This window comes from Mobula birostris, chromosome 6, assembly GCF_030028105.1.
Source record: "Mobula birostris isolate sMobBir1 chromosome 6, sMobBir1.hap1, whole genome shotgun sequence".
NCBI classification, from domain to species: domain Eukaryota; kingdom Metazoa; phylum Chordata; class Chondrichthyes; order Myliobatiformes; family Myliobatidae; genus Mobula; species Mobula birostris.
The window spans coordinates 197,718,746-198,007,103 of record NC_092375.1 but is presented as its reverse complement, the minus strand read 5'-3'; the positions used below and the strand labels follow the sequence as shown (position 1 = coordinate 198,007,103).

General features: G+C 45.4%; 1 protein-coding gene across 1 annotated transcript; it reads right to left on the bottom strand.

Moving 5' to 3' along the window:
* Window positions 1-46,953: 46,953 nt before the first annotated feature.
* Window positions 46,954-284,596, bottom strand: slc15a2 (solute carrier family 15 member 2). Its single transcript, XM_072259699.1, has 20 exons — window positions 284,520-284,596; window positions 268,089-268,181; window positions 249,065-249,164; window positions 206,961-207,051; window positions 202,480-202,557; window positions 201,081-201,163; window positions 186,580-186,666; window positions 186,351-186,440; window positions 154,929-154,973; window positions 154,784-154,816; window positions 136,509-136,597; window positions 123,387-123,468; window positions 121,968-122,093; window positions 114,568-114,732; window positions 110,866-110,912; window positions 110,677-110,787; window positions 71,961-72,057; window positions 70,657-70,803; window positions 50,588-50,692; window positions 46,954-48,026 (listed from the first exon to the last, which is right to left on the bottom strand). The coding sequence occupies exons 1-20, from the start codon at window positions 284,558-284,560 to the stop codon at window positions 47,838-47,840; spliced, it is 1,899 nt and encodes a 632-aa protein (XP_072115800.1). The 5' UTR covers window positions 284,561-284,596; the 3' UTR covers window positions 46,954-47,837.
* Window positions 284,597-288,358: the final 3,762 nt, after the last annotated feature.

Below are 288,358 nucleotides of genomic sequence, written 5' to 3'. Positions count from 1 at the left end.
GTGGAGGGATGGATTAGTAAATTTGCTGATGAAACAAAGATTGGGGATGTTCTGGATAGTGTGGATGGCTGTTAGAGGTTACAGTGGGACATTGATAGGATGCATAACTGGGCTGAGAAGTGGCAGATGGAGTTCAACCCAGGTAAGCGTGAGATGGTTCATCTTGTTAGGTCAAATATGATGGTAGAACATAGTATTAATGGTAAGACACTTGTCAGTGTGGAGGATCAGAGGGATCTTGGGGTCCGAGTTCATAGGACACTCAAAACTGCTGCGCAGGTTGACTGTGGTTAAGAAGGCCTACAGTGTATTGGCCTTCAACCATTGGATTGAATTCCAGAGCCGAGAGGTAATGTTACAGCTACGTAAGACCCTGGTCAGACCCCACTTGGAGTACATACTGTGCTCAGTTCTGGTCACCTCACTACAGGAAGGATATGGAAACTGTAGAAAGTGTGCAGGAGAGATTTAGAAGGATGTTTCCTGGATTGGGGAGCATGCTTTATGAGAATAGGTTGAGTGAACTTAGCCTTTTCTCCTTGGAGAAGTGGAGGACGGGAGGTGACCTGATAGAGGTGTATAAGATGATGAGAGGCATTGGTTATGTGGATAGTCAGAGGCTTTTTCCCAGGGCTGAAATGGCTAATATGAGAGGACACAATTTTAAGGTGCTTGGAAGTAGGTAAAGAGGAGATGTCAGGGGTAAGTTTTTTTAAGCAGAGAAGGGTGAGTGTGTGGAATGGGGTGCTGGCAATGGTGATGGAGGCAGATACGATAGGGTCTTTTAAGAGGCTCCTGGGTAGGTACACGGAGCTTAGAAAAGTAGACGGCTGTGGGTAACACTTGGTAATTTTAAAAGTATGTCCATGTTCGGCACAGCATTGTGGGCCGAAGGGCCTGTATTGTGCTGTAGGGTTTCTGTGTTCTTTGTTTCTATCAAAGTAAAAATATGAACCAGGGCAGTACAGTATAAATACATAAGATTCAACATGTCTGCAAGCACTGGTTCCCCTCTGTCAATCCCTCAAAACCGATCAATATTTTTATGTGGCATTTGAACAGTGGTCAATCAGAGATCGGGAGAAGGATTGACACACACAGGTCAGCAAGTATGCAATAAAAATCAGTGCTTCGTGGGAGTTTTGGCTTTGGTTCAGGTGTGGTGCTAGGAAATCAAACTTTTCTTCGCCACCATCTTGTGCCACATTTCTTCCAGATCTGTTTTCCAGCTTCTCATTACCCCAGTTACGCACAATCAACTGACTGCTTCTGCTCCGTATTCTACGCGCCACACTTTCTGTCATGAGGAGATACCTGGTGGCCCTGTCTGTGCCGCTGGCACAGCACCGAGATTCTCTCTACTTTATTCTCCGCTGATCCACACTTCCAATCACCATTTTTTCACATTCCTCATGCCCAGCAAGGACTGGAAGATCTGCCGTCTGCATCCCACAGAACCCACAATCTCCAACGCCAGTGGCCATGGATGCTCCTAGACCAGAATCCCTGTTGCTGCCCAATATGGGAAGATCTGCAGATGCTGGAAATCCAAAGCAACACACAATATGCTGAAGGAACTCAGCAGGCCAGGCAGCATTATGGAAAAGGGTAAACAGTCGAAGTTTCGGGCCAAGACACTTCATCGATACCATCAGACACCCCAAATTACAAACCTCTCAGAATCCACTCCCAGCCCCAACGACTCTGGACTCTAAGGCCACCAACACTGGTTACAACAATCTCAAGCGGATTCAGAAGCAGGATTCCACCACCATCAACTCTGGTTCTAACAACCCCAGACAGCTTCACACTTATAACTGCGCAACCTCCAACTCCAACTCCAGCCTGGACCATAACCGACAGTACATCCAAGCCTATACTTTATGTGCTACCGCTGGAAGCCCGGTCTCCCCTTCCCCCCCCACTATCACTCTGCAATACCATGACTCCAGGCCCCACTGTCAGTTCTTGGGTCCACGATGCATCATCTTGGGGAACGAGGGGTCACAGTTTGAGGATAAAGGGGAAGCCTTTTAGGACCGAGATTAGGAAAAACTTCTTCACACAGAGAGTGGTGAATCTGTGGAATTCTCTGCCACAGGAAACAGTTGAGGCCGGTTCATTGGCTATATTTAAGAGGGAGTTAGATATGGCCCTTGTGGCTACAGGGATCAGGGGGTATGGAGGGAAGGCTGGTGCAGGGTTCTGAGTTGGATGATCAGCCATGATCATAATAAATGGCGGTGCAGGCTCGAAGGGCCGAATGGCCTACTCCTGCACCTATTTTCTATGTTTCTATCTTCCTCCCTCTCCACCTTCCAGCAACATCCCAACTCTCCACTATGCTCAGACACAACCAATCCTGATCACACATAATCTGATTAGAGATAGTCAGCATGGCTTTGTCAAGGGAAGGTCTTGCCTTACGAACCCAATTGAATTCTTTGAGGATGTAACAAAACAGGTGGATGAAGGTTGAGCAGTAGATATAGTGTATATGGATTTCAGTAAGGCATGTGATAACGTTCCCCATGCAATGCTCATTCAGAAACTAGGGAGGCATGGGATTCAAGGGGACCTTGCTTTGCGGATCCAGAATTGGCTTGCCCACAAAGGGCAAAGGGTGGTTGTAGATGGTTTGCATTCTGCATAGAGGATTGTAAGAAGTGGTGTTCCACAGGGATCTGTTCTGGGACTATCCTTTTTGTGATTTTTATAAATGACCTGGATGAAGTAGAAGGGTATGTTGGTAAGTTTGCTGATGACACAAAGGCTGGGGGTGTTGTGGGTAGTGTGGAAGGTTGTCACAGATTACAGCAAGACATTGATAGGATGCAGAACTGGCTGAGAAGAGGCAGATGGACTTCAAACCAGATAAGTGTGAAGTGGTTCATTTCAGTAGGTCAAATGTGAAGACAGAATATAATATTAATGGTATGACTCTTGGTAGTGTGGAGGATCAGCGAGATCTTGGGGTCCGAATCCATAGGATATTCAAAGCAGCTGCGCAGGTTGACAGTGTTGTTCAGAAGGTGTATGATGCGTAGGCCTTCATCAACGTGGGAATGAGTTCAAGAGCTGTGAGGTAATGTTACAGCTATATAAGATCTTAGTTAGACCCCACTTGGAGTACTGTGTTCAGTTCTGTTCTGTGTTCAGGAAAGATACCAATACTATAGAGAGTGCAGGGGAGATTCACAAGGACGTTGCCTGGATTGGAGAGCATGCCTTATGAGAATAGGTTGGCCTTTTCTCCTTGGAGTGACGGAGGATGAGAGGTGACCTGACAGAAGTGTATAAAATGATGAGAGGCATAGATCGTGTGGATAGTCAAGGGCTTTTTCTCAGGGCTGAAATGGCTAACACAAGAGGGCACAGTTTTAACATACTTGGAAGTAGGTACAGAGGAGATGACAGGGGTAAGGTTTTTTACCCAGAGAGTGGTGACTGCGTGGAATTGGCTGCTGGTAGCGGTGGTGGAGGCGGATACAATAGGGTCTTTTAAGAGACTCTTAGATAGGAACGTGGAGCTTAGTAAAATAGTAGGCTATGAGGTAGGAAAATCCTAGACAGCTTCTTCAGTAGGTTACATGGTCATCACAACATTATGGGCCAAAGGGCCTGTAACGTGCTGTAGATTTCTATGTCCTAAATTCTATGTAACCCTCTGATCCAAGCTCTCATCCAAGCCAGGTATTCATAATTCCACTGATACTCACCTCCCTGAGGCAGAACTTTCTGTCCTCATTTTTGTCCCCCAGCACCTACACCTCAGTGAGTTCTGCACCCACCATTACACCAATCTCTTCTTTCTTCACCTCTGTCTCTATGCTTACTTCTTTGGCAAGGCCTCACCAGTCTGCATAATAGAACATAGAATAGTACAGCACAGTACAGGCCCTTCGGCCCACAATGTTGTGCCGACCCTCAAACCCTGCCTCCCATATAAGCCCCCACCTTAGATTCCTCCATATACCTATCTAGTAGTCTCTTAAACTTCACTAGTGTATCTGCCTCCACCACTGACTCAGGCAGTGCATTCCACGCACCAACCACTCTCTGAGTAAAAAACCTTCCTCTAATATCCCCCTTCAACTTCCCACCCCTTACCTTAAAGCCATGTCCTCTTGTATTGAGCAGTGGTGCCCTGGGGAAGAGGCGCTGGCTATCCACTCTATCTATTCCTCTTATTATCTTGTACACCTCTATCATGTCTCCTCTCATCCTCCTTCTCTCCAAAGAGTAAAGCCCTAGCTCCCTTAATCTCTGATCATAATGCATACTTTCTAAACCAGGCAGCATCCTGGTAAATCTCCTCTGTACCCTTTCCAATGCTTCCACATCCTTCCTATAGTGAGGTGACCAGAACTGGACACAATACTCCAAGTGTGGCCTAACCAGAGTTTTATAGAGCTGCATCATTACATCGCGACTCTTAAACTCTATCCCTCGACTTATGAAAGCTAACACCCCATAAGCTTTCTTAACTACTCTATCCACCTGTGAGGCAACTTTCAGGAATCTGTGGACATGTACCCCGAGATCCCTCTGCTCCTCCACACTATCAAGTATCCTGCCATTTACTTTGTACTCTGCCTTGGAGTTTGTCCTTCCAAAGTGTGCCACCTCACACTTCTCCGGGTTGAACTCCATCTGCCACTTCTCAGCCCACTTCTGCATCCTAACAATGTCTCTCTGCAATCTTTGACAATCCTCTACACTATTTACAACACCACCAACCTTTGTGTCATCTGCAAACTTGCCAACCCACCCTTCTACCCCCACATCCAGGTCGTTAATAAAAATCACGAAAAGTAGAGGTCCCAGAACAGATCCTTGTGGGACACCTCTAGTCACAATCCTCCAATCTGAATATACTCCTTCCACCACCACCCTCTGCCTTCTGCAGGCAAGCCAATTCTGAATCCACCTGGCCAAACTTCCCTGGATCCCATGCCTTCTAACTTTCTGAATAAGCCTACCATGTGGAACCTTGTCAAATGCCTTACTGAGATCCATATGGATCACATCCACTGCACTACCCTCAACTATATGCCTGGTCACCTCCTCAAAGAACTCTATCAGGCTTGTTAGGCACGATCTGCCCTTCACAAAGCCATGCTGACTGTCCCTGATCAGACCATGATTCTCTAAATGCCTATAGATCCTATCTCTAAGAATCTTTTCCAACAGCTTTCCCACCACAGACGTAAGGCTCACTGGTCTATAATTACCCGGACTATCCCTATTACCTTTTTTGAACAAGGGAACAACATTCGCCTCCCTCCAATCCTCCGGTACCATTCCCGTGGACAACGAGGAGATAAAGATCCTAGCCAGAGGCTCAGCAATCTCTTCTCTCGCCTCGTGGAGCAGCCTGGGGAATATCCTGTCAGGCCCCGGGGACTTATCTGTCCTAATGTATTTTAACAACTCCAACACCTCCTCTCCCTTAATATCAGCATGCTCCAAAACATCAACCTCACTCATATTGTCCTCACCATTGTCAAGTACCCTCTCATTGGTGAATACCGAAGAGAAGTATTCATTGAGGACCTCACTCACTTCCACAGCCTCCAGGCACATCTTCACACCTTTATCTCTAATCGGTCCTACCTTCACTCCTGTCATCCTTTTTTTCTTCACATAATTGAAGAATGCCTTGGGGTTTTCCTTTACCCTACTCGCCAAGGCCTTCTCATGCCCCCTTCTTGCTCTTCTCAGCCCCTCCTTAAACTCCTTTCTTGCTTCCCTATATTCCTCAATAGACCCATCTGATCCTTGCTTCCTAAACCTCATGTATGCTGCTTTCTTCCTCCTGAGTAGATTTTCCACCTCACTTGTCACCCATGGTTCCTTCACCCTACCATTCTTTATCTTCCTCACCGGGGCAAATTTATCCCTAACATCCCGCAAGAGATCTCTAGACATCGACCACATATCCATAGTACATTTCCCTGCAAAAACATCATCCCAATTCACACCCGCAAGTTCTAGCCTTATAGCCTCAATTTGCCTTTCCCCAATTAAAAATTTTCCTGTCTTCTTTGATTCTATCCTTTTCCATGATAATTATAAAGGCCAGTGAGCAGTGGTCACTGTCCCCCAGATGTTCACTCACTGAGAGATCTGTGACCTGACCTGGTTCATTACCTAGACTAGATCTAGTATGGCATTCCCCCTGGTCGGCCTGTCCACATACTGTGACAGGAATCCATCCTGGATACACTTAACAAATTCTGCCCCATCTAAACCCTTGGAACTAATCAGGTGCCAATCAATATTAGGGAAGTTAAAGTCACCCATGATAACAACTCTGTTATTTTTGCAACCTATAAAAGAACCCTTCTCCTGTCTTCAACCTCCTGGACACTCCGATCTGGTTTTCTGCCCACTCTGCATCTTTTTATTGTTAACTGCTGACAAGACATCAACTGTCTTGACATTAAGCACTCCTCTCTCCAATTCCAACCTCACTCTCTCTGAAAGCACTGTTCTCCACTCCCTCTGCACTAATCCCAGTCTCACCATCAAATCCACTGATAACAGGGGTACTGTAGTAATCTGGTGGACTGACCTCTACCTTGCTGAGGCCAGACAGCAACACTCAGACACCTCCTATTTATTACCCTCTGAATAGGACCCTACTAAGGAGCACCATGCCATTATCTCCTACACCATCACTGACCTTCTGGACTCTGGGGATCTCCCATCCAATGTCACCAACCTCCCTAACCCTGTACCTCCTGTTTCTACTTCCTATCCAAAATTAACAAAGTGACTGTCCAGGAAAACCCTTTGCTTCTGCCCCACTGAACTAGTGTCTGCATATCTCGAGTCTATATTATTTCCTTTGGTTCAGACCCTTCCTACCTACATCCTTGACATTTCCATACTCTAAGTTACTTTAAACTTCCTGGTCCCGATCCTCTCATTTTCACTATAGATGTCCAGTCCCATCCCCCTGGAGTGTCTTAATGCTCTCCACTTCTTTCTGGACAACAGACTCAACCAGCTCTGCTCCACCATCACTGTCCTCAACCTGGTGGAACTTGTTCTTGTTGTTATGTGAACAGTCACTGCAGAGAAGTACTGGTAGATATGAATCAGTCCCTTTAATGGACAAAATGAGACACTGCAGTCCCTTTTGGAACAAAAGTTCTGCCCGACCCAATGCTACACAACATTTTTTGTGCAAAGATCAAATAACAATTCCATATTTACAATGCATCCACAATGCTTTCTTTGAACTACACAAACTTCACACCTCCCATTTCACACCTACACCACAGACATCTAAATGAATTTCAATCAGCATTGTTTGGTCTTCCTATCAACTGTGGTTCACAGCTTTGAGGAACCCATTGTTCAGAGATGCATATTAAATTTAAATATACAATTTATATTCAGATTTAAAGTTTTGTGGCTGAAGTTACTTGCTACATGTGCTAACCCCCCCCCCCCCCCAACATCCTGACAGTGCCCCCTCTTGGTCTTCCTGGACAAAAATAAGTTTGTACCGGGGAAGGCCAATCATAAGGAGGATCTATTCAAATAGGGCAGCAGAAATGCCCTGCTTTAGAATCTGTCCCAATTACTCTATGTGTATGCATATCTAGCTTGTCATTCCTAAAGGGTTGTTGTTCATCCATCGTTGACGTCGATGAGGACCTCAACACCATTATGATGGTGCCGAGACTAGCGCGTGATTTGGATTTAGGTGAGGGAGAGTTGCACAGCGTCAGCCTCACTCTCTCTTCCCAATTCCCATCTGGATCCAGTGGCAAGACAGAGTCTAGACAGCTGGGGATGGGACTAGGCGCAGTGGATGACCAGGACGTCTTCTGTGTCTTGTCCTGCTCTACACGTTCCACGACGCTTGCAGAGACCGCCTTCTTAACCGTTGGACCTTCCACTGGTCTCGTCCGCTCAATCCGCCGGAGTCTGTCTTCACATGCTGGGATAGACAACTCCCTATCTCACCGAGAGTTTGAGACCCGTCGGCTACCCTCACCTGGTTTAGCCGGCTTTTCGAAAGGGTACCTGTAAGATGCTAAGCAGAGTGATTGTTCCAGAAATTTGAACAGCAGTCTTTGAAAATGCAGCTTCATCATTTGTATGGCTGGTGCCTCATTCGCTGCTGGCTAATTGTAGTCTTGATCCCATTCTTTATCTTCACTTCTTCTACTCACTGGCAGCCAACCAGAAAAGGATCCACTTATTTCCACTCACTGCCGTCTACCAATCAGCCAATGCTCTAACCATGTTAGTAACTTTCCTGTAATACCATGAGCTCTTAACTTGGTAAGCAGCCTCATGTGGCACCTTGTCAAATACTTTCTGAAAGTCCAAATATACAACATCCACTGCATCCCCTTTATCTATCCTACTTGTAATCTCCTCAGAATTCCAACAGGTTTGTCAGGCAGGATTATCCCTGAAGGAAACCATGCTGACTTTGTACTATCTTGTCCTGTGTCACTGAGTATTCCATCACCTCATCCTTAACAATTGACTCCAATATCTTCCCAACCACTGAGGTCAGGCTAACTGGTCTATAATTTCCCTTCTGCTGCCTTCATCCTTTCTTAAAATAGTGAAGTGACATTTGCAATTTTCCAGTTTTCCGGCACCATGCTAGATTCCAATGATTGTTGAAAGATCATTACTAATGCCTCTACAATCTCTACCACTGCCTCTTTCAGAATCTAGGGTGCAGTTTATCTGGCCTGGCTGACTTATGTACTGTTAGGTCTGTCAGTGATTGGAACACCTCTTTCCTTGTAATAGTAACTGTACTCACTTCTCCTCCCTCACACCTTTCAACATCTGGCACATTGCTAGTATCTTCCACAGTGAAGGCTAATGCAAAATAGTCGTTTAGTTCATCTGCCATCTCCTTGTCCCCCATTATTATTTCTCTGGACCCGTTATTATTTCTCCCTCATTTTCTTATGGTCCTATATCCACACTCATCTCTTTTTTCTTCCCCCCACACTTGAAATAGTTTTTATTATTCACTTTAATGTTTGGGAGCTTGCTTTCATATTTCATTTTTTCCCTTCAAATGATTCTTTTTGTTGTACCTTGTAAGGTTTTAAAAGCTTCCCAATCTTCTATCCTCCCACTAATTTTTGCTTTGTTGTATGCCCTCTCTTGCTTTTACATTAACTTTGACTTAGCTTGTCAGCCACGGTTGTACTATTTTGCCATTTGAGTATCTCTTTGTTTTTGGAATACATCAATTCTGCACCTCCTTCATTTTTCCTAGAAATGCATGCCATTGCTGCTCTGCTGTCATCCGTGCCAGCATCTCCTTCCAATTTTGGCCAACTCCTCTCTCATACCACTATAATTGCCCTTACTCCACTGAAGTACTGCTACTTCAGACTTTACTTTCTCCCTCGAAGTCCTGACGAAGGATCTCGGCCTGAAACGTCGACTGCACCTCTTCCTAGAGATGCTGCCTGGCCTGCTGCGTTCACCAGCAACTTATGTGTGTTGCTTTACTTTCTCCCTATTAGATTTCAGGTTGAACTCAATCATATTCTGATCACTACCTCCTAAGGGTTCCTTTACCTGAAGCTCCCTAATCACCTCCAGTTCATTACATAATACACAATCCAGTATAGCTGATCCTCCAGTAGGGTCAACAACAAATTGCTCTAAAAAGTCATCTCGTAGGCATTCAATAAACTCACTCTTGAGATCCATTAATCAATCTGATCTTTGCAATTGACCTGCATGTTGAAATCTCCCATGACTATTATAGCTTTGCCCTTTTGACACACCTTTTCTATTTCCTGTTGTAATCTGTGGTCTACATCCAAGCTACTGTTGGGAGGCCGGTATATAACTGCCATCAGGGTCCTTTTACCTCTGCAGTATCTTAACTCAACCCACAAGGATTCAACATCCTCCAGTTCTATTTCACCTCTTTCTACTGATTTGATGCCATCCTTTACCAGTAGAGCCACACCATCCCCTCTACTGATCTTTCTATCCCTCCAATATAATGTGTAACCTTGGACATTCAGCTCCTAACTGCAACCATCCTTCAGCCATGATTCAGTGATGGCCACAATATCATGCCTGACAATCTGTAAAAGTGCAACAAGATTATCCATCTTATTTCTTATACTCTGTGCATTGAGATATCACACTTTGAGTGCTGCATTTGCTACCCTTTTTGATTTTTCATCCCTAATGCACTGATGCTTACCCTTCTGGCTACAATTATACCCTATCATCTGCTCCCTTCCTAACAGTCTGACTGCATGCTATCTTTGCTTTTTTACCATCCATCCTACCCTGAGTCCCTTCACTCCAGTTCCCACCCCACTGCCAAATTAGCTTAAACCATCCCCAACTGCTCTGACAAATCTGCCCATGAGAATATTGGTTTCCCCTTGGGTTTAAGTGCAACCCATCTCTTGAACAGGTTGTGTCCCCCAGAAGAAATCCCAATGATCCAAGAACCTGAAACCTTGCCTCAGCACCAGCTTCTCAGCCGCGCATTCATTTGCCAGATCATCCTGTTTCTACCCTCAATGGCAGGTGGCACAGGCAGCAATACTGAAATTACTACCCAGGAGGTAGTAACCCTTTCATACTCGAAATCATCCTCGTGAACCTCCCCTTGACTGTCTCCAGTGACAATGCATCCTTTCTGAGATATGGGGCCCAAAACTGTTGACAATACTTCAAGTGCATCCTGACTAAAGACTTATAAAGGCTCAGCATTATCACTTTGCTTTTATATTCTATTCCCTTGAAATAAATGCTAACATTGCATTTATGTTCTTTACCACAGACTCAACTGTAAGATAATCTTCCTGGGCATCTTGCACGAGGACTCCTAAGTCCCTTGGCACCTCTGATGTTTGAAATTTCTGCCCATTTAGATAAAAGTCTACTATTGCTCCTTTTACCAAAATGCAACATACATTTCCCAACTCTGTACTCCATCTGCCAAATTTTTGCCCATTCTTCCAATTTGTCTAAATCCTGCTGCAATTGCATGGCTTCCTTAGCACTACCTACCCCTCCACCTACAGTTGAAGTCAGAAGTTTACATACACCTTAGCCAAATACATTTAAACTCAGTTTTTCACAATTCCTGATATTTAATCCTAGAAAACATTCCCTGTCTTAGGTCAGTTAGGATCACTACCTTGTTTTAAGAATGTGAAATTTCAGAGTAATAGACAGAATGATTTATTTCAGCTTTTATTTCTTTCATCACTTTCCCAGCAGGTCAGAAGTTTACATACACTTTGTTAGTATTTGGTAGCATTGACTTTAAATTGTTTAACTTGGGTCAAACGTTTTAGTAGCCTTCCACAAGCTTCTCACAGTAAGTTGCTGGAATTTTGTTCCATTCCTCCAGACAGAACTGGTGTAACTGAGTCAGGTTTGTAGGCCTCCTTGCTCACACACACTTTTTCAGTTCTGCCCACAAATGTTCTATCCAATTGAGGTCAGGGCTTTGTGATGGCCACTCCCATACCTTGACTTTGTTATCGTCAAGCAATTTTGCCACAACTTTGGAGGTAAGCTTAGGGTCATTGTCCATTTGGAAAACCCATTTGCGACCAAGCTTTAACTTCCTGGCTGATATCTTGAAATGTTGCTTCAATATATCCACATAATTTTCCTTCCTCTTGACGCCATCTATTTTGTGAAGTGCGCCAGTCCCTCCTGCAGCAAAGCACCCCCACAACATGATGCTGCCGCCCCCATGCTTCACGGTTGGGATGGTGTTCTTCGGCTTGCAAGCCTCATCCTTTTTTCTCCAAACATAACAATGGTCATTATGGCCAAACAGTTCAATTTTTGTTTCATCAGACCAGAGGACATTTCTCCAAAAAGTAAGATCTTTGTCCCCATGTGCACTTGCAAACTGTAGCCTGGCTTTTTTATGGCAGTTTTGGAGCAGCGGCTTCTTCCTTGCTGAGCAGCCTTTCAGGTTATGTCAATATAGGACTCGTTTTACTGTGGATACTTGTCTACTCGTTTCCTCAAGCATCTTCACAAGGTCCTTTGCTGTTGCTCTGGGACTGATTTGCACTTTTCGTGCCAAAGTACTTTCATCTCTAGGAGACAGAATGCATCTCCTTCCTGAGTGGTATGACGGCTGCGTGGTCCCATGGCGTTTATACTTGCATACTATTGTTTGTACCGATGAACGTGGTACCTTCAGGTGTTTGGAAATTGCTCTGAAGGATGAACCAGACTTGACATCATTTTCTGACTTCAATCCGATAGAATATTTGTGGGCAGAACTGAAAAAGCGTGTGCGAGCAAGGAGGCTTACAAACCTGACTCAGTTCCACCAGTTCTGTCTGGAGGAATGGAACAAAATTCCAGCAACTTATTGTGAGAAGCTTGTGGAAGGCTACCCAAAACGTTTGACGCAGGTTAAACAATTTAAAGGCAATGCTACCAAATACTAACAAAGTGTATGTAAACTTCTGACTCACTGGGAAAGTGGTGAAAGAAATAAAAGCTGAAATAAATCTTTTTTTTTTGGATTGGGACAAGGGTGGTGTGAGAGCTAAATTCTGAAGGAAGGCAGTTTTTAAAAACTTCTTTGAGTACAAGAAGGACGATACTGCACAGGCACGTGACATAGGCAGGACAGCATGGAGAGTTTAAAAAGGAGACCACTCTCTGCAGCGGGCAGCGGTCGGAGCGGGTAGTGGAGTGAGTGGCAGCAGAGTTTAGGGCTTTGGCTCAATGGGCTTAGGTGGTAACGGGAAGAGGCGGGAGCGAGGCACCAACTCCTTCTTCCCCTTGGCAAATTGGCCCGGACAGACAGAGGAACAGCAGGACTCACACAGCTAAGGGTACGAGCTAACAGTTTAAAAAGTTCGTGTGTTTGGTGAGGTAAGAAGTTGAGTAGACCTATTTTTCCTTGTTTCATTCCTGTAGAAGTAGGTAGCATGTCTGCAGGGTTAGTGCTTTGTTCAGTGTGTCAGATGTGGGAATCCTGGGAGACCTCCAGCCTCCCTGATGGCCACATCTGCACCAGGTGCACCGAGATGCAGCTCCTCAGAGACCATGTTAGGGATCTGGAGCTGCAGCTTGATGACCTACTGTTTATTAGGGAAAGTGAAGAGGTGATAGACAGGCACTACAAGGAGGTAGTCATCCCTAGGCTATAGAGGTCAGAAAACTGGGTGACTGTCAGGAGAGGGAAGGGAAATAGGGAAATGCCCGGATAGTGGAGAGCACCCCTGTGGCTGCCCCCTCCCCCCCAGCAACAAGTATCTCATTCTGGATGCTGTTGAGGGGAATAACCTGACAGGGGACGGCCATGATAACTAGGTCTCTGGCACTGAGCCTGGCGCTGTTGTGCAGGAGAGAAGGAGGGAGAAGAGGAATGTGGTAGTCATAGGGGATTTCATAGTCAGGGAACAGACTGGAGATTCTGTGAGCCTGATAGAGTTACCTGCATGGTGTGTTGCCTCCCAGGGTACGGGATGTCTCGGGTCGGATCCAGAATATTCTGAAGGGAGAGGGTGAGCAGTCAGCTGTCTTGGTACACGTTGGTACCAATGACATAGATAAGAAAAGGGAAGAGGTCCTGAAGAGAGATTTCCGGGAGTTGGGAAGGAAGCTGAGAAGCAGGACCTCCAGGGTAGTAACCTCAGGATTGTTACCTGTGCCACGTGCTAGCGAGGGTAAGAATAGCAGGATCAGGCAGATGAATGCGTGGCTGAGAGACTGGTGCAGGGGGCAGGGGTTCAGATTCTTGGATCATTGGGATCTCTTCTGGGGGAAGTATGACCTGTTCAAAAAGGACGGGTTACACCCAAACCCAAAGGGGACCAATATCCTGGCGGGAAGGTTTAATAGGGCTGTTAAGGAGGGTTGGGAACCGGAATGATAGAGCAGAGGAGGGGGAAAACAAATAAATTTAATATAGTGAGCAGTAAAGATGTCAGGAAGGACAGGCAGGTGATGGGGCAAATTTGTAGCCATTGGGATGAGTTGCTGTGCAATCAAAGCAAAGTGTCCCAAATACTGGACTTAAGGTGTTATACTTAAATGCACGCAGCATAAGGAGAAGGTGGATAATCTTGTCATACAGCTACAGATTGGCAGGTATGATATTGTGGCCATCACTGAGACGTGGCTAAAGGATGCATGTCTCTGGGAGCTGAACAGCTGAATGTCCAAGGATACACGGTGTATCAGAAGGATAGGAAGGTAGGCAGAGGGGGAGGCGTGGCTTTATTGGTAAGAAATGATATTAAATCATTAGAAAGAGGTGACATAGAATCGGAAGGTGCAGAATCTTTATGGGTTGAACTACGAAATCGCAAGGGTAAAGGGACCCTGATGGCAGTTATATACAGGCCTCCTAACAGCTGCAGCGATGTGGACTACAAATTACAACAGGAATTAGAAAGGCTTGTCAGAAGGGAAGTGTTATGATAATTGTGGGTGATGTTAACAAGCAAGTGGATTGGGAAAATTAGGTCGGCACTGGATCTCAAGAGAGAATTTGTAGAATGTCTATGAGACGGCTTTTTAGAACAGTTTGTTGTTGAGCCCACTCGAGGATCGGCTGTACTGGATAGGGTATTGTGTAATGAACCGGAGGTGATTAGAGAGATTGAGGTGAAGGAACCCTTAGGAGGCAGTGATCGTAACATGATTGAGTTCACTGTGAAATTTGAGAAAGAGAAGCCGAAATCTGATGTGTTGGTATTTCAGTGGAATAAAGGAAATTACAGTGGCACGAGAGAGGAACTGGCCAAAGTTGACTGTAAAGGGACACTAGCAGGAAGGATGGCAGAGCAGCAGTGGCTGGAGTTTATGCGAGAAGTGAGGAAGGTGCAAGACAGATATATTCCAAAAAAGAAGAAAATTTTCAATGGAAAAAGGATGCAACCGTGGCTGACAGGAGAAGTCAAAGCCAAAGTTAAAGCTAAGGAGAGGGCATACAAGGAAGCAAAAATTAGTGGGAAGACAGGATTGGGAAGTTTTTAAAAGCTTACAAAAGGATACTAAGAAGGTCATTAAGAGGGAAAAGAACTATGAAAGGAAGCTAGCAAATAGTATCAAAGAGGATACTAAAGCTTTTTCAAGTATATAAAGAGTAAAAGACAGGTGAGAGTAGATATAGGACCAATAGAAAAGGATGCTGGAGAAATTGTAATGGGAGATAAGGAGATGGAGGAGGAACTGAACGAATATTTTGCCTCAGTCTTCACCAAGGAAGACATCAGCAGTATATCGGACACTCAAGGGTGTCAAGGAAGTGAAGTGTGTGCAGTCACAATTACGACAGAGAAAGAACTCAGGAAGCTGAACAGTCTAAGGGTAGATAAATCTCCCAGACCAGACGGAATGCACCCTCGTGTTCTGAAGGAAGAAACTGTGGAGATTGCAGAGGCGTTAGCAACGACCTTTCAAAAGTCAATAGATTCTGGCATGGTTCTGGAGGACTGGAAGATTGCAAATGTCACTCTGCTATTTAGGAAGAGGGCAAGGAAGCAAAAAGGAAATTATAGACCTGTTAGCTTGACACCGGTAGTTGGAAAGTTGTTGGAGTCGATTGTCAAGGATGAGGTTATGGAGTACCTGGAGGCATATGACAAGATAGGCAGAACTCAGCATGAATTCCTTAAAGGAAAATCCTGCCTGACAAACCTATTGCAACTTTTTGAGGAAATTACAAGTAGGCTAGACAAGGTAGATGCAGTGAATGTTGTGTATTTGAATTTTCAGAAGACCTTTGACAAGGTGCCACACATGAGGCTGCTAAACAAGATAAGTGTCACAATAGGGGGCTGGAAACAGACCCAAATGCAAGACACAGACACTGAAGTACAAGGAACAGGACTTGACTAGAGGAGGGATGTGACAGGATTCAGGCAAGGAGCAGGGACAAGAACGCAGACTTGGGCTAGGGAAAGCGGGACCAGGATTAGGAACCATGAACTAGGAGACAAGGCCTGGACTCCGAGCCCGAGACTGGACAAGGGCCCAGAACCTGGGCCCTGCCCCAGGCTCAGAGCCCAGAACCAGGCAAGGACATGATATGGCTAGAGGCTTGGGGTCTTGAGTCTTGAGCTTGGCTTGGGATCCTCGGGACTTGGGGTCAGCTTGGGATCCTCAGGGCTTGGGGTTGGCTTGGGATCCTCGGGGCTTGGGGTCTTGGGTCTTGAGCTGCAGGATCCTTGAGGCTTGGGTTCTTGGAGTTCAGCTGCAGGATCTTCGTCTTGAAATGCAGAGGCTGATAACTTGGAGGCTGGAGCTGAGAGACAGACTGGGAACTGAACATCAATATAGAGTCAGGACTTATCCTTCGACAAGCTGGGACTCAACTTCATCTCCACACCAAGGTGGGACAGGTCCACCTGTTGGGTAACCAAGGCAAAGACAAGACATGACCCCCCCACAGGGCAACAGCAAAGCAGCCTGACTTACCCCACAGAGGCAAGGACAAGAGACAAACGCCAAAGAACAACAGACAGTTCCATCTCTGCTCCAGGGTAGCTCCAAGTCTCAGTTCAGCCAGCAACCTCAGCTAACAACAGAAACAGCCGGATCCCTACCTAGCTCAGAGTGGCTGGCAGCCATTCAGCTGGCCCAGGAAACAGCCAAATCCATACCACAAAGACTACTCCAACAAGTGGCAACAAGGCTTCATGAAGCAGTGGTCCTCCAACCAGGCCTAGAGATCACAAATGGTTTCACTAGCCTTCCATCAGCAGGTTGCTCCAAGGGGGACTGACAAGACAAACCAGCCCAGCAGCCCACACTCAATCCCAAGGCTACTTATATTGCAAGCCCAAAGATGGGAATCAGGTGCCTTTGATGTAGTCAAACAAGGGACAGCTGGAAGACCCGAGTCCTGAGTCCATGGACTGGACCGTGAACCGGAATGCAGACGTTGCGGACCGGACCATGACAATAAGAGAGTATGGAGTTATGGGAAAGTTACATATGTGGATAGAGCGTTGGCTGATTGGCAGGAAACAGAGAGTGGGAATAATGGGATCCCATTCTGGTTGGCTGCCGGTTACCAGTGGTGTTCCACAGGGGTCCGTGTTGGGGCCGCTTCTTTTTATGTTGTACATCAATAATTTGGATTATGGAATAGATGGCTTTGTGGCTAAGTTTGCTGATGATACAAAGATAGGTGGAGGGGCCAGTAGTGCTGAGGAAACAGAGAGTCTGCAGAGAGACTTGGATAGATTGAGAGAATGGGCAAAGAAGTGGCAAATGAAATACAATGTTGGAAAGTGTATAGTTATGCACTTCGGCAGAAAAAGTAAACGGGCAGACTATTATTCAAATGGGGAGAGAACTCAAAGTTCTGAGATGCAACGGGACTTGGGAATCCTCGTGCAGGATGCCCTTAAGGTTAACCTCCAGGTTGAGTCGGTGGTGAAAAAGGTGAATGCAATGTTGGCATTCATTTCTAGAGGAATAGAGTATAGGAGCAGGGATGTGATTTTGAGGCTCTATAAGGCACTGGTAAGACCTCACTTGGAGTAATACGTGCAGATTTAGGCTCCTTATTTGAGAAAGGATGTGCTGACGTTGGAGAGGGTTCAGAGAAGATTTACTAGAATGATTCTGGGAATGAGAGGATTAACATATGAGGAACTTTTGACCATTCTTGGACTGTACTCCTTCGAGATTAGAAGAATGAAGGGGGACCTCATAGAAACATTTTGAATTTTGAAAGGCATGGACAGAGTGGATGCGGCAAGATTGTTTCCCATGGTGGGGGAGTCTAATACGAGAGGACATGACTTAAGGATTGAAGGGCACCCATTCAGAACAAAGATGCGAAGAAATGTTTTTAGCCAGATGGTGGTGACTCTGTGGTGTTTTTAGTTTTCCAGCTAGAACATTAGTCTGTCTCCGTTTCTGTTGCGTATTTATTTTATAATGCAGTTTCATTTTTAAAACGGAGTTTTACGTTCTGTTGCAAGGTACAATAGTGCTGGACTGGCAACTTTTGCTAGATGTGTTGATGTACCTTTTTCCAGCAGTATTGGAGAGTGAAGACTTCATCAAAGTACAGGATATGAAGGATTAAAATAAGTCGGGAATGTTCAGCAGTTTAATAAAGGATCGACCTTATTGAGTCTTCGTTGAAGAAGTAGCAACCTGCATTAAAGATAACTCTTACCAAAAGAACAAGGAAGTTCATGCAGGATTTGCTCTCTAGAAACTAAGGTCAGTTGTTTTAAGCCGTTTATTTCCTGCATCGTGAACCCTTTGGACAGAATTAGCAGGAAAGTTGCGTCCATGAAGAAATCATTCTCCAGAGAAGTCCCTCCCAATTGAACGTATAAATCTGTTGGACTTTTGAATTTACCATTTTAAGAACTGTATCTGACTTTACCGCTTTAAGAACTGTTTTCGCATTTAACGCTTTAAGAATGAGTGCCAAGTGACGATTTGTTGAACAGCTGCATAGCGGTTAACTTCTGGTTAAGGTTTTCATTTGTTTTTTATTGTTTATCCGTGTTTAATAAATGTTTGGTTGTTTTTATATAACCTGCCTCGATTGATATTCATTGTTGCCGGTTATGTAACATAATTTGTGGGGGCTCGTGGGATATGTTCTGATTTTGAGTTTAAGTGCTGGTAATTGCCATTCTGATTTGGAAAAGGAATATACCCTTTTTTTTTTAGTTTGATTGGTGTGTCAGTGGTATTCGGCAGCAATGTATGTTGACGAGTTTATGGATACACCTGACCCCGTGTTTTTGGAGAATGCGAGAAAACCTGGTGTATTGGAGGTTGCTAGGAAGTTGGATATTAAGGGAATTACGAAGAATACCACAAAGGCTTTAATACAAAGAAAAATCGTTGAGCATTATATCAGTTTGAAAACGTTTGATGATGAGGTGTTAGATCTAAGTTTCCAATGATTAATCTGGAAATGCAGTTACATCTTGAACAGATAAAGTTTGAAAGATTTAAAGCAGAAATGGCTGAAAGAGAGGCTAATAAAAAAAGGGAATTTGATGAAAGAGAGGCAAATAAGTTAAGGGAATTTAAAGAAAGAGAGGAAAGTAAACTAAGGGAATTTAAAGAAAGAGAAAAATCAGAGGAAATTTGAGTTAGAGTTGGAGAAATTAAGAATGGGAAATCAGTCTTCTGGTTCTAAGAAACAGTTTATTGCTAGTCGTCGTGGGGTTATTTTGGCTCCTCCATTTAATGAAACTGAAGTGGACAAATATTTCCAGCATTTCAAAACTATTGCTCTGAGTTTAGGGTGGCCAAAAGAGCAATGGCCAGTGATGTTACAAAGTGTAATTAAAGGCAAGGCACAACAAGTTTATACAGCTCTAAATGCTGATCAAGCACTGGATTATGATATTGTTAAACAGCATATATTAAAGGCATATGAGTTGGTTCCAGAAGCGTATAGAGAAAGATTCAGAAATTTGAAGAAATCTGTAGAAAAAACTTTTGTGGAATTTGCCTATGAGTAATCTGTGTGTTTTGAGAGATGGGTTTCCTCTAAAAATGTGAATGAGGAGTATAATGAATTAAAAGAGTTGATTTTACTGGAGGAATTTAAAAGAAGCATTCCTGTTGAAGTGAGAATATACTTAAACGAAAGGGACACTGCTACATTGCAGGAGACTGCTAAATTAGCTGATGAATATGCTTTAATTCATAAGAATAAATTTTCCCCAGGTAGAATTTTTAAAAGGAAAAATAGCACGGAGAGTCAAGGTAAACCAGAAATTAAATCTGAAATTAGTGAGAAAAGTAAGGATGAAGGGAGACATGTGAAAGAAAGACATTTTGGTATTATTTGTAATTATTGTTAGAAACTTGGACATATAGTAGCTAATTGCTTTTGATTGAAAAAGAAAGAGAAAGAAGCCGTCCCAGATGCTTGTGTGCAGCATATTGAAACGCCTGTAAATTCACAGAGTTTGATAAATACTAATGAAGATTTGTCAGAGTCTGACCAAGTTAAGAAGGGATATGAACATTTTATAACAGAAGGATTTGTATCCTTGAAAGAAGGATCCAATACAATACCAATAAGAATACTTAGAGATACTGGAGCTTCTCAATCACTAATATTAGACAGTGTGCTAAAGTTTAGTGATGAGTCTGACATCGATGAGGTAAATTATATGAGGAGTTGGGAGTGCCCTTATGCCAGTATATTTACATAGAGTAAATTTAAGGTCAGGATTTGTTACAGGGGTTGTTAAAGTAGGATTACAATCCAGTTTACCTGTGAATGATGTTACTCTTTTGTTAGGGAATGATTTAGCAGGTGGACAAGTCTTTCCTGAAGTGCATTTAACAATAAATCCTAATTCTGAGGAACCACAGAGGGATTCTAACACAGATTCTTCCTGTGTTGCAATAAGAGCTATGGCTAAAAAGATTGATGTACAGGATGAGGTTGTTACCCATGACTGTTCAATTCAAGATTTGAAATTTTGAGGATGTATCAGAAACTTTCTTACCTACATTATTTGATCAGGATTTTGGTAGTAAGTTTGACCATGAAGAATTGTCTTTATCTCAGAAGGAGATGATAGCAGAGCAGGGTAGAGATTCTGAAATTAAAGGAGCAAGCTCTTCCAGATAGTGAAATTGGAAAAGTGCCAGTAGGATATTATTTTGAGAAGGGAATATTAATGAGAAAGTGGAGATCACCTACAATTCCTGATGGTGAGGAATGGGAAGTTAATCATCAGGTAGTATTTCCTAAAATTTATCGAAATGAGATTTTAACTATGACTCATAGTATTCCTTTGGGTGGTCATTTAGGTGTAAAGAAAACTATGAACAAGTTTTCTAAATATTTTTATTGGCCTAGATTAAGAAAAGATGTAGCGACATTTTGTAGAACGTGTCATACGTGTCAAATTGTGGGTAAACCTAATCAAGTAACTCCAATGGCCCCACTGCAACAAATTCCAGCATTTGGTCAGCCATTCTCAAAAACCATCGTAGACTGTGTAGGTCCTTTGCCAAAAACTAAAACTGGACATCAATATTTGGTAACTATTATGTGCACAGTGTCTAGGTTTCCAGAGGCAGTACCTCTTAGGAATATAACAGCCAAAACTGTGACAAAGGCTCTTACAAAATTCTTTACTTATTTTGGGTTGCCTGAGGAAATACAGTCGGATCAAGATAGTAATTTTATGTCGGGATTGTTTCAGCAGATAGTTTATAAACTAGGAGCAAAACAGATTATCTCATCAGCCTATCATCCAGGAGCCTTGGAGAGATTTCACTCTACATTAAAAACTATGATTAGGACATATTATGTGGAAAATGAAAAGGACTAGGATGAAGGTATACATTTACTACTTTTTGCAGTAAGGGAGGCAGTACAGGAATCATTAGGTTTTAGTCCTTTTGAACTTGTGTTTGGGCATAGAGTTCGAGGACCTTTGGCCTTGTTGAAGGAACAATGGATTAATAAAGAGCTACACACTAATTTGCTTGATTATGTTTTAAAATTTAAAGAAAGATTATATAAAACTTGTAGCTTGCCAAGGAAAATTTAAAATTAGCTCAAGAGAAGATGAAGACTTGGTATGATAAGAAGCTAGGATGAGGTCATTTAAGCCTGGGGATAAGGTGTTGGTTCTTTTCCTGGTGCAAACAAACCTATTACAGGCTAAATTTCGTGGACCTTATGAGATTAGATCTAAGGTAAATGATGTGGATTACGTGATAAAAACCCCAGATCGAAGAAAGTCAACACAGCTGTGTCATATAAATATGATAAAACCATATTATGAGAGAGAAGCTGCTACTATGACTGTTGTGATCAATAATGAGTCTGATCTTGATAAAAACTTCATGGATGATTCATCTGAAACCCATTTTAAACCCAACATTATTTCAGCCAGGTTACCAAATTCAAAAATTCTAGAAAATATTGATGAAAAATTAGCTCATTTACAGCCAGAGCAGAGAGAGTAGATGAAACAGTTAATTTTTAAATATAGAGATTTATTTCCAGACGTTCCTAGAAGAACCACCGTAGCTACACATTATGTAGATGTTGGAGATGTAAAACCCATAAAACAACATCCGTATTGAATGAACAGGGAAAAATGTGAACTTGCTGAACAAGAGATTAAGTATATGTTAGAGAGTTATATTATTAGACATTCTAATTCGAATTGGAGTTCACCGTGTGTTATGGTGCCTAAGCCAGACAATAGTATTAGGTTTTGTACAGATTACAGGAAGGTGAATGCTGTGACAAAAACTGATGCATATCCAATCCCTAGGGTAGATGATTGTGTGGATAAAGTTGGACAAGCCAAATTCCTTTCAAAGATTGATTTTTGATGAATTGGTGAATCTGTGGAATTCTCTGCCACAGGAAACAGTTGAGGCCAGTTCATTGGCTATATTTAAGAGGGAGTTAGATAAGGCCCTTGTGGCTAAAGGGATCAGGGGGAATGGAGAGAAGGCAGGTACAGGGTTCTGAGTTGGATGATCAGCCATGATCGTACTGAATGGCAGTGCAGGCTCCAAGGGCCGAATGGCCTACCCCTGCACCTATTTTCTATGTTTCTATGATTTGTTAAAAGGTTATTGGTGTGTTCCATTGACAGATAGAGGTAGAGAGATTTCAGCATTTGTAACCCCATCTGGGTTATATGAATATAATGTTCTTCCATTTGGGATGAAGAATGCACCAGGTACTTTTCAGAGGATGATTAATAGTCACAGAGTTACAGAAAGCTACAGCACAGAAACAGGCCCTTCAGCCCATCCAGTCCATGCTGAACCATTTAAACTGCCTTGTCCCATCAACCTGTACCCAGACCATAGCCGTCCATCTCTCCCATCCATGTACCAACCAAACTTCTCTTACACATTGAAATTGAAATGGCATCCACCACTTGTTCAGGCTGCTCGATCCACATTGTCGTTTCTTGGATTATTCCTGTTTCCCGACATTCAAAAGTATATATCTGTTTTATTTATTTATTTATTTGCCTATTTTGCAATAAAACATAGAGTAGGGTCTTCTGACACTATGAGCCGCACTGCCTCTGCAACCCTCAATAATCCCGATAAAGCCGATCGTCATCATGGGACAATTTACAATGACCAATGAACCCACCCGGTACGTCTTTGGACTGTGGGAGGAAACCGGAGAACCTGGGGAAAATCCATACATTCCATGGGGAGGATGGACAGGGACTCCTTACAGATGACGCTGGAATTGAACTCTGAACTCTGACACCCCGAGCTGTGATAGTGACGCGCTTACCACTACGTTACCATGGCAACCATTAATTTATCCTGTTAACTGGTGAACGATGATGTCTGCAGACTCCTCCAACTCCCTGGAGATTGCCCCCTCCCCACTGAAATGAGTCTGGGGTCGTTGAAACTCCTCTGGGTTGTATCCAGAATGGGGTCAGTGGGCAGATCAGTTCCGTAACCCAACTCCAGGAAGTTGGCACTCCTCCACCGGACTCCATTACAATACAGGACCGTAGAGCGGTTTGAGTGACTGTGGGGAGACCTCTCAGGGAGAAAGGGCTCTGTGTCCATGCTGGGGCCCTCTGAAGAGATTCAGGTTGTTATTATGACACTCCCCAAAAATAAGCAAGCCCCACTGATGTAAACTCTGACCCTACTAGCATGATTCAGGGATTAAAAGATACAGATGCTTATATTGATGACTTAGTTACAGGAAATAATATGTGGAAAGCACATATTACTGCGGTGGATAAACTATTTGGGAGACTTTCAAAAACTAACTTAACTATTAACTTAGCTAAAAGTGAATTTGGTCATGCCACTGTGACTGTTAAGAAAAGGGTTAAGAAAATCAAACTCCAATTTAGTAACACAGTTTAATGTTACAGGAGTACAATATTTTGATCACTGATATTAAGGGTAAAGATAATGTGATCGCTGATTGTCTATCTAGATGTTAAATGTACAATGAAATTTTTTTTATGGAGTGGTATTTTAACATTTGTAACACTCCTACTGTATATTAGTTTGTAAAGTGCTGAAAGATAAGACTGTAAATATTGTGTATGTTGTAAATTTTATACCTTTGCATTTTTTTGTGTAAATTGTTAATTGTTAAAATTTTGCTCATTAAGAGAACAAAAATTTTTTTTTTGGACGGAAGTGTTACATACCTCAAGGAGATCTGTGACTTTTTTTGCGAGAATGAAGTAATGGTCTTTTGGAGGTCATCTGATGTAGTTTTCCAGCCGATGTGAGGTCACATGATGACATGTTCACCACGAGTATAAAAGGGAAGACCTCAGATGATGCAGTTAGGTTTTAGTTTTTAGTTTTCCAGCTAGAACGTTAGTCTGTTTCCGTTTCTGTTGTGTATTTATTTTATGATGCAGTTTCATTTTTAAAATGGAGTGTTACGTTCTGTTGCAAGGTACAATAGTGCTGGACTGGCAACTTTTGCTAGATGTGTTGAAGTACTTTTTTCCAGTAGTATTGGAGAGTGAAGACTTCATCGAAGTATGGGATATGAAGGATTAAAATAAGTCGGGAATGTTCGGCAGTTTAATAAAGGATCGACCTTATTGAGTCTTTGTTGAAGAAGTAGCGACCTGCATTAAAGATAACTCTTGCCGAAAGAGCAAGGAAGTTCATGCAGGATTTGCTCTCTAGAAACTAAGGTCATTTGTTTTAAGCTGTTTATTTCCTGCATCGTGAATCCTTTGGACAGGACCAGCAGGAAATTTGCATCCATGAAGAAATCATTCTCCAGAGAAGTCCCTCCCAATTGAACATATAAATCTGTTGGACTTTTGAATTTACCATTTTAAGAACTGTATCTGACTTTACCGCTTTAAGAACTGTTTTCGCATTTAACGCTTTAAGAACCAGTGCTGAGTGATGATTTGTTGTACAGCTGCATAGCGGTTAACTTCCGGTTTAGGTTTTCGTTTGTTTTTTATTGTTTATCCGTGTTTAATAAATGTTTGGTTGTTTTTATATAACGTGCCTCATTTGATATTCATTGTTACCAGTTACATAACAACACTTATCTGGGTTGAAGTCTATCTGCCACTTCTCAGCCCAGTTCTGCATCCTATCGATGTCCCGCTGTAACCTCTGACAACCCTCCAGACTATCCACAACACCCCAAACCATTGCGTTATCAGCAATCTCACTAACCCACCGTTCTACTTCTTCATCCAGTTCATTTATAAAAATCACAAGGAGGACGGGTCCCAGAACAGATCCCTGAGAAACACCAATGGTCACTGACCTCCATGCACAATATTAACCATCTGCAACCACCCTTGGCCTTCTGTAGGCAAGCCAATTCTAGACCAACAAAGCAAGGTCTCCTTGGATCCCATGCCTTCTTACTTTCTGAAGGAGCCTTGCATGGGGAACCTTATCAAATGCCTTCCTGACATCCATATACACTACATCCATTGCTCTACCTTCATCAATGTGTTTTGTTACATCCTCAAAGAATTCAATCAGGCTCGTAAGGCAAGACTTGCCCTTGACTATCCCTAATCAGGTTAGGTCTCTCCAAATGTTCATAAATCCTGCTTCTCAGAATCTTCTCCAACAACTTGCCCACCACGGAATTCAGACTCATTGGACTATAATTTCCTGGGTTATCTCTATGCCATTTCTTGAACAAGGGAACAACATTTTCAACCCTCCAATCCTCCGGTACTTCTCCTGTCCCAATTGATGATGCAAAGATTATCGCAAGAGGCTCAGCAAACTCTTCCCTCGCTTCCCACAGTATCATGGTGTATATCTCATCTAGTCCCAGTGACTTATCTAACTTAATGTTTTTCAGAAACTCCAGCACATCCTCTTGTACATGCTCAAGCATTTCAATCCACTGTGGGTCATCCCTACAATTGCCAAGGTCTTTTTCCTTGAAGACCGCCATATTCAGCAGGCAGCAGAGTGAGAGGTAGCAGAGTGGTAGGGCTTTGGCTCAACAGGCTCAGGCAGTAACAAGGCGAGGTAGGTTTATCTGTGTTAATTGTGGAAAGGAAGTAGTACGTGTGTGAGGTCAGTTTTCTGTGCTTGGTGTCAGATGTGGGAGGTCCTGGAGTCTCCCAGCCTCCCGGACGGCCATATCTGCACCAAGTGTGTCAAGCTGCAGCTCCTGAGGGACCGAGTTAGGGAACTGGAGATGCAGCTCGATAACCTTCGCCTGGTCAGGGAGAGCGAGGATGTGATAGAAAGGAGTTATAGGCAGGTGGTCACACTGGGGCCACGGGAGACATACAAGTGGGTCACAGTCAGGAGGGGGAAGAGGAAGAGTCAGGTACTAGAGAGTACCCCTGTGGCTGTACCCCTTGACAATAAGTACTCCTGTCTGAGTACTGTTGGGGGGGGGGGGGAACAACCTACCTGGGGGAAGCAACTGTGGCCGTGCCTCTGGCACAAAGTCCGGCCCTGTGGCTCAGAAAGGTAGGAAAAGGAAGAGGATGGCCGTAGTGATAGGGGACTCTATAGTTAGGGGTCAGACAGGTGACTTGTGGACACAGGAAAGAAACTCGGATGGTAGCTTGCCTCCCAGATGCCCGGGTCCGGGATGTTTCAGATCGCGTCTAAGATAACCTGCAGTGGGAGGGAGAACAGCCAGAGGTCGTGGGACATATTGGTACCAATGACATAGGTAGGAAAAAGGAAGAGGTCCTGAGAAAAGACTACAGGGAGTTAGGAAGGAAGTTGAGAAGCAGGACTGCAAAGGTAGTAATCTTGGGATTACTGCCTGTGCCACGTGACAGTGAGTATAGGAATAGAATGAGGTGGAGGATAAAGGCGTGGCTGAGGGATTGGAGCAGGGGGCAGGGATTCAGATCTCTGGATCATTGGGACTGCGTTTGGGGCAGATGTGGCCTGTACAAAAAGGACGCGTTGCACTTGAATCCCAGGGGGACCAATATATTGGCGGGAAGGTTTGCTAAGGCTGCTGGGGAGACTTTAAACTAGAATTGTTGGAGGGGTGGGAACTGAACTGAAGAGACTGAGGAAGAGGCAGTTGGCTCACATGTAGAGAAAACTTGGAGACAGTGTGTGAGGGAGGATAGGCGGGTGATAGACAAGGGACATGCTCAGATGTATGGTTTGAGATGTGTCTATTTTAACGCAAGGAGTATTATGAACAAAGAACAAAGAATAGTATAGCACAGTACAGGCCCTACAGCCCACAATGTTGTGCCAACCCTTAAACCTTGCCTCCCATATAACCCCCCACCTTAAATTCCTCCATATACCTGTCTAATAGTCTCTTAAATTTTACTAGTGTATCTGCCTCCACCACTGACTCAGGCAGTGCATTTCACGCACCAACCACGTTCTGAGTAAAAAACCTTATTTTAATATCCCCCTTGAACTTCCCACCCCTTATCTTAAAGCCATGTCCTCTTGTATTGAGAGGTGGTGCCCTGGGGAAGATGCGCTGGCTATCCACTCTATCTATTCCTCTTAATATATTGTATACCTCTATCATGTCTCCCCTTATCCTCCTTCTCTCCAAAGAGTAAAGCCCTAGCTCCCTTAATCTCTGATCATAATGCATACTCTCTAAACTTGGCAGCATCCTGGTAAATCTCTTCTGTACCCTTTCCAATGCTTCCACATCCTTCCTATAGTGAGGTGACCAGTACTGGACACAATACTCCAAGTGTGGCCTAACCAGAGTTTTATAGAGCTGCATCATCACATCACGACTCTTAAACTCTATCCCTCGGCTTATGAAAGCTAACACCCCATAAGCTTTCTTAACTACCCTATCTACCTGTGAGGCAACTTTCAGGGATCTGTGGACATGTACCCCCAGATCCCTCTGCTCTTCCACACTACTAAGTATCCTGCCATTTACTTTGTACTCTGCCTTGGAGTTTGTCCTTCCAAAGTCTACCACCTCACACTTCTCCGGGTTGAACTCCATCTGCCACTTCTCAGCCCACTTCTGCATCCTATCAATGTCTCTCTGCAATCTTTGACAATCCTCTACACTATCTGCAACACCACCAACATTTGTGTCGTCTGCAAACTTGCCAACTCACCATTCTACCCCCACATCCAGGTTGTTAATAAAAATCACGAAAAGTTGAGGTCCCAGAACTGATCCTTGTGGGACACCACTAGTCACAACCCTCCAGTCCGAATGTACTCCTTCCACCATGTGCCTCTGCTTTCTGCAGGCAAGCCAATTCTGAATCCACGTGGCCAAACTTCCCTGGATCCCATGCCTATCTCTAAGAATCTTGGACGGCTCAGGGACAGGAATAGTTACTTCAAGTGCAGGGTTTTAGATGTTTCAGAAAGGACAGGGAGGGAGGAAAAAGCGGTGGGGACATGGCACTGTTGATAAGAGATAGTGTCTTGGCTGCAGTAAAGGTGGATGTCATGAAGGGATTGTCTACAGAGTCTCTGTTGGTGGAGCTTAGGTACAGGAAGGAGTCAATAACTTTACTGGGTGTTTTTTATAGGCCACCCAATAGTAACAGGGATATCGAGGAGCAGATAGGGAAACAGATCATGGATAGGTGTAATAGTAACAGAGTTATTGTGATGGGAGATTTTAATTTCCCAAATATCGATTGGCCTCTCCCTAGAGCAAGAAGTTTAGATGGGGTAAAGTTTGTTACATGCGTTCAGGAAGGTTTCTTGACACAATACGTAGATAAGCCTACAAGAGGAGAGACTGTACTTGATTTGGTATTGGGAAATGAACCTGGTCAGGCATCAGATCTCTCAGTGGGAGAGCATTTTGAAGATTGTGCTCATAATTCTATCTCCTTTACAATAGCATTGGAGAGAGATAGGAACAGACAAGTTAGAAAAGAATTGGAGGAAGGGCAATTATGAGGCTATCAGGCAGGAAATTGGACGCTTAAATTGGGAACAGATGTTCTCAGGGAAAAGTATGGAAGAAATGTGGGAAATGTTCAGGAGATATTTGTGTGGAGTTCTGCATAGGTATGTTCCAATGTAACAGGAAAGTTATGGTAGGGTACAGAAACCGTGGTGTACAAAGGCTGTAATAAATCAAGTCAAGAAGAAAAGAAGCTTACAAACAGTTCAGAGAGTTAGGTAATGTTAGAGATCCAGAAGATTATAAGGCTAACAGGAAGGAGCTTAGAAAGGAAATTAGGAGAGCCAGAAGGGGCCATGAGAAGGCCTTGGTGGGCAGGATTAAGGAAAATCCCAACACATTCTACAGTGAGTATAGAGAGCTTGGTAGGAAGTTGAAAAGCAGGACCTCAAGGGTGGTAATCTCAGGATTGCTACCTGTGCTAGGTGCCAGTGAGGGTAGGAATAGGATGCTCTGGAGGAGGAACAAGTGGCTGAGGAACTGGTGCAGGGGGCAGGGTTTCGGATTTCAGGATCATTGGGACCTCTTCTGGGGCAGGTGGGATCTGTACAAGAGAGACGGGTTACACTTGAACCACAGGGGGACCAATATCCTTTCAGGGAGGTTTGTTAGTGCTATTGGGGAGGCTTTAAACTAGATTTGCAGGGGGATGGGAACCAGAGTGCCAGAGCTGACACTGTGGCTGGGGTGAAAATAAATGATGTTGAAAGTTTAAGCAAATCCGCTGATAGAAAGGTTGTGAGTGGTGGTAAAAATCTTCTGAGGTCTATATATTTCAATGCTAGGAGTATTGCGGGGTAGGTGGATGAGTTGAGGGCGTGGATTGACACGTGGAATTATGATGTTGTAGCAATTAGTGAAACTTGGCTACAGGAGGGGCAGGACTGGCAGCTTAATATTCCAGGGTTCCGATGTTTCAGATGTGATCGAGGCAGAGAAATGAAAGGTGGGGGAGTAGCATTGCTTGTTAGTGAAAATATTACAGCAGTGCTCAGGCAGGACAGATTAGAGGGCTTGTCTACTGAGTCCTTATGGGTGGAGCTGAGAAACAGGAAAGGTATGGCCACATTAATGGGATTGTATTACAGACCACCCAATAGTCAACGAGACTTGGAAGAGCAAATCTGCAGAGAGATAGCAGGCAACTGCAGGAAACAATAAAGTTGTGGTGTTAGGGGATTTTAATTTTCCATACATTGATTGGGACTCCCATACTGTTAGGGGTCTAGATGGTTTAGAGTTTGTAAAATGTGTTCAGGAAAGTTTTCTAAATCAATATATAGAGGGACCAACTAGAGGGGATGCAATATTGGATCTCATGTTGGGTAACGAATTAGAGCAAGTGACAGAAGTCTGTGTAGGGGAGCACTTTGGTTCCAGTGATCATAACTCCATTAGTTTCAATTTGATCATGGACAAGGATAGATCTGGTCCTAGGGTTGAGGTTCTGAACTGGAAGAAGGCCAAATTTGAAGAAATGAGAAAGGATCTAAAAAGTGTAGATTGGGACAGGTTGTTCTCTGGCAAAGATGTGATTGGTAGGTGGGAAGCCTTCAAAGGGGAAATGTTGAGAGTGCAGAGTTTGTATGTTCCTGTCAGGATTAAAGGCAAATTGAGTAGGAATAAGGAACCTTGGTTCTCAAGGGATATTGCAACTCTGATAAAGAAGAAGAGGGAGTTGTATGAAATGTGTCGGAAACAGGGGGTAAATCAGGTGCTTGAGGAGTATAAGAAGTGCAAGAAAATACTTAAGAAAGAAATCAGGAGGGCAAAAAGAAGACATGAGGTTGCCTTGGCAGTGAAAGTGAAGGATAATCCAAAGAGCTTTTCCAAGTATATTAAGAGCAAAAGGATTGTAAGGGATAAAATTGGTCCTCTTGAAGATCAGAGTGGTCGGCTTTGTGCGGAACCAAAGGAAATGGGGGAGATCTTAAATAGGTTTTTTGCATCTGTATTTACTAAGGAAGCTGGCATGAAATCTATGGAATTGAGGGTATCAAGTAGTGAGACCATGGAAACTGTACAGATTGAAAAGGAGGAGGTGCTTGCTGTCTTGAGGAAAATTAAAGTGGATAAATTCCCGGGACCTGACACAGTGTTCCCTCAGACCTTGAAGGAGACTAGTGTTGAAATTGTGGGGACCCTGGCAGAAATATTTAAAATGTCGCTGTCTACGGGTGAAGTGCCGGAGGATTGGAGAGTGGCTCATGTTGTTCCATTGTTTAAAAAAGGATCGAAAAGTAATCCGGGAAATTATAGGCCAGTGAGTTTAACGTCAGTAGTAGGTAAGTCATTGGAGGGAGTACTAAGAGACAGAATCTACAAGCATTTGGATAGACAGGGGCTTATTAGGGAGAGTCAACATGGCTTTGTGCATGGTTGGTCATGTTTGACCAATCTGTTGGAGTTTTTCGAGGAGGTTACCAGGAAAGTGGATGAAGGGAAGGCAGTGGATATTATCTACATGGATTTCAGTAAGGCCTTTGACAAGGTCCCGCATGGGAGGTTAGTTAGGAAAATTCAGTCGCTAGGTATACATGGAGAGGTGGTAAATTGGATTAGACATTGGCTCGATGGAAGAAGCCAGAGAGTGGTGGTAGAGAATTGCTTCTCTGAGTGGAGGTCTGTGACTAGTGGTGTGCCACAGGGATCAGTGCTGGGTCCATTGTTATTTGTCATCTATATCAATGATCTGGATGATAATGTGGTAAATTGGATCAGCAAGTTTGCGGATGATACAAAGATTGGAGGTGTAGTAGACAGTGAGGAAGGTTTTCAGAGCCTGCAGAGGGACTTGGACCATCTGGAAAAATGGGCTGAAAAATGGCAGATGGAGTTTAATACAGACAAGTGTGAGGTATTGCATGTTGGAAGGACAAACCAAGGTAGAACATACAGGGTTAATGGTAAGGCAGTGAGGAGTGCAGTGGAACAGAGAGATCTGAGAATACAGATACAAAATTCCCTAAAAGTGTTGTCACAGGTAGATAGGGTCGTAAAGAGAGCTTTTGGTACATTGGCCTTTATTAATCGAAGTATTGAGTATAAGAGCTGGAATGTTTAATGAGGTTGTATAAGGCATTGGTGAGGCCGAATCTGGAGTACTGTGTTCAGTTTTGGTCACCAAATTACAGGAAGGATATAAATAAGGTTGAAAAAGTGCAGAGAAGGTTTACAAGGATGTTGCCGGGACTTGAGAAACTCAGTTACAGAGAAAGGTTGAATAGGTTAGGACTTTATTCCCTGGAACGTAGAAGAATGAGGGGAGATTTTATAGAGGTATATAAAATTATGATGGGTATAGATGGAGTGAATGCAAGCAGGCTTTTTCCACTGAGGCAAGGGGAGAAAAAAACCAGAGGACATGGGTTAAGGGTGAGGGGGGAAAAGTTTAAAGGGAACACTAGGGGGGGCTTCTTCACACAGAGAGTGGTGGGAGTATGGAATGAGCTGCCAGACGAGGTGGTAAATGCGGGTTCTTTTTTAACATTTAAGAATAAATTGGACAGATAAGTGGATGGGAGGTGTATGGAGGGATATGGTCCGTGTGCAGGTCAGTGGGACTAGGCAGAAAATGGTTCGGCACAGCCAAGAATGGCCAAAGGGTCTGTTTCTGTGCTGTAGTTTCTATGGTTCTATGGTTCTAAGTATGTGAAGAGCAAGAGGATAAGACGTGAAAGAATAGGACCTATCAAGTGTGACAGTGGGAAAGTGTGTATGGAACTGGAGGAAATAGTAGGGATACTTAATGAATACTTTACTTCAGTATTCACAATGGAAAAGGATCTTGGTGATTGTAGTGCAGACTTGCAGCAGACTGAAAAGCTTGAGCATGTAGATATTATGAAAGAGGACGTGCTAGAGCTTTTGGAAAGTATTAAACTGGATAAGTCACTGGGACCAGATGAGATGTACCCCAGGCTACTGTGGGAGGTAAGGGAGGAAATTGCTGAGCCTCTGGCAATGATCTTTCAATCATCAATGGGGATGGGAGAGGTTCCGGAGGATTGAAGGGTTGTGGATGTTGTTCCTTTATTCAAGAAAGGGAGTAGAGATAGCCAAGGAAATTGCAGATCAGTGTGTCTTACTTCAGTGGTTGTTAATTTGATGGAGAAGATTCTGAGAGGCAGGGTTTATGAACATTTGCAGAGGTATAATATAATTGGGAATAGTCTTTGTCAAGGGCAGGTCTTGCCTTACGAGCCTAATTGAATTTTTTGAGGATGTGACTAAACACATTGATGAAGGAAGAGCAGTAGATGTAGTGTATATGGATTTCAGCAAGGCATTTGATAAGGTACCCCATGCAATGTCATGGTCTGGTCTGTGAAGTCTGCATTCCGGTTCACGGTCCGGTCTGTGGATTCAGGGTTTTGGGTTTTCCGGCTGTCCCTTGTTTCATTTGGGCTTAATTATAGGCACCTGTTGCTTGCCTTGGGGCTGGGAATATAAGTGGCCCTGGGATTGAGTGTGGGTGCTGGTTTGTCTTGTTGGTATCCCCATGGAGCAACCTGCTGGTGGAAGGCTAGAGCAGTCATTTGTATTCTCTAGGCCTGGTTGGAGGACCACTACTTCATGCAGCCTTGTTGTCTCTTGACAGAGCAGTCTTTGTGGTATGGATTTGGCCATTTCTGGGACCAGCAAAGGTTGATGGCCACCCTGAGACTCAGAGCCACCCTGGATTGAGCTCAGTGGGGTAAGTCAGGCTGTCTTTGCTGTTACCCTGAGGCTGGACTGTTCCCTTCCCCTCTTCATCTGAACCCCTGATAGTTTCCTTGGTGGTTTACCTCAGCAGTCATCCTGGCTCTGTGCTCTAGGAAGGGGCCCTGCCTCTGTACTCAAGGGCCTAACTGACCTAAGCCTTGAAGAACCTGAGCCTCTGTCTGGTCCTGTAGCCATGTCATGTCCTCACCTAGTTCTGGGGTCCGAGCCCCAGTCAAGACCCAGGTTCTGGGTCCTTGTCCAGTCTCTGGCTCAGAGTCCAAACCCAGGCTCCTAGTTCCCAGTTCCTTGTCCTGGTCCTGCTTTCCCAGCCAAAGTCCCAGCCCAAGTCTGTTCCTGTCCCAGCTGCTAGTCTGTGTCCAGTCCCGTCCCTAGTCCCGTCCCTAACTCTAGGCCAGTCCAATTCCCAGTACTTCAGTGTCTATGTCTTGCATTTGTGTCTGCCCACAGTGCTCCCTTATGACATGCAAGGCTTATTGAGAAAGTAAGGAGGCATGGGATCCAAGGGGACATTGCTTTGTGGATCCAGAAGTGGCTTGCCCGCAGAAGGCAGAGTGGTTGTAGATGGGTCATATTCTGTATAGAGGTCAGTGACCAGTGGTATGCCTCAGGGATTTGTTCTGGGACCCTTGTTGTTCATGATTTTTATAAATGACCTGGATGAGGAAGTGGAGGGGTGGGTTAGTAAGTTTGCTGATGACACAAAGGTTGGGGGTGTTGTGGATAGTGTGGAGAGCTGTCAGACATTGATAGGATGCAAAACTGGGCTGAGAAGTGGCAGATGGAGTTCAACCCAGATAAGTGTGAAGTGGGTCATTTTGGTAGGTCAAATATGATGGCAGAATATAGTATTAATGGTAAGACTCTTGGCAGTGTGGAAGATCAGAAGGATCTTGGGGTCCGAGTCCAGAGGATGCTCAAAGCAACTGCACAGGTTGACTCTGTGGTTAAGAAGGCATACGGTGTATTGGCCTTCATTAATCGTGGAATTGAATTTAGGAGCCGAGAGGTAATGTTGCTGTTATATAGGACCATGGTCAGACCTCACTTGAAGTACTGTGCTCATTTCTGGTCACCTCACTACAGGAAGGATGTGGAAGCCATAGAAAGGGTGCAGAGGAGATTTACAAAGATGTTACCTGGATTGAGGAGCATGCCTTATGAAAACAGGTTGAGTGAACTCGGCCTTTTCTCCTTGGAGCCACAGAGGATGAGAGGTGACCTGATAGAGGTGTTAAGATGATGAGAAGCATTGATCATGTAGATAGTCAGAGGCTTTTTCCCAGGACTGAAATGGTTGCCACAAGAGGACACAGGTTTAAGGTGCTGGGGAGTAGGTACAGAGGAGATGTCGGGGTAAGTTTTTTTTACTCGGAATGGTGAGTGCATGGAATGGGCTGCCGGCAACGGTGGTGGAGGCGAATACGATAGGGTCTTTTAAGAGTCTTTTGGATAGGTATGTGGAGCATAGAAAATAGAGGGCTATAGGTAAGCCTAGTAATTTCTAAGGTAGGGACATGTTCAGCAAAACTTTGTGGGCTGAAGGGCCTCTATTGTGCTGTAGGTTTTCTATGTTTCTATGTTTTTCCCTGGTGAATACTGAAGCAAAGTATTCATTAACTCCAACTGCATGCACAAGTTGCCACTATCACACCTGACTGGTCCTATTCCCACATGGCTCATCCTCTTCCTCTTCGCATACTTGTAGAATGCCCTGGGGTTTTTCCCTAACCCTGCTCAACAAAGCCTTCTCATGGCCCCTTCTGGATCTCCTAATTCCATTCTTAAGCTCCTTCCTAGCAACCTTGTAATTTTCTAGATCTCTAACTGTACCTAGTTTCTTGAGCCTTTTGTAAGATTTTCTTTTTTCTTAACTAGATATTCTACATCCTTTGTTTACCATGGTTCTGTAACTCTACCATCCTTTTTTTTATATCATTGGAACATGCCTGTGAGAACTCCATGCAAATGTTCCCTGCTAGGGGGAATGCCATACTAGATCTAGTATTAGGTAATGAAACGGGTCAGGTCACAGATCTCTCAGTGGGTGAGCATCTGGCGGGGGTGGGGGGGAGGACAGTGACCACTACTCCCTGGCCGTTAACATTATCATGGAAAAGGAGAGAATCAGAGGAGAGGAACATTTTTAATTGGGGAAGGGCAAATTATGAGGTTGGAAGGCAAGAACTTGTGGGTGTGAATTGGGTTGATGTTTTTGCAGGGAAATATACTATGGACATGTGGTCAATGTTTTGGGATCTCTTGCAGGATGTTAGGGATAAATTAGTCCTAGTGAGGAAGATAAAGAACTAGACAACGGGGTGACCCGTTGGGGCACCCTTTGAGAGAAGGGTAATGCAATCTGATGTGACCAGAAGGAACATTAAATTCTCCTGAATGCTATTGGTATCATTTTCCTTTGGATACTGAAGTAGAAAACCTCAGTTTATTAGTCATAGTCATAGTCATACTTTATTGATCCCGGGCGAAATTGGTTTTTGTTACAGTTGCACCATAAATAATAAATAGAACATAGAACATAGAATAGTACAGCACAGTACAGGCCCTTTGGCCCACAATGTTGTGCCGACCCCCAAACCCTGCCTCCCATATAAGCCCCCACCTTAAATTCCTCCATATACCTGTCTAGTAGTCTCTTAAACTTCACTAGTGTATCTGCCTCCACCACTGACTCAGGCAGTGCATTCCACGCACCAACCACTCTCTGAGTAAAAAACCTTCCTCTAATATCCCCCTTCAACTTCCCACCCCTTACCTTAAAGCCATGTCCTCTTGCATTGAGCAGTGGAGCCCTGGAGAAGAGGCACTGGCTATCCACTCTATCTATTCCTCTTATTATCTTGTACGCCTCTATCATGTCTCCTCTCATCTTCCTTCTCCCCAAAGAGTAAAGCCCTAGCTCCCTTAATCTCTGATCATAATGCATGCTTTCTAAACCAGGCAGCATCCTGGTAAATATCCTCTGTACCCTTTCCAATGGTTCCACATCCTTCCTATAGTGAGGTGACCAGAACTGGACACAGTACTCCAAGTGTGGCCTAACCAGAGTTTTATAGAGCTGCATCATTACATCACGACTCTTAAGCTCTATCCCTTGACTTATGAAAGCTAACAACCCATAAGCTTTCTTAACCACCCTATCCACCTGTGAGGCAACTTTCAGGGATCTGTGGACATGTACCCCGAGATCCCTCTGCTCCTCCACACTACCAAGTATCCTGCCATTTACTTTGTACTCTGCCTTGGAGTTTGTCCTTCCAAAGTGTACCACCTCACACTTCTCCGGGTTGAACTCCATCTGCCACTTCTCAGCCCACTTCTGCATCCTATCAATGTCTCTCCGCAATCTTTGACAATCCTCTACACTATCTACAACACCAGCAACCTTTGTGTCGTCTGCAAACTTGCCAACCCACCCTTCTACCCCATTATCTAGGCCATTAATAAAAATCACGAAGAGTAGAGGTCCCAAAACAGATTCTTGTGGGACACCACTAGTCACAATCCTCCAATCTGAATGTGCTCCCTCCACCACCACCCTCTGCCTTCTACAAACAAGCCAATTCTGAATCCACCTGGCCAAACTTCCCTGGGTCCCATGCCTTCTAACTTTCTGAATAAGCCTACCATGTGGAACCTTGTCAAATGCCTTACTAAAATCCATGTAGATCACATCCACTGCACTACCCTTATCAATATGCCTGGTCACCTCCTCAAAGAGCTCTATTAGGCTTGTTAGACACGATCTGCCCTTCACAAAGCCATGCTGACTGTCCCTGATCAGACCATGATTCTCTAAATGCCCATAGATCCTATCTCTAAGAATCTTTTCCAACAGCTTTCCCACCACAGACGTAAGGCTCACTGGTCTATAATTACCCGGACTATCTCCACTACCTTTTTTGAACAAGGGGACAACATTCGCCTCCCTCCAATCCTCCGGTACCATTCCCATGGACAATGAGGACATAAAGATCCTAGCCAGAGGCTCAGCAATCTCTTCTCTCGCCTCGTGGAGCAGCTTGGGGAATATTCCGTCAGGCCCCGGGGACTTATAGACAATAGACAATATACAATAGGTGCAGAAGTAGACCATTCGGCCCTTCGAGCCTGCACCGCCATTCTGAGATCATGGCTGATCATCTACTATCAATACCCGGTTCCTGCCTTATCCCCATAACCCTTGATTCCCCTATCCATAAGTATCTAGCTCCTTCTTGAAAGCATCCAGAGAATTGGCCTCCACTGCCTTTTGAGACAGCGCATTCCACACCTCCACAATTCTCTGGGAGAAGAAGTTCCTCCTCAACTCTGTCCTAAATGACCTACCCCTTATTCTTAAACCATGCCCTCTGGTACTGGACTCTCCCAGCATCTGGAACATATTTCCTGCCTGTATCTTGTCCAATCCCTTAATAATCTTATATGTCTCAATCAGATCCCCCCTCAATCTCCTTAATTCCAGCGTGTACAAGCCCAGTTTCTCTAACACTCTGCGTAAGACAGTCCGGACATCCCAGGAATTAACCTAGTGAACCTACGCTAGGTTCTCCTCCTCAGCCAGGATGTCCTTCCTTAACCCTGGAGACCAAAACTGCACACAATACTCCAGGTGTGGTCTCACCAGGGCCCTGTACAAATGCAAAAGTATTTCCTTGCTTTTGTACTCAATTCCCTTTGTAATAAAGGCCAACATTTCATTAGCCGCCTTCACTGCCTGCTGCACTTGCTCATTCACCTTCAGAGACTGATGAACAAGTACTCCTAGATCTCTTTGTATTTCTCCCTTACCTAACTCCAAACCATTCAGATAATAATCTGCCTTCCTGTTCTTGCTCCCAAAGTGAATAACCTCACACTTATTCACATTAAACGCCATCTGCCAAGTTTCTGCCCACTCACCCAGCCTATCCAAGTCACCTTGAATTCTCCTAACATCCTCATCACGTCACACTGCCACCCAGCTTAGTATCATCAGCAAACTTGCTGATGTTATTCACAATGCCTTCCTCTAAATCATTGACGTAAATCGTAAACAGCTGTGGTCCCAATACCGAGCCCTGTGGCACCCAACTAGTCACCACCTGCCATTCCGAGAAACACCCATTCACTGCTACCCTTTGCTTTCTATCTGCCAACCAGTTTTCTATCCATGTCAATATCCTCCACCCAATGCCATGAGCTCTGATTTTACCCATCAATCTCCTATGTGGTACCTTATCAAGTGCCTTCTGAAAGTCAAGGTACATCACATCCACTGGATCTCCCGCATCTACCTTCCTGGTTACATCCTCAAAAAACTCCAATAGATGAGTCAAGCATGACTTGCCCTTAGTAAATCCATGCTGACTCGGCCCAATCCTATCACTGCTTTCAAGATATTCCGCTATTTCATCTTTAATAATGGACTCTAGGTTCTTTCCCACTGCTGATGTTAGGCTAACAGGGCGATAGTTCTCTGTTTTCTCCCTCCCTCCTTTCTTAAAAAGTGGGATAACATTAGCCATTCGCCAATCCTCAGGAACTGATCCTGAATCTAAGGAACATTGGAAAATGATCACCAATGCATCTGCAATTTCCAGAGCCACCTCCTTTAGTACCCTAGGATGCAGACCATCTGGACCTGGGGATTTGTTAGCCTTCAGTCCCATCAGTCTACTCATCACCGTTTCCTTCCTAATGTCAATCTGTTTCAGTTCCTCTGTTACCCTATGTCCTTGGCCCATCCATACATCTGGGAGATTGCTTGTGTCTTCCCTAGTGATGACAGATCCAAAGTACTTCGAACTTATCTGTCTTAATGTATTTTAACAACTCCAACACCACCATTCCCTTAATATCAACATGCTCCAGAACATCAACCTCACTCATATTGCCCTCACCATCATCAGGTTCCCTCTCATTGGTGAATACCGAAGAGGAGTATTCATTGAGGACATCGCTCACTTCCACAGCCTCCAGGCACATCTTTCCACCTTTATCTCTAATCGGTCCTACCTTCACTCCTGTTATCCTTTTTTTCTTCACATAATTGAAGAATGCCTTGGGGTTTTCCTTCACTCTACTCGCCAAGGCCTTCTCATGCCCCCTTCTTGCTCTTCTCAGCCCCTTCTTAAGCTCCTTTCTTGCTTCCCTATATTCCTCAATAGACCCATCTGATCCTTGCTTCCTAAACCTCATGTATGCTGCCTTCTTCCACCTGACTAGATTTTCCACCTCACTTGTCACCCATGGTTCCTTCACCCTACCATTCTTTATCTTCCTCACCGGGACAAATTTATCCCTAACATCCCGCAAGAGATCTCTAAACACCGACCACATGTCCATAGTACATTTCCCTGCACAAACATCATCCCAATTCCACCGCAGTTCTAGCCTTCTAGCCTACAATTAGAATTTCCCAATATAAAAAAACTCCCATTCCCTAGCCTCATTGCCCCATTAAAAATTTCCTGCCTCTCTATCCTTTCCAAGATACATAGAAACATACATAGAAAATAGGTGCAGGAGTAGGCCATTCAGCCCTTCGAGCCTGCACCGCCATTTATTATGATCATGGCTGATCATCCAACTCAGAACCCCGCCCCAGCCTTCCCTCCATACCCCCTGACCCCCGTAGCCACAAGGGCCATATCTAACTCCCTCTTAAATATAGCCAATGAACTGGCCTCAACCGTTTCCTGTGGCAGAGAATTCCACAGATTCACCACTCTCTGTGTGAAGAAGTTTTTCCTAATCTCGGTCCTAAAAGGCTTCCCCTCTATCCTCAAACTGTGGCCCCTCATTCTGGACTTCCCCAACATCGGGAACAATCTTCCTGCATCTAGCCTGTCCAATCCCTTTAGGATCTTATATGTTTCAATCAGATCCCCCCTCAATCTTCTAAATTCCAACGAGTACAAGCCCAGTTCATCCAGTCTTTTTTCATATGAAAGTCCTGCCATCCCAGGAATCAATCTGGTGAACCTTCTTTGTACTCCCTCTATGGCAAGGATGTCTTTCCTCAGATTAGGGGACCAAAACTGCACACGATACTCCAGGTGTGGTCTCACCAAGGCCTTGTACAACTGCAGTAGTACCTCCCTGCTCCTGTACTCGAATCCTCTCGCTATAAATGCCAACATACCATTCGCCTTTTTCACCGCCTGCTGTACCTGCATGCCCACTTTCAATGACTGGTGTATAATGACACCCAGGTCTCGTTGCACCTCCCCTTTTCCTAATCGGCCACCATTCAGATAATAATCTGTTTTCCTATTTTTGCCACCAAAGTGGATAACTTCACATTTATCCACATTAAATTACATCTGCCATGAATTTGCCCACTCACCCAACCTATCCAAGTCACCCTGCATCCTCTTAGCATCCTCCTCACAGCTAACACTGCCACCCAGCTTCGTGTCATCCGCAAACTTGGAGATGCTGCATTTAATTCCCTCATCCAAGTCATTAATATATATTGTAAACAACTGAGGTCCCAGCACTGAGCCTTGCGCTACCCCACTAGTCACCGCCTGCCATTCTGAAAAGGTCCCGTTTATTCCCACTCTTTGCTTCCTGTCTGCTAACCAACTCTCCACCCACACCAATACCTTACCCGCAATACCGTGTGCTTTAAGTTTGCACACTAATCTCCTGTGTGGGACCCTGTCAAAAGCCTTCTGAAAATCCAAATATACCACATCCACTGGTTCTCCCCTATCGATTCTACTAGTTACATCCTCAAAAAATTCTATGAGATTCGTCAGACATGATTTTCCTTTCACAAATCCATGCTGACTTTGTCCGATCATTTCACCGCTTTCCAAATGTGCTGTTATCACATCCTTGATAACTGACTCCAGCAGTTTCCCCACCACCGACGTTAGGCTAACCGGTCTATAATTCCCCGGTTTCTCTCTCCCTCCTTTTTTAAAAAGTGGAGTTACATTAGCCACCCTCCAATCCTCAGGAACTAGTCCAGAATCTAACGAGTTTTGAAAAATTATCACTAATGCATCCACTATTTCTTGGGCTACTTCCTTAAGCACCCTGGGATGCAGACCATCTGGCCCTGGGGATTTGTCTGCCTTCAATCCCTTCAATTTACCTAACACCACTTCCCTACTAACATGTATTTCGCTCAGTTCCTCCATCTCACTGGACCCTCTGTCCCCTACTATTTCTGGAAGATTATTTATGTCCTCCTTAGTGAAGACAGAACCAAAGTAATTATTCAATTGGTCTGCCATGTCCTTGCTCCCCATAATCAATTCACCTGTTTCTGTCTGCAGGGGACCTACATTTGTCTTTACCAGTCTTTTCCTTTTCACATATCTATAAAAGCTTTTACAGTCCGTTTTTATGTTTCCTGCCAGTTTTCTCTCATAATCTTTTTTCCCCTTCCTAATTAAGCCCTTTGTCCTCCTCTGCTGAACTCTGAATTTCTCCCAGTCCTCAGGTGATCTACTTTCTCTGGCTAATTTGTATGCTTCTTCTTTGGAATTGATACTATCCCTAATTTCTCTTGTCAGCCACGGGTGCACTACCTTCCTTGATTTATTCTTTTGCCAAATAGATAATGCTAAAGGCCAGGGAGTGGTGGTCACTGTGCCCCAGATGCTCACCCACTGAGAGATCTGTGACCTGACCCGGTTCATTCCCTGGTCGGCCTGTCCACATACTGTGACAGGAATCCGTCCTGGACACACTTAACAAACTCTGCCTCATCTAAACCCTTGGAACTAATCAGGTGCCAATCAATGTTAGGGAAGTTAAAGTCACCCACGATAACAACCCTGTTACTTTTGCACCTTTCCAAAATCTGCCTCCCAATCTGCTCCTCTGTATCTCTGCTGCTACCAGGGGGCCTATAGAATACCCCCAATAGAGTAACTGCTCCCTTTCTGTTCCTGACTTCCACCCATATTGACTCAAAAGAGGATCCTGCTACATTATCCACCCTTTCTGTAGCTGTAATAGTATCCTTGACCAGTAATGCCACCCCTCCTCCCCGGGAAGATGTGGAATCGATATGGGTAGAGCTGCGTAATACTAAGGGGCAGAAGACGCTGGTGGGAGTTGTGTACAGGTCACCTAACAGTAGTAGTGAGGTCAGAGATGGTATTAAACAGGAAATTAGAAATGTGTGCAATAAAGGGACAGCAGTTATAATGGGTGACTTCAATCTACATGTAGATTGGGTGAACCAAATTGGTAAAGGTGCTGAGGAAGAGGATTTCTTGGAATGTATGCGGGATGGTTTTTTGAACCAACGTGTCGAGGAACCAACTAGAGAGCAGGCTATTCTGGACTGGGTTTTGAGCAATGAGGAAGGGTCAATTAGCAATCTTGTCGTGAGAGGCCCCTTGGGTAAGAGTGACCATAATATGGTGGAATTCTTCACTAAGATGGAGAGTGACATAGTTAATTCAGAAACAAAGGTTCTGAACTTAAAGAGGGGTAACTTTGAAGGTATGAGACGTGAATTAGCTAAGATAGACTGGCAAATGACACTTAAAGGATTGACGGTGGATATGCAATGGCAAGCATTTAAAGGTTGCATGGATGAACTACAACAATTGTTCATCCCAGTTTGGCAAAAGAATAAATCAAGGAAGGTAGTGCACCCGTGGCTGACAAGAGAAATTAGGGATAGTATCTAATAATGTATTCATGATTATAATTTTTACCCCGGTAAAAATCCTTAAAGGGGAGGGGTGTGACGAAAGAGGGTTACAAAAGTACACATAGACTAAGATGTTAACTGTCCTGTGCTAGCACCAGTGGGATCAACAGTTGATCTGCCACCTGTCTTCAGGAGAGAGAGATAAGTAAGACAATGGAGCAGCATTTGGAAATGTTAATGAGGAGACGAGAGAGTTTAACGGAAGGAGACACCGGTCTGAGTATTGTCAAGACCGGCTCCTTTTGAACCCCGAACTGTTTGAAGTGTGATGGACAGGCGATACCCCAGCAGGGGGATAAAAAGGGGCAGGTTCGCTAAGACACCACACACGACACCACGAGGTAACAAGACCCTGGAAGTGGTGCACCCCCACAAGTCGGTGGGAGTTTTGGAGGTCTGATCGCGGGACCAGCCATAGACGCACAGGGTGGAAAGATACGGTCGGCGAGAACCTGGTGTGTATCCGCCCTTGCCTGGGTGCCGGGTTCACTGTGGAAGAACGATCGTATCTGGAATGGAGGGGTCACAGTCGGTGACCTCAGAAGACATTACAAAGGGCTCGCCTGAAAGCTAACTACGAGGAATATCGAAGGTCTGTTTGGAATCCGATTTACATATTCATTCGTTCTCTCTCTCTCTCCAACAGCACGATGGTGATTACTGCGAACTGAACTAAACTGAACTCTGTGATTGATCATCTTACCCCTAGACTGCGATAGAGCTTGATTGACCCTATTACTCTAGTTCTGTGTACATGTGTGTTTATTCATTGCTAACCTGTTGCATTTATATCCTTACTATTAGAGTACTGTGTTGCTTATTTCTTTAATAAAACTTTCTTAGTTCCAGTAATCCAGGCTCCAACTGAGTGGTCCATTTCTGCTGGTTTGGCAACCCAGTTACGGGGTACGTAACATAAGTGGGGGCTCATCCGGGACTTTGAACGTTAAATTTGGGATGGGGTAAATTGATTGGGTTAAAATTCCCGAAAGAAAGAAAAGGCAAACAGCAGAAATGGAGATTGAGGAATTTCTAAAGGCGCCGACCTCGGAGGCATTAGAGGATGCCAGGAAAGCGGAATTGGCAGCTGTGGCCAAACGGTTGAATCTTGTTAAGGGGAAGTCGACAATGAGGAGAGAGGAGATACACAGAGCTATCGTAGAGCACTATGTATCTAAAGGTGTGTTTCCCCAAGGGGAGCTGGAGGTGATATCTATTGGAAAACCTGGTGGAGACACAGTACAAGTGCAGACTGAAAAACTGAGACTCGAGCACGAGTTCCGGGTGCGGCAGCTAGAACATGAAGAAAAACGGAACGGCAAGAGAAAGAGAGACAGTTAGAATGGCAAGAGAGAGAGAGAGGCAGTTGGAGCGAGAAGAGAGGCAGAGGGAAAGGGAATTCGAGCTGGAGAGGTTAAAGATGATGGCAGAGCAGGGGCCCATGCCGAACCAAGGTGGAGGGTTCAGGGCGACCCAGGAGGTTAGGCTGGTTGCCCCATTTGACGATACCGATGTGGATCGGTACTTTCTCCATTTCGAAAAAGTTGCTGCAAGTCAGGACTGGCCGAGGGATAAGTGGGCTGTTTTGCTTCAGAGTGTACTTAAAGGAAAAACCCAACAAGCTTACTCGGCTTTGTCCGCGGAAGATGCCCAGAGGTATGAGGTGGTGAAAGAGGCCATCCTCAGGATTTATGAGTTGGTCCTGGAGGCATACCGGCAGAGGTTCTGGAATGCGAGGAAGTAGTGGGACTGCATGTATTTAGAGTTTGCCCGTGAGATGCAGACATATTGTGAGCGTTGGTGCGCCTCGAAAGGGGTAGATGGGGATTATGACAGACTGCTACAGCTGATCCTGATTGAGCAGTTTAAAGGTTGTGTCCCTGACAGTATGAGACGGTATTAGAGTACTGTGTTGCTTATTTCTTTAATAAAACTTTTAGTTCCAGTAATCCAGGCTCCAACTGAGTGGACCATTTCTGCTGGTTTGGCAACCCAGTTACAGAGTACGTAACACAAGTGAGGTGGAAAATCTAGTCAGGTGGAAGAAGGCAGCATACATGAGGTTTAGGAAGCAAGGATCAGTTGGGTCTATTGAGAAATATAGGGTAGCAAGAAAGGGGCTTAAGAAGGGGCTGAGGAGAGCAAGAAGGAGGCATGAGAAGGCCTTGGTGAGTAGGGTAAAGGAAAACCCCAAGGCATTTTTCAATTGTGTGAAGAACAAAAGGATGACAGGAGTGAAGATGGGACCGATTAGTGATAGGTGGGAAGATGTGCCTGGAGGCTGTGGAAGTGAGTGAGGTCCTCAAAGAATACTTCCGTTTAGTATTCACCAATGAGAGGGAACTTGATGACGGTGAGGATAATATGAGTGAGGTTGATATTAAGGGAGAGGAGGTGTTGGAGTTGTTAAAATATATTAGGACGGATAAGTCCCCCGGGCCTGATGGAATATTCCCCAGGCTGCTCCACGAGGTGAGGGAAGAGATTGCTGAGTTTCTGGCTAAGATCTCGTTGTCCACGGGAATGGTACTTGAGGATTGGAGAGAGGCGAATGTTGTCCCCTTATTCAGAAAAGGTAGTAGGGATAATCCGGGTAATTATAGACCAGTGAGCCTTGTGTCTGTGGTGGGAAAGCTGTTGGAAAAGATTTTTGGAGATAGGCATGAGATCCAGGGAAGTTTGGCCAGGTGGATTCAGAATTGGCTTACCTGCAGAAGGCAGAGGGTTGTGGTGGAGGGAATGCATTTGGATTGGAGGGTTGTGACTAGTGGTTCCCACAAGGATCAGTTCTGGGACCTCTACTTTTTGAGATTTTTTTTATTAAGAACCTGGATGTGGGGGTAGAAGGGTGGGTTGGCAGGTTTGCAGACAACACAAAGGTTGGTGGTGTTGTGGATAGTGTAGAGGATTGTTGAAGATTGCAGAGAGACATTGATAGGATGCAGAGGTGGGCTGAGAAGTGGCAGATGGAGTTCAATCCAGGGAAGTGTGAGGTGGTACATTTTGGAAGGACAAACTCAAAGGCCGCCGAAGTCCACCATATCCTTGGGTCAAGACAGCACTAACAAAGCCCTCCTTTTTATTTACAAGGATCTGGAACAGCGTCTTGTAGCTTGGTTGCCCTAGTGTGGGGGTCTGCATCAGAGCTTCGATCAGGGCAGAGAAGGCTTTTCAATTTCCTCCATCTATTGGACGATTTCGGGTGCAGTTTTGTATCAAAGCCTCCCAAAGGGTTGCATCATAAATCTAGTATTCCTAAGGGAATGGAGGTCGGTATAACATTGGTGTCTGGCACAATCAGTTGCATTATTTGATTATTAAAATTTTGTACTTTTGTACCACCTCTTTGTCCTGGACACATACAGGTCCTTTAGCCAATGACTTTTTATAAAGAGTTTTAATAAAACTGCAAGCAGTTAACCTAAATAACCATTCTAGTTAGCACTTCTTTGATCTGCACTGTGGGCACTTTAAACCACTTTTTATAAAAAGTTATTGGCTACAGTCTATCATCATTGCAGGACCTGTATGTGTCCAGGACAAAGCCAGCAGGAAAAATCATTGCAGACACTACCCACCCAGCAAATTGCCTTTTCCAAGAGCTCCATTCTTGAAAAGACTATAGGTACAAACTTACTAAGTACAAAGTAAATTTTATTATCAGAGTGCATATGTCACCACTTACAATCCCGATCATTAAATTATTACAATTATTAAAACAATTGAAACAAAAGCTTTAAGCTGTATTTAAAGTTAAAAAAAAACATCATGGCATTTGAAATGTTTCTTCCCCCAAGTAGTTAATCTGATGAACTATTCCAGTTAGCAACCCCAAGCTGCTCTATCTATTACTCCTGTCACTGCACTGTAGGCACTTTAAACCATCTTTTATAATGCAGTTTACATTGTAAATACATGCTTATATTTATATAGTTGTAGACATTGTATTACACTTTAACATCTAACTTCATCTTTATATAATTCTTTATATAATTGTTGAATGTTGTGCCCTGACCAGCACACCACAGCAAATTCCTTATATTTGTAAATGTACTGTATATGATGAATAAAAGTGATCCTTGATCTTATTAATTGATTAACTTAATTTCCTCTACACAGTAACTAGCCTCTCTGCTAAAGAAACTAGCCCCCAAATTCCATCTATCCAAGTCTCTAACCATGTACACTGGCAATACATCTCTTCTCTTTGTCCAAATAAAACATAGTCTTGTCCAGCTAATATTACCTCATGGTCAAAAGTGGAGGTTCTGACAACAACCTCAGTGATTTCCCCCCCCCCCTTCAGTAATCACACACTTGTAATGCGGTGACTGGATTCTGCATGGTATAAATGAATTCCTTCATATCTTTCCTACTTACTGACATTCCTAAACCACCAACCCTCTCCACTCCCTTCCTCCAAATCTATTCTCAATTCCCCTCCCTGGGCCATTTCAGTCTTTATATAAAGGTCACTTTTGGTATGAGTCTGAGTCCAATTTTTACAGAAGATCAGCCAGATACTGGAACAAGTCAGAGACATTGAGATGAGGGTAAGAGGGGGCAGGAAGTTGATCCCTAAGTATTGATCTTGTTGACTGTGTCGAGGGAGATGTTTGTGCACAGTGGTTGTGAGGAGATCTCAACCGTTTCCTCAGCAACAATGGTTAGCTCCTCAGCATTGACATCGGTGTAGAAGTAAGCCATGATGGAGAATATGATGGAGACAGCAATCAGCAGGCAGGCAAAGAGCACAAATTCTTCCCACTGAGGGTGAAAAAGGAGACAGTTACTATACTTGGCATTGATAGAACTGTACAAGAGACAGCGGTTACAATCGCGATACATTCCTGCTCTTCAGTGTGCTGTCTGGCTTTGGCCCAAGGCGTTAATGCACAGAGAAATGCCAATGTTGCTTCGCTGTCAGTCACTGGTTGCTATCAGTTACAACACACAAGGTCTAAAGTCTCAGGAACCTTTCAGATTGCTTTTAAACAGGATCTGTCAGGGACAGTAAGTGTACAGCAATGGACCAACACACACACACACACAATGTGAGCACATGCAGACATGCACAATTGCAAGCACAAGTATGCGTGCACATACAGACATGCACACACATGCTATCACACAAATGTAAATACACATACAAACACAGATGTGTAGGTACACAACAAACATGCACATAAGACTTGTGCATGCGCGCGCACACACACACACGTAATAGACTTTAGGGAGATATCAACAGGTTGGTATAATGAACAGATGGGCGTTGGATAAAATTTAATATTGAGAAACGTGATGTGTCACACTTTGGGAGAAGAAAAAGCAGTGTCAACCAGAAACAATTTAAGATGGAGACAAGAAAAGTGAGGTTAGGAGGTATACATGAATAATTCTCTGTAGGATGACCAGGAGGTCCAAAAAATCTAATGAATAGAAGCATAGAGTGAAAAAGCAAAGTACCATGGTGACCCTAGCAGAGCAGTTCAGCCACAATTGGAGTTTTGTGTCCAGTTCTGGTCAGACTTTATGAAAAATATGAATGCTTCCAAAAGAGTGGAGAAAAGATGCAGAGATGAATGACATGAGACTGGAAAAGCAGTGGTTTCTCTTTGTGGAAAATAAGTACTTAAAATTCTGAAGTGTAAGAACTGATTTAATTAACAGAAGAATCAGGAACTGGGAATGCAGAATGAAGGTAATTTGGGGAAAAAGAACCCAAAGTTGCTAACTATCACTGAGGTCAAAGGTTCAAAAGTCCAATTTAATGTCAGAGAAATGTATACAATATATATCCTGAAATGAGTTTTCTTCGCAACTATCCACAAAAACAGAAAGAACGACAGTTAAATGTTAGAACCCCAAAGCCCCCTCCCTCCCGCACGCAAGTGGCAGCAACAATACCCCCTCCCCCCATTGGCAAAAAAAAGCATTAGCGCCGCCACCAAGTACTCAAGCGTGAGAAAGCAATGCCAAAGACACAGACTTGCAGTCACTCCAAAGACTTTGTGTTTCACCTGGTATTCAACATACACAGGTTCTCTCTCTCTCCCTAATAAGGGAGGAACAGGTGTCTCCATTTTCCCAGCGAACGGGGAGACATAACAAACAACTTGCTGGTTTACGAGTGGAAATAAATTCATCAATAGCAGTGTTCAAAAAAACTTGAGTAGGATATTTATCATAGATCAGTATTTACCAAGAAGAAGGACATGGGGTTCGACTGCATCTGGAGTATTGTATTCAGTTCTGGTTTCCCCATTATTGAAAGGATATCAAGGCTTTGGAGAGGGATTAAGTTCAGGGGAGATGAACGGAGAAATATATTTTGCACAGAAAGTAGCAGATGTCTACGGTGGTGGTGGAGGAAGTAGATGTAATAAGGGCATTCAAAAGGCCCTTAAACTGGCATCATGAGTGAACAGGAAAAGGAAGTATATGGATATTGTGTAAATAGAAGAGATTTGTTTAATTGGCCATTTGATTACTGGTTTGGCACAACATTGTGGTCTGAACAGGATGTTCCTGTGCTGTCCTTTTATATGTTGTAAAGCAAAGAATTAACACGGCTGTGAAGTGATGACAGGTGAAGGAATTAGCTGGATTTATCTTACACAGGGCTAGTAAGAGGGCTGTAACCACTTTGATCCACCACAACACCCCCCCCCCCCGCCACACACACAGAGCCACACAATGGCATATACACTAAATATAAATGTACAGGTGCCAATATTCATACACCTACAAATCCATGCACACAAACACACATGCATACAGTCAGAAAATAGACACATACTCATATCCTCAAAATACACACACATCCTTAAAAAAGACACACACACAAACACACATACACAAAATACACACACACGCCACTGGTCAGCTTTGGGTGATTAGAGATGCCCAACGCTGGACCTTTTCAATACATTAGTAACCCCAATCACTGTTCAATTCCAGTACATTAGTGATCCCCAATCACTGGTTAGTTTCAGTCCATTACTGACTGCATCACACATCAGTTTCAGTCCTTTGCTCACCAGGGTACAGTAAAGGGAGGATGCTGACCAAGTGACGGTCAGTGGGGTCACTTGAGGATGAACTAATCCAGTGATGGTCAGTGGGTCACCATGGATAAAGGAAGGGAGGACGAGTTGATTGACTGACAGTCAGGGGGATCACCATTGATAAAGGAAAGGAGGATGAGCTAATCCAGTGATGGTCAGTGGGTCATCATTGATAAAGAAAGGGAGGATGAGCCGACCCAGTGGTGGTCAGTGGCTCACCAAGGAAAAAGGAAGGGAGGATGACCTATTGCAATCTCATACCTGTTCCATGAATGCCGACTTAGCCACAATAACGACAATGACGTTGCCGAAAGCCACCGTCAGCAGCCAGCCAGACTGCAGCACAGACTTCATGTTGATAGGAGCCTGAAACAATGAAAAGGGCAGCAATTAATCAAATACATCAAGAATATTAAATATTAGAATTTAAATGCAAAGTCAGAGTGCAGAGAAGGCCGTTCATTCAATTGCATGCTAGCCCTTTGTATAAGCTATTTCCCTCATTTCCATCATTGGCACAACCTGTAGACGTGCTATGTTGGAGCCAAATGTGTGGTGACATTTGCGGGCTGCCCCAGCACACCCCTGGTGTGTTGGTTGTTAATGTGAAGGACCAATTTTATTCTATATTTTGGTGTATATATATTTTGAATCTTGAACCCTCCCCACCATTGAGGACATCTTCCACAGGTAGTACCTCAGGAAGGTGGCATCTGTCATCAGCAACCTTCATCATTCGGGACATGGCCTCTTGATGTTACAACCATTGGGGAGGAGGGACATGATGCCCTGGCTAATCAAGAACCTATCTATCTCTGCTTTAAATACACCCAATGACTTGACCTCCACAGCTGCTCGTGGCAATAAATTCCACAGATTTACCACACACTAACTAAAGTAATTTTCACTGCACAAACCTCACTTTCCTAACACTCTTGAATGTCCAGTATACTGCAGACATCTTCCACTGCGAAGACTGATGCAAAATACACATTCAGTTCCTCTGCCATTTCTGCATCTCTCTTTACAATATCTCCAGCATCATTTTGTATTGGTCCTATATCTACCCTCGATTCTCTTTTACCCTTTATATACTTAAAAAAAGATTCTGTCGGCACTACCTACCCCTCCACCTATCTTCGTATCATCTGCAAACTTTGCCACAAAGCCATCAATTTCATTATCTAAATCATTGACCATCAATTTGAAAAGTAGCAGTCCGAATACTGACCCCTGAGAAACACCACTAATCCCTGGCAGACTATCAGAATAGGCCCCATTTATTCCCCCTCGCTGCCTCCTGCCTGTCAGCTATTCCGCTATCCATGCCAGTATTTTTCCTGTATAGCCATAGGATTTTATCTTGTTAAGCAGCCTCATGTGCAGCACTTTATCAAATGCCTTCTGCAAATCCAAGTAAATGATATCCACTGCCTCTCTTTTGTCCACCCTGCTTCTTACTTCCTCAAAGAACTCTAACAGATTTGTTAGGCAAGATTTCCCTTTGCAGAAACTATACTGACTTTGACTTACTTTCTCATTAGTCTCCAAGTACCCCAAAATCGCATCCTTAATAATAGTCTCCAACACTTTCCCTACAACTGAGGTTAGGGTAACTGGCCTATAATTTCCTTTTTTTTGTCTTCCTCCTTCTTAAAGTGTGGAGTGACATTTAAATCCCCTGTTATGGTGAACTGGGCATTGTGTAGACTCTCCCTAAATCTATAACTTTGTGGTGGAACGTGGGATCAACATCAGCATCATCATCAGCGATCACTCATAGTTGAGTATGATCCTTCTCCTGGTCATTTGTGGGTTGTGAGATAACTGAAGAGGCAGATCCATGATCCACACGTCTTATTGTAGTGTTGGCAGGTGTAGGTCATTGCAGTAGTGGTGGATGTAGCCAATCTATCCTTTCCCAGTCTGTCCTTACATTGAAGCTGCTTAGTCTCAATGGCATGGTAGAGATATTCTTCAAGTTGCGCAGTCCCCTCATTAACAGCTTTCACTATCCATTCAGGCTGATGTGGCACTTTCTCGGGTGGGTCCTGATATTGTGCTTTGCATACTCGAGTTGGCAGAACAGGATTTGTTTTGGGAGGCAGCAGTCAGGCATATGGATGATGTGGCTGACCCATCACAATTGGTGTTGAGCTGCAATAATGACTATGGAGTTAATGTTAGCTTCCTTGCAATAATATATACCATTTTGGAAACTGTTGTGGGGGATGACCTCCCAGGGGAATTCCACGGAGACTGGGTTACAGCCACTGAGTACAGGTCCATGGTGCAAAAGGTGAAGAGAGAGAAAAAGGGAGTGGTAGTGATAGGGCACTCGATAATGATGGGAACAGGTAGGAGATTCTGTGGACGTGAACGGGACACCAAGATGATATGTTGCCACCCTGGTGCCAAAGTCAGGGACTTCTTGCATCGCATCCACAGTATTTTGGAGAGGGAGAGTAGCCATATATAGAAACTACAGCACAGAAACAGGCCCTTTGGCCCTTCTTGGCTGTGCCGAACCATTTTCTGCCTAGTCCCACTGACCTGCACACGGACCATATCCCTCCATACACCTCCCATCCATGTATCTGTCCAATTTATTCTTAAATGTTAAAAAAGAACCCACATTTACCACCTCGTCTGGCAGCTCATTCCATACTCCCACCACTCTCTGTGTGAAGAAACCCCCCCCTAATGTTCCCTTTAAACTTTTCCCCCCTCACCCTTAACCCATGTCCTCTGGTTTTTTTCTCCCCTTGCCTCAGTGGAAAAAGCCTGCTTGCATTCACTCTATCTATACCCATCATAATTTTATATACCTCTATAAAATCTCCCCTCATTCTTCTACGCTCCAGGGAATAAAGTCCTAACCTATTCAACCTTTCTCTGTAACTGAGTTTCTCAAGTCCTGGCAACATCCTTGTAAACCTTCTCTGCACTCTTTCAACCTTATTTATATCCTTCCTGTAATTTGGTGACCAAAACTGAACACAATACTCCAGATTCCGCCTCACCAATGCCTTATACAACCTCATCATAACATTCCAGCTCTTATACTCAATACTTCGATTAATAAAGGCCAATGTACCAAAAGCTCTCTTTACGACCCTATCTACCTGTGACGCCACTTTTAGGGAATTTTGTATCTGTATTCCCAGATCCCTCTGTTCCACTGCACTCCTCACTGCCTTACCATTAACCCTGTATGTTCTACCTTGGTTTGTCCTTCCAATGTGCAATACCTCACACTTGTCAGTATTAAACTCCATCTGCCATTTTTCAGTCCATTTTTCCAGCTGGTCTAAGTCCCTCTGCAGGCTCTGAAAACCTTCCTCACTGTCTACTACACCTCTAATCTTTGTATCATCAGCAAACTTGCTGATCCAATTTACCACATTATCATCCAGATCATTGATATAGATGACAAATAACAATGGACCCAGCACTGATCCCTGTGGCACACCACTAGTCACAGGCCTCCACTCAGAGAAGCAATTCTCTACCACCACTCTCTGGCTTCTTCCATCGAGCCAATGTCTAATCCAATTTACCACCCCTCCATGTATACCTAGCGACTGAATTTTCCTAACTAACCTCCCATGCGGGACCTTGTCAAAGGCCTTACTGAAGACAATATCCACTGCCTTCCCTTCATCCACTTTCCTGGTAACCTCCTCGAAAAACTCCAACAGATTGGTCAAACATGACCAACCATGCACAAAGCCATGTTGACTCTCCCTAATAAGCCCCTGTCTATCCAAATGCTTGTAGATTCTGTCTCTTAGTACTCCCTCCAATAACTTACCTACTACTGACGTTAAACTCACTGGCCTATAATTTCCTGGATTACTTTTCGATCCTTTTTTAAACAACGGAACAACATGAGCCACTCTCCAATCCTCCGGCACTTCACCCATAGACAGCGAAATTTTAAATATTTCTGCCAGGGCCCCTGCAATTTTAACACTAGTCTCCTTCAAGGTCCGAGGGAACACTGTGTCAGGTCCTGGGGATTTATCCACTTTAATTTTCCTCAAGACAGCAAGCACCTCCTCCTTTTCAATCTGTACAGTTTCCATGGTCTCACTACTTGATTCCCTCAATTCCATAGATTTCATGCCAGCTTCCTTAGTAAATACAGATGCAAAAAACCTATTTAAGATCTCCCCCATTTCCTTTGGTTCCGCACGAAGCCGACCACTCTGATCTTCAAGAGGACCAACTTTATCCCTTACGATCCTTTTGCTCTTAATATACTTGGAAAAGCTCTTTGGATTATCCTTCACTTTCACTGCCAAGGCAACCTCATGTCTTCTTTTAGCCCTCCTGATTTCTTTCTTAAGTATTTTCTTGCACTTGTTATACTCCTCAAGCACCTGATTTACCCCCTGTTTCCTATACATTTCATACAACTCCCTCTTCTTCTTTATCAGAGTTGCAATATCCCTTGAGAACCAAGGTTCCTTATTCCTATTCAATTTGCCTTTTATCCTGACAGGAACATACAAACTCTGCACTCTCAACATTTCCCCTTTGAAGGCTTCTCACCTACCAATTACATCTTTGCCAGAGAACAACCTGTCCCAATCCACGCTTTTTAGATCCTTTCTCATTTCTTCAAATTTGGCCTTCTTCCAGTTCAGAACCTCAACCCTAGGACCAGATCTATCCTTGTCCATGATCAAATTGAAACTAATGGTGTTATGATCACTGGAACCAAAGTGCTCCCCTACACAGACTTTTGTCACTTGTCCTAACTCGTTTCCTAACAGGAGATCCAATATTGCATCCCCTCTAGTTGGTCCCTCTATATATTGATTTAGAAAACTTTCCTGAACACATTTTACAAACTCTAAACTATCTAGACCCCTAACTGTATGGGAGTCCCAATCAATGTATGGAAAATTAAAATCCCCTACCACCACAACTTTATGTTTCCTGCAGTTGCCTGCTATCTCTCTGCAGATTTGCTCTTCCAAGTCTCGTTGACTATTGGGTGGTCTGTAATACAATCCCACTAATGTGGCCATACCTTTCCTGTTTCTCAGCTCCACCCATAAGGACTCAGTAGACAAGCCCTCTAATCTGTCCTGCCTGAGCTCTGCTGTAATATTTTCCCCAACAAGCAATGCTACTCCCCCACCTTTCATTCCTCTGCCTCGATCACATCTGAAACATCGGAACCCTGGAATATTAAGCTGCCAGTCCTGTCCCTCTTGTAGCCAAGTTTCACTAATTGCTACAACATCATAATTCCACGTGTCAATCCACGCCCTCAACTCATCCACCTTCCCCACAATACTCCTAGCATTTAAATATATAGACCTCAGAAGATTTTTACCACCACTCACAATCTTTCTATCAGCGGATTTGCTTAAACTTTCAACATCATTTATTTTCACCCCAGCCACACTGTCAGCTCTGGCACTCTGGTTCCCATCCCCCTGCAAATCTAGTTTAAAGCCTCCCCAATAGCACTAACAAACCTCCCTATTGGAGGTTAACCTCCATATTGGTACCAATGACATAGGACGGAAAAGCCCAAAAAGAGAATTGAGAGAGCAGGGTAGAAAGCTAAGAAGTAGAATCTCCAGGGTAGTAATTTCTGGATTGCTGCCTGTGTCATGTGCAAGTGAGGGTAGGAACAGGAAAATATGGCAGATTAATACATGTCTGAGAAGCTGGGGCAGGGCTTCAGGTTCTTGGATCATTGGGATTGCTTCTGGGGGAGGTATGACCTGTTCAAAAGTGACGGGTTGCACTTGAATCTGAGGGGGACCAATACTCTTGTGGGCAGGTTTGTTAGAGCTATTGGGGAGGGTTTAAACTAATTTGATGGGGGTGGGAATTGGAGTGAAGGGACTCAGGATAGGATGGATGGTAAAAGAGCAAAGATAGCATGCAGTCAAACTGTTAGGAAGGACAGGAAGATGATAGGACAAAATTGCAGCCGGCAGAGTGCGTATCAGTGCATTAGAGATGCAGAATCAAAAAGGGTAGCAAATACAGTACTCAAGGTGTTGTACCTCAATGCACAGGGTATAAGAAATAAGGTGGATGATCTTGTCCTACAGCTGCAGATTGGCAGGTATGATATTGTGGCCATCACTGAGATGTGGGTAAAGGATGCATGTCTACGGGAGCTGAATGTCCAAGGATACACGGTGTATCAGAAGGATAGGCAGGTAGGCAGAGGGGGTGGCATGGCTTTATTGGTAAGAAATAATATTAAATCATTAGAAAGAGGTGACAGGATCGGAAGGTGTAGAATCTTTATGGGTTGAGCTAAGAAATCGCCGAGGTAAAAGGACCCTGATGCCTCCTAACAGCTGCAGTGATGTGGACTACAAATTGCAACAGGAAATGGAAAAGGCTTGTCAGAAGGGCAGTGTTATGATAATAGTGGGGGATTTTAACATGCCAGTGGCTTGGGAAAATCAAGTCGGCACTGAATCTCAAGAGAGAATTTGTAGAATGTCTGCGAGATGGCTTTTTAGAACAGCTTGTTGTTGAGCCCACTAGGGGATTGGCTGTACTGGATTGGATATTGTGTAATGATCCAGAGGTGATTAGAGAGATTGAGGTGAATGAACCCCTAGGAGGCAGTGATCATAACATGATTGAGTTCACTGTGAAATTTGAGAAAGAAAAGCCGAAATCCGATGTGGCGGTATTTCAGTGGAGTAAAGGAAATTAGTGGCATGAGAGAGGAACTGGCCAAAGTTGACTGGAAAGGGACACTAGTGGGAAGGACAGCAGAGCAACAGTGGCTGGAGTTTATGCGAGAAGTGAGGAAGGTGCAAGACAGATATATTCCAAAAAATAAATTTTCGAATGGAAAAAAGATGCAACCGTGGCTGACGAGAAGTCAAAGCCAAAGTTAAAGCAAAGGAGAGGGCATACAAGGAAGCAAAAATTAGTGGAAAGACAAAGGATTGGGAAGTTTTTAAAAGCTTACAAAAAGAAGCTAAGAAGATCATTAAGAGGGAAAAGATAAACTATGAAAAGAAGTTAGCAAATAATATCAAAAAGGATACTAAAAGCTTTTTCAAGTATATAAAGAGTAAAAGACAGGTGAGAGTAGATATAGGACCGATAGAAAATGATGCTGGAGAAATTGTAATGGGAGATAAGGAGATGGCAGAGGACCTGAGTATTTTGCATCAGTCTTCACTGAGAAAGACATCAGCAGTATATCGGACACTCAAGGGTGGCAAGGAAGAGAAGTGTGCACAGTCACAATTATGACAGAGGAAGTACTCAGGAAGCTGAATAGTCTAAATGTAGATAAATCTCCCAGACCAGGTGGAATGCACCCTTGTGCTCTGAAGGAAGTAGCTGTGGAGATTGCAGAGGCATTAGCAATGATCTTTCAAAAGTCGATAGATTCTGGCATGGTTCTGGAGGACTGGAAGATTGCAAATGTCACTCCGCTATTTAAGAAGGGGGCAAGGAAGCAAAAAGGAAATTATAGATCTGTTAGCTTGACATCAGTGGTTGGGAAGTTGTTGGAGTTGATTGTCAAGGATGAGGTTCTGGAGTACCTGGAGGCATATGACAAGATAGACAGAACTCAGCATAGTTTCCTTAGGGAAAATACTGCCTGACAAACCTATTGCTATTTTTTGAGGATACTACAAGTCGGCTAGACTTGGGAGATGCAGTAGATGTTGTATATTTGGATTTTCATAAGGCCTTTGACAAGGTGCCACACATGAGGCTGCTTAACAAGATAAGAACCCATGGAATTACTGGAAAGTTACATACGTGGATAGATCATTGGCTGATTGGCAGGAAACAGAGTGGGAATAAAGTGATCCTATTCTGGTTGGCTGCCGGTTACCAGTGGTGTTCCACAGGGGTCCGTGTTGGGGCCGCTTCTTTTTACATTGTATATCAATGATTTGGATTATGGAATAGATGGCTTTGTGGCTAAGTTTGCTGATGATACCAAGATAGGTGAAGGGGCCGGTAGTGCTGAGGAAACAGAGAGTATGCAGAGAGACTTGGATAGATTGGGAGAATGGGCAAAGAAGTGGCAAATGAAATATAACGTTGGAAAGTGTATGGTTATGCACTTTAGTAGAAGAAATAAACAGGCAGACTATTACTTAAATAGGGAGAGAATTCAAAGTTCTGAGATGCAACGGGACTTGGGAGTCCTCGTGCAGGATAGCCTTAAGGTTAATCTCCAGGTTGAGTCGGTAGTGAAGAAGGTGAATGAAATGTTGGCATTCATTTCTAGAGGAATAGAGTATAGGAGCAGGGATGTGATGTTAAGGCTCTATAAGGTGCTGGTGAGACCTCACTTGGAGTACTGTGGGCACTTTTGGGCTCCTTATTTAAGAAAGGATGTGCTGACGTTGGAGAGGGTTCAGAGAAGATTCACTGGAAAGATTCCGGGAATGAGAGGGTTAACATATGAGAAACGTTTGTCTGCTCTTGGACTGTATTCCTTGGAGTTTAGAAGAATGAGGGGTGACCTCGAAGAAACATTTCGAATGTTGAAAGGCATGGACAGAGTGGATGTGGCAAAATTGTTTCCCATGGTGGGGGAGCCTAGTACAAAAGGGCATGACTTAAGGATTGAAGGGCACCCATTCAGAACAGATGTGAAGAAATTTTTTTAGCCAGAGGGTGGTGAATCTGTGGAATTTGTTGCCACGGGCAGCAGTGGAGGCCAAGTCATTGGGTGTATTTAAGGCAGAGATTGATAGGTATCTGAGTAGCCAGGGCATCAAAGGTTATGGTGAGAAGGCGGGGGAGTGGGACTAAATGGGAGAATGGATCAGCTCATGATAAAATAGCGCAGCAGACTCGACGGGCCAAATGGCCGACTTCTGCTCCTTTGTCTTATAGTCTTATGATGTTGTGGCCATCACTGAATCATGGCTGAAGAATGGTTGTAGTTGGGAGCTGAATATCCAAGGTTACACATTGTGTCAGAGGGATAGGAAGGTAGACAGAGGGCATGGATCTGCTGGTAGAGAATGACATCAAATCGGTAGAAAGATGCGACATAGGATTGGAATATGCTGTATCCTTGTGGGTTGAGTAAAGTAACTGCATGGGCAAAAGGAACCTAATGGCAGTTGTATACAGATCTCCCAAAAGTAGCTGGGATGTGGACAACAGATCACAATGGGAATAGAAAAGGCGTGTCAAAAGGGCAATTTTATGATAGTCATGGGAGATAACCTCTCACTAAAGATTAAACAAGATTAGGAGAGAGAATTTAATATGACTTTTGTTAATGAAGATTGGTTGCGAGTTCTGAAAATGGTTAATTCTTCGATATGTGCCAATCACTGTTTAATTCAATTTAAAATTGTTCACTGTTATTATTTAACAAAGGAGAGGTTATCCAAAATATTTCCTAATATAGACAATTATTGTGATAGGTGTAAAAATAAAGTAGCTACTCTGTCACATATGTTCTGGTCATGTCCCTCATTGAAATCTTTTTGGAAAATTTTACTTTCTACAATTGCTAAAGCTTTGAAAAGTAATTTACAACCATGAAGTGGTAAATGTGGGCTCACCTTTAACACTTAAGAAAAACTTGGACAGGTACATGGATGAGAGGGATATGGTCCAGGTCAGTGGGATGAGGCAGAAAAATGGTTCGGCACAGCCAAGAAGGGCCAGAAGGCCTGTTTCTGTGCTGTAATGTTCCATGGTTCTAATACACTGACTGTTCTATTTGGAATAGTTCCGCATCATATTCAGGGTATTTCATTTTCAAACCAACATGTAATTGCATTCGTTACATTGTTGGCAAGAAGGGCTATTTTACTGAAGTGGAAAAATACCTCTGCTCCTACACTAATTCAATGGTTTTCCCAAGTAATGTTATGTCTTAGCTTGGAAAAAATTCGAAGTAGAACTATTGATCCCTGATTTGATTTTGAGAGAATGTGGGGCTCTTTTGCCAAATATTATCATTTAATTCAACTCATAAGGGAGAATGAGGCAGTCATAGATGAGAACTATAGGGAGGTAATCACACCTAGGCTGTCGGAAGCAGGTCGTTGGGTGACAGTCAGAGGGGGGAAAATGAAGGTGAGCAGACAGGTAGTGCAGAGCACCCCTGTAGCCATTCCCCTGAATAATAAGTTTACCGTCCTGGATACTGTTGGGGGGGACGACCGACCAGGTGTGAGCCACGGTGGCAGGGCCTCCGGCACTGAGTCTGACCCTGTGGTGCAGAAGGGTGGGACGGAGAAGAGGAGAGCTGTCGTCATTGGAGACCCTATAGTCAGGGGAGCAGACAGGAGATTTTGTGGACGTGAGAAGGACACCCGCATGGTTTGTTGCCTCCCAGGTGCCAGGGTCCGGGATGTCTCTGACCGGGTGCACGACATCCTGGTACGAGAGGGAAAGCAACCAGAAGTCATGATACATGTTGGGACCAACGACATAGGCAGGAAGAGGGATGAGGTCCTGAAGTGTGAGTTTCGGGAATTAGGCAGAAGGCTGAAGAACAGGACCTCAAGGGTGACGTTCTCAGGATTGCTGCCAGTACTATGTGACAGTGATGGTAAGAATTGGAGGAGATGGCAGTTGAATGCGTGGCTGAGGAGTTGGTGCAGGGAGCAGGGTTTTAGATTTTTAGATCACTGGAATCTCTTCTGGGGAAGGTGGGACCTTTACAGATTGGATGGGTTGCACCTGAACTCGAGGGGGAGCAATATCCTTGCAGGTAGGTTTGCTAGCATGGTTCGGGAGGGTTTAAACTAATTTGCGAGGGGGATGGGACCCAGAGCGATAGAGCAGTGAAAGAAGTGCGTGGAGTAAAGCCAGATCTACCATACAGAGAGGCTTTGAGGAAAGAGAAGCAGAATAAATGGTGTAAAGACAGTAAGGTAGAAGGGCTGAAATGTGTGTACCTCAATGCAAGAAGCATCAGGAACAAAGCTGATGAACTGAGAGCTGATACATACATGGAATTGTGATGTAGTGGCCATTACAGAGACTTGGCTGGCACCAGGGCAGGAATGGATTCTCAATATTCCTGGATTTCAGTGCTTTAAAAGGGATAGAGAGGGCGGAAAAAGGGGAGGAGGGGTGGCATTACTGGTCAGGGATACTATTACAGCTACAGAAAGGGTGGGTAATGTAGCAGGATCCTCTTTTGAGTCAATATGGGTGGAAGTCAGGAACAGGAAGGGAGCAGTTACTCTACTGGGGGTATCCTATAGGCCCCCTGGTAGCAGCAGAGATACAGAGGAGCAGATTGGGAGGCAGATTTTGAAAAGGTGCAAAAATAACAGGGTTGTTATCATGGGTGACTTTAACTTCCCTAATACTGATTGGCACCTGATTAGTTCCAAGGGTTTAGATGGGGCAGAGTTTGTTACGTGTGTCCAGGATGGATTCTTGTCACAGTATGTGGACAGGCCGAGCAGGGGGAATGCCATACTAGATCTAGTACTAGGTAATGAACCGGGTCAGGTCACAGATCTTTCAGTGGGTGAGCATCTGGGGGACAGTGACCACTGCTCCCTGGCCTTTATAATTATCATGGAAAAGGATAGAATCAAAGAGGACAGGAAAATATTTAATTGGGGAAAGGCAAATTATGAGGCTATAAGGCTAGAACTTGTGGGTGTGAATTGGGATGATGTTTTTGCAGGGAAATGTACTATGGACATGTGGTCGATGTTTAGAAATCTCTTGCGAGATGTAAGGGATAAATTTGTCCCGGTGAGGAAGATAAAGAATGGTAGGGTGAAGGAACCATGGGTGACAAGTGAGGTGGAAAATCTAGTCAGGTGGAAGAAGGCAGCATACATGAGGTTTAGGAAGCAAGGATCAGATGGGTCTATTGAGGAATATAGGGAAGCAAGAAAGGAGCTTAAGAAGGGGCTGAGAAGAGCAAGAAGGGGGCATGAGAAGGCCTTGGCGAGTAGGGTAAAGGAAAACCCCAAGGCATTCTTCAATTATGTGAAGAAAAAAAGGATGACAGGAGTGAAGGTAGGACTGATTAGAGCTAAAGGTGGGAAGATGTGCCTGGAGGCTGTGGAAGTGAGCAAGGTCCTCAATGAATACATCTCTTTGGTATTCACCAATGAGAGGGAACTTGATGATGGTGAGGACAATATGAGTGAGGTTGATGTTCGGGAGCATGTTGATATTAAAGGAGAGGAGGTGTTGGAGTTGTTAAAATACATTAGGACAGATAAGTCCCTGGGGCCTGACGGAATATTCCCCAGGCTGCTCCACGAGGCGAGAGAAGAGATTGCTGAGCCTCTGGCTAGGATCTTTATCTCCTCGTCATCCATGGGAATGGTACCAGAGGATTGGAGGGAGGCGAATGTTGTTCCCTTGGTTGAAAAAGGTAGTAGGGATAGTCCGGGTAATTATAGACCAGTAAGCCTTACGTCTGTGGTGGGAAAGCTGTTGGAAAAGATTCTTAGAGATAGGATCTATAGGCATTTAGAGAATCATGGTCTGATCAGGGACAGTCAGCATGGCTCTGTGAAGGGCAGATCGTGTCTAACAAGCCTGATAGAGTTCTTTGAGGAGGTGACCAGGCATATAGATGAGGGTAGTGCAGTGGATGTGATCTATATGGATTTTAGTAAGGCATTTGACAAGGTTCCACATGGTAGGCTTATTCAGAAAGTTAGAAGGCATGGGATCCAGGGAAGTTTGGCCAGGTGGATTCAGAATTGGCTTGCCTGCAGAAGGCAGAGGGTGGTGGTGGAGGGAGTACATTCAGATTGGAAGATTGTGACTAGTGGTGTCCCACAAGGATCTGTTCTGGGACCTCTACTTTTCGTGATTTTTATTAACGACCTAGGTAATGGGGTAGAAGGGTGGGTTGGCAAGTTTGCAGATGACACAAAGGTTGGTGGTGTTGTAGATAGTGTAGAGGATTGTCAAAGATTGCAGAGAGACATTGATAGGATGCAGAAGTGGGCTGAGAAGTGGCAGATGGAGTTCAACCCGGAGAAGTGTGAGGTGGTACACTTTGGAAGGACAAACTCGAAGGCAGAGTACAAAGTAAATGGCAGGATACTTGGTAGTGTGGAGGAGCAGAGGGATCTCGGGATACATGTCCACAGATGCCTGAAAGTTGCCTCACAGGTGGATAGGGTAGTTAAGAAAGCTTATGGGGTGTTAGCTTTCATAAGTCGAGGGAGAGAGTTTAAGAGTCGCGAAGTAATGATGCAGCTCTATAAAACTCTGGTTAGGCCACACTTGGAGTACTGTGTCCATTTCTGGTCACTTCACTATAGGAAGGATGTGGAAGCATTGGAAAGGGTACAGAGGAGATTTACCAGGATGCTGCCTGGTTTAGAAAGTATGCATTATGATCAGAGATTAAGGGAGCTAGGGCTTTACTCTTTGGAGAGAAGGAGGATGAGAGGAGACATGATAGAGGTGTACAAGATAATAAGAGGAATAGATAGAGTGGATAGCCAGCGCCTCTTCCCCAGGGCACCACTGCTCAATACAAGAGGACATGGCTTTAAGGTAAGGGGTGGGAAGTTCAAGGGGGATATTAGAGGAAGGTTTTTTACTCAGAGAGTGGTTGGTGCGTTGAATGCACTGCCTGAGTCAGTGGTGGAGGCAGATACACTAGTGAAGTTTAAGAGACTACTAGACAGGTATATGGAGGAATCTAAGGAGGGGGCTTATATGGGAGGCAGGGTTTGAGGGTCGGCACAACATTGTGGACCGAAGGGCTTGTACTGTGCTGTACTATTCTATGTTCTATGTTCTAATTTGAATTAATTTATATGGTTTCCTTCCAATTTTGTTATATAAATGTGATTTGGCGGTTATTGTTTTTTCATCTTGTATTTAGATGATTGTAAGACGTATTGCTCTGGGTGTTGGTTCCTAATTGTTTTTTTTGTAGTTAGTGGGTTTTTTTTTTAGTTAGTTGGGGTTCTCTTTTTTTCCTTCCCTTTCTTGTATAATTTTTTTTATTAGCATATACAAGTTTTTTTCTTCACTTTATTAATTATAAATATATACTAATTTGTTGAACTTTTGTATTTTATAGCTGTAGAAGATTATATATCAATAAAAAGATTTTAAAAATGAAAATGAGATTTCAACATGCAGGTCAATGAGCAAAAATATCAGGTTGGTAATGGATCTCAAGAGTGAGTTTGTTGAATGCCTACAAAAAAGCTTATTGTTGAGCCGACTAGGGGATCAGCTTTACTGAACTGGGTGTTAATGTAATGAACTGGAGGTGATTAGGGAGCTTAAGGTAAAGGAACCCTTAGGAGGCAGTGATCAGAATATGGTTGAGTTCAACTGGACATGGTAAATGCGGGCTCACTCTTAAGTTTTAAGAATAAATTGGATAGGTACATGGATGGGAGAGGTCTGAAGGGCTATGGACTGGATGCAGGTCAATGGGACTAGCGGAATAATGTTTCGGCACAGACTAGAAGGGCCGAAGGGCCAAATCGCCTTTTTTCTGTGCTGTAGTGTTCTATGGTTCTAAGAAAGTAAAGTCTGATGTAGCAATATTTCAGTGGAGTAAAGGAAATTACAGCGGTATGATTAAGAAGTTGGCCAAAGTAAATTGGAAGGAGCTGCTGGCAGGGATCACAGACAAGCAGCAATAGTTGAGTTTCTGGGAAAAATGAGGAAGGTGCAGGATAGATATATTCCAAAGACTAAGAAACACTCAAATGGCAAAATAGTACAACCATGGATGAAAAGGGAAGTCAAAGCTAATGTAAAAGCAAAAGAGGGCAGACAACAATGCAAAAACTAGTGGTAAGACAGATGATTGCGAATCCTTTAAAAACCTATAGAGAGCAACTAAAAGAATCATTCAGAGGGTAAAGATGAAATATGAAAGCAAGCTAGCAAACAATATCAAAGTGTACAGTAAAAACTTTTCCAAGTATGTAAAAAATAAGAGAAATGGGTGGAGATAGGACTGCTAAAAAATGAGGCCAGAGAAATAATAACGGGGCCAAAGGATGCTAGATGAATTAAATGAGTATTTTCCATCAATCTTTACTGTGAAGATGCAGGCAGTGTGCCAAATGTTGAAGGGTGTGAGGGAAGAGAAGTGAGTGCAGTTACTATTACAAGGGAGAAGATGCTCAAAAGCTGAAATACCTAAAGTCACCCGATGAAGTCACCCTAGGGTTCTGAAAGAAGTAGCAATAGAGATTGTGGAGGCACCAGTAATTATCTTTCAAAAATCATTGGACTCTGGTATGGTGCCAGGAGACTGGAAAATTGCAAATGTCATTCCACTCTTTAAGAAAAGAGGAAGGCAGCTGAAAGGAAATTATAGACCAGTTACCATGATTTCAGTGGTTGGGAAAATGACAATGAAATAAAAGAGCTAATCAATAACAAAAGGAAAGCTTTCTGTGCCTGGCAGAAGAACATCAATTGCAAGGCTACAAGGGAAGCCCACTCCAAAGCTAAGGCTGTAGTCCAACGTAGAGTAAGAGAAAAAGAATCAGTGGTGCACTAAGAGGGCTCTAGAAGTACAGCAGCTTGTTGACTCTGGTGATATCAGGGGTTTCTTCATTACCACCAAAACCTAAACGATTGAGGCCTAAACCAGGTACATTCTAGTAAATCTTCTCTGTACTCTCCCTATTTTGTTGACATCCTTCCTATAATTCGGTGACCAAAACTGTACAGAAAACTCCAAATTTGGCCTCACCAATGCCTTGTACATAATCTGTAAGATGCCAAGTCTTTAAATAGGGATGCATCCATGAAATTTTCACCTTATTTCTCTGGCAGAACAGGGTGTTGATGATGGTCAGGTCACGTTCAACACACTTGGAGAGTAAGAGCACTCCACTGGAATTGATGTTGCCCACACCTTCCTTCCCAAATGTGCCTTTCCAGGAGTTGCTGTCCCTGACAACTCTGGCATTGAATTCTCCAAGAAAAATGACTTTATCTTCCTTGGAATATCTGATAGTATGCAGGCTAGGTTGGCATAGAAGATCTCCTTAACATCATCTGGTGAGCCTAGGGTTGGAGCGTAGGCATTCACATCTGCAGCCATTTAGTTGTTATCGAGCTGAAGGTACATGGTCATGAGGCATTCATTGATGCCAACAGGCAATTCAGGGAGGTGACTGATGATACTGTTCTTTATGGTGAATCCAACTCCATGGATTCTGGGTTCATCTACCGATTTCCCCTTCCAGAAAAAGGTGTATCAGCCAATCACAGTTCAGAGAGGGCAGCAAAGTCAATTTGGAACCTTCTCGGCTCTCTTGAGATGATGGCAGTACGTCTTTCAGGATGATTGCTGGTTTCACTGTCCACAAGTGTCCGCACATTCCAGGCTCCAAACTTCATATTTTTGTTTCAGACCACAGTTTGGTGATCCCACTGGACACAATCCAGTCAGAAGTGAGGAGGCAGGCTATTTTTAGGGCACCTTTTCTAGCCCCTTCCCCATGTGGGGTGAGCAGAGCAGGTCCTGTGTGCCTGCTTTTGGATGGGAGCTCCCAGACTTCACTGTCCTGCTCCTGTCACCACTTAGTCGCCATAGAGCTTTGTTCAAGTAGGTCAATAGGATTACAAAACCAGGAGAAACGTCTGTGTGTCAGGTCTCCTAACATGGGGAGACTGATGCACAAACAGCCACCACGTGACCCTTGACAGAGAAAGGGCCAAAATCCAATGGCATCGGGACCAAGACTACTGGGGGCCCTCTTCTGTTGCAACCTTCCTCCACCTTTGCAGCCGTTGTGGTGGTCCTCGTAGTTCTGTAATTCCAGAGACTCTAATTTAGCACCATCTTCTGCTACTCTGCCATTGAGGTTGGGCCGTGCTTTGTCTGGATCCTCTCCCTTGCCCTTAACACCATGGGTGACCCTACCAGGAGCTAAGCTCCAGACAGCATTGCTCAAGTTCTCAGGATCACACAAGCCTCTCCACCACAACAAGGTGGCGGTACCCCAGGGAGGATTTTGGCCAGTAGCCTGTAGCTGTAATAGTGTTACATTAACCATTATGCTACCATGCTGCCCCATGATATAGTACATTTCAGGCCCATCAGCCCATGATGTTGTGCTGACTTTTTAAACCTACTCCAAGATCAGTCAACCTGACCCTTCCCTTCCAGACAGGCCTCCAGTTTTCTTTCATCCATGTGCCTATCTAACAGTCTCCTAAATGTCCTTAATGTAGCTGCCTCTGCCACCATCCCTGGCAGTGCACTCCGTGCATCCACCATCTGACATCTCCCCCTATAATTTCTACCAATCACCTTAAAGTTATCCCTTCTTATATTAGCCATTGCCACCATGGCAAAAAGGGGCTGGCTGTCTACTCCCAATGGTTTTATTTTAACACCTAGAATGGTACTTAAACAATTTAACTATTGGAGCAGAGAGTTGGTATAACACTGTCCAAGTCTAGTCAAGAACCAATGAGATGAAGTATTGAGTACAGGAAATGAGATGTTTTGTTAAAGTTATATGAGGCATTGGTGAGACCTAATTTGGAACATAGTTTGCAGCTTTGGTCTCCAATCTGCAGGAAAGATGCAAATAAGGTTAAAAGAGAACAGAGAAAATTTACAAGGATATTGCTGGGTCTGAAAGACCTGAATTATCATGAAAGATTAAATAAGTTAGGGCTTTATTCCTTGGAACGTAGAAAGGAGGAGATTTGATAGAGGCATACAAAATTATGGCTTTCTCTACTGAGGGTGGGTGAGATTACAACAAGATGTCATGGGTTAAGTTGAAAGGTGAAAAGTTTAAGGGGAACATTAGGGGAAACTTCTTCACTCAGAGGGTTGTGAGAGTGTGGTATGAGCTGTCAGTGCAAGTGGTGCATGTGAGTTAAGAGAAGTTTGGATAGGTACAAAGGTTACTGTATGAGGAACGTCTGGCAGCTCTTGGGCTGTATTCCCTGGAGTTCAGGAGAATGAGGGGGGATCTCATAGAAACATTCTGAATGTCAAAAGGGTTGAACAGATTAGATATGGCAAAGTTATTTCCCATGGTAGGGGAGTCTAGGACAAGAGGGTACAACTTCAGGATTGAAGGACGTCCATTTAGAACAGATGTGGAGAAATTACTTTAGTCAGAGGGTGGTAAATCTGTGGAATTTGTTGCCTCGAGCGGCTGTGGAGGCCAAGTCATTGGGTGTATTTAAGGCAGAGATAGATAGGTTCTTGGTTAGCCAGCACAACAAAGGGTATGGGGAGAAGGCAGGGGAGTGGGGATGACTGGAAAAATTGGATCAGCCCATGATTGAATGGCCAAGCAGATGTGATGGGCCGAATGGCCTACTTCTGCTCCTATATCTTATGGTCTCATGGATTGAGGTATGGAGAACTATGGCCCTGGTGAAGATCAGACTGTTTAAATGATTTGGCATGGACTAGATGGGCCAAGGGGCCTGTTTCTGTGCTGTACTTTTTTATGACTCTGTAACCCAATCTACCTCCAAGCATTGGAACGCAGTGCAGTAGTTGTTACGAAATTCATAACCACAAGGCAACTCTTTATAACTAAAACCCTCTAAAACAAGCAACATCCAGATGAATCAGCTGAGCTCTTTCTCCAGAGCAATAATATTAATTCCTGCGTGTGTGACCAGAGCTACACACAATAAGACAAGTGTGACAACTAGTTGCAATAACCTGGTTAAGAACATGTTCTATTGTTTTCATACTGTTATGCTGTTAGGTATTTTATTTTCTGTATCTTTTCTGTAAAATGCAGTGTGTTCTGTTAATTAAGCTTCGTAGTCAGTATTTTGGTTTCTGCTAAAATGAGGAGTTGTTTGCTCATCTTAGGAACGTTGTGTTAGTCACTTGGGTTTGTCTTGATAAAATTTTGTTCATTGGGATACCATGGAATATTTGAGAGAGCTGGGTGGCATCAGATTTCTAGGGGACTGTGGGTTAGTTTTGGGTCCTTTGTTTGCAGGTGTTGGAGGAAGAAGGAGGTGTGGAGAAGAGCAGAAAGAAAAACACTCATGGAACCCTGCAGAAGGAGAGAGATTGTTGTCAGAAGTGCTGTGTGCAGACAAATGGTTCCAAAAAGGAAGTGCCAATACTTCTGAGTTAGCCAGTTCACTTGAATTGGTTCTCAAGGGAAGTTTTAACTTTGGTTGGTGTCTTTCATGCAGAATGTGGGTTCAGTGCCATGAAGTAATTAAAGCAAAGCAACCGACTATCCAGCAATGAACTCCAATGTTTTTGTGCATACTTAGACTGGTTTAACTTTAGTGGGCCCTTCACCTGTTACTGTTTGTTAAGGTTGAAATATCTGTAAATATATTTCCACTTGAAGACATGGGGCAGTAGTTATACTGCTTTCATCATAGCTTCCATTCCCTCAAAGGAACATTCCAACTTTTCTGTTTGGTTGAGCCCAAATCATACCAACCCCATGCAATGCTGAGTCATGTGGTAGTTAGTCAGATCTACTTAACAAACCAGGTTTATTACGAGCCATGGGAGAGGGATACATAGTGATTTGTGAAGCTGCAACATAAAGTTTCAACTCTTATATTCAATGCCCTGACCTATAAAGGTCCAGGATCTGCAGAATTTCTGTGTCAATGATGCCTGGAATACGCTGCCAGGGGTGTTGTGGAAGCAGCTGCAACAGTGGCATTCAAGAGGTTTTTAGACCAATATATGAAGATGCAGGGAATGGAGAGATGGGCATCACATGCGGGCAATATGGCTTCATTTAGAGCAAGAGAGTGAGCAATTTCAAGTTCCTGGGTGTCAAGATCTCTGAGGATCTAACCCAACATATTGATGCAGCAATAAAGAAAGCAAGACAGCAGCTATATTTCATTTGGAGTTTGAGAAGATTTGGTTTGTTACCTAGACACTCAAACTTCTACAGATGGACCGTGGAGAACATTCTGACAGGCTGGTGGTGGGGCTACTGCAAAGGATTGAAAAAAGCTACAGAAAGTTGTAAAATCAGTCAACTCCATTCAGAGTACAAGTCTCTGTAGTATCTAAGACATCTTCAAGGAGTGGTGCCCTCAGAAAGGTGGCATCCATCATTAAGGGCTTCATCACCCAGGGCATGCCCTCTTCTCATTGTTACCATCAGGAAGGAGGTACAGAAGCCTGAAGGCACACACTCAATGATTCAGGAACAATTTCCTCCCCCCTGCCATCTGATTCCTAAATGGACATTGAAATCATGAACACTACCTCACTTTTATTTCTGTTATTGCACTATTTTTAATCTAGCTATTTAATATACATATATATATATACTTACTGTAATTGATATACATTTTTTGGCTATATTATCAGGTATTGCATTGTGCTGCTGCCGCTACGTTAGTAGGTGCACATTAGAGGAGCACAGTACCTGAGAGTAGGAGAACTCCACCCCAGTGATGGAGAACATTACTTCACCAGCGGACATCAGCACGTATGGTGGGATTTGCCACGCAATATGAACTACATTTGCTTTGATATCTTCGGTCTTCCAGATCTTCAACTTGTTTTCATTGGGCTAACGACATAAGAACACAGGAGTTATTGCACCTCCCAAAAATAGAGACACTGTGACTATATGTTAAGGACCTAATGATTTAAAGAGTAAAGATGAGCTTTTTCTGTCACATGTATGTCAAAGCATACAATGAACTGTGTCATTTGCATCAACAGCCCACACAGTAGAGGATGTGGTAGGGACGGCCTCCAAGTGGCAACACGTTTCTGCCATCAACATATCTTAGTAACCCAAACACATACATCCTTTGGAACGTGGCATAAACTGGAGCACCTGGAGGAGACCCACATGGTCATGGGGAGAACATCCACGCTCCTTGCAGTCAACATTGGGAAATGAACACAGATCTTCTGGTTGCAGGCACTGTAAAGTGCTACGTTAACCAATATACTACTGTACAGATCCATGTTAACATGAGCTTTGTGGGAAGATCAGAATGGTCCTCCCAGAAAGCAGATGTTAAATTCTTCACAAAATCACTGATGATGATTTCTTATCAAGGTGTTCAAACTTCATTCAAAATTTTCTCTTCTCCCGTCTCCCATGGGACAAAAATATACAATAACATGTCCCACTAGGCTCAAGAACAGCTTCTATCCTGCTGTTACAAGACCAATAAGGTGGACTCATGACATCACAATCCAAATTGTCATGGTCTTCTGCCTTATTGTCTGCTTGCGGTGTATTCCGTCTATAATGTTAACACAATATTCTGCATTCAGTCATTGATTTTGCCTCGTATTGCCTCATCACACTGATGTGATGCAATGATCTGTATCAATAGCAGCAAAACAGTATGTTTCTCACAGCATTACTTGTGACAATAATAAACCAATTTACCAACCTAGGTGTAAAGTATAGAGTTTAGATACGCAATAATTGCAGAACCACAGTTGGATTATTTTAAAAACGCAAACACGAGGAAATCTGCAGATGCTGGAAATTCAAGCAACACACACAAAATGCTGGTGGAACACAGCAGGCCAGGCAGCATCTATAGGAGGAGGTACAGTCGACGTTTCGGGCCGAGACCCTTCGTCAGGACTAGCGAAGAGTCCTGACGAAGGGCCACCTAGTGACCCTGATGCTGAACCATCAAGGTTTGCAATTGTCAGACAGGTAATTGCCGGAGTTTCTGATGTAAAGATTTCACTTACTATTACATCCACAATGATGGTGTACGCTGCTCCAAAGTCTAACAGCCCCAAATCCACATCATATTTCATCATTCCGACCGTACACTGTCCCTGGTAGCTGTGTGGAGATCAAAGATTCACGACCATGGTTAAGTATCCTACTGTGTGAGAATTCTGACACGGAATGAGGCCACGCCATTACTGTGTACATGCCCTGATATCAGTCTCCTACTGTGACAGAGACACTACAGAGAAGATCCACCAAGATGCTGTCTGCTGTGGTGGGCTGTAGTAGTAAGGGGAGATTAAACAGTCACAACACGCTGGAGGAACTCAGCAGGTCGGGCAGCATCTGTGGAAACTATCAGTCAATGTTTCGGGCTGGAACCCTTTGTCAGGACTGTAGAGGAAAGGGGCAGAGGCCTATAAAGAAGGTGGGGGGAGGGTGGGAAGGAGAAGGCTGGTAGGGTACAGGTGAAAAACCAGTGAGGGGAAAGATAAAGGGGTGGGGGAGGGGAAGCAGGGAGGCGATAGGCAGGAAAGGTAAAGGAGGAATAGGGGAAAACACAATGGGTAGTAGAAGGAGGCGGAACCATGAGGGAGGTGATAGGCAGCTGGGGGAGGGGGCAGAGTGACATAGGGATAGGGGAAGGGAGGGGGAGGGAATTACCGGAAGTTGGAGAATTCAATGTTCATACCAAGGGGCTGGAGACTACCTAGACGGTATATGAGGTGTTGCTCCTCCAACCTGAGTTTAGCCTCATCGTGGCAGTAGAGGAGGCCATATATGGACATATCCGAATGGGAATGTGAAGCAGAATTGAAGTGGGTGGCAACCGGGAGATCCGGTCTGTTGTGGCGGGCAGAGTGGAGGTGCTTGATGAAGTGGTCCCCCAATCTGCATTGGGTTTCACTGATGTAGAGGAGGCCACACCGGATGCACCGGATACAATAGATGACCCCAGCAGACTCATAAGTGAAGTGTTGCCTCACCTGGAAGGACTGTTTTGGGCCCTGAATGGTGGCAAGAGAGGAGCTGTAGGGACAGGTGTAGCACTTACGCTTACAGGGATAAGTGCCAGGTGGGAGATCTGTGGGGAGGGACCGATCCCTGCGGAAAGTGGAGAGGGAAAGATTAAACAGTATTTTCTCTGGAATGTAGGAGACTGAGGACTGACCTTTAAGAGGGTTATTGAGGGGCATAGACAAGGTAGATAGAGTGCTTTTCCATAAGAGCATAAGATCTGGAGCAGAATTAGGCCATTTGGCCCATCGAGTTTGCTCTGCCATTTCATCATGGCTGATCCAATTTTCCTCTCAGTCCCAATCTCTTGCCTTTTCCCCATATTCCTTCATGCTCTGACCAATGATGAATCTATCAGCCTCTGCCTTAAATATACATAAAGAGATGGCCTCCACAGCTGCCTGTGGCAAAGAATTATACAGATTCACCACTCTCTGGCTAAAGAAATTCCTCCTCACCTCAAATCTAAAAGGATGCCCTCTATTCTGAGGCTATGTCCTCTGGTCTTAGTCTTTCCCACCATAGGAAACATCCTCTCCACATCCAGTTTATCAAGTCTTTTCACCATTCGATAGGTTGCAATGAGGTCACCCCTCATTCTTTTGAATTCTAGTGAATACAGTCCCAGACTCATCAAACACTCTTCATATGACAGTCATTCAATCCTAGCATCATTTTTGTGAACCATCTTTAAATCCTCTCCAGTTTTAGCACATCCTTTCTAAGATAAAGTACCTAAAACTGCTCACAATACTCCAAGTGAGACCTCACCAGTGCTTTATAAAGTCTCAATATTACATCTTTGCTTTTATAGTCCAGTCCTCTTGAAACGAATGCTAACATTGCAGTTGCCTTCCTCACCACAGACTCAACCTGCAAATTAAGCTTTAGGGAATCCTGCACAAGCACTGTTAAGTCCCTTTGCGCCTCCGTTTTTTGTAGTTTCTCTCCATTTAGAAAATAGTCAACCCTTTCATTTCTTCTACCAAAGTGCACGACCACACAATTCCTGACACTGTATCTATCTGACAATCTATCCGAGCCTTCTGTTGCCGCTCTACTTCCACAAAACTACCTGCCCCTTCACCTATCTTCATATTGTCTGCAAACTTGTCAAGAAAACCAACAATGCCATCATCCAAATTATTGATATATGATGTATAGTATATTCTTCTCAGTTTATTTATTTTCCTCTAAATTCCCACAAGAAAATCAATCTCAATGAAGTATATGGTATCCTCTGCCTCCAGAGGTGTGTTAATTTTGTATGCAGTTAATTTTGTACAAACATCACTTCCTGTTTGTAAGCTGTTGTTACTCATTCTCTGCATGGGTTAATGTGGATTTCAATTTATAGCACACATGGTAGAAATACATCCTTCTCCATCCACTCTTTGTTTACCCTTGAAAAAGCAAAACCTTTTTTACAAAGTTTTCTCATTAAAAGCCCTCAAGAAAGCGTTTGGCTTGTGTAACTTTTAACTCCCTGCCTAGCTTTGCACACAATGTACTGCGAAGGCAGTCGAGTGAAAAGATAACTCTGTAGACTGGAGACACATCTGAATGTTGTATGCTACAATGTCAGCTTCTGACCCAAGCAACATCGATCATTGAGCCTTAGAAGTCAGGTCAGAATGTGGTGCATTGATTGTGTCTTTGTAACACTCAGGCAAAACCACAATTAGCATAGCTACAGAACAAGCCCGTGCCAGAGCTGAAGTGACAAGAATGTGAGCAGTGCATGCTAAGCACAGAGCTGAAATACTAATGGAAAAGGCTCGTATAAACATGGGCAAAGCATGCACAGACATAGAGAAAGCTTACATAGAAACCACAATGAGCGCACTCAAGGAGGAATGCGAGGCTGAGGATGCCTTAGCAGAGGCAAGGGTGTATAAAGCAGCAGCTGACTGAGACAGTGGTGGTCATCTTTCTGGGAAAGTGACTGACAAACCAACTGTTGGTGCAAGCCCTCTGATATAACATGGTTGCTCAAGAGAAGATGAAATCAAAGCAGCAAAGATAGGGACCAGCTTCCCGTCATGCTTCACACTCAACTCTTACCTAGTCCTTCAACTAAACTTGCTTCAGATTCAAACCCAAAGAAAGATGAACCCTGATTTAAGGTAGAAACTAAGAAGTGCCAAGGTCACCCAACTTTGCAACACGTGGGTGTTCCTCACTTAGTAAAAGTAGACAAAGGCTGAACAATGACCAGGTGCATCAGTGCTCACCTTTTAACAGAAGTTGCTGCAGAACTAACTGAACATCTCTCACTCACTGCAGGTGACAATAGTTTGAATGAAATGATGAGTCTAGCCAGAGAAGACCTGATGCAGTGTCAGTCCAAACGTGGAAAAGAGAGCAGTGGAGAGTTCAGGGAGGGTAGCAAGGAGAACTGGAGAAGTAGCAACAATATAGAAAAGAACACAGATGGTGCATTTACAAAAATTCATTTTAGTAAAAGGAACAATAGCGTGGACTCTTATTCAAATAGGGAGAAGGTTCAAAAATCAGAGCTGCAGAGGGACTTAGGAGTCCTCGTGCAAGACTCCCAGAAGGTTAATTTACAGGTTGAGTCTGTGGTAAAGAAGGTAACTGCAATGTTAGCATTTATTTCAAGGGAAATAGAATTTAAATGCAAATAGGTAATGCTGAGACTTTATAAGATACTAGTTAGGCTGCACTTGGAAAATTGTCAACGGTTTTGGGCACCTTATCTCAGAAAGGCTGTGTTGTATTTGGAGAGAGTCCAGAGGAGGTTCACAAGGAAGATTTCGGGAACGAAGGGTTAACACAAAAGGAGCCTTTGGCAGCTTTGGGCCTATACTCACTGGAATCTGGAAGAATGCATGGGGATCTCATTGAAACCTATTGAATATTGAAAGCCCTAGATAGGGTGGATGTGGAGAGGATATTTCCTCTGGTGGGGAACTAGAGAGCACAGTATCAAAACTGAGGGGCGACCTTTTAGAACAGAGGTAAGGAGGGATTTTTTTAGCCAGAGAGTAGTGAATCTGTGGAATGCTCTGCTACAGACTGTGGTGGAGGCCAAGTCCATGGGTATATTTAAGGTGGAAGATGACAGTCTCCTGATTGGTCAGGGCAGCAAAGGATGTGGTGAGAGGGCAGGTGTATGGGATTGAGTTGGAACTGGGATCAGCCATGATGAAAAAGGGGAGCAGACTCAATGGGCTGAATAGCCTAATTTTGCTCCCATGTCTTATGTTCTTATGGTCTTATGGACACATGGTGTTACAAGCACCAGTTGTCCCCAGGAAACTGAGCTAGGAACCTATTGACACTTCAGAAGAATTAGATGCAGATACATCTGCTGGTTCTAGCAGAGTGGGGAGCCAGCAGAGTGTCCATCAGATGTAGCTACTTCCCTGTACATTCCAAAGACATGCTCTGGAACATCAGAAATCACTAGAAGCAGAGCTGATGGATTTGTTGCAGTCAAAAGGATGGGAAGTCTGCTTACCCTTGCCAACTCTCATTGACTGTGACTGTATTCCCAACAACAGGAATGAAATCCCAACTCCTGAAGCTGCACATCGTCATGCACAGCTTAAGCACATAGCTGACTAGATCCCTCCAGTTGACTCTTCTGCTGAGATTCCCCTGTTGCTTGGCAGAGACACTATACATGAACATCAGTTACATGAGCAGTGCAATGGTCAACTTACACCCAACGACTGGACTTTGGTTGAGTCATAGTGGGTGAAATCTCCGTCGATAAAACCATAAGGCCATAAGATATAGGAGCAGAATAAGGCCATTTGGCCCATCAAGTCTGCTCTGCCATTTCATCATGGATGATTCATTTTCTACCCCAGCCCCATTCTCCTGCCTCCTCCCTATATACTTTAATGCCTTGACTACTCAAGAATCTATCAACCTCTGCCTTAAATAACTTGGCCTCCACAGTGCCTGTGGCAACAAGTTCCACAGATTCACCACTCTCTGGCGAAAGAAATTCCTCCTCATTGCCATTCTAAAAAGATGTCCCTCTATTCTGAGGCTGTGTGTTCTGGCCTAAACAACATCGGGATAGGAAACATCCTCTCCACATCCACTCTATCAAGGCTTTTCAACATTCAATAGGTTTCAAAGAGATCATCCCTCATTCTTCTGAATTCCAGTGAGTATAGGCCCAGAGTATACCAAACACATTTCATGTGACCAGCCTTTCAGTCCCAGAATCATTTTTGTGAACCTCCTTTGAATGCTCTCCAATGTCAGCATATCTTTTCTTAAGAGGCCCAAAACTGCTAACAATACTCCAAGTAAGGCCTCACCCATGTTTTATAAAGTCTCAGCATTACATCCTTTCTTTTATAATCTAGCTCTCTTGAAATGAATGCTAACATTGCATTTACTTTCCTCACCACAGACTCAACCTGCAAATTAACTTTTAGGGAATACTACAGAAGGATGCCTAAATTCCTTTGCATCTCAGATTTTTAAAATTTGTCTCCATTTAGAAAATAGTCTACCCTTTTATTTCTTCTACCAAAGTGCATGACTGCAAACTTTCCAACACTGTATTCCATCTGCCACTTCTTTGCCCACACTCCCAATCTGTCTAAGTCCTTATGAAGTGTCTTTACTTCCTCAAAACTACCTGTCCATCCACCTATCTTTGTATCATCCATAAATGCTACCAGAAAGTCATCAATTCCATTATCCATGTTATTGACATATAACATAAGAAGAATTGGTCCCAACACAGACCCCTGTGGAACACCACTAGTCACTGCAGCCAACCAGAAAAGGCTCCCTTCACTCACACTCTTTGCCTCCTGCCAATCAGCCACTGCTTTATCCATTCTGGAATCTTTTCTGCCATTCCATGGGCTCATAACTTGTTAAGCAGACTCATGTGTGGCACTTATTTAAAGGCCTTCTGAAAATCCAAGTACACAACATCAACTGATTGTCCTTAGTCTATCCTGCTTGTTATTTCTTCAAAAAATTCCAATCGTTAGGTAAAAATTGTCTTTGAAGAAACTATGCTGACTATGGTCTATTTTATCAGGTGCCTCCAAGCACCCCGAAAGCACATCCTGCACAATCGACTCCAACATCTTCCTAACTATTGAGGTCAGACTAACTGGCCTATAGTTTTCTTTCTTCTGCCTCTTTCCCTTCTTGAAGAGTGGAGTAACATTTGCAATTGTCCAATCCTCCAGAACCATTCCAGAATCAACTGATTCTTGAAATATCATTATCAATGCTTCCACAATCTCTTCAGCCACCTCCTTCAGAACCTTGGGGTGTATACCATCTGGTACAGGTCACTTATCGACCTTCAGTTTCCCAAGAAATTCCTCCCTAGTAAAGGCAACTTCATACTCTCTGCCCCCTGACACTTTCGAACTTCTGACATACTGCTTGTGTCTTCCACTGTGAAGACTGATGCAAAATACTTATTTAGTTCGTCCGCCATTTTCTTGTCCCCCTTACGAGCCTGACTGAATTTTTAGAGGATGTGAATAAACACATTGATGAAGGAAGAGCAGTAGATGTAGTGTATATGGATTTCAGCAAGGCATTTGACAAAGTACCCCATGCAAGGCTTATTGAGAAAGTAAGGAGGCATAGGATCCAAGGAGACTTGCTTTGTGGATCCAGAACTGGCTTGCCCACAGAAGGCAAAGAGTCGTTGTAGACGGGTCATATTCTGCATGGAGACCGGTGACCAGTGGTGTGCCTCATGGGTCTGTTCTGGGACCCTTACTCTTCGTGATTTTTATAAATGACCTGGATGAGGAAGTGGAGGGATGGGTTAGTAAGTTTGCTGATGACACAAAGGTTGGAAGTGTTGTGGATAGTGTGGAGGGCTGTCAGAGGTTACAGCGGTACATTGATAGGATGCAAAACTGGGCTGAGAAGTGGCAGATGGAGTTCAACTCAGATAAGTGTGAAGTGGTTCATTTTGGTAGGTCAAATTTGATGGCAGAATATAGTATTAATGGTAAGACTCTTGGAAGTGTGGAGGGTCAGAGGGATATTGGGGTCCGAGTCTATAGGACGCTCAAAGCAGCTGCACGGGTTGCCACTGTGGTTAAGAAGGCATACGGTGTATTGGCCTTCATTAATCGTAGAATTGAATTTAGGAGCCGAGAGGTAATGTTGCAGCTATATAGGACCCTGTCAGACCCCTCTTGGAGTCCTGTGCTCAGTTCTGGCACCTCACTACAGGAAGGATGTGGAAGCCATAGAAAAGGTGTAGAGGAGATTTACAAGGATGTTGCCTGGATTGGGGAGCATGCCTTATGAAAACAGGTTGAGTGAACTCGGCCTTTTCTCCTTGGAGCGATGGAGGATGAGAGGTGACCTGATAAAGTTGTATAAGAGTATGAGAGGCATTGATCGTGTGGATAGTCAGAGGGTTTTTCCCAGGGCTGAAATGGTTTCCACAAGAGGACACAGGTGCTGGGGAGTAGGTACAGAGGAGATGTTAGGGTTAAGTTTTTTACACAGAGAATGGTGAGTGTGTGGAATGGGCTACCGGCAATGGTGGTGGAGGAGGATACGATAGGGTCTTTTAAGAGACTCTTGGATAGGTACATGGAGCTTAGAAAAATAGAGGGCTATTGGGGAAGTACAGTAGTTTCTAAGGTAGGGACATGTCCGGCACAACTTTGTGGGCCGAAGGGCCTGTATTGTGCTGTAGGTTTTCTGTTTCTATTACTACATCTCCAGCATAATTTTCCAGTGTTCTGATATCCACTCTCACATCTATTTTATCCTTTATGTTTGCAAAGAATTTTTAGGTATCCTCCTTAATGTCATTGGCTAACTTGGTTTGACTTGCCTTCTGTTGGTTTTCAAAAGCTTCCCAATCCTCTAACTTTCCACTAGGTTTTCCTCTATTAAACACCCTCTTTTTGGCTTTTAAGTTGGTGTTGACTTCTCTTGTTAGCCATGGTTGTGTCATCTTGTCTTTAGAATGCTTCTTCTTCTTTGGGATGTACCGTATATATCTTGTGCCTTTTGAATTGCTTCCAGAAATTCCAGCCATTGCCGCTCTGCCATCATCCCTGCCAGTGCTCTCTTCTAATCAATTTTGGCCAACTCTTCTCTCATACCTCTGTAATTCACTTCGCTCCTCTGTAATACTGTTACATTTGACTTCACCTTCTCTTTCACAAATTTCAGGGTGAATTTGATCATATTATGATCACCCTTTTTGATTTTGTCTGCCTTTTACATTGTAACTCATCCTGTTGACAGCAATTTTGCCCTATCATCAGCCTTATCGTGCTAGCAGTCTCACTACACATTGCCTTTATTTGTAAACCACCTGTCTCATCCTCAGCACAGTCTCTCGTGTTCCCATCCCTCTGCTTAATTAGTTAAACTCTCTTGAACAACTCTAGCAAATCTGACCAAGGATATTAGTTCACCTCAGGTTCAGGTGTAATCCATCCTTTTTTTATAGGTCATACCTTCCCCAGAAGAGATCCCAATGATGCATAAAATCTGAACCCCTGCCCCCTTGCACCAATTCTTCAGCCACAAATTCACCAGACAAATAATCCTATTCTTACCTCACTGGCGTGTGACATGATCACAATCCAGAGATTACTACTCTGAAAGTTCTGATTTACAGCTCTCTACCTAGCTCTCTAAAATCTCTCGTCAGGATCTCCTCACCTTTTCTATGTGTGTCATTTGTGCTAATATGTGCCGAGACTTCTGGCTGCTCTCCCTTCCCCTTTAGAATGCCGTGGACCTGATCCAGGACATCCCTGACCTGGGCACCTGGGAGCAACATGCCATCTGGGTGTCTTAGTCACATCCACAGAATCTCATCTCTGTTCTTCTGACTTTGGAGTCTCCAATTACCACGGCTGTCCTCTTCACCACTCTTCTCTTCTGAGCCACAGCACCAGAGTCAGTGATAGAGACCCGGTCACTGTGGCTTCCCCCAGGAGGTTGTCCCCCTCAGTGGTATCCAAAGTGGGATTCTTATTTCTGAGGGGAATGGCCACAGTTGTCCTCTGCAATGGCTACCAATTTCCCTTTCTTCTCCTGAGAATCACCCAGTTAACCTGGCTCCTGCAACATAGGGGTGACTACCTCCCAGTAGCTCCTATCTATCATTGCCTCAGTCTCCCATATGAGCTGAAGGTCATGGAGCTGCAGCCCCAGTTCCTTAATACGTGCGCTCAGGAGCTGCAGTTCAGAGCAATTGGTGCAGGTGTGGTTATCCAGGAGACTGGAGGTCTCCTAGAATTCCCAAATCTCATATACAGAATAAAGCAATGCCCCTGGAGCTATTCTCACTACCATTCTATACCATAGCAGATAAGAAATGAGACATACTAGACGAATTAGGCTATTTGGCCCATCGAGTCTGCTCCACCATTCAATCAAGGTTAATCCTTTTTTCCCCTCCTCAGCCCCACTCCCTGGCCTTCTCCCCATGACCTTTGTCTAATCAAGAAACAAGCTCTGTATTAAATACACCCAAGGATGTGGCCTCCACAGTACCCTGTGGTAACAAATTCCACAAATTCACCATGCTCTGCTAAAGAAATTTCTCCACATCTCTGTTTTAAATGGACACACCTCTATCCTGTGTCCTCTTGTCCTAAACTCCCCCATCATGGGAAACATCCTTTCCACATCCACTCTGTCCAAGCCTTTCAACATTTGAAAGGTTTCAATGAGATCCACCCTCGTCCTTCTAAATTCCAGCAAGTACAGACCCAGAACCATCAATTGTTCCTCTTATGATAACTCTTTCATTCCTGGAATCATCCTTGTGAACCCTCTCCAAACCATACACAGCTTTTCTTAGATGAAGAGCTCAAAACAGTTCACAATACTCAAGGTGAGACCTCATCACTGCCTTATAAAGTCTCGGCATCACATTCCTGCTCTTGTATTCTAGACCTTTTGAAATTAATACCAACATTGCATTTGCATTCCTCACCATCTTCCTCACCACCGACTCTACCATCAGGGTGTTCTGCACAAGGACTCCCAAGTATCTCTGCATATCTGATACTTGGATTTTCTCCCCGTTCAGAAAATAGTTTGCACATTTATTTCTACTACCAAAGTGCATGACCATGTATTTTCCAACATTGTATTTCATTTGCCACTTTCTTGCCCATTCTTCTAATCTGTCTAGGTCCTCCTGCATCCTACCTGTTTCTTCAACACTACCTGCCCCTAAGGTTGTCAAGCCGGGGAGTGGTAGTGGGGACAAGCTCCCACTACCTAAAAGTGCTCCTCACGGCATGAGCCTCAAATAGCCTCTGACAACCAAGTCCAACTCCTGGCCTTCTCATGTGGCTTAGCCTCTAAGCCCGGCTGATCTGTTTCTACTGACAGGAGAAGGGTGAAGGCGGGTCCTGGCGCCTTAAAACCAGTGCTTTGGGTAGATGGAGCTTGTCAGCCTGGGAAGGTAGACCACCTAAGAGAGGGAAAACTCTGATTTCATACCTCCGCTGCCTTGCGGTCATACCCACTCATGGGAAAGGCTCCAGGATAAACCCTGAGGACAAATCCGGAGCTGGAGTCCCTAAGACAGTCCGACGTTGCCTTCAACCTTGCTCTGGCAACTACTGCGATGACACTGGTACCAAGCTGTATCGGCCCTTGCCCTTCCCTTGGGCAACATCGGTGCCGTGGAGAGGGGAGACTTGCTGCTTGGGCTACTGCCAGTCTTCCCTACAACCTTGCCCAGGCTTGCGCCCTGGAGAGGAGAAGCAAGACTTTCCAGGCACAGATCCATGGTCTCACAAGACTAACGGATGCCACCACCTGCCCCTACACCAACCTTTGTATCATCTGCAAACTTGGCAACAAAAACATCTATTCCATTATCTAAATGATTGATATACAGCATATAAAAGCGATCCCTACACCAACCCCTGTGGAACACCACTAGTCACTGGCAGCCAACCAGAAAAGGATCCTAATATTTCCACTTGCTGCCTCCTACCAATCAGCCAGTAACTTTCCTGTAATACCATAGGGTTTTTTTCTTGGCAAGCAGTTGGCGCCTTGTTAAGGGCCTTCTGAAAGTTCAAATATACAACATCCACTGCATCCCCTTTATCCATCCTACTTGTAATTCTCTCAAGGAATTCTAACGGGTTCATCAGGCATGATTTTTCCTGAAGGAAACCATGCTGACTTTCTCACCAAGTACACCATAACCTCATGCCTAACAATTGACTCAACATCTTCCCAACCACTGAGGTCAGGCTAACTGGTCTATAATTTCCTTTCTGCTGCCTTCCTCCTTTCTTAAAGAGTGGAGTGACATTTGCAATTTTCCAGTCCTCTGGCATCATGCCAGAGTTGAATGATTTTTGAAAGATGTCCAAAATCTCTAAGGCTACCTCTTTCAGAACCCTAGCGTGCAGTTCATCTGGTGTGGGTGACTTATGTACCTTTAAGTCTTTCAGCTTTTTGAGCACCTTCTCTCTTGTAACAGTAACTGCACTCACTTCTCTTCCCTCACATCATTTAACATCTGGCACACTGCTAGTGTCAGCCACAGTGAAGACTGATGCAGAATACTCATTTAGTTCATCTGCCATTTCCTTGTCCCCTGTTATTATTTCTCCTGCCTCATTTTCTAGTGGTCCTATATCCACTCTCATCTCTCTTTTATTTTTTATGTACTGTAGATGAAAAAGCTTTTACTATCCACTTAGGGTTAGGGTTAGGGTTTTGTTTGCTAGCTTGTTTTCATATTTCTTCTTTTACCTCCTAATGATTCTTCTAGTTGCTCTCTGTAGGTTTTTAAAAGCTTTCCAATCCTGTCTTCCCATTAAGTTTTGCTTTGTTTTATGCCTTCTCTTTTGCTTTTACATTTTTGACTTCCCTTGCCAGCCACATTGTACTATTTTGCCATTTGAGTATTTCTTTGTTTTTATATGCTGTATATTAAAGATTTAACGAAATGATCATCTGACTTTTAGTTTCAGTAGTAAAAGTTGACATACGGATGCTGTTTATTTTGTATACAGTTCATTTTGTACAAACATCGATTCCTGTTTGTAAGCTGTTTTTTTACATAATTTCCTGCATGGGTAAATGTGGATTTCAATGCAGAGCACACATGGTAGAAAGACATCCCTCTTTATTTGCCCTTAAAACAGTAATATCTTTTCACAAAGTTTTCTCATTAAAAATCCTGAAGGAAGATTTCAGCTTAGGTGATTTTTGAGAAGGTAGTTTAACTCCCTGCCTAGCTTCATATGCAACACATTAGGTCAGTAAATGGTAACATATACATATTTTAATAATAAATTTTTTACTTTCATGTTTTGACATGATCTCATGCAGCCAAATGGAAATGTACTACACACTGCCTCAGTAAAGCAGCCAATCAAAGAACCAAAGCAATTAAAGAACTCACCCATCTCGAACATTCTCTCTTTACCCCTTTCCCGTCAGGAGAAACCAGGCTCAAGGGGAGTTTCTCTCCCATTGTTACTAGACTTTTGAATGGTTCCTGGTTTAACAGTCAGACTCTTGGCTTAGCAATCTACCTCATTATGACTTTTCAATTAATTGTCTACTTGCATTGCACTTTTTGTGTAGGTGTTACACTTTAGGAAAGCACCCAGTGAGTGAGTGGGCCAGTGAAGGAGTGGATCTTTGAGGCTTTGACTCGAGAGATTCTGGAAGTTTTGGCAGTTGGTCTGTGCAATCAAGTCAATCAAGATTTGAATAGATCAGCAGAAAGCCGTTGATTAGACAATCAAGATTTGAATAGCTCAGACTCAGCAGAAAGCAGCTGATTGGGCAATCGAGGTCAGGTGACCAAGCTGTTTGAAAAGCTCAAACAAATAAATAGAGGGGTAGCTCAAGCGGAGCGGCCTGTGGAGAGCGGTCAGTGAGTGAGTGGAGCTTTGAGGCTTTGACTCGAGAGGCTTCGACAAGAAGAGGCGGAGGACAAGCTAGCTCGCAGTTAGTTTTTACAATGTCTCCTGAGACGGTGATGTGCCTCTCATGTGAGATGTGGCAGTCTTGAGGGAACTCCCCTCTCCCGCAGAGTCACATCTGCCAGAAGTGCATACGGCTGGGCGATCTGGAAGACCGTGTAAGGAATCTGGAGCAGCAGCTGGTTGACCTTCAACTCATAAGGGAGAATGAGGCAGTCATAGATGAGAGCTACAGGGAGGTAGTCATACCTAGGCTGTCGGAAGCAGGTCGTTGGGTGACAGTCAGAGGGGGGAAAGCGAAGGTGAGCAGACAGGTAGTGCAGAGCACCCCTGTAGCCATTCCCCTGAATAATAAGTTTACCATCCTGGATACTGTTGGCGGGGATGACCGACCAGGTGTGAGCCACGGTGGCAGGGCCTCCAGCACTGAGTCTAACCCTGTGGTGCAGAAGGGTGGGACGGAGAAGAGGAGAGCTGTCGTCTTTGGAGACTCTATAGTCAGGGGAGCAGACAGGAGATTTTGTGGACGTGAGAAGGACACCCGCATGGTTTGTTGCCTCCCAGCTGCCAGGGTCCGGGATGTCTCTGACCGGATGCACGACATCCTGGTACGAGAGGGAAAGCAACCCGAAGTCGTGATACATTTTGGGACCAACGACATAGGCAGGAAGAGGGATGAGGTCCTGAAGTGTGAGTTTCGGGAATTAGGCAGAAGGCGGAAGAACAGGACCTCAAGGGTGACGTTCTCAGGATCGCTGCCAGTGCTACGTGACAGTGATGGTAAGAATTGGAGGAGATGGCAGTTGAATGCGTGGCTGAGGAGTTGGTGCAGGGAGCAGGGTTTTAGATTTTTAGATCATTGGGATCTCTTCTGGGGAAGGTGGGACCTGTACAGATTGGATGGGTTACACCTGAACTCGAGGGGGAGCAATATCCTTGCAGGTAGGTTTGCTAGCATGGTTCAGGAGGGTTTAAACTAATTCGCGAAGGGGATAGGACCCAGAGCGATAGAGCAGTGAAAGAAGTGCATGGAGTAAAGCCAGATTTACCATACAGAGAGGCTTTTGAGGAAAGAGAAGCAGAATAAACAGTGTGAAGACAGTAAGGTAGAAGGGCTGAAATGTGTGTACCTCAATGCAAGAAGCATCAGGAACAAAGATGACGCTCTGTACGCCAGAGAAAGCAGGATCTCCCAGTGGCCACACATTTTAATTCCACATCCCATTCCCATTCTGACATGTCTATCCACGGCCTCCTCTACTGTAAAGATGAAGCCACACTCAGGTTGGAGGAACAACACCTTATATTCCGTCTGGGTAGCCTCCAACCTGATGGCATGAACATCGACTTCTCTAACTTCCGCTAAGGCCCCACCTCCCCCTCGTACCCCATCTGTTACTTATTTTTATGCACATATTCTTTCTCTCACTCTCCTTTTTCTCCCTCTGTCCCTCTGAATATACCTCTTGTCCATCCTCTGGGTCCCCCCCCCCCCCCGTCTTTCTTCCCGGACCTCCTGTCCTATGAGCCTCTCGTATCGCCTTTTGCCTATCACCTGTCCAGCTCTTGGCTCTATCCCTCCCCCTCCTGTCTTCTCCTATCATTTTGGATCTCCCCCTTCAACTTTCAAATCCCTTACTCACTCTTCCTTCAGTTAGTCCTGACGAAGGGTCTCGGCCTGAAACGTCGACTGCACCTCTTCCTACAGATGCTGCCTGGCCTGCTGCGTTCACCAGCAACTTTGATGTGTGTTGCTTGGATACATACATGGAATTATGATGTAGTGGCCATTACAGAGACTTGGCTGGCACCAGGGCAGGAATGGATTCTCAATATTCCTGGATTTCAGTGCTTTAAAAGGGATAGAGAGGGTGGAAAAAGGGGAGGAGGGGTGGCATTACTGGTCAGGGATACTATTACAGCTACAGAAAGGGTGGGTAATGTAGCAGGATCCTCTTTTGAGTCAATATGGGTGGAAGTCAGGAAGAGGAAGGAAGCAGTTACTCTACTGGGGGTATCCTATAGGCCCCCTGGTAGCAGCAGAGATACAGAGGAGCAGATTGGGAGGCAGATTTTGGAAAGGTGCAAAAATAACAGGGTTGTTATCATGGGTGACTTTAACTTCTCTAATATTGATTGGCACCTGATTAGTTCCAAGGGTTTAGATGGGGCAGAGTTTGTTAAGGGTGTCCAGGATGTGTCACATTCCTGTCACAGTATGTGGACAGGCCGACCAGGGGGAATGCCATACTAGATCTAGTACTAGGTAATGAACCGGGTCAGGTCACAGATCTCTCAGTGGGTGAGCATCTGGGGGACAGTGACCACCGCTTCCTGGCCTTTATAATTATCATGGAAAAGGATAGAATCAAAGAGACAGGAAAATTTTTAATTGGGGAAAGACAAATTGTGAGGCTATAAGGGTAGAACTTGCGGGTGTGAATTGGGATGATGTTTTTGCAGGGAAACGTACTATGGACATGTGGTCGATGTTTAGAGATCTCTTGCGGGATGTTAGGGATAAATTTGTCCCGCTGCAGAAGATAAAGAATGGTAGGGTGAAGGAACCATGGGTGACAAGTGAGGTGGAAAATCTAGTCAGGTGGAAGAAGGCAGCATACATGAGGTTTAGGAAGGAAGGATCAGATGGGTCTATTGAGGAATATAGGGAAGCAAGAAAGGAGCTTAAGAAGGGGCTGAGAAGAGCAAGAAGGGGGCATGAGAAGGCCTTGGCGAGTAGGGTAAAGGAAAACCCCAAGGCATTCTTCAATTATGTGAAGAAAAAAAGGATGACAGGGGTGAAGGTAGGACCGATTAGAGATAAAGGTGGGAAGATGTGCCTGGAGGCTGTGGAAGTGAGCGAGGTCCTCAATGAATACTTCTCTTCGGTATTCACCAATGAGAGGATGGTGGTGAGGACAATATGAGTGAGGTTGATGTTCTGGTGCATGTTCATATTCAGGGACAGGAGGTGTTGGAGTTGTTAAAATACATTAGGACAGATAAGTCCCCAGGGCCTGACGGAATATTCCCCAGGCTGCTCCATGATGCGAGAGAAGAGATTGCTGAGCCTCTGGCTAGGATCTTTATGTCCTTGTTGTCCATGGGAATGGTACCGGAGGATTGGAGGGAGGCGAATGTTGTTCCCTTGTTCAAAAAAGGTAGTAGGGATAGTCCAGGTAATTATAGACCAGTGAGCCTTACGTCTGTGGTGGGAAAGCTGTTGGAAAAGATTCTTAGAGATGGGATCTATAGGCATTTGGAGAATCGTGGTCTGATCAGGGACAGTCAGCATGGCTTTATGAAGGGCAGATTGTGTCTAACAAGCCTGATAGAGTTCTTTGAGGAGGTGACAGGCATATAGATGAGGGTAGTGCAGTGAATGTGATCTATATGGATTTTAGTAAGGCATTTGACAAGGTTCCACACGGTAGGCTTATTCAGAAAGTTAGAAGGCATGGGATCCAGGGAAGTTTGGCCAGGTGGATTCAGAATTGCCTTGCCTGCAGAAGGCAGAGGGTGGTGGTGGAGGGAGTACATTCAGATTGGAGGATTGTGACTAGTGGTGTCCCACAAGGATCTGTTCTGGGACCTCTACTTTTTGTGATTTTTATTAACGACCTGGATGTGGTGGTAGAAGGGTGGGTTGGCAAGTTTGCAGATGACACAAAGGTTGGTTGTGTTGTAGATAGTGTAGAGGATTGTCAAAGATTACAGAGAGGCATTGATAGGATGCAGAAGTGGGCTGAGAAGTGGCAGATGGAGTTCAACCCGGAGAAGTGTGAGGTGGTACACTTTGGAAGGACAAACTCGAAGGCAGAGTACAAAGTAAATGGCAGGATACTTGGTAGTGTGGAGGAGCAGAGGGATCTCGGGATACATGTCCACAGATGCCTGAAAGTTGCCTCACAGGTGGATAGGGTAGTTAAGAAAGCTTATGGGGTGTTAGCTTTCATAAGTCGAGGGATAGAGTTTAAGAGTCGCGATGTAATGATGCAGCTCTATAAAACCCTGGTTAGGCCACACTTGGAGTACTGTGTCCAGTTCTGGTCACCTCATTATAGGAAGGATGTGGAAGCATTAGAAAGGGTACAGAGGAGATTTACCAGGATGCTGCCTGGTTTAGAAAGTATGCATTATGATCAGAGATTAAGGGAGCTAGGGCTTTACTCTTTGGAGAGAAGGAGGATGAGAGGAGACATGATAGAGGTGTACAAGATAATAAGAGGAATAGATAGAGTGGATAGCCAGCGCCTCTTCCCCAGGGCACCACTGCTCAATACAAGAGGACATGGCTTTAAGGTAAGGGGTGGGAAGTTCAAGGGGGATATTAGAGGAAGGTTTTTTACTCAGAGAGTGGTTGGTGCGTGGAATGCACTGCTTGAGTCAGTGGTGGAGGCAGATACACTAGTGAAGTTTAAGAGACTACTGGACCGGTATATGGAGGAATCTAAGGTAGGGGCTTATATGGGAGGCAGGGTTTGAGGGTCGGCACAACATTGTGGGCCGAAGGGCCTGTACTGTGCTGTACTATTCTATGTTCTATGTTTATTTTGCATTGTTATTGTTTTAACTTGTTCTTCAATGATCTGAATGGTGTGAGCTGTATGCAAGACAAGCTTTTTACTGTATCTTGGTAAGTGACATTATGAGAGGCACATGCACTGCCAGGGAACAGAGGAGAAGGATCTTGTACAAGCAGGTGGATGAGTTGGAATTGGCATCGTGCCTGTTCTTGTTCCATGTTTTATTGGGTTTCCTGAAGACTGCTCATCCCAGAGGACAAGAGTGACATTGGGCACACAGGTAAAACAAGACGACAAAGATTTAAAGAATGGCTTTTTTTTTGTGTCATGGACCCCTATAATTAACCGAAAGGTCTTTGGACTCCAGGTTAGGAATCCCTCATTTAGGGTAGGGAGTAAAAGATCTAGAGGGATTCTGAGTTGGACCTTTTACACCAAGACAGTGATGAGTAACTGCTTGAGAGAGTGGTGAAATCAGACACTCAGGCAGCATCTGGGAAATGACTGGACAAGCTCTTGTACTACCTCGGTAGAGATGGCTACGGCCAAGTGCTGGAAGATGGGGTTAAAATGGATAGGTGCCTAATGGTTGGTATTGGTATGATGGGCTGAATAGACTGTTTGCCTGTTGTAAGACATTTTAACTGTGTAAGTCTGACCCAATTTCTCTACAGCAGCCCCTTTTACTGTCTTGGCATCTGTCTTCCTCCGAACCTTCTCGCTACATACCTCACCCTCACCAAAAGAATTTATTCAGTGTGGAAAAAGGTCCTTCAGCTCAAATGGTCCGTGCCGACCATGGCGCCCAATGATGATAGTCCCACTTACCTGAGTTTGGCACATATCTCTCTGAGCTCTTCCTGTCCATGTATCTGCCCAAGTGCCTTTTAAATGGTGTTAATTTACATTCCTCAACAGCTTTCTCTGGGAGCTCATTCTATACACTGACTGCCCTCTGAGTGAAAAAGTTGCCCCTAAGATTCCTATTAAATCTATTCCCTTTCACCTTAAGCATGTGCCCTCGAGTTCTTGATTCCCCAACACTGGGAAACAGACAACGCACATTCACCCCATAGAGGAGACTTTTGAGTGGTGTATAAAATGAGAAAAGGTGGACAGATTTGACAGCTGGCACCTTTATCCCAGGGCAGCAATAGCTACTATGAAAGGACATACTTTTACAGTGAATGGAAGGAAGTATAATGGAGATGCCAGAGGTAGATTTTATTTTTTTTACACAGACTGGTGGGTGTGGGGAACATGCTGCCAGCGGGGCCTACAAAATGGCTTTTTAGTGCAGCTTGTGCTTGAGCCTACTAGGGGAAAGGCTACCTTCGATTCGGTGCCGTGTAATAACCCAGATCTTATTAGGGAGCTTAATGTAAAGGAACCTTTAGGAGGTAGTTATCATAATATGATTGAATTCACTCTGCTATTTGAGAGGGAGAAGCATAAGTCACGTGTATCAGTATCATAATGGAATAAAGGGAATTACAAAGGCATGAGAGAGGAGCTTGACATGTGGATTGGAGGAGGATACTGATGGGAATGATGGCAGAGCAGAAATGGCTGAAGTATCTAGGAATAGTTCCCAAGGCACAGGATAGATATGTCCGATAAAGGAAAAAGTTCTCAAATGACAGTGGTAGGCAGCTGTGGCTGACAAGGGAAATTAAGGACTGAATAAAAGCAGAGGAAAGGGAATATAAGGTAGCAAAAGTGAGCAGGAAGTTGGATAATTGGGAAGCTTTTAAAATACAACACAAAGCAACTAAAAAAGCTATAAGAAGGGAAAAGATGAAATATGAGGGCAAACTAGCCAATAATATAAAACAGAATACCAGAAGTTTTCTCTGTTATATAAAGAGTAAAAGAGAGGTGAGAGTTGATATTGGACCACTGAAAAATGATACTGGTGAGGTAGTAACAGGGGCAAAGAAATGGCAGATGAACTTAATGGGTACTTTGCATCTGTCATCACTGTGGAAGACACTAGCAGTGTGCCAGAGGTCCGTGGGTGTCAGGGAGAAGGAGTGAATGCCATTCCTATTTCACAGACAAAAGTACTAGGCAAACTCAAAGATCTCAAGGTGGATGAGTCACCTGGGCCAGAGGGATTACTTCTGAGTCCTGAGAGAGGTTGCTGAAGAGATAATGGATGCATTGGTCATGATTTACAAGAGGGTGGTGAGTGCGTGGAATGGGCTGCCGGCGATGGTATTGGAGGTGGATACAATAGGGTCTTTTAAGAGACTCCTGGATAGGTACCTGGAGCTTAGAAAAATAGAGGGCTATGGGTAATCCTAAGTAATTTCAAAAATAAGTACGTGTTCACCACAGCATCATGCGCCGAAGGGCCTGTATTGTGCTGTATGTTTTCTATGTTTCTATATTTCTATGTTTCTAATCACTTGATTCTGGCATGGTCCCAGAGGACTGGAAAATTTCACTCCACTCTTTAAGAAGGGAAGAAGGCAAAAGAAAGGAAATTATAGGGCAGTTAACCTCAGTGGTTGGGAAGGTGTTAGAGTTTATTATTAAGAATGGAGGTTTTGAGTTACTTGGAGACTAAAGATAAAATAAGTCAAAGTCACACACAAAATGCTGAAGGAATTCAGCAGGTCGGAAAAGAGTACAGTCAATGTTTTGGGCTGCCTGGCCTGCTGAGTTCCTCCAGCATTTTGTGTGTGTTGCTTGGATTTCCAACATCTGCAGATATTATCTTGTTTGTAATAAGTCAAAGTCAGCATGGTTTCTGTGAAGGAAAAACTTGCTCGACAAATCTATTAGAATTCTTTGAGGAAGTAACAAGCAGGGTGGACAAAGGAGAGGCAGTGGATGTCATTTACTTAGACTTTCAGAAAGCATTTGATAAGGTGCCTCACATGAGGCTGCTTAAGAAGATAAAATCCTTCAGTGTTACAGGCCTGCCGTTTGAGAACTTCTTCTGTAGAACACACTATCCTGCGCCTTGTGAACTATTCCCAGAAACGTCAGCCACTTCTGTTCTGCCATCATCCCTGCCAGTATCCCCCTCCAATCCACCTGCTCAGGCTCCTCTCTCATGCCTCTGCAAGTCCCTTTATTCCATTGTGATATTGATACATGTGACTGACACTTCTCCCTCTCAAATTTGTGGTATGAGCTCAATCATATTATGATCACTGCCTCCTAAGGGTTCCTTTACATTAAGATGACAAATAAAATCTGTGTTATTACACAACACCAATCAAAGATAGCCTTTCCTCCAGTAAACTCGAGCACAAGCTGCTCTAAAAAGCCATCGTGTAGCCATTCAACAAATTCCCTCTCTTGTGATCTGACACCAATCTGATTTTCCCAAACCCCTTGCATACTGAAGTCCCCCATTACAATTGTGACATTATCCTTATGCCAGGCAGCACGGCACGGCAGCAGCGGCCTTTTGGATCTGGTGTTACTTTAATTTAATTTTTTAGTTTAATTTTAAGGCACAATTTTTGATTGGGGCACATGGATAACAGAGCGACTATCTACCATCGCCAGATACTGCTACAATATAGAGATCGCCCAAATACAAACCTTCATGAAGATCTGCTGGTTAAATTACGCGACCTTGGCTTGCTGAGGGGATCAGGCCTACAGACCTTGGAGTCGCTTGATGCCGGTGGCTGGAGGTGGAGATGTCGTAAGCGGTGTGCAAGGAAGCGGAAGCGAGGCAAGCGGGCAGGAGTCCATGCCAGGCAAAAAGCAAACCTTAGCCGGCTGGCTCTCCTGTCCATTCTGCTCTCCAATGTCTGCTCCCTGGACAATAAATTGGACTACATCCGACTCCAACGAAATACTCGGCGGGAGTGCAGAGACTGCTGTGCGTATGTTTTCACGGAAACCTAGCTCTCCAATGGAATCCTGGACGTCGCTATTCAGCTGGATGGGTTTGTCTTGTTTCGAGCAGACAGAGATGCAGCTCTTTCTGGTAAGACTCGCGGTGGTGGCTTGTATGTTTACATCAATACGGAATGGTGCAAGAACTCTGTGCTGGTTTCAAGATACTGCTCATCGCTAATGGAGTTTGTGACTGTTAGATGCAGACCATTTTATTTACCACGGGAATTCACCACTGTCCTTATAGTTGGTGTCTACACTCCCCCCAGCGCTAATGCTAAGGAGGCGCTCTGTGAACTGTATGGGGCTATTAGCGAACTGCAGGACGCACACCCTGATGGACTGTTTATTGTCGCCGGAGATTTTAACCATGCGAACCTTAAGTCAGTGCTCCCCAGATTCCATCAGAACGTGGACTTGGCAACAAGAGCGGAGAACGCATTGGACCTTGTTTACACAAACATTCACAATGCCTACTGGGCGGAGACCCGCCCCCACCTCGGTTACTCAGACCACATCTCTGTTATGCTAAACCCAGCATACAGACCGCTCGTCAGGCACTTCAGACCAGATCAGAAGCAGGTGAAAACCTGGCCAGCAGGAGCCATCTCTGCTCTTCAAAACTGCTTTGAGCACACTGACTGGCACGTGTTCAGGGAGGCTGCAACCGATGGCGTCTTTACCAACTTAGAGGAGTACACAGCATCAGTGACTAGCTACATCAGCAAGTGCATTGATGATGTCACTGTGGCCAAGACCATCACTACACGTGCTAACCAGAAGCCATGGATGACCGCGGAGGTGCGTACGCTGCTGTGGACCCGTGACTCCACCTTCAGAGCAGGCGACAAGGCAGCCCTAACAACAGCGAGGGCCAAACTGTCCCAGGCCATCAGACAGGCAAAACGTGCACACGCCCAGCGAATCCACAGCCACTTTCAGGACAGCGGTGACACGTGGTGCACGTGGAAGGGTATTCAGGACATCACCAACTACAAGCCAACACCACCTGACTGTGCTGGTGATGCCTCCCTCCCAGATGCGTTGAACAACTTCTACGCTCATTTTGAGGCCAAAAACAATGTGGTGGCGAGGAAAACCACCCTTCCTCCAAACGACTGGGTGCTGTGTCTTACCATGGCCGATGTGAAGAGAACCCTGTGCAGGGTCAACCCACGGAAGGCTGCTGGACCAGACAATATTCCTGCCAGAGCGTTTAGAGGATGTGCAGACCAGCTGGCAGATGTTCTCACTGACATCTTCAACATCTCCCTGAGCAACGCTGTCGTTCCTACGTGCTTCAAGGCTGCCACCATCGTCCCCGTACCGAAGAAGTCTTCAGTCTACCATCCCATCGCACTCACATCCATCATCATAAAGTGTTTCGAGAGGCTCGTCATGAGGCACATCAAGACCCTGCTGCCCCCCCTCACTGGACCCCTGCAGTTCGCGTACCGTCCCAACCATTCAACAGACGACGCCATTGCCATCACCCTCTACCTGGCCCTAACCCACCTGGACAAAAAACACATGTACGTTCAAATGCTGTTCGTAGACTTCAGTTCAGCATTCGACACAATCATTCCTCAGCACCTGATTGAAAAGCTGAGCCTACTGGGCCTGAACACCTCCCTCTGCAACTGGATCCTAGACTTCCTGACTGGGAGACCTCAATCAGTCTGGATTGGAAGCAGCATCTCCAACACCATCACACTGAGCTGTGTGCTCAGTCCACTGTTGTGCACTCTGCTGACCCAAGACTGTGCTGCAACATACAGCTCCAACCACATCATCAAGTTCTCCAATGACATGACCGTGGTGGGTCTTATCAGCAAGAACGATGAGTCAGCATACAGAGAGGAGGTGCAGCAGCTAACGGACTGGTGCAGAGCCAACAACCTGTCTCTGAATGTGAACAAAAGAGATGGTTGTTGACTTCAGGAGGGCACAGAGCGACCACACCCCGCTGAATATTGACAACTCCTCCGTAGAGATCGTTAACAACATCAAATTTCTTGGTGTTCACCTGGCGGAGAATCTCATCTGATCCCTCAACACCAGCTCCATAGCAAAGAAAGCCCAGCAGCGTCTCTACTTTCTGCGAAGGCTAAGAAAAGTCCATCTCCCACCCCCCCCATCCTCACCACATTCTACAGAGGTTGTATTGAGGGCATCCTGAGCAGCTGCATCACTGCCTGGTTTGGAAATTGCACCATCTCATATTGCAGGACCCCCCGCACCCCTCATACAAACTCTTCTCCCTCCTGCCATCTGGCAAAAGGCACTGAAGTATTCGGGCTTTCACGACCAGACTACGTAACAGTTTCTTCACCCAAGCCATCAGACTCCTCAATACCCAGAGCCTGGACTGACACCAACCTACTGCCCTCTACTGTGCATATTGTCTTGTTTATTATTTATTGTAATGCCTGCACTGTTTTGTGCACTTTATACAGTCCTGGGTAGGTTTGTAGTCTAGTGTAGTTTTTGTGTTGTTTTACATAATTCAGTGTGGTTTTTGTATTGTTTCATGTAGGACCATGGTCCTGGAAAATGTTGACTTGTTTTTATTGTGTACTGTTCCAGCAGTCATGATCGAAATGACAATAAAAAGTGACTTGACTTGACTTTTCCAGCTTCCTTTGCCATCTTTACCCCACACCTTAGCTGCTATTTGGAGGCCTATATATGCTTGCCATAATGGTTTTTCACCCTTCCAGATTTTTAAGTTCACGCACAAAAGTTTGACATTCTCTGACCCTATGTCACCTCCTTCTAAAGATGTAATTCCATGCCTTACCAAATCAGCCACACCGCTGCCTATGCCCTCCTGCCTGTCCAGTTGATTCAAAGTATATCCTTTGCTGTTAAACTCCCAACCTTCGTTTAGCCGTGAGTCAGTGATGCCCACATCATACTGACCAATATCTAATGGTGCTACCTGCATTTAAGTACAACACCTTCAGTTCTACATTCTTCGCCCTTATGAATTTTGCCTCTGTGGTACAATTTAACTGTTTGCTCTGTCTGTAGGGTGACAAGAAGTAACTAGCAGGGTGGACAAAGGAGAGTCAGTGCATGTCATTGACTTGGATTATCAGAAAGCATTTAATGAGGTGTCACACATGGTAAAATCCCATGGTGTTACAGGAAAGATACTGGCATGGATAGAGGAATAGCTGACAGGCAGGAGGCAGTGTGTGGGAATAAAGAGGGCCAATATCATAAAGAGGGCCTTGATGATATTATAGCCATTAGTAAGAGGAGAGGGACCTCACCCACATCCCTCACTTAATCTTAAGTGGTCCTACCTTATCCCGAGTTATCCTCTTTGCTTGATGTATGTGTAGAATGCTTTGGGATTCTCTTTAATCCTACTTGCCAAGACTTTTCATTGCCCCTTCTGGCTTTCATAATTCCTTTCTTGAGTTTTTCCTCGCTTCTTTATAATTGTCAAGGGAAGTAACAAGCAGAGTGGACAAAGGAGAGGCAGTGGATGGCATTTACTTGGATTTTAAGAAGGCATTTGATAAGATGCCACACATGAGACTGCTTAACAAGATAAAATCCTATGGCATTACAGGAAAGACACTGGCATGGATAGAGGAATGGCTGACAGGTAGGAGGCAGTGAGTGGGAATAAAGTGGGCCTTTTCTGATTGGCTGTTGGTGACTAGTGGTGTTCCTCAGGGGTCAGTATTAGCACCATTACTTTTCACATCGTTTCTCAATGATCTAGATAATGGAATTGATGGCTTTGTGGCAAAGTTTGAGGATGATATGAAGATAAGTGGAGAGGTAGGTAGTGCAGAGGAAGCAACAGGACAGACAAAGTGGCAGATGGTATGCAGTGTTGGGAAATGTACGATAATGCATATTGGTAAAAGGAACAATAGTGCAGACTATTATCTAAATGGGGAGAAGGTTCAAACATTGGAGTCTTTGTGCAAGATTCTCAGAAGGTTAATTTACAGGTTGAGTCTGTGATAAATAAGGCAAAATTGAAGCAGAATAGAATATAAAAGCAAGGAGATAATGCTGAGGCTTTATCAGACATTAGTCAGGCTGCACTTGGAGTATTGTCAACAGTTTTGAGTCCCATATCACAGAAAGGATGTGTTGTCATTGGAGAGAGTCCAGAGGAGGTTTGCAGGGATGATTCCGGGAATGAAGGGGTTAGAAACATAGAAACTTAGAAAACCTACAGCACAATACAGGCCCCTCAGCCCACAAAGCTGTGCTGAACATGTCCTTACCTTAGAAATTACCTGGGTTACCCATAGCCCTCTATTTTTCTAAGCTCCATGTACCTGTCCAGGTGTCTCTTAAAAGACCCTATCGTATCTGCCTCCACCACTGTCGCTGGCAGCCCATTCCACGCACTCACCACTCTCTGAGTAAAAAACTTGCCCGACATCTCCTTTGTACCTACTTCCAAGCACCTTAAAACTGTGCCCTCTCGTGATAACTCATTTCAGCCCTGGGAAAAAGGCTCTGACTATCCACACGATCAATACTTCTCATCATCTTAGACACCTCTAACAGGCCACCTCTCATCCTGCGTTACTCCAAGGAAAAAAGGCCGAGATCACTCAACCTATTCTCATAAGGCATGCTCACTAATCCAGGCAACATCCTTGTATATTTCTTCTGCACCCTTTCTATGGTTTCCACATCCTTCCTGTAGTGTGGCGAACAGAATTCAGCACAGTACTCCAAGTGGGATCTAACCAGGGTCCTATATAGCTGCAACATAACCTCTCCACACTGGGGTGTATGGGGTGTCAGGGAGGGGTAGCACCTCTGGTGGGGGAATATGTCGCGTCCTTTTCAGGGCGGTTAGCCCACCTTTGGTCCCTACCTGGCACTCAGCTCTCACCTGTGGCTCCCCGTAGCTGTTTGCATGTGACAGCGGCCACACCCCGGGCAACGGCTTCGACAAGCCGGCTAAACCAGGTGAGGGTAGCCGATGGGTCTCAAACCCTCGGTGAGATAGGGAGTTGTCTATCCCAGCATGTGAAGACAGACTCCGGCGGATTGAGTGGACGAGACCAATGGAAGGTCCAACGGTCAAGAAGGCGGTCTCTGCAAGCGTCGTGGAATGTGTAGAGCAGGACAAGACACAGAAGATGTCCTGGTCATCCACTGCGCCTAGTCCCATCTCCAGCCGTCTAGACTCTGTCTTGCCACTGGATCCAGATGGGAGTTGGGAAGAGAGAGTGAGGCTGACGCTGCGCAACTCTCCCTCACTTAAATCCAAATCACGCGCTAGTCTCGACACCATCATAATGGTGTCGAGGTCCTCATCGACGTCAACGATGGACGAACAACAGCCTCTCCACACTATCCACAACACACCCAACCTTTGTGTAATCAGCAAACTTACTAACCCATCCCTCCACTTCCTCATCCAGGTCATTTATAAATATCACAAAGAGCAGGGGTCCCAGAATAGATCCCTGAGGCACACCACTGGTCACCGACCTCCATGCAGAATATGACCCATCTACAACTACTCTGTCTTCGGTAGGCAAGCCAGTTCTGGATTCACAAAGCAATGTCCTCTTGGATCCGATGCCCCTTTACTTTCTCAATAAGCCTTGCACGGGGTACCTTGTCAAATGCCTTGCTGAAATCCATATACACTGCATCTACGGCTCTACCTTCATCAATGTGTTTAGTCACATCCTCAAAATATTCAATCAGGCTCATAAGGCACGACCTGCCTTTTACAAAGCCATGCTGACTATTCGTAATCATATTATGCCTCTCCAAATGTTCATAAATCCCGCCTGTCAGGATTTTCTCCATCAACTGAAGTAAGACACACTGGTCTACAATTTCCTCGGCTATCTCTACTCCCTTTCTTGCATAAAGGAACATCATCCACAACCCTCCAATCCTCCGGAACCTCTCCTGTCCCCATTGATAACGCAAAGATCATCATTCAGCAATCTCCTCCCTCACCTCCCACAGTAGCCTGGGGTACATCTTATCCGGTCCCGGTGACTTATCCAACTTGATGCTTTCCAAAAGCTCCAGCACATCCTCTTTCTTAATATCTACATGCTCAAGCTTTCCAGTCCGCTGCAAACCATCCCTACAATCGCCAAGATCCTTTTCCGTAGTGAATACTGAAGCAAAGTATTCATTAAGTACCTCTGTTATCTCCTGCGGTTCCGTACACACTTTTCCACTGTCACACTTCACTGGTCCTATTCTCTCATGTTTTATCCTCTTGCTCTTTACATACTTGTAGAATGCCTTAGGGTCTTCCTTAATCCTTTCTACTAAGGCCTTCTCAAGGCCCCTTCTGGCTCTCCTAATTTCTTTCTTGAGCTCCTTCCTGCTAGCCTTATAATCTTCTGGATCTCTATCATTACCTAGTTTTTTGAACCTTTCATGAGCTCTTTTTTTCTTCTTGATTAGATTTACAACAGCTTAATACACCACGGTTCCTGGACCCTACCATCCTTTCCCGCCTCAGTGGAATGTACCTATGCAGAACTCCACGCAAATATCCCCTAAAGATTTGCCACATTTCTTCCGTACATTTCCGAGACATCTATTCCCACTTTATGTTTCTAAGTTCCTGCCTGATAGCCTCATATTTCCCCTTACTCCAATTAAAAGCTTTCCTAACTTGTCTGTTCCTATCCCTATCCAATGCTATGGTACAGGAGATAGAATTGTGATCACTATCTCCAAAATGCTCTCCCACTGAGAGATCTGACACCTGCCCAGGTTCATTTCCCAATACTAGATCAAGTACAGCCTCTCCTCTTGTAGGCTTATCTACATATTGTGTCAAGAAACCTTCTTGAACACACATAAGGAACTCCACCACACCTAAACCCCTCGCTCTACTGACATGCCAATGGATATTTGGGAATTTAAAATCCCCCACCACAACAACCCTGTTATTGTTACACCTTTCCAGAATCTGTCTCTGTATCTGCTTCTCAATGTTCCTGTAACTATTAGGTGGTCAAGAAAAAACACCCAGTAGAGTTATTGACCCCTTCCTGTTCTTAACTTCCACCCACAGAGACTCCGTAGACAATCCCTCCATGTCTTCCTCCTTTTCTGCAGCCATGACACTATCTCTGATCAACAGTGCCACACCCCCACCTCTTTTGCCTCCCTCCCTGTCCTTTCTGAAACACCTAAGGCCTGGCACTCAAAGTAACCATTCCTGCCCCTGAGCCATGGAAGCTACAACATCATAGCTCCAAGTACTGATCCAAGCTTGAAGCTCAGCGCTTTGTTCATAATATTCCTTGCATTAAAATAGACACATCTCAAACCATCAGTCTGAGCGTGTCCCTTCTCCATCACCTGCCTATCCTCCCTCTCGCACTGTCTCCAAGCTTTCTCTATTTGTGAGCCAACCGCCTCTTCAGTTTGGGTTCCCAACCCCCAGCAATTGTAGTTTAAACTCTCCCCAGTAGCCTTAGCAAACCTCCCCAATATTAGTGCCCCTGGGATTCAAGTGCAACCCATCCTTTTTGTGCAGGTCACTCCTGCCCCAAAAGAGGTCCCAATGATCTATAATTCTGAATCCCTGCCTCCTGCTCCAATCCCTTGGCTATGCATTTATCCACCACCTCACTTGATTCCTATACTCACTGTCATGTGGCACAGGCAGTAATCCTGAAATGATTACCCTTGTGGTCCTGCTTCTCACCTTCCTTCCTAACTCCCTGTAGTCTGCTTTCAGGACCTCCTCCCTTTTCCTGCCTATTTCGTTGATACCAATATGTACCACGACCTCTGGCTGTTCTCTTTCCCACTTCAGGATATCATGGACGTGATCAGAAACATCCCGAACCCTGGCACCTGGGAGGCAAACTACCATCCATGCTTCTTTCCTGCGTCCACAGAATCGTCTGTCTGACCCCCTATATAGAGTCTCCTATCTCTGCTGCCTTCTTCCTTTCCCTACCCTTCTGAGCCACAGGGTCAGACTCTGTGTCAGAGATGCAGCCACTGTTACTTCCCCCAGGTAGGCCGCTCCCCCCCCCCAACAGTATTCAAACAGGAGTACTTATTGTCAAAGGGTACAGCCACTGGGGTACTCTCTAGTATCTGACTCTTGCCTTTCCCTCTCCTCACTGTTATCCAGTTATCTGTCTCCCCATGCTTCAGGGTGACTTCCTGCCTATAGCTCCTCTCTATCACCTCCTCACTTTCCCTGACCAGATGAAGGTCATCGAGCTGCATCTTCAGTTCCCTAACTAAGGAACTGCAATTCGACGCTCCTGGACTTCCCACATCTGACTCCAAGCATAGAAAACTGGCCTCGCACACATTCTTCCTGTCTGTATTCTATACAGATGACCTTCGTTAACATATGAGGAGAGCTTGGCAGCTTTGTGCCTGTACTCACTGGAATTTAGAAGAACATGGAGGGACCTCATTGAAACCTGCCGAATATTGAAAGGACTATATACGGACCAGATAAGTTGGACGTGGAAAGTATGTTTCCAGGAGTGGGGGTATCCAGAAGTAGAGGGCGCAGCCTCAAAATTGAGCTGCGAACTTTTAAGTCAGAGGAAAGGAAGAATTTTTTTAGCCTAAGAGTAGTGAATCTGTGGAATGCTCTGCCACAGACTGTAGAGGAAGCCAAGTCCATGGGTATATTTAAAGCAAAAGTTAATAGTTTGATAACTTCCTGATTGGTCAGGGCATCAAAGGATATGGTGAGAAGGCAGGTGTCTGGGGTTGAGTGGGATCCAGGATCAGCTATGATGAAATAGCGGAGCAGACTCGATTGTAGTCTTATAATCTCATGGGTGGTAGTAGAGACAGGTAGATTAGAATCAGAGATCAGGATCGAGGGAAGGAGTGACTTACTCAGTTCAGTGAGTGTGCCCAGCTGGAGTTTCAGCATTTGAAAAGCAGACAGAGATCAGGAATAATTTGTCAGTGCATATTAAAATAAGACAGAGGCAATGTCGGAGTGGACACTGCTAGAGTGGGGATTTTGAGGTTCGAGGCTTGAGTGAGAGAAGGTCCAAAGCTACAGGTCAATTTTTTCCAGTTTATTTATTACTTTCCTTCTCTGTAATTTCACAGTTAGAACAGTAAGGATACCAGGCAGGAAAGCTGAATGAACCTCTTGCGTGATGTGGGAAGGCAGGGAGACCTCTAGTGCCCCTGTCGACTTCATCTGCAAGGAGTGCAGCTAGCTGCAGCTTCTAACACTCCATATTAAGAAGTTGGAGCTGGATCTGGATGAATTCTAGATTATGCAGGAGGCTGAGGAGGTGATAGATAGGACATACAAGGAGGTAGTTATGCCCAAGATGCAGGACACAGGAAACTGGGTTACAGTCAGGAGGGTTGAAGGGGTTAAAAAGCCAGTACAGAGTACCCATGCGGCCGATGCGGAGTACCCATGTGGCTGGTGCAGAGTACCCATGTGGCCGGTACAGAGTACCACTTTGGAAACTGTTGGGGGATGACCTAGCAGATAAAAGTCACAGCGGTCACTCTCTGACACTGAGTCTGGCTCTGTGGCTCAGAAGGTTAAGTCGGAGAAGAGGCAAGTTGTGGTGAAAGGGGATTCGTGAGCCATTAGTACAGAAAGGAGATTCTGTGGATGAGAACGAGATTACCGGATGGTATGTTATTTGCCACGTGCTAACGAGCGCAAGCATAACATGATCAGGCGTATTAATGCGTGGCTGACAGACTGGTGTAGAGAGCAGTGATTCAGGTTTCTGGATCGTTGGGGTCCCTTCTGGGGATGGGTTACACCTGAACCCAAAGGGTCCAATATCCTAGCAGGCAGGTTTAATAGAGTTCCTCCAGCACTTTGTGTGTGTTACTTGGATATCCTGCATTTGCAAATTTCCTCTTGTTTGTGAATGGACCTGGATAGGCTGTTTTCTGGCAATAGTGTACTTGGTAAATGGGAGGCCTTCCAAAATGAAATTTTGAGAAGACAAAGCTTGAATGTGCCTGTCAGAATAAAAGGATAACAGGTGTAGGGAGTATTGGTTTCTGAGTGATATTGCGACTCTGATTAGGAAACAAAAGGGGATATATAGCAGGTATAGGCAAACAGGAACAAATGAGGTGCTTATGGAGTAATAGAAATACAAGAAAGCACTTAAGAAAGAAATCAGGAGTGCAAAAAGAAGACCATAAGGCCATAAGACATAGGAACAGAATTAGTCCATCTGGCCCATCGAGTCTGCTTGGTCATTCAATCATGTCTGATCCTTTTCTTTTATCTCCTCCTCAACCCCCATTCCCAGCCTTCTCCCTGTAACCTTTGATGCCATGTCCAATCAAGAACTCCCTTAAATACACCTAACGACCCGTGCTTCACAGCTGTACGTGACAACAAATTCCACAAATTCACCACCCTTTGGCTAACAAGATTTCTCCCCATTTCTTTTTTGAAAGGGTGTCCCTCTATCCTGAGGCTATGCCCTCTTGTCCTAGACTTTCCCACCAGGGGAAATATCCTTTCCACATCTACTCTGTCTAGGCCTTTCAACATTCACAAGGTTTCAATGAAATCCCCCCTCATTCTTCTGAATTCTAGCGAGTTCAGACCCAGAGCCATCAAACATTCCTCGTATGATAACCCTTTCAGTCCTGGAATCATCCTTGTGAACCTCCTCTGGACCCTCTCCAATGCCAGCACATCTTTTCTAAGATAAGGAGCCCCAAACTGTTCACAATACTCAAGGTGAGGCCTCACCAGTGCCTCAGCATCACATCCCTGCTCTTGTATTCTAGACTTCTTGAAATGAATGCTAACATGGTATTTGCCTTCCTCACCACCGACTCAACCTGCAAGTTAACCTCCAGGGTATTCTGCACAAGGATTCCCAAGTCACTCTGCATCTCAGATTCCTGGATTTTCTCCCTGATTAGAAAATAATCCACACATTTATTTCTACTACCAAAGTGCATAACCATACATTTTCCAACATTGTATTTCATTGCCATTTTCTTGCCCATTCTCCTAATCTGTCTAAGTCCTTCTGCATCCTACCTGTTTCCTCAATGCTGCCTGCCCCTCCACCAATCTTTGTATCATCTGCAAACTCCACAACAAAGCCATCTATTCCATCATCTAAATCATGTATATACAGCATAAAAAGGTAGTCCCAACACCGACCCCTGTGGAACACCACTAGTCACTGGGAACCAAACAGAAAAGGATCATTTTATTCGAACTAGCTGCCTCCTATCAATCAGCCAATGCCTAACCATGTTAGTAACTTTCCTGTAATACCATGGGCTCGTAACTTGTTAAATAGCCTTATGTGTGGCACCTTGTCAAGGGCCTTCTGAAAGTCCAAATATACAATATCCACTGCATTCCCTTTATCTATCCTACTTGTAATCTCCTCAAAGAATTCCAACAGGTTTGTCAGGCAGGATTTTCCATGAAGGAAACCATGCTGACTTTGTACTATTATGTCCTGTGTCACCAAGTATTCCATCACTTCATCCTTAACAATTGACTCCAACATCTTCCCAACCACTGAGGTCAGGCTAACTGATCTATAATTTCCTTTCTGCTGCCTTCTTCCTTTCTTAAAGAGTGGAGTAACATTTACAATTTTCCAGTCCTCTGGCACCATGCCAGAGTCCAATCATTTTTGAAAGATCATTTCTAATGCCACCACAATATCTAACGCTACCTCTTTCAGAACCCCAGGGTGCAGATCCTCTGGTCTGGGTGACTTATGTACCTTTAGGTCTTTCAGCTTTTTGAGCACCTTCTCTCTTGCAATACCCCCACTTCTCTTCCTTCACACACTACAACATCAGGCATACTGCTAGTGTCTTCCACTGAGAAGACTGATGTAAAATGCTCATTTAGTTCATCAGCCATCTCCTTGTCCCCCCATTTTTATTTCTCCTGCCTTATTTTCTAGTGGTCCTATAGCCAGTCTCATTTCTCTTTTACCATTTGAGTATTTCTTCATTTTTGGAATACGCATGTCCTGTACTTCCCTCATTTTTCCCAGAAATGCACACCATTGCTGCTCTGCTGACATCCCAACCAGCAACTCCTTCCAATTTACTTCGGCTAACTCTTCTCTCATACCACTGTAATTTCCCTTACCCCACTGAAATACTGCTACTTTACTTTCTCCCTATCAAATTTCAAGCTGAACACAATTATATTGTGATCACTGGTTCCAAAGGATTCTTTTACCCTAAGCTCCCTAATTGCCTCTGGTTCATTACATAACACCCAATCGAGTGCAGCTGATCCCCTAGTAGGCTAATCGACAAACTGCTCTAAAAAGCTATCTCTTAGGCATTCAACAAACACTCTCTTGAGATCCATTACCAACCTGATTTTTCCAATCGACCTACAGGTTAAAATCTCCCGTGACTACCATAATATTGCTCTTTTGACTTACCTTTTCTATTTTCTGAAGGCATGAGTTTGCTCCAGCAGACAAGGTGAGAATCATAGAAACATAGAAAACCTGCAGCACAATACAGGCCCTTCGGCCCACAATGCTGTGCTGAACATGTACAAACGTGTACTTACTTTACAAATTACCTAGGGTTACCCATAGCTCTCTATTTTTCTAAGCTCCATGTACCTAACCAGGAGTCTCTTAAAAGACCCTATCGTATCTGCCTCCACCACAGTCGATGGCAGCCCATTCCACACACTCACCACTCTCTGAATAAAAAAACTTGCCCGACATCTCCTCTGTACCTACTTCCAAGTACCTTAAAACTGTGCCCTCTCATGCTAGCCATTTCAGCCCTGGGGGAAAGCCCCTGACTATCCACACGATCAATGCCTCTCATCATCTTATACACCTCTATCAAGTCACCTCTCATCCTCTGCTGCTCCAAGGGGGAAAGGCCGAGTTCACTCAACCGATTCTCATAAGGCATGCTCCCCAATCCAGGCAACATCCTTGTAAGTCTCCTCTGCACCCTTTCTATAGTTTCCAAATCTTTCCTGTAGTGAGGTGACCAGAACTGAGCACAGTACTCCAAGAGGGGTCTGACCAGGGTCCTATACAGCTGTAACATTACCTCCACACATGAAGAGCGTTTGATGGCTCTGGGCCTATACTCACAGGAATTCAGAAGAATGAGGGTGACCTAAATGAAACCTATCGAATGCTGAAAGGCCTTGATAGATTGGATGTGGAGAGGATGTTTCCTATGGTGGGAGAGTTTAGAAACAGCATCAGAATAGAGGAGCATCATTTTAGAATGGATATGAGGAGCATTTCTTTAGCCAGAGAGTGGTGAGTCTGTAGAATTCATTGTCACAGGCAGGTGTGAAGGCCAAGTCTTGACGTATATTTGAAATAGAGTTTGATAGATTCTTGATTGGTCAGGGAATGAAGGGATATAGGGAGAAGGTAGGAGGCTGGGGCTGAGAGGAAAACTGGATCAGGCATGAAGAAATGGAAGAGCAGACTTGATCAGCCAAATGGTCTTATGGTCTTATGGAGTTAATATGCTTGGGTATTTTGAGGTAAAGGAGGAGGTAGTGTTGGGTCGCTTAAAGAACATTAAAACGGATGAGTCTCCAGAGCCTGATGGAATATTCCCAGGTTATTGAGAGAGACAGGAGATGAAACTGCTAGGGGCTTGACCTCTTTAGTGACAGATTAGGTTCCAAAGGACTGGCGATTAGCTAACGTTGCTTCATTATTCAAGAAAGGGGAACTATAATCTGTTGTGTCTCACGTCAGTGGTAGGGAGGTTACTGGAAGAATTCTCAGGGATAGGATTTATGAGCATTTGGAAACCATGGCCTGATTAGGAAGAGCCAGCATGGCTTTGTGCAAGGCAAGTCGTGTCAAACTAACTTGATGGAGTATTTTTGATAAGGTGACTAGGATGATTAACGAAGGTGAAGTTGTGGATATTATCTATATGGATTTTAGTAATACATCATGCTTGCCTCTACTAGTCGAGGCATTGAGTTCAAAAGTCAGGAAGTTATGTTGCAGCTTTATAAAATTCTAGGTCGGCATCTCTGGTGCATTGAATGTAGTTCTGGCTATCCCCCCAATACAGAAAGGGTGTCGAGGCTTTGGACAGAGTGCAAAAAAGTTTTTTTTATGATTAGAGGGCATATGCTATAATGAGAAATTGGACAAACTCGTTGTTTTCTCTGGGAAGAGGGTGGGAGCTGAGGGAAGACAGGTGGCTCTTTTATGTCAGGGTTGAAATGTCTAATACCAGGTATTTAAGGTGAGAGGGATTAAGTTAAAAAAAGATGTGAGGGGCAAGTTTTTTACCGATAGTGGTGGATGTCTGGAATGTGCTGCTTGGGGTGGTAGTAGAGACAGATACGTACATTAGGGACTTTTAAGTGATGCTCTGATAGGCACATGAATGTGAGGGAAATGGAAGGACATGGACATTGTGTGGATTGAGGGCATTAGTTTGGTTATTAATTTAATTGGTTCAACACAACATCGTGGGTCAAACAGCCTGTTCTTGGGCCGAACTGTTCTGTGTTCTCTGAACTCAGCAGGTCAAAAAGCATCTATGATGGGAAATAAAAAGCTCATGTTTCAGGCAGAGTGAAGGGTCTCAGTCTGAAATGTTTACTGCTTATGTCCCTCTGTGGATGCTGCCTGTCCTGCTGAGTTCCTCCAGTATTTTGTGTGTGTCCCTTATGTTTACTTTAACTTGGCATTCCGGTTGGTACAGACCTCATGGCTGAAGGGTCTTTTCCTGGGCTGTAAGTGACCTGATAAAAATGTATAAGATGGTAAGAATCGTTGATAGAGTGCACAACCAAGGTGAAAATGGATAATATGATAGGGCATAATTTTAAAGTGATTAGAGGAAAATAGAGGTGGGAGGGGTTGGTCAGAGGTAGTTTAGTGAGTGTGTGGATGTCACGGTCCGGATTGGGGTCCCTTTAAATGTAGCTTGTTTATATTACGATCCGGACCATTGATTCCCTGTTTTCCCGTGTCCCTCGACTTTGGTGATTAGAGGCAATTAACACTCGGCTGAACCGATAGCTTATAGTCTCCGGCTTTCAGCTGTTCGGTGCGGGAGCGTCTGCAAAGTCTGCAAAGTCATGGCGTGCCAATGTCATCTGGCCGGAGCAAGCCTTGTCTCCGCCCGAAGCGAGTGCCGGTAATTCGCCTTTCCTCACCGGAGCAACCCTGTCCAGTTACCTCGCCAAAGCGAGCCTGCAAAGTTTCCTCATCAAGGTGGGTCCGTCAGTTAACCCGCCGGAGAGAATTAAGAGCCGCAGTCTACTGTTCCCGGGCTGAGTCGAGAGCTCGCCACTACCCGGAGGCTCCAAGCACCATGTCCTGGCTCGGACGGCATCCAAGTACCAAGTCAAGTCCTGGCCCTGGCGGCGTTCAAGTACCAAGTCAAGTCCTGGCCCTGGCGGTCTGTGATTCCTGTCCTACCCCCTTGTCTGAATCCCTTCTCTGCCCCTCTCATCTCTAGCCCTCGTCTGCAGCCTCTGCCTCACCGGAGCTAGATAGGTACTGTCTGGTGTTCATCCGTGTTGGTCTTGTCTTGTCTTGTCCTTGCCTCCGTGGGGTAAGTCTGGCCATCTTGCCATTGCTCCGCGGGGAGTCATGTCTTGTCTTGTCCTGTCCTTGCCTCCATGGGGTAAGTCAGACCATCTTGCCGTTGCCCCACGGAGGGTCATGAGTCCCGGCCTTAAGTCCTGTACCCAAGGAGGGGTCCCGGCTCTTTGTTCTGTGTGTGAGTCCCGGCCCTATGTCCTGTACCCAAGGAGGGGTCCCGGCTCTCTGTTCTGTGTATGTGTCCATGGTTCCATGTACCTGCTCTCCCGAGACCGAGGCTCTGTGTTCCCATGTTCCTCCTCTCCCTAGCCCATGTCATGTCCATGCCTGGTTCTGGGGTCCGAGAATGAGGTAAGACCCAGATACTGGGTCCTTGCCCAGTCTCGGGCTTGGACTCCATACCCTAGCCTCTTCATGTCTCCTCTAGTTCTGGAAGCTGATTCCGAGTCCTAGCCCAGACCCTTGGTCCCAGCCTAGTCATAGTCCTCAGTCCTTATCCAGTTCGCTACTCCTGCTCCTGCCTAGCTCTCCTGATATCAAACAATAAACTAAATCTAAGTAACCTCACAAGATGTGTCTTGCATTTGGGTCCACCCTTGCTCCCAATGCCCCCGCCATTGTGACAGTGGAGTGCATTTCTAGGGGTGGTGGTAGAAGCAAATACATTAGAAACTCTTAGGAAGTGTCAAGAATGAAAGAAAAATGGGGTAGTTGGGAGGAAAGGGTTAAATTGATCCTTGGAATAGGTCAGTGTTGGGACTACTTTTTATATGTTAATGATTTGGATGACAAAATTAATGGTTTTGTGGCTAAGGTTGTGGTTATGATGAAGGTAGGTGGGGTAGTAGGTAGCGCTGAAGAAGCAGGGTTTCTGCAGAAGGTCTGTCTTAGACAGATTAGGAGAATGGGCAAAAAAGTGTCAGATGGATCATAGTGTCAGAAAGTGTATGATCATGCACTTCGGTAGAAGGAGTAAAGGTGCAGACTATTTTCTAAATGGGGGAAGATGAAAAGGGACTTGAGAGTCCTCACGCAGGATTCCCTAAAGCTTAACTTGCAGGTTGAGACAATGGTAAGGAAGGCTAATGTAATGTTAGCATTCATTCTGAGAGGAACAGAATATAGTCGCAAGGATGTAAAGCTAAGGCTTTATAAGGCATTGGTCAGACTGCACTTGGAGTATTGTGAGCAGTTTTGGACCCCTTATTAACGAAAAGATGTATTGGCATTGGAGAGGATTCAGAAGACGTTCTCGAGAATGATCCTGAGGATGAAAGGATTAATGTATGAGGAGCATTTGATGACTCTGGGCCTGTGCTTGCTGGAGTTTAGAAGAATGAGGGGTGATCTCATTGAAACCTATTGTATAAGGAAAAGTATCAATAATGGATGGTTGTTTCCTATAACAGGGAGTCTAGGACCAGACAATGTTTCCTATGGTGGGAGGAGTCTAGAACCAGAATAAGATCTGCAGAGTTCCTCCAGCATTTTGAGTGACCCCAAGGTTCAGTTTATTCTTGGTACTGACATTGTGGGAAAGGGACCTGTACTATGCTGGTACAGGACCATCCACCTGAGGTTCTTTTCCACAGATGCTGCCAGATGTACTGAGTATTTATGGAATTTTCTAATTTCATTTCAGACCCAGACACTGCAGTACTCTATCTCTGTACACTGTGCTGCTCTGGGGGCTTACAGTTGGTTCACCTGCAGTACTCTGCCTCTGTGTCCCGGTGCTGATCTGAGGATTTAAAGCTGGTACACTGAACAGGAGGGCTAACCTCTGGGTGCAACAGTTATCTCCCCATTCCCCCAAAATAGTAACTTTGCTCGCTCGTATTGTCCCAAACAAGCTCAGGGAGCTCCACTTACTGTCCTCGTGTCACCACTTTGTAAGCAGAGCTGCTGTAGTTAGCACCCACGGTCCCGAATTCCTCGTTGCCTAGTGTGAAGTTCAACTCTTTTTTGTGGGCATTTACAATTCTGTGGACAGAAACCAGGTCTTGAGTGGGAAGTCAAATCAAGAAAATGACTGAGGGAATCTCCAGGACTATGTCCTACCTCAGCGTGGCTTTTCCCTTCTCTGGTTTGGACTTTTCATCTTCCAGCTGGATGTAAAGATAAGAGAATTACTGTGAGATCGCAGAGATGAACGGGAATGGTATTCAGATTTCCCACTTCAAGGTCCAAACACCTCCTCATCCTCTTCCTCTAAAAACACACTGCCTCACTTCCTTATACTAATAATCTTGAAGAGGGTACTGAGTGTAGTGTACCTGGGACTGTACTTGCTGGAATTTAGAAGATCTTATCGAAACATATAAAATTATGAAAGGGATAGATAAAATAGAGGCAGGAAAGTTGCTTCCACTGGTAGGTAAGACTAGAACTGGGAGACATAGGCTCAAGATTCAGGGAGAGTAGATTTAGGATGGAGATGAGGAGGAACTGCTTTTCCCAGAGGGTGGTGAATCTGTGGAATTCTCTGCCTAATGAAGTGGTGCAGATTATCTCTCCTACACAATCTCTCCCTCACACACACACTGACGCTCTCACCTACACAATCTCTCCCTCACACACACTGACCCTCTCACCTACACAATCTCTCCCTCTCACACACTGACCTTCTTTTCTACACAATCTCTCCCTCTCACACACTGAGTCTCTCACCCACACAATCTCTCCCTCACACACACTGACTCTCCTACACAATCTCTCCCTCACACACACACTGACCCTCTCTCCTACACAATCTCTCCCTCACACACTCTGACCCTCTCACCTACACAATCCCTCTGTCACACACACACACACTGACCCTCTCTCCTACACAATCTCTCCCTCACACACACACACTGACCCTCTGTTCTACACAATCTCTCTCTCCTACAGTCTCTCCCTCTCTCACACACACTGACCCTCTCTCCTACACAATCTCTCTCTCACACACACTGACCCTCTCACCTACACAATCTCTCCCTCACACACACACTGACCCTCTCTCCTACAGTCTCTCCTTCTCTCACACACACTGATCCTCTCACCTACACAATCTCTCCCTCTGTCCTACACACTCTCCCTCTCAAACACACACTGTCCTTTTAACTCATACACTAACCATTCCTCTCTGACAGTTCCCTCCTTTACCATCAGCATACTTGCCGTTACCTTCGTCAATGAGATGATGAGCCCCCAGCGCTGATCCCTGTGTCACATCACCCACCAATTAGAACAAGAACCATTCATCCATCTGCAGTGTGGTGGAGGAGTAAACGCCCCCATGTGTTGGTGTGGAGAATTGCAGTCCTTCAGTGGCAAGTTGCATCACACTACCCTCCAGTGGTGAAATAGTGAAGTGCAGCTCCCTGGTCCAGCAGTGCACTGTGTCAAAGGCTGTCTTGCGAAAGTCAAAGTATGATTGCTGACCAGGAGTTAGAGAAGATACTGTATCTTTTTAAGGAGACCCTGAGAACAGCCTTGAGCTTTTCCTCTGCTGGAATGATATAGACTAGCTTAACAACATTCACCATGGGGCTTATCAATTTTGAATGAGGTTGGAGGCAACATCGGATGTACGACAACTCTGGTAGGGTTTCTAAGATGTTACTTCCTACAAAGTGAAACCCAGAGTATGAATAGCAGCGATGCTTCACTACCAGATGAACTCAATGCCCTTTATAAGTACAGCTGTGAAGATCCCTGCTGCACCTGATGACCCTGTGATCTCTGTCTCAGAGGCCGATGTTACGCTGTCTTTAAAGAGAGTGAACCCTCGCAAGGCAGAAGGTCACGATGGAGTACCTAGTAAGGCTCTGAAAACCTGTGCCAACCAGATCAGATGTACCCCAGGCTACTGTGGGAGGCGAGGGAGGAGATTGCTGAGTGATGATCTTTGCATCATCAATAGGGACGGGAGAGGTTCCAGAGGATTGGAGGGTTGCAGATGTTGTACTCTTGTTCAAGGAAGGGAGTAGATATAGCCCAGGAAGTTATAGACCAGTGAGTTGATGGAGAAGATCCTGAGAGGCAGGATTTATGAACATTTGGAGAGGCATAATATGATTAGGTCAGCAGGGCTTTGTCAACGGCAGGTCGTGCCTTACGAGACTGATTGAATATTTTGAGGATGTGACTAAACATATTGATAAAGGTAGAGCAGTAGATGTAGTGTATATGGATTTCAGCAAGGCATTTGATAAGGTTCCCCATGCAAGGCTTATTGAGAAAGTAAGGAGGCATGGGATCCAAAGGGACATTGCTCTGTGGATCCAAAACTGGTTTGCCCACAGAAGGCAAAGTGTGGTTGTAGACAGGTCACATTCTGCATGGAGGTTGGTGACCAGTGGTGTGCCTCAAGTATCTGCTCTGGGACCACTTCTCTTCGTGATTTTTATAAGTGACCTGGATGAGGAAGTGGAGGGATGGGTTAGTAAATTTGCTGATGACACAAAGGTTGGGTGTGTTCTGGATAGTGTGGAGGGCTGTCAGAGGTTACAGTGGGACATCGATAGAATGTAAAACTGGGCTGAGAAGTGGCAGATGGAATTCAACCCAGATAAATGCGAGGTGGTTCATTTTGGTAGGTCAAATATGATGGCAGAATATAGTATTAATGGTAAGACACTTAGCAGTGTGGAGGATCAGGGGGATCTTGGGGTCCAAGTCCATCGGACACTCAAAGCTGCTGCACAGGTTGATTGTGTGGTTAAGAAGGTATACAGTGTATTGGCCTTCATCAACCGTGGGATTGATTTCAAGAGCAGAGAGGTAATGTTGCAGCTATATAGGACCCTGGTCAGACCCCACTTGGAGTACTATGCTCAGTTCTGGTCAGCTCACTACAGGAAGGATATGGAAATTACAGAAAGGGTGTAGAGGAGATTTACAAGGATGCTGCCTGGATTGGGGAGCATGCCTTATGAAAGCAGGTTGAGTGCACTTGGCCTTTTCTCCTTGGAGCAACAGAGGATGAGAGGTGACCTGATAGAGGTGTATCAGATGATGAAAGGCATTGATCGTGTGGATAGTCAGAGGGCTTTTCCTCAGGGCTGAAATGGATAACACGAGAGGGTACAGTTTTAAGGTGCTTGGAAGTAGGTACAGAGGAGCTGTCAGGGGTAAGTTTTTTACGCAGAGAGTGGTGAGTGCGTGGAATGGGCTGCCAGCGACGGTGGTGGAGGCGGAAACGATAGGGTCTTTTAAGAGACTCCTGGATAGGCACATGGAACTTAGAAAAACAGAGGGCTATGGGTAGTCCGAGGTAATTTCTAAAGTAAGTACATGTTTGGCACAGCTTTGTGGGCCAAAGGGCCTGTATTGTGCTGTAGGTTTTCTGTGTTTCTATGAGAGGTGTCTCAGAATGGCAGCATCCATTATCAAAAAGGCATACCCTTTTCTCACTGTTACCATCAGGTAGGAGGTACAGAAGCCTGAAGGCACACACTTAGTGATTCAGGAACAGCTTCTTCCCCTCAGCCATCGAATTCCTAAATGGATATTGAACCTGTGAGCACTAGCTCACTTTTTTAATGTATATTATTTCTGTTTTTGCACGATTTTCAATCTATTTAATATATCTATACTGTAAGTGATTTATTTATTCATTATTATCTTTTTTTCTTCTACATTATGTATTACATTGAACTGCTGCTGTTAAGTTAACACATTTCACGACATACACCAGTGATAATAAACCTGATTCTGATTCTGAACTGATCTGACCTTGCTAAAGTGTGCAAGTTCTGGTTACTGGTTATTACTTACCAATCTGCAATCCAGGTTTGTACCCACTTTATAGAGCAGAATGCTGTATGCTGAGGTTTCACTGAGAGTTTGGTTACAAACTGTCTTCCTGCCTTCATAGTTCAAATCAAACATGAACGAGTGATTTTTAGAATTAAGTTGTAGCTTGATATAATCATCTGGATCCTGGCATAAAAGAATCATTTTAGATTTTTTTAAGCATGACAATATAATAAAACTTATTTCTGCATAGGGTAAAGAGTAGCTTTATTTGTTACACGTATGTCAAAACGTACAGTGAAATGCATCATTTACATCTAATAAATCAGCGAGGATTGTGCGGGGTAACCCATAAATGTCAGCAGGCGTCCAATGCCAGCACAGCATGCCCATAACTTACTCATCCTAATCGCATGTCTTTGGAATGTGGCAAGAAACCAGAACACCCTGAGGAAACCCATGGGGTCACGGGGAGAACAAACAAACTCCTTACAGACAGTGGTGGGAATCGAACCCTGATCTTACAGCTGGTGTTGTAAATATCCCAAGGCAAATTGCAACCAACCTTGTCAATCTTTGTGACATTCACTCTATGGTCATCTTCCCTGGTGAGAAAACCAAAACTGTGTACAATACTCCAAGTATGGTCTCACCAAGACCCTATAACATCCCATTAAGACTTTCCTTACTTCCTACATGTAAGCAGATGTTAGCATGAGTAAATAAAAGCTTGAATGCCTTCACTCTGTTTACCAAGTGATGAAGGGTAACAAGCTGATGGACGAAGGGAGAGTAAGAATAATGACAGAGGCTTGGAGGTGATTGGTGGATCCTGGTGAAGGTGGTGTGATAGGCAGATGGAGGAAGGGAGAGTGGAAATAGTGACACAGGCTTGGAGGTGATGGGTGGAGGCAACAAAGGGCTATAAATGATGGAACCTGATAGGACAGGAAGATGCAACATGGAACCAAATAAGGGAGGAGGGGAGGACCGATGGGAACAGTAGGAGAAGGGTATATGGTGGGTGGGTGATGGGCAAATGGATGGGGGAGGAAGGGGAAGAAACTTGAGATGGGCACCAGGGTCTTCTCTCATCTTTCCTCTCTCATTGGGCAGAGGATACAAAAGCCTGAAAGCACGTACTACCAGGTCAAGGCAGCTTCAATCCCACTGTTATCAGATTGTTGAATGGGCTCCTTGTACAATAAGATGGAATCTAGGTCTCACAATCTACCTCGTTATAACCTTGCACTTTATCGTTTATCTGCACACCACTCTTTTGGGAGCTTTTACACTTTATTCTGCATTGTTATTGTTATACCTTGATCTACTTCAATAATACCTCAATGACCTGATCTGTATGAACAGATAAGCTTTTCACTTTATCTTGGTCCACGTGACAATAATAAATCAATAGCGATACTCATTTCTCTCCACCGATGCTGGATGACCCACTGGTTCCTCCAGCAGATTGTTTCATGCTCCAAACTCCAGCAAAAACTCCTAAAGTGCTTTGGAGCCATTGGATTGTGGTCACCTTTCTAATGTGAAATATTTACCCCAGGATCCCACAACCAATCATCTTCATTTCAGTGGTAATGACCCAATGATGATCGGTCATGAATCGTGTTCCTAATAATGCAATCAGTCTTTTACCCTGGGTTGTTTAATGTGACAGGGTGAAGATTTAATAGGAGCCTGATACCTTCTCACCCAGAGGAAGATCCGCACGATAGAGCAAGCTGCTGAGGGAAATGCGAGAAGCAGGTAAAAGAATGACATCTGAAAAACACTTGGATGGGATGTGGATATGGGTGAAATGTGGGCAAAAAGGATTAACAGACGGGCATCTTGACTGGCATGGATGTGTTGGGCTGCAGCTATACAACTCTATGCTATATGACTAATTAGCACAGGCTTAAATGGGCTTTTTGGTTGGCATGAAATAGTTGGGTTGAGGGGAGTAATGGATTAGAAGTATTATATATGAATGCACAAAGTAACCATATAACCACATAACAATTACAGCAAAGAAACAGGCCATCTCGGCCCTTCTAGTCCGTGCCGAACTCTTACTCTCACCTAGGCCCACCGACCTGCACTCAGCCCATAACCCTCCATTCTTTTTCTGTCTATATAGCTATCCAATTTAACTTTAAATGACAACATCGAACCTGCCTCAACCACTTCTGCTGGAAGCTCATTCCCCACAGCTACCACTCTCTGAGTAAAGAAGTTCCCCCTCATGTTACCCCTAAACTTTTGCCCTTTAACTCTCAACTCATGTCCTCTTGTTTGTATCTCCCCCACTCTCAGTGGAAAAAGCCTATCCACGTCAACTCTATCTATCCCCCTCATAATTTTAAATACCTCTATCAAGTCCCCCTTTAGCCTTCTACGCTCCAAAGACCCAACTTGTTCAACCTTTTTCTGTAACTTAGGAGATGAAACCCAGGTAACATTCTAGTAAATCTGCTCTGTACTCTCTCAATTTTGTTGACATCTTTCCTATAATTCAGTGACCAGAACTGTACACAATACTCCAAATTTGGCCTCACCAATGCCTTGTACAATTTCAACATTACATCCCAACTCCAATACTCAATGCTCAGATTTATAAAGGCCAGCATACCAAAAGCTTTCTTCACCACCCTATCCACATAAGACTACACCTTCAGGGAACTGTGCACCATTATTCCTAGATAGGAAGTATAAGAAGTAAAGTGGATGAGCTTGAGGCTCAGTTGGAAATCGGCAAGTATGATGTTGTAGGAATAACAGAGACATGGCTGCAAGTGGACCAGGGCTGGGAAATGAATATTCAGGGTATACGTCCTATGGAAAGGACAGACAGGTGGGCAGAGGGGGTGGAGTGGCTCTGTTGGTGAGGAATGAAATTCAGTCCCTTGCGAGGGGTGACATAGAATCAGGAGATGTAGAGTCAGTATGGATAGAACTGAGAAATTGTAAGAGCAAAAAGACCCTGATGGGAGTTATCTACAGGCCCCCAAACAGTAGCCTGGATATAGGGTGTAAGTTGAATCAAGAGTTAAAATTGGCATGTCGCAAAGGTAATGCTATGGTTGTTATGGGGGATTTTAACATGCAGGTAGACTGGGAAAATCAGGTTGGTACTGGACCCCAAGAAAGGGAATTTGTGGAGTGCCTCTGAGATGGATTCTTAGAGCAGCTTGAGCCTACAGGGAGAAGGCAATTCTGGATTTAGTGTTGTGTAATGAACCAAATTTGATAATGGAAAGGAGCCATTAAGAGGTAGTGACAATAATATGATGAGTTTTAATCTACAATTTGAGAGGAGAAGGGAAAATCGGAAGTGTCAGTATTACAGTTGAACAAAGGGGACTATGGACCCATGAGGGAGGAGCTGGCCAAAGTTGACTGGAAAGATACCCTAGCAGGGATGACAGTGGAACAACAATGGCAGGTATTTCTGGGAATAATACAGAAGGTGCAGGATCAGTTCATTCCAAAGAGGAAGAAAGATTCTAAGGGGAGTAAGGGGCGACTGTGACTGACAAGGGAAGACAAGGACAGCGTAAAAATATAAGGGAAGAAGTATAACATAGCAAAGATGAGCGGGAAGCCAGAGGAATGGGAAACTTTTAAAGAGCAACAGAAGATAACTAAAAAGACAATACTGGGAGAAAAGATGAGGTATGAAGATAAGCTAGCCAAAAATATAAAGGAGGATAGTAAAAGCTTCTTTAGATATGTGAAGAGGAAAATATTAATTAAGACCAAAGTTGGGCCCTTGAAGACAGAAACGGGTGAATTTATTATGGGGAACAAAGCGATAGCAGATGAGTTGAACAGGTACTTTGGATCTGTCTTCAGGAGGGAAGACACAAACAATCTCCTAGATGTAATAGTGGTCAGAGGACCTAGGGTAACGGAGGAACTGAAGGAAATTCACATTAGGCAGAAAATGGTGTTGGGTAAACTGATGGGACTGAAGGCTGATAAATCCCCAGGGCCTGATGGTCTGTATCCCAGGGTACCTAAGGAGATGACTCTAGAAATTGTGGACGCATTGGTAATCATTTTCCAATGTTCTATAGATTCAGGATCAGTTCCTGTGGATTGGAGGGTAGCTAATGTTATCCCACTTTTTAAGAAAGGAGTGAGAGAGAAAATAGGGAATTATAGACCAGTTAGCATGACATCAGTAGTGGGGAAGATGCTGGAGTCGATTATAGAAGATGAAATAGCGGCACATTTGGATAGCAGTAGCAGGATAGGTCCAAGTCAGCATGGATTTACGAAGGGGAAATCATGCTTGACTCAAGGCTCAGTGCTGGGACCACAGCTGTTTACAATATACATTAATAATTTAGATGAAGGGATTAAAAGTAACATTAGCAAATTTGTAGATGACACAAAGCTGGGTGGCAGTGTGAAATGTGAGGAGGATGTTATGAGAATGCAGGGTGACTTGGACAGGTTGGGTGAGTGGGCAGATGCAGTTTAATGTGGATAAATGTGAGGTTATCGACTTTTGTGGCAAAAACAGGAAGGCAGATTACTATCTGAATGGTGTCAAGTTAGGAAAAGGGGAAGTACAATGAGATCTAGGTGTCCTTGTTCATCAGTCACTGAAAGTAAGCATGCAGGTAGCTAATGGTATGTTGGCCTTCATAACAAGGGGAGTTGAGTATAGGAGCAAAGAGGTCCTTCTGCAGTTGTACAGGGCCCTGGTGAGACCACACCTAGAGTATTGTGTGCAGTTTTGGTCCCCAAATTTAAGGAAGGACATTCTTGCTATTGAGGGAGTGCAGCGCAGGTTCACGAGGTTAATTCCCGGGATGGTGGGACTATCATATATTGAAAGATTGGAGCGACTGAGCTTGTATACACTGGAATTTAGAAGGCTGAGAGGGGATCTGATTGAAACATATAAGATTATTAAGGGATTGGAAACACCAGAGGCAGGAAACCTGTTCCTGATGTTGGGGGAGTCCAGAACCGGAGGCCACAGTTTAAGAATAAGGGATTGGCCATTTAGAACAGAGTTGAGGAAAAACTTTTTCACCCAGAGAGTTGTGGATCTGTGGAATGCTCTGCCTCAGAAGGCAGTGGAGGCCAGTTCTCTGGATGCTTTCAAGAAAGAGTTAGATAGAGCTCTTAAAGATAGTGGAGTCAAGGGATATGGGGAGAAGGCAGGAACGGGGTACTGATTGTGGATGATCAGCCATGATCACAGTGAATGGTGGTGCTGGCTTGAAGGGTCGAATGGCCTACTCCTGAACCTACTGTCTTTTGCCTGTTTCTAATGGCCCATGACTCTATCTTTTGAACAAAGGCTTTGGATCTTTCACTCCCTTTGCAGGGTCTTGGTGAAGCATGTTTTTAATAATCAAAATAAACTGTATTCATAGTAAAGCAATATTTACAAGAATAAATCTTTCCATGCCTTTTCATTCAAAGTCAATACTTCCCAGATTGTCCTATTACATTCCTACTCACCAACTGCATTGTTGTCACGCATGCGGCCCTCTGCGATAGTATACTAAAACAATAATTGAGGGGCATCTTCCCCCACCCCCCCAACTCAGCCCCCTCCTCTCCAGCAAGAGAAGAACCGTACACCATGGCTCTCCCCAACGAGCCCTTGCATCGGCTGCACCGAGTTTCAGTGCATCCCTCAGTGTGTACTCCTGCAGCCCGGAATGTGCTAGTTGGAAGATTTCCTTCATGAACAACTCAATGTGCAGACAGACCAAAAAGTTTTGGGCAGACCAAATGACAGCTGTCAGGGTGAGTTGATGATTTGCCAGTAGTACTTACATTTGTCTTTGTGTGTGTCCCTGGGAACAGCCTGTAGATCAAAGAGTCCACTGTCGCACAGCTGCTTGGGATGAACCGTATCTTTCTCTAGACCCTCTTTGCAAACCCATAGTCTACAAAGATGTGAGCACTATCCCTTCCCCACTGCAGTCATCTGGCAGGCAACACGTTGTGGGAGTGATACTCCAGGCATGCAGTGATTACCTCACTGGGAGAACCCCTCTCACCATCAGTCAAGCAAAGTCTCGCTGCTTGTTGTTGAGGCCTTGTGATGAGGTATTCTGCCAAGTGGTCTGGGTTGATTGGTATAGCACGCAATTTGCAACATTGCATCTAGCAGAGTCTTGTTGCTGTGTGTATCAGCCTGGATTTTATGTGAGTGGACTCAATGCCACAACATTTCACTCTATGTGACCAGAGTGCTCCCAGTACAGGCCAAGGTGTGACCAGTGAATGCCCAGTACAAGCCAAGGTGTAGAAACATAGAAACATAGAAAATAGGTGCAGGAGTAGGCCATTCGGCCCTTCGAGCCTGCACCACCATTCAGTATGATCATGGCTGATCATCCAACTCAGAATCCTGTACCTGCCTTCTCTCCATACCCCCTGATCCCTTTAGCCACAAAGGCCATATCTAACTCCCTCTTAAATATAGCCAATGAACTGGCCTCAACTGTTTCCTGTGGCAGAACTCAGTGACCGCTGAGTTCCCAGTACAAGCCAAGGTGTGACTAGGAAGGAAATGGAAACTGAATGGAAACAGGATTTCAGCCTCCCTGCTCAGATTTAAGATTAAAATCCAAGCCAGGTACCACCTGAGCTGAGTAAGGAGGTCTGATCACACGTTCCATACCCATCCTGAGCTGACCTGCTGATAAATAGAGTATAGAACAGTACAGGCCTTTTGGTCCATGATGTGGTCCTGACCTTTTAATCTATTCCAAGATCAATCAAGCCCTTCCTTCCCTCATAACCATTCATCTCCTATCGCCCTTGTGCCTATACGATTGCTTTTATATTTATGTCTGCTGTATTTTTTATTGTGTTCTTTATGCTTGTTACGTTTTTGAAGCGATATCAGATCTGAAATTACAATAATTTCTTTCTCCTTTACATCTGTGTACTGAAGAATGACAATAAGCAAATTTGAAACGTCTAAGAGTCTCTACAAGTCCCTAGTGTGTCTACCTCTACCACCATTCCTAGCAGCACATTCCATGTACCCACGACTCTCTTGGTACAAAAGAACCTAACTCTGGTATCTCCCCTTTACCTTCTCCAATCACCTTCAGATGATGCCCTCTGATTTTAAACGTTACCGCTCTGGCAGAAAAGGTGCTGACTGTCCGTTCTACAAATCCTCATCATCTTATACACCTTTCTCAAGTCATCACTCATCTTCCTTCACTCTAAAGAGAAAAGCACTAGTTGACTCAGCCTATTTTCAGAAGACATTGCTCTTTGCAGCATCCTGCTAAATCTCCTTTGCACTTTCAAAAAGTTCAACATTCTTCCTGTAACGAGGAGACCAGCTGAACATGCAGTCAGGTCCTATCGTATACAGTTTTGAAGCTCCCCACTGTCTCTGAGGTCCACTAATGATGAGGCAACATTACCTGAAAAGGTGCCACCGTGGCTGGGAAACCATTTTGTTCCTGGAGAATGATGCTAACATTTTTATCAGCCAGGTTTAGGAACTGAACATAGCTTTCATTAACATGAGGCTCAGGGACCACAGTGCTCTGAAAAGAAAAAGGATACCAATCTGATTAAAGACATTAGTGAATGCAGAAACACCCTCTTCTCTGCAATCTGCATGGAGTCCATGAAGTTGATGCTATTTTACCTTACTTCTATAGACTGTGTGTGTGTTGCTTGGGTAAATACAGATGCAAAAAATGCAGTTAAGATCTCCCCCATCTCTTTTGACTCCACACATGATTACCATTCTGATTTTCCAGGACCAATTTTGTCCCTTGCAATCCTTTTGCTCTTAACGTATCAGTCGAATGGTCGGGGGTATGGAAGGCTATGGTCCCAGTGCAGGTTAATGGGAGTAGGCAGTTTAAATGGTTTGGTATGTACTAGATGGGCCGAAGGACCTATTTCTGTGCTGTACTTCTCTATGACTATATGACTCTAAAATGAGGGAAACACCCAGCAGGTTAGGTCTTCTTTGCATTACTACCATTAGGGAGGAGGTACAGAATCTGCCCTCTTCTCATATTTTTAAAAAAATACTACAAGTTATAAGAAAAAAATAAATAATACATAAAGAGAACAAAATAGTGAGGTAGTGTTCATGGAATCAATGTCCATTCATAAATCTGAGGGCAGAAGGGAAAAAACTCATTGAGCCATAGCAAGGTACAACACAGAAACAGGCCTTCTGCCAAACTGCCTTCTCCCATCAATCTGCACCAGGACCACAGCCCTCCATATCCCTAAAGCTGTTCCTAAAACACTGAGTGTGTGTCTTCATGCTCTTGCACTTCCTCACTAATGGTAGTAATGTGAAGAGGACAGATGCCGTATCTCCTGCACCTCCTTCCTCTGTCCTCGGATTTACGAATCAATTTTGATTCCATGAACACTACCTCATTATTTTGTTCTCTTTCTGCATTACTTATTTTTCTTTTTATAACTTATAGACTTTTTAATATCTATACTGTATATTGCATTGCACTGCTGCAGCAAAACACCAAATTTCAAACATCTGAAAGGACCACTTAGCAGAAGATGGGATTCACCATTAAGGTCAGCAATAATAAACCTGATTCTGATTCGGACTCTTGCTTGACCCCACAATCTATCTCTTATTGATCTTGCGCTTATTGTTATGGTTTTACATTGTTCTACTGCAATGCACTGTATAATGGTCTGATCTATATCAACAGTATACAAGACAAACTTTTCACTGTATCTTGGTACATAAATCAAACTAGAAACCAAACGTGACTACTTGTCCTAGCTGGTGAAGTGGGGGCCTGCTGGGTGGAGGGATTGGAGGGCAGGAGTCTCTTGTTCACACCAACCTGCACCCGCAGCTCCACAATAGCCGCAGCGACAAAGGAGAGGGCAGCCAGCATCATTCCAATTGTCATTCGCCGCAGGGGCCTGTGCAGGAAGGAGTGGAAGGAAAATGGTCAGTGGGGAGGAACGTAAGGCTGGCAACTAGGGCAGGAGGATGTCACTAGGATGGAGAACAACTCAGGCCTTGTGGTGCAGCAAGCAGAACCACTGCCTTGCTGCACCAGATATCCAGGTTCTATCCTGAACTCGGTGACGTCCTGTGTGGAGGCTGCACGCTCTGCCTGTGACAGGGTAAGTTCCCCTCCCGGTGCTCTGATTTTGTCCCACATCCCTGAGATGAGGGTTGGTTTTCCTCCTACATCCCGGAGACATGTGGGTTGGCTCCCTCCCACATGCTGAAGATGTGAGGGTTGGTCTCCTCACACATCCCAGAGACTGAGGGCTGGTAGGTTAATGGGTCACTGCTTCATAGATCAGTGGTAAAATCCAGGCAGTGAGAGGAAACTGGATTACTTTCTGGGTAGAACATGAAAACTCCCCATCTGGATCATGCCGTAGAAGTCATTGTGTCTGAGTTCATAATGGCTTGGTATGGCAAGGGCTCTGCACGTGAGCACAAGAAGCTGCAGACGGTTGTGGTCACAGTTCAGGCACATCACAGAGTGACAAGCTTCGGCATAGGGTGTTCAGGGTTAGGGTTAGGTACTAAGTGAAAGGGCAGGACCTCCAGGGTTGTGATCTCAGGATTGCTATGTGTTCCATGTGCTAGTTAGGCCAGAACTAGGAAGATTATACAGTTTAATTAGTGGCTAAGGAGTTGGTGTAGGAGTGAGGCCATATGATTTTTGGATCATTGGTCTCTCTCCCATGGAAGGTGGGACCCGTACAGAAGGGCGGTTTGCACCCGAACTGGAGGGAAGGTTTATTAATGCTGTGCGGTGGGAACTAGAGTGCAGAACAGTTGGTGCAGAAATTGTAGAGGCAGATGTGGTTAGACCTTGGAAAAAGTTAGGAATCAAAAGATTGAGCACGGTGTGACCAGTGTCTTGAGTTGCCTATTATTTCAATGCAAGAAGTATCGTAGGAAAGGTGGATAATAATGCTGAAGACGAGATAGCTGGTTCACAAACAGAGGCAATGCAATGTGTAGTGAGGAGAGGCTGTTAATAGAGCAAAATTGCAGACAACAGGATGAGTTGCAATGTAAAAGGCAGACAAAATTGAAAAGGGTGAATACAGGACTGAAGATGTTGTATTCAAATGCATGTAGTATATAGAATAAGGTAGATGAAATTGCAGCACAGTTGCAGATTGGCAGATATGATATTGTAGGCATCACTCAATCATGGCTGAAAGAAGATTAGAGCTGGAAGATTAATGTCTGAGGATACACAGTGTATCGAAAGGACAGGCAGGAAAGCAGAGAGAGAGACATTGCTCTGTTGGTAAAAAATGAAATCAGATCATTAGAAAGAGGTGACATAGGGTTGGAATATGTTGAATCATTGTGGATAGAGCTAGGGAACTGCAAGGGTTAAAAGATCCTGATGGGAGTTGTAAACAGACACCCAACCAAGAGTAGGAATGTGGCCTACAAATTACAACCAGAGATATAAAATGCATTGCAAAAGCCAATGTTACAATCATCATGGGAGACTTCAATATGCAGATAGATTGGGAAAATCATGCTGGTGCTGGGTACCAGGAGGGGGAGTTTCTAGAGTACTGACAAGATGGTTTTTTAGAGCAGCTCGTGGTTGAGCCCACTAGGAGATCAGCTATTCTGGACTGGGTATTGCACAATGAACCAGTACCCTTTGAGGTCAAGTGATCATAAAATGATCCAAGTCACCCTGAAATTTGAGGAGAAACTAGTCAGGTGTATCAGTATTACAGTAGAGTAAAGGGAATTACAGAGACATAAGAGAGGATTGGACCAGAATTGATTGGAAAAGAACACTGGCAGGGATGATGGTAGAGCAACAATTGCTGGAATTTCTGGAAGCAATTTGGAAAGCATAGGATATATATCCCGAAGAGGAAGAAGTATTCTAAAGGAAAAATGACACAACCGTGGCTAACAAGAGAAGTCAAAAACAACAAAAGGGTATGTAATAGAGCAAAAATTAGTGGGAAGTTAGAGAACTGAGAAGCTTTTAAAAACCAAGAGAAGGCAACTAAAAAGTCATCAAGAAGGTGAAGATGGAATATGAAAGTAAGCTAGCCAATAATATTAAAGAGGATATCAAAAGTTTCTTCAGATACAAAGAATGTAAAAGAGAGGTGAAAGTAGATATCAGACCTTTGGAAAAGGATGCTCGAGATAGTAATTGGGGACAACAAAATGACGGACAGACTGAATAAGTATTTTCTGACAGTCTTCACTGTAGAAGACACTAGCAGTACGGTGGAAATTCCAGGTGTCAGGGGTCATGAAGTGCATAAAGTTACCATTACTAAAGAGAAGGTTCTTGGGAAACTGAAAGGTCTGAAGGTAGATAAGTCACCTGGATGAGATGGTGTTCACCCAGGGTTCTTAAAAAGGTGACTGAAGAGATCATGAAGGCATTAGTAATGATCTTTCAAGAATCACTACATTCTGGAAATGTTCTGGAAGACTGGAAAACTGCAAATGTTACTCCACTCTTCAAGAAGAGAGAGGGGCAGAAGACAGGAAACTATAGGCTATTTAGTTTGACCTCAGTGGTTGGGAAGATGATGGACTCAATTGTTAAGGATGTGGTGTCAGGGTACATGGGGAGGCACATGATAAAATGGGCCATAGTCAGCATGGTTTCCTCAAGGGAAAATCTTGCTTGACAAATCTGCTGTAGTTCTTTGAAGAAATAACAAGCAGGACAGACAAAGGAGAATTGGATGATGCTGTGTACCTGGTTTTTCAGAAGGCCTTTGGCAATGTGCCACACATGAGGCTCTTTAACAAGCTACGAGCCCATGGTATTACAGAAAAGATTCTAGCATGGATAAAACAATGGTTGATTGGCAGGAGACAAACAGTGAGAATAAAGAAAACCTTTTCTGGTTTGCTACTGTGGTGAGTAGTGGTGTTCCACAGGAGTCTCTGTTGGGACTGATTCTCTTTACATTATTTATCAATGATATGGATAAAGGCATTGATGGCTTTGTTGCAAAATTTGAGGATGATGTGAAGATAGTTAGAGAGATGGTAGTTTTGAGGAAGTAGAGAGGTTACAGAAGTACTCAGACAGATTAGGAGAATGAGCAAAGAAACAGCAGATAGAATACAGTGTCAAGGAGTATAATGGCATGCACTTTGGTAAAAGAAATGAAAGTGTTGACTATTTTCTAAATGGAGGGAAAATACAAAAATTTGAGGTGCAAAGGGACTTGGGAGCCCTTGTGCAGGATCCCCAAAAAGGTTAATTTGCAGGTTGAATTTGTGGTGAGGAAGACAAATGCAATGTTAGCATTCATTTCAAGAGGACTAGCAAGGATGTAATGTTGAAGCTTTAGAAAGCACTGGTGAGGCCTCATTTGGGGTATTGTGAGTAGTTTTGGGCCCAAGAAAAGATGTGCAGAAACTGCAGAACATTCAACGGAGGCTCAGAAAAATGATTCCAGGATTGAATGGCTTGTCATATGAAAAACATGCAATGGCTGTGTCTGGATTCACTAGAATTCAGAATAATGAGAGGCGATCTCATTGAAACCTATCCAATGGTGAAAGACTTTAATATAATGGACGTGGAGAAGATGTTTCCCATGATGGGAGAGTCTAAGACTGGAGGACACAGTCTCAGAATAGAGGGGTGATTTTTTAGAACGGAGATGAGGAGGAATTTCTTTAGCCAGAACGTGCTGAACCTGTGAAATTCTTTGTGACAGGCAGCTGTGGATGAGAAGTCTTTATGTATCTTAATGGCAGAGGTTGAAAGACCCATCACTGGTCAGAGCATGAAGGGATACAAGGAGAAGGCAGGAGATTGGAGCTGAGATGAAAATTGGATCAGCCATGATGAAATGGTGGAGCAATACTGACGGGCCTAATGGCCTAATACTGTTCATATATCTTATGGTCATACAGTCTTATGGCATTTGACAAGATCCTACATGGGAGGCTGGTAAAGAAGGTTCAATTGCTCAGCATTCAAGATGAGGTAATAAAGTGCAGAAGACATTTGCTTTGTGGCTGCTTTTCCGTTTGCAGGTCTGTGACTCAAGCAGTGCCACAGGGATGACAGCAGAGACAATTGTCATTAATAGAAACATAGAAAACCTACAGCACAATACAGGCCCTTCGGCCCACAATGCTGTGCCCAACATGTACTTACTTTAGAAATTATCTAGGGTTACCCATAGCCCTCTATTTTTCTAAGCTCCATGTACCTATCCAGGAGTCTCTTAAAAAAACCCTGTCGTATCCACCTCCACCACTGTCACCAGCAGCCCATTCCACGCACTCACCACTCTGAGTAAAAAACTTACCCCTGACATCTCCTCTGTACCTGCTTCCAAGCACCTTAAACCTGTGCCCTCTCATGTTAGCCATTTCAGCCCTGGGAAAAAGCCTCTGTCTATCCACATGATCAATGCTTCTCATCATCTTATACACCTCTATCAGGTCACCTCTACGTCATTCCCAGGAGAAAAGGCCAAGTACACTCAACCTATTCTCATAAGGCACACTCCCCTATCCAGGCAACATCCTTGTAAATCTCCGCTGCACCCTTTTGATAGTTTCAAATACATCCTGTAGTGAGGTGACCAGAACTGAGCACACGACTCCAACTAAGGTCTTATATAGCTTTAACATTACCTCTCAGCTCTTAAACTCAATCCCACGATTGATGAAGGCCAATGCACCGCCTGCCTTCTTAACCACAGAGTCAACCTGCGTAACAGCTTTGAGTGTCCTATGGACTCGGACCCCAAGATGCCTTTGATCCTCCACACTGCTGAGAGTCTTACCATTAATACTATATTCTGTCATCATATTTGACCTACCAAAATGAACGATCTCACACTTAACTGAGTTGAACTCCGTCTGCCACTTCTCAGCCCAGTTTTGCATCCTATCAATGCCCTGCTGTAACCTCTGACAGCCCTTCACACTATCCACAACACTCCCAACCTTTGTGTCATCAGAAAATTTACAAACCCATCCCTCCACTTCCTCATCCAGGTCATTTATAAAAATCACAAAGAAAAGGGGTCCCAGAACAGACCACTGAGGCACACCACTGGTCACCAACCTCCATGCAGAATACGTCCCATGTACAACCACTCTTTGCCTTCTGTGTGCAAGCCAGTTTTGGATCCACAAAGAAACGTTCCCTTGGATCCCATGCCTCCTTACTTTCTCAATAAGCCTTGCATGGGGTACCTTATCAAATACCTTGCTGAATTCCATATACACTACATCTACTGCTCTACCTTCATCAAGGTGTTTAGTCACATCCTCAAAAAATTCAATCAGGTTTGTAAGGCATGACCTACCTTTGACAAAGCCATGCTGACTATTCTTAATCATATTATGCCTCTCCAAATGTTCATAAATTCTGCCTCTCAGGATCTTTTCCAACAACTTACCAACCACTGAAGTAAGACTCACTAGTCTATAATTTCCTGGGCTATCTCTACTCCCTTTCTTGAATAAGGGAACAACATCTGCAACCCGCCAATCCTTCGGAACCTCCCCTGTCCCCATTGATGATGCAAAGATCATTGCCAGAGACTCAGCAATCTCCTCCCTCACCTCCCACAGTAGCCTGGGGTACATCTCATCTGGTCCCGGAGACTTATCCAACTTGATGCTTTCCAAAAGCTCCAGCACATCCTCTTTCTTAATGTCTTAGTTAATGGATGATAATGTGGTTAATTGAATCGGCAAATTTGCAAGTGACACCAAGATTGGGAAAGTACTGAACGGCAAGCAAGACTATCCGACTTTCAGCGAGATCTGGACCAGCTGAAATAATGGGCTGAAAACTGGCAGGTGGAACTTAACGCAAACAACTGTAAGGTGTTCAAACATGAGAAAATCTGCAGATGCTGGAAGTCAAAAAGCAACACACACACAATGTTTGAGGTACTCAGTAGGCCAGGCAGCATCTATGGAAACACTTCAGGCTGAGAATCTTCATCAGGACTGGAACAAAAAGATGAGAAGTCAGAGCAATAAGGTGTGGGGAGGAGAGGAAGAAGTACAAGGTGGTATTAATATTGATTTCTCAAACTTCTGGTAATTGCACCACCCTCACCATTTTCCCATTTCCGTTTCCCTCTGTCACCTTATATCCTTACCTGCCCATCACCTCCCTCATCCTTTTCTTCCATGGTCTTCTATCTTCTCCTATCAGATTCCCCCTTTTCCAGTCTTTTATCTCTTTCACCAACCAACTTCGCAGCTCTTTACTTCATTGCTCCCACCCTGCCTGTTTCACCTATCACCTACTACCTCATAGTTTTTCCTCCCCTCCTTCCACCCGCTTGCTCAGACTTCTCATCTTTTTTTTAGTCCTGATGAAAGTTTTTGGCCTGAAATGTTAACTGTTTACTCTTTTCCATTGATGCTGCCTAGCTTGCTGAATTCCTCCCTAGCTTGCTGAATTCCTCCAGCATTTTGTGTGACGTGCAAGGTGTTGCACTTCCTTCAATCCACCAGGGCAGGTCTTACACAGCGAATAGTAAGGCACTAAGGAATGCTGTAGAACAAAAGGATCTGAGAATACAGGTCTATATTTCATTGAAAGTGGTGTTACAGGTAGATTTTTTTGTAAAGAAAGCTTTTGGCACATTGGCCTTCATAAGTCAAACTATTGAGTATGGAGATGGGATGCTATGTTGCTGGGATTGTAAAAGAAGTTATGAGGCCTAATTTGGAGTATTGTGTGCAGTTTTAGTCACCTATCTACAGGAAAGAGGTAAATAAGGTTGAAAGAGTACAGAGAAAAATTACAAGGACCTGACTTATATAGAAAGATTGAATGGGTTAGGACTATATTCCTTGGAACATAAAAGACTCAGAATAGATTTAGGCCATAAGACCTTAAGTTATAAGAGTATTATTTGGCCCATCAATCTGCTCCAAGTTTTCTCTCAGCTGCAGTCTCCTGCCTTCTCCCAGTATCGCTTCAAATCCTGACCAGTCACGAATCTATCAACCTCTGCCTTGAAAATACATAAAGACTTGGCCTCATTGGCTGTAGCAATGAATTCCACAGATTCACCACTCACTGGCTAAAGAAATTCCTCCTCATCCCCATTCTAAAAGGATGCCCCCTATTTTAAGGCTGTGTCCTCTGGTCTTAGACTCTCTCACCAGAGGAAACATCCTCTCCACACCCACTCTTTTCACCATCTGATAGGTTTCAATGAGGTCACCCCTCATTCTTCTGAATTCCAGTGAATATTCGCAGAGCTATCAAATACTCTTCATATGACAATTCACTATGGAAAAGGATCTTGGCAACTGTAGGGATGACTTACAGCAGATTGAAAAGCTTGAGAATATAGACATTAAGAAAGAGGATGTGCTGTAGCTTTTGGAAAGCATCAAGTTCAATAAGTCAGTGGGACCGGACGAGATGTACCTCAGGCTACTGTGGGAGGCGAGGGTGCGAGATAGGTTCTGGAGAATTGGAGGGTTGTGGATGTTGTTCCCTTATTCAAGAAAGGGAGTAGAGATAGCCCAGGAAATTATAGAGTCTTACTTCAGTGGTTGGTAAGTTGATAGAGAAGATCCTGAGAGGCAGGATTTATGAACATTTGGAGAGGCATAATATGATTAGGAATAGTCAGCCGGGCTTTGTGAAAGGCAGGTCACGCCTTACAAGCCTGATTGAATTTTTTGAGGATGTGACTAAACTCATTGATGACAGTAGGTGTAATGTATATGGATTTTAGCAAGGCATTTGATAAGGTACCCCATGCAAGGCTTATTGAGAAAGTAAGGAGGCATGGGATCCAAGGGGACATTGTTTTGTGGATCCAGAACTCACTTGCCCACAGAAGGCAAAGAGTGGTTGTAGACGGATCATATTCTGCATGGAGGTCGGTCACCAGTGGTGTGCCTCAGGGATCTATTCTGGGACCTCTACTCTTCATGATTTTTATAAATGACTTGGATGAAGAAGTGGAGGGATGGGTTAGTAAATTTACTGATGACACAAAGGTTGGAGGTGTTGTGGATAGTGTGGAGGGCTGTCAAATGTTACAGCGGGACATTGATAGGATGCAAAAAATGGGCTGAGCAGTGGCAGATGGAGTTCAACCCAAATAGGTGAGAGGTGGTTCATTTTGGTAGGTCAAATATGATGACAGAACATAGTATTAATGGTAAGACTCTCAGCAGTGTGGAGGATCAGAGGGATCTTGGGGTCTGAGTCCATAGGACACTCAAAGCTGCTGCGCAGGTTGACTCTGTGCTTAAGAAAGCATACGGTGCATTGGCCTTCATCAACCATGGGATTGAGTTTAGGAACTAAGAGTTAATGTTGCAGCTATGTAGGACCCAGGCCAGATCCTGCTTGGACTACTGTGCTCAGTTATGGTCGCCTCACTACAGGAAGGATGTGGAAACCATAGAAAGGGTGCAGAGGAGAGTTACAAGGACGTTGCCTGGATTGGGAAGCATGCCTTATGAGAATTGGTTGAGTGAACTCAGCCTTTTTTCCTTGGAGCGATGGGGGATGAGAGGTGACCTAATAGAGGTGTATAAGATGATGAGAGGCATTGATCATGTGGATAGACAGTGGCTTTTTCCCAGGGCACGAGAGGGCACAATTTTAAGGTGCTTGGAAGTAGGAGATATCAGAGGCAAGTTTTGTATGCAGAGTGGTGAGTGCGTGGAATGGGCTGCCAGCAACAGTGGTGGAGGCAGATAAGAAAGGGTCTTTTAAGAGACTCCTGGATAAGTACATGGAGCTTAGAAAAATAGAGGGCTATGGGTAACCCTGGATGATTTCTAAAGTAAGGACTTGTTCAGCACAGCTTTGTGGGCCGAAGGGCCTGTATTGTGCTATATGTTTTCTATGTTTCTATTGATATATAACATGAAAAGATACTGTCCAACACAGACCCCTGTGGAACACCACTACGCAACTGACAGCCAACCAGAAAAAGCTCTCTTTATTCCCACCCTTTGCCTCCTGCCAATTAATCTGTCCTGTTGGCGCGTGGCCGAGTGGTTAAGGCATCAGTCCAGTGATCTGAAGGTCGCTAGTTCGAGCCTCAGCTGAGGCAGCATGTGTGTCCTTGAGCAAAGCACTTAACCACACATTGCTCTGTGACGACACCGGTGCCAAGCTGTATCGGCCCTAGGGGCGTGGAGAGGGGAGACTTGCAGCATGGGCAACTGCCAGTCTTCCATACAATCTTGCCCAGGCCTGTGCCCTGGAAACCTTCCAAGGTGCAAATCCATGGTCTCACAAGACTAATGGATGCCTATATCTGTCCTGTAATACCATGGGCTCTTACCTTGTTCTACCTTGTCAAAAGCCTTCTGAAAATCCAAGTACACAGCATCCAGTTCTCCTTTCTCTATCCTGTTTGCCACTTCTTAGATTAGATTAGATTATGAGAACACGCAGTCTTCTTTTATTGTCATTTAGTAATGCATGCATTAAGAAATGATACAATGCTCCACCAGAATGATATCACAGAAACACAAGACAAACCAAGATTAAAATAACTGACAAAAACCACATAATTATAACATATAGTTACAATGGTGCAAAGCAATAGCATAATTTGATAAAGAACAGACCGAAAAAAAGTCTTCAACAAATTCCAACAGATATGTCATGCACGATTTTCCCTTAAGGAAACCACGCTGACTATGGCCTATTTTATCACGTGCGTCCTCATGTACCCCGACACCACATCCTTAACAATTGAGTCCATCATCTTCCCAAAGCCACTGAGGTCAGACTAACGAGCCTATAGTTTCCTGTCTTCTGCCTCTCTCCCTTCTTGAAGATTGGAGTGACATTTGCAATTTTCCAGTCTTCTGGAACTATTCCAGAACCTAGTAATTTTTGAAAGATCATTACTAATGCCACCACAATCTCTTCAGCCACCTTTTTCAGAACGCTGTGCTGTGCACCATCTGATTTATCTACCTTTAGACCTTTCAGTTTCCCAAGAACCTTTTTTTCTGGTTTTGGCAACTTCACAACCTCTTAACATCTGGAACTTCCACCATACTGCTTGTGTTTTCCACAGTGAAGATTGATGCAAAATACTTATTCGGTTTTTCTGTCATTTCCTTTCTCCCATTACTACCTGTCCAGCGGTCTGATATCTACTTTTGCCTCTCTTTTACATTTTATGTATCTGAAGAAAATTTTGTATCCTCTTTGATATTATTGGCTATGAATTCGATCATATTATGATAACTTACCCCAAAGGGTTCTTTTAACTTATCTCCCAATGACCATTCAGCAAACCAGCCTGCAAAGATATTGGCCCCACTCAGATGCAGGTGTAACCCATCCCTTTAGTACAGGTCATACCTTTCCCTGAGAGATCCCAAGGATGCATAAATCTGAACCCCTGCCCCCTGCACTAGTTGCTCAGCCACACATTCACCTACCAAGTGATCCTATTCTTACTCTCACTGGCACATGAGATCAGCAGCAATTTGGAGATTACTACACTGGAGGTCTTGTTTTTAGCTTTCCATCTAGCTCCCTAAAATTTCTCTCCAGGACCTCCTCATCTTATCAATCCAGGTAAGTGGTGGCAATATGTAGCAAGACTTCTGGCTGCTCACCCTCCCACTTGAGAATGTCATGGACCTGTTCTGAGACAACCCGAACCCTGGCACCTGGGAGGCAACAGGCCATCCGGGTGTCTCTGTCATGCCCACAGAATCCTGTCTCTGTTCCTCTGACTATGGAATCTCCTATCAACATTGCAGTTGTCTTCACCCTTCTGCTCTGCTGAGACACAGCATCAGACTCAACGGCATAGACCCTGTCACCATGCCCCCTCCCAGTTAGGTCGTTTCCCCCTCAAAGTATTTAAAGTGTATACTTATTATTGAGGGGTATTTTGCCACTGCCTATGCATTTTCCTTCCTTCTCCTAACAGTCACACACACATTTGAAACCTCGGGGTGACTAACACACTGTAGCTCCTATCTATCATCTCTCCATTCCACTGTGTGAGCTGAAGGTCATTAAGCTGCAGCTCCAGTTCCTTCATATGTTCTCTCAGGAGCTGCAGCTCGGTGCACCTCGTGCAGATGCAGTTTTCCTTGAGGCTGGTGGTCTCACAGAATTCTCACATCTCACACACAATCACAGACATTTGATAGAGATATACAAAATTTTGAGGGATACAGATTGGGTAGATGTAAGCAGGCTTTTTTCCACTGATATTGTGTGGGACTACAGCTAAAGATCATGGGTTAAGGGTAAAAGGTGAAATGTTTAAGGGGAATATGAGGGGAAACTTGTTCACTTAGAGGGTCATGTTAGTGTGGAACAAGCTGCCCGTGCAGGTGGCCAATGTGAGTTTGAGTTCAACGTTTAAGAGAAGTTAGGATAGGTACATGGATGGTAGGGACATTGAGGGCTATGGTAATGGTGCAGGTTGATGGGAGTAGGCAGTTTATATATCTCAGACTAGATGGGCCAAAGGGCCTGTTTCTGTGGGGTAATTTTCTATAACTATGACTCTGTAAGCTTTCCACTGTATCTTAGTACAGGTGACAATAACAAGCCAATACCAATCCCAATAACAAGGTTAGGATTGAACGTGGGTTGCTGAGACTGAGAGGCAACACCATTACCTGCTGCCTTGCTGTAGAAGGACAGGGGGTTCCATGCTCATATTAGCTTGGTGAGTATTTCTTATTTCTCTTCTCGTCTTGTTGCCTTGGTTGAATGAGTCTGAATCAGAGTCTGCTGGAGACTGGAGGCCAAAGAACTGGCTTAGAAGACTATGAATGTGCATAGGTGGGAGGGGGGAATGAGGCTTGTTTTGTTGTTGTTGTTTTGTTACTTGTGTTCTATTCTTCAGTGTTTGGTGTTGTTCTGCCGAACATTGTTCTTATGCTATGTTGTTGTACTTGCAGGCTGCCCCCAGCTCACCCTTGAGTGTGTTGGTTATTAATGCAAATGATACATTTCACTGTATATTTCCATGTTCATGTGAAAATAGACTGGAATCTTGAAAGATCAATTGCACTTCCGACACCTTCAGAGTAATAGGAGATGGGATTTAATCCTGTTACATGTGTGGTGAAGCACTTTAGCTTGTCCAATGGAGGTAGAAGATTCACAATGAATAGTAGGTCCATAGCAACTACTGAAAACAAAAGGTTCTTGGTGTAGAAAGAGTAGGGAAGTGGGCTAAGCATGCATCCTTGAGGTGTGCCAGTGTTGCTTGTCAAGGGTGGAGGGATGTTATTTCCGATCCTCACAGACTGGATCTCCTGGTGCAGAAGTTGCAGAGAGAGGTACAGAGGCCAAGGTTTTGAAGCTTGTTGATTAGTACTGTAGTTATATGACCATTTCCTGCCATCTTCACCCACACACGTTACCCATCCCACATTTAACATTAGCACTTAGATCAGAGCATAGAAATGACACCAGGAACATAGAACATGGAACATAGATCAGTGTAGCACAGGCACAGGCTCTTTTACCCATAGTTTTGTGTAGAACCAATTCAATTAGTATTCAAATGACCAACTAAACATTTATGCACCTATCTAAATGTCTGTAAAGTACCTGCCTGTACCGCCACCCCAGGCAGTGCTTTTCACTCTCTGTGTAAAACACTTGCCCTCCACACCTGTTTTGAAATGACCTCCACTCACTTGAAACGTCCTCTGGTATTGGACATTCTAACCTTTGGAAAAAGACACTGTCTGTCTACTCTAACAATGCCTCTCATAATCTTATAAACATCTATCATATCTCCCTTCAGCCTCTTCAGATAAAACAACACAAGTTTGTCAAAATTCTCGTTATAGCACATGCCCTCTAATCCAGGCAGCATCAGGTTAAACCTGTTCTGCACTTTCTCTAAAGCCAACAATTTGCCTAGGGTGACCAGAACTGTATGCAATACTCCAGGTGCGGCATAACTAGAGTTTTATAATGCTGTAACTCGTAGGTCTGAATACTTACGTCAAGTTAATTTTACATTTCGCAATGAGTGGATAAATGCCCATATCGAAGACCGGAATAAAAGTAACTATCAAAAAGGCGTTAATTGTCTGTGCAAAAGAAAAAAGAGTCACAAGCAAAAATAATTAGTAATGATTTAGTAACAATGGTTTGCATCTGAATACTGTTAGAAACACTCTGACAACAATTTTGTGGGAGTGATTGTCCCTCACATCTCCATTTGCCTGATATAGGGAGTTGCTTGGTTACCTCTGGGTAGTTTAAGCTATTGCAGAAGAATCCTTAAGTGTCAAGGTAGTTATGGAGGGATAAGGTTAATCTTGAACTGGCGGAGACTTATTTCATTAGCTTTAGAAAGGTCTTGGTGAAAACAAAGACAAAAAAATTACAGATAGAACATAGAAATTTACAGCACATTACAGGCCCTTCGGCCCACAATATTGTGCTGACCATATAACCTACTCTAGAGACTACCTAGAATTTCCTCAGCACATAGCCCTCTATTTTTCTCAGCTCCATGTACCTATCTAAGAGGCTCTTAAAAGACCTATTGTATCTGCTTCCACCACCACCACTGGCAGTGCATTCCATGAACCCACCACTCTCTGTGTGAAAAATTTACCCCTGACATCCCCTTGGTACCTATTTCCAAACTTCTTAAAACTTTGCCTCTCGTGTTAGCTATTTCAGCTCTGGGAAAAAGCCTCTGACTATCCACGTAATCAATGCCCCTCATTATCTTATACACCTCCATCAGGTCCTCTTTTATCCTCTGTCGCTCCAAGGAGTAAAGGCCAAGTACACTCAACCTATTTTCATAAGATACGCCCTCCAATCCAGGCAACATCCTTGTAAATCTCCTCTGTACTCTCTCTATAGTATCCACATCCTTCCTGTAATGAGGTGACCAGAAGTGGGGTCTGACCAAGATCTTATATAGCTTCAGGAGCTTGAGTTCTCGGCCCTTGAACTCAATCCCACAGTTGATGAAGTCCAGCACAACATTCACCTTCTTAATAACAGTGTCAACCTGAGCAGCAGCTTTGAGCGTCCTATCAACACGGACCCCAAGATCTCTCAGATCCTCTACACTGCCAATAGTCTTACCATTTATATTATATTCTGTCTCTAAATGCTGCAATCTGGAGCAAAAATCAGTGAGGAGAAAGGAATTGTTGAAACACTGCAGTATGAATGGCATCCAAATGCTGCTCAATCTGCAGCGAGATGGGAACTGGGCTGATAGTACTGAGGATGAAGTAGTTGGTTTACACACAGAGGCAGTGCGAAGTGAGACTCCATCAAGGAGAGGCAAAATTTTCAGTTAACAAGATGAGTTCCAATGTAAAAGATGAACAAAGTCAAGAAGAGTGAATACAGGACTAAAGATGTTATATTTGAATGCAGGCAGAATACGGAATAAGATAGATGAACTTGTCGAACAGTTGCAGATTGACAGGCATGACGTTGTAGGCATTACTGAATAATGGATGAAAGAAAATTGTATATGGGAGCTTAACATCCAAGGATACGCATTGTATCGAAAGGACAGGCAGGAAGGCAGAGGGGGCAGCATTGCTCTATTGGTAAAAAGTGAAATCAAATCATTAGAAAGAGGTGACATAGTGCCATTGTGGATAGAGCTAAGGAACTGCAAGGGTAAAAAACCGTGATGGGAATTATATACAGACTTCCAAACAGTAATAAGGAAGTGGCCTGTAAGTATGCAAGTAGACTAGGAAAATCAGGCTGGTGCTTGATCCCAAGAAGGGGAATTTCTAGAATGCCTACAAGATGATGTTTTAGAGCAACTCGTGATTGAGCCCATTAGGGTATGAGCTATTCTGGATTGGGTGATGTGCAATAATCTGAAATTGATTTGCGAACTTAATGTAAAAGAACCACTGGGGACAAGTAATCACAATATGATCGAATTTGCCCTGAATCTGAGAAGAATATAAAATCAAATGTATCATTATTACAGTAGAGTAAAGGGAATTAGAGAGATGTGAGAGATTAGTTGGCCAGGATTGATTGGGAACCAGTATGATAGAGCTGAGGATGAGCCAGCAGGTTTACAAGTAGATTATGGATGTAACATGAATGTAAGGAAGGACAAACCAGATGTAGATAGAGCAAAGAGTTAAATTGCACCACAGAGGTAAAATTCAAAAGAGTGAAGGATGCAGGACTGAAGGTGCTGTAATTAAATCCAGGTAGCATTCGGAATCAAACAGACAAACTCGTGGCACAATTAGAGATTGGTTGGTATGACATCGTGGGCATCACTGAGTTGTGGCTGAAAGAAGGTCATAGTTGGGAACTTAACATCAAAGGATGTACTTTGTATCAAAAGGACAGGCAGGAAAGCATAGGCGGTGGTGTGGCTCTGTTGGTGAGAGATGGAACTACATCTTTAGAAAGAGTTAACGTAGGGTCAGAGAATGTCGAATCTTTGTGGGTGGAGTTAAGAAACTGCAAAGGTGAAAAAAACCATTATGGGAATCATATATAGGCCTCCAAATAGTAGCCAAGATGTGGGACTGAGATTGCAAAGGGAGCTGGAAAAGGCTTGTAATAAGAGTAATGACAGACTTCAATAAGCAGGAGGATTAGGAAAATCAGGTTGGTGTCAGATCGCTAGACAGGGACTTTGTTGTTTACCTACAAGATAGCTTCTTAGAGCAGCTTGTGTTTGAGCCTACTCAGGGAAAGGCTATCTTAGATTGGGTGCTGTGTAATAACCCAGATCTTGTTGGTCAGCTTAACATAAAGCAACCCTTAGGAGGCAGTGATAATGACATGATTGAATTCACACAGCAATTCGAGAGGGAGAAGCATAACTCACATGTATCAATACTGTAATGGAATAAAGGGAATTACAGAGGCATGAGAGAGGAGCTTGCCCAGGTGGATTGGAGGAGGACACTGGCAGGGATGATGGCAGAGCAGAGATGGCTGAAGTTTCTGGGAATAGTTCAAAAGGTGCAGGATAGATATGTCCCATGGAAGAAGCTGCTCTCAAATGGTGGGGCAGGCAACAGTGGCTGACAAAGGCAGTTATCGACTGTATAAAAGCCAAGGAAAGGGCATGTAACGTAGCAAAAGTGAATGGGAAGTTGGATAATTGGGAAGCTTTTTAAATCCAAAAAAAAACAACTAAAAAGCTATATGAAGGGAAAAGATGAAATATGCGGGGAAACCAGCCGATAATATAAAGCAGGATATGAAAAGCTTTTTTCAGTTATATAAAGAGTTAAAGAGAGTTGAGAGTTGACGTTGGACCATTGGAAAATGATGCTGGTGAGACAGTGCTGGGGGACAAAGAAATAGCAGATGAAATTAATGGGTGCTTTGCATCAGTCTTCAATGTGGAAGACATTAGCAGTGTGCCAGAGGTCTGCGTGTCAGGGAGCAGGAGTGAGTGCCATTGCTATTACAGTGGAAAATGTGCTAGGCAAGCTCAAAGGTCTTAAGGTGGATAAGTCATCTGGACCAGATGGACTACATCCCAGAGTCCTGAGAGAAACTGCAGAAGAGAAAATGGATGCATTGGTCATGATCTTTCAAGAATCACTTTGATTCTGGCATGGTCCCAGAAGACTGGAAGATTGCAAATGTCACTCCACTCTTTAAGAAGCGAGGAAGGCAAAAGAAAGAAAATTATAGGCTAGTTAGCTAAGCTCAGTGGTTGGGAAAGTGATGGAGACTATTATTAAGGATGAAGTGATGGGGTACTTGAAGACTAATAAAAAATTAAGTGCAGGTCAGCATGGTTTCTGTGAAGGGAAATCTTGCCTGACAAATCTGTTAGAGTACTTCAAGGAAGTAAAAAGCCAGATGGACAAAGGAGAGGCAGTGGGTGTCATTTACTTGGATTTTCAGATGCCATTTGATAAGGTGTCACACATGAGGCTGCTTAACAAGATAAAATCCTACGGTGTTACAGGAAAGGTACTGGCATTGATAGAGGATTAGCTGACGGGCAGGAATTAGCATGTGGGAATAAAAGGGGACTTTTCCATTGGCTGCCAGTGACTAGTGATGTTCCTCAGGGGTCAGTATTAGGACCGCTACTCTTCACATTGTCAATAATTTAGATAATGGAATTGATGGCTTTGTGGCAAAATTTGCGGATGTTACGAAGATCAGTGGAGGGTAAGTTAATTTACAGGTCGAGTCTGTAGTAAAGAAGGCAACTACAACATTGGCATATATTTCAAGACAAATAGAATATAAAAGCAAGGAGATCATGCTGAACCTTTATAAGACACTAGCCAGGCTGCACTTGGAGGACTTATAACAGTTTTGGGCCCCATATTTTAGAAAGGATGTGTTGTCATTGCAGAGACCAGAGGAGGTTCACGAGGATGATTCCAGCAATGAAGGGGGTTAACATATGAGGAGCAGACATATGAAGGGGGTCTGTACTCACTGGAATTCAGAAGACTGCATGGGGATCTCATTGAAACCTACCAAATGTTGGAAGGACTAGATAGGGTGAACATGGAGAAGATGTCTCCTGTGGTGGGGTAACAGAACTGGAGGGCACAGCCTCAAAATTGAGGGACAACCTTTTGGAACAGAGGTAAGGAGGAAATTTTTTTAGCTGGAGAGTAGTGAATCTGTGGAATGCTCTGTTACAGACTGCAGTGGAATCCGTCTTTTGGCATACTTAAGGTGGAAGCTGATCGTTTCCTGATTAGTCAGGGCATCAAAGGTTATAGCAAGAAGGCAAGTATATCGGGTAGAGTGGGTCAGGGATCAGCCATGATTAGATTATGAGAACAGTCAGTCCTCTTTTTGTTGTCATTTAGAAATGCATACATGCATTAAGAAATGATACAACGTTTCTCCGGAGTGATATCACAGAAAACAGGACAAATCAAAGACTAACACTGACAGAACCATAATTATAACATATAGTTACAGCAGTGCAAGTCAATACCATAATTTGATAAAGAGCAGACCATGGGCACTGTAAATAAAGTCTCAAAAGTCCCTGCAGATGTTCCTCCGTACTCTCACGTCTGTCTCCATCAAATCAGAATTGCGCACGGTCCCCTACTTGATAGATAACAGACATCACCACAGAAGTGGCCGCGCACGCTGCCGTCGCGCCGCCATCTTCTCCTCCCTCCTTTTACATGGCAAAGCAGACTCGATGGGCTGAATGTCCTAATTCTGCTCCTATGTCTTATAGTCTAACATTGGCAGGGATGGCAGTTGAAATTCTTGTTGGAATTCTTTGAAGAAATAACAAGCAGAATAGACAAAGGAGAATTGGTTGATATGTGTTCTTGGATTTTCAGAAGGCTTTTGACAAAGTACCACACATGAGGCTGCTTAACAAGCTATGAGCCCTTGGTATTACAGGGAAGATTCTAGCATGTTTAAATTCGTGGCTGACTGGCTAAAGGCAAAGAGTGAGAAAGACCATAAGACAATAAGACATAAGAGCAGAATTAGGCCAGCTGGCCCATCGAGTCTGCTCTGCCATTCAATCATGGCTGATCCTTTTTTTAAATTTCCTCCTCAATGCCAATTCCCGGTCTTCTCCCTGTAACGTGTGATGCCATGTCCAATCAAGAACCTATCAATCTCTGCCTTAAATACACCCAATGACCTGGCCTCCACAGCTGCATGTGGCAACAAATTCCACACATTCACCACCCTTTAGCTAAAGAAATTTCTTCGCATCTCTGTTTTGAAAAGGCACCCCTCTATCCTGAGGCTGTACCCTCTTGTCCTAGACTCTCCCACCATCGGAAACATCCTTTCCACATCTACTCTGTCTAGGCCTTCGAACATTCAAAAGGTTTCAATGAGAGCCCTCCTCATCCTTCAGAATTCCTGCAAGAACAGATCCAGAGCCATCTAACTTTCCTCAAATGATAACCGTTTCATTCCTGGAATCATCCTTGTGAACCTCCTCTGGACCCTCTCCAATGCCAGCACATCTTTTCTAAGATGAGGGGCCAAAACTGTTCACAATACTCAAGGTGAGGCCTCACCAGTGCCTTATAAAACCTCAGCATCACATCCCTCCACTTGTATTCTAGACCTCTTGAATTGAATGCTAACATGGCATTTGCCTTCCTCAGCACCAACTCAATCTTCAAGTTAACCTTTAGGGTGTTCTCCACAATGACTCCCAAGTAGCTCTGCAACTCACATTCCTGGATTTTCTCCTTGTTTAGAAAATAGTCCACACATTTATTTCTACTACCAAAGTGCATGATCTTGCATTTTCCAACATTCTATTTCATTTGCCACTTTCTTGCCCATTCTACTAATCTGTTTAAGTCCTTCTGCACCCTACCTGTTTCCTCAACACTACCTGTCCCTACAACAATCATTGTATCATCAGAAAGCTTGGCAACAAAGCCATCTATTCCATCATCTAAATCATTTATATACAGCATAAAAAGAAATGGTTGTAGATAGGTCATATTCCGTATGGAAGTCGGTGACCCAGTGGTGTGCCTCAGGGATCTGTTCTGGGACCCCTGCTCTTCGTGATTTTTATAAATGACCTGGATCAGGAAGTGGAGGGATGGGTTAGTAAATTTGCTGATGAAACAAAGGTTAGGGCTGTTGTGGATAGTGTGAAGGGCTGTCAGAGGTTACAACGGGGCATTGATAGGATGCAAAATGGTCTGTGGAATGACAGATGGAGTTCAACCCAGATAAGTGTGAAGTTGTTCATTTTGGTAGGTCAAATATGATGGCAGAATATAACATTAATGGTAAGACTCTTGGCAGTGTAGAGGATCATAGGAATCTTGGGGTCCGAGTCCATAGGACACTCAAAGCTACTACGCAGGTTGACTCTGTGGTTAAGAAGGCATACGGTGCATTGGCCTTCATCAACCGTGGGATTGAGTTTAAGAGCCAAGACATAATGTTGCAGCTACATAGGACGCTGGTCAGACCTCACTTGGAGTACTGTGCTCAATTCTGGTCGCCTCACTGCAGGAAGGACGTGGAAACCATAGAAATGGTGCAGAGGAGATTTACAAGGAGCATCCTTATGAGAATAGGTTGAGTGAACTTGGCCTTTTCTCCTTGGAGTGGCAGAGGATGAATGATAGAGGTGCACAAGATGATGAGAGGCATCGATCGTGTGGATAGTCAAAAGCCTTTTTCTCAGGGCTGAAATGGCTAACAAGAGAGGGCACAGTTTTAAAGTGCTTGGAAGTAGGTACAGAGGAAATGTCAGGGGTAAGTTTTTTACGCAGAGAGTGGTGACTGCGTGGAATGGGTTGCCAGTGGCGGTAGTGGAGGCGGAAACCATAGGATCTTTTAAGAACCTGCTGGATAAGTACATGGAGCTTAGAAAAATAGAGGGCTATGGGAAGCCCAGGTAGTTCTAAGATGAGGACATGTTCAGCACAGCTTTGTGGGCTGAAGTGCCTGTATTGTGCTGTAGGTTTTCTATGTTCTATGTTTCTAAGTGGTTCCAACACTAGCCCCTGCGGAACACCACTACTCACTGGCAGCCAACCAGAAAAGGATGCACTTATTCCCACTCACTGCCTCCTCCCAATCAGCCAATGCTCGAACCATGTTAGTAACTTTCCTGTAATACCATGAACTCTTAACTTGGTAAGCAGCCTTATGTGTGGCACCTTGTCAAACACCTTCTGAAAGTCCAAATATACAACATCCACCGCAGCCCCTTTATCTATTCTACTTGTAATCTCCTCAAAGAATTCCAATAGGTTTGTCAGGCAGGATTTTCCTTGAAAGAATCCATGCTGACTTTGTACTATCTTGTCCTGTGTCACCAAGTACTCCATAACCTCATCCTTAACAATTGACTGCAACATCTTCACAACCACTGAGGTCAGGCTAACTGGTTTATAATTTCCTTTCTGTTGCCTTCCTCCTTTCTTAAAGAGTGGAATAACATTTGCAATTTTCCAATCCTCTGGCATCATGCCGGAATCTAATGATTTTTGAGAGATCATTTCTAATGCCACCACAATCTCTAACCCTACCTCTTTCAGAACCCTAGGGTGCAGTTCCTCTGGTCTGGGTGACTTATGTACCTTTAGGTTTTTCAGCTTTTTGAGCACCGTCTCTCTTGTAACAGTAACTGCACCCACTTCTCTTCCTTCACACACAACAACATCAGGCATACTGCTAGTGTCTTCCACAGTGAAGACTGATGTAAAATATTCATTTAGTTCATCAGCCATCTTCTTGTCCCCTGTTATTATTTTACTTGCTTCATTTTCACATGGTCCTAAATCCACTTCCATTTCCCTTTTATCTTTAACATACTAGAAATAACTTTTACTATCCACTTTGATATTATTTTCCAGCTTGCTTTCATATTTCATCCTTTCGCTTCTAATGATTTTTTTAGTTTCTCTCTATAGGTTTTTAAAAGCTCCTCAAATCTTTATCTTCCCTCTAATTTTTGCTTTGTTGTATGCCCTTTCTTTTGCTTTTACAATAGCTTTACACGCAGTAAATGGTAGGGCACCTAGGAGTGCGGAGGAACAAGGAGATCTGGGAGTTCAGATACATAATTCCCTGAAAGTGGTGTCACAGGTAGATGGGGTTGTAAAGAAGGTTTTTGGCATCCTGGCATTCATAAATCAAAGTATTGAGTATAGAACAGCGGTCCCCAACCACCGGGCCGCAAAACATACGCTACTGGGCCACGAGGAAACGATATGATTTGGCGATAGGAACAGCTGCACCTTTCCTCATTCCCTGACACGCCCACTGTTGAGCCATTACGCATGCGAGGTCATTACCCGCGCATCATCCATGTCAGCGCGGGAAGGAGATCAACTCCTCGAGCTTGCAAATGACGGCGGGCTAAAAAGTATGTTTGATATAACATCTCTGCCGGCATTCTGGATCAAAGTCAAGGGTGAATATCCTGAGATAGACACGAAAGCACTGAAACGTTGCTTTCACTTCCAACATTTTTCTGCGAAGCGGAGTTTTCTGCAATGAATGCAATGAAAACTAAACTGCGGAACAGACTGGACATAAGGAACTCCCTTCGAGTATCGCTGTCTCCCATCACCCCTCGATAGGACTGTCTTGTTGCAGGAAAACAAGCCCAGGGCTCCCACTGATTCAACGATATTGGTGTGTTGCAATGATTTTATATGTTCATATGGGGAAAATATGCGCTCTGTGTTTAATATCCAAACATTACTTAAAATGCTATGTTGCTATTGACTTATATAACCCTATAACAATTACAGCACGGAAACAGGTGATCTCGCCACTTCTAGTCCGTGCCGAACGCTACTCTCACCTAGTCCCACCGACCTGCACTCAGCCCATAACCCTTCATTCCTTTCCTGTCCATATACCTGTCCAATTTTTCTTTAAATGATGATATCGAACCCGCCTCTACCACTTCTACTGGAAGTTCGTTCAACACTTACTTCAAGCTCCCCTGTCCTCCCTTGATAATTGACTTATCGCTATATTCATGCGAGGAAAATATGCGCTGTGTGTTTAGTATTAAATTCATTAGATAAGTCATTTTAGAAATGAAATTAAGTGTATTAGCCACTTATCACCTATATTCCGGTCATGATTAACCCCTCCCCCGAACAGAATCGCCAAAAACGATTTGCAGAAAAAAAAAATCGGCTGGTACACGCACGCACAGGTTACGCATGCGCACTGGTGCCCGCACAAGGCTTCATGGTCATTGTAGTCTTTCCCTGGGTAAACACAACATATTTGACTGCTACTTTTGTCCGTTGGCAACCCTACCCCACCCCCCCCCCGGGTCAGCCGGTCCGCAAGAATATTGTCAATATTAAACCTGTCCGTAGTGCAAAAAAGGTTGGGGACCCGTGGTATAGAAGTTGGGATGTTATGGGGATGTTATATACTAATGACCTGGATGATGGGGTGGTAAATTGGATTAGTAAGTATGCAGATGATACTAAGATAGGTAGCGTTGTGGATAATGAAGTAGGTTTTCAAAGCTTGCAGAGAGATTTAGGCCAGTTAGAAGAGTGGGCTGAAAGATGGCAGATGGAGTTTAATGCTGAAAAATGTGAGGTGCTACGTTTTGGTAGGACTAATCAAAATAGGACATACATGGTAAATGGTAGGGCATTGAAGAATGCAGTAGGACAGAGGGATCTAGGTATAATGGTGCATAGTTCCCTGAAGGTGGAATCTCATGTGGATAGGTTGGTGAAGAAAGCTATTGGTATGCTGGCCTTTATAAATCAGAGCATTCAGTATAGGAGTTGGGATGTAATGTTGAAATTGCATAAGGCATTGGTGAGGCCAAATTTGGAGTATTGTGTACAGTTCTGGTCACCGAATTATAGGAAAGATGTCAATCAAATTGAGAGAGTACAGAGGAGATTTACTCCCCCATCTAATTTGACTCGACACATGGATTACCAGTCTGTCTGGTCCTCCAGAGGATCAGTTTTGTCCCTTGCAATCCTTTTCCTCTTGACATACCTGTAGAATCCCAGGATTCTCCTTCACCTTGTCTGCTAGAACAACCTCTTTTATATTTCCTGATTTCTTTAATTGCATTTCTCTTGCACCAGAAAGTCAAAACCAATGTAAAAGCAAAAGAGAGAGCATACAAGAAAGCAAAAATTAGTGGAAAGACAGAGTATTGGGAAGCTTTTAAAACCCTACAGAGAGCAACTAAAAGGATCATTAGGAGGGAAAAGATGAAATATGAAAGCAAGCTAGCAAACTATATAAAAGTGGATAGTAAAAGCTTTTTCAACTATGTAAAAAACTAAAAGAGAGATGACAGTGGACATTGGACCACTAGAAAATGAAGCCAGAGAAATAATAATAGGGGCCAAGGAAATGACAGATGAACTAAATGAGTATTTTGCCATCAGTCTTCACTGTGGAAGACACTAGTAGTGTGCCAGATGTTGAAGGGTGCGAGAGAAAAGAAGTGGGTGCAGTTACTATTACAAGAGAGAAGGTGGTCAAAAAGCTGGAAGACCTAAAGGTACATAAGTCAGCTGGGCCAGACGAACTGCACCCTCGGGTTCTGAAAGAGGTAGCATTAGAGATTGTGGTGACATTAGAAATGATCTTTCAAAAATCATTGGACTCTGGCAGAGGATTGAAAATTGCAAATGTCACTCCACTCTTTAAGAAAGGAGGAAGGCAGCAGAAAAGAAATTATAGACCAGTTAGTCTGACCTCAGTAGTGGGGAAGATGTTGGTGTCAATTCTTAAGGATGAGATTATGGAGTTCTTGGTGACACAGGACAAGATAGGACAAAGTCAGCATGGTTTCCTTAAGGGAAAATCTTGCCTGATAAACCTGCTGGAATTCTTTGAGGAGATTAAATGTAGGATAGATAAAGGGAATGCAGTGGATGTTGTATATTTGGACTTTCAGAAGGCCTTTAACAAGGTGCCACACATGAGGCTGCTTAGCAAGTTAAGAACCCATGGTATTGTAGGAAAGTTACTGGCATGGTTAGAGCACTGGCTGATTGGTAGGAGGCAACGAGTGGGAATAAAAGGATCCTTTTCTGGTTGGCTGCCAGTGACTAGTGGTGTTCGACAGGGTTTGGTGTTGGGTCCACTTTTTATGCTGGATCTCAATGAATTAGATGATTGAATAGATGGCTTTGTTGCAAAATTTGCAGATGATAAAGAGATTGATGGAGGTGCAGGTAGTGTTGAGGAAATAGGTAAGCTGTAGAAGGATTTAAGACAGATTAGGAGAATGGGCAAGAAAGTGGCAAATGAAATACAATGTTGGAAAATGCATGGTCATACACTTTGGTAGTAGAAATAAATGTGCAGACTATTCTCTAATTGGGGAGAAAAAACAAAAATCTGAAGTGCTAAAGGAGTTGGGAGTCCTTGTGCAAAATACCTTAAAGGTTAACTTGCAGGTGGAGTCAGTGGTGAGGAATGCAAATTGAATGTTAACATTCACTTCAAGAGGTCCAAAATACAAGAGCAAGGATGTGATGCTGAGGCTTTATAAGGCACTGGTGAGGTCTCACCTTGAATATTGTGAATAGCTCTGGATTCCTCATCTGAGAAAAGATGTGCTGGCATTGGAGAGGGTTACAAGGCTGATTCCGGGAATGAAAGGGCACTGGTAAGGCCTCACCTTGAGTATTGTGAACAGTTTTGTGCCTCTCATCTTAGAAAAGACATGCTGCCGTTGGAGAGGGTTTGAATGAGGTTCACAGGGATGATTCCAGGAATGAAAGTTTTATCATTCGAGGAACTTTAGATAGCTCCGGGTCTGTACTCACGGAATTTAGAAGGATGAGGGGGGATCTCATTGAAACCTTTCAAATGTTGAAAGGCCTATACAGAGTAGTTGTGGAAAGGATGTTTCTCAGGGTAGGGGAGTCTAGGATAAGTGGACACAGCCTCAGGATAGAGGCATGGCCATTTAAAACAGAGATAAAGAGAATTTCTTTAGCTAGAGGGTGGTGAATTTCAAAGGTTTCAAAAGTACATTTAATGTTAGAGAAATGTATACATCCTGAAATGCTTTTTCTTTGCAACCATCCATGAAAACAGAGGAGGGCACCCAAAGAATGAACAACAGTAAAATGTAACCCTCAGCTCCCTTCCCTCCCCTGCGTAAGTAGCAGCAAGCAACAATCTCCTCTCCCCACACCAGTAAAATAAAAGCATTGGCACCCACCACTGAGCACTCAGTGTGCAGCAAAGCAACAACAAAGACACAGACTTGCAGTACCCCAAAGACTACTCATTCGTTTTCAACATACCACAGGTTCTCACTCTCCCTAATAAGGGAGAAAGTAGTGTCTCTATTTCACTCCGAATTTGTGGAATCTCTTACCACAGGCAGCTATGGAGGCCAGGTCGTTGGGTATATTTAGGCAGAGTTTGATAGATTCTTTATTGGACATGGCATCAAAGGTTATGGGGAGAAGGCTGGGGAGTGGGGCTGAGGAGGGGAAAAAAGGATCAGCTATGATTGAATGGTGGAGCAGACTTGATAGACTATGGTCTTATGGTCTTATTTCTTATACTCCATAAGAATCTCATTTGTTCTTACCTGCCTATATCTGCTATGCAGCTCCTTTTTTCTCTTATCCAGATCCTCAATATCTCTTGAAAAGCAAGGTTCCTACGCTTGTCATCTTTACCTTATATTCTGACAGGCAGGCACACACAAACTTTGTATTCTCAAAATATCATTTTTGAAGGCCTCCCACTTACCAAGTACATCTTTGCTATTAAAAAGCCTGTCCTAATCCACACTTGCCAGATCTTTTCTGATAACATCAAAATTGCCCTTTCTCCAATTTAGAAACTCAATCCATGGATCAGACCTATCGTTTTGCATAATTACTTTGAATCTAATGGCATGGTGGTCACTTGATACAAAATGTTCTCCAACACAAACTTGTCCTGTCTCATTCCTCAATAGCAGATTCAATATCACATGCCCTCTCATTGGGGTTTCTACATACTGAAAAAAAACGTTCCTGAACACATTTAACAAACTCTATCTCTTAAAAGACCCTATTGCATGCACCTCCAGCACTGATGCTGACAGTGCATTCCACGCACCCACCACTCTCTTGTGTGAAAAAGTTACCCATTACATCCCCTCTGTACCTACAAACGTACTTCCAAGCACCTTAAAACTATGCCCCCTCATGTTAGCCATTTCAACCCTGGGAAAAAGCCTCTGGCTATCCACACAATCGATGCCTCTCATCATCTTATACACCTCTATCAGGTCACCTCTCATCCTCCGTCACTCCAAGGAGAAAAGGCCAAGTTCGCTCAACCTATTTTCATAATGTACGCCCTCCAATCCAGGAAACATCATTGTAAATTTCCTCTGCACTCTCCCTATCGTATCCACATGCTCCCTGTAGTGAGATGACCAGAAATGAACACAGTACTCTTGAACTCAATCCCATGGTTGATGAAGGCCAATACACCATATGCCTTCTTAACAACACTGTCAACCTGTACAGCAGATGTGAGTGTCCTATAAACATGGACCCCAAGATCTCTCTGATCTTCCTCACTGCCAAGAGTCTTACCATTAATACCATGTTCTGTCTTCAAATTTAACTGACCAAAATTAACCACTTCACACTTATCTGGGTTGAACTCCATCTGCCACTTCTCAGCCCAGCTATGCATCCCATTGATGTCCTGCTGTAACCCCTGACAACCCTTCAGACCATTCACAATACCCCCAAACTTTGTGTCATCAGAAAACGTACTAACCCACCGCCCCCCCCCAACTTCTTTATCCAGGTCATTTATAAAAATCACTAAGAGGAGGGTTCCCAGAACAGATCCCTGCAGAACACTGCTGGTCACCAACCTCCATGCAGAGTACAAACCATCTACAACCACCCTTTGCCTTCTGTGGGCAAGCCAATTCTGAAAAACAAGGTCACTTTGGATCCCATGCCTCCTTACTTTCTGAATGAGCCTTGCATGGGGAACCTTATCAAATTCCTTACTGTAATCCATATACTCTGCATCCACTGCTCTATTTTCATCAATGTGTTTTATTACCTCCTCAAAGAATTCAATCAGGCTTGTAAGGCATGACCTGCCCTTGACAAAGTCATGCTGACTATCCTTAATTAGATTATGTCCCTCCTAATGCTCATAAATCTTGCCTCTCAGGATCTTTTCCAACAACTTGCCCACCACTGAAGTAGGACTCATTGGTCTATAATTTCCTGGGTTATCTCTACTCCCTTTCTTGAACAAGTGAACAACATTAACAACCCCCATTCCTCTCATACTTCTCCTGTCCCTATTGATGATGCAAAGATCATCGCCAGAGGCTCAACAATCACCTCCCGCACTTCCTACAGTAGCCTGGGATATACCTCACCTAGTTCTGGTGACTTATCTAACTTAATGTTTTTCAAAAGCTCCAACACATCCTCTTTCTTAATGCCTATATACTCAAGCATTTCAGTCCGCTGTAAATCATCCCCACAATTGTCAAGGTCCTTTTCCTTGGTGAATACTGAAGCAAAGTATTCCTTAAGTACCTCCGCTACCTCCTCCAACTCCATGCACACATTTCCATTATCACACCTGATTAGTCCTATTTTCACATGACTCACCCTTTTGCTCTTCATATACTTGTAGAATGCCTTGGGGTTTTCCTTAATCCTGTTTACCTAGACCTTTTCATCCCCTTCTTGCTCTCCTAATTCCATTCTTGAGATCTTTCCTGGCAACCTTGTAATTTTCTAGAACTCTATCAGTACCTAGTTTCTTGAAACTTTCGTAAGCTTTTCTTTTCTTCTTAACTAGATTTTCCACATCCTTTGTACACCATGGTTCTTTTACCCTATCATCCTTTCCCTCCTTCCATGGAACCTCTGCAGAAGGCCATGCAAATGTTCCCTGAACATTCACCACTTTTCTGCTGTGCATTTCCCTGAGAATATCTGTTCCCAATTTATGCTCCCAAGTTCCTGCCTAATAGCATCGTATTTCCCCCTACCCCAATTTAATGCTTTCCCAAATTATCTGCTCCTATCCCTCTCCAGCGCTATGGTAAAGGAGGTAGAGTTGTGATCACTACCTCCAAATGCTCTCCCACTGAGAGATATGACACCTGACCAGGTTCATTTCCCAATACCAGATCAAACATAGCCTTTCCTCTCTTTGGCTTGTCACAATATTGCATCAGGAAACCTTCCTGAGCACACCTAACAAACTCCACCCCATCTAAACTCTTTGCGCTAAGGAGATGCCAGTCAATATTAGAAAAGGTAAAATCTTCCATCACAACAACCCTATTATCATTGCACCGTTCCAGAATCTGCCTCACTATCTGGTCCTCAATGTCCCTGTTATTATTTGGGGGTCTATAAAAAACACCCAGTAGAGTTATTGCCCCCTCTGTTGTTTCTGACTTCAACCCACACTGACTCAGTAGATAATTCCTCCATGACCCCCTCCTCTTTTGCCTTCCTCCCCGCCCTTTTTGAAAAATCTAAAACCTGGCACACACAGCAGCCATTTCTGCCCCTGAGACATCCAAGTCTCTGTAATGGCCACAAATCATTTTTCCACGTATTGATTCACGCTCTAAGTTCATCCGCCTTGTTTATGATACTCTTTGCATTAAAATAGACACATCTCAGACCATCAGACTGAGTGCATGTTTGCTGTAACATCTGCCTATCCTTCTCCACAAACTCCCTACAAGCTGTCTCTTCTTGTGCACCAACTGCCTCATCCTCGTCTCTTCACCTCGGTTCCAACTCCCCAGCAATTCTAGTTTAAACTCTTCCCAATAGCATTAGCAAACCTCCCTGCCAGGATATTGGTCCCCCTCGGATTCAAGTGCAACCTATCCTTTTTGTACAGGTCACACCTGGCCCAGGAAAATTTCCAATGATCCATAAATCTGAATCCATGCTCCCTGCTCCAAACCTTCAGCCATGCATTTATCTGTCACCTCATTGTATTCCTATCTTTAATATCACGTGGCACAGGCAGCAATCCTGAGATTACTACCCTTGAAGTCTTGCTTCTCAGCTTCAACCTCCCATTTCAGGATAATGTGGACATGTTCAGAAACATCACAAGTTCTGCCATCTGGGAGCACCTGTGTTTCTTTTTCGTGCCCACTGAATCGCCTATCTGTCCCCCTAAGTACAGAGTACCCTGTCACTGCTGCCATCCTTTTCTGTTCCCTGCTCCTCTGAGCCACAGGGTCAGACTCAGTGCCAGAAGCACGGCCACTATTGTTTCCGCCAGGTAGGTTCCCTCCCCCCACAGTATTCAAAGTGGAGTACTTATTGTTAAGAGGATGGCCATAGGGGTGCTTTCCACTACCTGACACTCTCCTATTTCTCGCCTGACAGTCACCTACTTATCTCTCTCCGGTGGCCCCAGTGTGACTACCTGCCTGTATCTCCTAACGATCACCTCCTCACTCTCCCTGAGAAGCCATAGGTAATCGAGCTGCAGCTCCAGTTCCCTAACTCTAAGGAGCTGCAGCTCAATGCACCTGGCGCAGATGTGGCCATCTGGGAGGCTGAAAGTCTCCTGGTCCTACATCTGACACCCAGAGCAGAAAATTGGCCTTGCAATCATGCCCACTATTTTTAAATTAGATGGAAAAAGAGATATGAAAGTAACTTACCTCCTTACTTCATCTAGGCCCATCCTCACCGAAGCCCCAATGATCCAAAGCCCTACCACTCTGACTCACGCTACTCCAATGACCACTCCTTCGATAACCACTCTGCTAGACAGTGTCTCCCTTTTATCCTGGAACCTTCTCAGCGGCCTTGTGTGATAATGAGCTACTGCATCTGTGCACTTCTCCCAATCGAATCTCCCACTGAAAGAAACTCCTCACTTTTAAAATCTTCTCAGAGGTCTTGTGCGATGATGAGCTATTGTGTCTACACACTTCTCCCAATCAAATTATTTCTCAGTTCCACCCACGATGCCTCATGAGATGAGTTCTCCAGTATGCTCTGACGGAGTATTGCCATGACATTTCCCGTATCTATTAATGCCACCACTCCTCCTTTAATCCCTCTCTCTCTGTCATGCTTAAATCCACCCTGGAATATTGAGCTGACAGTCCTACAACTGAGTTTCACTGATGGCTACAATTTCATAATTCCAGGTGTTGATCCATGCTCTAAGCTCATCTGTCTTTCATATGATATTTCTTGCATGGAAATATGTGCAGCTCAAGACACTAGACACACCATGCTCAACCTTTTTATTCCCGACTCAGAAGTCTTACCAACATTTGTTTCCACAACCTCTCCACCAACTGTTCTGGCACTCTGGTTCCCATCCTCCTGGAACTTTAGTTTAAACCCCACCGTGCAGCATTAGCAAACCTTCCTACTAGGGTATTAGTCCCCCTCCAGTTCAGGTGCAAACCATCTCTTCTGTACAGGTCCCACCTTACCTGGAAGAGGAAGGAAGTTTATGAAAGATTTCAGATGTAGGTGTTTTTTTTTAAACACAAAGATTGGTAAGTGCATGGAATGTGCTGCCAGGTCTGGTGGTAGAGACAGATACATTACGGATAGTTGAGAGAATCTTTGATGGTTCCACGAATGAAAGAAAAATGTATGGTTATATGGGAGGGAAGGGTTAAATTGATCTCAGAGTATGTTAAAATGTTGTCACAACATCGTGGGTCAAAGAGCCTGTACTATGCTGTAATGTTCTATGTTCTGTATGATAGCTTAAATCTCACTTCCTATCATTCCCAAAACATAGAAATAGACTTGAGTTTGAAATATATTCCATGTTACCTGCATCTGATCAGGTTGTATGATAAATCCACCCTGAAATAAGAGTTTTCAGTTGTTAGTTCAACACGTAGTGAAGATGCATGGAGAAGACATCATCAAATTAGTATGACAGTAAAGGAAGAAATGTCAGAGAATGCTTACTTACAAAGTCGGTGTTCATTCTGGTGGCCTGCAGTGTCCAGCGTGATCCCTGGCAATAAGCAAACAACATCAGATACTATACCTTCAGTGTGTCAGGTAAAGAAACAATTTTGCAGCAACACACACAAAATGCTGAACAAATTCAGCAAATCAGGCAATATCAATGGAGGGGAATAAACAGTCAACCCTTTTGGACTGAGACCCTTTCCGGATGGGAAAGGAAGGGGAGAAACCAGCTTATACTCTTTACCCACCTCCCACCTTCTTACTGAAACGTTGACTGTTTATTCCCTTCCATAGATGCTGTCTGGCCTGCTGAGTTCCTCCAGCATTTTGTATGTTTTGGTAAAGAAACAACTTGCTTTCTATGACACTAACAACAGGAATTCTGCAGATGCTGGAAATTCAAGCAACACACATCAAAGTTGCTGGTGAACGCAGCAGGCCAGGCAGCATCTCTAGGAAGAGGTACAGTTGACGTTTCAGGCCGAGACCCTTCGTCAGGACTAACTGAAGGAAGAGTGAGTAAGGGATTTGAAAGTTGGAGGGGGAGGGGGAGATCCAAAATGATAGGAGAAGACAGGAGGGGGAGGGATGGAGCCAAGAGCTGGACAGGTGATTGGCAAAAGGGGATACGAGAGGATCATGGGACAGGAGGTCCGGGAAGAAAGACAAGGAGGGGGGACCCAGAGGATGGGCAAGAGGTATATTCAGAGGGACAGAGGGAGAAAAAGGAGAGTGAGAGAAAGAATGTGTGCATAAAAATAAGTAACAGATGGGGTACGAGGGGGAGGTGGGGCCTAGCGGAAGTTAGAGAAGTCGATGTTCATGCCATCAGGTTGGAGGCTACCCAGACGGAATATAAGGTGTTGTTCCTCCAACCTGAGCGTGGCTTCATCTTTACAGTAGAGGAGGCCATGGATAGACATGTCAGAATGGGAATGGGATGTGGAATTAAAATGTGTGGCCACTGGGAGATCCTGCTTTCTCTGGCGGAAAGAGCGTAGATGTTCAGCAAAGTGGTCTCCCAGTCTGCCCCAAACAGTCCTTCCAGGTGAGGCAACACTTCACCTGTGAGTCGAGGGGGGTGATATACTGCGACTTATCCGTGTAAGCGGAACAAGTGCTACACATGCCGTTACACTTCCTCCCTTACCACCATTCAGGGCCCCAAACAGTCCTTCCAGGTGAGGCAACACTTCACCTGTGAGTCGACAGGGGTGATATACTGCGTCCGGTGCTCCCGATGTGGCCTTTTATATATTGGCGAGACCCGACGCAGACTGGGAGATCGTTTTGCTGAACATCTATGCTCTGTCCGCCAGAGAAAGCAGGATCTCCCAGTGGCCACACATTTTAATTCCACATCCCATTCCCATTCTGACATGTCTATCCACGGCCTCCTCTACTGTAAAGATGAAGCCACACTCAGGTTGGAGGAACAACACCTTATATTCTGTCTGGGTAGCCTCCAACCTGATGGCATGAACATCGACTTCTCTAACTTCCGCTAGGCCCCACCTCCCCCTTGTACCCCATCTGTTACTTATTTTTATGCACACATTCTTTCTCCCACTCTCCTTTTTCTCCCTCTGTCCCTCTGAATATACCTCTTGCCCATCCTCTGGGTCCCCCCTCCTTGTCTTTCTTCCCGGACCTCCTGTCCCATGATCCTCTCGTATCCCCTTTTGCCAATCACCTGTCCAGCTCTTGGCTCCATCCCTCCCCCTCCTGTCTTCTCCTATCATTTTGGATCTCCCCCTCCCCCTCCAACTTTCAAATCCCTTACTCACTCTTCCTTCAGTTAGTCCTGACGAAGGGTCTCGGCCTGAAACGTCGACTGTACCTCTTCCTAGAGATGCTGCCTGGCCTGCTGCGTTCACCAGCAACTTTGATGTGTGTTGCTTGCTTTCTATGACTTTCTTTTCTAACTTCAGCATGTACCGAGTATGCAGGTGATAAAATAGTTTCTAAATTCTTTTTACTTAAAGCAATAGCAATAGAGTTACACTTTCATAATGCTTATCATTGCCTCTGGAGATCTATGTGTGCTTTAGGCCTTTTGGTTACCATGGTTATAGAGGAAATCTGGTAGGTACAAGTTTCCTCAGTGACATGGAGTTCTATAATGCAGAAACAGGCTTTTTTGCCCATCGGGTCCATGTTGACCATCAGACCGCTGGTTACACTGATTTTACATTAATCCCATTATATTATTACATAGAGCACAGAACAGCAGGGCTCGGGAACAGGCCCTGTGGCCCATGATGTTGTTCTGAACTAATTAACACTATAAGACCTTAAGATGTCTGCTCTGCGATTCCATCAAGGCTATTTATTATTCCTCTCAACCACATTCTCCTGTTTTCTCTCCATAACCTTTGATGCTCTGACTAATCAAGAAACCATCAACATCTGCTTTAAATCTCCATAATGACTTTGCCACCACAGCTGTCCATGGCAACGAATTCCACAGATGCAACATTCTCTAGCTAAAGACATTCCTCCTCGTCTCTGTTCTAAATGGATGCCTTCTATTCAGTGTCTATCCTGTGGTTTGAGTCTCCCCCACTATAGGAAATATTTCCACATCCACTGTACTAAGGCCTTTCAATATTTGAACGATTTCAATGAGATCTTTCCCCCATTGTTCTAAACTCCAGCGAGTTTAGGTCCGGAGGAATCAAACACTTCTCATGCACGAATCTTGTAATTCCTATAATCATTCTCATGAACCTCCTCTGAACCCTCTCCAATACCAGCTCATCTCTTTTTAGATAAGGGGACTAAAATTGCCCACAATATTCCATGTGTAGTCTGACCAATGCCTTATAAAGCCTCAGCATTACATCTTGCTCTTATATTCTATTTGGCTTGAACTGAATGCTAACATTGCATTTGCCTCCCTTACCACCGACTTAAACTGCAAGTTAACCTTTCGGGAATCCTGCTCAAGGACTCACTTTTCAAACAGAAAAGGCCCCCTTTAATCTGACTCTTTGTCTCACCATTCAGCCAATCTTCTATCCATGCTAGTATATTTCCTGTAATATTGTGGGCTCTTATCTTGTTATGCAGCCTCATGTGTGGCACCTTGTAAAAGACCTTCAGAAAATCCAAGTAATTCCTCCACAATCACTCAGACTGATGCAAAATACTTATTAAATTCATCTGCCATTTCTTTGTCCCCATTACTAATTCTCCAGCGTCATTTTTCAGTGGTCCAATATCCACTCTCACCTCAGTTTTACTCTTTACATACCTGAAAAAAACATTTGGTATCTTTTATATTATTGCCTAACTTTCCTTCATATTTCATCTTTGTTCTCCTTATGACTTTTTTACTTGCCTACTGTTGGTTTTTAAAAGCTTCCCAATCCTCTAACTTCCCATATTTTTGCTATATCATATGCCCTCCCTTTTGCTTTCATGCTGTTTTTAACTTCCCTTGTCAGCCATATTTGCCTCATCCTCTCTGTAGAATACTTCTGTGGGATGTATCTATCTTGTGTCTTCTGAATTTCCCCTATCAGCACCAACTGTCATCCCTGCTGGAGTCTTCTTCCAGTTAACACTGGCCAGCTCCTCTCTCATGCCTTGGTAATTTCCCTTTACTCCACTGTAATATTAATACATCTGACTTTTTTGTATCCTTCTCAAACTATAGGGTGAATTCTATCAGATTATAATCACTGTTCCCCTAAGGGTTCCTTTACCTTAAGCTTCATAATCAAATTTGATTCATTACACAACACTCAGTCCAGAATTGCCTTTCCCTTGGTGGTTCAAATGCAAACTGTTCTAAAAAGCTATCTTGTAGGCTTTCTACAAATTTCCTCTCTTGGGATTCAGCACCAACCTGATTTTCCCAATCTACCTGCATATCGAAACGTACCCGCCCCCCCCATGACTATCATAACATTGTCCTTTTTACACCTGTTTTCTATCTCCCTTTGTAATTTGTATCCCACAACCAGGCTATTGTTCTGAGACCTGTACATCACTCTCATCAGGGTTATTTACATTTGTCATTTCTCCAAAGGTCCAAAACTTCATTTTTATTAACAAAGTATGTATGCAGAATATAACTCTGAGATTTGTCTCCTCCAGCCATAAAATTCAGAAAACTGTAGAAGTAGTTGAAAGAAAGAGATTAATTCGCACCCCCCCCACACGTAAGGAAAAAGGAACAAAAACTCGCAAACTCCAAACCACCCAGCCCTCACTTGCAAAGGGACTAACAGATCACCCACACAGAGAAACAACAGCAAGAACATCAAACCCCAAGATCTCAGCCCGCCAACTGGCTACAAGAAAGAATGGGTGCGAATATGAAAATAAACATAGAACTGGAAGAGGCCAATATGAACTGCAGTTAGTTTGAACAACAGTCCAATCCATAAATCTCAGAATTTCAATAACATCTCCAAGAGCATCGACTTGAACCAGAGGCCTTTCCAGGGGAAATGACTCAAACCAGCAGCTCCTTTGAGGGCAGTGACTAACATTCTTGACCCTAGCACTGAGGAGACAACATACCATCCTGGCATATTTTTTCACGATCACATAATCTCCTGTCTGTCCCCCTAACTATCAAGGCTCCTATCACTATTGTTCTACCTGACTTTACCCTTTCTTCCTGAGCCTCAGAGCCGGCCACATTGCCACTGGCTTGGCTGCCTGGATAGGTCATCACCCTCAACAGTATCCAAAGGGGTATATTTGTTGCTGAGGGGAATGGCCACAGGGGAATCCTGCACTAACTGCTTATTCATCTTAGTTCTCTTGGTGGTCTCCCATTTACTATCTGAAGCCTGCGCTCCAGGTGTGACAACCTCATTAAAAGTCATATCTATGAGGATTTGAGCCTTACAAATGGTTCTGAATACATTCCAGCTCATGCTCCTGTTCGTTGACTTTGTCAGTCAGGAGCTGAAGAAGGGAGCACTTCCCACAGATGTAGTTATCAGGGAGACCACATCTTACAGAAGCAGGATTACATTGCTTTAACTACCATCCTATCACCCTGCAGCTTTGGCGCTAATTTTTTAAGCTTAAGTTCTAAAATCAACTAAATGACTTCAAAAGACTTGGCAACTTTAGCCTTCACCTGTGCTCGCTGTAGCCTGTTGAGCCAAAGACTGACCACCCTAACACTGGCACACTCCAACAATGGCCGCTCTGCTTGCACCTATTTATTTTTATTTTATTAAATAAGACTCACTCCCAACAAGACTTGCTGTTTTCAAATAGCCCCCACCATACAAAGGGTTGCTCTCACTCGTAACTAGTTTGATTTACTAGTTTAATTACATGTTACTGGTCATAATTACTTGTACAATGCCCCGGTTAAGATTTTTAATGCTATGCTGTGGACATTCCATCTTAGCAGTTCTGGAAAAGCAGTGTGTTCTTTTAGAATGGTTTGGGTTCAACTAAAAGATCAGAGGCAATGTTGTTCAATTTAGGAATGCTGTGTCAGCCAGTCAAGATGGTAGAATTAGGAGAGGGTTCTCGAGAAACATAGAAACATAGAAAACATACAGCACAATACAGGCCGTTCAGCCCACGAAGTTGTGCTGAACATGTCTCTACCTTAGAACTACCTAGGTTTTACCCATAGCCCTCTATTTTTCTAAGCTCCACGTAGCCATCCAAGAGTCTCTAAAAGGACCCTATTGTTTCCATCTCCACCACTGCCGCTGGCACTCACTGCTCTCTGCGTAAAAAACTTACCCCTGACATCTCTGTACCTATTTCCAAGCACCTTAAAACTATGCCCTCTCGTGCTAGCAATTTCAGCCCTGGGGAAAAGCCTCTGACTTTCCACACAATCAATGCCTCTCATCCTCTGTTGCTCCAAGGAGAAAAGGCCAAGTTCACTCAACCTATTCTCATAAGGCTTGCTCCCCAATCTACAACATTGTAAATCTCCTCTGCACCCTTTCTATTGTTTCCACGTCCTTCCTGTAGTGAGGCAACCAGAATTGAGCACAGTACTCCACGTGGGGTCTGACCAGGGTCCTGTATAGCTGTAATATTACCTCTTGGCTCTTAAATTCAATCCCACGATTGATGAAGGCCAATGCACCGTATGCCTTCTTATCCACAGAGTCAACCTGCGTAACAGCTTTGAGTGTCCTATGACTTGGACCCCAATGGTCCTCTGATCCTACACACTGCCAAGAGTCTTACTATTAATGCTATACTCTGCCATCATATTTGACCTACCAAAATGAACCACATCACACTTATCTGGATGAACTCCATCTGCCACTTCTCAGCCCAAGTTTGCATCCTATCAATGTCCCTTTGTAACCTCTGACAGCCCTCCACACTATCCACAACACCCCCAACCTTTGTGTCATCAGCAAATTTACTAACCCATCCTCCACTTCCTCATCCAAGTCATTTATAAAAATCACAAAGAGTAGGAGTCCCAGAACAGATCCCTGAGGCACACAACTGGTCTCCGGCCTCCATGCAGAATATGACATGTCTACAATCCCAGAACTAAATCATTGATAAACAATGTGAGAAGTAGCAGTCCCAACACTAACCCTTGAGGAACACTAGTAGTCACTGGCAGCCAACCAAGAAAGGTCTGCTTTGTTCCCATTGCTGCATCCTGCCTGTCAGCCATTCCTCTATCCCTGCCAGTATATTTCCTGTAACACTATAGAATTTTACCTTGTTAAGCAGCCTCATAGAACATAGAAACATAGAAAACCTACAGCACAATACAGGCCCTTCGGCCCTCAGAGCTGTGCCAAACATGTCCTTACCTTAGAAATTACCTAGGATTACCCATAGCTCTCTATTCTTCTAAGCTCCATGTACCTATCCAGGAGTCTCATAAAAGACCCTATCTTATCCGCCTCTACCACCATCGCTGGCAGCCCATTTCACGCAATCACCACTCTCTGAGTAAAAAACTTACCCCTGACATCTCCTCTGTACCTACTTCCGAGCACGTTAAAACTGTGCCCTCTCGTACTAGCCAGTTCAGCCCTGGGAAAAAGCTTCTGACTATCCACATGATCAATGCCTGTCAAGCGATCAATGATCTATAACTCTATGACACTATGACTCCATGGTTCTATGACTCTACAGCTCTATGGAGCTGTGGAGCTGGAGGGGAAATCTGATAGAAGTTTATAAACTTACGACAGGCAGATATAGAATGCCGGAACCTTTCTCCCAGGGTCAAAAAGTCTAATACTAAAATGCATGCTCTTAAGATGAGAAGGGGGTAAGTTTAAAATGAATTTTTTGACACAGAGAGTGATTGGTGGCTGAAATGTGCTGTTAAAGGTGATAGTGGAGGCAGATATAACAAAAGTGTTTAAGGTGCTCTTAAGACCTCTATCAGGTCACCTCTCATCCCCCTTCGCTCGAAGGCTCTATAAAGCTATCTTCTTTTTAAACTCTTCTTGCTGTTCTCACTGGATGACGTCCACGCGCTTGTGCACTCGTGCCTCGATCAAGTGTGGCACCTTATCAAATGCCTTCTGAAAATCGAAGTAAATGACATCTACTGCCTCTCCTTTGTCCACCTGGTTGTTACTTCTTTTAAGAACTCTAACAGATTTGTTAGGCAAGAGCGCCCTTTAGAAAAACCATGCTGGCTTTGACCTATTTTATCATTAGTCTCCAAGTACCCTGAAACTAATCCTCAGTAATAGACTCCAACACTTTCCCAACCACTGAGGTTAGGCTAACCGGCCTATACTTTTCTTTCATTTGACTTCCTCCCTTCATAAAGAATAGAGTGACATTTGCAATTTTCCATTCCTCCGGGACCATGCCAAAATCAAGTGATTCTTGAAAGATCATGACCAATGCATTCGTTGTCTCTTCAGCAACCTCTCTCAGGACTCTGGGATGTAGTCCATCTGGTCCACCTTAATATCCTTAAGCTTGCCTCGCACTTTTTCCTTTGTAACAGCAATGGCACTCACTCTTGCTCCCTGACACTCACAGACCTCTGGCACACTACTTGTGTCTTACACAAAGAAGACTGCTGCAAAGTTCTCATTAAGTTCATCTGCCATTTCTTTGTCCCCCATTACTACTGCACCAGCATCATTTTCCAGTGGTCCAATATCAACTCCAACCTCCCTTTCACTTTATATTAAACTGAAACAACTCTTTTCTATTATTGGCTACTTTGCCCTCATATTTCATCTTTTCCCTTCTTATAGCTTTGTTTAGTTGTCTTTTTGTTAGATTTTAAAAGCTTGCCAATCATCCAACTTCCCACTACATAGAATAGTACAGCACAGTACAGGCCCTTCGGCCCACAATGTTGTGCCGACCCTCGAACCCTGCCTCCCATATAAGCCCCCACCTTAAATTCCTCCATATACCTGTCTAGTAGTCTCTTAAACTTCACTAGAGTATCTGCCTCCACCACTGACTCAGGCAGTGCATTCCACGCACCAACCACTCTAAGTAAAAAAAAACTTCCTCTAATATCCTCCTTGAGCTTCCCACCCCTTACCTTATGCAGTCCTTAATTCCCTTGTTAGCCATGGTTGCTTACCCCTATGATTTGAGAACAACTTCTGTGGGACATATCTACCCCGCACCTGTGAACTCTTCCCACGAACTTTAGCCACCTCTGTTCTGCCATCATCCCTGCCAGTATTGCCTTGCAATCCACTTGGGCAAGCTCCTCTCCCACACCTCTGTAATTCCCTTTATTCCATTTTGATACTTATACATGTGACTTATGCTTCTCCCTCTCAAGCTGCAGTATGAGTTCAATGATATTATGATCACTGCCTCTTAAGAGTTCCTTTACATCAAGATAACTAATAAAATCTGGGTTATTACACAACACCCAGTCTAAGATAGACTTTCCCCTAGTAGGCTTGAGCACAAACTGCTCTAAAAAGCCATCTCATAGGCATTCAACAAATTCCCTATCCTGTGATCCAACACCAACCTGAGTTTCCCAATCCCCTTGCATATTGAAGTCATCCATTACAATTGTGACATTACCCTTATTATATACCTTTTCCAGCTGCCCTTGCAATCTCAAGCCCACATCTGGGCTACTACTTGGAGGCCTATATATGATTCTTTTAATGTTTTTTTTTAAACTCTTGCCTGTCCTTTCAATACAAAGTATATCCTTTGAAGTTAAACTCCCAACTATGACCTTCTTTCAGCCATGACTCAGTGATGCCCACGGTGTCATACTGACCAATCTCTAATTACGCCACGAGTTCGTCCACCTTATTCCAAAGGCTATGCGCATTTAAATACAGCATCTTCAGTCCTGTATTCTTTGCCCTTTTCAATTTTGCCTCTGTGATACAAATTAACTCTTTGCTCTGTCTGCAGTTGTACTCAGCGCTGTACTGACAAATAAATAAATAAATAAATATTCTAGCCTTTTCCTACACATCAGCAGCAATTTACAGTGGCCAATTAACCTACTAACCCACAAAGCTTGGGATGTGGGAGGAAACCAGAGCACTGGATGAAGGTCACACTGGGAGAACATGTAAACTCCACACAGGTCCACCCAAAAGGTCAATACTAATGATTCAGTGGTGTGGTTAGGTTATGTTACGTTACGTTAGGTTCAACTTTATTGTCATTGTGCCGAGTACAGATACAAAGCCAATGAAATGCAGTTAGCATCTAACCAGAAATGCAAAGAATAATGTTATTTACAAAATAACTGCGAATAAAAAGTAACTGCTACAGCACACAAATATAGAAGTACTGAGACAGTACAATACAGATGCAATACGGCTTAGCGCTGTGATGTGAGGTTCAGCAGGATCACAGCCTCAGGGAAGAAGCTCTTCCTGTGCCTGCTGGTGTGGGAACGGAGGCTCCTGTAGCGCCTACCAGATGGGAGGAGAGCAAAAAGTCTATGGTTAGGGTGAGATACATCCCTGATAATGCTTTTCACCCTGCCCAGGCAGCGTTTATGGTAGATGTTCTCAATGGTGGGCAATTGGCTGCCGATAATCCGCTGGGCAGTTTTCACCACATGCTGGAGTGCTTTGCGGTCCGATACGGGACAATTGCCATACCACACTGAGATGCAGTTGGTGAGTATGCTCTCAATGGTACAGCGGTAAAAGTCCGTCAGTATCCTGGGACAGAGGTGAGCTTTCTTGATGCTCCGCAGGAAATAAAGGCGCTGTTGAGCCTTTTTGATCAGGATGGAGGAGTTCAGGGACCAGGTGAGATCATCAGAAATGTGGACACCGAGGAATTTGAAGCTTGATACACGCTCCACTACAGCTCCGTTGATGTAGATGGGGACGTGAGTGTGGCTCCTAGCATGCCTGAAGTCCACAAAGATCTCCTTGGTCTTCTGGGTGTTAAGGGCCAGGTTGTTGTCGGCACACAACGCAGCCAGGTGCTGGGCCTCGTCCCTGTAGGCTGTCTCGTCATCCCCTCTGATCAGGCCAACCACCGTGGTGTCGTCTGCGAACTTGATTATGGAGTTAGAACCGTGTACAGGAATGCAGTCATAGGTGAAAAAGGAGTACAGAAGAGGGCTCAGCACACAGCCTTGAGGCACGCCGGTGTTCAGGGTGAGAGTGGAGAAGAGATTGTCTAATTTAACTGATTGGGGTCTGTTAGTCAGAAAGTCCAAGGTCCATTTGCAGAGGGATGAGCTGATACCAAGCTGGTGAAGTTTGTCGATCAGCTTGGAGGGGACCACAGTATTGAATGCCAAACTAAGGTCAATGATCAGCATTCTGATGTAAGAGCTGGGGCTGTCCAGGTGGGTCAGGGCAGAGTGAAGTGCCATGGAGATGGCATCCTCTGTTGACCTGTCGGTGCTAGCTGTGGTGTTATACTGCATTGTTATTGTGTTTTTTTACATAGAGAGTAATTTTTCAGGACTTGGCTGACTGTGGCTACGGCTGCATTTATAACTGACTGATAACAGTCCTGCAGAAACTGGCAATGAGCTGCCTTTTTGAGGTTGCTGAGTCTAGTCTTTTGCAAGTGGCCCTTGGCATGGGGATATGATACCACCCAATGGCACTGATAACTTTGGTGAAATGATTCCTCTCTATAAATTTTAAAGATTTGCTTTATTTGTCACATTTACTTTGAAACATACAGTGAAATGTGTCATTAACCAACACAGTTCAAGGTTGTGCTGGGAACAGCCTGCAAGTGTTGCTCATGCTTCTGACACCAACGCAGCAGGCCCCAACTTACTCACCCTAACCCCTACATCTTTGGAGTGTGGGAGGAAAGTAGAGCACCTGGGAGAAGACCTCATGGTCACAGAAAACACAGAAACTCCTTACAGACAGTGGCAGGAATTGAATCCAGATCACTGCTTCTGTAAAACATTACACTCCCCATCCTCTACAGTTTTCTGTCTCCTGATCTAGCCAGCTCCTCCTACACAAAATAGCTATTAGGGAGGTGACTGGAGGAAGTGTAGGGGAGATGTCAGAGGTAATTGCTACAGGGAGTACACTGCCTGGGTGATGGTAGAGGCAGATACATTAGACTCTTAGATGGGCACACGCATGAAAGAAAAATGGAGGTCTATGTGAGAGGGAAAGGTTAGATGCTGCAGGAATTAGGCAAATTGGAACACTGGGCAACAAAGTGGCAGATGGAATACAGTGTTGGGAAATGTATGATAATGCATTTTGGTAAAAAGAATAATCATGTGGACTATTACCTAAATGGGGAGAAGGTTCAACATCAGAGATGTAGAGGTACTTAGGAGTCCTCGTGCAAGACTCCCAGAAGGTTAATTTACAAGTTGAGTTTGTGGTAAAGAAAGCAAAATACAATGTTGGCATTTATTTCAGGGGAATAGAATATAGAAGCAAAGAGATAATGCTGAGACACTAAGACGCTAGTCAGGCCGCATTTAGAGTATTGTCAACAGTTTTGGGCCCTTATCTCAGAAAGGATGTGTTGTCATTGGAGAGAGTCCAGAGGAATTCACGATGATGATTCTGGGAATGAAGGGGTTAACATATGAGGAGCGTTTGGCAGCTTTGGGCCTGTACTCACTGAAATTTAGAAAAATGTGGGGGGATCTCATTGAAACCTACCGAATGTTGAAATATCAAGATAGGGTGGATGTGGAGAGAATGTTTCCTCAGGTGGGGGTATCCAGAACTAGAGGGCACAGACTCAAAATTGAGGAGTGACCATTTTTTACAGAGTTAAGTAGGAATTTTTTTAGCCAGAGGGTAGCAAATCTGCAGAATGCTTTGCCACAGACTGTGGTGTAGGCCAAGTCTGTGCATATACTTAAGGCGGAAGTTGATTGTTTCCTAATCAGTCAGGACAGCAAAGGATATGGTGAGAAGGCAGGTGTGTGAGATTGAGTGGGATCTGGGATCAGCCATGATGGAATGGTGGAGTAGACAATAGGCTGAATAGCCTAATTTTGCTCCTATGTCTTATGGTTTTATGGTCTTATGTTGGAGTACTGTACTGTGTTGTACTGGTCTATGTTTTATGTTCTATATCCACCAGAGTCCTCATCACCTGTCTCCCTCCGTCAGCCACTCTCTACCCATGGCCCACACAACGAGTCCCTTCACCCCAATGTTCCCATCTAACCATCCCATTTCACTTATTTGGTTCCATGTTCCATTTTCTTTTCCTATTAGATTCATCACCTTCAGCCCTTGCCACTTTCACCCATCATCTCCCAGCCTCTGTTTCTATTTCCACTCTCCCCACCAGCTCTTGCCCCACCCTTTTCTCTTTTATACAAGCTACCTCCTCTCCAGCTTAGTGATGTTGACTGTCCGTTCCCCTGCACAGTTACTGCCTGACCTGCTGCTGAGTCCCTCCTTTACAGTCACAGTGCTTGTGTGTCAGACATACCAACACCTCAAGGACTGCAGCAATTCAGGAAGGAAGCTCACCACCATCTTCTCAAAGAAAGTTAAGGATAGGATATTAAATAGATATTTACCACTATTCCTTCATCATCACAAGACTAAATTTCTTATATATCCCTATGCCTTTTATCATAGAGCTGTACAAGATGCTAAGAGACATAGATTGATTGGAAAGCCAACGATTTTTTTGAAGGGTGGAAATAGCTAATACAAGGGGGCATAATTTTAAGGAGGTTGGTGGAAAGCATGGGGAGGAGCTGTGAGAGGTAAGTTCTTTATATAGAGACTGGTGGGTGTGTGGTATGCCCTGCCAGAATTGGTGGTAGAGACAGATATATTAGCGGCATTTAAGTGGTAGAAAAGTGGAGGCTAATGTAGGATGGAAAGGGTTAGATTGATCTCAAAGCAAGTTAATAGATCAGCACAACGTTGTGGGCCAAAGGCCCTGTACTGTGCTGTAATACTCTATGTATATGTGTAAATACTGGCTCAGGCTGTGAAGCCCAATCCCTTGAATGAATGAATGAAAAAGTCAAGGTTTGAGTCTTGTGACAATGGAGGAACAGCAGTACGTTTCCAAGCGAGGAAAGTTTCCAAGCTTGTGGTGAACCTGTGGAACTCTCCAACACAGAAAGCAAAATCAGTAAATGTATCCAAGATATTGTTTTTCAAGCTAGACGGAATCAAGACTTCTCCCCTTCCTTTCCAGTCCTGAAGAAGGGTCTCGGCCCGAAGCTTTGACTATTTATTCTTCTCCACAGATGCTGTCTGGCCCGCTTAGTTCATCCAGCATTTAGTGTTGCTTTGTATTTCCAGCATCTGCAGATTTTCTCTTGCATGTGAGAGAAAGTTAGACACAAGACACTGCAGATACTGGGAATCCAGGGCAACACACACAAAATACTGGAACTCAGCATCTGTATGGGGCAATCAACAGTCAGCAAAGGATCTCAGCCCGAAATGTTTCCTGTTCATTTTCCTCTATAACTGCTACCTGATCTGATTTGTTCCCCTATGATTTTATTTATTATATATTTATTCAGAGATACAGGGGGTAACAGGCCCTTCCGGCCCAGCCAATGGGCTGCACCATCCAGCAAACTACCTATTTAACACTAGCCTAATCTCAGGACAATTTAGAATCACCAAATAACCTGAAACTGACATGTTTTTGGACTCTGGGAGAAACTGGAACAACTGAAGGAAACCCATGTGCTCACAGGAAGGATGCATGAATTTCTTACAGAGGATGCCAGAATTGAACTCTGAACGCCAATGCTCCAGCTGTAATAGCATTGTGCTAACCACTATGCTACTGTAGGGTGGAAACATATGCATAATTCACAACCATCAACATTGAGTTGAGGTTCATCTTAAGAGGCTGGTCTGACATGATGATGTAATGACGTGCAATTTTTTACCGAGCTTTCTGTTCTGTGTTTTGATGAACAATAAAGAAGTTGTTAGTTTCCCTTATCCTTAAAACACCTCTACCGTTTTATTTGCAAAGACCTCCAATGGAGACCCCGAAGCTTGAGGATGATCCTTGAGTTATTCAGCATGTCAGCCAACTCAGTCACTTTGACACTGCTGGAGTTTTGGAGCAAAATGCTATCGCTTGGTTTGTACAAACTGAGGGCCAGTTCACGCTGAGAGAAATCTTCAAGGACAACACCAAATATTAATACATAGTTACGTCATTCAGTGGTTCCATAGCAGCAAGAGTGGTGAGTCTGCATGAATACCAGCCTGAACACAATAAGTATAGTATGCTGAAAACTCACCTATTGCAGTCTTTTGGACTACTGGAGTCTGAGCGCGCCAAACAGTTGCTCTCCTTGCCTGCCTGTGGCATGCGAGGCCTTTGGAGCTAATGGACCACATACTGTCTCTCCTGGAAAATCACCACCCTTGTTTTATTTTTAAAGAACCCTTTATGCAACAAATATCTGAGCAAGTTCACATAGACCTTGCTAATACACCCATGGAGGACTATAGGAAGCTTGATAAAATGGCTGGTAGTCTACACTCAGCCAGGTAAAGGTGCATAATTCCTCCTCCTTTCCCTGCCTCAATAAGCCCGGTCAGCAGGGCCTCCAACACCATGCAGACAACACCAAGTCTGTGCTTGTACTGTGGGGTTATCTACCAGCACACTTTCAAGGCAACATTTCTTGTGTGACACAAGCACTCAGGTGAGTGTGCTACCAGCAGAGCTATTAATCAGAAGGTAAAGAGCAAAGAAGCCTCACTGGAGGCCACCAGTGGCAGCAGGATCCAGACTTACAGGACATGACGGGCGACGCTCTGCTTCAGTGGGTGCCATTAGACATGGGACTTCATCCTTGCTAAAGCGACTAGACCTCTGTTCAGCACAGATCTCCCATGTGCCCAGACACTGTTGGTCTTAAGAACTACTGTCCTTTGGATGTCAAGGACTTTGGGTTGTTACCCTGCTCCCTCAGTAAGTTCCCCACAACAACTTGGTCAAGTGCATCACTGCAACACATGAGTTCACTCAACTGCTGGGCGAATTCCAAAACTCACCAAGCCCACGTTCTCAACCACAGTCACAAAACCTGGGATCAAGCACCACATTTCCACAACTGGCCTGCCAGTCCATGCCCCTAAACTTAAACACCTCTGCCATTTTATTTGTAAAAAACGACACTACTGTTTCACCATGGTATTTGTGTGTGTTGCGGGGAAAGCTGGAATAGGTTACTGAATTGGAGATTGGCCATTAACCTTGCAATTAGCCACGACTGTATTAAATATTAGAGTATGTTTGAAGGGCTGAATGGCCTATTCCTGCTCGTATTTTATATAAGACCATAATATAGAGCAGAATCAGGCCATTTGGCCCATCGAGTCTGGTCTGCCATTTCATCATAGCTGATCTAATTTTACTCTCAGCTCCATCTGAGGTTGTGTCCTCTGGTCTTAGATTCTCTCACCACAGGAAACAACCTCTCCACATCCACTCTATCAAACATCCTCTCCACATCCACTCTATCGAGGCCTTTCACCATTCGATAGGATTCAATTTGGTCAGGCCTCATTCTTCTGAACTCCAGTGTATGCAGGCCCAGAGCCATCAAACACTCTTCATATAACAAGCCATTCAATCCTGGAATTATTTTCGTGACCATCCCTTGAATGGTCTCCAGTTTTTGCACATTCTTTCTAAAATAAGGGGACTAAACATGTTCTCAATACGCTAAGTGAGGCTTCACCAGTGCTCTATAAAGTTTCAACATTACATCCCTGCTTTTATATTTTATTCCTCTTGAAACGATCCCTCTCACCACAGACTCAACCTACAAATTAAACTTTAGGGAATCCTGCACAAGAACTCCAAGTCCCTTTGCATCTCAGTTTTTGTATTTTCTCTCCATTTAGAAAACAGACAACCCTTTCATTTCTTCTACCAAAGTGTATGACCATGCACTTCCTTATACTATATTCTATCTGCCATTTCTTTGCCTATTTTCCTATTCTCCTAATCTGTCCAAGTCCTTCTGTAGCCTCTCTACTTCCTCAAAACTTCTTGCGCCCCCCCGCCCCCCCAGCTATCGTCATATTGTCAGCAAACTTTGAAATAAAGCCACCATGGGCTTTTAGCTTATAAGCAACCTCATGTGTGCTACCTTTGAAACATAGAAACATAGAAAACCTACAGCATAATACAGGCCTTTCGGCCCACAATGCTGTGCCAAACATGTACTTACTTTAGAAATTAACTAGGGTTACCCATAGTCCTCTATTTTTCTAAGCTCCACGTACCTATCCATGAGTCTCTTAAAAAACCCTATCGTATCTGCCTCCACCACCATTGCCAGCAGCCCATTCCACACACTCACCACTCTCTGCATAAAAAGCTTACCCCTGACATCTCCTCTGTACCTACTTCCAAGCACCTTAAAACTGTGCCCTCTCGTGTTAGCCATTTCAGCCCTGGGGAAAAGCCTCTGACTGTCTACACGATCAATGCATCTCATCATCTTGTACATCTCTATCAGGTCACCTCTCATCCTCCGTCGCTCCAAGGAGAAAAGGCGGAGTTCACTCAACCTAGTCTCATTCGGCATGCTCCCCAATCCAGGCAACATCCTTGTAAATCTCCTCTGCACCCTTCCTATAGTTTCCACATCCTTCCTGTAGTGAGGTCACCAGTACTGAGCATAGTACTCCAAGTGGGACCCTGTCAAGGCCTTCTGAAAATCCAAGTATACAACATCAACCAATTCCCCTTTGTCTATCCTGCTTGTTATTCCTTCAATGAACTCCAACAGATTTGTCAGACAATATTTTCCCTCGAGGAAACCATGCTGACTACGGCCTATTTTATCATGTGCCTCCAAGTACCCCGAGACCTCATCCTTAATAATCGTCTCCAATATCTTCCCAACCACTGAGGTCAGACTGAGTCCTACAGTTTCCTTTCTTCTGCCCCTCTCCCTTCTTGAAGAGTGGAGTGACATTTGCAATTTTCCAGTGTTCTGGAACAGTTCCAGAATCTAGGGTAAGTGATTCTTGAAAGATCATTACTAATGCCTCCACAATCTTTTCAGCAACCTTTTTCAAAACTCTGGGGTGTACACCGTAAGGTCCAGGTGACTTATCTACCTTCAGATCTTTCAGTTTCCCAAAAACCTTCTCTCGAGTTATGATAACTTTACACACTTCATGTACCCTGACACCTGGAACTTCTACCGTACTGCTAGTATCTACCACTGTGAAAACTTTCACAAGATACTTATTCAATCTGTCCGTCATTTTGTTATCCCCCATTACTATATCGTGTGTCCTTTTCCAAAGGTCTGATATCTACTCTCATCTCTCTTTTGCACTTTATGTATTTGAAGAAACTTCTGGTATCCTCTTTAATATTATTGGCTAGCTGACTTTTGTATTCCATCTTTACCTGCTTATTGACTATTTTAGATGCTTTCTGTTGGCTTTTGAAAGCTTCCCAATCCTCTTATCTTCCCACTAATATTTGGTCTATTATATGCCCCATCTTTGGCTTTTATGTTGGCTTTGACTTCTCTTGTCAGCCACGGTTGTGTCATCTTTCCTTTAGAATACTTAGACTATAAGACCAAAAGACATAGGAGCAGAATTAGGCTATTCAGCCCATCGAGTCCTCTGCCATTCCATAATGGCAGATCCCAGATCAACCCAACCCTATGCACCTGCCTTCTCATCATATTCTTTGATGCCCTGACCAATCTGGAAACAATCAACTTCTGCTTTAAATCTACCCGTGGATTTGGCCTCCTCCGCAGTCTATGGCAGAGCATTTGACAGACTCATGACTCTCTGGCTAAAAAAAAATCCTCCTTACCTCTGTTCTAAAAGTTCACCATTCAATTTTGAGGCTATGTGCTTTAGTTCTGGATACCCCACTATAGGAAACATCCTCTCCACATCCACCTTATCCAGTCCTTTCAATATTCGGTAGTTTTCAATCAAATCACCCCGTATTCTTCTAAATTCCACTGAGTACAGGCTCAAGGCTGCCAAATGCTCATTTTTTAATCCCTTCATTCCCAAATTCATCCCCGTGAACTTCCTCTGGACTCTCTCCAACGACATAACATCCTTTCTGAGATAAGGGGCCCAAGACTGTTGACAATACTCTATTGTTTTATAAAGCCTCAGCATTATCTCCTTACTTTTATATTCTATTCCCCTCAGTGGTGTATCTAAGTATGGCAGGTATGGCACGAGCCCTGGGCACCACTGAGCAGACAAGCCATTCTCGGATAGTGAAAAAAGAATTTTCTTCAGATGTATGATCTGCCTTTGATTATCATGGGTGAGAAGCACTAGGATGGCCTTATTTCAGAGCATTGTGTAAGAAGACCATGAAAAGTTTCTTCACGAAGAAGAAGAAAAGTGGAGCTCAAGGACGGAAGAGACGAAAGTTGGAGGCAGAGGAAGCCAAGAAGTCGAGCAAGTTCTTCATGCCCTTCTTTGAAAAGCCCGGAACAAGTAGTTTGACACGTTCTATGGAGTCGCCTGCACCTGCTACAAGTTTGTTAGAATCCGAAGGTGGATCAAGTACAAATGCGTCACAAGCCAAGGAGGAAGTCAAGTCAGATAAATCTGAGTATGACGAGATTAAGAGTGAGGCTGCCACAGAGAAGGTGGACATGACAGGAAGGGAAGACGATGGTGGTGGTGGTGATGTTGAGTTTATTGACGAGATTTTACCTGACAAGGTTGAACCTGATAACACTGAACCTAGTGAACTGGATGGTGTCAAAGAGCCTCGAACAGTACCAGAAATGATTTAACAGTATGACAATGGACTTCTGAAGTTCGACAAGGATACTGGAAAAGAAATTCTGCCTGATGCATTAAGAACAGAAATAACAAAAGCTGGGTTCAAAATATTTCCAGAACAGTGAAGGGCCTCTCCTACCAACAAATAACCGCTCAATGAACAAAACTTGGTTCAAGAGGAAACTGGGAAATGGTCATGGAGAGGAAGTGACTCGCTCATGGCTGGTCTATTCCCCTTCTAAAAAGTTTGCATTTTGTATCTGTTGTCTTCTCTATTCCTGGTCAGACCATCACTCCTCATTGGAGCAGGAAAGTGGATTCAACCAGTGGAAAGCACCTGAAAGGATTAGTGTTCATGAAATGCCAAGAATCATTGGGAATGCTTCACAGTGGAAAGAAATGGAAAGAAATTTAGCTGCAAACAGGAGTTATTGATGCGGTATTTCAGTCACAGATTGAGAAGGAAAAGCAGAAGTGGTGTGATATCTTGTCAAGAATCCTTCACTGCATAAAATTCCTTGTGGCTCAGGACCTGGTTTTGCGAGGACACAGGGAGTCATTTCAGCTAGACGATGACTCCAATGTGGGAAATTTCCTTGGCTTATTGAAACTACTGGCCATCTTTGACCCTGTCATAAAAGAACACCTAACTCATTTGGAAAGTCATCCTGGATCCATGTCTTATCTTTCACTGGGTGTCCAGGATGAATTCATCCACATGATGGCATCCACTGTTTGCCAGAGTTTACTGAGAAGTACTCATAAAGCCAAGTACTATGGTTTGAGAGGAAACAGTCCATGTTAGAAAGTCCCTCCTTGATTTTATCCAGATAAGCCAGAAAGATGCTGAGAGCTTGGTTGAAGACATCTTGAAATGGCTAGAGAAGGATGAAATGGAGCTACAAGGTTGTCTACAGATGCCGACAGTAAAGACCAAAAGAAGTGCGAAAATTTGGATGAATTGTACAGCTCTGATGTTGATGGACAGCAGCTATATGAAGAAATTTTGGATTGCAGAATGTTGCTATCAAGACCTGAAGAGCTTGTTAAATTTATTGTTCAGTATGGAGAAGACAGCATCTTCCCCACTCTTCACATTGTTAATCAGATAATGCTAACCATCGCAGTTTCCATCGCCAGCTGTGAGAGATCATTCAGCATGTTAAAACTAATACTTTCGTATTTGGGAGCCTCCATGTGTCAAGGCAGACTCTGTGATCTTGCTCAGCTGAGTGTAGAAAGAGAAGATACTTAAAAAACTGACTTTGATCACATCATAGACCAATTTGCATCAATGAAAGCAAGGAAGGTGCAGTTATAATTTTCATGTAGTGCCATAATTTGTTAATTAAAAGATTAACGAGCTTGAATTGTATTTTTGAGCTGATATTATGGTGAAGTTATCGAAAAGATGGGTGTCAGCTGTTTGGACAGGGGCGCAATTTCCGTGCTTGTCATAGGCGCTACTTTCCCTATATACGCCTTGAAATAAATGATTCCCCTTGAAATAAATGACAATATTGCATTTTCCTTTTTTACCACAGACTCAACCTGTAAATTAATCTTCTGGGAGTCTTGCACGTGGACTCCTAAGTCCCTCTGTACTTCTGATGTTTGAATTTTTTTTCCCCATTTAGATAATATTCTGCACTATTGTTCCTTTTACCAAGAAGCATTATCATACATTTATAGAACATAGAATAGTACAGCACAGTACAGGCCCTTCGGCCCACAATGTTGTGCCGACCCTCAAACCCTGCCTCCCATATAAGCCCCCACCTTAGATTCCTCCATATACCTGTCTAGTAGTCTTATAAACATCACTAGTGTATCTGCCTCCACCACTGACTCAGGCAGTGCATTCCACGCACCAACCACTCTCTGAGTAAAACACCTTCCTCTAATATCCCCCTTGAACTTCCCACCCCTTACCTTAAAGCCATGTCCTCTTGTATTGAACAGTGGTGCCCTGGGGAAGAGGCGCTGGCTATCCACTCTATCTATTCCTCTTATTATCTTGTACACCTCTATCATGTCTCCTCTCATCCTCCTCCTCTCCAAAGAGTAAAGCCCTAGCTCCCTTAATCTCTGATCATAATGCATACTTTCTAAACCAGGCAGCATCCTGGTAAATCTCCTCTGTAATTTCCCAACATTGTATTCCATCTGCCACTTTTTTTGCCTTTTTTTCCAATTTGTCTAAGTCCTGCTGCAATCACTTTGCTTCCTCAGCTCTACCTACCCCTCCACCTATCTGTTTACCATCCGCAAACTTTGCCACAAAGCCATCTATTCCACTATCAAAATTATTGTCAAACAGTTTGAAAAGTAGTGGTCCCTGAGGAACACCACTGGTCACCGGCAGACAATCAGAAAAGGCCCCCTTTATTCTCACTCACTGCCTCCTGCCTGTCAGCCATGTCTCTATCCATGCCAGTATCTCTCCTGTATCCCCACAGGATTGTATCTTATTAAGCAGCCTGATGTGTGGCACCTTATCAAATACATCCTGAAAATCCAAGTAAATGAACATCCACTACCTTTCCTTTGTCCACCCCGCTTGTTACTTCCTCGAAGAACTCTATCAGATCTGTCAGGCAAGATTTCCCTTCACAGAATCCATGCTGACTTTGACTTATTTTATCATTAGTCTCCAAGTAACTCGAAACCTCATCTTTAATAATAGATTCCAACACTTTCCCAACCACTGAGGTTAGGCTAACTGGCTTACAATTTCCTTTCTTTTGTCTTCCTCCTTTCTTAAAGAGTGGAGTGACATTTGCAATCTTCCAGTCCTCTGGGACCATGACAGAATCAAGTGATTCATGAAAGATCATGACCAATGCACCTGTTATCTCTTCAGCACCCTCTCTCAGGACTCTGGGATGTAGTCCATCTGGCCCAAGTGACTTATACACCTTAAGACCTTTAAGTTTGCCTGGCACTTTTTCCTTTGTTATAGCAATGGCACTCACTCTTGCACCCTGACACTCATGGACCTCTGGCACACTGCTGGTATCTTCTACAGTGAACACTGTTGCAAAGTACCCATTGAGTTCATCTGCCATTTCTTTGTCCCCCATTACTGCCTCACTAGCATCATTATCCAGTGCCTTTTGCTTCTTCCTCTTTGGGATGTATATGTTCTGTGCCTTTCCAATTGCTTCCAGAAACTCTAGCCATTGCTGCTCTGCCATTATCCCAGCCTGTGTGGTTTTCCAATCAATTCCAGCCAACACCTCTCTCATGCCTCTGTAGTTTCCATTAATTCATTATTAACCTGATACATCTGACTTTTGGTTCTCCCTCTCAAATTTCAGGGTGAATTTGATCATATTATGATCGCAGCTATGGATGCCAACTTCTTATGTACATTTAAAGCAGAGGTTGATAGATTCTTGATTGGTTAGGGCATGAAGGGATATGGGGGGAAAGGCAGGAGATTGGGACTGAGAGGAAAATTGGATTAGCCATCATGAAATGGCAGAGCAGACTCAATGGGCCAAATGGCCTAACTCTGTTTCTATATCTTATGGACTGATGGCCTTGCTGTCACTAAGGGTTCTTCTATCTTAAGCTCTCTAATCAATTCTGGTTCATTACACAACACCCAATACAGAATAGCTGACCCCCTACTGAGCTCTAAAAAGCCATCTTGTAGGCACTCTAGAAATACCCCCTTCTATAAACCAGCACCAACTTAATTTTCCCAATCTGTCTGCATATTGAAGTCCCCCAGGACCACTGTACTATTGGCGATTTGGTATGCATTTTCTATCACCTATCTTTATGTTAGTAAGTTACAAGGTAACAACTCGGGACATGGAATAGCACTGAGAGTAAGCTTAGTTTCATTGATCAAATGGCTTAGAAATATAGAAACATAGAAAATAGGTGCAGGAGTAGGCCATTCGGCCCTTTGAGCCTGCACCGCCATTTATTATGATCATGGCTGATCATCCAACTCAGAACCCTGCACCAGCCTTCCCTCCATACCCCCTGATCCCCGTAGCCACAAGGGCCATATCTAACTCCCTCTTAAATATAGCCAATGAACTGGCCTCAACTGTTTCCTGTGGCAGAGAATTCCACAGATTCACCACTCTCTGTGTGAAGAAGTTTTCCTAATCTCAGTCCTAAAAGGCTTCCCCCTTATCCTCAAACTATGACCCCTCGTTCTGGACTTCCCCAACATCGGGAACAATCTTCCTGCATCTAGCCTGTCCAATCCCTTTAGAATTTTATACGTTTCAATCAGATCCCTCCTCAATCTTCTAAATTCCAACGAGTACAAGCCCAGTTCATCCAGTCTTTCTTCATATGAAAGTCCTGCCATCCCAGGAAGCAATCTGGTGAAGCTTCTTTGTACTCCCTCTATGGCGAGGATGTCTTTCCTCAACTTAGGGGACCAAAACTGCACACAATACTCCAGGTGTGGTCTCACCAAGGCCTTGTACAACTGCAGTAGTACCTCCCTCCCCCTGTACTCGAATCCTCTCGCTATAAATGCCAGCATACCATTTGCCTTTTTCACCGCCTGCTGTACCTGCATGCCCACTTTCAATGACTGGTGTATAATGACAGCCAGGCCTCGTTGCACCTCCTCTTTTCCTAATCGGCCACCATTAAGATAATAATCTGTTTTCCTATTTTTGCCACCAAAGTGGATAACTTCACATTTATCCACATTAAATTGCATCTGCCATGAATTTGCCCACTCACCCAACCTATCCAAGTCACCCTGCATCCTCTTAGCATCCTCCTCACAGCTAACACTGCCGCCCAGCTTCGTGTCATCCGCAAACTTGGAGATGCTGCATTTAATTCCCTCATCCAAGTCATTAATATATATTGTAAACAATTGGGGTCCCAGCACGGAGCCTTGCGGTACCCCACTAGTCACTGCCTGGCATTCTGAAAAGGTCCCGTTTATTCCCACTCTTTGCTTCCTGTCTGCTAACCAATTCTCTATCCACATCAATACCTTACCCCCAATACCGTGTGCTTTAAGTTTGCACATTAATCTCCTGTGTGAGACCTTGTCAAAAGCCTTTTATACCACATCCACTGGTTCTCCCCTATCCACTCTACTAGTTACATCTTCAAAAAATTCTATGAGACTCGTCAGACATGATTTTCCTTTCACAAATCCATGCTGACTTTGTTCGATCATTTCACCGCTTTCCAAATGTGCTGTTATCATATCTTTGATAACTGATTCTAGCAGTTTCCCCACCACCGACGTTAGGCTAACCGGTCTATAATTCCCCAGTTTCTCTCTCCCTCCTTTTTTAAAAAGTGGGGTTACATTAGCCACCCTCCAATCCTCAGGAACTAGTCCAGAATCTAACGAGTTTTGAAAAATTATCACTAATGCACCCACTATTTCTTGGGCTACTTCCTTAAGCACTCTAGGATGCAGACCATCTGGCCCTGGGGATTTATCTGCCTTCAATCCCTTCAATTTACCTAACACCACTTCCCTACTAACAAGTATTTCGCTCAGTTCCTCCATCTCACTGGACCCTCTGTCCCCTACTATTTCTGGAAGATTATTTGTGTCCTCCTTAGTGAAGACAGAACCAAAGTAATTATTCAATTGGTCTGCCATGTCCTTGCTCCCCATAATCAATTCACCTGTTTCTGTCTGTAGGGGACCTACATTTGTCTTTACCAGTCTTTTCCTTTTTACATATCTATAAAAGCTTTTACAGTCAGTTTTTATGTTCCCTGCCAGTTTTCTCTCATAATCTTTTTTCCCCTTCCTAATTAAGCCCTTTGTCCTCCTCTGCTGAACTCTGAATTTCTCCCAGTCCTCAGGTGAGCCACTTTTTCTGGCTAATTTGTATGCTTCTTCTTTGGAATTGATACTATCCCTAATTTCTCCTGTCAGCCACGGGTGCACTACCTTCCTTGATTTATTCTTTTGCCAAACTGGGATGAACAATTGTTGTAGTTCATCCATGCAATCTTTAAATGCTTGCCATTGCATATCCACCGTCAATCCTTTAAGTGTCATTTGCCAGTGTATCTTAGCTAATTCACGTCTCATACCTTCAAAGTTACCCCTCTTTAAGTTCAGAACCTTTGTTTCTGAATTAACTATGTCACTCTCCATCTTAATGAAGAATTCCACCATATTATGGTCACTCTTATCCAAGGGGCCTCTCACGACAAGATTGCTAATTAACCCTTCCTCATTGCTCAAAACCCAGTCTAGAATAGCCTGCTCTCTAGTTGGTTCCTCGACATGTTGGTTCAAAAAAACATCCCGCATACATTCCAAGAAATCCTCTTCCTCAGCACCTTTACCAATTTGGTTCACCCAATCTACATGTAGATTGAAGTCACCCATTATAACTGCTGTTCCTTTATTGCACACATTTCTAATTTCCTGTTTAATACCATCTCCAACCTCACTACTACTGATAGGTGGCCTGTACACAACTCCCACCAGCGTTTTCTGTCCCTTAGTGTTATGCAGCTCTACCCATATCGATTCCACATCTTCCCGGCTTATGTCCTTCCTTTCTATTGCGTTAATCTCATCTTTAACCAGCAATGCCACCCCACCTCCTTTTCTTTCATGTCTATCCCTCCTGAATATTGAATATCCCTGAACGTTGAGCTCCCATCCTTGGTCACCCTGGACCCATGTCTCTGTGATCCCAACTATGTCATAATCATTAATAACAATCTGCACTTTCAATTCATCTACCTTGTTACGAATGTTCCTTGCATTGACACACAAAGCCTTCAGGCGCTCTTTTACAACTCTCTTAGCCCTTATACAATTATGTTGAAAAGTGGCCCTTTTTGATGCTTGCCCTGGATTTGTCGGCCTGCCACTTTTACTTTTCTCCTTACTACTTTTTGCTTCTACCCTCACTTTACACCCCTCTGTCTCTCTGCACTGGTTCCCAGCCCCCTGTTGTGAACTAACCTCCTCTCGCCTAGCCTCTTTAATTTGATTCCCGCCCCCCCCCAACCATTCTAGTTTAAAGTCACCTCAGTAGCCCTCGCTAATCTCCCTGCCAGGATATTGGTTCCCCTAGGATTCAAGTGTAACCTGTCCTTTTTGTACAGGTCACGCCTGCGCCAAAAGAGGTCCCAATGTTCCAAAAACTTGAATCCCTGCCTCCTGCTCCAATCCCTCAGCCACGCATTTATCCTCCACCTCATCGCATTCCTACTCTCACTGTCACGTGGCACAGGCAGTAATCCCGAGATTACTACCTTTTCCAGTCCTTTTTCTCAACTCCCTTCCTAGATCCCTATATTCTCCTTTCAGGACCTCTTCCCTTTTCCTACCTATGTCATTGGTACCTATATGTACCACGACCTCTGGCTCCTCACCCTCCCACTTCAGGATATCTTGAACACGATCAGAAATATCCCAGACCCTGGCACCAGGGAGGCAAACTACCATCCGGGTCTCTGGACTGCGTCCACAGAATCGCCTATCTGACCCCCTTACTATCGAGTCCCCTATCACAACTGCCCTCCTCTTCCTTTCCCTACCCTTCTGCGCTACAGGGCCGGACTCTGTGCCGGAGGCATGGCCACTGTTGCTTCCCCCGGGTAAGCTGTCCCCTCCAACAGTACTCAAACAGGAGTACCTATTGTTAAGGGGCACAGCCACCTTCTCTATTAAATGATTATTTATTTCAAAAACGCTAAACCCCATAATAGTTTATTCTGTCCAATATTTTACATTCCTTCTTAACCCTCAAGCAGGGTTACTGACACAACTTCCCTGTAGCTCCTGAGGGCCATTGGGTGGGCAGTCATTATGAATATTCCCCTTTTATATGTCAAACACAATATGTTCATGAGCCACCCCCTGTCTCCCTGTCTCGACACATAGGTTAACCTTTCAGTTCTTTACATGCTCTCTTCTCTTGCCTTTTGTACTGAGGGAAATTATTTGAATGTACATTGTTTTTACTGCCAGTACTTTATCATCCCTTTTACAGTCTGAAAATCATGTTCCGCTCTTCCCCCACATTTTTAGTCTCTCTTCTACTTACCAATTTCTAAGCTTTTGTTGTCTTGCATAAACCTTCTTTTAAACCTTTATGAACTTTTTTCTTTGTGGTACCATGTCTACTCTGAAGTCCTTATATTCCCCAACCCTTCTTTCCTGATAAATTGGAAATGAAATTAGAACATAAAACATTGAACATTACAGTACAGTACTTATCCATGATGTTGTGCCGACATTTTAATCTACTCTAAGATCAATCTAACCCTTCCCTCTTACATAACCTTCCATTATGCAATCTTTGAAGAGTTTCTTAAATGTCCACAATGTATCTACCTCTATCAGCACCCGTGGCGGCATGTTCCATGCACTCGCCACTATCCCTACGATTAGAGTACTGTGTTGCTTATTTCTGTAATAAAACTTTATTAGTTTCTGTTAACCAGACTCCAACTAAGTGGTCCATTTCTGCTGGTTTGGCAACCCAGTTACGGGGTACGTAACAACCCTTAATCCAATTAAATGCTTTCCGAACTTGTTTGTTCCTATCCCTCTCCAATGGTATGGTAAAGGACATAGAATTGTGATCACTATCTATAAAATGCTCTTCCACTGAGAGATCTGACACCTGACCGGGTTCATTTCCCAATACCAGATTAAGTACGGCCTGTAGGCTTATCTGCATATTGTGTCAGGAAACCTTCTTGAACACACCTAACAAACTACCCCACCTAAACCCCTCACTCTAGGGAGATGCCAATCAATATTTGGGAAATTAAAATCTCCCACCACAACAACTTTGTTAGTATTACTCCTTTCCAGAATCAGTCTCCCTATCTGCTCCTCGGTGTCCCTGTTACTTATTGGGTTTCTATAAAAAACACCCAGTAGAGTTATTGACCCCTTCCTGTTCCTAACTTCCACCCACAGAGACTCCGTAGACAATCCCTTCACGGTGTCCACCTTTTCTGCAGCCATGACACTATCTCTGATCAACAGTGCCACCCCCCCCCCCACCTCTTTTGCCTCCCTCCAGTCCTTCCTGAAACATCTGAAGCCTGGCACTAGAAGTAACCATTTCTGCTCCTGAGCCATCCAAGTCTCTGTAATGGCCAAAACAGCATAGCTCCAAGTACTGATCCACACTCTAAGCTCATCCGCTTTGTTCATAATACTCATTGCGTTAAAATAAACACATCTCAAACCATCGGTCTGAGCGCGTCCCTTCTCTATCACCTGCCTATCCTCCCTCTCGCACTGTCTCCAAGCTTTCTCCATTTGTGAGTCAACCAGCTCTTCCTCTGTCTCTTCAGAATGATTCTCACCCACCAGCAATCCTAGTTTAAACTCTCCCCAACAGCCTTTGCAAACCTCCCCGCCAGGATATTGACCCCCCCTGGGATTCAAGTGCAACCCGTCCTTTTTGTACAGGTCACTCCTGCCCCAAAAGAGATCCCAATGATCCAGAAATCTGAATCCTTGCCCCCTGCTCCAATCCCTCAGCCACGCATTTATCCTCCACCTCACTCTATTCCTATACTCACTGTCACGTGGCACAGGCAGTAATCCCGAGATGACTTTGTGGTCGTGTTTCTCAACTTTCTTCCTAACTCCCTTTCAGGACCTCCTCCCTTTGTCGTTGGTATCAATATGTACCATGACCTCTCGCTGTTCTTCTTCCCACTTCAGGATATCTTGGACACGATAAGAACATCCCGGACCCTGACACTTGGGAGGCAAACTACCATCTGAGTTTCTTTCCTGCGTCCACAGAATCGCCTGTCTGACCCCCTAACTATAGAGTCCCCTATCACTGCTGCCATCCTCTTCCTCTCCCTACCCTTCTGAACCACAGGGTCAGATTCTGTGCCAGAGGCGCAACCACTGTTGCTTCCCCAAGTAGACCATCCCCCCCCAACAGTACTCAAACAGGAGGACTTATTGTCAAGGAGTACAGCCACAGGGGTGTTCTCTAGCCCAGTGGTCCCCAACCACCGGGCCGCAAAGCATGTGCTACCGGGCCGTGAGGAAACGATATGATTTGGCGATATGAAACGATATGAGTCAGTTGCACCTTTCCTCATTCCGTCATGCCCACTGTTGAACTTGAATGCACGCGAGGTCATTAGCCGCGCGTCATCCATGTCAGCGCGGGAAGAAGATCAACTCCTCGAGCTTGCAAATGACAACAGGCTGAAAAGTATGTTTGACATAATATCTCTGCCAGCATTCTGGATCAAAGTCAAGGCAAAGTCGAGATAGCCACGAAAGCACTGAAAACATTGCTTCCATTTCCAACGCACCTCTGCGAAGCGGGCTTTTCTGCAATGAATGCAACAAAAACTAAATTGCGGAATAGACTGGACATAAGGAACCCCCTTCGAGTATCGCTATCACCCATCACCGCTCGATGGGACCATGATGTTGCAGGGAAACAAGCTCAGGGCTCCCACTGATTCAGTGATATTGGTGTGTTGCAATGATTTTATATGTTCATATGAGGAAAATATGTGCTGTGTGTTTAATATCCAAACGTTACTTAAAATATTATGATGCTATTGACTTATAAGTGATTTATAATTGACTTATCACTATATTCATGCGAGGAAAATATGTGCTGTGTTTAATATTAAATTCGCATTATTTAGTATTAGCCACTTATAAGTGACTTATAGTTGACTTATCACCTATATTCCAGTCGTGATTAACACTCCCCCCCACTAGGTTTGCCAACTGTCCTGTATTAGCCGGGACATCCCGTGGGCTAAGTTGTTTTGTCCCATACGGGACCACCCTTGTCCCGTATTTCCCCCGCTAAGGTAGAGCGTTCCTATGAAACCTTTCCTGCTGAAATGGCATAAAGTGAAGAAGCAATTACCATTAATTTATATGGGAAAAAAATTTTGAGCGTTCCCAGACCCAAAAAAATAACCTACCAAATCATACCAAATAACACATAAAACCTAAAATAGCACTTAACATATAGTAAAAGCAGGAATGATATGGTAAATACACAGCCTATATAAAGTAGAAATAATGTATGTACAGTGTAGTTTCACTGAACAGAATCGCCAAAACCGATTTGTAGAAAAAAAATCGTCACGTACTCTGATGCGCACGTCATGCATGCGCACATCACGTATGCGCACGGCACACATGCGCACGTCACACATGCACACACAGGTGCTCGCACAAGGCTTCATGGTCATGGCAGCCTTTCTCAGGGTAAACACAGTGAGAAAGTTGACAACCCTACTCCACCCACTCCACCCGCACCCCCCCCACCCCCTGGTCGGCCGGCCGGTCCGTGAGAATATTGTCAATGTTAGACCGGTCTGCGGTGCAAAGAAGGTTGGGAACCCCTGCTCTAGCCTCTGACTCCTGCCCTTCCCTCTCCTGACTGTTACTCACTTTTCTGTCTCCCCATTCCCCAGAGTGACTACTTGCCTATAGCTCCTCTCTATCACCTCCTCACTCTCCCTGACCAGACGAAGGTAATTGAGGTGCATCTCCAGTTCCCTAACATGGTCCCTAAGGAGCTGCAGCTCAACACACCAGGTGCAGATGTGGCCGTCCGGGAGGCTGGGAGTCTCCTGGACCTCCCACATCTGACACCGAGCACAAAAAACCAGCCTCACAGACATACTTCGGGTCTGTATTCTACTCAGGCAACCTACCTGGCCTCGACCCGTTAACATCAAAGCCCCGTTGAGCCAAAGCTTTCCTACTCTGTCTCCGTCTACTCCGTCACCTGCTCCTCTGACGCTTGTTCTATAAGGCTGTCTCCTTCTAAACTCTTCTCGCTGTTTCATCACAATCTCTACATTAAGGTAGTACAAGGCAAAACAATAACATAATGCAGAATACAGTGTTATAGTTATAGTGAAAATGCAGTGCAGGCAGACGATAAGGTACAAGGCCAAAGACTGCAGGTGCTGGAATTTGGAGCAACACACAAAGTGCTGGATGAACTCAGTGGGTCAGGCAGCATCTATGGAGGGAAATGGACAGTCAATGTGTTCGTACACACCTTTTATCCAGACCACTCACATTTGAGTCCAGATGAGGAGTCTTGGTCCAAGACACCAACTGTCTATATTCATCCATAAATGTTCATGCTATCAGGTTGGAGGCTACCCAGACAACATATCAGGTGCTGCCTCTCCAACCTGATACCATTGATATCAACTTCTTCAACCTTGAGTAATTCCTTCACACACCCCTTTCTTTTTCCATTCCCATTCTGGATCATCTTCATCTTACAGAACAAGTTCCTTACCATCTGATCAAAAAGTGCCCAGAACATTGGAAGGGGGATATAGAGGAAGAGAACTCGGGAAACCATCTTAATTTCTTTGATCAACTGTTTCTGTAAGCAAAAAAAAAGTAGATTTAATTATTGCATCAATAAATACTTTGGCTTATATGTGTAAAATAATATGAACAGTTATTTCAAAATGACCTAGATTAAATTATTCAAAAAAGCCAATGGAAGAGTCTCACGTAACTGGATACTTTTCATTTGCCCAGTCAAGCCAATGTTCCCTCTTTGGATAAGTGCTGGAGCGATGTTTCCACCGATTGTGAATTGAAAACTGTAAGGAAAGACATTTCTTTACCATTTCACCGAGACCCGGATTTTGAAATTGACCAAAGAATTTAAGACTTGAAATTAACCTGCACTCAGGCTGGTCAGGAAAATGTTTTCCCAGGAAATCCATGGTTAGACCATAAGACCATAAGACAAAGGAGCAGAAGTAGGCCATTCGGCCGATCGAGTCTGCTCCGCCATTTTATCATGAGCTGATCCATTTTATCCTATTTAGTCCCACTGCCCCACCTTCTCACCATAACCTTTGATGCCCTGGCTACTCAGATACCTATCAATCTCTGCCTTAAATACACCCAATGACTTGGCCTCCACTGCTGCCCGTGGCAACAAATTGCATAGATTCACCACCCTCTGACTAAAAAATTTTTTTCGCATTTCTGTTCTGAAAGGGCGCCCTTCAATCCTGAAGTCATGCCCTCTCGTACTAGACTCCCCCATCATGGGAAACAACTTTGCCACATCCACTCTGTCCATGCCTTTTAACATTCGAAATGTTTCTATGAGGTCTCCCCTCATTCTTCTAAACTCCAAGGAATACAGTCCAAGAGGGGACAAACGTTCCTCATACGTTAACCCTCTCATTCCTGGAATCATACTAGTGAATCTTCTCTGTACCCTCTCCAACGTCAGCACATCCTTTCTTAAATAAGGAGACCAAAACTGCCCACAGTACTCCAAGTGAGGTCTCAGCAGCGCCTTATAGAGCCTCAACATCACATCCCTGCTCCTATACTCTATTCCTCTAGAAATGAATGCCAACATTGCATTCGCCTTCTTCACTACCGACTCAACCTGGAGGTTAACTTTAAGGGAATCCTGTACGAGGACTCCCAAGTCCCGTTGCATCTCAGAACTTTGAATTCTTTCCCCATTCAAATAATAGTCTGCCCTTTTATTTTTTCTGCCAAAGTGCATAACCATACACTTTCCAACATTGTACTTCATTTGCCACTTCTCTGCCCATTCTTCCAATCTATCCAAGTCTCTCTGCAGACTCTCCGTTTCCTCAGCACTACCGGCCCCTCCACCTATCTTCGTATCGTCAGCAAACTTAGCCACAAAGCCATCTATTCCATAATCCAAATCGTTGATGTACAATGTAAAAAGAAGCGGCCCCAACACTGATCCCTGTGGAATACCACTGGTAACCGGCAGCCAACCAGAATAGGATCCCTTTATTCCCACTCTCTGTTTCCTGCCAATCAGCCAACGCTCTATCCACGTATGTAACTTTCCTGTAATTCCATGGGTTCTTATCTTGTTAAGCAGCCTCATGTGTGGCACCTTGTCGAAGGCCTTCTGAAAATCCAAATATACAACATCCACTGCATCTCCCTTGTCTAGCCTACTGGTAATTTCCTCAAAAAATTGTAATAGGTTTGTCAGGCAGGATTTTCTTTTAAGGAATCCATGCTGAGTTCTGCCTATCTTGTCATATGCCTCCAGGTACTCTGTAACCTCATCCTTGACAATCGACTCCAACAACTTCCCAACCACCGACGTCAAGCGAACAGGTCTATAATTTCCTTTTTGCTTCCTTGCCCCCTTCTTAAATAACGGAGTGACATTTGCAATCTTCCAGTCTTCCGGAACCATGCCAGAATCTATCGACTTTTGAAAGACCATTGCTAATGCCTCCGCAATCTCCACAGCTACTTCCTTCAGAACACGAGGGTGCATTCCATCTGGTCCAGGAGATTTATCGACCTTTAGCCTATTCAGCTTCCTGAGTACTTTCTCTGTCGTAATTGTGACTGTGCACACTTTTCTTCCCTGCCACCCTTGAGTGTCCGGTATCCTGCTGTCTTCCTCAGTGAAGACTGATGCAAAATACTTGTTCAGTTCCTCTGCCATCTCCTCATCTCCCATTACAATTTCTCCAGTATCATTTTCTATTGGTCCTATATCTACTCTCACCTGTCTTTTACTCTTTATATACTTGAAAAAGCTTTTAGTATCCTCTTTGATATTATTTGCTAGTTTCCTTTCATAGTTAATCTTTCCTCTCTTAATGACCTTCTTGGTTTCCTTTTGTAAGGTTTTAAAGACTTCCCAATCCTCTGTCTTCCCACTAATTTTTGCTTCCTTATATGCCCTCTCCTTAGCTTTAACTTTGGCTTTGACTTCTCTTGTCAACCACGGTTGCATCCTTTTTCCACTCGAAAATTTCTTCTTTTTTGGAATATACCTGTCTTGCACATTCCACAATTCTCGCATAAATTCCAGCCACTGCTGCTCTGCTGTCTTTCCCGCCAGTGTCTCTTTCCAGTCAACTTTGGCCAGTTCCTCTCTCATGCCACTGTAGTTTCCTTTACTCCACTGAAACACCGACACATCAGATTTCGGCTTCTCTTTTTCTAATTTCACAGTGAACTCAGTCATGTTATGGTCACTGTCTCCTAAGGGTTCCTTCACCTCAATCTCTCCAATCACCTCCTGTTCATTACACAATACCCAATCCAGTACAGCCGATCCCCTAGTGGGCTCAACAACAAGCTGTTCTAAAAAGCCATTTTGCAGACATTCTACAAATTCTCTCTCGAGATCCAGTGCCGACCTAATTTTTCCAATCTACTCGCATGTTAAAATCCCCCACAATTATCATAACACTGCCCTTCTGACAAGCCTTTTCTATTTCCTGTCGTAATTTGTAGTCCACATCCCTGCAGCTGTTTGGAGGCCTATAAATAACTGCCATCAGGGTCCTTTTACCCCTGCTATTCCTTAGTTCAACCCATAAAGATTCTGCACCTTCCGATCCTATACCATCTCTTTCTAATGACTTAATATCATTTCTTACCAATAAAGCCACGCCTCCCCCTCTGCCTACCTTCCTATCCTTTTGATACACCGTGTATCCTTGGACGTTCAGCTCCCAGAGACATGCATCCTCTAGCCAGGTCTCAGTGATGGCCACAATATCATACCTGCCAATCTGTAGCTGTACAACAAGATCATCCACCTTATTTCTTATGCTGCGTGCATTTAAGTACAACACCTTAAGACCAGTATTTGATACTTTTTGCTTTGATTTCACTGCAACTTTATTGCACTGCAACTCATCCCGATGGCTACACATTTGCCCCATCACCTGCCTGTCTTTCCTGACATCTTTACTGCTCACTATCTTAGATTTATTTCTGTTTTCTCCTTTCTCCGCTCTATCGTTCCGGTTCCCATCCCCCTGCCAAATTAGTTTAAACCCTCCCTAACAGCTCTATTAAACTTTCCCGCCAGGATATTGGTCCCCTTCGGGTTCAGGTGTAACCTGTCCTTTTTGAACAGGTCATACTTCCCCCAGAAGAGATCCCAATTATCCAAGAATCTGAAGCCCTGCCCCCTACACCAGTCTCTCAGCCAGGCATTTATCTGCCTGATCCGACTACTCTTGCCCTTGCTAGCACGTGGCACAGGTAGCAATCCCGAGATTACTACCCTGGAGGTCCTGCTTCTCAGCTTCCTTCCTAACTCCTGGAAATCTCTCTTCAGGACCTCCTCCTTTGTCCTATCTATGTCATTGGTACTAACATGTACCAAGACAACTGGCTGCTCACCCTCCCCCTTTAGAATATTCAGGACCTGATCCGAGACATCCCGTACCCTGGCACCTGGGAGGCAATACACCATGCGGGTATCTCTGTCAGGCTCACAGAATCTCCTGTCTGTTCCCCTGACTATGGAATCCTCCACGACTACCGCATTTCTCTTCTCCCTCCTTCTCTCCTGCATAACAGCGCCAGGCTCAGTGCCAGAGACCCAGTCACCGTGGGCGTCCCCCGTCAGGTCATCCCTCTCAACAGCATCTAGAACAAGATATTTGTTGCTGAGGGGGACAGCCACAGTGTGCTCTCCACTATCCGGGCATTTCCCTTCCCTCTCTTGACATCTTAGAAACACCATTTTTGAGTCTACACACATTTTAAATAAGAAACATTACACAATGTTGCATCCAACGTCAGTAATACCAAGGAAATGATTGTGGGCTTCCAGAAGAGGAAATCCCGGGAACATACACCAGTCCTCATTGAGGAGTCAGCATTACAAAGTTGAACAGTTTCAAGTTCCTGTAGATCTATCCTGGGTCCGATTACATTGCAGGTACATCAGCGGCTATATCTCATTAAGAGCCTGAGGAGATTAATATGTCACTAAAGACTCAAGCAATTTCTATAGCTGTACCATGGACAGCAGTCTAATTGGATGCATCTCTGTCTGGTATGAAGAACTGGAAAAAGTCGCAGAGGGTTCTAAAGCAGGCCAGCTCTATCATGGACATCTTCAAAAGGTGATAGCTCAGAAAGGTGGCGTCAATCATTAAGGACCCCACTACCCAGGCCATGCGATCTTCTCATCACTACCATCAGGGAGGTGTTACAGGAGCCTGAAGACACACACTCAATGTTTTAGGAACAGTTTCTTCCCCTCCACCACTTTCAATGGTCTGTAAACCCATGAACACTATTTACTATTTATACTCTCTTTTTTGCACTACTTATTTAATTTTTTATACATATTTTTCTGGGTGGTATTAATCTGTATTTTCCCTCAATCCTGGGCACTCTACCAGAAGACTGGGAGCTTGAGGTTTGGTGTAGTGTCCTTGCTGTTCCTAGCAGTGCACTCTTCAGGACTGAGAGCTCAGATGTTATTCCCAGGATTTATGAAGCCATTCTCCCAGTCCAAGTGTCACAGCTCCAAGTGCTCCTGTCACCACTGGGATTACTCTGGCTTTAACGTTCCACATCCTTTCCATCTGCTCTTTCAAGCCCTGGTATTTCTCCAACTTCTCATATTCTTTCTTCCTGGTGCTACTGTCATTCGGAATTGCCAAATGTATTACTATTGCTTTCTTCAGTTCCTTGTCCAATATTACTGTATCTGGTTGGTTGGCCAGTATCTGCTTATCAGTCTGCATCTGGAAGTCCCACAGGATCTTAGCTCTGTCATTCTCCACGACCTTCTCGGGGGTTTCCCATTTGAACTTGGGACTGCCCAATCCATACTCAGCACAGATGTTCCTGTACACAATTCCTGCAACTTGGTTGTGCCGTTTAGTGTATACTGTCCCTGCCTGCATCTTGCACCCTGCTACTATTGCTCCTGTGCTCAGCGCCTGTTCATGCGTAGCCACAGGCAGTGCCTCTGTGCTGTTCCTCAGCCCTGCCATTTCTAGCCATTGGTAGGACTTTTTTATGTCAGCCACCTCTGATATCTGGTGATGGTAAACACTACCTCACTTTTTTAATATATATTATTCCTGTTTATGCACGATTTTTAATCCATTCAATATATGTATACTGTAAGTAATTGATCGATTGATTTTTTATCATTTTTCTTCTTCTATATTATGTATTGCATTGAACTGCTTTTGCTAAGTTAACAAATTTCCCGAAACATGCCGCTGATAATAAACCTGATTCTGAATGTGATGGTAGATCCCATGCAATGACTTTTCCTGCCATGGCCTCTGGGTCCACTATGGCTCTGCTTTACCTACTTTAATTTTCATGTCCCCTGCCTGTTATCTGAGGTATCTCCTAGCAGGTCGTCCTTAGGGGCTATCCACTGACATACTCAAGGATGTTTTGCATTTCTTCCAGTTCCTTCCTTAAAGAGTGGAGTGAAGTTCGCAATCATTCAGTCCACTGGACCATGCTAGGATCAAGTGATTCTTGAAAGATCATGACAAATGCATCCGTTATCTCTTCAGCAACCTCCTTCAGGATCCTGGGATATAGTCCAGCTGGTCCTTGAGTTTGCTTAGCACTTTTACCTTTGTAATAGCAATGGCACTCACTCCTGCTCCCTGACACTCACAGACCTCTGGCACACTGCTGGTATCTTCCACAGTGAAAACAGATGCAAAGTACCCATTAAGTTAATCTACCATTTCTTTGTTCCTCATTACTACCTCACCAGCATCATTTCCCAGTGATCCAATATCAACTCTCACCTCCCTTTTACTTTTTATATAATTGAAAAAACCTTTGGTATCCTGCTTTGTATTATTGGCTAGTCTGCCCTCATATTTCATCTTTTCCCTTCTTATAGATTTTTTAGCTGCCTTTTGTTGGAGGTGAGGACCTTGCAGCTAGGGAGTAAATTGAAAAACAGAACCAAAAATGTGGTAATTGCTGGATTACTACCTGAGCCACGTGCAAATAGGCACAGGATCAAGAAGTTTAGAGAGTTAAATGCGTGGCGGATAGGGCTTTAAACTAAATAGAGGGGGGTGGGTTCAACAGTTTGGAAAAGTATCGACAAATAAAAAAGAAAAGTGTGGATAAAGATAAAGTAAAACAAAAGATAAAAAAGAGAAAAGTAAGAGTGGATCCAGAAAAGTCAAGTGCAGAAGAGAAAAAGCACAATGAGTGTAAGGGCACTTTATCTGAATGCCTGTAGTATTCAAAACAAGGTCAGTGAACTCGTGGCACAAATCAGTACAAAGAGGTATGATTTAGTGGCCTTACAGAAACAAGGCTACAGGGTGGACAGAACTGGGAATTAAATATCCAAGGATATTAGGTAATATGGAAGGATAGGCAGGAAGGTAAGGGAGGTGGGGTAGCGCTTTTAATTAAGGATGAGATCAGGGAGATAGTGCAAGATGATATAAGATTTAAGGAGCAGAATGTTGAATCCATCCGAGTAGAATATTACGAATAGTAAAGGGAAAAAATCACTGGTGGGAGTTGTCTATCGGCCACTGAATAATAACATTATAGTGGCACAGGCAATAAACAGAAAAATATCTGAGGAATGTAAGAATGGAACAGCAATTATCATGGGGGACTTTAATTTGCACATAGTTTGGGAGAATCAAGTTTGTCAAGGCAGTCTTGAGGAGGACTTCATAGAATGCATCTGTGATGACTTTCTTAAACAGGATGTTACTCATCATATAAGGGAATGTGCTATTTTAGATCAGGTCCTGTGCAATGAGACAGGGAAAATAAGTGATCTGGTAGTTAGAGATCCTCTTGGAAACAGTGGTCACTGTATGATTGAGTTTCTCATGCAAAAAGAGGGTGTAATAGTTTGATATAAAACCAGTGTATTATGCCTAAACAATGGAGACTATAATGGAATGAGGGAGGAGTTGGATAGGGTAGACTGGGAACACAAGCTATATGGTGGGACGGTTGAGGAACAGTGGAAGATTTTCAAAGAGATTTTTCAGGGTGCTCATTAAAAGTATATTCTAGTTAAAAGCAAGGGCCGTAAGGGTGGAGAAAGCCAGCCATGAATAGCTAAGGAAATAAAGGAAGGCATCAAACTAAAAGCTCATGCATACAAAGTCGCCAAGAGTAGTGGGAAACTGGAAGATTGGGAAAACTTTAAAAAGCAACAAAGAACCACTAAGTGAGCAATAAAGAAAGGGAAGATAGATTATGAAAATGAGCTAGCACAAAATATACAATTGAATAGTAAAAGTTTTTACAATTATTAAAAGCAGAAAATGGTGGCTAAAGTGAATGTCGGTCCCTTGGAGGACAAGAAGGGGGAATTGATATGGGTAATGAGGAAATGGCTGAGGCTTTGAATGACTATTTTGTGTCAGTCTTCACGGTAGAGGACACGTCTAACATGCCAAAGAGAGATGATATGGATATGATGGGAGGTGAGGACCTCAATGCAATAGCTATCACTAAAGAGGTAGTGCTGAAAAAACTTGTGGGTCTTAAGATAGACTCATCCCCTGGTCCTGAAGGAATGCATCCCAGAGTACTGAAAGAAATGGCAGAGGTTATAGTCAAGGCTTTGGTGATCATCAACCAAAATTCTCTGGACTCTGGGCAGGTCCCAGTGGATTGGATTAGGATTAAGATAATTTTTTCCATAGATGCTGCCTGGTCTGCTGAGTTCCTTCAGCATTTTGTGTGTATTATTTGGGACTGGATGGTCAGGAGAACTAAAAAAGTTCTGTTGCGGTGATAGAGCATCCCAAAAGCTGTGCTCCCTGCCTGGTGCCCAGGTTCTGGACAACTTATCTGACCTGTAGAGGAATTTGAAGTGGAAGGGGAAAGATCCAATTGTTGTGGTTCATGTGGGTAACAATGTCACACCACTGTTCAAAAAAAGATTAGGTAAAAGGCAGGTAACTACAGGCCAGTTAGTTTAACATTTGTAGTTGGGAAAATGTTTGAAGCTGTCATTAAAGAAGAAGTATGAGGCACCTGGAAAGAAACGGATCCATCAGGCAGATACAGCATGGATTCAGAAAAGGCAGGTCCTGTTTGACAACTTACTGGAGTTCTTTGAGGGTATAATGAGCACAGTGGATAGAGGGGAACAGATGGACGTTATTTACTCGGATTTCCAGAAGGCATTCGATAAGGTGCCACATAAAAGACATCCATAGGATAAGGAAGCATAGAGTTGGGGTGATGTATTAGTATGGATTGCTCTTGCAGAGCAGCACACCATACCCACTTCCATTTTCTTACAGGGGAACTGCACTCGTGACCCCAATCCGTCATCTGAGGTTAATTGATTTTGAGTTTTCATAGATTTTTTTTAAATGTCTTAAAACAAAGCTGTTTACTGAATTACCCAGGGCTGTGAAAGTAGATTTCAACTGTAGAAGTTTTAAACGGGAATATAGTCCCAAATGGGAATATCTGAGGATTCCCTTTGGAGCTGCATCCAAACAGTATCCCTTTAATGGTGCCATCTTAAATTAGCCACACACCTTCTTAAATTAGAACACACACCAATCCTCATTGAGGGATCAGAAGTGGAAAGGGCAAGCGGTTTCAAGCTTCTGGGTGTCAACATCTCTGAGGATCTATTCTGGGCCCAACATATTGATGCAATTGCTCAGAAGGCCTGGCAACAGCTGTCCTTCATTAGGAGTTTGAAGAGAGTTGGTGTGTCAAAGACACAAATGTCTACAAATGTACTGTGAAGAGCATTCTAACTGGTTGTATCACCATCTGGTATGGAGCAGCCACTGCACAGGATCAGAAAGAGATGCAGAAAATTGTAAACTCAGCCACGGGCACTAGTCTACCCAGCATTGAGGACATCTTCAAGGAGTGATGCCTCAAAAAGGCAGCATCCATCGTTAAGGACCCCCGTCACCCGAGACATGCCTTCTTCTCATTGCTACCATCGAGGTGGAGGTTCAGGAACCTAAAGACACACAGTTTAACTTTTCAGGAATATCTTCCCTCTGTCATCAGATTTCTGAATGGACCTATGAACACTACCTCAGTATTTTTTTCTCTCTCTTTGTACTTCATTTAAATTTCATTTTCCTTGTTCACATATACTTACTGTAATTTAAAGATTTTATTGCTATGTATTGCAATGTACTGCTACTGCAAAGCAACAAATTTTATGCCATATGCCAGTGATATTAAACCTGATTCCGATTCTGAATCTTCTGAATTCTTTAGCCAAAAAGTGGAGTCTCTCTGGAATTCAATGCCAAGTAATTGAGTATATTTAAAGCAGAGTTGGATAGGTTGTTAATTAGTAAGGGCATCAAATGTTAGGTGGAGAAGGCAGAAGAATGGAGTTGAGAGGTAAAATAAATTAGCCAAGATCGAATGTTGGAGCAGATGCAATGGCTGAATTATCTAATTCTGCTCCGATGCCTTAAGATCTAACCCATTATAATGCCCCTAGTGTTTTCCTCTGGTAAGAGTGAAGTCAGGGAAACAGAGATTCAATCACTGTCAATCTGCAGTTCAAGGGAAATGGCAAGTGTTCCAGAGAAAGGAACTAACTAGTCTACTCTTTGAATGAACTATTACAGGCCAATAGTTTCCTCTCGTGCTCTAGTATTCTTGAGTTTAAACATCTTCATTCATATATAATAATTAATATAGTAAGAATTGGTGTGTTTAATGGTTCTGTGCCCGTACTCGATATGGGTCAGGATGAGGGTGAATCTCATTGAAACCTGCTGGATACTGAAAAAGCAGGGTAGAGTGGATATGAACAGGGTATTTCCATGAATAGGAAGGTCTAGCATTCAGGATATAAGACCATGAGACATAGAAGCAGAATTTGGCCATCTGGCCTATTGAGTCTGTTCTGCAATTCAATCATGTCTGATCATTTTTCTCAATCTCCTACATAACTACAGTTCCCAGCTTTCTCCCTGTAACCTTTGATGCCATGTCCAAACAAGAACCTATCAATTTCTGCATTAAATACACCCAACGACCTGGCCTCCACGGCTGCATGTGGCGACACATTCCACAAATTCATCACCCTTTGGCTAAAGAAATTTCTCTCCATCTCTGTTTTGAAAGGGCGCCCATCTATCCTGAGGCTATGCCCTCTTGTCCTAAACTCTCCCAATATGGGAAACATCCTTTCACATCTACTCAGTCTAGGCCTTTCAACGTTCGAAAGGTTTCAATGAGATCCCCCCTCATCCTTCTAAATTCCAGTGAGTACAGACCCAGAGACATCAAACGTTCCTCATATGATAATCTTTTAAGTCCTTGAATCATCGTTGTGAACCTCCTCTGGACCCTCTCCAATGCCAGCACATCTTTTCTAAGATGAGGGGCCCAAAACTGTTCAGAATACTCAAGGTGAGGTCTCATCAGTGCCTTATAAAGCCTCAGCATCACATCCCTGCTCTTGTATTCTGGACCTCTTGAAATCATTGCTAACATGGCATTAGCCTTCCTCACCACCAACTCAACCTGCAAATTAACCTTTAGGGTGTTCTACACAAGGACTCCAAAGAGGATTTCTGGATTTTCTTCCCATTTAGAAAATAGTCTGCACATTTATTTCTGCTACCAAAGTGCATGACCATGTATTTTCTAACATTGCATTCATTTGCCACTTTCTTGCCCATTCTCCTAATCTGTCTAAATCTTTCTATATCCTACCTGTTTCCACAACACTACCTGCCCTTCTGCCAATCTTCATATCAGAAGCAAATTTGGCAACAAAACCATCTATTCCGTCATCCAAATAATTTATATACAGCATAAAAAGAAGTGGTCCCAACACCGATTCCTGTGGAACACCACTGATCACTGGCGGCCAACCAGAAAAGGATCCTTTTATTCCAATTTGCTGCCTCCTACCAATCAGCCAATATTTTAACCATGTCAGTAACTTTCCTGTAACACCATGGGCTCTTAACTTGGCAAGCAGCCTCATGTGTGGCAGCTTGTCAAGGGCCTTTTGAAAGTCCAAATATACAACATCAACTACATTCCCTTTATCTATCCTACTTGTATCTCCTCAAAGAATTCCAACAGGTTCGTCAGGCAGAATTTTCCCTGAAGGAAACCATGTTGACTTTGTACTATCTTGACCTGTGTCACCAAGTATTCCATCATCTCATCCTTAACAATTGACACTAACATCTTTACAACCACTGAGGTCAGGCGAAATGGTTCATAATTTCCTTTCTGCTGCCTTCCTCTTTTCTTAAAGAATGGAATGACATTTGCAATTTTCCAGTCCTCTGGCACCATGCCAGAGTGCAATCATTTTAAAAAGATCATTTCTAATGCCACCACAATCTCTAACGCTACATCTTTCAGAACCCTAGTGTGGAGTTCATCTGGTCTGGGTGGCTAACCTCTTTCTGAACCCTAGGGTGCAGTTCCTCTGCTCTGGGTGACTTATGTGCTTTAAGGCATTCAGCTTTTTGAGCACCTTCTCTTTTGTAATAGTAGCTGCACCCACTTCTCTTCCTTCACACACTACAACATCAGGCATACCACTAGTGTCTTCCAAAGTGAGGACTGATGCCAAATACTCATTTAGTTCCTCAGCCATCTCCTTGTCCCCCGTTATTATTTCTTCTGTTTCATTTCCTCGCAGTCCTCTATCCATTCTCATTTCTCTTTTATTTTTAACATATTTTAAAAAAACTTTTACTATCCACTTTGATATTTGCTAGCTTGCTTTCATATTTCATCTTTTCCCTTCTAATGATTTTTTTAGTTGCTCTCTATAGGTTTTTAAAACCTTCCCAATCCTCTCTCTTCCCATTAATTTTTGCTTTGTTGTATGCCCTTCCTTTTGCTTTTACAATAGCTTTGACTTTCCGTGTCAGCCATGGTTGTACTATTTTTCCATTTGAATATATCTTCACTTTTGGAATATACATGTCCTGAACCTTCCTCATTTTTCCCAGAAACTCACACCATTGCTGCTCTGCTGTCGTCCCTGCCAGCAGCTCCTTCAATTTATTTTGGCCAACTCCTCTCTCATACTTTTATAGATATGTAAAAAGGAAAAGACTGGTAAAGACAAATGTAGGTCCCCTGCAGACAGAAACAGGTGAATTGATTATGGGGAGCAAGGACATGGCAGACCAATTGAATAATTACTTTGGTTCTGTCTTCACTAAGGAGGACATAAATAATCTTCCAGAAATAGTAGGGGACAGAGGGTCCAGTGAGATGGAGGAACTGAGCGAAATACATGTTAGTAGGGAAGTGGTGTTAGGTAAATTGAAGGGATTGAAGGCAGATAAATCCCCAGGGCCAGATGGTCTGCATCCCAGGGTGCTTAAGGAAGTAGCCCAAGAAATAGTGGATGCATTAGTGATAATTTTTCAAAACTCGTTAGATTCTGGACTAGTTCCTGAGGATTGGAGGGTAGCTAATGTAACTCCACTTTTTAAAAAAGGAGGGAGAGAGAAACCGGGGAATTATAGACCGGTTAGCCTAACGTCGGTGGTGGGGAAACTGCTGGAGTCAGTTATCAAAGATGTGATAACAGCACATTTGGAAAGCGGTGAAATCATCGGACAAAGTCAGCATGGATTTGTGAAAGGAAAATCATGTCTGACGAATCTCATAGAATTTTTTGAAGATGTAACTAGTAGAGTGGATAGGGGAGAACCAGTGGATGTGGTATATTTGGATTTTCAAAAGGCTTTTGACAAGGTCCCACACAGGAGATTAGTGTGCAAACTTAAAGCACACGGTATTGGGGGTAAGGTATTGGTGTGGGTGGAGAATTGGTTAGCAGACAGGAAGCAAAGAGTGGGAATAAACGGGACCTTTTCAGAATGGCAGGCGGTGACTAGTGGGGTACCGCAAGGCTCAGTGCTGGGACCCCAGTTGTTTACAATATATATTAATGACTTGGATGAGGGAATTAAATGCAGCATCTCCAAGTTTGCGGATGACACGAAGCTGGGCGGCAGTGTTAGCTGTGAGGAGGATGCTGAGAGGATGCAGGGTGACTTGGATAGGTTAGGTGAGTGGGCAAATTCATGGCAGATGCAATTTAATGTGGATAAATGTGAAGTTATCCACTTTGGTGGCAAAAATAGGAAAACAGATTATTATCTGAATGGTGGCCGATTAGGAAAAGGGGAGGTGCAACGAGACCTGGGTGTCATTATACACCAGTCATTGAAAGTGGGCATGCAGGTACAGCAGGCGGTGAAAAAGGCAAATGGTATGCTGGCATTTATAGCGAGAGGATTCGAGTACAGGAGCAGGGAGGTACTACTGCAGTTGTACAAGGCATTGGTGAGACCACACCTGGAGTATTGTGTGCAGTTTTGGTCCCCTAATCTGAGGAAAGACATCCTTGCCATACAGGGAGTACAAAGAAGGTTCACCAGATTGATTCCTGGGATGGCAGGACTTTCATATGAAGAAAGACTGGATGAACTGGGCTTGTACTCGTTGGAATTTAGAAGATTGAGGGGGGATCTGATTGAAACGTATAAGATCCTAAAGGGATTGGACAGGCTAGATGCAGGAAGATTGTTCCCGATGTTGGGGAAGTCCAGAACGAGGGGCCACAGTTTGAGGATAGAGGGGAAGCCTTTTAGGACTGAGATTAGGAAAAACTTCTTCACACAGAGAGTGGTGAATCTGTGGAATTCTCTGCCATAGGAAACAGTTAAGGCCAGTTCATTGGCTATATTTAAGAGGGAGTTAGATGTGGCCCTTGTGGCTACGGGGGTCAGGGGGTATGGAGGGAAGGCTGGGGCGGGGTTCTGAGTTGGATGATCAGCCATGATCATAATAAATGGCGGTGCAGGCTCGAAGGGCTGAATGGCCTAATCCTGCACCTATTTTCTATGTTTCTATGTTTTTCTATACCACTATAATTTCCTTTACTCCACTGAAATACTGCTACCTCAGACTACTTTCTCCCTATCAAATTTCAAGTTGAACTCAATCAGATTGTGATCACTGCCTCCTAAGATATCCAGGGATTCCTTCAAAACAGAGCTGACTAATTTCTTCAGCCAGAGGGTGCTGAATCTGTGGAATTTGCAGCCACAGATTGCTGTAGAGGCCAAGTCATTAGGTGTCTTTGAGGCAGAGATGGAGTAGACTTGATGGGCTGAATAGTCTAATTCTGCTCGTCTACCTTATGGTCTTATAGACCCATCATATGCAAATTAACTGTAAGGAAGGATGATCACTGAATACTTACCCCAATACACTTACAAACTTCAACCAAGATATTGCCCTGTGGAGGAAGCTTTTTGTACATACTGCTGCCAGACAGGAAAACGACTAAACAAAAGGAAAAATGAACCAAATTAGTGCTTCTTTTATCAAGACCATGTTTTGCTCTATTGTCAAAGAGCTGTCAGTGTTTCTTTCCTCCCTGGATATGTGGGGTCTCTAGAGTGTTATACTTCGTGACAAACCCACTGCAAACACATGATAGCCACAACGAGACATATGAGGTGGACAGGGTCACTAACACCATTGAGCTCTTCAAGTAAACTGGATCTGCAGATGACACCCAGATTGGGGGTGTAGTGGACAGTGAGGAAGGCTATCATGGCTTGCAGAGTGATCTGCGTTAGCTAGAAAAATAGGCTGAAAAATGGCAGATGGAATTTAAAGCAGACAAGTGCGAGGCTTTGCACTTCGACAGGACCAACCATGGTAGGTCTTACACAGTGAACAGTAGGGCACTGAGGAATGTAGAGGAACAAAGAGATCCTGGAATACAGATCCATAATTTGTTGAAAGTGGCGTCATAGGTAGATAGGGTCAAAAAGAAAGCTTTCAGGACTCTATTCTTAACATAGACTAAGAGAAGATTTGATAGAGGTATACAAAATTATGAGGGTATAGATAGGGTAAATGCAAGCAGGCTTTTTCCACTGAAGTTGGGTGGGACTCAGAGGTCATAGGTTAAGGGTGAAAAGTTAAGAGTTTAAGGGGAACATGAGGAGAAAGCTCTTCATTTGGAGGGTCAAGAGAGTGTAAAATGAGCTGCCAGCATAAGTAGTGCATGCAAGCTCAACTTCAAAGTCAAAGGGAAGTTTGGATAGGTACATGGATAGTAGGTATATGGACGGCTATAGTCCTGTTGCAGATCAATGGAAGTAGGCCGTTTAAATGGTTTTGGCATGAACTAAATGGGCTGAAGTACCTCTGTATTTCTCTATGATTCTAAATTACGCACGTTCATGAATTTCAGGTAGATTGGCCATTGCGTCATTTGCACGAGTTCAAAATCCCAGAACATACCACCCAATAGGCCTTGTGGGAGCACCTTTATCACAAAGGCTCAGAAACAGATCAGCATGCAAATCTTGGGTAGGGCATTCTAGTCTTATTAACAAAGCCAATTATATAAGAATAAATACGTCCAAGGTATCATATTACCAAGATTCAGGATACGCAGCTGTAGGAACTAGGATGCCCATACATTTATTGTGGGGTTGAAGGTTTCAACCTTCAAGTACCCAGTGTTTCAGCTAACACCAAGGGACTCAGTGGACAGTACAAAGGGGGATCGGTGAGTCATCCCGGCAGCAATGAGTGCAGAATGTTCATAAGGATGGCTTGTTGAGGGTGTTCTTTCAGCTTACCTAATGCTATCACCATGAGAGCAGCAGGAACACCAAAAGCTAAAGCGTAACACTCGCCACCAAAACACGTTACGCCAGCTGAAAACACAAGACAACGTCAAGGAGGGCAGAAACACTGAATATGTATTCTTAGCACAGAAGAGGAGGTTCATGAAAATCACTTTGGAACTGAAAGAGTTAACAATGAGAAGCATTTGATCGCTCTAGGCCAGCACTCAGGAGCTTAGAAGAATGGGGGTGGGGAGAAAGAGCTCATTGAAACCTATTGAATATTGAAAGACCTTGGTAGAATGAATGTGCAGATGATGTTTGGATCTCCAACACTGACAGTTTTCAACACATCTTTCCAGGGAGACCTTGAGGAAATTCTTGGAAGAACAAGTACATCTTTTGAGTATATCCCTTACAGAAACTTTAACAGTGTTGATGTACGAAAGAATCTTGGGGTCCAAATTAGTCCCCTGTAGGAGGTGGTTTGGTTGTCGGCCGCTCGACCATGGTTTTTCGGTCGGGCGCTGGATACTCGGAGAGATTTGGTGGGGGGGGGGCGCGGGCACCCGGCGCTTGGCCGGGGGCCGTGGTCGAGTGGTTGGCAACTTGGGCTGGCTCCCCCACCGGACTTAGTCTGGTGAGGAGGGTGTGAGGACACCCAGCAGGACTCAAAAAAAAACAAGACCTGACAAAGGGCGGATGAGCTCCTTGTGAGCCAACGGCCATCTTCCGTGGAAGAGATTAAAGCCTCACCATGTATCTACGAATCGTACGCTATGGGCACTGCACCGTGTGCCTGGACCTGCCTAAGGCCTCCGCCTAAGGAAGGGCCAAGCTCAAAGAAGCGGCCACGGCTGGAGACCAACATGGTCTCGGGCTCGAGTCCGGCGGGGGCGGCGGCGGGCGGTGCCAAGGCGGCCAGTTAGAACAAACTAGAGGAGAGGCTGTACTCAGTGCTGTCGCAAGATCGAAGAAGATGGAGGTGCATAGCCGCCAACTCTGGATTCGGGATGGCACCCACTGACTGATTGAGGTGGCAACACAGGTAGAGAGGATGGTAAAGAAGGTATATCACATGTTTGCCTTGAAACGATTTGGGAAATTGAGTAGATGGGTCAGGAAGTTACATTGAAGTTGCACTACATTTGGAGTACTGTGTGCAGTTCTGGTCACCCCACTACACAAAGGAAGTGGAAACTTTAGAGAGGGTGTAGAATAGCGATACCAGGATGCTGCCTGGATTAGGGGTATGAACTCTTGGGTTGTTTTCTCTGGAGTGTCAGAGTCTGAAGGGAGACCTGATAGAAATGTATAAAGTTATGAGAGGCATAGATAATGTGGATAGTCAGAATCTTGTAGCCATGGTAGAAATGTTAACTACTAAAGAACATATGTAGGTCCCCTACAGACAGAAACAGGTGAATTGATTATGGGGAGCAAGGACATGGCAGACCAATTGAATAATTACTTTGGTTCTGTCTTCACTAAGGAGGACATAAATAATCTTCCAGAAATAGTAGGGGACAGAGGGTCCAGTGAGATGGAGGAACTAAGGGAAATACATGTTAGTAGGGAAGTGGTGTTAGGTAAATTGAAGGGATTAAAGGCAGATAAATCCCCAGGGCCAGATGGTCTGCATCCCAGAGTGCTTAAGGAAGTAGCCCAAGAAATAGTGGATGCATTAGTGATAATTTTTCAAAACTCTTTAGATTCTGGACTGGTTCCTGAGGATTGGAGGGTGGCTAATGTAACCCCACTTTTTAAAAAAGGAGGGAGAGAGAAATCAGGGAATTATTGACCGGTTAGCATAACATCGGTGGTGGGGAAACTGCTAGAGTCAGTTATCAAAGATATGATAACAGCACATTTGGAAAGCGGTGAAATCATCGAACAAAGTCAGCATGGATTTGTGAAAGGAAAATCATGTCTGACGAATCTCATAGAATTTTTTGAGGATGTAACTAGTAGTGTGGATAGGGGAGAACCAGTGGATGTGGTATATTTGGATTTTCAAAAGGCTTTTGACAAGGTCCCACACAGGAGATTAGTGTGCAAACTTAAAGCACACGGTATTGCGGGTAAGGTATTGGTGTGGATAGAGAATTGGTTGGCAGACAGGAAGCAAAGAGTGGGAATAAACGGGACCTTTTCAGAATGGCAGGCAGTGACTAGTGGGGTACCGCAAGGCTCAGTGCTGGGACCCCAGTTGTTTACAATATATATTAATGACTTGGATGAGGGAATTAAATGCAGCATCTCCAAGTTTGCGGATGACACGAAGCTGGGCGGCAGTGTTAGCTGTGAGGAGGATGCTGAGAGGATGCAGGGTGACTTGGATAGGTTAGGTGAGTCGGCAAATTCATGGCAGATGCAATTTAATGTGGATAAATGTGAAGTTATCCACTTTGGTGGCAAAAACAGGAAAACAGATTATTATCTGAATGGTGGCCGATTAGGAAAAGAGGAGGTGCAATGAGACCTGGCTGTCATTATACACCAGTCATTGAAAGTGGGCATGCAGGTACAGCAGGCGGTGAAAAAGGCGAATGGTATGCTGGCATTTATAGCAAGAGGATTCGAGTACAGGAGCAGGGAGGTACTACTGCAGTTGTACAAAGCCTTGGTGAGACCACACCTGGAGTATTGTGTGCAGTTTTGGTCCCCTAATCTGAGGAAAGACATCCTCGCCATAGAGGGAGTACAAAGAAAGTTCACCAGATTGATTCCTGGGATGGCAGGACTTTCATATGATGAAAGACTGGATGAACTAGGCTTATACTCGTTGGAATTTAGAAGATTGAGGGGGGATCTGATTGAAATGTATAAAATCCTAAAGGGATTGGACAGGCTAGATGCAGGAAGATTGTTCCCGATGTTGAACAAGGGATCACAGTTTGAGGATAAAGGGGAAGCCTTTTAGGGCCGAGATTAGGAAAAACTTCTTCACACAGAGAGTGGTGAATCTGTGGAATTCTCTGCCACAGGAAACAGTTGAGGCCAGTTCATTGGCTATATTTAAGAGGGAGTTAGATATGGCCCTTGTGGCTAAAGGGATCAGGGGGTATGGAGGGAAGGCTGGTACAGGGTTCTGAGTTGGATGATCAGCCATGATCATACTGAATGGCGGTGCAGGCTCAAAGGGCGAATGGCCTACTCCTGCACCTATTTTCTATGTTTCTATGTTTCTATATACTGTACCTTTGTATCATCCGCACACTTTGCCACAAAACCATCAATTCCATTATCTAAATCACTGACAACCAATGTGAGAAGCAGTGGTCCCAATACTGACCCCTGAGGAATACCACTAGTTACAGCAGCCAATCAGACAAGGCCTCCTTTTGTTACCACTCGCCGCCGCCTGCCTGTCAGCCATTCCTCTATCTATACTAGTATCTTTCCTGTAATGCCACAGAATTTTATCTTATTAAGTTGCCTCATGTGTTGCACCTTATCAAATGCCTCTGAAAATCCAAGTAAGTCTATTGCCTCTCCTTAGTTCATCCTGCTCGTCACTTCCTCAAAGAACTCTAACAGATTTGTCAGGCAAGATTCCCTTTGCTGACTTTAAATTATTTTATCATTAGTCTCCAAGTACCTCGAAACCTCATCCTTAATAATAGACTCCAACACTTTCCCAACCACTGAGGTTAGGTTAACTGGACTATAATTTCCTTTCTTTCGCCTTCCTACTTTCTTAAAGAGTGGAGTGACATTTACAATCTTCCAGTCCTCCGGGACCATGCCAGAATCAAGTGATTCTTGAAAGATCATGACCAATGCATCCATCATCTTTGCAGCAACCTCTCTCAGGACTCTGGGATCCAGTCCATGTGACTTACCCACCGTAAGACCTTTCAGTTTGCCTGGCACTTTTTTCCTTTGTAATAGCAATGGAATTCATTCTTGCTCCCTGACACCCACGGACCTCTGGCGCGCTGCAAGTGTCTTCCACCATGAAGACAGATGCAAAGTACCCATTAAGTTCATCTGCTATTTCTTTGTCCCCCATTATTACCTCAGCAGTACCCCAATATCAACTCTCACCTCCATTTTACTCTTTATATAACTGTAAAAACTTTTGGTATCCTGCTTTATATTATTGGCTCGTCTGCCCTCATATTTCATCTTCTCCCTTCTTATAGCTGTTTTAGTTGTCTTTTGTTGGATTTTAAAAGCTTCCCAATCATCCAACTTCCCACTCACTTTTGTTAACTTATATGCCCTTTCCTTGGCTTTTATACATGTCAGTGATTGATTGAGAAATATTGTTGGGATGGGGTTGTGGAACGTGTTGTCTTTTGAGCAGATTCCAATTAGGAGATTGTGACTAAAACTGAAGCTTGAAGACTGTAAGGATGTGGAGGTCTCAGACAAGGATTGAATTAGGTCAAGCACTATCTGGCCCAATAACCTACATGTAACCACCAAGAGAACATGTATTAATGAACAAATGCAATTCTTATGGAGAAATACAATGCCACACTGACCTCGAAGTATGGGAGTGACGATGGTAGACAGTAAGCTTCCTGCATTAATAGACAGATAGAAGAAGGAAAAGAATCTTCTTCGTTCAAGGGTCTGAAATGTAATAGCAAAAAGTTAGGAATGATAAGGTGATCCAGTGCTTTGTTAAAGTATTCAAGATGATGTACCAAATCCACTAAGTAGATCCTTGACTTACTCATTGGGAGACCACTGTCATTGTGGATCAGCGATAACATCTCCCTGCTGATAATCAGTACTCCTGCACCTCAAGGATGTGTGCGTAGCCCACTGCTCCAATCTCTCTACACCCATCACTGTGTGTTTAGGCACAGTTCAAATGCCATCTACAGTATAAATTTGCCGTTGACACAGCTGTTGTTGGTAGAATCTCAGATGGTGAGGAAGTGTACAGGAGTGAGACAGTTGAAATCACTTTAGGTCTGTAAGACCAAAGAATTGATTGTGGACTTCAGGAAGGGAAAGTTTAGGGAAGCCCTTCCCTGATTTATATCTGCTCAGCTAGGACAGTAGAGGTGCCAGGCAAGACAGTAGAATGCTCCTCTTGCAGGATATGGGAAGGCAGGGAGACAGCCAGTGTCCTAGACGACTACAACTGTAAGAAGTACTTACAGCTGCAGCTTCTAACAAACCACATTAACTGGAACTGGAAGAACTCCGTATCATTCAGGAGACTGAAGTGGTGATAGGTAGGATATATAGAGAGGGAATTACACCCTAGGTGCAAGGCACAGGAAACTAAGACTACGTCCACACTATGCCGGATAATTTTGAAAACGCTGGTTTTGATTAAAAACGACAGGCGTCCACACTAAGCGTCTTTCAATATATCTCCGTCCACATTAGACTGATATTTGGGGGAATCTCCTCCTACTGGGCACACGCAGGACCATCAGAAAACAAGCGAAGATGAAACGGTATACTTAGTGCGTGATTGTCCAGTTACAGAGTAGAAAAACTTCAAAGGACTTGCTCTTGGCTCTCACGCAGGAAGACTTAAAACTAAAAAAAACAAATACTGGAGAGTATGGAGGCAACCGACAGGAAGTTCACGGACAGTATGACCCGGCTGATGACGAACATTGAAAAACTGACTAACTCTGTTGCATTAATAAAGCACCTTGTTAAATGTATAAAACGTCTGCATCAGTGTTATCTTGTATTTCCATACAATGTTACATTAGGCTGTTACACATCTATTGTCAGAGAAGTACTTGCAAAAATAGGTGAACCACCTTCATATAAGCAAGGACAGAAAACAGGGCAAAGTGAGTATACTTATTTATTCAGTAAGCTAGGGGTCAAAGTATTTGGTGAGTACATTTCTAACCCTTCTGGCTTCAGTCTCGTTGCCGTCTGTTCTGAAATTGTTAGGTGGTTGTGTCCAAGAAAACAACGAAATGCCGTGCTGCGTCCATCTGTTCTGGCACGTCATGACAGCGTTTTTAAATAGTCAAAAAAGCTCACTTTACAAATTAACTCTCACGCTGTTCACACCCACCGCGCGTTATAACAGCCATACGGCAGTGCTTGCGCAGTACCAAGCAGAAGCAGAAAAAGCATTGTTGTTGTGGTGTTGTCATTACAGTGTTTTTAAATCTCTCTGTTTACCCCGTACACACTACAACGGATATTAGGCTTTTTCAGATTTATTCACTCTGGAGATCGTTCTTGAAAATCTCCGTTTTCAGGGGATGAAAACACCGTTTCAGTGTGGACAGAAGGTCAAAACGAAGAGAAAAAGTTTCGTTTTCAAAATTATTCGGCATAGTGTGGACGTACCCTAAGTGACCGTCAGGAAGGGAAAAGGGGTTTTGGAGCCAGTGCAGAGTACCTCTGTGGCCATCCCCCTCAACATCAGGAACAGCACTTTGGATACAGAGGAAATGAGGCCACAGGTCAGGGATACAAGTGCATTTAAGGAAATGAGGGTTTTAAACTCCCAATTCTGACTATCTTGCTGGCAAATGTGCAGTCTCTGGTGAATAAAACTGATGACCTCAGAAATAGGGTGCTGAATCAGAGGGACAGTAGGACCGTCTGTGTCCTTTGTTTCACAGAATCCTGGTTAACCCCATCCATACCGGAAGCAGCTATTCAGATCCACGGGTTTACTGTACACTGTTAGATAGATCTATAGAGTCTCTCAAAAGCAGAGGTTGAGGAGTATTAGATTAGATTATGAGGACACTCAGTCCTCGTTTATTGTCATTTAGAAATGCATGCATGCATTAAGAAATGATACAATGTTCCTCCGGAGTGATATCACAAAAAAAACAGGACAAACCAAAGACTAACACTGACAAGACCACATAATTATAACATATAGTTACAGCAGTGCAAAACAATACCATAATTTGATAAAAAGCAGACCATGGGAACAGTAAAAAAAACCTAACCTAACTCAGTCTGTGTTGAGTCCGTTAAAATCAGCCAATGCATCTTGCAACAGAATGAGCTAATTGGTAAACGTAATGTAACACTGCCAAGCAATGTATACAACAACTGGTCAATGTAACACAGCCAAGCAATGTGTATCACAACTGGTCAAAGCAGTGGGAACAACAGTTACTCAACAGTGTAAACGCCAAAAGTAATAGATACTCTTTATCCCAAACCTAGTTCACACTGTGCAGTTCGGCAATGCAATGTATACCAGGAATTCAGCAGCTCAGACAGCATCTGCGTAGGGAAATGAACAGTTGGCCACAGATGCTTCCTGGCCTGCAGAGTTCCTCCAAAAGCTTGTTTTTTTAAATCTCTGCACTGCAGCATCTGTCATCACTGGTGTCTCAAGTACAGATGAAAGCCAGATAATGGCGAAGTATACACAACAATGATAGTCAGAATTTAGACACTAATAATAAACGTGATTCTGATTGAGAAATACCCCCATCGCACCCCTCCCCCCGCCCAAGACATGCCCTCTTCCACCTCCAGGGAGGAGGTACAGGAGGTTGAAGACACACATTCAACTAGTAGAATGCTCTGCTCTCCTTTCCCTCCACACTAATCTTAACCTCACCATCAAACCCGCAGACAAGGGAGGTGCAATAGTAGTCTGGAGTACTGACCTCTATCTTGCCGAGGCCCAGAGCCAACTCTCAGACACCTTCTCTTACTTACCTCTCAAACTAAGGAACACCAGGCCATTGTCTCCCACACCAGTCCCTATACACCTCCATCCCACACCAGGAAGGCCTCAAAGCCTCCGTTTCCTTCTGGACACCAGACCTATCCAGTTCCCCACCACCATCACTCTCCTCTGCTTAGCGGAACTTATCTTTACAGTAGAGGAGGCCGTGGATAGACATGTCAGAATGGGAATGGGATGAGTCGGCTGGGGTGATATACTGTGTCCGGTGCTCCCGATGTGGCCTTTTATATATTGGCGAGACCCGACGCAGACTGGGAGACCGTTTTGCTGAACACCTATGCCCTGTCCGCCAGAGAAAGCAGGATCTCCCAGTGGCCACACATTTTAATTCCACGTCCCATTCCTATTCTGACATGTCTGTCCACGGCCTCCTCTACTGTAAAGATGAAGCCACACTCAGGTTGGAGGTACAACACCTTATATTCTGTCTGGGTAGCCTTCAACCTGATGGCATGAACATTGACTTCTCTAACTTCCGCTAATGCCCCACCTCCCCCTCATACCCCATCCGTTATTTATTTACATACACACATTCTTTCTCCCTCTGTCCCTTTCACTATACCCGTTGCCCATCCTTTGGGTCCCTCCCCCCCCCTTTCCTTCTCCCTGGGCCTCCTGTCCCATGATCCTCTCATATCCCTTTTGCCAATCACCTGTCCAGCTCTTGGCTCCATCCCTCCCCCTCCTGTCTTCTCCTATCATTTCGGATCTCCCCCTCCAACTTTCAAATCTCTTACTAACTCTTCTTTCAGTTAGTCCTGACGAAGGGTCTCGGCCTGAAACGTCGACTGTACCTCTTCCTAGAGATGCTGCCTGGCCTGCCGCGTTCACCAGCAACTTTGATGTGTGTTGCTTACCTCCAACTGATGCCTGCCCTCATATTTACCCGGTCCATTTCTGACAACTCCCTCCCCTTTCTCAATCTCACTGTCTCTATCTCCCGAGACAGCTTATCCACCAATGTCTATTACAAACCCATGTACTCTCACAGCTACCTGGACTATACCTCTTCCCACCCTGTTACTTGTAAAAACGCCATCCCCTTCTCTCAATTCCTCCATTTCTGCCGCATCTACTCTCAGGATGAGGCTTTTCATTCTAGAATGAAGGAGATGCCCTCCTTTTACAAAGAAAGAGACTTCCCTTCCTCCACCATCACTGCTGCCCACAACTGCATCTCTTCCATTTCACGCACGTCTGTTGTTATCCCATCTTCCTGCCACCCTACCAGGGAAAGAGTTCCTCTTGGCCTCACCTACCACCCAATCAGCCTCCATGTCTAGCACATTATTCTCTGAAACTTCTGTCACCTCCAAAGGGATCCCACCACCAAGCTCATCTCTCCCTCTCACTTTCTGCCTTCCACAGGGATCGCTCCCTACATCATTCCCTTGTCCATTCATACCTCCCCACTGATCTCCCTCCTGGCACTTACCCTTGCAAGCGAAACAAGTGCTACACATGCCTTTACACCTCCTCCTTTACTACCATTCAGTTCCCTGAACAGTCCTTCCAAGTGAGGCAGCACTTCACCTATGAGTTTGTTGGGGTCATTTACTGTCTGGTGCTCCTGGTGTGACATCAGTAAGACCTGACGTAGATTGGGAGACCACTTAACCGAGCATCTACGCTCCGTCTGCCAGAACAAGCGGGATCTCCCAGTGGCCACCCATTTTAATTCCACTTCCCATTCCCATTCTGATATGTCTATCCACGGCCTCCTCCATTGTCGTGATGAGGCCACACTCAGGTTGGAGGAACAACTCCTTATATTCCGTTTGGGTAGACTCCAACCTGATGGCATGAATGTCAATTTCTCAAACCCACCCTCTTTCCTTCTCCGTTTCCCATCCCCTTTTCACTCTCTCACCTCATCTCCTTGCCTGCCCATCGCCTCCCTCAGGTGCACCTTCATCCTTTTTTCTCATCCATAGCCTTCTGTCTCTTTCACCAATCAACTTCCCAGCTCCTTACTTCATCCCTCCCCCTCAAAGTTTCACCTATCAGCCGTTGTTTCTCTCTCCACTCCCTCTACCTTTTAAATCTACTCCTCAGCTTTTTTTCTCCAGTCCTGCCTAAGGGTTTCAGCTCAAAACATCGACTGTTATAGAATGCTGTCTGGTCTGCTAAGTTTCTCCAGCATTTTGTGTGTTTCTTTCCCTCTGTCATCAGATTTCTGAATAGTTCATCCCTGAACACTATATCACTATTCCACTTTCATGCTACATGTGTATTTAATGTTTTTGTAACTTAATGTAAGTTGTTATGCCTGCATTATACTGATGCACCTAAGCAATAAATTTCATGATTTATCTCTGTGACAATAAACACGATTCTGTTTCTATTGTTATTTTAAAAAACAATGTTAATTTATAAAAAAATTACGAATAAAATTCTAAAGGGATTGGACAGGCTAGATGCAGGAAGATTGTTCCCGATGTTGGGGAAGTCCAGAACGAGGGGTCACAGTTCAAGGATGAAGGAGAAGCCTTTTAGGACCGAGATTAGGAAAAACTTCTTCACACAGAGAGTGGTGAATCTGTGGAATTCTCTGCCACAGGAAACAGTTGAGGCCAGGTCATTGGCTATATTTAAGAGGGAGTTAGATATGGCCCTTGTGGCTAAAGGGATCAGGGGGTATGGAGGGAAGGCTGGTACAGGGTTCTGAGTTGGATGATCAGCCATGATCATACTGAATGGCGGTGCAGGTTGGAAGGGCCAGATGGCCTACTCCTGCACCTATTTTCTCTGTTTCTACGTTTCTATAATTACGAAACAAATTTCACCTGGATACAGGCAGTCCCCAGGATCCAGCTCAACTAACCTCCCTTAGTCCCAGAGACTGCAACTTTAACATCAATGTGTTAATCCATTGTGAGCTGTTTTGGGCCCCTTATCTAAGAAAGGATGTACTGGCACTGGAGAGAGTCCAAAGGTAGTCCACAACAATGATCCCAGAAATGAGGAGTATTTGACTGCTTTAGAAGGATGAAGGGGAGTCTCATTGAAACCTATCAAAAATTCAAAAGCCTAGATAGAGTGGCTGTGGAGAGGATGTTTCCTGTAGTGTGGGGGCCTAAGACCAGAGGGCACACTCTAATAGAGGAACATCCATTTAGAGAAGAGATGAGGAGGAATTCCTTCAACCAGGGTGTGGTGAGTCTGCGGAATTCATTGCCACAGACAGCTGTGGAGGCCAAGTCATTGGATATATTTAAAGCAAAAGTTGATAGGTTCTTGGTTAATAAGGGCATCAAAGATTACTGGGAGAAAGCAGGAGAATGGGGCTCAGAGGGTTAATATACGAGCCAGGATGAAATGGTGAAGCAGATTCAATGGGCAGAGTGGTCTATTTCTGCTCTGATACCTTTTGGTCTTATTGGCTAAAAACTGGTCGATCACAGAATGCACCACACACCTGGCCCTCCTCAAACTGGTCGATCACAGAATGCCTCACACACCTGGCCCTCCTCAAACTGGTCCATCACAGAATGCCTAACATACCTGGCCCTCCTCAAACTGGTCGATCACAGAATGCCCCACACACCTCGCCCTCCTCAAACTGGTCGATCACAGAATGCCTCACATACCAGGTCATCCTCAAACTGGTCGATCACAGAATGCCCCACACACCTGGCCCTCCTCAAAATGGTACACATCTGGTCCTCCTCAAACTGGTCGATCACAGAATGCCTCACATACCTGGCCCTCCTCAAACTGGTCGATCACAGAATGCCCCACACACCTGGCCCTCCTCAAACTGGTCGATCACAGAATGCCTCACACACCTGGCCCTCCTCAAACTGGTGGATCACAGAATGCCCCATACACCTGGCCCTCCTCAAACAGGTCGATCACAGAATGCCCCACACACCTGGCTCTCCTCAAACTGGTCGATCACAGAATGCCTCACACACCTGGCACTCCTCAAACTGGTCGATCACAGAAAGCCCCACACACCTGGCCCTCCTCAAACTGGTCGATCACAGAAAGCCCCACACACCTGGGCCTCCTCAAACTGGTCGATCACAGAATGCCCCACACACCTGGCCCTCCTCAAACTGGTCGATCACAGAATGCCTCACACACCTGGTCCTCCTCAAACTGGTTGATCACAGAATGCCCCACACACGTAGCCCTCCTCAAACTGGTCGATCACAGAATGCCTCACACACCTGGCCCTCCTCAAACTGGTTGATCACAGAATGCCCCACATACCTAGTCCTCCTCAATCTGGTCGATCACAGAATGCCTCACACACCTGGCCCTCCTCAAACTGGTCGATCACAGAATGCCCCACAATCCTGGCCGTCCTCAAACTGGTCGATCACAGAATGCCCCACACACCTGGACTCCTCAAACTGGTCGATCACAGAATGACCCACACACCTGGCCCTCCTCAATTGGTCGATCACAGAATGCCTCACACACCAGGTCCTCCTCAAACTGGTCAATCACAGAATGCCCCACACACCTGGCCCTCCTCAAACTGGTCGATCACAGAATGCCTAACACACCTGGCCCTCCTCAAACTGGTCGATCACAGAATGCCCCACACACCTCGCCCTCCTCAAACTGGTCGATCACAGAATGCCCCACACACGTGGCCCTCCTCAAACTGGTCGATGAGAGAATGCCTCACATACCTGGTCCTCCACAAACTGGTCGATCACAGAATGCCTCACACACGGCCCTCCTCAAACTGGTCGATCACAGAACGCTCCACACACACCTGGCCCTCCTCAAAATGGTACACACCTGGTCCTCCTCAAACTGGTCGATCACAGAATGCCTCACATACCTGGCCCTCCTCGAAATGGTCGATCACAGAATGCCCCACACACCTGGCCTTCCTCAAATTGGTCGATCACAGAATGTCCCACACACTTGGCCCTCCTCAAACTGGTCGATGACAGAATGCCTCACACACCTGGCCCTCCTCAAACTGGTCGATCACAGAATGCCTCACACACCTGGTCCTCCTCAAACTGGTCGATCACAGAATGCCCCACACACCTGGCCCTCCTCAAACTGGTCGATCACAGAATGCCCTACAAACCTGGTCCTTCTCAAACTGGTCGATCACAGAATGCCCCACACACCTGGCCCTCCTCAAACTGGTCGATCACAGAATGCCCCACACACCTGGCCCTCCTCAAAACGGTACACACCTGGTCCTCCTCAAACTGGTCGATCACAGAATGCCTCACATACCTGGCCCTCCTCAAACTGGTCGATCACAGAATGCCCCACACACCTGGCCCTCCTCAAAATGGTACACACCTGGTCCTCCTCAAACTGGTCGATCACAGAATGCCTCACATACCTGGCCCTCCTCAAACTGGTCGATCACAGAATGCCCCACACACCTGGCGCTCCTCAAACTGGTCGATCACAGAATGCCCCACACACCTGGCCCTCCTCAAACTGGTGAATCTCTGAATGCCCCACACACCTGGTCCTCCTCAAACTGGTCGATCGCAGAATGCTCCACACAACTGGCCCTCCTCAAAATGGTCAATGACAGAATACCTCACACACCTGGCCCTCCTCAAACTGGTCGATCACAGAATGCCCCACACACCTGGCCCTCCTCACACTTGTCGATCACACGATGGCCACACACCTGGCCCTCCTCACACTGGTCGATCTCAGAATGCCTCACACACCTGGCCCTCCTCACACTGGTCGATCACAGAATGCCTCACACACCTAGCCCTCTTCAAACTGGTCGATCACAGAATGCGTCACACACCTGGCCCTCCTCACACTGGTCGATCACAGAATGCCTCACACACCTGGCCCTCCTGAAACTGGTACACACCTGGTCCTCCTCAAACTGGTCGATCACAGAATGCCTCACACACCTGGCCCTCCTCAAACTGGTCGATCACAGAATGCCTAACACACCTGGCCCTCCTCAAACTCGTCGATCAAAGAATGCCCCACACACCTCGCCCTCCTCAAACAGGTCGATCACAGAATGCCCCACACACGTGGCCCTCCTCAAACTGGTCGATCACAGAATGCCTCACACACCTGGCCCTCCTCAAACTGGTCAATCACAGAATGCCCCACACACCTGGCCCTCCTCAAACTGGTCGATCACAGAATGCCCTACATACCTGGTCCTCCTCAAACTGGTCGATCACAGAATGCCTCACACACCTGGCCCTCCTCAAACTGGTCGATCAAAGAATGCCCCACACACCTGGCCCTCCTCAAAATGGTACACACCTGGTCCTCCTCAAACTGGTCGATCACAGAATGCCTCACATACCTGGCCCTCCTCAAACTGGTCGATCACACAATGCCCCACACACCTGGCCCTCCTCAAACTGGTCGATCACAGAATGCCCCACACACCTGGCCCTCCTCAAACTGGTGAATCTCTGAATGCCCCACACACCTGGTCCTCCTCAAACTGGTCGATCACAGAATGCTCCACATAACTGGCCCTCCTCAAAATGGTCAATGACAGAATGCCTCACACACCTGGCCCTCCTCAAACTGGTCGATCACAGAATGCCCCACACACCTGGCCCTCCTCACACTGGTCGATCACACGATGCCCCACACATCTGGCCCTCCTCACACTGGTCGATCTCAGAATGCCTCACACACCTGGCCCTCCTCAAACATGTCGATCACAGAATGCCTCACACACCTGGCCCTCCTCAAACTGGTCGATCACAGAATGCCCCACATACCTGGCCCTCCTCAAACTGGTCGATCACAGAATGCCCCACAATCCTGGCCCTCCTCAAACTGGTCGATCACAGAATGCCCCACACACCTGGACTCCTCAAACTGGTCGATCACAGAAAGACCCACACACCTGGCCCTCCTGAAACTGGTACACACCTGGTCCTCCTCAAACTGGTCGATCACAGAATGCCTCACACACCTGGCCCTCCTCAAACTGGTCGATCTCAGAATGCCTCACACACCTGGCCCTCCTCACACTGGTCGATCACAGAATGCCTCACACACCTAGCCCTCTTCAAACTGGTCGATCACAGAATGCCTCACACACCTGGTCCTCCTCAAACTGGTCGATCACAGAATGCCCCACACACCTGGTCCTTCTCAAACTGGTCGATCACAGAATGCCCCACAAACCTGGCCCTCCTCAAACTGGTCGATCACAGAATGCCCCACACACCTGGCCCTCCTCAAAATGGTACACACCTGGTCCTCCTCAAACTGGTCGATCACAGAATGCCTCACATACCTGGCCCTCCTCAAACTGGTCGATCACAGAATGCCCCACACACCTGGCCCTCCTCAAAATGGTACACACCTGGTCCTCCTCAAACTGGTCGATCACAGAATGCCTCACATACCTGGCCCTCCTCAAACTGGTCGATCACAGAATGCCCCACACACCTGGCGCTCCTCAAACTGGTCGATCACAGAATGCCCCACACACCTGGCCCTCCTCAAACTGGTGAATCTCTGAATGCCCCACACACCTGGTCCTCCTCAAACTGGTCGATCGCAGAATGCTCCACACAACTGGCCCTCCTCAAAATGGTCAATGACAGAATACCTCACACACCTGGCCCTCCTCAAACTGGTCGATCACAGAATGCCCCACACACCTGGCCCTCCTCAAACTTGTCGATCACAGAATGCCTCACACACCTAGCCCTCTTCAAACTGGTCGATCACAGAATGCGTCACACACCTGGCCCTCCTCACACTGGTCGATCAGAGAATGCCTCACACACCTGGCCCTCCTGAAACTGGTACACACCTGGTCCTCCTCAAACTGGTCGATCACAGAATGCCTCACACACCTGGCCCTCCTCAAACTGGTCGATCACAGAATGCCTAACACACCTGGCCCTCCTCAAACTCGTCGATCAAAGAATGCCCCACACACCTCGCCCTCCTCAAACTGGTCGATCACAGAATGCCCCACACACGTGGCCCTCCTCAAACTGGTCGATCACAGAATGCCTCACACACCTGGCCCTCCTCAAACTGGTCGATCACAGAATGCCCCACACACCTGGCCCTCCTCAAACTGGTCGATCACAGAATGCCCTACATACCTGGTCCTCCTCAAACTGGTCGATCACAGAATGCCTCACACACCTGGCCCTCCTCAAACTGGTCGATCAAAGAATGCCCCACACACCTGGCCCTCCTCAAAATGGTACACACCTGGTCCTCCTCAAACTGGTCGATCACAGAATGCCCCACACACCTGGCCCTCCTCAAACTGGTCGATCACAGAATGCCCCACACACCTGGCCCTCCTCAAACTGGTGAATCTCTGAATGCCCCACACACCTGGTCCTCCTCAAACTGGTCGATCACAGAATGCCCCACATACCTGGCCCTCCTCAAACTGGTCGATCACAGAATGCCCCACAATCCTGGCCCTCCTCAAACTGGTCGATCACAGAATGCCCCACACACCTGGACTCCTCAAACTGGTCGATCACAGAATGACCCACACACCTGGCCCTCCTGAAACTGGTACACACCTGGTCCTCCTCAAACTGGTCGATCACAGAATGCCTCACACACCTGGCCCTCCTCACACTGGTCGATCACAGAATGCCTCACACACCTAGCCCTCTTCAAACTGGTCGATCACAGAATGCGTCACACACCTGGCCCTCCTCACACTGGTCGATCACAGAATGCCTCACACACCTGGCCCTCCTGAAACTGGTACACACCTGGTCCTCCTCAAACTGGTCGATCACAGAATGCCTCACACACCTGGCCCTCCTCAAACTGGTCGATCAAAGAATGCCCCACACACCTGGCCCTCCTCAAAATGGTACACACCTGGTCCTCCTCAAACTGGTCGATCACAGAATGCCTCACATACCTGGCCCTCCTCAAACTGGTCGATCACAGAATGCCCCACACACCTGGCCCTCCTCAAACTGGTCGATCACAGAATGCCCCACACACCTGGCCCTCCTCAAACTGGTGAATCTCTGAATGCCCCACACACCTGGTCCTCCTCAAACTGGTCGATCACAGAATGCTCCACATAACTGGCCCTCCTCAAAATGGTCAATGACAGAATGCCTCATACACCTGGCCCTCCTCAAACTGGTCGATCACAGAATGCCCCACACACCTGGCCCTCCTCACACTGGTCGATCACACGATGCCCCACACATCTGGCCCTCCTCACACTGGTCGATCTCAGAATGCCTCACACACCTGGCCCTCCTCAAACATGTCGATCACAGAATGCCTCACACACCTGGCCCTCCTCAAACTGGTCGATCACAGAATGCCCCACATACCTGGCCCTCATCAAACTGGTCGATCACAGAATGCCCCACAATCCTGGCCCTCCTCAAACTGGTCGATCACAGAATGCCCCACACACCTGGACTCCTCAAACTGGTCGATCACAGAATGACCCACACACCTGGCCCTCCTCAATTGGTCGATTACAGAATGCCTCACACACCTGGCCCTCTTCAAACTGGTCGATCACCGAATGCCTCACACACCTGGTCCTCCTCAAACTGGTCGATCACAGAATGCCCCACACACCTAGCCCTCCTCAAACTGGTCGATCACAGAATGCCCAACATACCTGGTCCTCCTCAAACTGGTCGATCACAGAATGCCCCACACACCTGGCCCTCCTCAAACTGGTCGATCACAGAATGCCCCACACACCTGGCCCTCCTCAAAATGGTACACACCTGGTCCTCCTCAAACTGGTCGATCACAGAATGCCTCACATACCTGGCCCTCCTCAAACTGGTCGATCACAGAATGCCCCACACACCTGGTCCTCCTCAAACTGGTCGATCACAGAATGCCTCACGTACCTGGCCCTCCTCAAACTGGTCGATCACAGAATGCCCCACACACCTGGCCCTCCTCAAACTGGTCGATCACAGAATGCCCCACACACCTGGCCCTCCTCAAACTGGTGAATCTCTGAATGCCCCACACACCTGGTCCTCCTCAAACTGGTCGATCGCAGAATGCTCCACACAACTGGCCCTCCTCAAAATGCTCAATGACAGAATGCCTCACACACCTGGCCCTCCTCAAACTGGTCGATCACAGAATGCCCCACACACCTGGCCCTCCTCACACTGGTCGATCACACGATGCCTCACACACCTGGCCCTCCTCAATTGGTCGATTACAGAATGCCTCACACACCTGGTCCTCCTCAAACTGGTCGATCACAGAATGCCCCACACACCTGGCCATCCTCAAACTGGTCGATCACAGAACGCCTCACACACCTGGTCCTCCTCAAACTGGTCGATCACAGAATGCCTCACACACCTGGCCCTCCTCAAACTGGTCGATCACAAAATGCCCCACACACCTGGCCCTCCTGAAACTGGTACACACCTGGTCCTCCTCAAACTGGTCGATCACAGAATGACCCACACACCTGGCCCTCCTCAAACTGGTCGATCACAGAATGCCTAACACACCTGGCCCTCCTCAAACTCGTCGATCACAGAATACCGCACACACCTTGCCCTCCTCAAACTGGTCGATCACAGAATGCGTCACACACATGGCCCTCCTCAAACTAGTCGATCACAGAATGCACCACATACCTGGTCCTCCTCAAACTGGTCGATCACAGAATTCCCCACACACCTGGCCCTCCAGAAACTGGTACACACCTGGTCCTCCTCAAACTGGTCGATCACAGAATGCCCTACACACCTGGCCCTCCTCAAACTGGTCGATCACAGAATGCCTAACACACCTTGCCCTCCTCAAACTCGTCGATCACAGAATGCCCCACACACCTCGCCCTCCTCAAACTGGTCGATCACAGAATGCCCCACACACGTGGCCCTCCTCAAACTGGTCGATCACAGAATGCCTCACACACCTGGCCCTCCTCAAACTGGTCGATCACAGAATGCCTCACACACCTGGCCCTCCTGAAACTGGTCGATCACAAAATGCCCCACACACCTGGCCCTCCTGAAACTGGGACACACCTGGTCCTCCTCAAACTGGTCGATCACAGAATGCCCCACACACCTGGCCCTCCTCAAACTGGTCGATCACAGAATGCCTCACACACCTGGCCCTCCTCAAACTCGTCGATCACAGAATGCCCCACACACCTCGCCCTCCTCAAACTGGTCGATCACAGAATGCCCCACACACCTGGCCCTCCTCAAACTGGTGAATCTCTGAATGCCCCACACACCTGGTCCTCCTCAAACTGGTCGATCACAGAATGCCTCACACACCTGGCCCTCCTCAAACTGGTCGATCACAGAATGCCCCACACACCTGGCCCTCCTCATGCTGGTCGATCACACGATGCCCCACACACCTGGCCCTCCTCACACTGGTCGATCTCAGAATGCCTCACACACCTGGCCCTCCTCACACTGGTCGATCACAGAATGCCTCACACACCAAGCCGTCTTCAAACTGGTCGATCATAGAATGCGTCACACACCTGGTCCTCCTCAAACTGGTCGATCACAGAATGCACCACACACCTGGCCCTCCTCAAACTGGTCGACACAGAATGCACCACACACCTGGCCCTCCTCAAATTGATCGATCACAGAATGTCCCACACACCTGGCCCTCCTCAAACTGGTCGATCACAGAATGCCTCACACACCTGGCCCTCCTCAAACTGGTCGATCACAGAATGCCCCACACACCTGGTCCTGCTCAAACTGGTCGATCACAGAATTCCCCACACACCTGGCCGTCCTCAAACTGGTCGATCACAGAATGCCCCACACACCTGGCACTCCTCAAACTGGTCGATCACAGAATGCCCCACACACCTGACACTCGTCAATCTGGTCGATCACAGAATGCCTTACACACCTGACCCTCCTCAAATTGGTCGATCACAGAATGCCTCACACACCTGGCCCTCCTCAAACTGGTCGATCACAGAATGCCTCACACACCTGGCCCTCCTCAAACTGGTCGATCACAGAATGCCCCACATACCTGGCCCTCCTCAAACTGGTCGATCACAGAATGCCCCACAATCCTGGCCCTCCTCAAACTGGTCGATCAGAGAATGCCCCACACACCTGGACTCCTCAAACTGGTCGATCACAGAATGACCCACACACCTGGCCCTCCTCAATTGGTCGATTACAGAATGCCTCACACACCTGGTCCTCTTCAAACTGGTCGATCACAGAATGCCCCACACACATGGCCATCCTCAAACTGGTCGATCACAGAATGCCTCACACACCTGGTCCTCCTCAAACTGGTCGATCACAGAATGCCTCACACACCTGGCCCTCCTCAAACTGGTCGATCAGAAAATGCCCCACACACCTGGCCCTCCTGAAACTGGTACACACCTGGTCCTCCTCAAACTAGTCGATCACAGAATGCCCCACACACCTCGCCCTCCTCAAACTGGTCGATCACAGAATGCCCCACACACCTGGCCCTCCTCAAACTGGTCGATCACAGAATGCCCCACACACCTGGTCCTCCTCAAACTGGTCAATCACAGAATGCCTCACACACCTGGCCCTCCTCAAACTGTTCGATCACAGAATGCCCCACACAGCTGGCCCTCCTAAAACTGGTCGATCGCAGAATGCCTCACACACCTGGCCCTCCTCAAATTGGTCGATCACAGAATGCCCCACACAACTGGCCCTCCTCAAACTGGTCGATCACAGAATGCCTCACACACCTGACACTCCTTAATCTGATAGATCATAGAATGCCTCACACACCTGGTCCTCCTCAAAATGGGACACACCTGGTCCTCCTCAAACTGGTGGATCACAGAATGCCTCACATACCGGGCCCTCCTCAAACTGGTTGATCACAGAATGCCCCACACACCTGGCCCTCCTCAAACTGGTCGATAACAGAAAGACTCACACACCTGGCCCTCCTCAAACTGATCGATCACAGAATGCCCCACACACCTGGCCCTCCACAAACTGGACGTTCACAGAATGCCCCAGACACCTGGCCCTCCTCAAACTGGTCGATCACAGAATGCCTCACATACCTCGTCCTCCTTAAACTGGTCAATCACAGAAGGCCCCACACAGCTGGCCCTCCTGAAACTGGTGAATCTCTGAATGCCCCACACACCTGGTCCTCCTCAAATTGGTCGATCACAGAATGCCCCACACACCTGGCCCTCCTCAAACTGTTCGATCACAGAATGCCTCACACACCTGGCTCTCCTCAAACTGGTCAAACACAGTATGCCCAACACACCTGGCCCTCCTCAAACTGGTCGATCACAGAAAGCCTCACACACCTGGTCCTCCTCAAACTGGTGGATCGCAGAATGCCGCACACACCTGGCCCTCCTCAAACTGGTCGATCACAGAATGCCCCACACACCTGGCCCTCCTCAAACTGGTCGATCACAGAAAGCCTCACACACCTGGCCCTCCTCAAACTTGTCGATCACAGAATGCCCCACACACCTAGCCCTCCTCAAACTGGTCGATCACAGAATGCCCCACACACCTGGCCCCCCTCAAACTGGTCGATCACAGAATGCCTCACACACCTGGACCTCCACAAAATGGTCGATCACAGAATGCCCCACACACCTGGCCCTCCTCAAAGTGGTCGATCACAGAATGCCCCACACACCTGGACTCCTCAAACTGGTCGATCACAGAATGACCCACACACCTGGCCCTCCTCAATTGGTCGATTACAGAATGCCTCACACACCTGGTCCTCCTCAAACTGGTCGATCACAGAATGCCCCACACACCTGGCCATCCTCAAACTGGTCGATCACAGAATGCCTCACACACCTGGTCCTCCTCAAACTGGTCGATCACAGAATGCCTCACACACCTGGCCCTCCTCAAACTGGTCGATCACAAAATGCCCCACACACCTGGCCCTCCTGAAACTGGTACACACCTGGTCCTCCTCAAACTGGTCGATCACAGAATGCCCCACACACCTGGCCCTCCTCAAACTGGTCGATCACAGAATGCCTAACACACCTGGCCCTCCTCAAACTCGTCGATCACAGAATGCCCCACACACATCGCCCTCCTCAAACTGGTCGATCACAGAATGCCCCACACACGTGGCCCTCCTCAAACTGGTCGATCACAGAATGCCTCGCACACCTGGCCCTCCTCAAACTTGTCGATCACAGAATGCCTCACACACCTGGCCCTCCTCAAACTGGTCGATCACAGAATGCCCCACACACGTGGCCCTCCTCAAACTGGTCGATCACAGAATGCCTCACACACCTGGCCCTCCTCAAACTTGTCGATCACAGAATGCCTCACACACCTGGCCCTCCTCAAAATGGTACACACCTGGCCCTCCTCAATTGGTCGATTACAGAATGCCTCACACACCTGGTCCTCCTCAAACTGGTCGATCACAGAATGCCCCACACACCTGGCCATCCTCAAACTGGTCGATCACAGAATGCCTCACACACCTGGTCCTCCTCAAACTGGTCGATCACAGAATGCCTCACGCACCTGGCCCTCCTCAAACTGGTCGATCACAGAATGCCTCACACACCTGGCCCTCCTCAAACTGGTCGATCACAGAATGCCTCACACACCTGGCCCTCCTCAATTGGTCGATTACAGAATGCCTCACACACCTGGTCCTCCTCACACTGGTCGATCACAGAATGCCCCACACACCTGGCCATCCTCAAACTGGTCGATCACAGAATGCCTCACACACCTGGTCCTCCTCAAACTGGTCGATCACAGAATGCCTCACACACCTGGCCCTCCTCAAACTGGTCGATCACAAAATGCCCCACACACCTGGCCCTCCTGAAACTGGTACACACCTGGTCCTTCTCAAACTGGTCGATCACAGAATGCCCCACACACCTGGCCCTCCTCAAACTCGTCGATCACAGAATGCCCCACACACCTCGCCCTCCTCAAACTGGTCGATCACAGAATGCGTCACACACATGGCCCTCCTCAAACTGGTCGATCACAGAATGCACCACATGCCTGCTCCTCCTCAAACTGGTCGATCACAGAATTCCCCACACACCTGGCCCTCCTGAAACTGGTACACACTTGGTCCTCCTCAAACTGGTCGATCACAGAATGCCCCACACACCTGGCCCTCCTCAAACTGGTCGATCACAGAATGCCTAACACACCTTGCCCTCCTCAAACTCGTCGATCACAGAATGCCCCACACACCTCGCCCTCCTCAAACTGGTCGATCACAGAATGCCCCACACACGTGGCCCTCCTCAAACTGGTCGATCACAGAATGCCTCACACACCTGGCCCTCCTCAAACTGGTCGATCACAGAATGCCTCAGACACCTGGTCCTCCTTAAACTGGTCGATCACAGAATGCCCCACACACCTGGCCCTCCTCAAACTGGTCGATCACAGAATGCCTCACATACCTCATCCTCCTTAAACTGGTCAATCACAGAAGGCCCCACACAGCTGGCCCTCCTGAAACTGGTGAATCTCTGAATGCCCCACACACCTGGTCCTCCTCAAATTGGTCGATCACAGAATGCCCCACACACCTGGCCCTCCTCAAACTGTTCGATCACAGAATGCCTCACACACCTGGCTCTCCTCAAACTGGTCAATCACAGTATGCCCCACACACCTGGCCCTCCTCAAACTGGTCGATCACAGAAAGCCTCACACACCTGGTCCTCCTCAAACTGGTGGATCGCAGAATGCCGCACACACCTGGCCCTCCTCAAACTGGTCGATCACAGAATGCCCCACACACCTGGCCCTCCTCAAACTGGTCGATCACAGAATGCCTCACACACCTGGCCCTCCTCAAACTTGTCGATCACAGAATGCCCCACACACCTAGCCCTCCTCAAACTGGTCGATCACAGAATGCCCCACACACCTGGCCCTCCTCAAACTGGTCGATCACAGAATGCCTCACACACCTGGACCTCCAGAAAATGGTCGATCACAGAATGCCCCACACACCTGGACTCCTCAAACTGGTCGATCACAGAATGACCCACACACCTGGCCCTCCTCAATTGGTCGATTACAGAATGCCTCACACACCTGGTCCTCCTCAAACTGGTCGATCACAGAATGCCCCACACACCTGGCCATCCTCAAACTGGTCGATCACAGAATGCCTCACACACCTGGTCCTCCTCAAACTGGTCAATCACAGAATGCCTCACACACCTGGCCCTCCTCAAACTGGTCGATCACAAAATGCCCCACACACCTGGCCCTCCTGAAACTGGTACACACCTGGTCCTCCTCAAACTGGTCGATCACAGAATGCCCCACACACCTGGCCCTCCTCAAACTGGTCGATCACAGAATGCCTAACACACCTGGCCCTCCTCAAACTCGTCGATCACAGAATGCCCCACACACATCGCCCTCCTCAAACTGGTCGATCACAGAATGCCCCACACACGTGGCCCTCCTCAAACTGGTCGATCACAGAATGCCTCGCACACCTGGCCCTCCTCAAACTTGTCGATCACAGAATGCCTCACACACCTGGCCCTCCTCAAACTGGTCGATCACAGAATGCCCCAGACACGTGGCCCTCCTCAAACTGGTCGATCACAGAATGCCTCACACACCTGGCCCTCCTCAAACTTGTCGATCACAGAATGCCTCACACACCTGGCCCTCCTCAAAATGGTACACACCTGGCCCTCCTCAATTGGTCGATTACAGAATGCCTCACACACCTGGTCCTCCTCAAACTGGTCGATCACAGAATGCCCCACACACCTGGCCATCCTCAAACTGGTCGATCACAGAATGCCTCACACACCTGGTCCTCCTCAAACTGGTCGATCACAGAATGCCTGACGCACCTGGCCCTCCTCAAACTGGTCGATCACAAAATGCCCCACGGACCTGGCCCTCCTGAAACTGGTACACACCTGGTCCTCCTCAAACTGGTCGATCACAGAATGCCCCACACACCTGGCCCTCCTCAAACTGGTCGATCACAGAATGCCTAACACACCTGGCCCTCCTCAAACTCGTCGATCACAGAATGCCCCACACACCTCGTCCTCCTCAAACTGGTCGATCACAGAATGCCCCACACACCTGGCCCTCCTCAAACTGGTGAATCTCTGAATGCCCCACACACCTGGTCCTCCTCAAACTGGTCGATCACAGAATGCCTCACACACCTGGCCCTCCTCAAACTGGTCGATCACAGAATGCCCCACACACCTGGCCCTCCTCATGCTGGTCGATCACACGATGCCCCACACACCTGGCCCTCCTCACACTGGTCGATCTCAGAATGCCTCACACACCTGGCCCTCCTCACACTGGTCGATCACAGAATGCCTCACACACCAAGCCGTCTTCAAACTGGTCGATCATAGAATGCGTCACACACCTGGTCCTCCTCAAACTGGTCGATCACAGAATGCACCACACACCTGGCCCTCCTCAAACTGGTCGACACAGAATGCACCACACACCTGGCCCTCCTCAAATTGATCGATCACAGAATGTCCCACACACCTGGCCCTCCTCAAACTGGTCGATCACAGAATGCCTCACACACCTGGCCCTCCTCAAACTGGTCGATCACAGAATGCCCCACACACCTGGTCCTGCTCAAACTGGTCGATCACAGAATTCCCCACACACCTGGCCGTCCTCAAACTGGTCGATCACAGAATGCCCCACACACCTGGCACTCCTCAAAATGGTCGATCACAGAATGCCCCACACACCTGACACTCGTCAATCTGGTCGATCACAGAATGCCTCACACACCTGACCCTCCTCAAATTGGTTGATCACAGAATGCCTCACACACCTGGCCCTCCTCAAACTGGTCGATCACAGAATGCCTCACACACCTGGCCCTCCTCAAACTGGTCGATCACAGAATGCCCCACATACCTGGCCCTCCTCAAACTGGTCGATCACAGAATGCCCCACAATCCTGGCATTCCTCAAACTGGTCGATCACAGAATGCCCCACACACCTGGACTCCTCAAACTGGTCGATCACAGAATGACCCACACACCTGGCCCTCCTCAATTGGTCGATTACAGAATGCCTCACACACCTGGTCCTCTTCAAACTGGTCGATCACAGAATGCCCCACACACATGGCCATCCTCAAACTGGTCGATCACAGAATGCCTCACACACCTGGTCCTCCTCAAACTGGTCGATCACAGAATGCCTCACACACCTGGCCCTCCTCAAACTGGTCGATCAGAAAATGCCCCACACACCTGGCCCTCCTGAAACTGGTACACACCTGGTCCTCCTCAAACTAGTCGATCACAGAATGCCCCACACACCTGGCCCTCCTCAAACTGGTCGATCACAGAATGCCCCACACACCTGGCCCTCCTCAAACTGGTCGATCACAGAATGCCCCACACACCTGGCCCTCCTCAAACTGGTCAATCACAGAATGCCTCACACACCTGGCCCTCCTCAAACTGTTCGATCACAGAATGCCCCACACAGCTGGCCCTCCTAAAACTGGTCGATCGCAGAATGCCTCACACACCTGGCCCTCCCCAAATTGGTCGATCACAGAATGCCCCACACAACTGGCCCTCCTCAAACTGGTCGATCACAGAATGCCTCACACACCTGACACTCCTTAATCTGATAGATCATAGAATGCCTCACACACCTGGCCCTCTTCAAATTGGTCGATCACAGAATGCCTCACACACCTGGCCCTCATCAAACTGGTCTATCACAGAATGCCTCACACACCTGACACTCCTCAAACTGGTCGATCACAGAATGCCCCACACACCTGGTCCTCCTCAAAATGGTACACACCTGGTCCTCCTCAAACTGGTCGATCACAGAATGCCTCACATACCGGGCCCTCCTCAAAGTGGTCGATCACTGAATGCCCCACACACCTGGCCCTCCTCAAACTGGTCGATAACAGAAAGACTCACACACCTGGCCCTCCTCAAACTGATCGATCACAGAATGCCCCACACACCTGGCCCTCCACAAACTGGACGTTAACAGAATGCCCCAGACACCTGGCCCTCCTCAAACTGGTCGATCACAGAATGCCTCACATACCTCGTCCTCCTTAAACTGGTCAATCACAGAAGGCCCCACACAGCTGGCCCTCCTGAAACTGGTGAATCTCTGAATGCCCCACACACCTGGTCCTCCTCAAATTGGTCGATCACAGAATGCCCCACACACCTGGCCCTCCTCAAACTGTTCGATCACAGAATGCCTCACACATCTGGCTCTCCTCAAACTGGTCAATCACAGTATGCCCCACACACCTGGCCCTCCTCAAACTGGTCGATCACAGAAAGCCTCACACACCTGGTCCTCCTCAAACTGGTGGATCGCAGAATGCCGCACACACCTGGCCCTCCTCAAACTGGTCGATCACAGAATGCCCCACACACCTGGCCCTCCTCAAACTGGTCGATCACAGAAAGCCTCACACACCTGGCCCTCCTCAAACTTGTCGATCACAGAATGCACCACACACCTAGCCCTCCTCAAACTGGTCGATCACAGAATGCCCCACACACCTGGCCCTCCTCAAACTGGTCAATCACAGAATGCCTAACACACCTGGCCCTCCTCAAACTCGTCGATCACAGAATGCCCCACACACATCGCCCTCCTCAAACTGGTCGATCACAGAATGCCCCACACACGTGGCCCTCCTCAAACTGGTCGATCACAGAATGCCTCGCACACCTGGCCCTCCTCAAACTTGTCGATCACAGAATGCCTCACACACCTGGCCCTCCTCAAACTGGTCGATCACAGAATGCCCCAGACACGTGGCCCTCCTCAAACTGGTCGATCACAGAATGCCTCACACACCTGGCCCTCCTCAAACTTGTCGATCACAGAATGCCTCACACACCTGGCCCTCCTCAAAATGGTACACACCTGGCCCTCCTCAATTGGTCGATTACAGAATGCCTCACACACCTGGTCCTCCTCAAACTGGTCGATCACAGAATGCCCCCACACACCTGGCCATCCTCAAACTGGTCGATCACAGAATGCCTCACACACCTGGTCCTCCTCAAACTGGTCGATCACAGAATGCCTGACGCACCTGGCCCTCCTCAAACTGGTCGATCACAAAATGCCCCACGGACCTGGCCCTCCTGAAACTGGTACACACCTGGTCCTCCTCAAACTGGTCGATCACAGAATGCCCCACACACCTGGCCCTCCTCAAACTGGTCGATCACAGAATGCCTAACACACCTGGCCCTCCTCAAACTCGTCGATCACAGAATGCCCCACACACCTCGCCCTCCTCAAACTGGTCGATCACAGAATGCCCCACACACCTGGCCCTCCTCAAACTGGTGAATCTCTGAATGCCCCACACACCTGGTCCTCCTCAAACTGGTCGATCACAGAATGCCCCACACACCTGGCCCTCCTCAAACTGGTCGATCACAGAATGCCCCACACACCTGGCCCTCCTCAAACTGGTCAATCACAGAATGCCTCACACACCTGGCCCTCCTCAAACTGTTCGATCACAGAATGCCCCACACAGCTGGCCCTCCTAAAACTGGTCGATCGCAGAATGCCTCACACACCTGGCCCTCCTCAAATTGGTCGATCACAGAATGCCCCATACAACTGGCCCTCCTCAAACTGGTCGATCACAGAATGCCTCACACACCTGACACTCCTTAATCTGATCGATCATAGAATGCCTCACACACCTGGCCCTCTTCAAATTGGTCGATCACAGAATGCCTCACACACCTGGCCCTCATCAAACTGGTCTATCACAGAATGCCTCACACACCTGACACTCCTCAAACTGGTCGATCACAGAATGCCCCACACACCTGGTCCTCCTCAAAATGGTACACACCTGGTCCTCCTCAAACTGGTCGATCACAGAATGCCTCACATACCGGGCCCTCCTCAAAGTGGTCGATCACTGAATGCCCCACACACCTGGCCCTCCTCAAACTGGTCGATAACAGAAAGACTCACACACCTGGCCCTCCTCAAACTGATCGATCACAGAATGCCCCACACACCTGGCCCTCCACAAACTGGACGTTAACAGAATGCCCCAGACACCTGGCCCTCCTCAAACTGGTCGATCACAGAATGCCTCACATACCTCGTCCTCCTTAAACTGGTCAATCACAGAAGGCCCCACACAGCTGGCCCTCCTGAAACTGGTGAATCTCTGAATGCCCCACACACCTGGTCCTCCTCAAATTGGTCGATCACAGAATGCCCCACACACCTGGCCCTCCTCAAACTGTTCGATCACAGAATGCCTCACACACCTGGCTCTCCTCAAACTGGTCAATCACAGTATGCCCCACACACCTGGCCCTCCTCAAACTGGTCGATCACAGAAAGCCTCACACACCTGGTCCTCCTCAAACTGGTGGATCGCAGAATGCCGCACACACCTGGCCCTCCTCAAACTGGTCGATCACAGAATGCCCCACACACCTGGCCCTCCTCAAACTGGTCGATCACAGAAAGCCTCACACACCTGGCCCTCCTCAAACTTGTCGATCACAGAATGCCCCACACACCTAGCCCTCCTCAAACTGGTCGATCACAGAATGCCCCACACACCTGGCCCTCCTCAAACTGGTCAATCACAGAATGCCTAACACACCTGGCCCTCCTCAAACTCGTCGATCACAGAATGCCCCACACACATCGCCCTCCTCAAACTGGTCGATCACAGAATGCCCCACACACGTGGCCCTCCTCAAACTTGTCGATCACAGAATGCCTCACACACCTGGCCCTCCTCAAACTGGTCGATCACAGAATGCCCCAGACACGTGGCCCTCCTCAAACTGGTCGATCACAGAATGCCTCACACACCTGGCCCTCCTCAAACTTGTCGATCACAGAATGCCTCACACACCTGGCCCTCCTCAAAATGGTACACACCTGGCCCTCCTCAATTGGGTCGATTACAGAATGCCTCACACACCTGGTCCTCCTCAAACTGGTCGATCACAGAATGCCCCACACACCTGGCCATCCTCAAACTGGTCGATCACAGAATGCCTCACACACCTGGTCCTCCTCAAACTGGTCGATCACAGAATGCCTGACGCACCTGGCCCTCCTCAAACTGGTCGATCACAAAATGCCCCACGGACCTGGCCCTCCTGAAACTGGTACACACCTGGTCCTCCTCAAACTGGTCGATCACAGAATGCCCCACACACCTGGCCCTCCTCAAACTGGTCGATCACAGAATGCCTAACACACCTGGCCCTCCTCAAACTCGTCGATCACAGAATGCCCCACACACCTCGCCCTCCTCAAACTGGTCGATCACAGAATGCCCCACACACCTGGCCCTCCTCAAACTGGTGAATCTCTGAATGCCCCACACACCTGGTCCTCCTCAAACTGGTCGATCACAGAATGCCTCACACACCTGGCCCTCCTCAAACTGGTCGATCACAGAATGCCCCACACACCTGGCCCTCCTCATGCTGGTCGATCACACGATGCCCCACACACCTGGCCCTCCTCACACTGGTCGATCTCAGAATGCCTCACACACCTGGCCCTCCTCACACTGGTCGATCACAGAATGCCTCACACACCAAGCCGTCTTCAAACTGGTCGATCATAGAATGCGTCACACACCTAGCCCTCCTCAAACTGGTCGACACAGAATGCACCACACACCTGGCCCTCCTCAAATTGATCGATCACAGAATGTCCCACACACCTGGCCCTCCTCAAACTGGTCGATCACAGAATGCCTCACACACCTGGCCCTCCTCAAACTGGTCGATCACAGAATGCCCCACACACCTGGTCCTGCTCAAACTGGTCGATCACAGAATTCCCCACACACCTGGCCGTCCTCAAACTGGTCGATCACAGAATGCCCCACACACCTGGCACTCCTCAAAATGGTCGATCACAGAATGCCCCACACACCTGACACTCGTCAATCTGGTCGATCACAGAATGCCTCACACACCTGACCCTCCTCAAATTGGTCGATCACAGAATGCCTCACACACCTGGCCCTCCTCAAACTGGTCGATCACAGAATGACTCACACACCTGGCCCTCCTCAAACTGGTCGATCACAGAATGCCCCACATACCTGGCCCTCCTCAAACTGGTCGATCACAGAATGCCCCACAATCCTGGCCCTCCTCAAACTGGTCGATCACAGAATGTCCCACACACCTGGACTCCTCAAACTGGTCGATCACAGAATGACCCACACACCTGGCCCTCCTCAATTGGTCGATTACAGAATGCCTCACACACCTGGTCCTCTTCAAACTGGTCGATCACAGAATGCCCCACACACATGGCCATCCTCAAACTGGTCGATCACAGAATGCCTCACACACCTGGCCCTCCTCAAACTGGTCGATCAGAAAATGCCCCACACACCTGGCCCTCCTGAAACTGGTACACACCTGGTCCTCCTCAAACTAGTCGATCACAGAATGCCCCACACACCTGGCCCTCCTCAAACTGGTCGATCACAGAATGCCCCACACACCTGGCCCTCCTCAAACTGGTCGATCACAGAATGCCCCACACACCTGGCCCTCCTCAAACTGGTCAATCACAGAATGCCTCACACACCTGGCCCTCCTCAAACTGTTCGATCACAGAATGCCCCACACAGCTGGCCCTCCTAAAACTGGTCGATCGCAGAATGCCTCACACACCTGGCCCTCCTCAAATTAGTCGATCACAGAATGCCCCACACAACTGGCCCTCCTCAAACTGGTCGATCACAGAATGCCTCACACACCTGACACTCCTTAATCTGATCGATCATAGAATGCCTCACACACCTGGCCCTCTTCAAATTGGTCGATCACAGAATGCCTCACACACCTGGCCCTCATCAAACTGGTCTATCACAGAATGCCTCACACACCTGACACTCCTCAAACTGGTCGATCACAGAATGCCCCACACACCTGGTCCTCCTCAAAATGGTACACACCTGGTCCTCCTCAAACTGGTCGATCACAGAATGCCCCACACACCTGGCCCTCCTCAAACTGGACGTTCACAGAATGCCCCAGACACCTGGCCCTCCTCAAACTGGTCGATCACAGAATGCCTCACATACCTCGTCCTCCTTAAACTGGTCAATCACAGAAGGCCCCACACAGCTGGCCCTCCTGAAACTGGTGAATCTCTGAATGCCCCACACACCTGGTCCTCCTCAAATTGGTCGATCACAGAATGCCCCACACACCTGGCCCTCCTCAAACTGTTCGATCACAGAATGCCTCACACACCTGGCTCTCCTCAAACTGGTCAATCACAGTATGCCCCACACACCTGGCCCTCCTCAAACTGGTCGATCACAGAAAGCCTCACACACCTGGTCCTCCTCAAACTGGTGGATCGCAGAATGCCGCACACACCTGGCCCTCCTCAAACTGGTCGATCACAGAATGCCCCACACACCTGGCCCTCCTCAAACTGGTCGATCACAGAAAGCCTCACACACCTGGCCCTCCTCAAACTTGTCGATCACAGAATGCCCCACACACCTAGCCCTCCTCAAACTGGTCGATCACAGAATGCCCCACACACCTGGCCCCCCTCAAACTGGTCGATCACAGAATGCCTCACACACCTGGACCTCCACAAAATGGTCGATCACAGAATGCCCCACACACCTGGCCCTCCTCAAAGTGGTCGATCACAGAATGCCCCACACACCTGGACTCCTCAAACTGGTCGATCACAGAATGACCCACACACCTGGCCCTCCTCAATTGGTCGATTACAGAATGCCTCACACACCTGGTCCTCCTCAAACTGGTCGATCACAGAATGCCCCACACATCTGGCCATCCTCAAACTGGTCGATCACAGAATGCCTCACACACCTGGTCCTCCTCAAACTGGTCGATCACAGAATGCCTCACACACCTGGCCCTCCTCAAACTGGTCGATCACAAAATGCCCCACACACCTGGCCCTCCTGAAACTGGTACACACCTGGTCCTCCTCAAACTGGTCGATCACAGAATGCCCCACACACCTGGCCCTCCTCAAACTGGTCGATCACAGAATGCCTAACACACCTGGCCCTCCTCAAACTCGTCGATCACAGAATGCCCCACACACATCGCCCTCCTCAAACTGGTCAATCACAGAATGCCCCACACACGTGGCCCTCCTCAAACTGGTCGATCACAGAATGCCTCGCACACCTGGCCCTCCTCAAACTTGTCGATTACAGAATGCCTCACACACCTGGCCCTCCTCAAACTGGTCGATCACAGAATGCCCCACACACGTGGCCCTCCTCAAACTGGTCGATCACAGAATGCCTCACACACCTGGCCCTCCTCAAACTTGTCGATCACAGAATGCCTCACACACCTGGCCCTCCTCAAAATGGTACACACCTGGCCCTCCTCAATTGGTCGATTACAGAATGCCTCACACACCTGGTCCTCCTCAAACTGGTCGATCACAGAATGCCCCACACACCTGGCCATCCTCAAACTGGTCGATCACAGAATGCCTCACACACCTGGTCCTCCTCAAACTGGTCGATCACAGAATGCCTGACGCACCTGGCCCTCCTCAAACTGGTCGATCACAAAATGCCCCACGGACCTGGCCCTCCTGAAACTGGTACACACCTGGTCCTCCTCAAACTGGTCGGTCACAGAATGCCCCACACACCTGGCCCTCCTCAAACTGGTCGATCACAGAATGCCTAACACACCTGGCCCTCCTCAAACTCGTCGATCACAGAATGCCCCACACACCTCGCCCTCCTCAAACTGGTCGATCACAGAATGCCCCACACACCTGGCCCTCCTCAAACTGGTGAATCTCTGAATGCCCCACACACCTGGTCCTCCTCAAACTGGTCGATCACGGAATGCCTCACACACCTGGCCCTCCTCAAACTGGTCGATCACAGAATGCCCCACACACCTGGCCCTCCTCATACTGGTCGATCACACGATGCCCCACACACCTGGCCCTCCTCACACTGGTCGATCTCAGAATGCCTCACACACCTGGCCCTCCTCACACTGGTCAATCACAGAATGCCTCACACACCTAGCCGTCTTCAAACTGGTCGATCACAGAATGCGTCACACACCTGGCCCTCCTCAAACTGGTCGATCACAGAATGCACCACACACCTGGCCCTCCTCAAACTGGTCGACACAGAATGCACCACACACCTGGCCCTCCTCAAATTGATCGATCACAGAATGTCCCACACACCTGGCCCTCCTCAAACTGGTCGATCACAGAATGCCTCACACACCTGGCCCTCCTAAAACTGGTCGACACAGAATGCACCACACACCTGGCCATCCTCAAACTGGTCGATCACAGAATGCCTCACACACCTGGTCCTCCTCAAACTGGTCGATCACAGAATGCCTCACACACCTGGCCCTCCTCAAACTGGTCGATCACAAAATGCCCCACACACCTGGCCCTCCTGAAACTGGTACACACCTGGTCCTCCTCAAACTAGTCGATCACAGAATGCCCCACACACCTGGCCCTCCTCAAACTGGTCGATCACAGAATGCCCCACACACCTGGCCCTCCTCAAACTGGTCGATCACAGAATGCCCCACACACCTGGCCCTCCTCAAACTGGTCAATCACAGAATGCCTCACACACCTGGCCCTCCTCAAACTGGTCGATCACAGAATGCCTCACACACCTGGTCCTCCTTAAACTGGTCGATCACAGAATGCCCCACACACCTGGCCCTCCTCAAACTGGTCGATCACAGAATGCCTCACATACCTCATCCTCCTTAAACTGGTCAATCACAGAAGGCCCCACACAGCTGGCCCTCCTGAAACTGGTGAATCTCTGAATGCCCCACACACCTGGTCCTCCTCAAATTGGTCGATCACAGAATGCCCCACACACCTGGCTCTCCTCAAACTGTTCGATCACAGAATGCCTCACACACCTGGCTCTCCTCAAACTGGTCAATCACAGTATGCCCCACACACCTGGCCCTCCTCAAACTGGTCGATCACAGAAAGCCTCACACACCTGGTCCTCCTCAAACTGGTGGATCGCAGAATGCCGCACACACCTGGCCCTCCTCAAACTGGTCGATCACAGAATGCCCCACACACCTGGCCCTCCTCAAACTGGTCGATCACAGAAAGCCTCACACACCTGGCCCTCCTCAAACTTGTCGATCACAGAATGCCCCACACACCTAGCCCTCCTCAAACTGGTCGATCACAGAATGCCCCACACACCTGGCCCTCCTCAAACTGGTCAATCACAGAATGCCTAACACACCTGGCCCTCCTCAAACTCGTCGATCACAGAATGCCCCACACACATCGCCCTCCTCAAACTGGTCGATCACAGAATGCCCCACACACGTGGCCCTCCTCAAACTGGTCGATCACAGAATGCCTCGCACACCTGGCCCTCCTCAAACTTGTCGATCACAGAATGCCTCACACACCTGGCCCTCCTCAAACTGGTCGATCACAGAATGCCCCAGACACGTGGCCCTCCTCAAACTGGTCGATCACAGAATGCCTCACACACCTGGCCCTCCTCAAACTTGTCGATCACAGAATGCCTCACACACCTGGCCCTCCTCAAAATGGTACACACCTGGCCCTCCTCAATTGGTCGATTACAGAATGCCTCACACACCTGGTCCTCCTCAAACTGGTCGATCACAGAATGCCCCACACACCTGGCCATCCTCAAACTGGTCGATCACAGAATGCCTCACACACCTGGTCCTCCTCAAACTGGTCGATCACAGAATGCCTGATGCACCTGGCCCTCCTCAAACTGGTCGATCACAAAATGCCCCACGGACCTGGCCCTCCTGAAACTGGTACACACCTGGTCCTCCTCAAACTGGTCGATCACAGAATGCCCCACACACCTGGCCCTCCTCAAACTGGTCGATCACAGAATGCCTAACACACCTGGCCCTCCTCAAACTCGTCGATCACAGAATGCCCCACACACCTCGCCCTCCTCAAACTGGTCGATCACAGAATGCCCCACACACCTGGCCCTCCTCAAACTGGTGAATCTCTGAATGCCCCACACACCTGGTCCTCCTCAAACTGGTCGATCACAGAATGCCTCACACACCTGGCCCTCCTCAAACTGGTCGATCACAGAATGCCCCACACACCTGGCCCTCCTCATGCTGGTCGATCACACGATGCCCCACACACCTGGCCCTCCTCACACTGGTCGATCTCAGAATGCCTCACACACCTGGCCCTCCTCACACTGGTCGATCACAGAATGCCTCACACACCAAGCCGTCTTCAAACTGGTCGATCATAGAATGCGTCACACACCTGGTCCTCCTCAAACTGGTCGATCACAGAATGCACCACACACCTAGCCCTCCTCAAACTGGTCGACACAGAATGCACCACACACCTGGCCCTCCTCAAATTGATCGATCACAGAATGTCCCACACACCTGGCCCTCCTCAAACTGGTCGATTACAGAATGCCTCACACACCTGGCCCTCCTCAAACTGGTCGATCACAGAATGCCCCACACACCTGGTCCTGCTCAAACTGGTCGATCACAGAATTCCCCACACACCTGGCCGTCCTCAAACTGGTCGATCACAGAATGCCCCACACACCTGGCACTCCTCAAAATGGTCGATCACAGAATGCCCCACACACCTGACACTCGTCAATCTGGTCGATCACAGAATGCCTCACACACCTGACCCTCCTCAAATTGGTCGATCACAGAATGCCTCACACACCTGGCCCTCCTCAAACTGGTCGATCACAGAATGCCTCACACACCTGGCCCTCCTCAAACTGGTCGATCACAGAATGCCCCACATACCTGGCCCTCCTCAAACTGGTCGATCACAGAATGCCCCACAATCCTGGCCCTCCTCAAACTGGTCGATCACAGAATGCCCCACACACCTGGACTCCTCAAACTGGTCGATCACAGAATGACCCACACACCTGGCCCTCCTCAATTGGTCGATTACAGAATGCCTCACACACCTGGTCCTCTTCAAACTGGTCGATCACAGAATGCCCCACACACATGGCCATCCTCAAACTGGTCGATCACAGAATGCCTCACACACCTGGCCCTCCTCAAACTGGTCGATCAGAAAATGCCCCACACACCTGGCCCTCCTGAAACTGGTACACACCTGGTCCTCCTCAAACTAGTCGATCACAGAATGCCCCACACACCTGGCCCTCCTCAAACTGGTCGATCACAGAATGCCCCACACACCTGGCCCTCCTCAAACTGGTCGATCACAGAATGCCCCACACACCTGGCCCTCCTCAAACTGGTCAATCACAGAATGCCTCACACACCTGGCCCTCCTCAAACTGTTCGATCACAGAATGCCCCACACAGCTGGCCCTCCTAAAACTGGTCGATCGCAGAATGCCTCACACACCTGGCCCTCCTCAAATTGGTCGATCACAGAATGCCCCACACAACTGGCCCTCCTCAAACTGGTCGATCACAGAATGCCTCACACACCTGACACTCCTTAATCTGATCGATCATAGAATGCCTCACACACCTGGCCCTCTTCAAATTGGTCGATCACAGAATGCCTCACACACCTGGCCCTCATCAAACTGGTCTATCACAGAATGCCTCACACACCTGACACTCCTCAAACTGGTCGATCACAGAATGCCCCACACACCTGGTCCTCCTCAAAATGGTACACACCTGGTCCTCCTCAAACTGGTCGATCACAGAATGCCCCACACACCTGGCCCTCCTCAAACTGGACGTTCACAGAATGCCCCAGACACCTGGCCCTCCTCAAACTGGTCGATCACAGAATGCCTCACATACCTCGTCCTCCTTAAACTGGTCAATCACAGAAGGCCCCACACAGCTGGCCCTCCTGAAACTGGTGAATCTCTGAATGCCCCACACACCTGGTCCTCCTCAAATTGGTCGATCACAGAATGCCCCACACACCTGGCCCTCCTCAAACTGTTCGATCACAGAATGCCTCACACACCTGGCTCTCCTCAAACTGGTCAATCACAGTATGCCCCACACACCTGGCCCTCCTCAAACTGGTCGATCACAGAAAGCCTCACACACCTGGTCCTCCTCAAACTGGTGGATCGCAGAATGCCGCACACACCTGGCCCTCCTCAAACTGGTCGATCACAGAATGCCCCACACACCTGGCCCTCCTCAAACTGGTCGATCACAGAAAGCCTCACACACCTGGCCCTCCTCAAACTTGTCGATCACAGAATGCCCCACACACCTAGCCCTCCTCAAACTGGTCGATCACAGAATGCCCCACACACCTGGCCCCCCTCAAACTGGTCGATCACAGAATGCCTCACACACCTGGACCTCCACAAAATGGTCGATCACAGAATGCCCCACACACCTGGCCCTCCTCAAAGTGGTCGATCACAGAATGCCCCACACACCTGGACTCCTCAAACTGGTCGATCACAGAATGACCCACACACCTGGCCCTCCTCAATTGGTCGATTACAGAATGCCTCACACACCTGGTCCTCCTCAAACTGGTCGATCACAGAATGCCCCACACACCTGGCCATCCTCAAACTGGTCGATCACAGAATGCCTCACACACCTGGTCCTCCTCAAACTGGTCGATCACAGAATGCCTCACACACCTGGCCCTCCTCAAACTGGTCGATCACAAAATGCTCCACACACCTGGCCCTCCTGAAACTGGTACACACCTGGTCCTCCTCAAACTGGTCGATCACAGAATGCCCCACACACCTGGCCCTCCTCAAACTGGTCGATCACAGAATGCCTAACACACCTGGCCCTCCTCAAACTCGTCGATCACAGAATGCCCCACACACATCGCCCTCCTCAAACTGGTCAATCACAGAATGCCCCACACACGTGGCCCTCCTCAAACTGGTCGATCACAGAATGCCTCGCACACCTGGCCCTCCTCAAACTTGTCGATCACAGAATGCCTCACACACCTGGCCCTCCTCAAACTGGTCGATCACAGAATGCCCCATACACGTGGCCCTCCTCAAACTGGTCGATCACAGAATGCCTCACACACCTGGCCCTCCTCAAACTTGTCGATCACAGAATGCCTCACACACCTGGCCCTCCTCAAAATGGTACACACCTGGCCCTCCTCAATTGGTCGATTACAGAATGCCTCACACACCTGGTCCTCCTCAAACTGGTCGATCACAGAATGCCCCACACACCTGGCCATCCTCAAACTGGTCGATCACAGAATGCCTCACACACCTGGTCCTCCTCAAACTGGTCGATCACAGAATGCCTCACGCACCTGGCCCTCCTCAAACTGGTCGATCACAAAATGCCCCACGGACCTGGCCCTCCTGAAACTGGTACACACCTGGTCCTCCTCAAACTGGTCGGTCACAGAATGCCCCACACACCTGGCCCTCCTCAAACTGGTCGATCACAGAATGCCTAACACACCTGGCCCTCCTCAAACTCGTCGATCACAGAATGCCCCACACACCTCGCCCTCCTCAAACTGGTCGATCACAGAATGCCCCACACACCTGGCCCTCCTCAAACTGGTGAATCTCTGAATGCCCCACACACCTGGTCCTCCTCAAACTGGTCGATCACAGAATGCCTCACACACCTGGCCCTCCTCAAACTGGTCGATCACAGAATGCCCCACACACCTGGCCCTCCTCAAACTGGTGAATCTCTGAATGCCCCACACACCTGGTCCTCCTCAAACTGGTCGATCACAGAATGCCTCACACACCTGGCCCTCCTCAAACTGGTCGATCACAGAATGCCCCACACACCTGGCCCTCCTCATACTGGTCGATCACACGATGCCCCACACACCTGGCCCTCCTCACACTGGTCGATCACAGAATGCCCCACACACCTGGCCCCCCTCAAACTGGTCGATCACAGAATGCCTCACACACCTGGACCTCCACAAAATGGTCGATCACAGAATGCCCCACACACCTGGCCCTCCTCAAAGTGGTCGATCACAGAATGCCCCACACACCTGGACTCCTCAAACTGGTCGATCACAGAATGACCCACACACCTGGCCCTCCTCAATTGGTCGATTACAGAATGCCTCACACACCTGGTCCTCCTCAAACTGGTCGATCACAGAATGCCCCACACACCTGGCCATCCTCAAACTGGTCGATCACAGAATGCCTCACACACCTGGTCCTCCTCAAACTGGTCGATCACAGAATGCCTCACACACCTGGCCCTCCTCAAACTGGTCGATCACAAAATGCCCCACACACCTGGCCCTCCTGAAACTGGTACACACCTGGTCCTCCTCAAACTGGTCGATCACAGAATGCCCCACACACCTGGCCCTCCTCAAACTGGTCGATCACAGAATGCCTAACACACCTGGCCCTCCTCAAACTCGTCGATCACAGAATGCCCCACACACATCGCCCTCCTCAAACTGGTCAATCACAGAATGCCCCACACACGTGGCCCTCCTCAAACTGGTCGATCACAGAATGCCTCGCACACCTGGCCCTCCTCAAACTTGTCGATCACAGAATGCCTCACACACCTGGCCCTCCTCAAACTGGTCGATCACAGAATGCCCCACACACGTGGCCCTCCTCAAACTGGTCGATCACAGAATGCCTCACACACCTGGCCCTCCTCAAACTTGTCGATCACAGAATGCCTCACACACCTGGCCCTCCTCAAAATGGTACACACCTGGCCCTCCTCAATTGGTCGATTACAGAATGCCTCACACACCTGGTCCTCCTCAAACTGGTCGATCACAGAATGCCCCACACACCTGGCCATCCTCAAACTGGTCGATCACAGAATGCCTCACACACCTGGTCCTCCTCAAACTGGTCGATCACAGAATGCCTCACGCACCTGGCCCTCCTCAAACTGGTCGATCACAAAATGCCCCACGGACCTGGCCCTCCTGAAACTGGTACACACCTGGTCCTCCTCAAACTGGTCGGTCACAGAATGCCCCACACACCTGGCCCTCCTCAAACTGGTCGATCACAGAATGCCTAACACACCTGGCCCTCCTCAAACTCGTCGATCACAGAATGCCCCACACACCTCGCCCTCCTCAAACTGGTCGATCACAGAATGCCCCACACACCTGGCCCTCCTCAAACTGGTGAATCTCTGAATGCCCCACACACCTGGTCCTCCTCAAACTGGTCGATCACAGAATGCCTCACACACCTGGCCCTCCTCAAACTGGTCGATCACAGAATGCCCCACACACCTGGCCCTCCTCATACTGGTCGATCACACGATGCCCCACACACCTGGCCCTCCTCACACTGGTCGATCTCAGAATGCCTCACACACCTGGCCCTCCTCACACTGGTCGATCACAGAATGCCTCACACACCTAGCCGTCTTCAAACTGGTCGATCACAGAATGCGTCACACACCTGGCCCTCCTCAAACTGGTCGATCACAGAATGCACCACAGACCTGGCCCTCCTCAAACTGGTCGACACAGAATGCACCACACACCTGGCCCTCCTCAAATTGATCGATCACAGAATGTCCCACACACCTGGCCCTCCTCAAACTGGTCGATCACAGAATGCCTCACACACCTGGCCCTCCTAAAACTGGTCGACACAGAATGCACCACACACCTGGCCATCCTCAAACTGGTCGATCACAGAATGCCTCACACACCTGGTCCTCCTCAAACTGGTCGATCACAGAATGCCTCACACACCTGGCCCTCCTCAAACTGGTCGATCACAAAATGCCCCACACACCTGGCCCTCCTGAAACTGATACACACCTGGTCCTCCTCAAACTAGTCGATCACAGAATGCCCCACACACCTGGCCCTCCTCAAACTGGTCGATCACAGAATGCCCCACACACCTGGCCCTCCTCAAACTGGTCGATCACAGAATGCCCCACACACCTGGCCCTCCTCAAACTGGTCAATCACAGAATGCCTCACACACCTGGCCCTCCTCAAACTGTTCGATCACAGAATGCCCCACACAGCTGGCCCTCCTCAAACTGGTCGATCGCAGAATGCCTCACACACCTGGCCCTCCTCAAACTGGTCGATCACAGAATGCCTCACACACCTGACACTCCTTAATCTGATCGATCATAGAACGCCTCACACACCTGGCCCTCCTCAATTTGGTCGATCACAGAATGCCTCACACACCTGGCCCTCATCAAACTGGTCTATCACAGAATGCCTCACACACCTGACACTCCTCAAACTGGTCGATCACAGAATGCCCCACACACCTGGTCCTCCTCAAAATGGTACACACCTGGTCCTCCTCAAACTGGTCGATCACAGAATGCCTCACATACCGGGCCCTCCTCAAACTGGTCGATCACAGAATGCCCCACACACCTGGCCCTCCTCAAACTGGTCGATAACAGAAAGCCTCACACACCTGGCCCTCCTCAAACTGATCGATCACAGAATGCCCCACACACCTGGCCCTCCACAAACTGGACGTTCACAGAATGCCCCAGACACCTGGCCCTCCTCAAACTGGTCGATCACAGAATGCCTCACACACCTGGTCCTCCTCAAACTGGTCGATCACAGAATGCCCCACACACCTGGCCCTCCTTAAACTGGTCGATCACAGAATGCCTCTCACATCTGGCCCTCCTCAAACTGGTCGATCACAGAATGCCTCACATACCTGGTCCTCCTCAAACTGGTCGATCACAGAATGTTTCACACACCTGGCCCTCCTGAAAATGGTCGATCACAGAATGCCTCACATACCTGGTCCTCCTCAAACTGGTCGATCACAGAATGCCTCACATACCTGGTCCTCTTCAAACTGGTCGATCACAGAATGCCCCACACACCTGGCCCTCCTCAAAATGGTACATACCTGGTCCTCCTCAAACTGGTCGATCACAGAATGCCTCACATACCTGGCCCTCCTCAAACTGGTCGATCACAGAATGCCCCACACACCTGGCCCTCCTCACACTGGTCGATCACAGAATGGCTCACACACCTGACCCTCCTCAAACTGGTCGATCACAGAATGCCTCACACACCTGGTCCTCCTCAAACTGGTCGATCACAGAATGCCTCTCACATCTGGCCCTCCTCAAACTGGTCGATCACAGAATGCCCCACACACCTGGCCCTCCTCAAACTGGTCGATCACAGAATGCCTCACATACCTGGTCCTCCTCAAACTGGTCGATCACAGAATGCCCCACACACCTGGCCCTCCTCAAACTGGTCGATCACAGAATGCCTCACATACCTGGTCCTCCTAAAACTGGTCGATCACAGAATGTTTCACACACCTGGCCCTCCTGAAAATGGTCGATCACAGAATGCGTCACATACCTGGCCCTCCTCAAACTGGTCGATCACAGAATGCCTCACACACCTGGTCCTCCTCAAACTGGTTGATCACAGAATGCCTCACACACCTGGCCCTCCTCAAACTGGTCGATCACAGAATGCCCCACACACCTGGCCCTCCTCAAACTGGTCGATCACAGAATGCCTCACACACCTGGCCCTCCTCAAAGTGGTCGATCACAGAATGCCTCACATAACTGTTTCTCCTCAAACTGGTCGATCACAGAATGCCTCACACACCTGGCCCTCCTCAAACTGGTCAATCACAGAATGCCCCACACACCTGGCCCTCCTCAAACTGGTACACACCTGGTCCTCCTCAAACCGGTTGATCACAGAATGCCTCACGCACCTGGTCCTCCTGAAACTGGTCGATTACAGAATGCCCCACACACCTGGCCCTCCTCAAACTGGTCGATCATAGAATGCCCCACACACCTGGTCGATCACAGAATGCGTCACATACCTGGTCCTCCTCAAACTGGTCGATCACAGAATGCGTCACATACCTGGTCCTCTTCAAACTGGTCGATCACAGAATGCCCCACACACCTGGCCCTCCTCAAAATGGGGCATACCTGGTCCTCCTCAAACTGGTCGATCACAGAATGCCTCACACACCTGACACTCCTTAATCTGATCGATCACAGAATGCCTCACACACCTGGCCCTCCTCAAATTGGTCGATCACAGAATGCCTCACACACCTGGCCCTCCTCAAACTGGTCTATCACAGAATGCCTCACACACCTGACACTCCTCAAACTGGTCGATCACAGAATCCCCCACACACCTGGTCCTCCTCAAAATGGTACACACCTGGTCCTCCTCAAACTGGTCGATCACAGAATGCCTCACATACCGGGCCCTCCTCTAACTGGTCGATCACAGAATGCCCCACACACCTGGGCCTCCTCAAACTGGTCGATAACAGAAAGCCTCACACACCTGGCCCTCCTCAAACTGATCGATCACAGAATGCCCCACACACCTGGCCCTCCTCAAACTGGACGTTCACAGAATGCCCCAGACACCTGGCCCTCCTCAAACTGGTCGATCACAGAATGCCTCACACTGCTGGTCCTCCTCAAACTGGTCGATCACAGAATGCCCCACACACCTGGCCCTCCTTAAACTGGTCGATCACAGAATGCCTCTCACATCTGGCCCTCCTCAAACTGGTCGATCACAGAATGCCTCACATACCTGGTCCTCCTCAAACTGGTCGATCACAGAATGTTTTACACACCTGGCCCTCCTGAAAATGGTTGATCACAGAATGCCTCACATACCTGGTCCTCCTCAAACTGGTCGATCACAGAATGCCTCACATACCTGGTCCTCTTCAAACTGGTCGATCACAGAATGCCCCACACACCTGGCCCTCCTCAAAATGGTACATACCTGGTCCTCCTCAAACTGGTCGATCACAGAATGCCTCACATACCTGGCCCTCCTCAAACTGGTCGATCACAGAATGCCCCACACACCTGGCCCTCCTCACACTGGTCGATCACAGAATGGCTCACACACCTGACCCTCCTCAAACTGGTCGATCACAGAATGCCTCACACACCTGGCCCTCCTCAAACTGGTCGATCACAGAATGCACCACACACCTGGCCCTCCTCAAACTGGTCGATCACAGAATGCCTCACACACCTGGCCCTCCTCAAACTGGTCGATCACAGAATGCCTCACACACCTGGTCCTCCTCAAACTGGTCGATCACTGAATGCCCCACACACCTGGCCCTCCTCAAACTGGTCGATCACAGAATGCCTCACATAACTGGTCCTCCTGAAACTGGTCGATCACAGAATGCCTCACACAGCTGGCCCTCCTCAAACTGGTCGATCACAGAATGCCCCACACACCTGGCCCACCTCAAACTGGTACACACCTGGTCCTCCTCAAACTGGTTGATCACAGAATGCTTCACACACCTGGCCCTCCTCAAACTGGTCGATCACAGAATGCCCCACACACCTGGCCCTCCTCAAACTGGTCGATTACAGAATGCCTCACACACCTGGCCCTCCTGAAACTGGTCGATCACAGAATGCCCCACACACCTGGTCGATCACAGAATGCGTCACATACCTGGTCCTCCTCAAAGTGGTCGATCACAGAATGCGTCACATACCTGGTCCTCTTCAAACTGGTCGATCACAGAATGCCCCACACACCTGGCCCTCCTGAAAATGGTACATACCTGGTCCTCCTCAAACTGGTCGATCACAGAATGCCTCACATACCTGGCCCTCCTCAAACTGGTCGATCACAGAATGCCCCACACACCTGGCCCTCCTCACACTGGTCGATCACAGAATGGCTCACACACCTGACCCTCCTCAAACTGGTCGATCACAGAATGCCTCACACACCTGGCCCTCCTCAAACTGGTCGATCACAGAATGCCCCACACACCTGGCCCTCCTCAAAATGGTCGATCACAGAATGCCTCACACACCTGGCCCTCCTCAAACTGGTCGATCACAGAATGCCTCACACACCTGGTCCTCCTCAAACTGGTCGATCACTGAATGCCCCACACACCTGGCCCTCCTCAAACTGGTCGATCACAGAATGCCTCACATAACTGGTCCTCCTCAAACTGGTCGATCACAGAATGCCCCATACACCTGGCCCTCCTTAAACTGGTCGATCACAGAATGCCTCTCACATCTGGCCCTCCTCAAACTGGTCGATCACAGAATGCCTCACATACCTGGTCCTCCTCAAACTGGTCGATCACAGAATGTTTCACACACCTGGCCCTCCTGAAAATGGTCGATCACAGAATGCCTCACATACCTGGTCCTCCTCAAACTGGTCGATCACAGAATGCCTCACATACCTGGTCCTCTTCAAACTGGTGGATCACAGAATGCCCCACACACCTGGCCCTCCTCAAAATGGTACATAGCTGGTCCTCCTCAAACTGGTCGATCACAGAATGCCTCACATACCTGGCCTTCCTCAAACTGGTCGATCACAGAATGCCCCACACACCTGGCCCTCCTCACACTGGTCGATCACAGAGTGGCTCACACACCTGACCCTCCTCAAACTGGTCGATCACAGAATGCCTCACACACCTGGCCCTCCTCAAACTGGTCGATCACAGAATGCCCCACACACCTGGCCCTCCTCAAACTGGTCGATTACAGAATGCCTCACACACCTGGCCCTCCTCAAACTGGTTGATCACAGAATGCCTCACACACCTGGTCCTCCTCAAACTGGTCGATCACTGAATGGCCCACACACCTGACCCTCCTCAAACTGGTCGATCACAGAATGCCTCACATAACTGGTCCTCCTGAAACTGGTCGATCACAGAATGCCTCACACACCTGGCCCTCCTCAAACTGGTCGATCACAGAATGCCGCACACACCTGGCCCTCCTCAAACTGGTACACACCTGGTCCTCCTCAAACCGGTTGATCACAGAATGCCTCACGCACCTGGTCCTCCTGAAACTGGTCGATTACAGAATGCCCCACACAGCTGGCCCTGCTCAAACTGGTCGATCACAGAATGCCCCACACACCTGGTCGATCACAGAATGCGTCACATACCTGGCCCTCCTCAAACTGGTCGCCACCAAAAGCTGCTACACATGGCTTGATTCCACCTGTACCCACTGCAATAAGGAAGAGACCCAAAATAGACAAGACCCTGTGAACAAAAGAAATTTGTTGTATTTTAAAAGAATAGATATTACCTCCTGCAAACACTGAGTGCGATTCGCGGTTATAATGGCCAAACTGCGAAGATCTGTGCTTTCAAAATATCCTCAGTGGCCGCTTTATCAGGCACATGTGCTCGTTAGTACAAATATTAAATCAGCCAATTATGTGGCAGCAGCTCAATGCAAAAAGGTATGCAGCTATCATGAAGGGGTTCTGTTGTTGTCCAGACCAAACATCAGAATGGGGGAAAATGTGATTTAAGTGACTTTCACCATGGAGTGATTGTTGGTGCTAGATGAAATGGTTTGAGTATCTAAGAAACCTAAGAAGCCTAAGGCTGGGGAGTGGAGCTGAGGAGGGGAAGAAAGGATCAGCCAGGATTGAATGGCAGAGCAGACTCAAATGGCCAACTCTACTCCTGTATCTTGTGGTCTAAAACTTTCAAGAGGGGTGAATACACTTTATAGGCACTGTAGATCCTGGTCTTTCGTTGTTGCTGTGTCCAAAAGTCAGTGCTCCCTCCACAACAGTACTTGGGATTACCTTCACTAATAAGACTGCAGTATTACCACTTGCTCTGGACAGTATAGCCGAGTAACAAATTCCTGGATGCCAACAATGTCTAGATCCCATAAAATAACTCAAGAAAACAAAAGCATTATTGTTGGAGATAGACTTCGAAGCAAAGCATTTTAATTATTGTCATACAGAACAACAGTAAGATGCAAAGTATTGTGGGTAAAACTCATCCACAAGATGTTCATTTTCCTGACAAATGTTGGAAGCATCTCTCACCAGAAGAGAACCTAGTAATTTTGTGGTAAAGGTACTATACGTACATGATGGTAATTAAATGTCACCTGTTTCTGCATCATGTGATCAGACCTTCATAGCTACGTACATCCAATCTGGATGAATAACCTCTGGTATGGTGGAGGGAAAATTAAATAAAACAGTAGAATTACCAGGAACATACATAATCGGAATGATTTAAACCAAGTCCTATTGTCATGCAAAAGATTAAAGCGAATCACTACTTTTTTATACACTTGATACTCCTTTTGACCAGGCTTCTCTGGAGATGCGGCTCATTAGCCCCTCGCTAACAGGCACTGGACTCAGTGGTGAGAAAACCACCTCTCCCAGACTCCGTACATTTAGGATCGATATGACTTGAGTTCCACCAAACCCTGGAAGTTGGGATGTCTTGCCCACCCAAACCCCAATATGATTGAATACTATGTAACTACTGCTTCCCATGCAATTGCCCATCGGCAAGAAATTACAGATCGTACACTGCATACAATTATAAAGAGAGTATATTTATGAATGTGAACTAAACCAAACCGTTTTTGCTACCAAACCAAACCGGGATTGCTACCTGTGCCACGTACTAGCGAGGGCAAGAGTAGTCGGATCAGGCAGATAAATGCCTGGCTGAGAGACTGGTGTAGGGGGCAGGGCTTCAGATTCTTGGATAATTGGGATCTTTTGTGGGGGAAGTATGACCAGTTCAAAAAGGACAGGTTACACCTGAACCCGAAGGGGACCAATATCCTGGCGGGAAAGTTTAATAGAGCTGTTAGGGAGGGTTAAACTAATTTGGCAGGGGGATGGGAACCGGAATGATAGAGCGGAGGAAGGAGAAAACAGAAATAAATCTAAGATAGTGAGCAGTAAAGATGTCAGGTAAGACAGGCAGGTGATGGGGCAAATTTGTAGCCATTGGGATGAGTTGCAGTGCAATAAAATTGCAGTGAAATCAAAGCAAAAAGTATCAAATACTGGTCTTAAGGTGTTGTACTTAAATACATGCAGCATAAGGATTAAGGTGGATGATCTTGTTGTACAGCTACAGATTGGCAGGTATGATATTGTGGCCATCACTGAGACCTGGCTAAAGGATGCATGTCTCTGGGAGCTGAACGTCCAAGGATACACGGTGTATCGGAAGGATAGGAAGGTAGGCAGAGGGGGAGGCGTGGCTTTATTGGTAAGAAATGATATTAAATCATTAGAAAGAGGTGATATAGGATCGGAAGGTGCAGAATCTTTATGGGTTGAGCTAAGAAATAGCAGGGGTAAAAGGACCCTGATGGCAGTTATTTATAGGCCTCCAAACAGCTGCAGGGATGTGGACTACAAATTACAACTGGAAATAGAAAAGGCTTGTCAGAAGGGCAGTGTTATGATAATTGTGGGGGATTTTAACATGCGAGTAGATTGGGAAAATCAGGTCAGCACTGGATCTCAACAGAGAGAATTTGTAGAATGTCTGCGAGATGGCTTTTTAGAACAGCTTGTTGTTGAGCCCACTAGGGGATCGGCTGTACTGGATTGGGTATTGTGTAATGAACCGGAGGTGATTGGAGAGATTGAGGTGAAGGAACCATAGGGGGCAGTGATCATAACATGATTGAGTTCACTGTGAAATTAGAAAAAGAGAAGCCGAAATCTGATGTGTCGGTATTTCAGTGAAGTAAAGGAAATTACAGTGGCATGAGAGAGGAACTGGCCAAAGTTGACTGGAAAGAGACACTGGTGGGAAAGACAGCAGAGCAGCAGTGGCTGGAGTTTATGCGAGAAATGAGGAATGTGCAAGACAGGTATATTCCAAAAAAGAAGAAATTTTCGAGTGGAAAAAGGATGCAACCGTGGTTGACAAGAGAAGTCAAAGCCAAAGTTAAAGCAAAAGAGAGGGCATACAAGGAAGCAAAAATTAGTGGGAAGAGAGAGGATTGGGAAGTTTTTAAAACCTACAAAAGGAAACCAAGAAGGTCATCAAGAGAGAAAAGATTAACTATGAAAGGAAGCTAGCAAATAATATTGAAGAGGATACTAAAAGCTTTTTCAAGTATACAAAGAGTAAAAGATAGGTGAGAGTAGATATAGGACCGATAGAAAATGATGCTGGAGAAATTGTAATGGGAGATGAGGAGATGGCAGAGGAACTGAACAAGTATTTTGCATCAGTCTTCACTGAGGAAGACAGCAGTATACCGGACACTCAAGGGTGGCTGGGAAGAGAAGTGTGCGCAGTCACAATTACGACAGAGAAAGTACTCAGGAAACTGAATAGGCTAAAGGTAGATAAATCTCTTGGTCCAAATGGAATGCACCCTCGTGTTCTGAAGGAAGTAGCTGTGGAGATTGCGGAGGCATTAGCGATGATCTTTCAAAAGTCGATAGATTCTGGCATGGTTCCGGAGGACTGGAAGATTGCAAATGTCACTCCGCTATTTAAGAAGGGGGCAAGGAAGCAAAAAGAAAATTATAGACCTGTTAGCTTGACATCTGTGGTTGGGAAGTTGTTGGAGTCGATTGTCAAGGATGAGGTTACAGAGTACCTGGAGGCATATGACAAGATAGGCAGAACTCAGCATGGATTCCTTAAAGGAAAATCCTACCTGACAAACCTATTACAATTTTTTGAGGAAATTACCAGTAGGCTAGACAAGGGAGATGCAGTGGATGTTGTATATTTGGATTTTCAGAAGGCCTTTGACAAGGTGTCACACATGAGGCTACTTAACAAGATAAGAGCCCATGGAATTACGGGAAAGTTACATACGTGGATAGAGCATTGGTTGATTGGCAGGAAACAGAGAGTGGGAATAAAGGGTTCCTATTCTGGTTGGCTGCCGGTTACCAGTGGTGTTCCGCAGGGATCAGTGTTGGGGCCGCTTCTTTTTACATTGTACATCAACGATTTAGATTATGGAATAGATGGCTTTGTGGCTAAGTTTGCTGACGATACGAAGATAGGTGGAGGGGCCAGTAGTGCTGAGGAAACGGAGAGTCTGCAGAGAGACTTGGATAGATTGGAAGAATGGGCAGAGAAGTGGCAAATGAAGTACAATGTTGGAAAGTGTATGGTTATGCACTTTGGCAGAAAAAATAAACGGGCAGACTATTATTTAAATGGGGAAAGAATTCAAAGTTCTGAGATGCAACGGGACTTGGAAGTCCTCGTACAGGATACCCTTAAAGTTAACCTCCAGGTTGAGTCAGTAGTGAAGAAGGCGAATGCAATGTTGGCATTCATTTCTAGAGGAATAGAGTATAGGAGCAGGGATGTGATGTTGAGGCTCTATAAGGCGCTGGTGAGACCTTACTTGGAGTACTGTGGGCAGTTTTGGTCTCCTTATTTAAGAAAGGATGTGCTGACGTTGGAGAGGGTACAGAGAAGATTCACTAGAATGATTCCGGGAACGAGAGGGTTAACATATGAGGAACGTTTGTCCGCTCTTGGACTGTATTCCTTGGAGTTTAGAAGAATGAGGGGAGACCTCATAGAAACATTTCGAATGTTAAAAGGCATGGACAGAGTGGATGTGGCAAAGTTGTTTCCCATGATGGGGGAGTCTAGTATGAGAGGGCAAGACTTAAGGATTGAAGGACGCCCTTTAGAACAGAAATGCGAAGAAATTTTTTTAGTCAGAGGGTGGTGAATCTATGGAATTTGTTGCCATGGGCAGCAGTGGAGGCCAAGTCATTGGGTGTATTTAAGGCAGAGATTGATAGGTATCTGAGTAGCCAGGGCATCAAAGGTTATGGTGAGAAGGCAGGGGAGTGGGACTAAACAGGAGAAAATGGATCAGCTCATGATAAAGTGGCGGAGCAGACTCGATGGGCTGAATGGCCTACTTCTGCTCCTTTGTCTTATGGTCTTATGGTCTTATGGTTATTAAAGAAGAAAGAAAAAAAAGAAAAAAAACGAAAGAGTCCATCATAATTTAAAACAATCAAATGTGAACAGGTTGGAGGCTCATATCTTCCAAAAGCTGATGTGTCCAATGTACTGATGGCACCAACTCCTATTACAGATCACCAGTAGGATTTCCCACCTTGGATTCCATTGAATCGTGCATTCCTGTTGGATCATATCCTATGGCTGGTTCTCTCGAGCTTCTTCTCTTTCCATCTCCCGCCAAAAAGACCTTGACCCATCCCAGTGTCCGTCACAAAAACTTCTCTGCCCAGCATTCTCTAGAATCTTTTCCCAATTCCACCATCCTGATTGAATAACATTATATTCCTAAGCATGAACATCACAACCCCTTATCATAGAACACAGCACATTACAGGCCCTTCTGTCCACATTGTTGTGTGACCATGTAACCTACTCTAGAAACTGCCTAGAATTTCCCTACCGCATAGCCCTCTATTTTTCTAAGCTCCATGTACCTATCTAAGAGTCTCTTACAAGACCCTATTGTATCTGCCTCTACCACTGTTGCCGGCAGTGCATCCATGCGCCTACCACTCTCTGTCTGAAAGACTTACCTTGAATATCTCCCTTGTACCTACTTCCAAGCATCTTAAAACTATGTCCCCTTGTGTTAGTCATTTCAGCTCTGGGAAAACCCCAAGGCATTCTTCAATTATGTGAAGAAAAAAACGATGACAGGAGTGAAGGTAGGACCGATTAGAGCTAAAGGTGGGAAGATGTGCCTGGAGGCTGTGGAAGTGAGCGAGGTCCTCAATGAATACTTCTCTTTGGTATTCAGCAATGAGAGGGAACTTGATGATGGTGAGAACAATATGAGTGAGGTTGATGTTCTGGAGCATGTTGATATTAAGGGAGAGGAGGTGTTGGAGTTGTTAAAATACATTAGGACAGATAAGTCCCCAGGGCCTGACGGAATATTCCCCAGGCTGCTCCACGAGGCGAGAGAAGAGATTGCTGAGCCTCTGGCTAGGATCTTTATGTCCTCGTTGTCCACGGGAATGGTACCGGAGGATTGGAGGGAGGCGAATGTTGTTCCCTTGTTTAAAAAAGGTAGTAGGGATAGTCCGGGTAATTATAGACCAGTGAGCCTTACGTCTGTGGTGGGAAAGCTGTTGGAAAAGATTCTTAGAGATAGGATCTATAGGCATTTAGAGAATCATTGTCTGATCAGGGACAGTCAGCATGGCTTTGTGAAGGGCAGATCGTGTCTAACAAGCCTGATAGAGTTCTTTGAGGAGGTGACCAGGCATATAGATGAGGGTAGTGCAGTGGCTGTGATCTATATGGATTTTAGTAAGGCATTTGACAAGGTTCCACACGGTAGGCTTATTCAGAAAGTTAGAAGGCATGGGATCCAGGGAAGTTTGGCCAGGTGGATTCAGAATTGGCTTGCCTGCAGAAGGCAGAGGGTGGTGGTGGAGGGAGTACATTCGGATTGGAGGATTGTGACTAGTGATGTCCCACAAGGATCTGTTCTGGGACCTCAACTTTTTGTGATTTTTATTAACGACCTGGATGTGGGGGTAGAAGGGTGGGTTGGCAAGTTTGCAGACGACACAAAGGTTGGTTGTGTTGTAGATAGTGTAGAGGATTGTCAAAGATTACAGAGAGACATTGATAGGATGCAGAAGTGGGCTGAGAAGTGGCAGATGGAGTTCAACCCGGAGAAGTGTGAGGTGGTACACTTTGGAAGGACAAACTCCAAGGCAGAGTACTAAGTAAATGGCAAGATACTTGGTAGTGTGGAGGAGCAGAGGGATCTCGGGGTACATGTCCACAGATCCCTGAAAGTTGCCTCACAGGTGGATAGGGTAGAAAGCTTATGGAGTGTTAGCTTTCATAAGTCAAGGGATAGAGTTTAAGAGTCGCGATGTAATGATGCAGCTCTATAAAACTCTGGTTAGGCCACACTTGGAGTACTGTGTCCAGTTCTGGTCACCTCACTATAGGAAGGATGTGGAAGCATTGGAAAGGGTACAGAGGAGATTTACCAGGATGCTGCCTGGTTTAGAAAGTATGCATTATGATCAGAGATTAAGGGAGCTTGGGCTTTACTCTTTGGAAAGAAGGAGGATGAGAGGAGACATGATAGAGGTGTACAAGATAATAAGAGGAATAGATAGAGTGGATAGCCAGCGCCTCCTCCCCAGGGCACCACTGCTCAATACAAGAGGACATGGCTTTAAGGTAAGGGGTGGGAAGTTCAAGGGGGATATTAGAGGAAGGTTTTTTACTCAGAGAGTGGTTGGTGCGTGGAATGCACTGCCTGAGTCAGTGGTGGAGGCAGATACACTAGTGAAGTTTAAGAGACTACTAGACAGGTATATGGAGAAATCTAAGGAGGGGGCTTATATGGCATGCAGGGTTCAAGGGTCGGCACAACATTGTGGGCCGAAGGGCCGGTACTGTGCTGTACTATTCTATGTTCTATGTTCTATGTTCTAAAAAGCTTCTGGCTATCTTTAACAGTAATCCAAACACTACCAGCAGAACACTCTGCTTCTACAGAAAACCATTGAATGAAATACCCCACAACATTAACAGTAAAATCTTAACCAGGGCATTACACTCTCCCCTCACCAAAAATTGTCATGTCCTCATGACTTTGAAATTTACCAACCCATCATTAATAACACAGTCAAGAGAAAATCTGCAGATGCTGGAAATTCAAGCAACACGCACAAAATGCTGGAGGAACCCAGCAGCCCAGGCAGTATCTATAGAAAAGAGTATAATTGACATTTCTTGCCAAGACCTTTTGGCAGGACTGGAGAAAAAACGCTGAGGAGTAGATTTAAAAGGTGAGGGGGAGAGAGAGAAACACAAGTGATAGGTGAAAACAGGAGGCAGGGAGGAATGAAAACATCCATTACTTGTGCTTTCCGGCAATTTAGGTCTCCTTGCTGCTTGCCTGAGCTCAGCTTCTTCCCCAATTTAGAGCCCAGCTTCCCTTCATTTTCCAGCTGCAGGTCTGCCTGTCCACTGCTAGTTCCCCCCACTATATCCGAGTGAACGTGGGGAGGTTCGAGAATCAATTACTGGGGAGTTAGCATAAGGTAACTCATGCCAGTCCATACAGCATTCAGCAGTCTCTCCATTGATTGCCTTTCTGTTCTCCCACTTCAGTGCAAAATCCTCTTATGAGGTGTAGAGTGCATGCCAGGCTCTGGGTCAACATGTGCCTCCTGTTCTAGGCGTAAAAGGGGGTTCAGATGGAGAATTCTGACAGTCCCATTCCTGCCTTCTGGCTTTACCCAGAAAACTGGAACATTTGACATCTGACTCTCCACTATGTAAGGTGTAGCCACCAATGGTCAGCCAACTTATGCTTCCCTGGTAGCCCCAAATTCCTTATGAGCACTCTGTCTCCAGGCATCAGTTGGGAGAACCTCATCTTTTGATCATATCTCCTCTTGTTTCCTTGATTCTGCTTGGTAGCAGAGACCTTTGCTGGTTCATAAGCCTTTTGCAATTCTTTCTTCATGTCACACATATATTTAAGACAGGTCTTTGGCATCAGGCATTTCAGGAAATTTGGAGATTCCTGTCACTCTAACAATTTCCCCAGGCTGTAACATGATGGGTTTGTACTGGATGTACCACACATCCAATGTCATTCAACGTACTTATCATCCAGCCTAGGATGGGCTTGCACTTTCTCAAAAACAGCTCTGAACACCGAGTGAATGGACAAGGTTTTCAGAAAACTCTCTCCAATTCTCTCCTTACAGGGTCCCACTCGCTTCAGGAATACTTGTTCCCACAAGAATGCCAGTGATCAGTGGTGTTCTTCAGCGGTAACTCATTGGCTTGTCCTTCCTTACCTTCATGTTACACTCATCATCTACTTGCTATCTCATCCTCAGCTCTGTCAGACTGGTTCCCATCCCCTTGCCATATTATATTAAACCACTCCCAACAGCTCTAGTAAACCTGCCCGCAAGAATATTGGCCCTCCCCAAATTCAAGTGCAACCTATCCCTTTTGCACAGGTCACACCTGCCTCAGAAGAGGTCCAAATTATCCAGAAGTCTGAATCCCTACCCTGCTCCAATTCTTCAGCCACGCATTTATCTGCCACCTCATTCTATTCCTAGCTTCACTATTGTGTGGCACAGGCAGCAATCCCAAGATTACTACCTTTGAGGTCCTGCTTCTCAGCTTCCTTCCAAACTCCTTGTATTCTTTTTTCAGGACCTCCTCCCTTTTTCTACCTATGTCATTCGTACCACTATATACCATGACTTCTGGCTACTCACCCTCTCTTTTCAGGATATTGTGGATGCGTTCAGTAACATTGCAGACCCTGGCATCTGGGAAGTAAACTACCATCCGTGTTTCCTTTTTATGACCACAGAATCACCATCTGTCCCCTATTACTGTTGCCATTCTCTTCAGTTCTTTACTCTTTTGAATCACAGGACCAGACTCAGTGCCAGAAGCACGGCTGCTGTTGCCTCCCCAGGTAGATCATCCCCCCCAACAGTACTCAAAATAGAGGGGGAAGGCCACAGGGGTGCTCTCCACTATCTGACTTTCCCCCTTCTCTCCTGACAGTCACCCATTTATTTGTCTCCTATAGCCTTGGGGTGACTACCTCCCTGTAGCTCCTGTCTATCACTGCTTCACTTTCCCTCTCAAGTTGAAGGTCATCGAGCTGCAGCTCCAGTTCCCTAACTCGGTCTCTAAGGAGCTGCACCTCGATGCACCTGGTGCAGATGTGGCCATCAGGGAGGCTGGAAGTCTCCTGGGTATCCCACATCTGACACCCTGAACAGAACATAGGTGTACATTCCACCGCAGGCTGATACTGACCCGGTTCTCAAGGAACTGTATGAGACTACACACCCAGTGGCTGCTCTCATCATCGCCAGTGACCTTAATCGAGCATCGCTGACGAAAGTCTCTCCGCAGTTTTGTCAGCACGTTCAGGTGGGCACTCGTGGAGATAACACAATTGACCACTGCCACACTACCTTCCACAACGCTTACGAAGCTCTCCTTTGCCCAGCTTTGGAAAAATCAGGCCACTCTTCAATCCTGCTTTTGCTGATGTACAGGCAGAAGCTGAAACAAGAGGTGGACGTAGATGAAACTGTCCACTGTTGGTCCAAACAGTCGGTCACCATGCTGCAGGACTGCTTCAATAATGTTGACTGGAATGTCTTCCATGATGAGGATGCCTCCAATTTCACTGATGGAGTCACGTGCTTTATACGGAAGTGCATCAACGATGTTGTCCCCCTGAAATCGGTCAGGGTCTTCCCGAACCAGAAACCCTGTTTCAATAGTTCCATGAGAGCAGCACTTACAGCGCAACATGGAGCTTACATCGCTGTCGATCAACTAGAGCTCAAGAAAAGCAGCTATGCTATCAAGGCTGCAAAACAACAACACAGGGAGAAGACTGAGTCAAGATCCACAAAGATCCACAAGTGACTTGTGGCGAGGGCTGCATACCATCGCAGGCTTCAAAGCCAAACACTGTGGTGCCGCCAACATCGCAGCCTCTCTCCCAGATGAGCTCAATTGCTTTTATGCTCGGTTCAATGTCGCCAACTCTGAGCCTCTGAGGAAGGCTACTGCTACAACTTGGGGGTGTTGTGGACAGTGTGGAGGGCTGTCAGAGGTTACAACAGGACATTGATAGGATGCAAAACTGGGCTGAGAAGTGGCAGATGGAGTTCTACCCAGATAAGTGTGAAGTGGTCCATTCTGGTAGGTCAAATATGGTGGCAGAATGTAACATTAATGGTAAGACTCTTGGCAGTGTGGAGGATCAGAGGGATCTTGGGGTTCTGAGTCCATAGGACACTCAAAGCTGCTACGCAGGTTGACTCTGTGGTTAAGAAGGTATACGGTGTATTGGCCTTCATCAATAGTGGGATTGAGTTTAAGAGCCAAGAGGCAATGTTGCAGCTATATAGGACCCTGTTCAGAGTACTGTGCTCAATTCTGGTCGCCTCACTAGTCATAGTCATAGTCATAGTCACAGTCATACTTTATTGATCCCAGGGGAAATTGGTTACTACAGGATTCACTGCAGGAAGGATGTAATAAAAGGCATCCGTTAGTCTTGCGAGACCATGGAGCTGCGCCTGGAAAGTCTTCACTCTCCAGGGCGCGGGCCTGGGCAAGGTTGTATGGAAGACCAGCAGTTGCCCATGCTGCAAGTCTCTCCTCTCCACGACACCAATGTTGTCCAAGGGAAGGGCATTAGGACCCATACAGCTTGGCACCAGTGTCATCGCAGAGCAATGTGTGATTAAGTGCCTTGCTCAAGGACACAACACGTTCCCTCGGCTGGGGCTCGAACTCACGACCTTCAGGTATCTAGTCCAATGCCTTAACCACTTGGTCACGTGCCCACACAAAGGAAGGATATAGAAACCAGAGAAAGGGTGCAGAGGAGATTTACAAGGATGTTGCCTGGATTGGGGAGCAGGCCTTATGAGAATAGGTTGAGTGAACTCGGCCTTTTCTCCTTGGAGCGACGGAGGATGAGAGGTGACCTGATAGAGGTGTACAGGATAATGAGAGGCATTGATCGTGTGGTTAGTCAGAGGCTTTTCCTCAGGGCTGAAATGGCTAGCACGAGAGGGCATAGTTTTAAGGTGTTTGGAAGTCGGCACATAGGAGATGGCAGGGGTGAGTTTTTTTACGCGGAGTGGTGAGTGCACAGAATGAGTTGCCGGCGGCGGTGGTGGAGGCGGAAATGATAGGGTCTTTTAAGAGACTCCTGGATGGCTACGTGGAGCTTAGAAAAATAGAGGGCTATGGGTAAAGCCTAGGTAGTTCTAAGGTAAGGACATGTTCAGCACAGCTTTGTGGGCCGAAGGGCCTGTATTGTGCTGTATGTTTTCTATGTTTCTATGTTTCTAACCTGCAACCTGGACATCTCTGAGGCTGAGGTACGCAAATATTTCCACCGAGTAGACAGTCGCAAGGTTGTAGAACCGGACGGCATCCCAGGGCGAGAACTCAGGATGTGCACAGCACAACTGGTAGGAGTGTTTACTAACATCTTTAATCTCTCCCTCTTCCCATATAGAGTGCCCTCCTGCCTCAAATTATGCACCAATGTCCCTCCCTAGACCAAGGAAACATGCCTGAACGACTGCGTCCTGTCACACTCACCTCAAAAGAAAGCAAATGCTTTGAGAGGCTGGTCAAGGATTACATCTGCAGCTTGCTACCTCCCATACTGGACCCCCTACAATTCATCTATTGACATAACTAATTGATAGACAATGCAATAGCCACTACTCTACATACCATCGTTACACATCTGGAGAAGAGGGATACTTATGTGAAAATGCTGTTCTTCGGCAAGTAAGAAATCAATCACTAGAAAGTGGCTAAATCCAATAGCACCTACATTAGAAGATTGGCACGAAATTATCTTGGAAATATTTAAAATGGAAAAGTTGTCCCTGAGAATTCAAAAAGAAAAATTTTATCAAATCTGGAATAAATGGATTGAATATATAACCCCAATGCGAGCAGACTTTAGATGAATCTCCTAATGATTTACACTGCTCTTCTCATCAACACAGTAATATTGCTAATGTAAGCACCCCTAGTCTAAATGTTTACTGTTTTTGTCTTTTTTTGTTTGGAAAATAGAGAATTAATACAAGTAAAGGAAAAGATTTGGGTAAGGGATAAAAAATGATAAAATTAAGTAAATAAGTACATAGGGATCGGATAATTATGTTTGGGGGCAGGAGCAAGCATGAACAAGTTAGGATATAAACACCAATAATGGTTGTTACATAGGCTTACACACAACATTTTGGGCCAGAAGAAGTGATCCAGAAGAGATGTATGGAAACTATTACTAATCCACTATTATTACTACTTTTCTTAACAATTAACACCATTACTTAGCCTAATAGATTAGAATTTCTACTGTACATAATGATCTATTTAAGTGTCTAACTTCTTTTTATATCATCTCAATGTGTACTTAAGAATGTATAAATAATTATAGTTTTATACATATAAAAAAATGGAAAAGGTTATACATGTGAAAAAAGTACATGATACTTGTGAATTCCTTATCCAAATAAAAACAAAATTTAAAAAAAAGAAAATGCTGTTCTTGGACTACAGTTCAGCATTCAACACTATAATTCCATCCAGGCTTGACAAGAAGCTCAGAGACCTCGTCCTTGACCCTGCCTTGTTGCAGCTGGATCCTGGACTTCCTGTTAGATTGCCTGCAGGTGGTAAGAGTGGGCTCCCTCACCTTCACCCCTCTGACTCTCAATATAGGAGCCCCTCAGGACTATGTACTAAGTCCCCTTCTTTATTTCCTGTATACCCATGACTGTATCACCACCCACAGCTCCAATCTGCTAATGAAATTTGTCAACGACACTACATTGATTGGCCTTATCTGAAACAATAACGAGATGATATACAGGGAAGAAGTTATCTCTCTGACACAGTGGTGTCAAGAAAATAACCTCTCCCTCAATGTCGCACAAACAAAGAAGCTGGTTATGGATTACAGGAGGAATGGAGATGGGCTAACCCCTATTGACATCAATGGATCTGGGGTTGAGAGAGTGAACAGCTTCAAGTTCCTGGGCATCCACATCACCGAGGACCTCACGTGGTCTATACACACCAGCTGTGTGGTGAAAAAGGCACAACAGCGCCTCTTTCACCTCAGACGGTTGAGGAAGTTTGGCATGGGCCCCCAGATCCTAAGAGCATTCTACAGGGGCACAATTGAGAGCATCCTGACTGGCTACATCACTGCCTGGTATGGGAACTGTACCTCCCTTAATCGCAGAATTCTGCAGAAAGTGGAGCGGACAGCCCAGCGCATCTGTAGTTGTCAACTTCCCATGATTCAGGACATTTGCAAGGACAGGTGTGTAAAAAAGGACCCATAGGATCATTGGGGATCCAAGTCACCCCAATCACAATCTATTCCAGATGTTACAATCCGGGAAATGATACCATAGCATAAAAGCCAGGACCAACAGGCTCCGGGACAGCTTCTTCCACCAGGCCATCAAACTCATTAATTTAAGCTGATTTGAGTGTACTCTATGTTAACTGAATGTTCTATTTATTATAAATTATTACAAATTACTATGATTGCACATTGCACATTTATACGGAGACAAAACATAAAGATTTAAAGATGTCTATGGAGTCTCTGTGAGTGTAAGTTAGGAACAGGAAGGGGTAAATAACTACTGTGGCTGACAAGTGAAGTCAGAGCCAAAGTAAAAGCAAAAGAGAGGGCATACAAGGAAGCCAGAGCGAGTGCAAAGATAGAGGATTGGGGAGCTTTTAAAAACTTGAAGGAAACCAAAAAGGTCATTAGGAAGGAAAAGATGAATTATGAAAGGAAGCTGGCAACCAATATCAAACAAGATACAAAAAGCTTTTTTAAGTATATAAAGGGTAAGAGAGCTGAGGGTAGATATAGGACCAATACAAAATGACACTGGAGATATTGTAATGAGAGATGCAGAAATGGCAGAGGAACTGAATGCATATTTTGCATCAGTCTTCACAGTGGAAGACGTTTGCAGTATACTGGACATTCAAGAGTGTCAGGGAAGTGAAGTTTGTGTAGTGAAAATTATGACTGAGAAGCTGCTCGGGAAGCTTAATGGTCTGAGGGTGGATAAATCTCCTGGACCTGATGGAATAGACTTGGTAGCCTATCTTCAGTGGTTGGGAAGTTGTTGGAATTGATTGTTAGGGATGAGATTATGGAGTACCTGAAGGCACATGACAAGATATGCGAAAGCCAGCATGGCTTCCTGAAAAGAAAATCTTGCCTGACAAACCTATTGCAATTCTTTGAGAAAATTACAAGCAGGGTAGACAAAGGAGATGCAGTAGACCTGGTGTACTTGGATTTTTAGAAAGCCTTCGACAAGTTGCCACACATAAGGCGGCTTAGCAAGATAAAAGCCCATGGAATTACAGGTTAGTTACTAGCATGGTTGGAGCATTGGCTGATTGGCAGAAAACAGAGAGTGGGAATAAAGAGATCCTATTCTGGCTGGCTGCCGGTTACCAGTGGAGTTCCACAGGGGTCGGTGTTGGGGCCGCTGCTTCTTACGATGTATGTCAATGATTTGGACAATGGGATTAATGGATTTGTGGCTAAGTTTGCCAATGATACAAAGATTGGTGGAGGAGTGGGTAATGTTGAGGAAACAGAGCCTGCAGAGAGACTTAGATAGTTTAGGGGAATGGGCAAAGAAGTGGCAAAAGAAATATAATGTTGGAAAGCGCATGGTCATGCGCTTTGGTGGAAGAAATAAACAGGCAGACTATTATTTAGGTGGGGAGAGAATTCAAAATGCAGAAATGCAAAGGGACTTGGGAGTCCTTGTGCAGGATACCCTAAAGGTTAACCTCCAGGTTGAGTCAGTGATGCGGAAGGCGAATGCAACGTTGGCATTCATTTCTAGAGGTATATAATATAAGAGCAGGGATGAGATGTTGAGGCTCTATAAGGCACTCGTGAGACCACACTTGGAGTATTGTGTGCAGTTTTGGGCTCCTTATTTTAAAAAGGATATACTGACATTGGAGAGGATTCAGAAAAGATTCACAAGAATAATTCCAGGAATGAAAGGGTTACCGTATGAAGAACGTCTGGCAGCTCTTGGGCTGTATTCCCTGGAGTTCAGGAGAATGAGGGGGGGATCTCATAGAAACATTCCGAATGTTAAAAGGCCTGAACAGATTAGATAGGGCAAAGTTATTTCCCATGGTAGGGGATTCAAGGACAAGAGGGCACAATTTCAGGATTGAAGGATGTCCATTTAGAACTGAGGTGTGGAGAAATTACTTTAGTTAATGGGTGGTAAATCTGTGGAATTTGTTGCCAAAAGCAGCTGTGGAAGCCAAGTCATTGGGTGTATTTAAGGCAGAAATAGATAGGTTCTTGATTAGCCAGGGCATCAAATGGTATGGGGTGAAGGCCGAGGAGTGGGGATGACTGGATGAAGGAAACATAAAGTTGTGGTGGTAGGGGATTTTAATTTTCCATATATTGATTGGGACTCCCAGACTGTTAGGGGTCTAGATGGTTTAGAGTTTGTAAAGTGTGTTCAGGAAAGTTTTCTAAATCAATATATAGAGGGACCAACTAGAGGGGATGCAATATTGGATCTCCTGTTAGGAAACGAGTTAGGACAAGTGACGGAAGTCTGTGTAGGGGAGCACTTTGGTTCCAGTGATCATAACACCATTAGCTTCAACTTGATCATGGACAAGGATAGATCTGGTCCTAGGGTTGAGGTTCTTAACTGGAAGAAGGCCAAATTTGAAGAAATGAGAAAGGATGAGGATGGATTGGGACAGGTTGTTCTCTGGCAAGGATGTGATCGGTAGGTGGGAAGCCTTCAAAGGAGAAATTTTTGAGAGTGCAGAATTTGTATATTCCTGTCAGGATTAAAGGCAAAGTGAATAGGAATAAGGAACCTTCGTTCCAAGGGATATTGCAACTCTGATAAAGAAGAAGAGGGAGTTGTATGACATGTATAGGAAGCAGGGAGTAAATAAGGTCCTGACGAAGGCTCTCGGCCTGAAACGTCGACTGTACCTCTTCCTAGAGATGCTGCCTGGCCTGCTGCGTTCACCAGCAACTTTGATGTGTGTTGCTTGAATTCCCAGCATCTGCAGAATTCCTGTTGATTGAGTAAATAAGGCGCTTGAGGAGTATAAGAAGTGCAAGAAAATACTTAAGAAAGAAATCAGGAGGGCTAAAAGAAGACATGAGGTTGCCTTGGCAGTCAAAGTGAAAGATAATCCAAAGAGCTTTTACAGGTATATTAAGAGCAAAAGGATTGTAAGGGATAAAATTGGTCCTCTTGAAGATCAGAGTGGTCGGCTATGTGCGGAACCAAAGGAAATGGGGGAGATCTTAAACAGATTTTTTGCGTCTGTATTTACTAAGGAAACTGGCATGAAGTCGATGGAATTAGGGGAAACAAGTAGTGAGATCATGGAAACTGTACAGATAGAAAAGGAGGAGGTCCTTGCTGTCTTGAGGAAAATTAAAGTGGATAAATCCCCAGGACCTGACAGGGTGTTCCCTCGGACCTTGGAGGAGACTAGTGTTGAAATTGCAGGGGCCCTGGCAGAAATATTTAAAATGTCGCTGTCTACAGGTGAGGTGCCGGAGGATTGGAGAGTGGCTCATGTTGTTCCGTTGTTTAAAAAAGGATCGAAAAGTAATCCGGGAAATTATAGGCCGGTAAGTTTAACGTCGGTAGTAGGTAAGTTATTGGAGGGAGTATTAAGAGACAGAATCTACAAACATTTGGATAGACAGGGACTTATTAGGGAGAGTCAACATGGCTTTATGCGTGGTAGGTCATGTTTGACCAATCTATTGGAGTTTTTCGAGGAGGTTACCAGGAAAGTGGATGAAGGGAAGGCAGTGGATATTGTCTACATGGACTTCAGTAAGGCCTTTGACAAGGGCCCGCATGGGAGGTTAGTTAGGAAAATTCACTCGCTAAGTATACATGGAGAGGTAGTAAATTGGATCAGACATTGGCTCAATGGAAGAAGCCAAAGAGTGGTAGTAGAGAATTGCTTCTCCGAGTGGAGGCCTGTGACTAGTGGTGTGCCACAGGGATCAGTGCTGGGTCCATTGTTATTTGTCATCTATATCAATGATCTGGATGATAATGTGGTAAATTGGATCAGCAAATTTGCTGATGATACAAAGATTGGAGGTGTAGTAGACAGCGAGGAAGGTTTTCAGAGCCTGCAGAGGGACTTGGACCAGCTGGAAAAATGGGCTGAAAAATGGCAGATGGAGTATAATGCAGACAAGTGTGAGGTATTGCACGTTGGAAGGACAAACCAAGGTAGAACATACAGGGTTAATGGTAAGGCACTGAGGAGTGCAGTAGAACAGAGGGATCTGGGAATACTGATACAAAATTCCCTAAAAGTGGCGTCACAGGTAGATAGGGTCGTAAAGAGAGCTTTTGGTACATTGGCATTTATTAATCAAAGTATTGAGTATAAGAGCTGGAATGTTATGTTGAGGTTGTATAAGGCATTGGTGAGGCTGAATCTGGAGTATTGTGTTCAGTTTTGGTCACCAAATTACAGGAAGGATATAAATAAGGTTGATGGAATGCAGAGAAGGTTTACAAGGATGTTGCCGGGACTTGAGAAACTCATTACAGAGAAAGGTTGAATAGGTTAGGACTTTATTCCCTGGAGCGTAGAAGAATGAGGGGAGATTTGATAGAGGTATATAAAGTTATGATGGGTATAGATAGAGTGAATGCAAGCAGGCTTTTTCCACTGAGGCAAGGGGAGAAAAAAACCAGAGGACATGGGTTAAGGGTGAGGGGGGAAAAGTTTAAAGGGAACATTAGAGGGGGCTTCTTCACACAGAGAGTGGTGGGAGTATGGAATGAGCTGCCAGAGGTGGTAAATGCGGGTTCTTTTTTAACATTTAAGAATAAATTGGACAGATACATCTATGGGAGGTGAATGGAGGGATATGGTCCATGTGCATGTCTGTGGGACTAGGCAGAAAATGGTTTGGCACAGCCAAGAAGGGCCAAAAGGCCTGTTTCTGTGCTGTAGTTTCTATGGAAGAATTGGATCAGCCCATGATTGAATGGTGGAGCAGACTCGATGGGCCGAATAGCCTACTTCCTGTATATCTTATGGTCTTATGGTAATGGAGCAGACTTGATGGGCTGAATGGCGTAATTCTGCTCCTATGTCTTATGGACCAGTTGAATCAAAGAGTTTGTTTTCATGTCATATTACTCTAAGACTAGAGTCATAGAATACTTCATCACACAAACAGGCCTTTCGGCCATCAGATCCATGCTGACCTTCTACTCTGCTTAGTCCCATCAAGCTGCTCCCGGACCATAGCCTGCTGTCCTCCTGCTATCAATGTACCTGCCCAAATTTCTCTTTAATGTAGAAATTGAACCTGTATCCACAACTTGCATTGGCAGCTTGATCCACACTCTCACCACCTTCTGAGTGAAGAAGTCTCCCGTCATGTTTCCCTTAAATATTCTTCTGTAAATACCCTAATAATCCAACCTCCATATTCCTCTGAGTTGACTGAGATAGGACTGAGAACCCCATGAGATTTGGCATTGGTGTGAAACAGTAAGGAAGAACTTCAGTTGTTTTACTTACACGTGAATGGTGTGGTCACCCACAGTTGGAATAGCTCCAATCGACTTCACCACATGACCAATGATGTACACAATGGACAGGAAGGTGATGGTCCTGTTTGAGATCAGTAAAGCAAACGTCTAATCAGTACTTAACAAGACAAAATGAGACTCTGAAAATATTATTTTTATCCCTTAGTAAATTTCAGGGAAGGGCTTCATGAGGAAAGGGAATGCTGGAAGTGTTCACCAAATCGAGCAACATTTTTGAGGACAGGAAACGTCAGATGAAGCAATCAGCAGCAGAACTGGGCATGGTGGTCGCGAGAGACTATTACAACTTGAGCTGTTCAGAGTTTGGAGTTCAATTCCAGTGCCACTGCATGGAGTTTGGATAGTATCCCCTTGAATGTGTGGGTTTCCTCCAGGATTTGTAATTTTCTCCCACAGTGCAAAGATGTACCACTAGTAGGTTAAATGGTCATTATAAATTGTCCTTTGATTAGGCTTAAACTGCTAACATGAGGAATTCTGCAGATGTTGGAAATTCAAGCAACACACATCAAAGTTGCTGGTGAACGCAGCAGGCCAGGCAGCATCTCTAGGAAGAGGTACAGATGACGTTTCAGGTCGAGACCCTTCGTCAGGACTAACTGAAGGAAGAGCGAGTAAGTTGAAAGGGGACATTCGCCTCCCTCCAATCCAATTAGGATGGATAAGTCCCCGGGGCCTGACGGAATATTCCCCAGGCTACTCCACGAGGCGAGGGAACAGATTGCTGAGCCTCTGGCTAGGACCTTTATGTCCTCGTTGTCCATGGGAATGGTACCGGAGGACGGGAGGGAGGCAAATGTTGTCCCCTTGTTCAAAAAAGGTAGTAGGGATAGTCCAGGTAATTATAGACCTGTGAGCCTTACGTCTGTGGTGGGAAAGCTGTTGGAAAAGATTCTTAGAGATAGGATCTCTGGGCATTTAGAGAATCATGGTCTCATCAGGGACAGTCAGCATGGCTTTGTGCGCATGCGCCGGTCGTGCATGTAGCCTGGTACAGCCGTTCCAATCTATTCTTACTTCCTTCTTCTTACTTTTTAATTTACGTTATTTTTTGTATTTTTTTTTCTTAGAGTAACACATCGAAGCTGCACCCTCTCTAACATGCTGGTAGAGAGAGTTTTATTTGGGTCCAGAATGAGGAGTCACAGTTTGAGGATAAAGGGGAAGCCTTTTAGGACTGAGATTAGGAAAAACTTCTTCACACAGAGAGTGGTGAATCTGTGGAATTCTCTGCCACAGGAAACAGTTGAGGCCAGTTCATTGGCTATATTTAAGAGGGAGTTAGATATGGCCCTTGTGGCTACGGGGATCAAGGGGTATGGAGGGAAGGCAGGTGCAGGGTTCTGAGTTGGATGATCAGCCATGATCATAATAAATGGCGGTGCAGGCTCGAAGGGCCGAATGGCCTACTCCTGCACCTATTTTCTATGTTTCTATGTTTCTATGTTTCTTTAGCCCCGGAAATGGTTACATCCCGACACGCCGGACAGAAGCAAGGTCGCATTGTGTATTCCACGGACCGGCAAATGCCAGCAGATTTAGCGAGCAGAGCGGCAGATGCCCCTGCTGAAATCCGGAGGAAAACACACAGAGGATGCAGAGGGCGATCACAAACCCGAGGAAAGAGGACCGGGTCGAGACAACAGAGACTTTTGGAGAAGAGGAGTTCGGTGGGTAATACCGTTCCGGCTGACCGGAAGTGCACTGAGAGCGGTAAGCGTGAAGGAGTTGGGTGCTTACTGATCTGGTTAACAATGGATGGTGCAATCCGGGGTATATTACGATCGAGGAACGAGTTTGCAGACTGGATATTGAACTTTTTACTGTTGGACTTTGGCCACATTCCACCATGGTACAACACTGGGCGGCACGGGAAGTCGTTCCTGCCTGTGGCCATCGAACATGCAGCTCCTCCCGTGGAGAGTCAGACACCCTGAGCCAATAGACTGGTCCTGGACTTATTTTCCATCTGGCATAGTTTGCATTTTGTTGTTTGATTGTTGGGGGTTTTTGTATTGCTATATTTACGCTGTATTCTTGGTTGGTGCGACTGTAACGAAACCCAATTTCCCTTGGGATTAATAAAGTATATCTATCTATTATTCTATCTACTTGTGAAGGACAGATCGTGTCTAACAAGCCTGATAGAGTTCTTTGAAGAGGTGACCAGGCATATAGATGAGGGTAGTGCAGTGGATGTGATCTATATGGATTTTAGTAAGGCATTTGACAAGGTTCCACACGGTAGGCTTATTCAGAAAGTTAGAAGGCATGGGATCCAGGGAAGTTTGGCCAGGTGGATTCAGAATTGGCTTGCCTGCAGAAGGCAGAGGGTGGTGGTGGAGGGAGTACATTCAGATTGGAGGGTTGTGACTAGTGGTGTCCCACAAGGATCTGTTCTGGGACCTCTACTTTTTGTGATTTTTATTAACAACCTGGATGTGGGGGTAGAAGGGTGGGTTGGCAAGTTTACAGACGACACAAAGGTTGGTGGTGTTGTAGATAATGTAGAGGATTGTCGAAGAGTGCAGAGAGACATTGATAGGATGCAGAAGTGGGCTGAGAAGTGGCAGATAGAGTTCAACCCGGAGAAGTGTGAGGTGGTACACTTTGGAAGGACAAACTCCAAGGCAGAGTACAAAGTAAATGGCAGGATACTTGGTAGTGTGCAGGAGCAGAGGGATCTCGGGGTACATGTCCACAGATCCCTGAAAGTTGCCTCACAGGTGGACAGGGTAGTTAAGAAAGCTTATGGGGTGTTAGCTTTCATAAGTTGAGGGATAGAGTTTAAGAGTCGCGATGTAATGATGCAGCTCTATAAAACTCTGGTTAGGCCACACTTGGAGTACTGTGTCCAGTTCTGGTCGCCTCACTATAGGAAGGATGTGGAAGCATTGGAAAGGGTACAGAGGAGATTTACCAGGATGCTGCCTGGTTTAGAAAGTATGCATTATGATCAGAGATTAAGGGAGCTAGGGCTTTACTCTTTGGAGAGAAGGAGGGTGAGAGGAGACATGATAGAGGTGTACAAGATAATAAGAGGAATAGATAGAGTGGATAGCCAGCGCCTCTTCCCCAGGGCACCACTGCTCAATACAAGAGGACATGGCTTTAAGGTAAGGGGTGGGAAGTTCAAGGGGGATATTAGAGGAAGGTTTTTTACTCAGAGAGTGGTTGGTGCGTGGAATGCACTGCCTGAGTCAGTGGTGGATGCAGATACACTAATGAAGTTTAAGAGACTACTAGACAGGTATACGGAGGAATTTAAGGTGGGGGCTTATATGGGAGGCAGGGTTTGAGGGTCGGCACAACATTGTAGGCCGAAGGGCCTGTACTGTGCTGTACTATTCTATCTTCTATGTTCTATACGTTAGGACCCTGGTCCACCTTTTCCCTTCCACTGCAAATTCCTCTGCACGTCAGATAAGATGTCCCGAACCTAGGCACCAGGCAGGCAAAATCCCATTCTCATTATCCCTACAATGAATTACTGTCCTGTGCCTCCTTTAAGCAATAACATCCCAAACTTAATGCTAACATAGTGACTGAACAACCAACAGAGGAGGAGCTGTCAACAAAACCTTCAATGAGAGTAGCCTTTCATTAATATTGTACCTAAGATTAGAATCAGTTAAATACCAAGAAAAGTCAGTAGGTACCTATAACGGCTTACAAACTTATTGACTTCGATACATTCTCTAAACTAATGAGTAGCCAATGTCATTTCTAGCCAATGTAATGGAACACTAAGACTCCATGATCAATAACATTGGTGCATCTGGAAATGATTCACAAAATATTCCCGATAAATGCCAGATATTCCATCACATTAGTTTCAGGAAGTCTGAGAAACTAAAATGGGATGTTGATTTATTACATATACTGAGGGACAGTAAAAAACTTGCTTTGCATATCATTCATACAGAGCAATTCATTAAAACAGTGCATTGAGATGATACAAGGTAAAACAATAATCGAGTGCAGAATAAAGTCTTACAGTTTCAGAGAAAGTGCAGTCCAGGAAGACAATAAGGTGCAAGGTCATAATGGGTTTGAAGGATAGAGTCCATCTTATCGTCCTTGGGAACATTAGTCTTTTAACAACGGGGTAGAAGCTGTTCTTGAGCCTGGTGGCATGTGCTTTCAGGCTTCGGTATCTTCTTCGCAAAGGCAAGGGGGAATGGAGCGAATGCCCGAGGTTGGGTGCAATCTTTGATTATGCTGGCTACTTTCCTGAGGAATGAGAAGTCTATCCATAGTCCATGGATGGGAGGCTGGTTTCTGTAATGTGCTAAGCTGTGTCTACGGCTCTCTACAGTTTCCTGCAGTTGCAGGCAGAGTAGTTTCTAAGATGCAACTGGACATGATACTTTCTATGGTGCATTGGTAAAAGTTGGTGAGGGTCAGAAGGAACATGCCAAACTTCTTTAGCCTCCTGAGGAAGTAGAACTGCTGGTGAGCTTTCATTGCCATGGTCCCTTCATGGACCATGACTGGCTATTGGTGATATGCATTCCTAGGAACTTGAAACTACCAATCCTCTCGATCTTAGCAGTGTCGATATATACAAGCATGAATGCAAATGACCCAAATTGTCTCAAAGGCCACATTTTAGACCTGACCATTTTAGCATTGCAGTGTGGAAGTATGGAAAGTATGCCAGAGGTCAGATGTAGTGTAACTGATTTCTATACAGTAAAAAACAGGCTCTTTGGCCCAACTCATCCATGCCAACCAAGATCTCTATCTGAGCTAGACCCATTTGATTTCATTTAGCCCATATACCTCTGTTCCAGGGGTTCCTAATCTGGGGTCCATTGACCCTTTGGTTAACGGTAGGGATCCATGACATAAAAAAGGTTGGGAACCCCTGCTCTAACCCTTTTCTGTACATGTACCTTTAAATTTATTAAACATTGTATTTATATGTGCTTGTACCACACCGTCTGACAGCTCATTCCATTTACCCACCAATAAAACTCTGCAGAGCCCTGCCATTCACTGTATTAGTCCTGCTTTGCATTAGCTTTCCAGAATATTGTCACTTCACACTTGTCTGAACTAAATTCCATCAACCATTCCTTTGCCCATCTTCCCAGCTCATCAAGATTCTTTTGTAACCTTAGACAACTTTCTTTACTGTCCACTACAACCCCAATTTTGGTGTCGTCTGCAAAGTTATTAATCATGCCATCAATATATCAGTCTGTGACCCCATGAACACTATCTCATTATTTCTCTTTAGCGTTATTTATTTGTCATAATTTAAAAGTAATTTTTAAAAATTTCTTGCACTGTACTACTGTCACAGAACAACAAATTTCATGAGAGACACAAAAAGTGCAGGAGGAACTCAGCTGGTCAGCCAGCATTTATGCATGGGAATAAACAGCTGATGTTTTGTGCCATCCCTTCAGGACCCCGGCTCAAAACATCGACTGTTTATTCATCTCCATATATGCTGCCTGACTTACTAAGTTCCTCCAGCATTTTAGACCATAAGAACATAAGATATAGGAGCAGAATTAGGTCACCTGGCCCATCGAGTCTGCTCCACCATTCAATCATGGCTGATCCTATTTTCTATCTCCTCCTCAACCCCAGTTCTCAACCTTCACCCCGTAACCTTTGATGCCATGTCCAATCAAGAACCTATCAATGTCTGCCTAAAATACACTCAACAACCTGGCCACCGCGTCTGCCTGTGGTAATAAATTCCACAAATTCACAATACTCTGGCTGAAGAAAGTTCTCCACAACTTTGTTTTAAATGGACACCCCTCTGTCCTGAGGCTATGCCCTCTTGTCCTAAACTCAGCATCACATGCTTGCTCTTGTATTCTAAACCTCTTGAAATGAATTCTAGATCTCTTGTATTTTGTGTGTGTTGTTCTTGATTTCCAGCATGTGGAGAATCTTTTGTGTTTAAAATTTGTCAGTGACAATAAATTGGATTCTGACTCTGACCCAGTACCAATTCCTCCAGCTAACATTATTTATAGATCTCCATCAGGACTCATCAGGACTTTTGGATTTCCAGCATCTGCAGATTTTCTCATGTTTGCAATTATGTATACAATTTGTTATCTCACACAAGATCCCATGTATTCTAAGCCAGCGGTCCTCAACCACCGGGCCACGGACTGGTACCAGGCCGCAAAGCATGTGCTACCGGCCCGTGAGGAAACGATATGAGTCAGCTGCACCTTTCCTCATTCCCTGTCACGCACTGTTGAACTTGAACATGTGGTTGCCAACTGTCCCGTATTTGCCAGGACATCCCGTATATTGGGCTAAATTGGTTTGTCCCGTATTTCCCCTGCTAAGGTACAGCGTTCCTATGAAACCTTTCGTGCTGAAATGGCGTGAAGCAAAGAAGCAATTACCATTAACTTATATGGGAAAAATTTTTGAGCGTTCCCAGACCCAAAAAATAACCTCACAAATCATACCAAATAACACATAAAACCGAAAGTAAATAACACTAACATATAGTTAAAGCAGGAATGACATGATAAATACACAGCCTATATAAAGTAGAAATAATGTATGCACAGTATAGTTGGGAAGATGAAGGCAAAACCTACTGGTGGGGAAAAAGATTGGCATGTACGCGCATGCGCACACAGGTGCCTGCGCAAGGCTTCATGGTCATGGTAGTCTTTCCTGGGGTAAAGTGTCCCGGGATTTAACTGCTACTTTTGTCCCTTATTTGGGAGTGAGAAAGTTGGCAACCCTAACTGTAAAAGACATGTTGAGGTGAGTTTAATCCTACTTGATCACCACCCCGATCCCCCATCCCCGGTCGGCGGTCCGCAAGAATATTGTCAATATTAAACCGGTCCGTTGTGCAAAAAACGTTGGAGACTCCTTTTCTAAACTACTGGTTCTGCCTACCGTCTTGGACCTGGTCAATGGTTTTGCTAAAGTCCATGCAGTCAATACCCACCACCTTAACCTTGTCAATCTCTTGGTCCCTCAAAAAACTTCATGAAATCTGTCAGACGATCGACCACACACAAGAAAAAACACTTTTCAACGGTACCAGGAGATTAAAAGGTTGCAAAGTCCACAAGTTGGTACCAATGCCGCTCTGCTGGAAAGGATATCCATTTAAAGTGAGTGGACAAAAGTTTAGCAGAGATGTCAAAGGTAAGTTTCTCATAGAGACTGGTAGATGTCTAGATCAAGCTGCTGGGGTGGTGGTGGAAACTGATACGATAAGGACATTTAACAGCCTTTTAGATCAGCACACAGATGTAAGAAAAATCCGGAGTTCTGGGATATGTAAGAGCAAAGGGTTAGATTAATGGTGGAGCTCAGTAGGAGTCAATGGTGCAAAATGGCAACTCCTTTTCTTGCATCTTTGGAAACAACTCTATTTCCATCTTTAATATCTTTAGTTTTCCCTTTCAGGGTTTTTAAAAGATCCTGAACTGGAGTTACACGCTGACTTCGGTTCACTGCGGGAATGGGACCCGCTCTCGGGGTTTCACAGCTGGCCGTTATTCGATACCTCAAGGATGCGGCCGAAGAGATTAGTTCACCTTCGGAGTTCTGGGATCTCGTGGCTTTGGAGACGGGCGGATCAAAGGTTAGTGTCCCAGCAGGAAATCGATGGGCGTGGGAGACAGAAGATCTCTGGCTGTGTGTCCAGAGACCCAAGATCTTTGGGCACAGAGCTCGGAAAAAGCAACGCAACTGTCTTTTAACATTGTAAATCAACCAGTTGATTGTTATGCCTCCTCTCTCACTATGAAATGGAGACATCTCTTTCTCCCTTATTAGGGAGAGAGAGAGCCTGTCGTATGTCAAAAACCGGGTGAATGAGTAGACTTTGAGGTACTGGAAGTCTGTGTCTTTGCTGTTGCTTTGCTACACACTCGGTGGTGGGCGCCAATGCATTTTTTTTGCTGGTGGGGGAGGGGAATCGTTACTGTGCTGCTGCTTACGCGTGGGAGGGGGAGCTGTGGGGGGGCTTTGGGGTTCTAACATTTGACTGTCGTTCATTCTTTGGGGCACTCCTCTGTTTTTGTGGATGGTTGCGATGAAAAAGCATTTCAGCACATACAGTATATTGTATACATTTCTCTGACATTAAATGTACCTTTGAAACTTTGAGTAGGTTTATTTATTTAATTTGGCACCACATCGTGGGTGAGCTGTTTGACATTCTATGTAAGAAACAAGACTATTTTACTGATGAGCTGAAGGGCCTGTACAGTTCAATGTTGCAGAAGCATTATGAAGAAATGAAGATTAACTTTTTTTGAGGGTTTGATAAAAATAATTGACAAGGATAGGGTAATGGGCTGGTGTCTTCATGCACATTAAAAAAAACATTTGATAAGGGCCCTCATGGTGTGCTGGTCCAGAAGATTAAGTGACATGTGAGTCAAGGTGAATACAGAATTTGGATTGGTCATAGACGATAGAGTGTAGTAGAGATGTGTTTCTCAGCAAGGATCAATACAGGAGCCTCTGTTTGTGATATAACCAAATGATCTAGATGAAAATGAAGGTGGTCTGATTAGAATGCTTACAGACAATATAAAAAAATTAAATTGTGGGTAGCAAGGAGGATTATCAAAAGGTAGAGTGGGATATTGACCAGTTGAAAATTTGAGTGGAGAAATGGCAGGAGGTGGTTAATCTGGACAGGGTAATATGTTGCATTTTGGTGCTGGTATTGGTTAATTAAACATAGAAAAAACAGAAAACATAGAAAACCTACGGCATAATACAGGTCCTTCGGCCCACAAAGCTGTGCAAAACATGTCCTTATCTGAGAAATTACCTAGGGTTACCCATATCCCTCTATTTTTCTGAGCTCCATGTACCTGTCCGGGAGTCTCTTAAAAGACCCTATTGTATCCACCTCCACCACTGTTACCGGCAGCCCATTCCACACACTCATCATTCTCTGCATAAAAAAAAACTTACTCCTGATATTTCCTCTGACCCTACTTCCAAGCACCTTAAAACTGTGCCCTCTCATGCTAGCCATTTTAGCCCTGGGAAAAAGCCTCTGACTATCCACACGATCAATGCCTCTCATCATCTATACACCTCTTTCAGGTCACCTCTCATCCTCCACTGCTCCAAGGAGAAAAGGCTGAGTTCACTCAACCTATTCTCATAAGGCATGCCCCCAATCCAGACAACATCCCTGTAAGTCTCCTCTGCACCCTTTCTATGGTTTCCACATCCTTCCTGTAGGGAGGCGACCAGAACTGAGCATAGTACTCCAAGTGGGGTCTGACCAGGGTCTTATATAGCTGCAACATTACCACTCCGCTCCTAAACTCAATCCCACGATTGATGAAGGCCAATGCACCGTATGCCTTCTTAACCACAGAGTCAACCTGTGCAGCAAATTTGAGTGTCCTATGGACTCAGACCCCAAGATCCCTCTGATCCTCCACTCTGCCGAGAGTCTTACCATTAATACTATATTCTGTCGATTTGGATTGCTTTCCGTGAAGCATCAGAAGCTGAAGGACAATCTGATGAATGTTTATAAGCTTATGAGAATCTTCTTCCTGGAGTGGAAGTGTAAAATACTGGAGGAAATAGCTTTAAAGTGAGGTGGGAGAAAGGTGAAAGATTTATGATACAGTGACACACACAGATTGTTGATTTCCAGCATCTGCAGATTTTCTTGTTTGTGATTTATGGGAGAAGTGTTTCAACACAGAGGTGACAGCCAGAGTGATGGAAACTGATACTACTGCAATGGGGAGAGGCAATTAGACAGGGACATGAATGGGTAGAAATGGAGACCATAACTGAGTTAAATTTGCATCAGGGTTGTTGCAGACACAGTGGTCCTAAGAGCCCTGTTTCTCCACTGGGCTGTCTTGTGTGTTTAGAATAGCACACAAGACACTGGAGGGACTCAGCAGGCCAGGCAGCATCTGTGGACGAGAATAAACTGTTGACATTTCGGGCCGAGGCACTTCATCAGGACTGGAAAGGAAAAGGGAGGAAGCCAGAATAAGGTGGGGGAGGGGAAGGAGTACAGGCAGGTTGGGATGAAGTAAGAAACTGGGAGGTGAGAGGCAGAGAAAGGAAAGGGAAGGACAAGGAAATGATAGGAGAGGAAAGTGAACAATGGAGAAAGGGAAGGAGGAGGGGACCCGGGGGAGGTGATAGGCAAGTGTGATGCAGAACTGTCCTGTGTTCTACATATGTATATTCTCAGGGAGGTGTCATCTACCTGGTACTCTATCAAATAAAAGAAGCTATAGAAATCAAGAATACCAGTGAAAGGTTAAATTTATAACACCCATTGTGTCTTATTCCATCTGTAAGTGAATGAATTTATTTCTTTTCTAAAGAGGTGGTAACATACTGTGCACATGTGTACCATGGGCATTGACTTTGCAAGCATTCCAAAAAAGCATTGTTATTGAGCAGGGAGTTCCTGCCTCCAACAGAGCCTGTTCTGATGACAGCTGCTCCACTATCTACAAGAATGTACAAGAAAGCTGGCAGAAAAACTTATTGCGGACTCTCTGGTACCCAAGTCCCTGCGCTGCCCTGTCAACTCATTAAACCACTTTTTATAAAGTTGTTTATATTGTATATACAGTTGAAGTGAGAAGTTTACATACACCTTAGCCAAATACATTTAAACTCAGATTTTCACAATTCCTGAGATCTAATCCTAGAAAACATTCCCTGTCTTAGGTCAGTTAGGATCACTACTTTACTTTAAGAATATGAAATGTCAGAATAATAGTAGAGAGAATGATTTATTTCAGCTTTTATTTCTTTCATCACTTTCCCAGTGGATACTATTTATAGTATCCACATTCTTCCTGAGGTGACCAGAACTGAGCACAGTACTCCAAGTGGGGTCTGACCAAGGTCTTATATAGCTGTAACATTACCTCACAACTCTTGAACTCAGTCCCACGGTTGATGAATGCCAACACATCATACGCCTTCCTAACAATGCTGTCAACTTGAGCAGCAACTTTGAGTGCAATGACCGCAATATCTCTCAGATCCCCTACACTGCCAAGAGTCTTACCATTAATATTATATGCTGTCTTCAAATTTGACCTACAAAATGAACCACTACACTTATTTGGGTTGAAGGCCGTCTGCCACTTCTCAACCCAGTTCTGCATCCTATTGATGTCCCGCTGTAACCTCTGACAACCATCCAGACTATTCACAACACCCCCAACCTTTGTGTCATCAGCAAACTCATTAACACACCCTTCTACTTCTTCATCCAGGTCATTTATAAAAATCACAAAGAGGAGGGATCCCAGAACAGATCCCTGCAGAACGCCACCGGTCATCATCCTCCATGCAGAATATGAACCATCTACAATCATTCTATGCCTTCTGTGGGCAAGCCAATTCTGGATCCACAAAACAAGGTCTCATGCCTCCTTACTTTCTGAATGAGTCTTGCATGAAAGGGTAGCAAATACAGAACTCGAAGTGTTATATCTCAATACAGAGAGCATAAGAAATAAGGTGGATGATCTTGTTGCACTTTTCCAAATTGTCGGGTATGATGTTGTGGCCATCACTGAACCGAATTCAGTAAATATATTTAAGATAAGGTTGGATAGAATTTTGTATAGTTGGGGAATTCAGGGTTATGAGAAAAAGGCAGGCAGCTAGAGATGAGTCCAAGATCAGATCAGCCATGATCTTATTGAATGGCCGAGCAGGCTCGACGGGCCAGATGGCCTACTCCTGCTCCTATTTCTTATGTTCTTATGTTCTTAGGATGCTGAAGGATGGTTGTAGTTGGAAGTTGAATGTTCAAGATTACACGTTATATCAGAGGGAGAGGAAGGTAGGCAGAGGGGGTGGCTTGGTTCTGCTGGTAAAGAATGGCATCAAATCAATAGAAAGATGTGAGATAGAATCATAAGATGATGAATCCTTGTGGGTTCAGCTGAGAAGCTTCAAGGGTAAAAGGACCCTGATACAGGCTTCCAAATAGTAGCAGGGATGTGAACTACAGATTACAACAAGAAACGGAAAAGGCTTATCAAAAGCGCAGTGTTATGATAGTCATGGGAAATTTTAACATGCGTGTCAATTAGGAAAATTAGGTTGGTTATGGATCCCAAAAGAATGAATTTGTTGAATGCCTACGAGATGTAGCTTGTTGTTGAGCCTACTAGGGGATCAGCTATACTGGATTAGGAGTTAAGTAACCACCCAGAGGTAATTAAGGAGCTTAAGGTAAAGAAACCCTTAGGAGGCTGTGATCACATTATGATTGAGTTCAATTTGAAATTTGATAAGGAGAAAGTAAAGTCTGACATAGCAGTATTTTTGTATTTTAGTGGAGTAAAGGAAATTACAATGGTATGAGACAGGAGTTGGCCAAGGTAAATTGGAAGGAGCTGCTGGCAGGAATATCAGCAGAGCAGCAGGTCTGTGAGTTTCTGGGAAAAATGAGAAAGGTGCTAGATAGACATATTCCAAAAACAAAGAAATACTCAAATGGTAAAATAGGACCACCGTGGCTGACAAGTCAAAGCTAATGTAAAAGCAAAAGAAAGGGCATACAATAAAGCAAAAATTAGAGGTAAGACAGAAAATTAGGAAACTTTTAAAAACCTACAGAAAGCAACTAAAAGAATCATCGGGGGAAAAGATGAAATATGAAAGGAAGCAAGCAAACAATATCACAGTGGATAGCAGAAGTTTGTTTCAAGTATTATAAAAAATAAAAGAGAGATGAGAGTGGATATAGAATCTCAAGAAAATGAGGCTGGAGAAATAACAACGGGGGGCAAGGAGATAGCAGATGAACTAAATGAGTATTTTGCATCAGACTTCACTGTGCAAGACACTAGCAGTGTGCCAGGTGTTGAACGGTGTGAGGGAAGAGAAGTGGGTGCAGTTACTATTACAAGGGAGATGGTCCTCAAAAAGCTGAAAGACCTAAGGGTACATAATTCAGCCGGACCAGATGAACTGCACCCTAGGGTTCTAAAAGAGGTAGCAATAGAGATTGTGGAGGCATTAGAAATTATCTTTCAAAAATCATTTGACTCTGGTATGGTTTTGGAGGACTGAAAAATTGCAAATATCACTCCACTCTTTAAGAAAGCAGGAATGCAGCAGAAAGGAAATTATAGACCAGTTAGCCTAACCTCAGTGGTTGGGAAGATGTTAGATTCAATTGTTAAGGATGAGGTTATGGAGTACTTGGTGACACAGGATAGATAGGACAAAGTCAGCAAGGGAAAATTTTGCCTGATGAACCTGTTGGAATTCTTTGAGGAGATTACAAGTAGAATAGATAAAGGAGATGCAGTGGCTGTTGTATATTTGGACTTTCAGAAGGCCTTTGACAAGGTGCCACACATGAGGCTGCTTACCAAGTTAAGAGCCCATGGTATTACAGGAAAGTTACTAACATGGCTAGAGCAGTGGCTGATTGGTAGGAGACAGTGAGTGGGAATAAAAAATTGTTTTCTGGTAGGCTGCCAGTGACCAACAGTTCTCTGCAGGGGTCAGTGTTGGGACCGCTTCTTTTTATGCTGTATATCAATGATTTAGATGAAGGAGTAGATAGCTTTGTTGCTAGCTTTGTGTTGATACAAAGATTGCTGGAAGGGCAGGTAGTGTTCAAGAAACAGGAAGGCTGCAAAAGGACAGTCAGGTTAGGAGAACGGGCAAGAAAGTGGCAAATGAAATATAATGTTGGAAATGGCTCAGTCATACAATTTGGTAGAAGAAACAAATGTGCAGACTATTTTCTAAATGGGGAGAAAATCCAAAATTCTGAGATGCAAAGAGACTTGAGAGTCCTTGTACAGAACACCCTCAAGGTTAACTTGCAGGTAGAGTCAGTGGTGAGGAAGGCAAATGCAATATTAGCATTAATTTCAAGAGATCTAAAACATAACAGCAAGGATGTGATGCTGAGGCTTTATAAGGCACTGGTTAGATCAGCTTGAGTGTTGTGAACAGATTTGGGCCCCTCATCTTAGAAAAGATGAACTGGCATTGGAGAGGGTCCAAAGGAGGTTCAGAAAGATGATTCTGGGAATGAAAGGGTTATTATACGAGGAATGTTTGATTTCTCTGGGCCGGTATTTGCCAGATGGCGGTGGGGGGGGGGGGGAGCGAGATCTCATTGAAATCTTTTGAACATTGAAATGCTTAGACAGAGTAGAATCCCCCCATGGTGGAGGATTCTAGGACAAGAGGGCGCAGCCTCAGGATAGAGGGCGTCCATTTAAAACAGAGATGCAGAGAAATTTCTTCAGTCAGAGGGTGGTGAATTTGTTAAATCTGTTACAACAGGCAGCTTTGGAGACCAGGTCGATGCGTGTATTTAAGGCAGAAATAGATTGGCCACAGTATCAAAGGTTACGGGGTGAAGACTGGGGAGTGGGGCTGAGGAGGAGAATAAAGAATCAGCCATGATTGAATGGCAGAGCAGACTCAATGGGCCAAATGGCCTAATTCTCCTCCTATAACTTATGGTCATATGGTCTTTTTCCCAGGGTAGCAATGGCTAATACATGAGGACATATTTTAATGGAGAAAAGGAAAGTTTTGCGGAAATGTCCGAGCTAAGTTTTTTTACACAGAGTGGTGAAGGTGTGGAACACCCTGTCTGGAGTGGTAGTAGAAGCAGATATGTTAGGGACATTTCAGACTCTTACGTAGGCACACGTGTGAAAGAAATGGAGAGAACGGTTAGATTGATCATGGATTAGTTTGAGATTGATTCAGTATGTGGGTCAAGAGCCTGTACTATTCTGTAGAACATAGAACATTAGAGTACAGATCCTTTGGCACACAATGTTGTGCTGATTTTTTAACGTACTCTAAAATCAGTTTAAGTATTATTTTCTACCGTAAGCAAGGTGACTCTAAAATTGGAGCGCATTTTTGACAAGACCTTTGTTCCATTTGGAGTTTCATGACCATTCTCGCACAAATGAATAACTTACACTTGAGAAAAAGCCACTGCAATTTTATTACTCTCTCATTTCGTTCCATTGGTGTCATCTCCTCAGCCCATAATCAGTGCTCGAAAAGTTAATATGACTAGGTATTACTGTGTTGCTCTGTGGAACTTCCGACTCACCAACTCAGTACCGGCAAGCAGTTGGGAAAACGTTCAGCCAGCTCTTAGTACATCCAGAGCAAAGGCTGAGAGTCAGTAGTTGGTATGTCACCAAAAACGCTCACAAATTTCTACTGTGGGAACATTCTAACTGGTTGCATCACTGTCTAGTATGGAAGGTGCACTGCACATGATTGGAAAAAGCAGCAGAAATGTATAAATTCAGTCAGCTCCATCATGGACACTATCCACCCCAGCACTGAGGACACGTTTAAAAGGCAATGCCTCAAAAAATCAGCACCTATTATTGAGGAGCCCCATCACACAGGACATGCCCTCCTTTCATTACCACAATCAAGGAGGAGGTACAGGAGTCTGAAGGCACACACTCAACATTTCAGGAACAGCTTCTTCACCTCTGCCATTAGATTTCTGAATGGACAATGAACCCATGTACACTAACTCAGTATTTGTTTCTCTCTTTTGCTCTCTCTTCATACTACGTATTTAATTTAACTTGTTATATATGTTTCTTATTCTAATCTATTGTAAGGGTTTTCTTCTTTTATGTTACTATGTATGTTAATCAAAATGGCTTCTTTGTTATGTTAAATGCTGAGAAGGTTCTCTCGCTGCAGCTTGTTTGGGTTATCTTATTGATAAGAGAGCAAATGAACCAATGGGTCACCATGTTATTCTTTTTCGGGGTGATATTCTGTCTCATATGGCTGGGAAACGGTGTTTTTGGCAGGCTTTTGGAGGAGAGACTGGGAGTAAGACGGACGTGCTGGGAACGCTCTGGTCAATCACTTTGGGTGGTCCTGAGCGGTGAGTCGAGGGGGTCGGAGTGGATCGCAGGGTGAAGAAAGACAGTCCCGGGTATTTGAGCTCCAACTGTGTGCATGAAGAAATTGAACTTTGATAAGTCTGGCGCCTTTTTCTTTTCTTTTTATATTGTATTAATCTCATAGTCCTAGTAAGATTTATAAAGTGTAATCTGTAAAATGTACATTGTGTGCTGGCTGATGATTGATGTTTGAGGCTGAATCAGGTGGCATTGCACAGCAACCAACGCAACCGGGAGACACGGCTGGGCGGCGGATGGGGTTTCCCCCAGATAAATATGAGCCAGTATAGCAGAGTGTTACATTATAGATTCTCATTATGTATTGTAATATACTGCTGTCGCAAAACAACAAATTTCACAACATATGCCACTGGCATTAAACCTGATTCTGATTCAGCAATTAAGAAAATAAACACAAAAGTTTCACAAAATCACACACAATAAAAAGAAAAAAAGATATCCAACATAATATGTGAACTCACTTAAACTTTCCCAGCCAGGAGTCAGCCATAAGGGCTCCCATAACTGGTGTGAAATAGGCAACTCCAGTGAAGGCATGGTAGATGGCTGTGGATAAATCCTCATCCCAATGTAGAAAGTTTGTGAAGTAGAGTGTCAGGATAGCTGAAACACAAGCAGTAACATTGACACAAGCACAAGAGGTCTTACAGATGTTGGAACACACAAAATATTACACGAACTCAGCGAGTCAGGCAACATCTAAAGAAACATAGAAGCATAGAAAATAGGTGCAGGAGTAGGCCATTCGGCCCTTCGAGCCTGCACCGCCATTCAGTACGATCATGGCTGATTATCCAACTCAGAACCCTGTACCTGCCTTCTCTCCATACCCCCTGATCCTTTTAGCCACAAGGGCCATATCTAACTCCCTCTTAAATATAGCCAATGAACTGGCCTCAACTGTTTCCTGTGGCAGAGAATTCCACAGATTCACCACTCTCTGTGTGAAGAAGTTTTTCCTCATCTCGGTCCTAAAAGGCTTCCCCTTTATCCTCAAACTGTGACCCCTCGTTCTGGACTTCCCCAACATCGGAAACAATCTTCCTACATCTAGCCTGTCCAATCCCCTTAGAATTTTATACGTTTCAATAGGATCCCCCCTCAATCTTCTAAATTCCAGGGAGTATAAGCCTAGCCAATCCAGTCTTTCATCATATGGCAGTCCTGCCATCCCAGGAATCAATCTGGTGAACCTTCTTTGTACTCTCTCTATGGCAAGAATGTCTTTCCTCAGATTAGGAGACCAAAACTGCACACAATACTCCAGGTGTGGTCCCACCAAGGCCTTGTACAACTGCAGTAGTACCTCCCTGCTCCTGTACTCGAATCCTCTAATGCCAGCATACCATTCGCCTTTTTCACCGCCTGCTGTACCTACATGCCTACTTTCAATGACTGGTGTACAATGACACCCAGGTCTCATTGCACCTCCCCTTTTCCTAATCGGCCACCATTCAGATAATAATCTGTTTTCCTGTTTTTGTCACCAAAGTGGATAACCTCACATTTATCCATATTAAATTGCCGGAAGATTATTTATGTCTTCCTTAGTGAAGACAGAACCAAAGTAGTTATTCAATTGGTCTGTCATGTCCTTGTTCCTCATGATCAATTCACCTGTTTCTGACTGTAAGGGACTTACATTTGTCTTAACCAATCTTTTTCTTTTCACATATCTATAAAAGCTTTTACATTCAGTTTTTATGTTCCCTGCCAGCTTTCTCTCATAATCTTTTTTCCCTTTCCTAATTAAGCCCTTTGTCCTCCTCTGCTGGACTCTGAATTTCTCCCAGTCCTCAGGTGAGTCACTTTTTCTGGCTAATTTGTATGTTTCTTATTTGGAATTGATACTATCCCTAATTTCCCTTGTCAGCCATGGAGAGGAATAGACAGTCAATTGTTTCGTCCCCTCCGTAGATGCTGCCTTATTTACCGAGTTCCTCCAGGCATGACACTGGGACACTCTATCAATGAAATCTGCACCCTCTCTATCTGGCTTGAGTGCTTTCAGTAGGATCAGTGCTAAAGGACATTGCACTCCAAGAATCCATAAGAGCATAAGACATAGGCCATTCACCCCATTGAGTCTGCTCTGCCATTCCATCTTGGCTTATTTATGATCTCTTTCAAACCCCTTCTCCTGCCTTCTCCCTGTAACCTTTAACACCCTTACTAATCAAGAACCTATCAAGCTCCGCTTTAAGTAAATGACTTGGTATCCACATCCATCTGTGGCAATGAATTCTACAGATTCGCCACCAGCTGGCTGAAAAAATCCTCCTCATTTCTGTTCTGAAGGTACATCCTTCTATTCTGAAGCTGAGCCCTTTGGTCCGAGACTCCCCCACTATGGGAAACATCCTCACCACATCCACTCTATCTGGGCCCGTCAATATTCGACGGGTTTCAATGAGATTCCCCACCTCCCCCCCGTCATTCTTCTGAAGCTCCTGAAGGTGTAGCACTGCTAGTGAAGAAGATACACAATATGATTCTTCTCACTAACCAGGGCACAGAGTATATGATGCAAACACGAGGAAATCTGCAGATGCTGGAAATTCAAGCAACACACACAAAAAATGCAGATAAACGCAGCAGGCCAGGCAGCATTTATAGGAAGAGGTACAGTCAATGTTTCAGGCCGAGACCCTTCGTCAGGACTAACTGAGAGAAGGGATAGCAAGAGATTTGAAAGTGGGAGGGGGAGGGGGAGATCTAAAATGATAGGAGAAGACAGGAGGGCGGATGGAGCCAAGAGCTGGACAGGTGATTGGCAAAAGGGATACAAGGCTGGAGAAGGGAGAGGATCATGGGATGGGAGGCCTAGGGGGAAAGAAAGGTGCAGGAGAGCCCAGAGGATGGGCAAGGAGTTATAGTGAGAGGGACAGAGGGAGAAAAAAGAGAGAGAGAAAAAAAATTCAAAAATATAACAATAATAAATAAATAAATAAGGGATGGGGTACAAAGGGGAAGTGGGGCATTAACGGAAGTTAGAGAAGTCAATGTTCATGCTGTCAGGTTGGAGGCTACCCAGATGGAATATAAGGTGTTATTCCTCCAACCTGAGTGTGGCTTCATCTTGACAGTAGAGGAGGCCGTGGATAGACATATCAGAATGGGAATGGGATGTGGAATTAAAATGTGTGACCACTGGGAGATCCTACTTTCTCTGGCAGACAGAGCATAGGTGTTCAGTGAAATGGTCTCCCAGCCCGCGTCGGGTCTCGCCAATATATAGAAGGCTGCAATCGGGAGCACTGGATGCAGTATATCACCCCAGCCGACTCACAGGTGAAGTGTCGCCTCACCTGGAAGGACTGTCTGGGACCCTGAATGGTAGTGAGGGAGGAAGTGTAAGGGCATGTGTAGCACTTGTTCCACTTACAATGATAACTGCCAGGAGGGAGCTCAGTGGGAAGGGATGGAGGGGGAGCAAATGGACAAGGGAGTCGCGTAGAGAGCGATCCCTGCGGAAAGCGGGGCGGGGGAGGGAAAGATGTGCTCTCACCCCATCCTCCTGCCACCCCACTAGGTATAGGGTTCCCCTTGCCCTCACCTACCATCCCACCAGCCTCCGGGTTCAACATATAATTCTCCGTAACTTCCGCCACCTCCAACGGGATCCCACCACTAAGCACATCTTAGCCCCTCCCCCTCCCACTTTCAAATCTCTTACTATCTCTTCTTTCAGTTAGTCCTGATGAAGAGTCTCGGCCCGAAACGTCGACTGTACTTCTTCCTACAGATGCTGCCTGGCCTGCTGCGTTCACCAGCATTTTTTGTGTGTGTTGCACAGAGTATATGAACTGGCATATTTTGGTACAACCTTACAAATTATTAGTTAAGCCGCAGCCACAATATTGTGCGGAGCTGCTGTATAGACCATAAAAACATAAGACATAGGAGCAGAATTATGCAATTCAGCCCATCGAGTCTACTCTGCCATTCCATCATGGCAGACCTATTATCCCTTTCAACCCCTATTTTCTTGCCTTCTCTCCATAGTAACAGTAATAGACTGTATAAGGCAGATGAGGTTGCTATGGAGAGGGTGGGGAGATTTCAGAACATGGAACACAAGCAGTACTGCTCGCACAGATCCTTCAACCCACAATGTTGTGCTGAACCAATGAAATCATTAGTTAAGTGCCTAATAGCCAATGTCTATATCTCTCCATTCTCTGCCTATTCATGGGCTATCTAAAAGCCTCTTGAACACCCCTGTTGAATTTGCCTCTGCCACCACTCCAGGCAGCATCTTCAGGCATCCACAACTGTCTGTGTAAAAATCCTGCCCCAC

Coding starts and splice junctions, on each gene's coding strand:
- slc15a2 (XM_072259699.1), bottom strand. CDS start 284,560: ATGGGAGCCCTTATGGCTGACTCCTGGCTGGGAAAGTTTAA. Junction 186,667..201,080: donor AAGTTTGTAAGTGTATTGGG/GTAAGTATTCAG, acceptor CTTTCCTTACAG/TTTTCAATTCACAATCGGTG. Junction 110,913..114,567: donor CAAACCTGGATTGCAGATTG/GTAAGTAATAAC, acceptor CTTTACATCCAG/CTGGAAGATGAAAAGTCCAA.